The following is a 210,683-nucleotide window of genomic DNA, read 5'->3' as shown; positions in this document are numbered from 1 at the left end:
AGACAATACAGAAACCATGAATCAAATAGACTCTTAAATTATTTGACTTGATGATAAATGTGGTGATTCAAGTGGTGAACTTAGAGTTAAAAGATTTATTTATTATTTATTTTCTATCCCACCTTTATTATTTTTATAAATAACTCAAGACGGTGAACATACCTAATACTCCTTCCTGCCCGGTGAGATTAAACTCCTCTGTAGGAATAAATTTGTTAATGCTACTTTCAGCTGTTAAAAGTTCTTAGTCTGTAGCAAAGGTGAAATAAGTACGATTCCAAGGGGTCACCATCTGGGATTGAGCATTTTGTTCCAAGGTAGAAAATTGAATTAGAGAAAGGAACACTTTTCAACAGTGCTGTTATCGGTCTCCAAGTCTTTGAGCTGAACTTTGGTGGAAAGGATGGGAATTCCATGCACTTATGAATCAAGATGTTGCTCTGTTATATTTCCATCATAAATATAATTCATTAGCTTATTAAAATTCATAACTGTTGTCCCTTGACCAAGGCTCACTTTGAGGCATTTCAGACTAGTAATACAGATAGTAAAAAAACTGCCACATAAGTGTCCATGTTCTATTATAGGTTTTGTTAGTCTTTCCCCCTATATTTGTGAAACCTAGAGGGATGTACATATATAAATTGGGTACAGTGCAACAGAACAGCTGTAGTATACTGGCAGAGCAATATCCTTTGCAAGTATAGGGTTTCTGAGTCCCACAGAAAGGTTTCCCTGTACAGTGGTGGGAAAGGCACGTACTCAGCAGACTGGGAAAGCTAAGTCTGTGCCAAACTAGATAATACAATCCACTGGTCTGATGTAGTAAGGGAAGGTTTTTATACCAGGTCACAGTAACAGTGGCTTTGTCATAGACGGAGGTTCTGCTTAAAGAGCAAACACTTGCCTGCCCCTCTGAAATCACGTATGGTCAGGGATTCCATGAGAAAGCTATTAAAAGAGCTGTTCCACTGAACTAGAGAAACGTGGACCATAAGTACTGCATAGGACAGGAAAACAGCAGTTGAACATCGATTACTGAATAGAAGTACTCATAGGCTTCCCAAGTGTGTGAAAATCAAATACAGTCATTGAATGGAAGCTAATAAATAATCTCAGGAAGCACCCCGACGTTATTAGCCCTTCAATTATTTTTGCAACAGTGATCATTAGGCAATAGACCACCAAGCTCTTTTTTTTTTTTAATTACAAAATTACATGTGCCCGTTAGCTCCAGCAAAATCTGGAATTAGCTAAAGAAACCATTAACAATTGAAAAATCCCTTACAGGCACCTTGTTGTAAAGCATACTCCTCTGGTATCATCTGTAATCTTTAGAAGAGAGGGACCTTCTGGGGTGCTTGGACATTTTAAAAACATGGACCATGACACCAGAAGTAGTAGGTGTATCTTTGCACAAATTATTTTGTAAAGAAATGGTAAAAGCTTCATAGGTGTTAGAAGTCATTTGAAGTTTCCATGTTTATCGCTTACTGAACCAATTTGCTTCTGGTCTTTCTTTAATATGAAAAAGCCTGACTGACAGCATTTTTGACAATAGTCCTTGACAGCCAGAAATGGTTGTGAGAGATGAGCAGGTTCTAGCAGGACTTTTGAGAAGCTTTGCCACTGGAATAATTCCAAGAAAAAAAGGTAGCAAATCTTAACAGTTTTTCACATATACAGGCAGAACTGAAGCAAAACAGCAAGTAGTATGGGTATCGTTGCTGCAACAGTAAGGATTAGGTGTATAGGCAGGATTTGAGGCTAAAGGCCTAAGGGATGGAAAGTTAGCTGCCAACCTTTCTTCCATCATTCCTTGTCCCCCACCTTTCATCCTGTGATAAGTTGCATGCACTTTCTGTTGGTGGTTCATTGACCACACTTGCTGGACAACCATTCCCAGAGGCTATAGGCAGCTAACAATGAACAGTTGAAAAAGAACCCTACACCCAGAAACAAGCAGAAACAGAATCCCTAAAAAGAACTCTGCCCCACCTGCGCATGATAAAACTACCCTCTCCTGTGCCAATTGGAAGAGGAAGGTTTTTACAGGCTTCTTAAAGCCCTGGAGGTATGAAGCACATTGAAGTGCAACCAGGAGGACATTCTAAAGAATGGGGGCAGTGATGGAAGCCACTCCCTCAAGCTCCATCAGATGACAAACAGTTAATGAAGGTTACAGTCACTTGCACACATTTTCCCTACAAGCTTTTGCTGTTACTGTTTGCTGTTACAATTTTAGTTCTGTTTCAAAAATACCTGAACGTTGTTTGGATATGATCTCAGTCAGGGGAAAACACAATACAACGTCACGTGCCCCAGTACCTTTGGACTTGCAGGATATCAGGAAGAGGAACAAAAGGCCCTGTCTCTTTTTGGAATCAGGACTGTATCAAGGTTGTGAAAGCAACTAGACTTGACTACTTGGAAGGATGATACTGGCAGCTAGAAAGGTATCCCTCACACACAACAACACACGTAGCCTGGTTACTAGATTAACCGGTTTTTTGGGGGGTGGGCGGGGGGTTGTCTCATAATATATTGATTTTTTTCACCCACCAAATAGGCTGGCTTCATACAACATGCTAAGCTGTAGAAAAAAATGGCATCAAAGTTAGCATGTCAAGTGATTGCATCTGCTGGGTCTGTATCTGATATAGCAGTGTTTCTCAAACTTGGCAACTTTAAGATGTGTGAACTTCAACTCCATGCTGGCTGGAGAATTCTGGGAGTTGAAGTCCATACATCTTAGAGTTTCCAAGGTTGAGAAACACTGTAATATAGTTAAATATATTCTTTGAGCCTAGCTGTTATTTGTCCAGTCAGATTAACAAAAGCATCCCCATCTAAGTACAATTTAGCAAGTAATTCTCAACGAAGATAAGGATTATCTTAAATATCTTAATAAGAAAGAAGGGTTCCTTCCAATTACAGCTTATTCATCTTAATTGCATTGAACTTCTTTGGTAAATATGGGGAAGAGAAAAAAAATTGGGGTGTTCTTTGCAAAAAACACTACCTTTGCTCATCTTCTCGATCTGCTTAGTATCTCAGGCTATTTCAGATGCCTTACATTGTAACTATTCATTGTGAATTGGTGATACTTAAACCAGACCTTAAACATGGTCTAAATTTCAACTATTAAAGCAATTTGATTTAGACACTATCAAGATTTCCAGGCTTAGCTCCATTCGGGGTATGCTGTGATTCATGTCTCTTACAGTTGGGCTTCACAGCTTCATCCTCAGCTCAGAGGTGTAATGATTGCCTAGTCTAAACACCATCAGACTCATAAGCAGGATCATAAAGATATCTGATTTATTAAAGAATGGTATGCAGGTTCACAAAGAAAGCTGAGAATGATAAAAGTGCGCCAAATGCAAACTAAAAACCCTCGGTACAAACGAGATCCCTCCCCCCGTAGAATCTTCCCAAGCTCACAATCCCAGGTGCTCCTAACGGCTTCTGATGGTCTGTGGGAAAAGTCCTTGAGCCGAGCACGTAACCCAAACACATTCCATTGAAATGAACATAGATACAGAGCTTGGCACAAGGTTTCCCAGCAGCTCCCTCCCAACAGAAATGCACGTCAGCACCATGGCATGTGAAACGTTACGATGTACAGTGCACACTGAAACAGTGAACGTGACAAGAGGATGCCATAGTAATGAATGTGAGTGTCTTATCACAAGGATGTTTTGTGCCTGGATTTGTGTCTATTCAAATCAACAGGGGATTTAAGTGCTTTTTCAGTAGTAAATCAATCAGCCACATACTTGAATCTCAAAAAAATATATAAGCCACCACCTCAGATCTCAGTTGGGTCTCCCAGAACTCTTCCACAAGTTGGCACTTGCAGTATTTATAAAACAGAAAGGGAAAATTACTATTTACACACAGGAGTAATTGCATTTCACCTATTCAGTTTCAAATGTACCATTACATTTAATATTGTGTCCTCGTCATGGCCCTTCCTACTTTTAGCAGTGTTATCCTTGATCTACCATTCAAAGGCCAAATGCAGTCATGGATTTGAAAGAAGACATTGTGTACTAGAATCGTAAACTGGAGTTCTCAGAGCCCCAGTGGGGCCGCAGACACCTTTCCCTGTGCATCCCAATTTCATGTTTGTCTGTTTAACAATATTTGCCTGCTCTTCTACAGGCTTCATTGATTTTTTTTTAAAAAAAATGCTCAAATTACTTGTCTTTGACCCTCATTAGTTTCATTTTGTGAAATAATTATTGGAAAATTGTCAGTTGAAAACAGTGATTTGTGTTTTACAAATTAAACATGACTTCTGTCTTCTATTTTGGTGTGTAGGCAAGTTACTTTTCTTTGAAGTACCACTAATTTGTCTTCTGGGAAAATGGGTGTTTTTTATAGGTAGTCCTCACTTAATGACCATTTGTTTAGTGATGGTTCAGAATTACAATAGTGCTGAAAAAAACAACTTACAACCAGTGCTCACACTTATAACTGTCACAGCATCCCTGTGGTCATGTTATCACAATTTGGGTGCCTGGCAACCAGTTTGCATTTATGACTGTCAAAGCATCCTGTGGTCACATGATCTCCATTTTTCACCTTCCTGTCCAGCTTCAGGCAAGCAAAATCAATAGGGAACCATGTGATTCGCTTAACGACCATGTGGTTTGCTTAACGGCCATGGTGATTTGCTTAATGACCATCAAATAAAGTTCGTAAAATTGGGTCAGATTCGCTTACTCGCCGCTTTGCTTAGCAACTGAAATTTCAGTCTCAATTGTGGTCGTTAAGGGAGGACTACCTGTACTTGCCACACTCATGATGTCAGCTATTTTATGTGTGGGAAAACTATAAGAACCATTTGATGAGATGGTTTAGGTATTCTTCCAGGATACCAGATGTCACCGTTAACCCCCAAAAGTTGCAATTGCAGCATGGCAGCAATATTAGTAGCATGAGAGGGCCAGGAAAGAAATGAAGAAGCTATAGGGAAATTAGGAAGACTGTTGGAAGACAAAGCACAAGAGTATGAAAAAGCAAGACTGATCTACAAACAAAATGATTGGAAAGAAAATGTAAGGAAAGAGAATATGAAAACTGCTTGGAACACTGAAAATAATTCCGTTACTCAGAAGTTAAGGTAAAGGTAAAGGTTTCCCTTGACGTAAAGTCCAGTCGTGTCCGACTCTAGGGGGCGGTGCTCATCTCCGTTTCTAAGCCTTGGAGCCGGCGTTGTCCATAGGACACTTCCGGGTCATGTGGCCAGCATGACGACTCGGAACGCCGTTACCTTCCCGCCGAAGCGGTACCTATTGATCTACTCACATTTGCATGTTTTCGAACTGCTTGGTGTGCAGGAGCTGGGACGAGCAACGGGAGCTCACCCCGCCGCGCGGTTTCGAACCGCCGACCTTCCGATCGGCAGCTCAGCGGTTTAACCCGCAGCGCCACCGCGTCCCCTACTCAGAAGTTAAACTAATGGGAAATATGAAAAGAGAATGAATGTTGCCAAAAAATAAGGGTGAGAAAAAGACACTGCATAACATATATACAGAGAAAATATAGTTGCAAAGAATGTAGCAAAGAGCAAGGAACAGTTGTGATTAAAGGCAGAGAAAATGCAGAGCCATTTTGATGGAAATAAAACATTGTTTTGGAAGTGGATGAAGAGAGCTAATCAAGGAACCTTCAGCAGATTGAATAGAATTAAAAAGAAAAGTGATGGACCTGGGATTTGGAATGAAATGGGAGTGAGGGAATACTGGAAGGAGGATTTCAGAGGTTTGCATGGCAATATGTCATGATGTGGCAAAGAGTGAAATTGAAGTAAATGCTATATAAATGAATTTCTTATTACAGCCTTGGGCCAATCAGCAACACACAGTAAACCCCACAACTGGAGTATCATGCTTAAAATAAATACAATTAGCTTAATACAGACAGTGCAGATATATCCGCAATGTAGTACTACAAACATGAGTGTCCAAGAAAATATCAATGAAAAAAAAGTCCTAAATGTGAGAATGTTGAAAAAATAATAAGGTGGGGAATATCTCCCTCTCTATGCGCTAAACGTGGATGCAGTTTTCTTGTGGAGCAGCTGTGCAAGGCTATGCCCTCTGCCCTGTGAAGAGTCTGCATCTGTTCCCGGCAATTGCAAGAATGCTGTTATTTTTCTCCTATACAAAGGGAAAGATAACAAAGGGGAATGCAAAAAAAAAACTTCCAGAGGCATTAGTTTATTAAGTATGCCAAGGAAAGTGTTTGGCAGAATTCTGATTGAAAGAACAGCTGACATTAAATAAAATTTGGGAAGCGCAATGCAACTTCATACCAAGTAGGGAATAAATAGACCTGAGTTTTGCTATTCACTGAAAAAAGTATCAGTGTGAGAAAATGACTTTATTGCATGCTTGTTGATTTAGAAAAAGCATATGTTACAGGGAAAAGACTTGAATTATGGAATTCAATTCAATTTTATGTGAGTACAGAGTTGAAGGTTGATTCCTGAAAGTGATAGGAGCACTATATGATGCAAGTAAAGCATGTGTAAGAATAAATAGGATGCCAGTGAATGGTACAGCATTAATCAGATGGTAAGTTCTAGATCTGTGCTGTCCCTTGCTTTAATGTTCTGTGTATAAATGTACAAGGAATGCATGAGGTTATATCAGATGTCTGTTAGATTAAGAGATAAATGTGCATATACTTGTGTACACAGATGGCCAAGAACCCAAATAGTCTGCAAACAAATTTAGCTAGATTGCATGCTGCAATGAAACATAGGGCTCTGAAAAGTAATATATCAAAGAGCAAGGTATTTATGTTTGACAAGTAAAATGGTGTGAATTATTGCAAGGTATACAGAAATGGTGAAAGACTAGAGCAAATTGATGAATGTTGGTAGAATGTTCACTAAAAAAGGGAGAAAGTAGCAAATACTAATAGAAAGGCAGTTGGTGGTAGATAGCCTGTTGTGAGGAATGTTTTTCAAAAGCAGCAAAAGTGGAATATAGAATAGTGTGCTTCTGCCTGCTTTGTTCTATAGAAGAAAGAATTTGGTATATCAGGAGAAACATAAATGTTGAATGAAGTAGAAATGATGTACTTAAATGTGTGTGATAAAAGCAAGAATGAATGGGTGCTGAATGAACTTGGACTGAATATAAAAGTGAGTGATCACCCATGCCTTAGTCACCTTCCATTTGGATTACTGCAATGCACTCTACATGAGGCTGCCCTTGAAGACCATCCAGAAGCTGCAACTGGTCCAGAATGCAGCGGCATGTGCAGTTTTGGGTGTCCCACAGTTCACCCAAGTAACACCACTGCTGTGTGAGCTGCACTGGCTTTCATTTGCTTTACAGGTGCAATTCAAAGTGCTGGTTATCACCTTTAAAGCCCAACATGGCACAGGGCCTATGAGACCGCCTCTCCCTAAGGGTATCTGCTGGCCCTACTAGGTTAGATAGGGTGGGTACACTCCAGGTCCCCTCCCTTAAATGTTGCCATCTAATGGGACCTCAGAGGCATGACTTCTCGGTGACCACTGTAGTCCTTTGGAACAGCCTCCCACCAGAGATCAGAGGGACCCCTACCCTTTTAGCCTTCTGGAGGGCTGTGAAGACCAAGCATTGGGCTAGGATGGGGGGTTGAACTGTGAGGATGTTTGGTCTGGCATCTGGGGGGAAGGGTATGTTTTTAACTATGTTTTATGGATTGTTGTGAGCTGCCTAGAGTCATTGTATGAGATAGGTGGCTATATACCTCCTGTACATAAATAAATAAATGAAATGAAAGAAGTATATTGAGGTGGTTTGGTCAGAGATAATGAGAATCAAATCACAAAACCAGTATATGAAGGAAAAGCAAATGGCTAGAGAGGAAGGGGAAGACCAAGAAAGACACTGTTGGATGAAGTTGATGAGCTCCTGAAAAAGAGAGAGGTGGGAAGTTTAAGGAGCAAGAGGCAAAGTATGAATTGGTATATAAATGTAATAAACTAAGGTTGGTTTGCAAGGGAAGAAAATGTATGGAGAGGTATAATGAATAGTGCTGATGTACTTTACATCATTTTCATGATGTAAATCTGGCTATATTGCTTTTCTTGTTCCTATTGTCTTTAATTCCTTTGGCTTACTATTTCTTACCCCTTTTCTGTACTTTACATATGGTTAGTTGCCCTGAAACAAAATATTGTGCTGGGTATGGATATATGAGAGGGCAATCAGTTCACATGTTTTAATATGCTTGCTAGCTTATATGTTTAAGAAAACCGTTGTATTTTGAGGCTATTTTTTTACAAAATGGGTTTCGGCAAATAACCTTTCTTAGTTGATGCATTCCTATGTAATCTCAAGCGATAAAGATTTAATATGCTAACTTTAAGAAGAATAAAAATACGCAAAGCTCAATTCTGGCTGGAGAACATGTAGCCTTTGAGCTCCATCCTGTGCCAACATTATTCAAATGACCTTGACAGCCTGACAACAATTGTGTAGTCAAGAATGTCTTCAATGTATTGTGTACTTACTGGCTTCCTGCAGGCTTTAATGGTGAACGTACAAATGCTTTCAAGCAGCCAACAACACTTTGTGTGACATCTGAAGATGAAGCATACCTCAAAAACGTGGTGAGCACACAGGATTTTATCATTCTGAACAGGGCGTTGTCTAATGGTTTCCTCTTTTCAACTCGAAATAACAGGTTCAAATGCTTGGACTTTACCTCACTACTGCAGTATAAACATGATATTTGTTTTCTGAGAAAAAAGGCTATCACACTTCAATTTCAAAAAGAAAAACACACAATCCATGAATTGTGGAAAGTAAAGCTTTGTTGTCACAGTGTCTTTATTTTTGTCTTTTTATTTTTTTTAAGAAACGCACAAAGAAACTGTGCAAATGCTTCAGAACAGCATCCTATTTTTGTGTTACAAAAAATCCCTTTCAATATAAAAAGCATCACAATAAGGAATACAAGTTAAAGTAGCTCTAGCCTTCTAATAAAAGGAACATTTAAAATAGATCTCAACATTCACTTTAGAAGTGGCCTGCTCCCCAGGCACTTGCAACAGTGACAACAGACAGTGAGAACTACTGGGTGGATCTGGAGTCACAAAGACAAACAGAAGAAGGACACATGCCTGACCCAAGGTCTTCTGGACAAGCTCCATTTAAAAGCTTACAATCTGTGCAGGGATTAGCCACATGCATCCGTTTCACTTAAGCCTGTGCGGAAGAATGTGCTACAGGTTATCCCTTCTTCCTAAAAAGACTGGAGACAAAAGGGGGATCAGCTCAGGCTCGAGTATTGCAGCACTTGAACCCAATACCCTGGCTGACAGCATCCATGATTTAATCTATTTCCACACCAGGAAGGAAGCTGATGCAGTTGGAATTTGCTGGAAGAGTTGGCTCATGTATCATGCCAAGTTATGGATTGTTTAAGCATGAATCCGTATTTCACTGGGTTCTTGCAACACACCAAGGTTTAGGAACCACGATGACTGAGTTTAAATGATCCACTAAGCCAAAACCAAACGAACGATGTTTAGGCTTAACGGCTGCAGTCCAACTCCAACTAAACGCAGTGCACACAAAATCACGCTTGTAATCTTTAAGTATTCTACAATGAATTTTGCAAATCATCTGACAGCACAAAAATGCTAATTTTTTTTCAGTTGCACGCTTGATCAAACATGGTTGTTTGGTAGCTTTACCTTCAAGAGTTCTCTCATATAACACATTTCTTTCTTCTCTCAGACAGTTTGTTCCCCCCATTAGCGTGGCTTTGTAGTAAGGCAAATGTCTCTGTCTGGCCTTTGACAGGTATCTCTGAAGCCAGCAAGTAACCAGTGCCCATTACTTTGTAAAACAACTTACCCCCTTTTCTCTGCCAAGGAGTGGTGGCCTCCATTTCATTAGGTTTGCTCGAGCAGAAGCTAGACAGCCCTCTGTCAGGAGGCTCTAAGTGGGTTCTTACAATAGACAGGAGGTTGTACTTGATCATCTAAACAGCCCCGTCTCATTCTTACTGTGTGGAAGTAGCCAGAGGAAAGGGCAGATTTATACCAGAAGAAAGTACAGATTGGAGAGCAAATGGAGAAAACAGAATGAGTCAGAAATGAGAAATCCACCAGGCAAGCTAGACTAAGGACACACCAGCACTGAGATTCTGAAACAGCAAGAGAATATTAGAAAACTATACTAGACTTCTCTTGGTTCTGCCTTCATCTGCCCCATCCGTCAGTTAATTTATTAGTTTCATTTTTCAAGGAATGTGTTACCTTGTGGGGGAGGTGGGGGGAGATGGAGAACAGATCTCAGGGCTAATTCCTTGAAATAGGTTAGCCAATGTATTGCCCTTCAGATGCTTCTGAATAATAATTCATAGCACCCTTAGTATCCTCTCTGCTGGCTAAGGCTGACAGTAGTTAAAATTAAACAATCATCAGACAATCACATGCTGCTCATCTTATTTATTTATTTATTTATCAATCAAATTGGTCACCGCCCATCTCCTCCTACCAGAGGGACTCTTGGATGGATCCTGCCCATTGGAGCAGCCAATAGTAGATTACTGAGTCACAGGTCAGCACCTGGCATCCTGTTATGTCCCTCTGCCGACATCCCAAGATTTTGTTCAAATAGCAATCTGCTCCTGAACCCCACCCCCAACAAAATGCCTTTCATATATTGTGGGAGCTGTAGGTCATTATTTCTAGATGCGTCCAACTAACAGAGCTCTTTTGCAAATCCTGCAAAAAATGGATTTGTCATGTTTGGGAGCCATAGTGAATTCCAATTGTGCAGAACTGAACAAAATACCATTGAAACCATGTTTGGGAGATTGTCAAGGATTGCATTAAGATTTAGTTTATCATCTGATGCCATTCATTAACCAAATAGTCATGATAATTATGATTGTTCGAGCATGTTCTCACTTTTCACCTCATATCAGATAATGATTGCTGTTTTTCCCCCCCCAAACTATACTTCTGGGGGTTATTACTTATAGAGGAATGTTATTGCTTTCCCCAAGGATTCTTAACATCTCATCTTTGGCATGCAAAGTCACCAAATTCTATTCCTATTTTTAGTATTAAGTTGCCATCTCTCTTGAAAAGTGTCAGATTACATTATTTTGCCGGTTTAAATCTCTGTCTGCCATTTTGTAGTAATGTGATTTCACTATAATTTACGTATTCATTACACAACAAATATACCTTGGAATTAAGTCTGAACAAAATATTCCCAGTCTGAAGGAAGTGTTTTGAGATTCATACAGGGCTGTTTCACTCTTCTGGAATGGTCAGGGCAACCCATTTCAAACTTGGAGGACCTATTTAAAATTTGAAATGGAAAGTTTCAAGCTCAAAATTCCTTGTACTTGAAATGTTTTACACACCCCTGCTTGTACTGTATGTCTTAGAACTTCAGTACTGCTTCTTAGGCTTGTTGATTGTGTTCACTGAGTGGATAACAGACCACTGAAGCTAGAACTTGGCAACAGTTAAAAATGAAAAGAAAAAAAGTTTTAAGTCAGGGTACATTGTTTTTTAAGCTAAGAATGCCTGAAACAGCAGCAACGTCACAAGACTTACAAATTAAATCCCGCAAAAGACAACTGCAAAAGTGCCTCACTTTTTCCTTGCCTGTTGGTTTGTTTGTTTTTTAACACGATTGAAAGGCACATGAGGACAAGACACCAAGCTAATCAATTGCTATGAAGGCCAAACTTGGCAATGTATTTTTCACAGAGCATGATGGTAACAAAATATTCAAAAGCCTAAAAAACCCAAAACAGATACAACTCCTTAAGGGAGACAGCACCAACAATTCTAGAGGAGAACATTTTTTTTCTTTAAGGTGAGGGAACCAGCAGCTGAGCTGCTTTAGTCTTTGTTCGCACATAACACTGATCAGAAAATTCAATGTGATAAATGGTATGCACTAAAATGGTATGCACTGATTTCAGCATATCCTATTTTCCACCATTAGATCTGACACACCCAACCCCATCCTCAGGATTCTTGGTGAAGGCGTTCTCCATTCTCAGCATTCCAGAATGCTTGTATCTTCTGGATAGCACAAGAGACAGGAAACTATCCATCTTGGCAGAAAACCAGCAGGTCAGGTGCCAATGCCTTTTCCCCTGTTAGCTTAAAAATTGAACTAATCTGTATACATCACAACGCTTTGGGTGACAGTTTTAGTATTCTAAATGAAGATCTCGTTTAAAATAGGCGTTGGTCTTCTTGTTCTTCTTCAGTCAATGGATCACTACTATACAAGAGATGTGTGCTCCACACAGCATCCTGGATATTATTAGAGTTCATGTCCCATCCTGTCTTGCAGGTCTTTAGTGCAACCCATTTGAGTGGCTTCAGGTGAATGACTCCCCTTGGTGATGGCAAGGAACTAGGCAGCACCTCAAAGTTCCAGCCCCTGAAGTACAATCCTTTCAATCATTTATATATTACAATCCTTTCTCTCCTTTTTTATTTTGTTAACCCCAAAAATAAAGTTTATCTTCTTTCTTTTCCTTCTTCAAAGCACGTCCTTGAAAAATCATTTGTGGCTCATGAAGCCCTTCCTACTGGATCCCTCGAAAGAGGCACATGGCAAAGATCATAGCAAACAGCTGTGAAGGAGTGAGACATAAGACAAAAAGGGGGGGGGGGGTCCTGGTTACAACAGATCAAACCAAATCCATTTTTATTACAGTCACAGACCAGCAAAAGGGGATGGGCTACAGTCTTTGGGAAGGAACTTTAAAATACGATGGGTAAGAAGTAGCATGTAAGAGACAAATAAAGTATATGAGAGACATAGAAAGTATACAAGTTGTAAAAAGGATGAATCTAAACCGAGTTGTATATTAGAGCCATATAAACAGTAAAGTATGTATGAATGTGTGTTCGTGTGTGTTTGCGTGTGTATGTTTGTGTGTGTGTAAACCTAAAGCATTAGAAGGGTATAGTGGAGCAACTGTGTATAAGGTATGCAAGAGATTTATATCTAATATGGCAAAATAGGTGCTCACTGAGTCTAGCTGTAACAGAAAGGTTTAGCTAATCTTAGCTATGGTGCAGAAAAAAGGGATCACCCTTGGAAGAACAGGACTAGGAGTTGATCAAAGACCTACCAAATTTTATCCAAAGGAAAAATTCTGTATGGAGATCATTAATACTTTTCTTCTGATTCAAGTTTGTATGTGTGTTTTTTTTAAAAGATCCTGCTCTTCCTTAGGCCTCCAAGAATATTGGGGTCGGCTGGATAAATCTGCCCCCAAACTTGTCCACTAAAGAGTCACCAAACAGTAACTTAATCCTGCTGAAGAAATATCACTCCTTTCCTTAATTATTTCTGTGGCCTCCCTGTGAGGCAAACATCAGTTTAAAGCTTCTGCTCTTTAAGCAGGCTAAAGTACTTTCTCTAGTTGACTAAAATAGTTTCTTCCACCTCCTTCTCTTTGGTTCAAATAATCTAATGAGGGCTGAAATGACTCAGTGAAATAAGTCTGACTATATAATCACCAAATCCCTCCATGCTCCTTCCCTTGTTAATGTTAGGAAGTTATACTTTGCAGCCCATTTCATGAGTTTTCCCTACATAAAGGCAATACATGGAAAGGTGCGTGGTGCAATTACATTGCTAATTCTATTCTCCACATCTTACATGCTATGGCAACATCCATATGTTAGCATAGACACCTGCATAGTGAAACCCCACCTACCTGCCAAGAAGCAGCCTGAGCCATGCAGCAGGTCAAGATCCAGACCAGCCACGCAGTATCAGACTATTATCCATAGGTTCTAGGCATGGAAAATGCACAACACCTATACAGTTTGGAGGGATGGGTAGGTGGGAGGTGGCCATTTTTTTCAGACTGGCACATTTGGAAGCCATTCTGGGGGGTAGTATGTGGGGCTTACATTAACAATTATATGGAGTTGGAAGAGAAGTAGTTACCTCCCCTCATCCCTTCCAATAGTGGTTTAAGGTGCCAGGCTGGAAACTGGAAGACCGTGAGTTCTAGTCCTGCCTTAGGCACAAAGCCAGCTGGGTGACTTTAGGCTAGTCACTTTCTCTCAGCTCAAAAATACTGCCAAGAAAACTGCAGGGACTGGTTTTGTCAGTTGCCAGAAGTCAATACTGACTCAAAGGCACCAAAAAAAGAGAAAAGTGTTAGGCTAAGAACCAAACAGAGTTCTAAAGTCTTGGAGATCAGCTCAGTTCCATGTAACTATATATTCATGTAGATCTCCTAGTTTCAGCTAAAGCCCTGGGATCCCACTTATTAACCAAGCCTGATCCTGCTTCTAAGACTAGATGAGGTAACATGGCAGTTTGCTGTAAAGCTTTGATAACAAACAAGGAAGGGGCTGCAGGGGCTGCACAAAACCCCAGGAGGATGCAGGGGACCTCCTAGGCCATGGTAGTTCATCCCTGCAATGTGTGGAGAGTTAAGTGACCCTGTTGAACCATCTGATCAATCTTGCAGGTCTGCACAAAAACCTAAAAAAAATGACTAAACTGATCCATCAGTGAATGTAGGAATAGTTTCCCAATGAATGCTAAATTAAAAAGGGAAATAACTGCTTTGTTTCCATATGTTTTATTAGTGAAACTGGCTTCATCTCAAACCTATGCATTTGGAATGAGTGAGTATGCTACTCCTAACACAAGAGGGCAGTATAGGATAGTTGTTTCCCAGAGCATATAAATGCTTCAAGTTTGCAACTAAGGTTGTACACTTTTCAGTACCCATTCAAGCTTCAGACTTCCAAACCAGCTTAAAAAGAAGAGGGGTGTGGCTCTTTTGAATGTCATAAATAACTTTAATCAATCGACTTCTTAACCACCAGCTGCTTTAAGGGATGGCACAGAGGTGCTGTGCTCACATAAGGCCAAAAGAACTTCCTCTAAATCAGTGTTTCTCAAACTTGGCAACTTGAAGATGTGTAGACTTCAACTCCCAGAATTCCCCAGCCAGCATGTTGCCAAGTTTGAGAAACAGTGCTCTGAATCCTTTTTTTATACATTCCCATGAGTAACTGTCATGTTCATCATTCCAATGGTCTGGATACATCCTAACATTTCGCATGTCAATTTCCTGATCCGTGTCTGTCATTTGCGGGGAGGGGAATTTCAGCCGTGCCGGGCTGTAATCTCCTTACTGTTATTGAGGAATGTATGTTCGGGTTATTGCATGTGTTCAAGGTTACTTTCCCAGGCTGATGTGTAACGGTTACCAACACCTGGGAGGGGGTGGTTGCTATGGTGGGGTGAGGGGCGGGATCGGGTTTGATGCAGGGTTTTTTAGTTTGTATTTGGCGTGCTTTTGGTCATTCTCAGCTTTCTTTGTATTTGCACACTATTCTTTCAATAAACCAGTTTTCCCTAAGCACCTGCTTGTGAGACTGAGTCTGTCAGAATAGGCAACCGTTACATAAAGCTGAGAATCTCAAAACCTTATTCCACTAGCCCCTATCCAGATTCGTCTGTGAAGGGGAGCGCTAGCGATGAACAAACCGAGATTGCAAGAGATGGAGAGCGAGGCATCGAGCGAAGGGGAACCGGACTCCACGGTGGTGAGAGCGGAGAAGGTACCCTGCAGCGATGCTCCGGAGGGTCAGGCAGAACCCAACCCCAACCCGAAGGAGAAGGAGGGACGTCAAAAAGCACCAGAAACGACCAGTACTTCGGCTGATGACTACCTCACTTGGGACGAGGACTCGGTCACTGGGGTGACTCAAGCCTCCTGGAAGCGGCAGTACCTGCTGTCACCTAACGTGGTCAGAAAAGAGGCGCCTGAGGGGTCACCCACCCCTGACCGTATAAAGGCGTTGGAGGCAAAATTAGACTCGGTCGAATTCATGCTGAAAAAATTGTCAATGGGCTGGGGTTTGCCTGAAAGAGGAAGGGAAAGGTCCCACCGCAGGCATTCCACCCCACCGTCACCCCTACCATCCCCCAGAGGGAGAAGCAGGGCCTGGCATCGAGGAGAGGAGAGGGGCCCGATGGTGACAATTTCGAGGTCCCCTCCGGCGGAGAGGCGCTCGCTAGGGGCCGTGCAAAGGGCTGAGCGACCAGAAGCGGCGAGATCCCCACCCTTCACGGTAAAGTTCGATGGGGACCCTACCAAATTGTCCTTCTTCATAACGAATGCTAACAGTTATATGGAGGATTGGGAACAGGGGTTCCGGTCAGAGCTGGGCAAAATAAACGCCATTGCCACCAAGCTCAAGGGGAGGGCGGCTGATTGGTATGTACAGCTGTGCCAATCGGATGCTCCGGAGTTAGAAGACTTCGAGGAGTTCCTGTGGGCGTTACGGCAACATTTTGAAGACCCGTTAGCTCAGGAAAGAGCGAAGCGGGCATTAAAGGGACTGTACCAAGGTCACGATCTGTGGCGGATTTTGCGCTGGAATTTAAAGCACTGGCTGGGAAAGTGGAGGATTGGTCCCAATCCACGTTGGTGGAGATGTTCAAGGATGGACTGGAAACTGAGGTCCTGAAGTGGTCCCTGGGGCGAGAGGACCCAAAAACCCTGTATGGCTGGATTCAGCTGGCGGGCAGCGCTGAGCATGCCCTAGAGATGTTTGCCCACTGAAGTTCGGTGAGGTATGGGAGATTCAGTAAAGGGTCCCGCACCCCGGCTCCTCCAGGGAGATCCAGCCAATGGACCTGGGAGGAAGAGAAGGAGCAACGCTATGCGAGAGGCCAGTGTCTGCGGTGCGGAAAGGAGGGGCACCGAGCAGCGGCATGCCCGAAGGGAAAGACCGAGGACCGGCCAGGAAAATCGTCTGGAAAATCTCCTTCTCTACCAAGAAAGATGAAGGCGGCGCTGGCAGAGGCCGAACCTGAAGAAGTCCCTTTCTTTGGGGATGAGGAGGAGGCTGTTCTTAATCAACCGGCGGGAAATGCCAGCCACCTGCTTTAAAGGGCGTTGCTGGGCAGGTGGAAGAGGAAGGGCGTGATCACGCTTCGGTGAGTGGAAACTTCCCTACACTGACAGTGAAGGTGAAATTGGGGTCCCGCACTCGAACGGTGGAATTGTGGGCAATGATTGATTCGGGGTGTTCTAGGTGTTTAATGCACCCTGAAGTGGTGGCTGCATTAGAGTTACCCACGTTCCCCTTGAAACATCCTATGATCTTCACGCAATTAGATGGATCTACAGCGGGAGGGTCGCCTGCAACTCTTTCCACAGGGTTGGTGGCGTTGCAGATGGGCAGCCACTGGGAGAAACTGCCTTTTGTGGTGGCACCTGTGGGGGGTCCGTTTGTCATTTTGGGAATGCCTTGGTTTGTCCAACAAACCCCCCATATAAATTGGGTGCACAGAACTGTCACATTTGCAGATGGGTTCTACAAAGCCCCTAAGGGGGATGATACGGACGACGGCACAGTGGGGAGGCCGGCAGCGGCAACCCCTCATTTCCTCAACGGTCCGCTAGACGGGTTACCGGCGCAATACCAGGCCTTTGCAGATGTGTTTGGTGAAAAGGAGGCTGATCGGCTGCCGCCGCACCGAAAAACTGACTGTGCCATAGAGTTTATTCCTGATGTGAAACTGCTGAAGCCAAAAATCTATGCTATGACCCAAAAGGAGCTGGCAACGCTACGGGAGTTTGTTGACAAAAATCTAGCTAGATGTTTCATTGAACCAGCCAGCTCCCCAGTAGGGGCTCCTGTGCTCTTTAGACCAAAGAAAGATGGAACTTTGCGACTTTGTACAGATTTCCGGGGATTAAATGCAGTCTCAATATTAAATAAATATCCCGTACCATTAATCAAAGACATGTTAACACATCTGGTGAAGGGGAAAATATTCTCCAAGTTAGATCTGCGGGAGGCATATTTCCGCATTCGCATACGGGAGGGGGATGAATGGAAAACTGCTTTCAATTGCCCTCCGGGCTCTTTCCAGTATAAAGTGTTACCTTTTGGGTTGGCGGGAGCGCCTGGGGTCTTTATGCAATTGATCAATGAGGACTTGCATGACCATTTATTCAAAGGGCTCTTGGTGTATTTGGATGATGTGTTCATGTTCATTGTTCCAATGGTCTGGATACATCGTAACGTTTCGCATGTCAATTTCCTGATCCGTGTCTGTCATTTGCGGGGAGGGGAATTTCAGCCGTGCCGGGCTGTAATCTCCTTACTGTTATTGAGGAATGTATGTTCGGGTTATTGCATGTGTTCAAGGTTACTTTCCCAGGCCGATGTGTAACGGTTACCAACACCTGGGAGGGGGTGGTTGCTATGGTGGGGCGAGGGGCGGGATCGGGTTTGAAGCGAGGGTTTTTAGTTTGTATTTGGCGCGCTTTTGGTCATTCTCAGCTTTCTTTGTATTTGCACACTATTCTTTCAATAAACCAGTTTTCCCTAAGCACCTGCTTGTGAGACTGAGTCTGTCAGAATAGGCAACCGTTACAGTAACTTTCTGACTAGTATGGAAAAATTCAGATGAGGGGGCTGTGGTGGGAACATAAAAAAAGGAGGCATCTCCTGGCATTAGTGTGGCCAGCAGGATCCCAATTTGTACTATACCTCGATGGCTAGAACACCAATGGCAAGAGCTCCTGCAAGATACACAGAGGTTTCAAGGGAATTCAGGATCACAGTGTAGCAGCCCTAGGGAGGAAGAAAGAAATCCATCTTGAAATAAATGTTTGGGCAAAGTGAGTGCATTCACTTAACCTCACAAACAGCTAGCAAAAGAACTTTTCAAATGGTGAGCATGTTTTTAAAAAATAATTATTAAATTATATACCACTCCAGTCCAAGGAGGCTCTTCTTTCAGTAAGAAGATTAAATAGGAAAGCAATAGAACAAAAGAATAATTATTAATAACAAAATAATTATTAATAACAAGTAACATTACAAAGAAAATGACAGGCACTGAGGAACAATAAGTACTCATATACAACCCAAGATGGGGGCTCTCAGCAAATCCTAACTCCCTTCCTAGGCTCTCTTAAAAAGCCGTGTCTTTAAAGCGTTCCTAAAATTCAGTAGGGTTGAGGCTGGTTTGATCTCAGGAGGTAAACTATTCCAGAGAAGAGGGGTTGCAACTGAGAAGGCTCAACCCCTTGGGCCCTGTAGAGTCCCTAACGGACCTGGAGCAGGCCTGTCCTCCTCCCTTGTTGAATGGGCAGAAGCTACAAGAGGCAGCATTTGACAGTTTAGTTCTTGTTTAGTGTGGTCATCTCGTCCTAGTCTAGCTTGATAGAGTTGAACAGGTAAAGAGTAATCCAAGGACAAGTATGACAGAGCTAGTACTAGCTTACAGTCGATAAATCGATTGACAAAAATATTGAATAATAAAGGAAGAGAGTTCTGAAAATGTTTTTTTCCCCCACACTCAGGTCAGGAAATGTAAGATTAGAGATCTACAGTAAATCTAGGTTTAATCAACTTGTTTTACAATTTGAAACAAATGTACATCAGAAGACAGGCTGTAAAATCTCTATGATGCTTACATTTGTCCATGTGTGCTTTGCGAGTAGAAGCACTATTGCAAGGTTCTTTGCTTCATTCTCCCCAGTTCTGCAGACGTGCTGTGTGCCGGAAGGTGCATCATCCTTTTTGAATATTAGTTATCCATTTGCAAAATGTGATCATGCTAGATGATCCTTCTTGCAAATGTAAACGTCATAGGAGATACCTAAACTAATACCTTGTTCTACACTTGATCTTAGCCAAAAGAGAAAATTCTGGTTTCTCTTCAGATCATACAATTTTTTTGCTTTTTTTACTATCTTGCTCTATATGGTGAAAAAAAAAAGTTCACCCAAAGAAAGGGTACAGTCTTCAATCATTTAGGTAAAGCATCACATCAAGGCAGGAGCACCATAGTTTTATCACTCAGTCTAAATTATTTTATAAGTATTTCAGGCATCTCCTTACCTGTTGGTTCTGATAGATATCCTTTCCTTTCAGACACTCTTCTTTATTGATGAATGCTCCATCACGAGACTGGCGCTCCCGTCGGCAACAAGCTTCAGGAACAGCATGGTGGGAATCCAGAAGAAAGGAATGAGAGGCTGCCTCAAAATCTTCTGGACCATTGACACCACAGCAGCCAAACTAGCATATATGAAAGGTGATCAAAGGGTTAATATCTGTGGTAGAATTGGGGTGGTTTCTTGGAAACCTGAGAAGCAATGTCCTAACAGCCAGGAACCATGCTGAGACAAGGAACAGGTCTCTAGTGTTTTACTGTTGCTACATAACAGGGAAATCCTAACGAACTGAAGAAGCGTGGGAAAAACCCAGACATATAAACCCCAAAAGTTAAGCCGGGCCCGATCTGTGTCTCTTGGAATGGCTGCTTAACTCCTCAGTGCTCCGCATGCGCTTTACAGCCTGGATGGGAGCCCCCTGCTCGCCATCCTTACTCATGACAAGCACAAGCAATAAGCAGCCGCCCAAATGGGGCTTCTGAAAGTATAAACTGAGGATGTAATTTGATACTTGACATTAAATTCTATTCCTTCCTAAACACTGCAACTTTTATTTTTTAGAAAAAAAAAAAAAGTATGTTTCTAGTCCTTATGGCTGTGAACCCAGGCTTCAACCTGTGAGTACAACATACATTGAAATCCTCAGTTACAAATAAGCAAATCAACAAAGTGTGCAAAGCCTGGGACCTTTGATGAGCTTTCTATAGAACTGCTTGCTATTTTCTATGTTTATGAAACATAAAACAATTGTGTAAAATAAGCAAATACGTTCAACACTATTCAAGTTGCCTAATGTTCCACTGGTTGCTATAATCTCAAAAATATTTTTTAATATCATAATACTAGTACAAAAAAATATTTTGTACTAGTCATAACATGAATTGTTTATTTATGTCATTATGTGAACCCATCCATGATGGCTTTGTGTTAAGAATGATGAACCAGGATACTGTGGCTTGTTCACAAAAATGTAATACAAAAATCCTGGCATAGCATTACATACGGACTTGCATATGTTAAGACCCAGCAATTTCCCAGAAGTGTGACACAATTAAAACAACAACAATAACAACCTTCATTAGAACTTAATGAGAGCATTTTCAGATTGTTGCCTTTGATCCTCTGGTAGTGCCAAATGAGATCAAGTCCATAAAATAAAGCATGAGTTCCTTAATGGTGATATCTGACTGAAAATGAACTAAATCAGTTAACAGCAGCAGCTAGAACAACTTAAATTTAAACAGCCTGGGACAATTAAAAACATCTTTGTTTTGCTGTGAACAGAGAACAAAACGGGCACCAGGAAATCTGTCTTGGAAAAGCTGCTGTTCGCTGCCTTTGACACACATATCCCACAGAGTTTTACTTTGTTTCTGCAATATCAGGCAGACTTGCTTCCACCTTTTAAGTTAATTCCTGTGGAAAAAGGCATCCATCCTTAAGAAGCAGGAGGCGCATCAAAGTCATACCTTGCAGAACCCCCACCTAGAGGAATGCAGCCCAGCCAATGGATGAATACGAACAGCTGGTGCTCCCTTTGTTTGCAACGCAAGTCCTCTAGATGGGGGTCAGGAAAAGGGTAGAAATTTGCAATTGTCACCTGCTCACCTTTTTTCCTCTGCCACTCTTCTATGATTAGAGCATTTGGCAACATGGGAAAGGCTGCTCTTTGGGCTATTCACACTTACCTGGAAAAAAGTCTCACCACTTAATGGAAATTATTTCTGAATACACAGATGCAAAATTGTGTTATGATGCTGTAATCAAAAATTAAATTTCCAGAGAGATAATCCTATTGAACTTAAGTAGAAGCTTTTATACTGAGGCTGGTGAGCCTTCTATCTCTTTTCTCTTTTGCATTTCTTACCTATTCTGTCAAAAGTAATTGTTTTCATTCTTTTGTGAAACTGCCAGCCACTGTTTTATCTAAAATGAGTAGGAATTTTGTTTATCTTTGAGTCAAGTTCAGCTCCTAACAACCTCATGTCCATGTCACTGATTTTCTTGGCAAAATATCCTAAGTTGTTTGCCGCTGATTTTTCAAGGTTTTTTGTTTTTGTTTGGTGGGGAGGATTTCCCAATCTAGTTTACGATCCTGAGAATTCCTGGTGTTTTCCTACCATGCAAGCATGAGCCAGTCCTGACTCTGTTTAGAAATTAATGAACATTAAAAAAAAATCAATATCAGGATGCACTAATCAATCAAGTACTTACTGTGATCATGACTGAGTTCCAGGTGGAAGAAAAGACATCTGACTCATTGTTCCCCTGATAATGGTTTTTCAGCTCCCTGGTAAAATACTCTCTCGTCAGCTGCAACAAAAACCATGCACAGAAGAGAGAATGAATGAATTCATGCCAGAACTTCAAAGCAGTTGCATTTCTACTTGTGGAAATAGGGCTCAAAAGCAAGATTTATAACACAGCTGTGAGTACATGATGGATGAAGCCTACACAGTTAGGTGCTCCATCGAATGGAGATGCATCCTTGGATTCAAAGCTAGGCAAAGGAAGAACGTGACATGATGGCCCTTAGAATTTCCTTGACATTTACTGGGCTCACTCCTTTCACAAAACACACCACTTTCCATACAATTTAACCTTTCACAATTGCAGGTTCTGGCATTTCCAGGTAGATTCCTATCAGAAGCCTTGGAGATTCAGCAGTAGTCAATACTGAATGCAATGGCCCAATCTTAGGGCCGCTTCTCATAGTCCAGGAAATTTTCCACTCCTTGTTGGATGAGACTGCCCTTCTATTTAGAGACGTTAATTCCTTTTTAAAAAATGTATTTAAAAGCTTGATGCATTTTCAAAACAACAAATTTTCACATCTAAAACAGAACTTCTTTTAAAAAAATATGTGAGGCATTATCTTCCCTTTTTTGCCTTAATCTCTATTTTTGCTATGATTTTAAACATAAGCCAATATAAAAATTAAGAGTATATTCAATAAAACATGCTGGCCTTTTTATTCTGCACAGGAGGGGCCAATTTTGGAAGATGCTGACATTATAATACAATTTTTCAAAATCATGCTTTTTGTAGACACAGAATAGACACAGGAATTTTTTCAGTAGAGTGAACCCTGTTTTCCCTCTGCGGCTCCTCTATGTGCCCCTCAAACATCTTCCTAAGAATTGGGAGCACAGCCAAGTAAATATGAGGAGAAGATTGCAAGTGGGAGCAAAGGAAAAGCAAATTCCATTACTGGAGTGGCCTTTCTTGGATACTGCTCATAGAAACAAAGCTACAGAGCTGGAAGTAAAGTATTTATGGTTGATCTGCCCAAATGGCTATTGAACTTTTTTACTGACTGTCATATAATTCCCTCTGCAGTTATGAGGTCCATAAATACACAGTTACAATGCAAAAGTGCAGTGCTAGCATTTGAAAAATATTAATTCCATCTTCAGGATCTATAAAAAATGCCATCCATGAGTTGATGATTGACTTCTGGTAATCACACGGACGTGTCCATGTAGCTAGTTTGGAAACAGTAGAGATGGTTTGCCACTGCCTTCTTCCAGAATATGCTTTCTGCTTCCTAGTCTATAGTCCTGTGATTTCTAGGTGATCTTCCATGCAAGTATTAATCACTCCCTTCTTTGCTTAGCTTTTTCCAGACCAGCCAAGACTAGCTAAGTGCTGAGACCCCTCTTAATCACAACGAAAGTACAACACATGTAACAAGCTTAGCAAGATATTCTACATCCACAGCCATAAAGGGAACGTCCACTAACAGTTCAGAATTAACAAGTTCTCTCTAGTGCAATGTTTTGTTTTGCTTTTTTCCTGGAAACACACTGGGGGTCATTTTGCTTTTTATATTGTTTGCCTTGAACTTTATTACTAAAATTAATGGCCCCTTCTGCAGAGCTCAAGGGGTTTGCCCAGGACGTATGAAAGCTACATCTTAAACAACTTCAACAAGAGCAGCTCTATCACCTCTAAACGGAAATGCTTATTAGTCAGACTGGACAAGAATGTTCCCTAGGGAAATAAGTGGGATCCATCAGGGGGGCATACCTACACTCAAGCATTGTGTTTTCCTTTCCTTCTTTTGCATAATTTACGGAGCCTGGACTTCCCTCCCGTGGAGGCAGTCACCCAGATATTTTATTGATGCTTGTCTGTTTCGTAAGTGCAGACTTTGAAACTAATATTACAGTTGGTAAGAGTCCCAGTTGGGTTCCTTTGTCCAGTTCTAAACAAAAGAGCTATTTGAATATAAAGTGAAACCTTTATTTTGACAGGCATGATCCCAAAGGAAAAGTTGGAGGACTGTATGTGTGATTTTTATGAGATGTGATCTAAAACAAAGCCCAGTGCTGGGACTGTACTTATTTGCCAGAAAAACAATCCATTCCTTTTCACTAGTAGACCATTTACATTTGCTCCAAATATTTTACAAAGAATAATAATAGAGTTAATAACCAGTCCAAAAGACTCAGTAAAAACAAAGCACTAAAAATCTGTAGTACTGATTAACAATTGTTTTTCTTTTTTTTAGAAGCTGGAGTTAAGCGAAGAAGGTTCTTGTTCGCTGTACTGTCAATTCACAAAGCACTTGGATTCAGTACAGCTGGTGATTTTACTTAAGCTTCAGCTAATAATGACACTGATTGGAAAATTAGCTGAATAGCTGACAGAATAGTTTCGCAGCTCCCTCTTTTCCTAGTGAGGTAGAAAGGCAGAATACATCCTCCTCCTCCTCCTCCTCCAAGATGGTCAGGAGAATGAAATAACAGGGAGAGTTAGAGTGGCAATGGAAAAAAAAATAGCATCAATCCAACCAAGCAGAGGTGAAACAAAATAAAACAACAACAACAACAACAACAATTTTCATGCTGTGATGATGCTGGTGGCAAAATTCTCTACCCACACAATTGTCCAGCAGAGCTTTACTGAGCTGCTAAATTTATTTTACTGAGGCCATGAGATCAATGAGTTACTGGTAGTCTGTTGGGACATTTGTGCTGTATCTTTATCCAGGTGCAACACGGACAAGATTGTTAGCATAACTGAGTGTATGAGAGGAACCGTGATTGCCCGATCTGGTCCATCCTGCCTGATGCAAATGTTTGCATCAGGTCCAAAATTTAGGAACATTGGCTACCTTAGGCAGGCTGCTAAAAGACCTCTTGTAAACAAATGGATCTCACCATGTTTTTAACATAAGGCAGTGTGTTTGTCTTGTTGTGTTTACTTTTCAGTTTAAACTTCTTTATCAAAAACATGCAATACGCTTAAAAAACATGCTCCTAGTTATCTGTACAGAGTGCTCATTTGTTCAATGCTTCTCTCATCTCTAAAGAATCTGTAGCTTCCTCTGTTTGAGGCATAATTGTATTTGCCTTCTACTGCAATGCTTGCCTCTATGAATACTAGCTTTCTATTGCAGACTTGTTGCTCTTACAACAAGTCTGCAATAGATTCTTCTATTTGATTCTTCTATTTAGCCAGTCAGAAGTGTTCCTACTTATATGGTGGCAGCATGGAGCCCAAATTTAGGAGTCAGGAGCCAGCATGTTGAATAGCCATCAACCAAGCTGGAATCTGTCATTAGCTGGCCAATTTTCAAACAAGTAGTCACAAATGAAGTATCTGGGCTAATAGCTGACAACATATTATTTGGGGCACAAATATAAAGAGAGTGGAACTATTACTCAAAGGGGCAGAGCCCTGCTACTCATCGACAGGATGAGGACACTCTTGGGTTTTTTATAGGTTTCTCTGTTGCTGCCTCTTTTTTTATTAATCATATTAAGCCTATTTGGGGACCTACACTACAGTTGTGTGGGTCTCAAACTAGTGAATGCCAGAATTTTTTGGAAATTATACGATGCATGGGATCTTGAGGAATTAGTTGCCTCTGATGTACTTCAATCTGACTTCAAACTTAGATTTGGGATTGACACATCTTTGGTCTTTTTGCTAGAAAGTGGGCAATCTTGTTTCTGCTGGAGCTCTAAAGATCATAGTATCCTTCTGGACCAGCTGCAGATAAAAGATTAGGAAATAAGGGAAAATAAATAGGAAAGAAGTTTCATAATGAAATGCACTGTAAATAAAATGAATGAATGAATGAATGAATGAATGAATATATAACTCCTATCTTTTAATTGTTCTAGTTACTGGTTTCCAATTGGTGGTACTGGGAGACCCTTGTTGACAGCTTAGGCTATACCTCCCACATCTATTTATAATCATGGAAGAAGTCATCAGACAATATCAGCAGTGTTGCTATTATGCAGATGACATAAAACTATTTCATTTTTCATATGAGAGTTGCCTCAATGATTGCACTAACAAATTGGGCGCAGTGAACACCTTATCCTGTAAAATAAAGTTGGCTCTCCCTCTTGCTGTTTCTCATCAAATACTGATAATCATTTTATTCCAGCAGGAATTTTTTATTCCAGTGTTTCTGTGCTTTGGCCCTTACTGCTGGCCCTGTCTCCTTGAGTTGATTGCTTTATGTTATTCTTTTTAAAAAGGAATGGCAATTTTAATATATTACAAGCTTTAGTGAATTGTGTCCTTGCATCAGAAGCATGGGATACCTTAAATAAATAAATATACACTGAATCAATGGAATATTGCTTTTTGACACAGCAATATTCCTGATTCTCATTTTGGAAGGGTACTGTGGATATCCAGAAGCCAAGGGCCAGCTGAACCAGAGAGAATCCATGTTTGAATGGAATATAATCTTGTAGGCTTGCCCAGCAAATGACCTTTTCTAGTGATTATGATGAATAATGAGCTTAATGAACTATATCATACTGTAATTACACAAGTCTACCTACAGACCATCTGCACACAGTTGCATGAAACTGCAACAGCATGCTAGGGTGCATTAAAGCACTGATGTGCCAAAAATCAGGTGAAGACTTAAGTGCAATTGATGGATAAAAGTACCAAGAATCAGGACATTAACTTTTGTGATCAAAAACTGTCCAAGAACAGCTATATTCTTCCCAAAATTGTCTTCTAAAATTGTAACAGTATTCCATGAAAGGATTGATGAAAAACCAGCTGGACAGAGTCCAACACTTTTAGGCTATAAAATAGAAGACAAAGAGGAGCTCTGTGTGTATGCTGGGAGAAGTGTGTAAGAGCTTCTCCATTTTATAGTTTGCTAGTTTGTTTTCTACTCTTCCCTTGCTACTTCTCTCACTATCTTTTCCACATTGGGAAATGTATACGGAATCAAGGAGCTACAAGACAATTTTTGGTAACTATCTGATTACTAATTTAAGTAACTTCTCTGCTTACATTAATAGGGAAATCTGTGTCATTTAGCAACATATACCTCTAATTAGTTGTGCTAGAGCTCAGAAATGTATTCAAGGGACAATTAATTAATAAATCTATGCAATTGTTGTACTGTGTACTGTTGCCATCTATGGTGATTGCACCACCAGAACAAAGATCCTAAGAGGGAAGGAAATAAGTTCTCTATAAATGTTTATTTACGTGTGTCCATTTGCCACCCAAATCTGATGACACACTTAGAGTTAGAGACCACTGACTAGAGAACACCACCCCCACCTGATCACCTGACTTTAATAAGTGCTGCAGCAGTAGAGAAAGACACCCTCCCCCCTTCTTTCCAAGTCTTCTCATTTCATTCCTTCACCTCTGCCATAGCCGGGGCGGGGGGAGCTGGGGGAGAAGAGGTAAGTTGAGAAAGATTCCTCTGCCCAAATCTACTCCTGCCAAAGCTCAGCTCTGTCTCTACATGATCTGGGCCATGGCAAGTCAGGTGGGGGCTGCAGCAGGAAGAAGCTATTGCCAGACCTGAAAGGAGACCAAGCTGATTTGGTTCATGCTAATATTTTGCATTTTATTTCCTCACATTTTATTATGACAGAGATAGGATTGTTTTAACAGAGAATTGAAATATCTGCCTTGGCCTTTAGGCAAAGTAAAGAAGACCAAACTGAAGAGAATTCAGAAAAAGCTCAGAACAGAGATTATAGCTTTAAATTACTTGGATGATCATAGCCAGGAAAAAAGGAATCTATATTTAGGTGTAGTCCTGCAGATATTGTTTCCCCACAAAGGCAGCACTAAGTTGGAAGAATCAACTATTTCTCTGCTAAGCAATTATTACAAGCTTTTGTATAATATGAGATGGATCTTGTCACCATCTAAGACTACCCCTTAGGAAAGAGGTTTTTCCCCAAGTAGGATCCAATGTGATTTAGACTTGGTAGAAATGGATCTTTCAACATTTTTGTATCAGAAATTCCATTTATTTTAATATGTTATTCTTCTTAATGACATATCAGGGTGATATATGCCATACCTCAGACGCCCCTTATTGGAATTCCCATAACTTCTTTTCTAGCTAGCTAGATAATTTGTTATTTAAATCACATTAAATGTCTAAATTGTTTGCCATTTTCTTCTAAACACTTCCTTACTTCTTTAATGCATGACCTCTGAACATTTTTAAGTACAGTAACATTCTCTCTCTCTCCCTCTCTCCCTCCCTCCCTCCCTCTTGAAAAACATACTGTGATTGGCCTGCGGGGCCTGATTTTGGTATAGCCTGTATGCAACCTACCAGAAAGAAATATAACTGGTTTTGAGCCTGGACATCTATTTCAGTATATATTTCACATCCAAGTTTTCAATGTAGCCACAACATTGTCCTCTTTCAAACAAAACAAAAAACAAAACAAAACAAAACAAAACACAGTCTTTGCTCAGTGAGATCAGCTTTCCCCAGTGTGGTATCCTCCAGAGACAACTTACAGAATATTCAGCCACCATGATATTGGGAAGAGTGGCTGAACAGTTTGTGAGTTGTAGCCCATTTGGAAATCAGAGGCTGGGGAAAGCTGAGGTAAATCGTGAATCCACGATGGGATATACATTACATCCTGTTAGCATGTTGGGTGTTTCACTCATGGAATTCCAACCTGTCCTCTTTCTGCTACTTTCCTTCTATGAATTTGATTTGTCTGAGATAGTTTTGCTGATCATGTTTCCTAACTGTGTTTCTATTGCATAATACTGCGAGGGGCCCAACTAAATGGCAGCACCTGAATACCTTGCCTGAACTTGAAAAGCAAATCAGGGTTGAACTTGATTAGTATTTGGATGGGATACCACTAGAACATTCCAGGAATGTAGGATAGATTGGGAAGTCAAAATAACATCCTGGAAGGATAAAAACCACCTCCATGCTATTGCCAAGAGCACAACAGGAACATATCCATGGAGAAGTTGAGCTTGAGTCATTGGAGACTTTACAGTATCTCTATACAGCTAGGGAGGAGGTGCATACTACTTATATACAGTAATCAGGGAAAATCAGGCCAGACAGTTTTTCTATTAAGTTGACTAGAAGGAAATTGTTGTTCGCTGATGAGATGTCTGACAAAAAGGACCACAGAGCAGACAAAGCACCTACACCGATTCATTGATTTTTTTTTACTGCAAGAAAGATGTGATGCTTCAACCTGACCATGTTTGCAAATGCAAAATTAGTTTCCTTTTGCTTTGCTTTGAAAAAAGAACTGAATATACACAGCAGTTACTGGAGTGTGAAACTGCAGTAGTCACAGCCAGAAAGTCACAAGAAGTGCCATAGCTCTCAAGCATCCAAGTTGCCTTGGTCTCACATTCTAAGCCTAGTAGACATTGTCATCATTGTCCTGTGCCTATAGAGCAGCAATTGCATTTTGAAAAATGATCACCACGGCAGGGTTTTGCACATTGAAGAAACTCCAGTGTAGCTCTTGCCTTTCCTGTTGCTGAATCCCATTCCTCTTAACCTTGTTCCACTTGGAGTTTTCCATTTTGTTTTGCTTTCCTGCTGTGTTCCTGTACTCCACTGCTTCAATTATTGGAAACAGAGTCTCTGCTTGCCTGCTCCACTGACTGCCTCATTTGAAACCTCAGCAGAGCACACCTCTCTCCTTCCTTGTTTGGGTTCTTAATCTCTTCTTTCCCCTCTGGTATTAATTATTCAATTCTAACTATATTATTTAACCTCACGTAGTGTTGCAAGCACTTTGGCTGCAGTATGTTGTACAAGACAAAATTGTGCTGCACCGTAAGACAAGGAGAATTGTGTTTATCAATTATTTCTGTCTCAGAGGGAGATGGGCTATGTAGAGAGGAGCATTAACCATAATAACATCTCACAAGCCAAGCTTAGAAGCCATTAAGAACAGGCTAGGAAAATGCATCAACAGAAAACAGTGCAGTATTCAGAGAAATAATTTCTCTACTTGTCTGAGTATTTTAATGTTCTTTAAAGCAGATCTATTATTTCAAAGCACAATTAATTATCTTCCCTTTTCTAGTGCTACCACCATATTTTGGTCTGGCTCCTTCAGTCATGGTGGACAAGGTTGTCTCCCCACACCCTGCCCTTGATAATCACTCCAAATCACCCCAAACTTTGGCAGACTTCAGCAGCAACCATTGCACAATTTCATACTGTACATTTTCACAGGAAAATCCAACTATCCCCCAAATTATTGATTTTAAAAAATCAAACAGAAAAAGCCCCAAACCACATGCAATCTCATGCGAGAACCCAGAGATCCCACTTTGTGAGATTTTAGCCATTAAAATAATAATTAAAGCTGAATATTTGGAGGTACCCAAGAGCTCTCTAGCTGTGGTGTAGACACCATACCAATCATCCTTTTCAATACCATAAGAGCCTGGTTTTGACCATAATCCAAGGAAATGGTTTATATGATGCAGGGATACTGAAGTGCTAATTAGGAGCTGACCACTTCAATCATCTCATCTCCATTCAGTTTAATCAAGCACTGGGCTGCAGAATATTATCATTATAGTTACCATTCTTCCCTGTTCCAGATTCTATGAGTAAGTGCTTTGACACAATTTGACACCCATGCACAGAGTTTGTTGTTCATTATTCTGAGCTGAACTGACTATGTAAAGGGGAAATGAAGATTATAAAAAGCCAGTGAAGACTCAAAAACCTCCTTCACCCCTTTCTTTGTATGAATATAAGCTTCAGCCTTAATTTACCCCTCTATTGTGTCAGAAACTAAAAAGTTGCTAATTATGGTAACCGAGTTTGTAAACAGGCATTAGGCTTCTATGTATTTTTGGTCATTGTTATTTCAAAATAACTTTTTATTTAAAAGAAATCAAGCATCATAGTTGGTAAGAACTGAAGCAAGCCATTCTAAATGAATCCAAAAGGTCATCTCGACTATCATTTGAACTAGGAAAACCATGTAGCTGCTAAATTCCAGATATCGATTTTAAAATCCTAGGTCCACTGTCATACATTCAATTAAGCTATACCGAATGCAGTTCTGGATTAACCATTAAGCAAAATAAGCATGTGATTAGAGCACCAAGGGAAGGGGGGCACCACAGAGTTCTTTTCCCTCGCTATCATGCCCTTAACTCTTTCACTGACACACTTGAATTTTGTAACTGTCAATTTTTTTTTTGTAATTATCCTTATCTGCTGTGTTCAATTTTAATCTGCAGATAAAAAAACCCTTTTTCTTTGGCATGGTGAGTAACTAAATTTTTAAAAAATGGTTGGAAGGTATCATCAGATACTGCATTTGTTTTTGTCTTGTGGAGTGATAGTTTTAATTCCACTGAGGGGTACCATTGTGGGGTATGCTTAGGACATCGGTTGGCCTTAATCCGGATGCAACAGGTTAAAATCCCAGTAGAAGGCAAGGACAAACCACTTTCATACTATTGCCTGGAAAAGTCACCAGGAGTCAGTCTCAAAGTGATTGCTTTTAAGTGGGTTGCTTTTAAAGATGCATTAATGAGCAGTGTTACGGTCATTTATTTTGTTCAGTTGTATTATATATAATTACAATAAATAAGTAAACCTACAACAAAATGCCACAGCAGCTTTTTCAACCTGGTATCTTGCGGATGCTATATGTTGGAGTATCTTAAAATTCCCAAGTGGAAACAGTAATTGAATACAACTAGTATCAGATTGGGAAAGCTGGATCACACCATTATAATAAGCTGCTAACTTAAAATTCCTATTCAGCTCTGTACAAACTGGGATTTATTTATTTATTTATTTCTCAAATTTATTCAAGTTTTTTCCAGATCTATTTAATCTGTTTAAGTTTTTTCCAGATCTGCTTCCACACAACCCTACCAAGTGTAACTATTTTCAGTCCCCCTTCACCAAATTCTCCCATCAATGGAAAGCAAATAATCTTGGCTGCAAGTATTTCTGCTGCTGTGATAGTTCATTATACAAGTGATTCCTTAGAGGATTCACTCCGCAACCATTTTAATGTCCTCTTACATTCTTTTTATTTTCTTAAGACTTAATATCCCTCTGCTTAGTCACAACTATCAAGACTACACAAGATTTGGAAATGGTGTCTTGGCTACCCCACTTGTAATTTGTGTTGTTAAAGTATTCAAACCAACTAGACCTTTTTTTGCAATGCAACTACAGCTGCTAGGATCCTTGAACCAGATTCTGTGCCCAATTCCACACATATAACAGCATATATTTATCCTGAAATGAAGGGAAGAGCTATTTTGCTACTATCAAGGGTGACATTGACTTTATTATTTATTTGGTTGATTGGTTCTCCTGTCCGTATATCGCAACAAACTCAGCGCTGCTTTCTCTGAAGTTGCCTGCTACCACAGGAATGCATCTGTCAACCCTGCCCCCCTCCACTGATTTGTGTGCATGTGTGACTGTGTGTGTGTGTATCTGGGTTGGCCATACTCAAAGATATAATTTGACAGATTGCACGTGTGGTTTTCTCTTGCTCTGTGTGAGGTCTTCCACTTGCCTCTCCTGAAGGAACGTCACTGCTTCAGAAAATAGAGACATATTGACCAGACCATAACAGATTTGCTCAGGAAGTGATCACTATTTATAGCGCAGTCACTGTCCCTGCAGTCTCGTTTTTCTCCTTGCCTCTATTGTTTGGAAAGGGAAAGCCTTTAAACTGTTTACAAAGCATTGTTCTTTTCCTTCTTTTCAACTGTGGGACCATCATCTGACAAAGGAGGCCTTCTCCACTTTTAATCTTTGGAAAGATAGGGCTGTTTTGACATTGGTTCTGTATTTCTCACTTCTTTCTTTAAGATCTCTATTAAAATTTGGAAATGGAGCCTCTTTGGGACAAATAAAACTCATGTACAATTCTTATACAAGAATATGGGTAATTTCCAGTTTTATTTTCGCATCCAGCACATTCCCAGTCAATTCCTGCATCCAGATCTGAGCAAGCACACACACCACTCAATTCAGTTAGCAAAAATACCTTGATGTCTATTATTAAACATCAACAAAACATCAACAATAGCAAACAGGATATAGGGCAGGAGAGAGGGGGGGATGAGGGCAACTACAAGGGGAGACGAAGAGGCAAAGAGTTTAATATTCTCAGAACTTCTTGTGGTTAATTAGCATGGCCAGTCTCAAAAACCAAAATAACCTTTGGTTATTCCAGCTTTAACCTTTTCTTGCAGCAGAATAGGGATGGAAATTAGGACACCAGGTGTTGTGTTCTGTTCTATTCTCTATAAAGGAAACAGTTTGGTATATAAGGGTTATATATATAATAGTTATATAATAGTATATAACTATTCTGCTCAGTTTCTACACATGGGCTCTGCTTTACCCATTCCCTTGTAAAATACTTTCTCTTAGTTTGCTGTGGCCTACTTTAGTTTTTTCTGCTACTCACAAATGTTTAGTAATTTAAATGTGTCTTTTTTGAAACATGGTCAACTACCTAATGGTAAAACTCTAGATTTAACCCAAATCAATGCAACACTTAACAGAAAATTGGATAAATATATTGCTGCAAATCCAACTGCCGTAGTAGATGAAGGAGAAAAGTAATAAAAGCACCAGGTCTCCTAAAGTGGTTTTGCAACACAGAAAAAACTAAACAGATATTCAGCTGGGACTTTTTCTCCCATTTGGTCCTACAGGACAAGCAGCTAAAAGCCATCATTTGAGAATATAGTGTAAGTGAATATACACCATTGCCTTACTCCTGAGAAATGAGCATGCCTCAGATTTTTCGGCCATAACTTTTAGTTCTTTTCTTTCCCACTGATCCTCATACTCACAGTCTTAATTTTTAAAAATCCCATAAAATATTCTATTGTGCAAATACCTTCTTTGTATTTATTTAGCACCACAAAGTAATCTGTGCAACTGTGAGAATTTGAAAGAGGGGAAACCACAGACATAACAGACTGTATTCGTTGCTTCTTTGTATTTCATAAGTACAGATACTATGAACAGTGATGACAAAGGAAAAACCCAACAATTTCAACATTTCTCTGTCTGTGTTTTTTGAACAGGACAAAGAAAACCTAATAACAAAAACTTGAAATATTTTTGTCCAACAACATTTGCCATCAGATGCCATTATAATTATGTAATGTTTTCAGTATGGATGCTACTGGACAGATGAACATTACAGGGCAAAATAAGAAGATTAAATCAATTTGATTTGTCACACTTATACTATGGAAAGAAACATGTGGGGGATGGGATAAAGTTTTAATTTTTTTTTTGCAATAAATTATTTCTCAGAGCAAATAAACAGTGATAAAATGAGCCCAAATAGAGGAATCATCAGCAGGGCCGCAACTGGGGGGGGTGGGGGGGTCAAGCGGGGCATGTGCCCCAGGCACCATGCTTGGGGGGTGCCAAAATTAGCACAGGGGGGGCATCAAAATGGGCACGGAATCCATGTTTGCCCTGGGTGACACAGACCCTAGTTGCGGCCCTGATCAGATATAAAGCTCTGCTAGATTTACAATGACAGGCAGAATGGAGGGAAGGACAGCATTTTATTCATTCATTTGTATTTTTCAAATATCTATCATTTTCATTATTACCAACATCTCATGCAGACATACTACTTTCCCTTTTCTTTCTTTGGTAAGATCTCTCTCAATGAAACACTATCTTCAGGGTTGACATGTGGTACGTTTCTTCTTATGTCAGGAATGTATCTGGAGCTCCTGACATCAGAGCACTGACAGAGAAGCAATGATCTCAGCAGGTCTCCCAGAGGTCATCTAAGGATCCTAATGACCACTTCCAAGGTTGGATCTATCTGCCTTCAGTTGGGAAACTCCAACTTATTATATGGCCCTTGGAATGTTCTCCTAGAGATCATAGAATTGCACCCTTAAACTTTCAAACCACTAGTTTAGTCCCTAAACTCTGAAAATAAAACTAATTCAATTTTAAAGATGAACTTTGCCATAAAGCATCCATGCATGACACAAACTGTGTTTGTTTAATTTCAGTAGGTGGCTTTGAATTGCTTAGACTAAGTGGGAATGATTTAGTATCTTAAACAAAAGACTGCTCAGAAGATTTATAAACTAGAAGTCCAACTGAATAAAATTCTGCAGATTCCTACAGAACATCCCATCATCATCATACTCACATTTTCTCTAAAGATAAATGCCAAGATTGCAGCTGAGAGTTCTGCCAGGAAGATTAGCAAAATAAACATGAAGAACTGAAAGAGGAAAAACAAAGAAAAAAAAAGACACATTATTGTTTATCTAGAGTGAACATCTGCCTTCACATTTCATAAAATAATAGTAAGAATAGGTCAAACTGACTAAGGCATATTTAGAAATTGACAGCTACAGTAGAACAAATTTGCCAAATCCTTAGCTGAAGAAAACTAGAAAAGTGCCAAATCCCCAGAATTAGGGGATTATTTGATGAACTATTAAATTTGTTGATTATCTGGGATATATGCTACTTCTCACCCAGCATGTTCATAACTGATTATTCCACTGCCACTATGACTGATCACCAGGGCCGCAACTAAGGGGGGGCAAGTGGGGTATGTGCCCCAGGCGCCGCGCTGGGGGGGACGCCAAAATGAGCACTGGGGGGGTGCCAAAATGGGCACAGAATCCATGTTTGCCCCGGGTGACACAGACCCTAGTTGCAGCCCTGCTGATTACTTGGATTTATGAAGATCACAGCCAACTATACTTCTGGGCCACTTGACGGACTCCTCACCTACTCTGTATCATGTACAATTATTCAATAAGTAAATGTCAGCCTTTTGTAAGTATCTATGCCTTTCAGATATGTTGGGACTGTAACACCCAGAATTCTGCAGCCAACCCAGCTTTCACAGGGCAAGCATCTCCACTGCTTTAAGAATCACATTAATGATGTGCTGCTTTAATGGTTTGATTCATTTTTTCAGGCTCAAAGAGAAACCTGGAAAAAAAATTGACATAAAAAAGGAGAGCAGGTACAGAAGTGAAAAAAAAAGGAGAGGGAGGAATGCCAAGTGCAAGTAATGAGGTTTGCTTTGGCCCAAAGTCTGTCAGAAAGTACACTGTGAAAAAAAATCAGTACAAAAAAGAATATTAAAATTCAAGTTACTGTGTGCCACTCATAAGCTCTCCTGCCACTACTAGAACTAAAGTTAAAATCAAATACCAGGCCAGCCTATTTTGTACATGGGAAGGAAGGGGAACATCTCCTGCTTTACAAAAGGGTGCAAAATAGCTTAGCTAAGAACCTACAAGCAACACTTTAGATGGTACTCTGTGTAATGTCTGCATGACAAATCAAAGGCGTCAATGGGAGGGGGTCATACGAAAAATGCAGCACCATGAAGTAAGTTCAGTGTCTTTTGTAGTGTTTGATGATGTTGCAAGGTTCAAGGTGCTGGTAATGGCCTATAAAGCTCTACATGACATGGGGCCAAGTTATTTGAGGGACTGCCTCTCCCTGGTTACATCTACCTGTCCCATCAGAGTTGGCAGAAGAGCATGTTACAGGTCCTGTGTACCAAGGACTGTCATCTGATGGGACCCGGGAGGAGAGCCTTTTCTGCCACAGCCCCCACCCTTTGGAACATCTCTCTCTCCAAGGTTAGACTGGCCCTGACCCTGCTGGCCTTTTGGAAGAGTCTCAAGACATGGCTTCGTCATCGTGGTTGGGGATCCAGTGGTGGCATGGAGTCTGTCAGCTGGCTGCATTGTTAGTCATTTTATGGATTGTACTCTCCCACAAGTTTTAACTGTTTTAACAGATTTTTAATGGTTTTTCATTTTGGTTGTTTATCTGTAAGTATTTATGGTTTTCTGTTTTTTAGTCTGTGAGCTACCCAGAGTCACATATTTGAAATGGGCAGCTATATAAATCAAATGAATAAACAAACAAACATCCCAAAAGGGTGAAACTTGAGGTGCAATGGCACAAGGGCCCTTTTATCAATTTGATGAAAGCTTCAGATCCTATGGACGTGTATTTGTCTGAAATACATGGCAGGCTTCATCCCCATGGCAGGTTGGACAAAAAGATTACAGACACTATTCTTTCAAACAAAAATCAGTAACACATTTTTAAAGGTCCTTGTATTATAATGTGCCTTGAACTTTGTTCAAAAATTAAAACCACTACAACAAATTGGGAATTTGCTACGATCATCAATCAGAATATGAATGTTTGAACTCAGCGCTCAGATGAATTAAGCAGCCTTTGAAATCCTCTGATTGAGCTTGTATGTATGTATGTAACCAACCAAATGGCTGATCTGGAATCTAAGCCGAGTCTTGTGGTCAGTGCACCTATCAACTTTGGATCTACTGAGTGTTCACCAAATTGTTCCCACATTTTTGTGGTTAACTGGGGATTCCCCATCATCCCACTTTTGATATACATATTTTCTGGCCCAGATTTTTTTGTCTAGTCATTTAAGTAGGTTATTTTTTTAGATGCATGTTTGTCCTTGTGCAGGCAAACAGAACTGCCTTAAATATGAGGTGAAGCAAACAGCATTGGTTCCCTTTAAAAAACAAATCTCACTGTTGCAGATGGAATAAATTGGATTTTTTTTAAAGAGCACACTAAGATTGGCATCTTCTTACTGATGAAATTGTTTCGTAGATTTGCAAAACCCATGGACACAGTGGAATGCACTGCATTGTCAAGGAGTTTAAAGTACCCTTAGGTTATTCCACAGGCTACCTATTTTTGTCCAGGAAGCCCTGCAGTTTATTTTTTAAAGCACGCCAAGTCCAACTGCTAGACAACCTTTAGGTGCTATGAAGCACAAGATATATTTCATTCAGCTGCAACATTTTTTCATAAAAACATAGCATGGGAAGTAATCTCTACACAGAAAGAAATTTAAGAACTTCCCTTGGGATGCATGTTTCTCTCATCTCTCAGCTTTGCCGTACGCTTTCCTTGAATTTATGCTTGACTTGAAAGCTTCAGGCATTTATTATGTATCACTGAGAAATCTCTCTGGGGAAGCCTCTGATTCATCTATATTTGAAAACTTTGTAGGAGGACTTGGATTTTAATTAGTCCATGAAAATAACACCTTTCCCCTAATTAAGATATAGATAACAACCATTCCATCTAGACTCTTGCCAAGTCAATGTTTTTCATGGCCCACACACTTTATCATTTCCCAGCATCAGTTCTTTGTTACAATACCATTTTTTTTTTCCTGGAAGAAAATGCTATTTTGCATGCCCTTGTTTCTAGACAAACACTGTTATATAGCACTTTCCCCATCCTGCCTATTTAAGATGAAATTAGCACAAATAGCCAAATGAATGAACAGTTCGGTTTTTACAGAAATACCCAGCCTTTTTTTTTTTGGTGGTGGGGGGGCATGCAGCTCATGTAGAACTTTAATAAAATATCATGGTATTTTTCCTTTGCCAAATTGCCAGTGTGGATATACTGTATACGTGTTTGTTATGTCAACAAAATGCAAACCGAGCAAACTGAGATGCTGAAAGACAAGTTAACTAAATAAACTAAGCAACAATCCTGACTGCATAGCCTAGCCTATGCAGTCAGCTTCAACAGGCCTGCCATGATGTGTCATGGCTCTACCTTGCCTACCAGCAAAATTAAAATTTGACACCCAATGAACTGGGCAGGAAATGCAGAATACATTCCCGCAAGTGAAGATAAAGTGAGGAGATCTGAAGCCATCTCACCATCTCCCTTGGCACCCTTTCTGCTTTCTTCATGTAGCATTGTCAGCAAGACCAGTCATAAGACTCCTTTCATCCACCTCCCAAATGGAGAGAGATGCTTGCAAAGCTCCAGAGACTAATCGGATCTGTCTTTGTCACCTGTATACGTTGCAGAAAGTCAGGGACTTGTTTGTCCTTCTCCTTGTTCTCCTGTCATTAGGAAGCAACAGAAGACCCTGTGTCCCCCTCCCATACATATAAGCACTTTCTCTTTCTTGGGGTGTGTATGCACATGTCTGTCTACTCAGCCCACCCAGAAACAAAGGAATAGGAAGTGGTCACAGGGCTTTTTTATGAGACATATCTGGATGTTCATTCTGCTTTGTCTTCCTTTGTCTTTCCGTGCATAATAAGAGCTGAGGTGGTGGGGGAGATAATTGTCTTTTTCTCATTAAGGAACCAGTAATGGGAGGCACAACCTCAGAGAACGAGAAAATCTGGACCACTTCCAGCCCAAGCCATAAGAAAATAAAATACAGAAACTGATGAATGGCAGAATCTTTGCAGATGACATTGAGCCTGTAGGCAATGCTGCCTAATGCACAGCTCCAAATGATTTATCTCTGCAGGAATTGAGTAAATCAAAATAACAATAATAATAATAAAAAATAGAATGACACATCTGCATGTTGGAGTAGATGTATCTCGACATGACACTTTTTCTTCTGCCACAGGATTCCTTGGAACATATCAAGGCCCTGCTTATTAAACATGATAGTAAAACCCAGTTCTTCTTGATCAAGTTGGTTGACATATGAATGCATCCAACCCCTCAGAAAGGTTGAATCCACAGAGATCCTGTGTGAGTTAAGCAACATTGGCAGTTTGGGGCATAATTATGGCCTCTTGAGAGTTTTTCTACCCCAGAACTCTAAGTCGACAAAGCATCTCTTTATTCTTTGACTAGGGCTGATGATAAAACATGTTTTACCACAAGAAATGTAATACCAATGTCAGATTACAAATTAGGGTGTGTGGATCAATGCTGAAAATGAGCATGTAACAAGGGTATCAACAAGACCTTGTGTGCTGGGCTTTTGTGAAAGTACTTGTTCAGGTGTTACGGGAAACGATTGACTCATGAATGATCTTCAACAACCCAATCACTTGAAAGCTTCCACTCCTTCCCCTTCCATTTATGCAGCTGAGAGGAGGAGATTGAAAAGATATACTTCATATTTATAAATGAATTTAATTGTTCTCCACAGTTTAATTGTTCTTTGTCCTAACCCTATTTTAAACATTTTCAAGTAACTACAAATTATCCAGAGAACTTCAATTATTGGGTGAATTTAAAATATAATGTATAATATTAAAGTAATTTTAAATAAGCCATAGTTTTCACTGTATCTGGGCTCAAGGCCTTTGTTTAAATTGTGATTCGACAATCCTGATTTAATTGAACCAAGTTGCAGAAACATTCCATATAGCAATGCACACTTTCCTCTTATATTCAGAAGGGTTGAAAAAGCCTTGAAGTTAAATGCTGCAATAGGAGTAGCAAAATAATATAGTGATTTATATTACAATTACCTGGACTTCTGTTCTAATAATGCAGGTAGGTAACACTAGGAAAAGAAATTCACTAAGTTGTACTTACAAAAAGAAGGAGGCATTTGTTCTCACGGATCGCTCCGCAGCAACCAAGGAATCCCAGCAAGAAGAGCATAGCTCCCATGGCCACCATGATATATGCTCCAGTAAAGAGCAAAGGATTAGTAGCCACTACCTCTCGAAATCCTGTGGGATCAACTATGACCCATATTCCAACTCCCAGGAGACAGGTACCACCCAGCTGTCATAAAAATGGAAGATTTAGATTAAAAATGTTTTCTTGGCTAGATTCCTGTAGATAGCACAATTCAAGTTAAAAGGTTGAACTTTTTGCAAATGTGGCAATGCAGACCAGCTCCTTATGGTGCGACTTTATTACGTTCAGAGAACAGAGATATCAGATCTGGGCTGCTAAAATCTGGATGACTACAAGATAGCAGATTTCTTCTGAATTACTTAGCTAACGTATAACGGCCATCAATTGTTGGCAGCCCTGATTTGATAGCCATATATCAGGAAAGGCATTTTCCAAAATTTTCCCGAATACATTTCATTCTCAATATTGACTAATATTGTGATTATTTACAATAGAAAACAGCCCCTTTTTCAAGAATTCCAGTTATTCATTATGCTTATTTACTACGAAATCTTATTTCATAGTTTCTTGTAACATGAGACCACCATTTCATAGGAAAGGAATACATGCAAACGTTAAGAAAAGCATTAATCCAAAGGAACAGATGACTATCATAATCTTAAAATGCTTATTCCCCATCTTTGCAAAACTTTTCATTTGAGAGTAAAAAAAAAAAAAAAAACCTTGGTAGGGCTGCTAGAGGTCTCTTAATTGTACAGGTGTTCCTTATTCTGTGGCCAGGTTCAAGCATTGCAATAAGCTATCATTTTGTTTAATTGTGATTTGCTGAAACCACAAAATGGAGGTTAAGTCACGTTTACAAGTGATCATTGCTGGATTCACTAAGCAGCTAACAGATTCAAACAAGCCACATTATGGCTTAGCATAATGTATGAACCCAGCCCATGTTAAACTTCAACAGATTACAGTGGGAACACTTTTCCTGAATACTTCAGCTACAATGACTTATCTGCATATACAGCCAATATATATTACCGTCAGATGGTTTTTTCATGAACAAAGGTAATGTCAGAGGAAGCTGGACTACAGAGCTAATATATTTCATGCCATGGGTTCTGGTGACAAGTGATGGTAGTTTGTTGTTCCTGAACAACATGTTAATGAACATGCTAATATCACTATTTAGCCTAGTAATGCCTACTTGAGCATGGTTTACATAGCTTACTGATTTCATATATCCATATTTTATAAAAGCATTATCTTCCTCCCTCTGTCCTGTGTTGTTTGTGTGTGAGTGTCTGTGTACCTTCGACTCCTGGTGACTGCCTGGACAAGTCCCTGTTTTCCTGGCAAAGTTTTTTGGAAGTGGTTTCCATTGCCTTCTTCCTAGGGCTGAGACAGAGTGACTGGCCCAAGGTCACCCAGCTGGCTTTGTGCCTAAGACAGGACTAGAATTCATGATCTCCACATTTCTAGCCTGGTACTTAAACCACTGCACCAAACTGGCTCCCTCCTTCCCTCCCTATCTGCCTATACCTACCTACCTACCTACCTACCTGGGCTTATATGCCACCCAAGTCCAATCAGAGTGGCTTAAATTTCCCTCTTTCAGTAAGAAGGTTACAAAGCAAAAGATAACATGGTACAGCAAGATAAGCAATAATTATGAAAATGTTTCGGCATCCAAGGAACACTCAAACGTGAGAACACAATCCATAAAAGCAGGCTTCCTACTCATATCAGTCTCACTCCCAGAGCTCTCTTAAAATGCCAGGTTTTAATGGTTTTTCTGAAGCTCAGTTATGGAAGTTGGGAGAAAAGACACTAAGAAATTATACAACCATATCCCATACTTTAATAAAATTATAAGTTGCCAAGGTACCCAAGTGATTGGATACATCTTACACCAGTTCTAGAACTATAGTAACTCAGAGATATAACCATGGGCCTTATGAGCCACCCTATCAAGGGCAACCTCTGCTTAATCAGTAATGTCAGACTCCCAAAAGTTGTAAAATGTTTTGGCTGCTTCTGATAAAAAGCAAATTGCTTGTTTCAGATGTTGCTACCTATGAAATTTAAGGGGTCTTCTGCACTGTAGTACCTCTACCAAAGTATATCCAACTCATAAGGAGACATATGAAAAAGATAGCATGTGACAAATCAAAGAAAACTTACAAATATGAAGAAATTGAAGACAAACATCAGATATTTCATGCAGCTCAAACAATCCCCTTCCATGTTTGCACAGGCTACACGGTCCAATTGATTCTGAAAAACAGTGACAGCTCTTCAGAATTCTTTAATTTCATATATGCAATTCCCATCCACTTCTTCTTAAGGACCTATGGAATTCATTATACAGAAAGAGTGAATTTCACATTTGAATGGGGTAGAATAAACCAGGTTAATAGATAATAAGGAACATCTATAGTTCCCAACCTGTACTCTCCCTGGTGTATCAGGATTGGAATGAAAAGTCAGTGAGAAAAAGCTAAAACAATTTACCATCTTGTTCAAAACATAACCAAAGTTTCATCCTTTTGTGAAGTAGCACTGTGACCTTACTCTAAAGCTCTCGAGCACCCTAGTGTATATATAATGAATGAGCACCCTAGTGTATATATAATAAAAGAATCTGGAACTGTTCAAATAAGATAGGCTTTGTCCAAGCAGGTGAATCTAATGCATTGCCAGTACCCTTGATAAATTCTCCTCACTAAAGTGTTGTAGCTACAATTAATAATCCAAAATTAGGCACAGATTTTTTTTAAAAAAAGATGCAATGACCAACTCTCAAAGGCAGATTTCCAGAATTCTTTCATTTCTTCTAAACCCCTTAAGAGCAAAGAGGTAGTTTGGACATGAGGCAAAAGAGGAATGGATGCCTGCACTCTTGATACAAGAGGGACTTTATGTATGTTTTGCCAACTATATCTCCCTCCCCCTTTATGGGACAGGGGTGCCTTCTTTGTTGACTCCTGGCAACTAGCTGGACAAGTCCCTGCAGTTTACTTGGCAAGATTTCAGAAGTGGTTTGCCATTGCCTTCTTCCTAGGGCTGAGAGAGAGTGACTGGACCAAAGTCACCCAGCTGGCTTCATACCTAAGGCAGGACTAGAGTTCACAGTCTCCCGGTTTCTAGCCTGGTGCCTTAACCACTACAACAAACTGGCTCACTATATACCAATCATAGTTATCCGGTCTGATCACCATACAAAACTACAGGGGCCATGCTTAAAGATTCTGCATCCTTTTTCCTCACAAAGAAAGAAAGAAGAAAGGTCCCCTAGTCATTTTCTGACTCTTTGGGGGATGCTGCTTTTGCGACGTTTTCTTAGCAGACTATAGAGCGGGGTGGTTTGCCATTGCCTTCCCCAGTTGTAATTACATTTCCCCCAGCAAGCTGGGTACTCATTTTACGACCTCGGAAGGATGGAAGGCTGAGTCAACCTGAGCTGGTTAGCTGGGAAACTAACTTCCGCTGGGATCGAATTCAGGTTGTGGGGAGAGTTTCGGTTGGAATACTGCTGCTTACCACTCTGCGCCACACGAGGCTCAGTTTCCTCACAAAAATAAAACCTCAAACCAGGATGCGTTCTTTAGTGAAGAATAAACTTCCTCTTTGGAATCAGATTCAACTCCTGGTGACTTTATGGACATATCTATATGATTTCCTTGGCAACAACAGTGGTTTACCCTTTCTGATTTCTGGAGAGTTTTTTCACCTTTCCAGTCTTGCCTAGAGAGAGTTCTGGTGTGCATTGAAGGGCTAATGTTCTTGACCTTGCTTAAGCTTCCTAACTCCAAAAAGGCTGGCCTGGTATGACACCCACCAAAGTGAACAAAGCAGATCATACCTATGCATGAATTTATGGCTGGTGAAGCTCTTCTTTATATGGCTACAGCCCAGGTGAAGCAAGGTCAATTTGCAGTTATTCTGAGAAAACCAACCAACCTAATTAATCTTGAAGCTGTAGAATTCATGCCTAACCAACAATATTTTAAGCATAGTTATTAAACCAAATCAAAACTTTATTATGGTTACTGGCCAGAAATTAAGCTTACTTATGAATGGATTAAACTTAGGTATGTATGAAAGTCATATACAGCTTCAGTATTCCTGCTTTAGTATTAGTGGTTTAGTTATGAGATTGTGTAAAGAAGTACAGACATGCACACAAACTTCTCCATCGTGCTATTTCCTTTCAGAGAAAGCAACAAAGAGCAAAAAACATGACTATGACAGGAAGCATTGGAAAGCTGGGATGTCAACCAACACATGTTAAATACAACAACCCATAACCTAAAATATTGTGCGTTTGGTAAAAAATGCTCACTGCGCTGAACAGTGGCTTGCCACCTTCCTCCTAATGGCAAAATTCTGTTTAAAAAAGACATTTGGCCCTACTAAAGAATAAACACAGAAGGTACCTATGTGTTTGTAGAATGCTAGGTAATCAATCCTTCTCCTCCATGATCACTGTTTTTCATACTCCAGATAATTTGGAATTGCTATATGCTACCACAGCTCTTCCCTGTGTGACCATGGAAACCAATCTGCTTTAGTTAAGCTTTTCATGAGTCCCTAAGCAAGCAGAAATGCTCCCTCTGAAAGAAAAAGCATGAGGGTGATAGCCAGAGGCAGATACATGACCCAGTTCCAGCAGTCATACTGCCTGCATGTATGAAAAAGACAGTGAGCAGGTCATCCTGAGTGTCCAGAAGCTGAGAAGAAAGCAGCAGAGAGCCCAAATGCAAGCTGATTTTACAACATTTGGGTATTTTCTGCATGAGGCAAAGAAACAGAGCTGATATCATTCCACTGCTTCAGAGGATTTTCATACTGTATTCTGAAGTACCTTCTGGAAATCTTCCCCAAGTGGGAATGAAGAAAAAAGCCACAGTAAATATTCAAAAGATTGTTTTTATGGAAGTCAAAGTGTGCCAGAGAGATTTCTTCTTTATATGTGTGATCTTCTTTAAAGGAAGAAAAGAGTGGGATACAGACAGATGTTGCTGAATTCTTCCACACTCACAAGTCTTAAAAGGGTGGTTTGTGATTCTCAGTGGAATGGATAGAGCCTTGGGGTAGATCTCAAGGAGCAGTAAGCATTTTTAAGAATAATTAGTGGAAAACGTGTTTAAGGTTACAACCTCAATGTGTTCTTCATTAACTGGGTAATATTTTCTTTTATAAATGTGGTTAAATGTCAGCTTCAAAATTGGGCTCGCTGCATTTTTTTTTCTTCATTAAAAATATTTTTGATTTGGAGGCTTTTATCCTTTAGTCATTCATTCAGTTTAGAGGCCACTCCACTCCACAAGCCTCTGGTCACTTTACAACATGCAAACAAGCAAGCAAACAATAAAATAAAGATCATTTGTGCCTGGAAGAATGCAGGTATTTAACCAGATATAATTCTAGAAGGGCTTGGCACCATCCTCCCCACGGCCTGGGGGAACAGCCATGTTTTCAAAGCCTTTTTGAACATCAGGATGAGAGCCATATTGATTCTGGGGGGAGGTGCTGTAACAGAGAAGGCACGCTTTCTAGGTCTCAACTGAAGCCACCTCGAGCGCATACTCTCTGCTTATCCTCACATATTTATTAATATACAAGTGTTTATCAATTTACTGCATTTGTCTAAAACAGCCAGAACTAAAGCCTGGATAGATATATTAATGCCCTGCCAAAATCTGTATATTTTCTTCTGCTTCATATCTTATTCTCACATTCCAAACATTCTCCTGGCAGCATTTTATTGCTGGGGGTAGCCAAGAGTGCTATGCCATTTTGTTTTCCGTTATACCTCTTTCCATCACTTGAAAGCCTGCCTGGGTGCCCACACTTCCCAATCTGAAAAGGCGCCGCAGGGAGTTACCCCTCTTGGGACACAGCTGAAATTTGGAAGATTGTAAAATGAGGGGTGGGACTACAACATGCCCCCTTCACTACCCCATAACTAAATAATTACAAGAACATCAGCCTTTATTCATGATACCTTCTCTGACAGTCTTTTTTTTCCCCCAAAAAAATTCTAAAGCAAATTCTCAAGCTGAATGAGAATTGGTAAGAAATGTAGGTTTTCTCTGTCTGGCATTAAGAAATGCTGTGGTTAAAAGGGGAGCCATATTAGCTGGTTGCAGCAAAAAAGAGACAGGAAATAGTCTCTGCCTGGCACTTTAGAGACTAATATAATATTACAGACCAAGATATACCAGGTAACCCTGGTCTGTGAAATTGTGTGCCATGATAAGGCAATGAGAATTCTGGTTGTTCACAGTAGAAAAGCCTATGAAAAGCATTAGCTTTTGAAAGTGTTTGCCACATGTCTGTGGAAACAAATGCTAATTTCACAGCTGCTGGACCAAGTTTCTCATAGTATATCTGAACAACAGAAAGTTTCATTTTAAGATCATCCTGAGAATTTTAATCATGGGAGTGTATTACCTGTCCTAAAATATTTGGGTGAAAAAAGATGAACCTGCTCTTTTAAAGGACCTTAATTTGCTGAACAATATGTCCTCTTTAATATGTTATGTTATAAACTCTTCCTCAAGAGTTTATAACAATATCTCACTGTTTATGTTTGTGGGTATATATACTTTTTGCCATATTGATGGATTGATCATGTGCCTTCAAGTTGGTGTCAATTCTTAGCTATCATATAGATAGACCTCTTCAGGATAACCTATCCTCAATATCTTTCCTTTCAGCTCATCTAATGGCACATTCACCATCACTGTCATCGAGTTTATCCACCTTGCTGCTTTAAAAGAGACAAATGAAGTGTTCTTTACTTAGAGAAGAATCAAATGCAAAGTATAGATTGTGGAACACCTGACTTAGATAACAGTATGTGAGAAAGGTTCTTGGACTTGTAGTTCATTAAAAACTAAATATGAGCTGACAGTGGGCTGTTAGCAGCTGCTAAAAAAGTTGCAAAAAGCTGCAATTTTAAGCTGCATCTATAGAAGAATAGAATCCAAATTATGAGAAATAATGGTTGGTTAGGTAGCATCACAAATACTCTAGGAACCATATTTTAAAACACAGATTTTGAGAAACTGGAATAGGTAAAAATGTCAGTGAGGATGATCAGGACACTGGAAAATTACAGGGAACCACTGAGGGTATGTTTAGGGTTATACTATAAAACAGAGGAAGATATGATAGCACTTTTCAAATACCTGGAGAAGATCATGCAGAAGATCAAAGCTGCTTTCTGTTGTCCCAAACTGTAGGACATGGAATAATGGTCTTAAGTTACAGGAAGTTAAATTCCAGTTGAATGTTAGAAAGAAGTTTGTATTTGTAAAAAAAAAAAGGAAAAAAAAGATAGTGGAAGGAAACATCGAGGGAGGTGATAAGCTCCATTACAACAGATGTCTTTAAGAGACTGAACAGCCATCTGTTAACTTGAATTCCTGCACTGAGCAGTGGGCTTGACTTGATGCCATAAATAGCACCTTTCAACTTTTATAGATTCTATGCTTCTTAAACCTAGTGTGTGTGTGTGTGTGTGTGTGTGTATGTATGTATGTATGTATGTATGTGTATGTATGTATATATATATATATATATATATATATATATATATATATAGCCTTTAACATAATGCTTCCACAAGATCATGGATTTTGTCAATATTTGCTTATTTAAAAATTTCTGAAAATAATGAAGAAATGTTTTCCTTTAAAATGCAGAGAGAAATAATTTTAAAATCTCACCTATGCAGCTCTTGGAATGTCTTTGATAACCTCTAATAGTATATATGTCCCATGTATCTTTATTGGCCAAGCTTATCCTATAAGAAGAAGATGTTCAATTAATGTGCAAGTCAATAAAACACAATCTCATTAGATAAGCCCTTTATTAAAATACACTACCCCGATGAATATACTCAGTCTAATTGCATGCTTAATTCGGTGTACATTAACACTAATGAAAAGCTCTTAGCACCCATCAAAGCATCCAATTCCTTATAATGTGGCTCATCAACCTTTGAATTGGTTCATAAGCCTACAAACTATATATCTCAAACTAAAGCTTTATCATAAATTAATATCAAATGTTAAATGTTAAGTCAATTCATCAACTCAAATTAGAATCCTTTTCTGAGCAGTAAATAAAGTGTCAGCTTTTGACATCAGTTCTAATCAACTATAGAACCTTTGAGCAGCTTTGGGTGAGTTACTATTTTTCAACTCAGTTCCTTCTCTATAGATATGTAATAAGTTACTTCCTTTAGAATAGCTGTGAGAGAAACTAATAACCATACACACTTTCAGAAAATCTGTTATGCAAACTACTAAAGTCCTTGAAAATGTATTCATTTAAATTGATGATACTAATATATTGTAGCATGTGAAGCATCGGATATTTAACATACTCAACTTAAATAGCAAATAATATAAAATGTCACAATCATCCAGAAATGATTGTACCACATAGTACATAACCATGTGTGCTTCATTACATTTTTACCTTTATCTTATCTAAGTTACCTTGCTTCCGGGGTTACTAGGATCCAGTAATGATATATTTATAAAACTGGTAATAAGCAATGTATTAAGGCAATTTGTAATCCTACCTCATTATGCCTTAAACATCCAAGTATTTATGTTCAAGATTTTTGAAAATATAAGCTTTCCCATAAGTGACTGAAAATGTTACTGAGTTTATGGCTCTAAACTTACTTGAGGTACTTGGGCAATTTTCTCAATGGCAGAATGTAAGTAATGAAATCCCCCAAGAATCAGGGTTTGGAATGCTGTTTTTAACTTGTTCATAAATCATTGTGACTTGGGGGCAAGCACTGAGCTCCCAAGTTTGTGGATGACTTCAAACTATTCAAGGTGGTAAAAAACCAGAACTGACTGTGAAGAACTCTAGAAGGATCTTTTTAAACTGAGTGAATGGTCAGCCAAACAGCACATATGGTTCAATTTAAGTAAGTACAAAGTGATCTACATTGTGGCAAACATCATTATCTTCACATACAGTACATGCTGTTGGGATCTGAAATGTCTCTAATTAACCAGAAAAAAAGATGTCAGGGTCTTAGGGGATAGCACAGTGAAGATGGTGATTATACAGCTATGAAAAAGGCAAATTCTGTTGTTGGGCACATGAGGAAACATTGTAATTCTCTTATACAAATGTAGGGTATGTCCACATCTGGAATATTGTATATAGTTCTGATGGCCACATTTGAAGAAGGATATAACAGAAATTGAAAAAGTGCAGAAGAGAGCAACTACCATGACCAGGGTCTTCAAGCACATTCAGATGGGAAAAGGCTAGGATGTTTGGGACCTTTAAGCTTGGTAAAAAAGTAACTGAGGTAGAACATGATTGAAGTATATAAAATCATGAAAGTCAAGGAGCAGTTGTTCTCTCTGGTTCGATGTCTGCTGCTAAACACCAGCTGCAGGAGAACAACAGTTGGAGAGGGGTATGTCTGCATCTCCTGTTTGTGAACATCACAAAGGCCTTTGGCTGGCCACTGTGAGAAACAAAATGCTGGACTAAGATGGTCCTTGCCTTATCCAGCTGGGCTATTATTTAATTATTTTGCTTTTAAGTAAGCTCTATTTTAAAACTATTTTTTAAACAGCAAAAGTTTAAAGGATGCAGCTTATTGAGGTAGAAAATCTGTGCGCTTATAAAGCTGGAAACAAACTCTACCGATGGAAAGATTTAAATAGCTGGGCTATTACAGTGCTGCACGATCAGATTTTAAAAAAAACATAGTAGTATCAAAGATGAAAACCTCTTCTAGCATAGGAACAGTGGCAAACACAACAGCCAGGATGAGACACACCAAAAGATTATGATGTAGCCAGAGCAAATATTATTACTTCTTAAAATACACATACAAGCACCAACAGAGATAATGGTCCTTAGCTTGTCATATTGAAGATATTGCCCTACAGTGGAGTTTAGATTATTTATTTAATGAAGCACTCATTTTAACATACAAACCAACTTTCTGGAGATGCTCTTAATTAGGATATGATGTGAGATTTAGAAGTCCATACTAATAAGCTATGTGTGTGACAACACAGAAGCCACTCCTGTGAATAAAATAATAAAATGGTATGTGGGGAGGAGGAAGAAATAGTGACAAGTGCTTTGGCTCTAGTCTTTTGCAACCTCCATTGAATGCAAAAGGGCTTCTTCAAGAAATATGTGCGTATGTGATTTGTGTACTCATTTTTGGCTCCTATATCTTCTCCCATTTTTTTAGGCTGCCTGATGCACTTCCCTTGTCTTCCTTTTACAGAATTCAAGCCACTATGTTACATTTAATTGATTTAGGCTGCAATCCAATGTATTCCAACCAGAAAACCCAACATGGTTTATTTCTAAAATTGTACTATTAATCTGCTTTCACTTACTGCAAATGTCTTGCACCACAAGCAAAAGAAGTAGCTGCCACTTTAAAGTTTACATTTTTCTGCAAAGATGTAATGTCTTTACGTAAACCTATCATTAGGGAAATAAAAAGTCTGAGAGCATTCCTACCCCTGCTGTGCAATTGCATGCAAGTGCATATAATTATACTGCTACTAGCCCTCCGAGGATCGTGTGAGAGAAAAAGGGTTTGTTTTCTCTCAATTCACCATATTTTGAAATATTTACTGCGCTTCTGAGAGAGCAGAAACTTTGAGAAGTCACCCAGAAGCAGGAGGTGGTACATCAACAGAAAAGATTATAGAGATCATACTGGGTTAGATCAGTACAGTACGTTGCTGTGATGGAAAGCGAGATGGCACTCCTCCCATTCTGCAGCACTCACGGTACTGCTAACTGAGTCTTGCTGCAGGGCTGATGATAGGATGGCATCTCCCACCACATTTGAAGGCAGCGGGCCAAGCCCATATCTTTGTCATTCAGTAAAAAAGAACCCTCAGTCAAGCGGCTGCGTTTACTGCCTGAAGTGGCTGCTTCAAACTGCCTGTTGAAATGGCTGGAACACTGTGGCATTGCCTTCCTTGATGGCTGAAGTTGAGGATAAGCTTTCCCACAACTGACTTTAAAAACAATAAAGAACTGGGATTTAGCAATGAAAAAGAATTTTAAAACGACTAGTAACAAACAACTGTGCTTAATTACAATTGGTTAGTTTACTTTTCCAAGTAGAAATGCAAGATATGAGCGACGTCACTATGCTCAGGGCCAGCTTTCTGGAACAATTAATCTCACAGCATCCTCTCTCTTCTTAAACATCATCTGACCTGCTCTTATTTATTCAGATTCTCCTTGAATCCTACATTAAACCAAAGTCCCACCAAATTCGGTGATGATGTGAACAATTGGATTGAGAACAGATGTACTTTTCTTACTGAAATCTATTTATTGAATGTCTTTTGAAGAGTCTCAAAAATCTGTTTAGCCTTCCCTCGTTTACCCTATTAAAATGCTGATATTTTTGTCAAAATTATTATTAGTTCTTTGGATTATAACCAAGTGAGGTGAGGCAATTTTTAAGGATTAAATAAACAAACAAACAAAGAGTTCCCAAATTATGCTTAGTCTTGGCAGTCATGAAACTGCCAAGTTAATTTGAATTAACATAGACTGTGAAGTATGATCTCACTAAAGATTTTGTTCCTCAGCAATTTATAGCCTTACCTAACATTGCTAGGGCAATCAAAAGCCTGTCTTCATTTGTTATTTATTTCCACAGCAATGACTAGATAACATAATCAATTTTTAATACCAAAGTTTGAATGACATCCCCTTTTGGCTCCATGTTTCTAATCCAGCTTTATACCATGATTTATCTCACTCATCAGCAAATCTAGAAATCTCCTTTCTAGCTGATCAAGACCACCATAACTGATTATTGGGAGAGATGTGTTAGGGGATGCAGCTCAAGTTTTGATGAAAAGAAATCAAGAACTGGATGATGAGACTTTTCATAACCAAAATACTTACTTCCAGTCCTTGCTTTTTTTTTTTCCTCATGAACACTGAGAATATTTGGTCAGTTTATCATTCTTCCATGTTGCCTTGTGTGAAGCAGAACAAGGGTTCATTCAGTAATTAAGAATGATATATGAACAGATCTTTAGTTTTGAGGAAGAGAAGCATTACTGGGTTAAATTAGGAGGCAATATTTCATTGATATCAATAATTTCCACTTGTAGCATGACTTACTATTACATTACTGAACATTGGTTGCAGGAGAATGTGGAACATTGAGCACCAAAAGGGTTGTTCTACATGTTGCTTTGAACAGAGTCAGAGTAGTGAGAGAAAGAGTGAATTTGATGTCCTTTAAATAGGTGGGAAACCGGGGAGGGGGACTGGCCGCTGCATTGGTCCCCATAGAACGCTTTACCCAAGTGGGCAAAGCTGGCAAACAGAGCAATGGCACAGAAACATGAACAAAAACAGGTTTTCTGCTGGAAGAGGCTTTAACCTTATATACTCTAACCCTGATGCAGAAACATTCACTGGAAGGTAGAGGAGAAGGCAGGGTTCAAGTATCTCCCCTGATTCAGATTGCTGTTTCTTTGCTAGATAGAGCAGCAAGGAAAGCTCAATCCAGACATAGGGAATATCACTGTTTGCCTGCTATTAGCAGAGAGAAAGGAACAAGCTTACAGAACCATTGGTGGAGGAAAAGGAGAGCCTTCAATCGCTTTGATTCCCACAACCTTAATGAACAGGGTGTTGGTAAATTATTCTCCTTATTCAACCTCTTCATCACAGTTGTGCTACTGACAGCCCACCAGCTAACTGATTACCAGGCTGTTAGGATCGTGAGCCAGCAATGGGAAAGGATGTGTTAAGAACCGCAGGCAAGGAGGAAGGGGAATTAAAGGGGCAAAATTGGAAATAATAGGCACCCCTCGCATACTACATTGCAAACATCTGATGCAATCCATTAAACCACTAAATACCTACATTGTGAATGAGCAAGCTCCCCCCCTCCTCGGTAGCCCTAGTGCCCACAATTCATTCTCAAATTTCCAAATGTATCCACTAAATTAGAGAAATCTGCTTGTTTTATATTATTTTATACCGATTGGCATTGTTGCTTTTGGGGACTTTGGTTCATTCTATCACCATAAACTCTTTCTGTCTTTAATTTTTGTGTGTGTGTTCATGTCAGTTTCTGACTCCTGGAGACTGCCTGGACTAGTCCCTGCAGTTTACCTGGCAAGATTTTGAAAGTGGTTTCCTACTGCCTGCTTCCTAGGGGTGAGAGTGAGTGACTGGCCCAAGGTCACGCAGCCAAGGCAGGACTAGAATTCACAGTCTCCTGGTTTTTAGGCTAGTGCCTTAACCACTACACCAAGCTGGCTCTCTTTAAATGCTAACATCTAAATCTAGCATATGTAAATGTTAGATTTAAAAGTGTATTTTTCATTTTTAAGTCATTTACCCTCCAAAGTAGCTCACAAATACTTTAAATTTTTAGATTGTAATTTAAGTCTACATGTTTTTACTATTACTTTTATTGTAAACCGCCCAGAGTCCCCCATTGGGGGGAGATGGGCGGTGATATAAATGTAAATAATATAAATAAACAAACAAATAAATAAATAAGTAACTCTTGTTAACTGAAGCTGGGGTATAAAATAGCCCATTGAGCATGAATTTTATACTACTTACATTAAGAAGTCACTACCGTGGCAAGACTACTTTACTGCACGTAAATTCAATTAGTTTCCAAAGTGAATTGTATAAGTACGATCAGCCCCCACACAGCACAGAACATGTCTTACTTAGCTTAAAACCTCAGCTATTGAGATCTGATTGCATTTATTAGTATAGAATCCCAAATTTTATAAAATTTAGGTTAAACAGTTGTGAAGTGAAGAATGAGAATTTCTAATCTCCTTGTGATTAAATCAGTATGTAAATAGAACTCCAAAGAGCAATCAAATCTGCTTTCAAGAGAAATTGTTTTAGATATTCTCTCATGTAAGCCATCTGTTTTAACATGATTGCTGTGCACATTTTAATACAGTAAAGGCATACTCATTTTCCCCATAATTTTCTATTTATTTATTTGGCACAGGTAAGGAGTAACATTCTGAGGGTTTCCCTTTAGTTACTGAGGCATTGCTATGCCACGGTTTTGCTCTGTGGGCATTCCTGAACAAAAACAGCCTATTTTCTTCTGGGTCAATAATACCATCAGATGCATGCAGACTGTAATTGTTGCAGACAGTTTGAAAAGGTTACAATAATTTTACCATGTGTATTTAGAGCAAAAGGACATGCCACAGCCACAATGTACCATCGTAATTGCAGGAGCAGGAGCCTGGGCTATCATTGCAAGCCTTTTCCCCCATTATCTTATTAAAACACACACACACACACACACAACTCCATTAGTTGTATGTGCAGTTTGGAGTTGACAGATATTTCATTAAAAATCTGAACCTTAAAATAATAACATTGCATTTGTAAGGAATAATGACCACATTGTTCTATATATGAAAACTACACAATTCTGTTTCAAACTGCTATGGCAATTCAGCACACTTTTGTGACTTTCCTGGAGGCTGTCATTGATTTATCAGGTAAAAGATCCTTCTAAATTCCCATGGCTGTTAGTTCAAAGAAGCATAATAAAGTCCTTCCAACAGATTGAATGAAAAAAGCAGTGGGGGAGAACATGAACTTCCCTTCCCCTAGCAAAGGGGGTGGAGCCATCCTTGCAATGGGATACCATTAAATATCCCTCGATTAATGATGAAGGCACCATAATATGTCTACAGTGAAGGTTCTCTATGTACTGAGCAATGGATGTAGGAAGCTGGTGAAAAAGATCTTCCAAATAAACCTGAACGATCTGATTTGAAGCTAGACCTTAGATTTTTTTCTAAGTCTATATGGAAAATACACAGTGCTCATCACTGATGGTGTTACCCAGTTGGGTAATGAAATGTCTGCAAGCAAACAACCAAGCTCAGAGAGCACCGAAGAATCCACACTTCAACCCTGAGCTACAGATATTCTATTGAAAATCCACAGTACCAGCTCTTGAGGCCAACTGAACTTAGATACTGTACAGGAAAGCCACAATAGTTTATATGTAAGTTCACCCGGTTATCTGTGAGGATGTAATTATCCCAAAGGGTGATGGAAGTTAAATCTCGGAATAAAGTAAGCTAGTATTTTAGGGAGCAAAGCTGCACTCAAGCCTCCACTGAGATCATGCCAGATTCCATTCTTCATAAGGGGCTGGATACACAAGTATCCATGTAGCAGTGCAAATACCCATGTAGCAGAACCCTTGACTGAACAGCTTCAAAAGGGGCCACATTGCAATATTTACAAACGTGTGTGCCATAGATCAAATACCTCATGACCTTTACTTCATAAAGTATAATTAGCGTCAGAACAGGCTTTTCACCATTATGGAGCAAAGCACAAAATAGTGTTTGCGAGACTTGGAGCCTGCCAAGATTTGGCCTTTGCCTGTTCCTTCCAGATTTTTCAGGTACTGAAAGAGATTCTGAGATATTTAAATGATTCAGTTTGATTAATGCTTGTGCTGTCAGTTTTCCAAGAATGGCAGCTTACTATAAGACTTCTGGAGAATACAGATACTTTGGTTTTATTATGACTGATGACAAGACAATTCTCTCTGCAGTAAAGATCAAGCACCCTGAGACATCACCTCAGGCACGTTTGAGATGTAGATGTAGTTGCATCATCTCCATACAACAGAACCAAAACAGGTCTGCCCATCCACACAGAGGGATGAAACTCAGATCTTGGTGGAGCTTGCCTTAAAGAGTGTATATAAAAATTAAAAAGGACACAGCCTTGTTTTACCCCTTTCTGGATACAGTATATATAGAGGGAAAGTACTTATTTATATTTTTTCTTTTCTACAGCAGTTCAAGATGGGTCTTCGCACTCTGCCTATTTTTCTCCAAAACAACAAATCTGTGAAGGAGGTTGGTTTGAGAGAAAGTCAAGCAGTAAGCTGGAGTAGATCCAAGATCTCTGCAGTGCCAGTTCAACACCTTATCCATTACACCACAATGGCTCTCACAAAGCAGAGATACCCTTGAAGTATATGCAGTGATACATAAGATTGTGTGATCATTCATAGCCACACTTCAGATTTCCTGCCTCTACATCCTTGTTTGATGCTAAATGAGAAACTGGTTCTGTAGTTTTAAAACTAGTTTTTATTATTAAACATAATGCTGCTAGACTGGAGCACACATAACTTGATAGCACATGGAAATAATGGTCTTCATGTTCAGTAATAGCAATAAAAAGCGCCATAAAAGCAATCTGAGGAAGAATAGAATATGAGAAAGAAACAACCCCAGGAGGATGTCTAGTGACCCAGAGGTCTCAAAACCAGGATAAATCTTAGTATAGACTGGGCCATGAGAAATGGAACCCTCTTCCAATTAAATTCAATTCTTCTGATCTCCCTCCCATCATTGCTGCCACTTGCCTTGCAAACTACCTTGGATTCTAGGCCATAAGCAAAAACATTCCTTTTTTGCTACGCATTTGTTTGTTGTCATTATGCTTATTATTATTACTATTTTTATTATTTATTAACCATATTGTGCTATAGCTTTGAAGTAATAAATGATGTCCATTTCTTTCTCTTTTACAATGTCACACTCCTTCAGGATTAGCTGAATCCTATTCCAACCCACTCTGAGTACTTAAATTCATGCACATATGCATTCCTGATTTGCTAAATTATGATTTTAAAAGCATGCAACACTCTCACCAAATTCACAACTGAGCAATTGCTATAGCAGTGTTTCAATTCTCTAAAAACTCATTACATTTTTCATAATATAGGTAAAGATTCCTTCAAGTCAATATTGATTCATGGTAACTACATGGATATCTCCATATAGTTTTATTGGCAACAATATGGAAGTGGCTTGCCACTACCTTTTTCCATGATTTTTTAAAAAATTCCTGGTCTAGTGTACATCCTTGTGTTTTTGCATTCAATTCCTGACCAGAACTGACTCTGTTTATTGAGGCCTTTACATTCAGCTTCTGCTTATTGGCATCCTAAAGCACCACTGGAATCCAGAACTTGGACTATCTAGGAGGGCTCTTCATATGTTTATATAAATTGATACAGAGTAGAAAGCAAACTTCTTTGCATTCCAGAGAAAAAAAAATCTATATGCAAAAGAAATACTATAGAAAAATGTGGGACTTCATGTTCTCTCAAAATGAGAGAAGACAGTGAAACATTGCTATGACTCTACAGTTAAAGCAAGAGAGCATAAATGTCAATATTACCAGAACAATCAATACACAGTTATCCTCATATGTTTTGCTGCCTTGACAACATCAGTCCACAAGGAATTTGCACACGTCACTAGCCCATAACTGATGAGTTCTGCCCTTAATATGCTAAACATTCCTTGGAGTCATTCATGAGGTTGTAAATTGGCATCACGAAAAGCAGATTTCATATCTATAAGAATTGCCAAGCAAAATGTGGGAAAGTCAACAATTATGAGTAGTTTTCTTTTTGCCTTTGAAATGTGCTGCTAGCATTCCCTTCTAAAAGCAAGATGCTAATTTTTGCATGCATATAATTATTAATAGCAGTTCATGTCTTGACATTCAAATTAATTCCAAAGATGAAAAGTATGCTCTTGCCAGGCTAACCAGCTTTGGTGGTTTGGCTTTTGTCACTCAGGGACCAAAGATCTGCTATATATCTATAGTAAGTGGAAGATGACACATGCTGACTAGAAATATTAGTTTGCTATACAGCTTCAAACAGTTATTGAAGTATTTCTGGATATGAGATATTTTTTTTTCCATTAATGAGAATCAGGTCCCAAACTCTAATTCTAAAGTTTGGAAGGCTTGAAGCTACAGTAAAACTGACAATTCAAGATGATAGTTAATTCTTTATTGTTCTGGAAACACTTTCGTGACACCTTCACTGTTAGAGTGCTGTTAAATTACCTTTTCCTGTCAGGTTGGACGTGTTTAACGTTAACATCACTACTGTTCTCCATCATTCATTGGAATTAAAAACTGTGATCTGGACCTATGGTGACAAGCAACATGGTGAAGATTCCTCTTCTAATTTAGAAGCCTTCCAAATCATTACTGACAATGTTAAATTTACACACAACCCATAGATATATTCTGTCATGGGAAGGTGGGCTTGGTAAGATTAAACTGCTGAATGAGACAGATAGGTGTACAAACACAACCATTGGTGAAAACTGTCCATATTTTCATTTTCTATTAACATAATCCTTTCTTTCCTGTGATGCCAGATATTACATTATGAGAATTACAATTTGTCAGTTTGGAGGTCATGATAAGCTATAGTTAAGCGTCATAAGTGGTGTTTTGGCATAACATCTAAGAAAGCTTTAATTACCTTTGGAGGATGAGCTGATGCAGGAATAAAAAACTTCAATTATTATTATAAGAAAGCAAGGCAAAGTATTTTTTAACTAGGAGTATCGTCCCTCTGGGATGTTCCTAGACACAACTTTCTATATCATTGAACTGCAGTTTTACAACTTTCAGTGCACCAAGCCACTGTATGCATAATGAAATAAGGGATGCTAAATCTCAACTCCATCAGGCTTTGGGGAGTGTGTGCTGCTTACTCAACCACTGAAAATATTAAATATCATTGTTTTTCATAGTGTTTGTCCCTCAAGTTTGCAGGTTTTGCACTGTGCTCACCTAGTTCTTACAGCAAAGCTATCAGTGCATGATGTGATAAAGGGCTGTATTTATTAGCTGGCTTGTCAGCAAGCCTGATGCTGTTTTGGGGCTGAGAGAGGTTGGCTGATCCAAGGTCACCTATCTGGCTTCCAAGCCTAAGGGAGGATGAGAATCTGGGTCTTCTGTCTCCTAGTCCAGCACCTTAACTGCTACTTACCCAGGCTGTTGCCTGAAATATTAAATGTATTTCATATAAAATCAATAGAAGTTTCCTGAAATGAGTATTGCTATAGTAAATGCCAAATTTGTAATTTCTATCTGAAAAGGAACAAAGACTGACAAGAAAAATGAGCACAGTGCTTTAGTGCCTGGTTTGTTAACTGATGATCAGCTAATGGTTTTTGCACCCTACCATTTGCTACCTTGAGAATGGAGGATTTTATGCATTAGGGTGAAGAGATGGCAAAGATGAGGATTCTTGTCAGGTGGTGCAAGATGGTTTCAGAAAGTTTGGAAATCAAACCAGGGACTGTGTGGAAGTACCCTTTGTTTTTTCCTTCTGGCTTGCTGTTTTCTTGGACTAGAATAGATAAATTTGCACATAAAAGAATTATGTCTATTAGGGAGGGGCCATTGGATATGACGGAAATTGTGAAAAGAATTGGGTTGATTTGGGAGTTGTCCAAATCCAAGTCCAGCTTCTTCAAGAATGGACAAGTTCCTAAACTAAACCCTCCCCCAGCTTTGTTAGTAATTCAGAGTATGTCTTCAAAACCTGACGGTTTTCTCTGTAAACTCCCTATATAAAGAAAATCCTGGAGTAAGAAGAGGAGGGGTGATTTAGTGAGTGACAGTTCTAGTATGAGATTGACTTTACTTAGACCCACTCATCACAGTGCTGAGGGGAACAGATGCTGCAGAAGTACATTACAAGACTGCATCATTATTCAGTGCTCTTTACTGTTCTCTGCTAGAACCAGAAAAGGTCAGCTTTTCTGGTGGACTTCGTGTGACTTGCAGGGTTTCTGCAGGGAGGGTAGGGGTTAGGTAGTCAAAAAAGTCAAGGTGGTGGCCACAACCATGCCATCAAAGCCATGCCTTTTTACATGTGTCACAACACATATACAAAAGGGTTGGGCTTTAAAGAAGGCTTCACAGACTTATTTGGGGTAAAAGAAAAAGTAGCTAAGGCACTTGGAGGAATCAAGGAATAAAAACTGCCTGTAATTACAATGTTCGGATAAGTTCCTAGGCTGCATTTACAAAGTGGAAAGCTTTCTAAAATTAGATGAGAGGCTAGAGGGATAAGGAGAAAATGAAGAGAAGTTTATGCTGCAAGATTACTAGCCTGCGTTTAACTGCCTTGAATCCCAGAAACTACAGAATGCATGCACAGAGGAATATTTATTTATTTATTTATTTGATTTATCCCCGCCCATCTCCTCCCATCAGAGGCCTCTGGGCGGTTTACAACAAGTGATTAAAACCATCAGAATAATACAAAAAATAAAATACAGTAAAAATACTATAAATAGAAATAAAGAATAAAGAATAAAAGAATCCAAGCGATGAAACGTCTAAAACAGTCCAAGTGTGGGAGGAGTGGTCTATAACAACCATCCCCATGTAGCTCTATTCCCCTCTCCACCCTAAGTGAGGCGGCAGAACCAGGTCTTCAGACTCCGCCAAAAGGCCAGGAGCGATGGGGCCAATCTCACCTCCGGAGGCAGCATGTTCCACAGGGTGGGAGCTACTGCGGAGAAGGCCCGCTTCCTGGACCCCGCCAAATGGAGTTCTCTTGCAGATGGGGTCTGCAGCATGCCCTCTCTTCATGAGCGGGTGGGACGGGTTGATGTAATGGGGAAGAGGCGGTCCCTCAGGTAACCCGGTCCCATGCCATGTAGGGCTTTAAAGGTGATAACCAACACCTTGAATTGGACCCAGAAGCAAACTGGCACCCAATGCAGCTTGCGCAGCAGTGGTGTTACATGTGTTCTGGGGGCACCAGAAACAGCTCGCGCAGCTGCATTCTGGACCAGCTGAAGCTTCCAGATACTTTTCAAGGGTAGCCCCATGTAGAGCTCATTGCAATAGTCTGAGAGATAACAAGGGCATGAGTGACTGTTCGAAGGGCCTCCTTTGTGCGTAACTGGTGCACAGCACGTAGCTGCACAAAGGCTCTCCTGGCCACGGCTGCCACCTGCTCTTTGAGCAGGAGCCGTGAGTCCAGGAGGACCCCCAAGTTATGCACCAGGTCTGTCTGGGGCAGTGCAACCCCATCCAGAACCAGAGATGTTAATGTCCCAGATACAGAAGAACCATTAACCCACAGCCACTCGGTCTTACCAGGGTTCAGTTGAAGCCTGTTGTTCCCCATCCAGGCCCCCACAGCCCCCAGACACTTGGAGAGGGTGGTCACGGCATCATTTACTTCACCCGGGATGGAGATATACAATTGAGTATCATCAGCATACTGATGATACCTCATCCCATGGTGATCCCACGGATGATCTCACCCAGCGGTTTCATGTAGATGTTAAAAAGGAGAGGGGAGAGTACTGATCCCTGTGGCACCCCACAAAGAAGGGGCCGCGGGGCCGATCTCTCCTCCCCTATCAACACCGACTGGGATCGGCCCTGGAGGAAGGAGGTGAACCAGCGTAAAACTACGCCGCCCACCCCCAACCCAAATATGGCATTTAAGACTGAAAGTGACTAAAAGCACACACAGAAATGAATTCATTACCAAATGCTGGAGAAGAGCTTCCTATCAGGATTAACTTTATAACTGATATGGAAGCATGGCAGATTTATACAGAAATTTTGTAAGCATAATCAGTTGTAAACTAAAAATATGGAACATGATCGATCACAGCCTAATTAAATGCAAGGCACAATTGTGTCTTTTTCATCCAAGCAATCAGAGGTTAATGTAAGCTCCTTAACCTTCTCCCCAATGAGTAGAAGGCATGTAGCGCTAAAGTCAGTGGGAAATTGATTTTAGTCTCTTGGTATGAATTTGGAAAGGGCACAATGTGTATTAGCATGGGATTTATAGCAGATATTCCTAATTCTAGTCAATGGGGAGAAGTTTTCTGACAATGACAGAAGTTCAAAGCTACTTCCAGACTTCCTCAATAAGTATAAATTGGGAATTAATCACTGACCTCATTTATCTGAGACATATCTTATACAGAAGAATTGGACACCAAGATGAATCTCAACATTAATTCTACATACAAGCTTTTTGACTGCAACTGTAAGAAAATGCATAACGTAGCAGTCAGTGGTTCTAGCATTCTTTAGATGCCCACTGTTGATAGCAGTTGTATTGATTCAGAGTCGGTTTCAATTATATTATGTTTTTTCAGACCATGCCATTTTCTGTACCTCCTGCCTTGCCTAATTCTGAAATACTTTCTTCACACTTTGCATTTGATTCTTTTCTAGGTTTATCCAGTGTGGTATAGTAATGTAAGTACCACTTTTTAAAAAAAATAAAAAATAAAGCTCCTGAAAGCACAAATACTTTTTAAAAAATGGAGTATTTTGGAATGTGTCCTAATTTCCTATTCTCTTCCATATCCATTTAATGATTTCTCTAATAGTTTCTCTTGCTGAAGTCGTAATAAGCTTACAAATTAACTTGCTCAGTGTGTATTAAAAATCAAGGGATGCTCCTGTTGATTATTGTCCTTGTGGAAAAATATACAATCGTAATTTTGATGCTGCACAATTGCAATTAGGACATGTTGCCGGGAGCCCATTCAGCTGGTAGGGGCTATGGAGTTTGAAGGCACCTTGGAACGGTGTGATAACAAATGTGCCTCTACTTTAGTAGCAAAAAATCATTGGGATTTCTTGTTAGCATCAAACCCAGCCAAATATACTTCTGTATTTCAGGAATTAAAAAACAAAAGGGAGACTAATTACTGTGGTCTATTCCTACAAGACTTCTGACCACATTTGTAAGTGGAATGACACACTGTATACTAGAACTCAATAAATCTATGGCAAATATCACAGTGAACATAGAACTTCCTTTGTTTTGCCCCATAGAGTCAAAGCCTCAGGACTCAGAGTACCATCTGTTTTATTTGATCATCCTAACACACTGTTAGTTTCTGCAACAGAATGGCAATACTCAGTGAATTGTGCATTTTTTATTTTGGCTTCTGTCTCATACTGAAGATGTCTGTTACAGCTGAAAATAAAAAGAAATATTTGTAATGACCTGTTGTTTAAAGTTTCTTTTTTCACATTGGGTGAGATGGTGGTTTTGGCATGAGAGGGAAAGATTCTCAGTTTTGTTCACTGCAACAATCCCTTTGGTTTTGGAAGGCCCTGGCTTCATTCTCATTTTATTATCCCAGAGCTTCTTGCAAATAGCTAAAAGCCTTAAAACACTTAGCATTAAAGTCATTAAAAACAACAAGAGAGTTCTTCACATTTTGATTTAGAAATCCCCATCTGACTTTAACAGGCTATATAGTTTAGTGTTCATATGAAGTTGTACTGTACTAGTCCAGCCATTTCACATGCTTGGAGATAAATTGCCAAAATCTTGAGAGAATTTGCAGTCTGACTCATTTTTTATCATTTAATTTTTGGAAATTATTTTTCAGCATCACTTACACAAGATGATGCAGTAATCTGTATTTGAAAAAAAGCTGCTTATCCCCATTTTAAACTATGGATATGGCAATTGTAAAAGGACAAGGCAGTACTTCACTCTGTGCTATATGAACTGCATCAGATGTACAAGACAAAACAAAACTAATAATCAATTTTCATAATCAAGAAACCTCCAAGAGAATCATGAGGAGAATCATGAAGAATCATGAAGCCATTCAAATAAGGACCATATTTGGGGGTGGGGATTAAAGGGCAGGTGGATGCAGATTGGAATCGCAATAGAGAGAAACAATATCCCACCAAAGGGAAGAACATAAATCCTAACAGCAGAAGTAATTAACTAACATGACAGCACACTGTTCTTGTTTCTGTTCTTAGGAGTTGCTGACTGGATCTATCCAAACAAGGAACAATTAAGCAATATTCAAATAATGATCCATGTGGACCAAATGTTAGAAGTTTATTTTAACGTGAATGAAGAAATACCCAACCAGGCAAGCTTGTCTCCAGAGACAAAAGGCAAATGCCACAAGTCAATTAATCTTTATGTTTCTCAAGTAAAGGATGTTTTCTTTTTGCAGACGCCAAAGATTAATTACCTTCTTGCTTCCTTAGAGAGTAAAAGACTATGCAAGATTCAAGTGCTTCTGAAGGAAAACTTAGGTCTAAATGAAAGATTGCATGTTGCAGATGCTTTTAATGAGCCACAGCTACTGAGCTCTAATTTTTTTCAAAGATGCTAATGAACGCAGCTGAGAAGTAATCAAATTTTGGGGTATATTGAAAAATTTGGGACTGCAATCCTGGGGTATAGTATGTATGCTATATGTCACCTGCAGGCTGTGCTTTATCCATTTCAGATTCAAAGAGCTTCTACTCATTGCAGTTGAGCATGTGTAGGTGACAAAGTCAATTTCCCTCTGTCAGGTTGATGAGTTCTGTGTGCACTGAAGAATGAAGGGCACATTGTTTCTAAAGGAAGCAAGACAACTGGCAAAGGATGAACACTCTTCATTGAAGCTTCTCTTGATTACAGAAGCTGGGTCAAAGAGGATTTTTTTTTTTATGTCTCTTTCAACTCCGGAGCTTTGGTTCTCAAAAACGTTTAAATTCTTGCTGATTCAGTCTTCCTTCTTTCATTCTTATTTTTAGCAGGGGTCTCATTAGCTCTGCAACGTAGCACTTTATTCTGTATACTCCAGTCACCAATATACACTGTATATTTCAGTAATCTTTTCCAGAATACAAAAAGGAACATGAACCTTTGGTGTTTTGTTTTTCTAAGGGAGAAACATCACTTCTGCTTTTAGTCCACAGGACAATGGATAGCACACAAATGGATACTAAAAGGCTGAACTATTTCAGTATGACTATTCAGTATGCTATGGAGCTTGTAGAAATACCCATGTTACATGCAGTATTCCCTACTATCAGGTCAGTACCAGTCAGTTTCTACACACTTTGGCCAATATGTTACAATTGCAACCAAAGCCCACTCAAAACATTCTCACACTATTCTGGGAAAGCTATGATATCTAATCTAGAAACTATCTTGCAAGCCAATATATATCCTTCCAACTAGGAGGTACGTGCAGTGTACTGACAATACTCAGCCCTTGTATAAATGAAAACACATACAGGCATTGTATAAATTTGTATATATTTCATTTGTATAAATGAAAACACATACAGGCATAAAGGACATCCATTTCCTCTCAGGTTGAAAGCAAAGCCAGAAGTGGGGTTCTTTTTTCATTTTGGTCCCTTTGAGTCAGTTTTGACTCCAGGTGACTACTTGGACAAGTCCCTGCAGTTTTCTTGGCAAGATTTCGGAAGTGGTTTACCACTGCCTTCTTTCTAGGGCTGAGCGAGAGTCACTGGCCCAAGATCACCCAACTGGCTTCAGGCCTAAGGTGGGACTAGAACTCATGGTCTCCTGGTTCCTAACCTGATGCCTAACCACAAAAAATACACCTAATACCTCAGTTCTCAGCAAAAAAATACAGAGGTTTAGATCAACATGGCTTTTCATTTTTTATTACTCAGGTAGTTGTTAAATATGAAAAGGTTTCCAAAGAGCAAATCAGTCATATTAAAAACACATTACTTTTTCAGCCAATGAACTGGAAGAGCAATACGTGCCATGTAAGAAAATGTCTAATAAAAGGAAAACATATAGAAGTAAGCTGACAAGTAAAATAAACCTCACATTGTATGCAAAGGTCAGATAAAAGAACGAAGCTAGATGTTGCTAGATATTTAACTATAGGTACTATCAGCCTAACCAACTGTTGTTGAAGTCTACAGGGAAAGCTGCTATGTCTGATACACATTGCCCAACTCATAACACAGCAAGACTGAATTATAGAGGAATAATGAGAAGAAATAATGTATTTGCAGTGCTGTTGTACAATTATTTATGTTTTTCAGCGAATTTTATGCCATCAAGTCAATCCTGGTAACCATGCACAAATGCTCACTTTCTCAACCTGTCTCTTGGAATAAACTGTGGCTGGGCTTCTGGTGGGAACATGGCAGTCTGAACAGCTGTGCTCGTGGGTTCCGCAAGCAGAACTGACAATGTGGCAATTTTTTGAGCACAGGCAGGTTTTTCCTGAAGCTCAGGAGGATTTTTCTGGAGAAAGGAAAACACTCAGAATCACCCCATCTGTCCTCAGGAAGGCTGCTTGCAGCCAGAAAATCACAAGCAGCTGGCGAGAGTTTGAGAGTCACCATAGCTCAACAGTTAATCCATCTTGCTTAGATTCAACTTCAGCTTCTTTTGTCCCATCCAGACCCATAGCCTCCAGATACTTAGAAAAGATATCCACAGCATCACAAGTTTGGCCTGGGGTGATGATGTACAGATGCAAATTATACCACATCTCAAACTGATGGATGACTTTAAGAAGAAGATGTATCACAATCTCTTTCAAGGTGGCAGACCTCAACACTTCCCACATGGTGGCACTGACAGACCCTCAGATTCATCTCTTCACACCTCTCCCTGCCCTCTGAAAGAGACAAGATGGGCAGGGATCCAAGTCACAGGTGTCAGAAATTATACCACATAGCATCCAATCCACTTCACTGGAATCCACAGGACAAAAGGAATCCCAGATAACAAGGCAAGTTACTACAGTAGACTCCAGCTCCAAGGATTCAGGACTCCAGTAAATGTATTTATTTATTTACTTGGATTTGGCATCACCTGACTCCAGAGCAACTCTTAAGCAAATCTGGAAAATCTTTTGAGACACTGGTTCCCTTGCCAATTTTATGTGTTCTTGCATTTAATATAAGTAGCATTTTGGTGACCTCATCTGACACCATTTATAGTATGCTTGTTGATCGCCAATGATTAGTGGACCACAGGTTGCAAAATAATGCTTTACTGCACACTAATCAAGTCTTCTGCTCCCACCCTGAACTTAACATGCAATTTCTATATGACATCTGTTGCCATTTTAGAAGATATGCATAAAACATTATATTAGGGCATGGTTATATGGTATGGCTCTAAAGACAGGAGCCACAATCAGAGTTAATGTGCTGATGGTCCCCACTTAACAAGTATTTGCACCATACTTAACAAGTATTTGAAACTCAGAAGATTTTTAAAACAGTTTACAATATGGGCTTTGATCTTCATAGGCAGTCTATTACTCTGAAAATGTACTGTATGTACATAAATAGGTCTTCTGAATATTTTGCAAAAAATTATTGGATAGTAATTGCTGTATAGTAATTATTTAATTTATTATAACGTATTCCACCTTTACAACAAAGTGGATGATTTGGGGGAGCTTGTGAGTTCTTAGTGTTCATGAAGATCAATAAATACTGAGTTGCTACTTCTGCTGCCCTGGCCTTTTTTAGCCTCACACCTTCCAGGTGGGCAGAATCTGCCTTTGGTTGAGAATTCTGGGACTTGCAGTTCCAACAATGTGGAAGGGTGGCAAGGTGAAGAAGGTATACTTCTGAAATAAAACAACAGAGAAACCTTTCAGCAGAAACAGCAGAGTTAATGATTCCTTAATGGATTCTGATTCAAGAGTACCTGTGTAAGCAACCTAGGGGACATAATGACACGAAGAAGGGCAGTTGAGATTACTAGTGAACACTTTAGTTCTTCCTTGATTTTTCTCCCCAAAGAACACCACATCATACATGTAAATCAAAAAAGACTGAAGTCAAGATGCATGTGCAGTGGGTGATTATGTGATTATAGGGTGTCAGGGCTAAAGAAATCAAGCAAGAGTTTGAACTTGAAAGTGAAAACTTGACTGTCTTTTGTTCTATTAACATCAACTGCATCTTTCCCATTTACTCTAATTAGGGTTAAGAGCTACAAACAGAACTATCTGTAATTAATGTCAGCAGCCATTATGTCTGGATATCAAAGGAAGAACAGATGATATGTTTGCAACCTCAAGGTTAAATAGCCAGAGTTTTAAAAACCTCTGTTCAGTTTTACAGCACTTGTAATTATCTCATTAAAATGAATGGCACTTTTAAAAAATGCTTTTCTCCTTAGCCTATGTTAGTTCCACCTGAAACATACTTCTACAGGGATAAACTTTATTATTAAAAATGGCTATGATCACCCCTAAATAAATAATTTAGGACCTGCAAAGACAACATCACACAGATGCATCTATCATATTGACCCAGATCCCCACAGACAAATTGACTCAGCCAAGAATGTGTGTGTGTGTGTTTGTGTGTGTGTACTCATGTAGTATACACATTGGCATAATATATAAAAAGGAAGGTGTTGTCTATTAATATACTTGAAAAAGAACATCAAGGCAGCAATTTCTATTTCTCTTATTAATGCCATTATACAATCCCTTTGGTTGATATACTCTTAAATTCCCAATTCAGTTTATATTAACAAATGATTAAATCTTTAAATTAGAGCCACAAACTAATCTCTTTTTTTCTGAACAACACTAATTATGTTACCTTTTATTAGGCGTCTGGCTTCAGCCTTGAGTTCTACAGTTATTGTTCATTTAAGAGCATTAAGTGACCGCTTCTAGCCAGAGGTCACTTAATAGCACAAAGTCTGCCTCACTGTTTCTCCTCACCCCCTTCTCTATTGCTAGGCTTTTTTATTCCAATACAAATTGAGATCTTCCATGTTTAATTCTTAAGCTAATGAACTACTTAAATTGAGAAACTACTTGCAATGCCTTGTACTGCACATGAAATACAGGTATTATTTGGTGGAAATCTTATAATGCTGAAAACTCTGTCAAACATGACCCAAAGCAGGCTATTAGAATTCTGTTGTATGTGTGATTGCTGAAGGTTATAAGAAGCAAAGGAAACAGGGCCTGAAACCAGCCCAGGCTATCAAAGCAATTCCTATCCCTTGCATCATTTAACTGTATCCCTCAATTACACAAAATGTCCATAGGGCCAGTTCAGCATAGCATTCCCCTTCATAACTCCTGCAGAATCTTAATTGTTAATCTCCTCTGTTTAATGGACCCCAACAATATAAGTGAACTTGGCCCCCTTGATTTTGAGGTATCCAGCACAATAGAAAGTAAATCCACAAGGTCCAAGCACAACGTAACATCTGTCCTCCACTAAAAATGTGTGTGGAAAATAATGGAAGATGTCACACTGTCTAATGGGCTTACCCAAGTTCTGGAGTATTTATTTATCTATCTATTTAATTTTGTCACCACCCATCTCCCTCAAAACAGGGACTCCGGGCTATTTACAATAAAGCTACAAAAGATTAAAATATATTAAAACAATATATCTTACATATAAATAGAAATAGAAAATAGCATCCAAGATGGCAATATTAAAAGTTCAGATCTAGATTCATAAATACACGGGAACCACTTTAAGGTACTAGCCACCCCCGGTATTGACTACCTCCCTTCCCACCCCAAGCGAGATGGCAGAGCCAGGTCTTTAACTGTTTCTGGAAGGCCAGGAGAGAGGGGGCCTGCCTCACCTCTGGGGGAAGAGTGTTCCACAGGGTGGGGGCCACAGCAGAGAAGACCCTCTTCCTGGACCCTGCCAATTGACAATCTCTCATGGACAGGGTCCGTAATGCCCTCCCTGCCTGATCAGGTGGGACAGGTCGATGTAATGGAGCTGAAATGGTCCCTCAGGTAACCTGGATCCATGCCATGTAGGGCTTTAAAGGTGATAACCAACACCTTAAATTGGGACCCAGGGCAGCTCCCGCAGCAAAGGTGTTATGTGCGCCATCCTTGGGTCACCCAAGTCTGCTCGTGCAGCCACATTCTGAATCAGCTGTAGCTTCCGGATACTCTTCAAAGATAGCCCCACGGAGAGTGTATTGCAATAGTCTATACGGGAGATAACTAGTTCATGAGTGACTGACCTGAAGGCCTCTTGATCTAGGAAAGGGCGTAACTGGCGCACAACACAAAGTTGAGCAAAGGCCCTCCTGGCCACGGCTGCCACCTGCTCTTCAAGCAGGAGTCTCGAGACTAGGAGGACCCCAAGATTCTGCACCAGGTCTGTTTGGGACAGTGCAACCCCATCCAGAACCAAAAATGGTAAGTTCCTGGATGCTGAGAAGCCCCCAACCCACAGCCACTCCGCCTTACCAGGGTTCAGCTAAAGCCTGTTGTTCCCAATCCATATCCCTACAGCCTCCAGGCACCAAGAGAGGGTGGTCACTACTGCTGGGGTAAGTAAAGTCCAAGGTACTCATTTCCTAAAAGCTAAAAGAATGTGCTTGGAAGTGATTAGATCATCACTGTTTCCCCACTCCAAATCTCACCCAAATTATGGATTTATGGGTATTTCAAAGGGCAGACTGCCTTAAAATATTGTTGGTATGTATTATGCACCTACAGAAGACTTAAGTCAGACTTAACTCAGATTTTTAAAAGCCTATTCTTATGTATTGATAGCGTAAGATTCAAATGTGTTTTGCTGAAATATGGGGTGCATGTTAAAAAATACTGTACATATATACATACAGACCTAAAATGGACCCTGCTCAGGTTTCCTCACATGGGGTTTGCTAACAAAATTATTACAGTGTGCCTCTTTCTATGCTGCCTCTAGAAAACATTTCTTTCCCAGTTCTAGTCTCTTCTCAGCATCAACATTTGGGAAGTCAGTAAGAAAGAAACACCTGAAAAATGTAAAAGCACCCACAATCAAATATTTACATGGAATAGTCAGTAAATTTTCGCATCCATTTTTCCTGGGCAAATCCCATCATCTCAGTAAAAACAATTCACTTAATTCTAAAATAATAGATTCACCTCAAACTGAAAGGATTTGCTTTTGAAGTTGCTAAATGCCAAATCAGAAATGTTTCACTATATGCTAAATACAAATGTCTTTTTATGTGAAATTAACAGAGTTCACTTAGCATGAGCCTATACACAAAAAAGGTATGTTTCAATCCAGATTCACGATGATCTTTTCCCCCAGCTAAGAATACCCAGTTTAAAAACTGCTACTGGTTGTAAGATACCATAAAATCATTTTGTTACAGGCAACCAAGCAGAACATAAAATTGATTTTAACCCATCAGAAGCTATTCTTTAAAATGTGTTTTAAATGGAAGAACTAATTATTTTCATGGGTCATGCATACTACCTTTTCAGTTTGTTAGTTTAAACCGCTGAGCTGCTGAGCTTGCCAATCGGAAGGTCAGCGGTTCGAATCCGCGTGACGGGGCGAGCTCCCGTTGCTAGTCCCAGCTCCTGCCAACGTAGCAGTTTGAAAACATGCCAATGTGAGTAGATGAATAGGTACCGCTTTGGTGGGCAGGTAACAGCGTTCCATTTAGTCATGCCGGCCACATGACCACGGAAGTGTCTTCGGACAAACGCCGGCTCTTCGGCTTTGAAACGGAGAGGAGCACCGCCCCCTAGAGTCGGACACAACTGGACTTAATGTCAAGGGAAACCTTTACCTTTACCTTTAGGCTGGGAACAATGGAATTTTCTCCATTTTCCTCATCTTTGTATACGTTATTGCAATTTATAGATAACAGTCCAGAAGCACTTACTTGATCAAGTGGTTAATTCACAAATCTCTCCTGATGCTTATGTTCCTGCTTTTTTTTTTCGTAATTAATTCCTATGATTAAAAATTGCCTTAGATTTTTTTTCTTAAAAGTGCACACAGCATGTTCACAAACACTGATCCACCATACTTTTGCACTGATGCACTTACATTAACGTTTATTCTAGCTCTGCAACTACTCTCATAAGAACATATTCAAACACAATGGTTAATATTACATTCTTAGTTAATTAGACTGTTCTCATGTAGAAAGAGGCAAAAGATTTTGGAGTTAATTTGTAGGTATATTAAGATAATTCATATCTTTGCAAGCCATATGAAGAAATACACTTTGCCCTTAAAAAAACTAATTATAAAAATATCACACAACAGTAACAAAATCTTGTATTAGTGTTGAATGATAGCAGTTTCATTAAATTATGGACTCAATCCCTGTGCAAATTACGTTTTCAGAACCAGTGATAATTTGTTAAAGCAGTAGGAGACAATTTCTTCTCTTCCGAGCAGTCATTAACATTTTCTCAGGAGGATCCCCAGGCCCCTGGATCAGATTTTGAAGGTCTGTGGGGAGGGCCTAGGGTTAGAAAGCGGGTAAGAAGTCCCACTGGAGGAGCAAAAGTGTGCTCATAAAGCACTGAACTCCACTTTTCATATGGGTTCGCTATTTGAAAAAGTGGTTGATTTTTTTGCTCGTATGCTTAGATCATAAAGCTTACTCCACAGAACTTTGTCACCAACAGGGTGCCAAGATTATAGCACAAAAGAATTGGATTGACCCATCAAGTGGAGGAAAAAGCCAATCCAAAGAAGACAATTAACTTTATCATAGCCATTACCCTTCACAGCATGAATGCTATTCAATTAAGCAACTCATCACCCTGCCCAATTCATTGCTACCAAGTTGCTAGAGGAAAAAATAAATCCAAACATAAATCCAGCCCAGTGACATAGGTGGTATTTGCAGATAACTCCCAGACAGAGCACATATGACAGCAGAAAAGATTCAGCCCAGACAAGAACAGAAGAACACTCAGTCAATCAGTGGGCCTGTCTGGCAACAGGCATTCATCATATTATGTAGAGAACAGCATTCCCTCTGAATGTTCAGAGTTCTTGTGCTGCACACACACACAGTCACAAAAGCAATTCATTCAACTCAAGTGCCTAGTATTCACAGCCAGGCGCAGTATTCTGATACATGAGGCAGAAATCCCAACATGTGTTTCTTTCCATTTCTGACAGAACAAAGTATCAGAACATTTAAGAATAAAATGCTCTTTCGCAACGAAAGTATGCGGTCTGAAGCAGCTACCTCCCTTTGTCTAATGACAGGGCCAATCCTGGCACATTTTTACTTATGGTAAGCTCCTCCAGTTGGTTGATTGCCAAATCTTCCAGCAATAAGGAGACCACAAAGAGGGACTTCCCATCGTCTCTCAAATGGAGACCAGTTCATTGCTGCTGCTTGTAGAATACAGAAGAGCAATAAACATTTAAAGAAATCTGGCACAAGTGTCTCAATTTAGCACAGATTAAGGCCAAAGTCCTAGCTAGTTCACCTAAATCACAGTTTCCCAACCTTGGCAGCTTTAAGAAGAGTGAACTTCAATGCCCCGAATTCTGCAGCCAGAAAGGCTGGCTGGGGAATTCTGGGCATTGAAGTCCACCCATCTTAAAGCCGCCAATGTTTGGAAAGACTGACCTAAATATTTCATCTACAGTGAAATTGGGAATAGTTCCACTTGTATACCGGGGCATTTACGTCCTTTGGCTGTTCTTCCTGTAAAATTGCTAAATTCATATGAAAAGACTTTGAGTCACAAGAAAAGTTGGTGGTGGAATGCAATAATCTGAAACATTTCCTGGAAAGGCCAAAGTAGAAGATGCTAAAGGCTATATGTGGGATTGCAGACCAAATGTTCCCACACTTGATCTGGGTCCCATGCAATAAAGAAGTAGCAACTTGCTTTTACTGGATATTTATTTCCTTCATTATTTAAGAAAAGTTAAATAAAACTTCTTTCCTTCAAGTTGAATATGAAAGCTTTTTGCTACTGCCTTCTTCTGGGATTTTTTTTTCAACTTCCCAATGTAGCCTATAGCCTCTGACATTTCCTGATGGAAATTCCTGATGGTCTCCCATCTGAATTTCCCCTCTAAATGTCCTGATAGTCTCCCATCCAAGTATCAGAGATTTATCCCTTTATTGCAAGTACACTGCCTTTCCCTGTTACTCCAACTTGCCATACAATATAATTCTTCTCCCAATTGTTATTTCCAGGATTTTCATTACCTCAGCGATAACTGTGGCTGTATCAGATTCTTCCTTGTTTGTGACTGTGTTAGAAGAGGTCATGGGAGACACCAGTCCTCTGAGTGACTACTTGTAGGATACAAAAGATCTGGTGGCTTAAGAGCCTGTACCAAGACCTATATTTCAGAGGAAAGATGTGGCATAAGCCTTTTCTGTCCTAGGAGAAAATGCCTCCAACATGATTCAGTGTGCTAAAAAAATAGTTGACTGATTCTTCCCAAGTAGCATCTCTGTAGTGATAGCTGCCTCCCTTGTGCCAGAGGTAGCAAAGGGACAAATATAGACCAGCTAAAAAGAATTATTCCCATTCCCATGGACTTCAATTAAAGCAATAGTTTTACTTATTTATTATTAAATAGCACCTTCCATTTATCCATCTCTGTTCATTGAGGTTCTTTGCAACAATTATTGTTTTAATTCCTAGTAGTTTACCTCCACAGGTATTAAATTCTCCTTGTACTACAGTATAGCTTTATTAATAGCCATTGGCTGGGAAGCCACAGTCATCTTTAATTTAAATCTGAGTTTAGATTAATGAGCCTATTGTCAGTAATCAAGGAACTCTTTTTTAATGTTGGGACCAAATAAATATCATTCAAAAATTTGAGGCAAGCATGCTCCAGTCATTGTAGGCCTAGGAATGGAAAGCTGTTTCCCTCCACCCTCTTTTTTTCACACTCTTACTCTGTCCCTAGGTGGAAAGTATCACATGTTACCTATTCAGCATCTTCTTCCTTGCAATTTTTCTGACAATGCATTAGACCGAATGTGATTCTCAGACTGTAGCTTGGTGCTAGATTGACCACATCTACGAGCAAACTTGATTTTCAGCCATTAGGCTGCCTGCTGTCTATAACAGGGGCCTCAGATAAATACACACACACACACACACACACACACAGACACTATATACTGTATTTTAAAAAAACCCTTAATGTAAAGATAAGACTGAGGTCTGGGCAGAGGGATGTGTTTCATCCACAGGAATCTTTCAAGTATGGTGCAGTGTGTCAAGAAGACCTGCTTGAGTGTGACCCAGGGGAGGAGTTCATAACATTTGAGTAAAAGGAAACCATAAGCTTACAAGCGACATCAGGTATAATTTATGCAGAGAGCGGCCTTTCGCTACAATCAGCCACAAACAGTTCTTGAATACATTATGTCAGGAATGGGGGGGGGGGGGGGTATTAGCCTCAAGGTACCCAGGTAAGAGCTATGCTGAATGAATGGTAGGATTCCCCTCAGTATCCAACTACAGAACATAGAAGCAGTAACAGCCTTCCAATTCTTTTCCAGTAGGTTGGAGCTCTTCAATCCTCAGATTACAAAACATACAATTAAATGGTGGTTATTGTAAAATGAAATGAAAATGAATCTTTTTAAAAAATTGATCAATGCTCCAAATGATCTGAAAATCAGAAACCTAAAGGAGGTATAAACCAATTGTTGGAAAAAACCTATAATTTCCCTTTCTTCCTTCATCAGTTGGTTATAGCCTTCCTATCTCTCCTTATACTTCAGATGTCAGGCACACAGCATTTATTTTCTGAAACTATGCATACTGATAGTTCCTGGAAAATGCTATGTAGCATGAACACTATTTTTTTAGCTGTAAGCCACCCAGAGTTATTTGGGAATTGGGAAGCCTATAAATGAAAAAAATAAGTAAATAAAAATGTTACCTCATTAATAATATACCTAAGATGTATATTTGATTTTGCAGAGCATCTTGTTGTTGTCGTTAGTTGCCATCGAGCTGTTTATGACTCATGGCGACCCTATGTATAACAGAACAAAAGGCTGTTCGGTCTTGCTCCATATGCCTGACTGTTCCAATGTTTGCATCTATTGTTGCGGTAACTGTATCAATCCATCGCATTGAAGGTCTTCCTCTTTTCCGCTGGGCCTCGACTTTACCAAACTTGATGTCTTTCCTGATGATGTGCCCAAAGTATGAGAGTCTAAACTTAGTTATCTTCACCTCTAGGGAACATTCTAGTTGCATTTCTTCTAAAACTGATTTGTTTGTTCTTCTGGCAGTCCATGGTATTTTCAAGAATCTTCACCAACACCACAATTCGAATGCATCAGTTCTTCTATCTTCCTTTTTTAATGCCCAACTTTCACAGGCATATGTGGCAATTGAGAAGACCATGGTGTGAGTCAGATGCACTTTGTTTTCAAACTGACATCTTTACTTCTGAAAACTTTAGATAGGTCTTTGATGGCAGATTTTCCCAGCACAATACATCGTTTGGTTTCTTGGTTACTACTTCCCTTGGCATTGATCATTGATCCGAGTAGAATAAAATCATTGATAACTTCAATTTCTTCTCCATTTATTGTGACATTGTTTATTGGTCCATTTGTGAGTATCTTTGTCTTCTTCACGTTCAGGTGTAGTCCGTATTGCTGACTACAATCTTTTATCTTCATCAGCAAGTACTTCAAGTCTTCTTCACTTCCAGCAAGCAAAGTTATATCATCTGCATATCGCAGGTCGTTAATGAGTCTTCCACCAATTCTGATACCCCATTCTCCTTTGTACATTCCTGCTTCTCGAATTATTTGTTCAGTGTACATGTTGAATAAGTAGGGTGAAAGTATACAACCTTGCCGCACACCTTTTACAATTTTGAACCACTCGGTACCATCATTTTCTGTTCTGATGACTGCTTCTTGATCCATGTACAGGTTCCGCATGAGTACAATTAAGTGCTCTGGAATTCCCATTCTTCATAATATTAACCATAACTTGTTTTGGTCCACACAGTCAAACACCTTTGTGTAATCAATAAAGCAGAGGTAAATGTCTTTCTGGTGTTCTTTCCATTCAGCCATGATCCATCTGATATCAGGGATGATATCTCTCGTACCATGTCCTCTTCTAAATCCAGCTTGGACTTTTGGTAGTTCTCTGTTGATGTAAGGCTGCAATTGTTAAGAGCATCTTAGGAATGACAAAAAGCAAAAGCTTGCTCATGGCTTGTTCTCACAGTATTCTTTACCCAAATCAGCAGCTTTCTGCATAACTGCTTTAGATTTTCCGTCTATATACAGAAGCCCATTTCCATGAGTAGATTATTATGAGACTAGGTATTCTTCTACAAAATAACAGTAGTAGTAGTAGCAGTTAATAGTAGTAGGTTAAAAAAACCTGTCTCTCCCCCCCGCAAAAAGGTTAGTCTGAAAAAGAACTTCCAAATCCAAAACTATCCAACACAGATCCCCAAAAACGTTGAGTTCAAGCCCACATTTGAAAACAACTTACCTTTCAGGGCACAGAATAATTTTCATTTCCCTAACTAAAACACACATTACCTCTGTGTTGGCACAGTAACAGATAAAAGAACTCAACTATTTCACATGATTCTGTTTCCTTTAATGTTGCGAAGTTCTTTCAGATCTAAGCCAGAATGTGATTCACTTTCATTATCATAAATGTTTCTAGGAACGAATATTTTATTTTTCTAATAATTCCTAATGGATAAAACAAATAGATTAATCAAATTATTATATCAACAATACTTGCTTACATTAAAGGATGTGTGTACTGTAAGCTGTCCCACTTTTAACTGGATTTTTCTTATAATTCACCTCTCTTGAGATTTCATGTGTTTGATCATGTCCTAAATATAAATATCATTGCATTTTTACTGCTGGTTTGCAGTGGATCCAGCACTGAAGAAGATCTTTATGAATATTAAAAGAACGTTGGGCTGTTCTTTGTGTCTGAAGCTGAAAAGCTACTTCAGAGAGTGTGTGGGAATGCATGCTGGTGCCTCCCCAAAGAAGCGGTATCTTCTCCTGAGCTCTCATTCTGAAGCACTTTGGTGCATCCTGTTGGAATCTCTTTATTTCAAACATGTATTTTTCTGGGATTGTGTGATTACTGTGACAGCCCAGAAAAAGATGCAGCGTTCTTTAAGGGGCCCCCAAAGGGTAAGCCATATGTACTCACACCTACTTGTCAGCTTTGGATTTGAAGCACCATTTAAAGAAGTTTGAGTGATACAGTGGAAAAACAAAGATCTGGACCAGAAAGACTCTTCAAGGGATGGATAAATCAGTATATTTTTAATGTATGCCAGTCTGAGTTAATTCATTCATCAGTATGTTCGTATTTCTACATCAATCTACCCACATCATACACACACACCTTAGTGCTTTAATTTTTAGTTTCATATTTTAAAAATATTTGGTATGCATTTTACTGTACAGTCTCTCTGAAATACAAAAATAATGTTTTAAAAAGATTGCATCCTAAAAAACACACATTTTTGTATACGTTTTGGAATATGGTAAAATTTAGGGAACTGCAAAAATGAAAGGAAAGATTATTTCTAATTCCTAAATTAGATTTGAAAAAGCAGACTGGCTTAATTGGTTCAAAAGTGAAGACAGAATGAAATCCCTAACAAAAACAATTCCACTTCTTATAAGAAGGTTGGTTGGTTACTCTTTCCTCAACACAAAGGAATATTGAATTCTATGACCATACAAAGCTTGCAAGGAGTGCTATGATTTGATAAAGCTTTAAACAAACCCTCCAAACTACTTCTTGAAGCAAAGGAGGCCCTCTCACTTCATCTTCTTTTAAACTGTGATAATTCCATTTGCCTCAACGAATATATCTACCACTGCATAAATATAATGGTATCTATCCAACATTGCTCATGTAGTATCATCACCAATGTTTCATTAGGGATTATGTCTATGAGAAAATGCGCTAGATTAAGCATAAAGGCAACAGAAAGAGTTATATCATTAAGCAAGACCTTAAAAACAGAAGCTTCTAAAACCTTCCAGGCCCTTATTTTATCTGATCTGGAAAGACCATCTTGCAGTCCCTTCCCCAGGAAAATAGGGCCATTAAAGTGAAGAAGAGAGGAAAATAACAAAACAAAGGGAACATTTAAAGCACTTAAGGTTTAATATTGAAAGTGGGAATTGAGTTTCTGATTACTAAGAGCAACAGGAAGAAGATAGCTAACAGCAAGGAAACAGATTTCTTACCTACATATAGACCTATAACTCTATTACTCTTTGGGGTAAGCAATGTTATACAAAGGACAGTGAAAGAGTAAGTAGTGCAGCAGGGATATAAATTCTGTATCAGCATTAAATTGTTACTGACTGACAGGTGTCCTATCATTCGTGCATTGCAATAAAGGTTTAGTTCCTACCTGTGTGATTCAAGGCTCTGCCTAGCACCTGCCTGACAAATTGCCTTCTAAACAAAGAACGTAACATTTATAACTCTGCTATACATTCCTCCCTGTATATCAAGTCTGCCAAGGAATAAATTACGAATTTCTAAAAGGGTTCTAAGTTGAAGTATTTTTCTGATCTTTTCCTTACTAGAGTGGAACCAGTGGAACAATAAATACTGTTCTCTGGTAGGGAAAGCTGACTTGAGAAGAAATATGAGGGCCAGGAGAAGTTGGTGTTGTACTGATAGCTTCACTCAATAAATATACAGTATACTGTATATATAAAACCTCAAAGCAAAACTGTGCTGTTTCCTGAAAATGGATTCACCACTCCAAACTCATCAATCCAGCAAATGTGAAATCATATTTTACATGAATACAAGAAAAACTATCTGCATGAGCTGAGACTTTGTTTTGGCAGAATCACAGGGAGAGCTATTCTAGGCTTCAAGTAAATGGGGGCACAGATATCCTTAGGCTTCTGACAGACGTACCAGGAGAGAAGGGGCCAACATTTCTACCCCTTTTCTCTACCCAGTTTGAAGTCCCCTATGGATTCAAGAGGGCTAAATAGTAATCTAAGTGTCTCCAGTCTGAAAAGAACACAATAAGCGCACACACACACACACACACACACACACAGTGAGCAAAACAAGTCCATTACAACTATGATTCATGAAGTCCTATCAGTTAATAATCTCTCGTTTCTGGATCAGATAAACAGTACTGAAGTGCACATTAACCCGATTGGCAATACAACTTGCCTAGCTTACAACACTCACTACCATTATGCTCTAATTCCCATTTCCATATTTTTTTTCCTAGCTTGGAATGTAAACTGAGATTCAGAGCATCCAGAAGTCAACTAGGAATCTTCAGAGATAACATTATAATGCAGTGTAATGACCACTGCCAGCAAACTACATTTCCCAGAATTTCTTGTGCCTAGCACTCTACCATTAGCATACCTAGTACAGTCTTGGAAGGAATAGTTCAAAGCCATGTTCTTACCTGCAGTTTTTGTTTCAGTTATATAGTGAACACTGCCCTTAGTCTAAAACAACATCATCCAGAAATAGCATTATCTTATTTCAAGCCGTTTGTCACAAGTAGATCTAGGTGATAAAATACTTGGCACATAACAGGGATCACACACCATGTCCCCAGGCCAATTTTACAAGAGTGGTACCTTAAAAATATGTAGTATTGCTCATGAGAGCCACTGCAGGAAAGCAGCAGCAGCAACATCTGTGGATGGACCAGGTCACAAACTTTACTGTATACTACTGTGCTGAATGATTTACTAACATTTGTTCCAGCTTGTTGACTCTCTTTTGAACAACATTAATCAAATATTCATGTAGAAGCCTGAAATATATTTCACATGTTTCCACTGTGCTTTAGTTCCCATGACATTTTAAAGACAACAAGCTAATGTAATTGCAGATACATATATCAACTTATGTGCAGACACATACACGCACAATATTAACTATGTCCAATGAGGTCTAATTACAGAATTATTTCAGATTTCCTAACTTTGTGTACTTACATTTTCCATGAAGAACGAGCAGAATAAAATATCATGCTTTAAAAATAAGCAACACAATTATTCTACTTTGGCAAGGGATTTTTTGAAGATAGGTCATGATCCTACATCATTCTATGGAAACTAAGGCACTTAACAGCATCCAGTAATTGAGTTTTAAAACTCAGGTAGAACATGAAAAATTGTGCAGAAGCAAAGGTAGTTATGACAAAGGAGGTTATTTCCTAGTAACATAATCTAATCTCAGGGCCATTACTACCAGTATGCCAATAATTCATGACAACTCCCAATTCAGTTTTGAAAATTGTAAAGTTCTTCAGAGATGGAATAGCTGCTGATCTTCCATTATTCCTTTCAGATCTTATTTTCACTGATCATGTATCACTAATCTCTTCAGTATGAATTAAATGGCTTTATTTCATTTTAAACATTAGTCAACTTTGAAAATCTCTTTGACCCATAAAACCTATTTGACAGAATATACTGTCAAAAAAGATTGCATTCACTATATAAAAATTATTTACATATGGATAAAACTGCAGTCAGCTCACTGTGTCTAAGATTATCAAATCTTCTTCTGATGGACACTGATGTATTTAAGACTTTAGGGATGCAACTGGAATTCTTTAAACTACCACTTCACTACCCACATGAGAACTTGTTGAAGATACTAAATCTATGGGGCCATGCCAGGACTATGGATAGATTTAATTGTTGTCATTCATAGCTAAAACATTGATTCTCCATCTGCAGAGACAATATTAATATTGCCTCTACAGATGGAGATTTGATTCTGCTTTTAAAAATAACTACAAAATAACAAAATGAACACATATAACCCTGTAAAATCATCAGCCCATGTTTAATCTCTGGCTTCCGGTATATCAACAGAAGATGCACCTGCCTTGGGATTCTGAGACATGGGGCCAGGCTCCCTCTTCCTTCCTCTTCCTTTATGACTCACAGGACCCCAAGAGAACTGACAAGGGAGGAGAGTTATAAAAGGAAAGATGGAGTGAAGAGCTATTACTGCTGCTACATCACTTCACCTACCATTCTCAAGTCAGCTGTCACCTCTGCAAGAGTAGCAGCAGCACTACCATTTCCAGTCTCCTCAGCCTTCTAGGCTGGATCACCTGGAAGCAATATAGGGAGGGGTCAAATCATATGGTGGAAGTAGAGCCCTTGGTGGCCACTTCCTGGTATCCGCTCAGATTTGTTGTTGTACTGAGGATAAAACAGCCACGTGACCTTCATCTTCCTCCTGTTTTCAGTTTCCGGAGCTGGATGGGAGACTCAGCACCGACAATCTCTCAACACCTTGCTCCAAATCTGTAATGGTATGTGGGAATGACCTTGAGAGATGGGGCAACGAGATCTAGCTAGGGATTGGTCAGATAAAAGAGAGCATAGCCCACAGCTGCACAGTGGGCAGAGCAAGAGGCTCAGAAGGGACCGTCCCTAAGTTCTCCAGCTGTAAATCTGACGGCAGGAGAATTGTACTTTCAGACTTGCAAGATTCTGTTAATGTAGCTTTACAGTAAAATAAAATTAGTTTATCTAGATGTGTTTCCTGTCTAGTCTACTGGTAAGGCTGACAAAATCACTGCTAAAGGTATTGGGGGGGGGGATCTGAAAGATCTGCCTGGAAGCTGAGAAAACTGTGCTTACATCCTTGCTCCTGTCTACATAATAACAGTGATGAAGTCTGGTGAATTGAGGAGGATATACCAAGATGAGATATCACGATCAAGAAAGCTTGTACTTGTCGCCACCTTATTTCAGAATGACACGACACTTGATCAGAGCCTGTGAAGGCTTTAATTTAATAATTTATTTATTTTATTTTATTCAATTATTAATTAATTTAATTTAATAATCAACAGTCTATGCTATAATATAAACAAGGAATCCAATGCCATTATTATTATTATTATTATTATGAGGGACACCCACCATCGTTTGCCTCAGAGATCCACACCTTGTTGAGTAGCAGCTCAATTCCTCAATCTGTCCCTTTCTATGAGCTTATTTTCACTTGTTAAAATAATTTGAAGGTGTAATCATACATAAAAGGAGCTTATTAACATCCACACATTAGAAACATTTATTTTTTACTGATACCTCTCTTTATATTCCTCTGATAATGATAATGATGATGATGATAATAGATGAACTCCCAGCTATATCAAAGGGGAAAATGTCCACTGTTTTATGAAAAGCAAAGGTGGTTTAATAAGGAAGAAAATCCTCAGAAATTTGTAATTGATTAAAAAATGTTGTAGTTTTCTTCTCCAGTATCACAAATCTGTCAGTAATGCAGCTGCTTTTGAATGGAGTATATAGTCAACATAATAATGTGCTTGTATCGGAACTGAAATGAAAATTATTTTTATCAACATTTGATTCATTGCTGAAAACATCTTGGAAATGTTGAACTGCATTGGCACAGTTTTCATGTTACATTGTTATGAAAATGGACAAATGCCCATTCTAAAAAAATAAAAACATATGAAGAGACCAATCCCAGATAACTATTTGATTGCTATGTTCATCTGCTTTCTTGCTCTGAGTGTCTATATTTCTCATTTAGCTCCCTGCTGCCTTCACCCATCAAACCTTTCTTCCCAATTTGATTTCAGGGCAGAGCTTTAAACAATATTCCAAGTCATTACAAAGCAATGGTTGTGCATACCTCTTCACTATTTCCATGTAGTGAGACCATCAAATCTGGGAAATTATGGAAACGGTAAAAGTATAATAATTTTGAACAATATAATTTGCTGTTGGGAAGATAAGTAAAAAGCCCCATCAGTAAGGCTAAAGAAGAAAAAATAGCACTTAGAGACAATCTATTGGGCACAGGATAGCTGACTAAACTGTAAACAAGGGACTGATTTTAAATTTCATGAATCAGATGCAAATATTATATTGAAGGTCTTATGTATCAGTATCATGCAAGTTTCAGATATCCTGCTTTTTGAACAGCAGATATGACTAATACTGGTTCTGGAAAGGACTGTACTGAATTTCTACATCCATGGAACAATTTGCTTTAGCTTAGAAATCCTTGGTTGCAAAAAAGAGGAAATTCAAGAAAATTGAGATGTGTAACAACTAATAAATGTACAAAATGGTGACTTTCAAGTGTGCCAAAATTTTCATCTTGATGCATAAGAAAAGAGAAAAAAAAGACCGTGTTCCTAAATTCTAGTTTGGCATTATGTATGAACAGCCTATGTTACATGTTCTAGTTTCATATAAATAACTAAATACATTTTAAGCACATAAATAAATTCTTCAGGCTAAACTGAATGCCTGAATATGAAATGGATCTCCCTTACCAGCTACGGTCTCAGCAGCCCACTTTTTTCTCCCCCCACCATTACTGTGGTTTTGAATGTACAAGTCCTTGGCCTCAATTGATTTATCAATCTCTTTTTCTGACCCCCTAAGTCTTCTCATCCTTTCAAATCACTTACTTCAGTCTAGACAAGTAACTACAGTAAAATGTCAGTGAATGTAATGATTTCACCTAGCTGTTCAAACACTACAGCAGCCTTGCTTTGAAGGGAAGAAAAGTGGCAGATTCAAATGAGAGGGGCTGATTCCACACTTGCAGAGCAAAATCCTTCAGAGTCAAGAGCTTTCAGACAACTAGGAAACCACCAAATCACATCACTTTAGAGCTCTACTTCCAAATGGCAGAGTCTGAAAAAGAAGGTGGGGATCTAAGGAATAGTATTCAAATTATCATTTTTTAAATGAGCTATATGAGTTCTATTGCAGAGTACCCATTATTTGAAAGTATGATAATCCAGAATAACATACAGCAGGGGCTGGCAGCCTCCAGATGTTCTTGGTCTATATTGCTCACACTGGCTGGAGAGAGCTGTATTTCAGCAAAACTATGAGGGTAGAACCATAATCCTGCAACTAACAGAACCTCACAGCACCCAGGAAAAAATACATGCTTTCATAAGAACCCCATACATCTTTGGCCCATAACCTACACCTCCTCCATTAGGTACAGGTAAACTAACTATATACTAACCTTTATTTTGCTCCTGTACCTCACCCTGTCACTATATGTCTTCTGCAGCAGACAAAGGAGTCAGCTGTTCTGCACAGCTCAGATGTTAACATTTTCTATAGCTGGAAGCAGGCACCCGACACATCTGGTTATTACGAAGCAATCATTCTATCTTAAATTGCAAGGGATTTCTGAAAAGCCTTCTAGAAACAGCTAAGTTTCCTAATGATTTCAAGCAGTTTCAGTCCTCTTCATTCTGCTCAGCACAATAGTGACTTCATTGTAAGCGGCAACACCTACTGTTGCAGAAAATGTTGATCAATTCTGTGTATATAGGAGGGTTATTTTTAAAATACACTAGTTTATTTATTCATCTGCAAGATTTGTATGGCTGCCCATCTTAAACATAACTCTGGGTGGCTTACAACAACAACATAACCCAGTAACCATAAAACCATACAACCATGAAACAAAAACCTGGCCTCAATCATCCCCTTGGGATGCCCCACAAAACTCAGCTCCAGATATCCTCATTCTATCCCAGTGCCTGGTCTTGATGGCCTGCTAAAAGGGCGGGGGCCTGTCCAATCACCAGGGGGACAGTGTTCCACAAGGTAGGGGTAGCCACGGAAAAGGCACGCTTCTGAGGACCCACTAGATGGCAAGATTTCAGGGACAGGACTTGGAGCATGCCCACCCTATCTGATCCAGTGGGACAGGCAGATATTCTTTGCACGTCCATACTTAAATTTTTGATGATAACCCAAACATAAATTTTGGGATTGATCTTTTAAAGATAAAAGCACTATTCTATACAATTTCTTAACAAAGCACTCAAACTGCAATGTAAAGCTTATCCAAGCAAACGTAGTCACTCACAGGCTTAATTAAACTTGGGTAAGTCCTCAGAAGGTTACTGTTATTACTGTTATTAAAAGGTGCTAATTTAACTCAGCAAATACGCTAATCTATTCTGTAATCCACCTCACTTTGTACATGTATGTGTTTAGATTGCATAAAATACACCAAAAAAAAAAAAAATCACGACATGTAGCTTTCCTACAAGCATTCCCAACTTGTAGGTCAATTTTACACACATCCATTTGCAATTTTCCATTTCATTCAGTGGGACTTGCCATACTTTAAGCAAATTAGATTAAACTTGAGTGAAATCTGTTAAATGAGGCAGACAGAGCAGTGTGAAACTTCAAATGGAACAGGTGCTTGAAGTTGCTTCCAGAAGCAATGCAGTCTCCTCACTTCTAAAAGCTAAGCAAAGTTGTGCTGCTGTAGCTCAGTTATCTTTTTAGCCACTTACAGCCTTCCCTTGCAGAACTGTGCACTTGAAAAAAGACTGAGAGGAGCCTTCTCCCATAGCAACGGCTGAAAGCACTCTAGGGTGGGTGGCTTTGGCACACACTGCAGGTTCAATACATAACCAAAATTGTGCCACCTGACCTTCATGTGAGCAGCTCAGCAAGATCATGCAGCAATTACTGGAGCCACACAGCCTGGACGTCTTTGTTGCAGGCCAAACGTTATCCAGGTTGGACAGCGTAATGGGCTGTAAGAATAAACCTGGGGGTCAGGAGGAAGAGACACAGGCAGGGCAATGGTCAGACAAGAGCTATCTCAGCCCACAGAAGGAACAGAGGTAGAGAAAGCATCTCAGAAGGGACGTTCTCTGGAAAGTAAAGGCAAGGGAGGGGAGAAGTGCTTTCAGACTTGCAAGGTTCTGTTACTGTAATCTTACAATAAAGGTAGTGTTAGTACTCATGGTTTTGGTTTCCTGTCTGGATTACCTCGAAAGGCTGACATTCAGCTTCCATACACACTGCAAGCTGTCCCAAAGCTACCCAACCTAGAACCACTTTTGCCAGCGCTGAAGAAGAGGGCTAAAAGGGGCCTTCTCTCACAGCCCTTGCTCAAAAGATTTGAAGCCAGCCCAGTTTTTTCACTGAAGTGAATCAGGCGGCCTCTTCACTTTGCTGAAGCAAATCATAATCCCTCCATGATCCAAATGTTCTCACCGCAAATCTCAGCTGCTTTATACGGGTGTAATAGTAGAGGAACTGCCAACTATATGTGCTAGATATGTGTAAACCTACCATTCTAGGAATGGAACATTCTGGGGAAGTCTAGAACATTTGGCTATTTCTTCTCTGGACCATGCCAGTCCAGTCCTCTTTGGAACAATTTGACAATTCTCTGGAAGTCGTTCCCCTAAACCAGAAGCAGTATGTGGTCTTCCAGATAAGGTGTTCTGGATGAAATGAGATGGTTTCAGGGCCAGGCCATGTCCACAACACCACGAACTATTTCCAATTCAAAGAGTTAATTTTGTAAAAACTACTGGCCACCCCCATAACAGCTGGATAAGCATGATCTAGAGAAGAAAATTGAAAATTCCAGAATACAACATTTTGCATATCACAGAGCCTACATAATCATGAGGCTGCTATACATGCTTTATTAGAAATAATCTCTCTTTTTAAATTGAACACGAGGGCACCAAAATGAGATAAACATCAAACTACTGATCCCTCTGCAAGGCATTTGACCTTGATGTTGAACACTAATAATACACTGTAAAACAAAAGGAGGTAAATCATTATTGATCAAGATTGAACAGAAATATTGGATTGTGGCATTTAATGAAGATCTCTTAAAATAATTTAATCTATAGGTCTCTCTGCTTAAGTACAGACTTCAGAAACTTTCACTGACTTTATCAAGAAGTATGGTGCTATCGGCTTTGACTGGCCTTCCCCAACCTGGTAGCTTCTAGGTGCATTAACCTTGCAATTCCCGGAAACCGGAGAACAGGCTTTGGTTAGCTCAGAATTCTACAAATTGTAGTTCCAACTATATGGAGAATGTCAGGTTGGGGAGGACTATTTTAGAATACATTCCTAACCAGTTTGGATAATCCAAGTACTGAAACTATCTCCATTTCAACTTCCATACACAAAGCCTGCTTGTATTTCACAGTTTTAACATTAGTTGGCTTGAAATTGCATCAAACTTTGAGTCCACCCAAAGTTAGTATTTTAAAATCCCATCTACTTTAGAGCATGAGGTTTATGTGGGTACCCTTCTCTCCCACTGAAAGGTAAAATGTTTGATTTGGGATTGATTTCAGTTTACAAAGTGTATTTTTGACAATATCAATTGATTTACTGAGATATTTCTATACCACCCAATCACATATGCATTTTCAAAGTACGAAATTATTACAATTATTATCATTACAAGCTCATTCTAAGGCAGTAGAAATGTTTTTCTAGATTATAAATTTCAGTTCTTAAAATGTTTGTGGCTGCTTTATTGGATAATTCAAAAGGAACACATGGATCCTTCTTAAACTTCTGTGAAGTTGGCTGATTATTTTGGGAGTCCTAACACAAAAAGAAAAAATCCTTCATCTAGCATAGAAGATGGCCACAGCACTCCCATGGAGCCTGCTGTGAGATTGGAGGTAGCACTTCACAAACAGCCACAAGATCAATCTGATCTGTAGCTCTTAGAAATGAAGTTTTTTTCTCAGTACCCATTTGTACCAAGCCTCATTCACACAATATGTCCTAACTTTTTTTCCTGATTGGGAGGCTGACTCCCCACTCTGCCCACAGTTTGCACATGGACAAGATGAGATCAAAGAGAAAGAAAAATGTGCTGGATGCTTTCTCTGTTGGGAATGGCCTACAACCCCAATAAGTTTGGTTAAGTTGAGCTCTTAGTCAACTACCCCTTTTCCCAAGTACCTTTTGAGACCATAATATTCATTTAAGACAACCTGATTTCAGATACATATTAACAGCATACATTTTCAGCAATATGTGAAGACACCACCTTCAAATACATAGTTAAAACTTTCCTCCTCTGCTGCTAGAAGTAACCTCTCCTGGAATCACTATTGAGAAAGGACTAAAAAAATGCCACTTTGTTTAATGTCTAACCTTTAGGCATCTTAAGCGGTACTTCAATTTTACCATTAAATGTACTAAAAATTCTATACATGTTAATATTAGATTGCAAAGTCCTGCTGTTTTCCTTAGTTGAAAACAGCAGCATTAATGTTTCCACACTGACAGCAAATATGATGTATATCTACAGAGAGAATTCCCAGAGGAGAATCCGGGGAAAAATCAAGAGAAAATAATATAGACAACATTTTTTGCTGTGGTTAATGAATAGGTTTCATAAAAGATTATTAAAAACATGGAATGAAGGACCCAAAGAATAAGAAATCCAGCACAGATGAATGGAACTTCATTGGTTCTCCTTGAGTTTTCCAAACAGTTGAAATGAGTGTGTAGAATGGTAATAGTTCCTTTTTTAAGATACTCTCAAAAAATGGTCCAGAGGAGGACCATTTGCATCCGCTAGGCCACATGTGACCCTAGATCTAATTTCATGTGGTCTTTAGCCTAATTTAAAATCTATTAGATCAGCTCAGACATCTGCTAAGATCCTGTCTCTTCCCTGCAGCTTGGAGAAAGAAAGTATTGGGTGGCAGAAAGAGAGACTGTCATTACCCATGGCTTCCTCTATTTCCAAACACCACACAATCCCCATGTACAAAGCCCACCAAATCAATCGGATGTTGGGTAAAGCAAAATGTAGCATTTTTTGTTGTATTGAGAATAAACAATGTCTATATAAATGAGATGTAACGTATAATTTTCATAAACATGTATCTGTACTGTCCCTCTATTTCTGGCTTTGGGTATAGATCTAAAAGGTTTCCAAGCAGGTGCATTTTATGTGATGAAGATACAAACTGCACCATCATCATACCCATGACAATCTTTAATAGCTTTAAAAGCTTAAGAGCAGAAGTTGAGCTACCATCTCTTACCTTAATCTTGGGGGCTAGGTAACTTTGACTTTCAGGTTAAATAGTTCTTCTTTTCCACGAGTCCAGCTGATGTAAGCATGCATTGAACAGGAAGGCACTACATCAGCAAGCTACAGGCAATGGTGCATTGCCCTGTTGGGAATAAATGGGAAGAAAAAAGAAAAACACACAAGAATGTCAAAGCACTGCCACAGAATTGGACTCTGCTGTTTCATGGTCTTTGTTCTCATGGGCTCTTATATTATAAACTTTCCAAAGCAAATCTTGATATCAGTATAAAGATGGAAAGATTTTACTGCCACCTTTCTTTTACTCTCCCAACAGACCTTTCTGCTTAAAAGGCATTAATTCAAAGGACAGTGAGTTTTTTAAAAATACAGGGGGAGGAAGATGTCATTACTGCTGAGCTTAAAGAGAAAGGATAAAAAAGAAGAATTCTGGAAAGCTGTTGTAAATAATTATCATGGGAACCAAGTTATACAGTCATTGATTCTACTGCACTGAGCTTTGTTTCATTCTGAAGCAAGCAGCATACATAACAGAGAGAGCAGCTATGCGTAAGTGAGGGACTGTGAATCCCTTTCTTGGAGATGCCCTTCATATACTAGAAGTTGGTAATGTTGCTTTCTCAACGTGATTTCCTGAAGCACAGAAAGAAACCGCAGAAGATGAATCACATTATGGTAAGGAAATCATGTGCAGAAGGCAACATTACCAACTTCTAGTTCATTGTGATACCACAAAATTGGCTTCATCCATGTGATTTCAAGAGGTCAAACAGTATTAAAACACTAGGAAACCACGAGATGGTGATTCCTGCCTTAATGAAAAAATTCATGGATATGCTCATTTGAGAACGTAAATTGATTCCACTGGGTATGGGAAGATGCAACTCATTACCTCAGATGATTTTTAGTGTTTCTGCAAACCCTCAGCTTCCCTAGAGTATGTTGATACCATATCTTATTTAGGGGTTTAGCGGGGAGTAATAAAACTGGTTGGAGACTATTCTAACCCCCACTACTGTTCCAATAATTCATTTATGCCATTAAGTAACAAAAGCAGCAACAGCTGTGCTGTTACTCAGTGCTGTGTAGCATTTATTACACTGACCAGCCAAATGAAAATATCATTAGCACTGGAGAAAGATGGCCAATGTTTAATGTGATGACAGAGTATATTAGATTAGATCCATGGTATATAAACTGGTTATAATAATAGCTTTCCTCCATAAAAAAAAGTGCCCTCCTCTATTCCCAGTGTGTGACACTTCAAAATGTGCAAGCAGGAAAATACAGAATAAGCCTTAGGTTGCAGCTAGACAAATAGATTTGTGACTCCATTAACATTTATATTATTCAGCCTGACAGTCAAAAGAAGGGAATTATTAGCTAGTATATGAAATGATTTTATCCATATTCCTGGAACTGATCTTAGACAAGCCCCGAAAAGTTTTCAGCATTATTTATACCAAGGATGAGCAATTCCTGTGGGGCTCAACTTGGATGCTCCCACATTAGCTGATTGATGGCTGCTGAGAGCATTGTTCTCTATATTTATTGTACTGCATTTCCCTGCAACTTGCCAAAAAGCTGTTAGTGGACTACGGAGTAAGTACAATATTTATTTTTTCAATGTATATGGCTGCCCAACTGGGCAGCTAACAAAAATTTAAAGTATCACAATACATAAAATAAGCAAAGACACAAGTGCTGGAGACAATAAATCACGCATCACAGACGAATGGCTCACTCAACATCGTGGCCCTATGCCAGAGAGAAGAACCAGGTCTTCAGGGCCCTTCTAAAAGGAGGGTGCTATTCCACAAGGCAGGCACAATAGAAAAAAAAACATTCTTCCTGGGTCTCATTATATTGTTTAATAGATGGGATATGGAGCATGTTGGAAATAGTTGATCCTGCAAATATTCTGACCAAAGACCATATAGTGTTCTATAGCAGCATCTACAACTGCATCTGGAAGCCCACTGGTAATCAGTGCAGCTTAAACAGTAGTGATGTTAAATGGACATACCAATGTGCAACCATAGCTTCTTGCACTGTCACATTCTAGACCAGCTATAGCTTCCAAGTGGTCTTCAAGGGCAGCACCATACAGACAACATTGCAGTAATCCAGATGACAGTGCCAACATAGATCCCCATTACTTTGGCAGACCAGGAAGTGTGAAAGTACTACTAAGTTATGAAATGGTATCTCCATTTTTTAAGGAAGTGGTGTTACACCCATTCCTGAAAAATCTCTCCAAGGATCCAGAGGGTTTTATCAACTACTTCCGAGTCACAAATAACACTTTTTTAAGGCAAGACACCAATTATCTCAATCCATTTCAGCCTGAGTTCAGGCATGGTATTTTCCTGTGGGAAACAAAAAGAAGTACAACTCTGCTGATCCTTCTTGACAACAGTACCATTGACCTCAGTACTCTCCTAGAATGCCTCTTTTCTCTCAGGCATCAAGTTAAAAAAATAATTTAATTCTCCTTTCTTACTACTGCTATTTCCATTACTGAAAATCACTTAAATAGTAACTTATAATAAAATGCAGTAAAATTATCTAGTTATTGTGTTAACACACACACACACATCATCATCATCATCATCCATCAAATGAGACTCCAGGATGGTATATAACTGCAATAATGGATGCAACCTCTCCTTTCAAAACATCTGCCCTGGAGGGTTCCTCAGCGCGTCCAGAGTAGATTGTAAGGTCATACAAGGGACTAAAAACAAGGAAGAAATTGTCCTATCACCAATCTTCTTTTTTTATACTATATATATATATATATATATATATATATACACACACACACACACACAGTATATATATGAACTTTATTAATTTTCAAAATATAGTTAAAATACAAAATATAGAGTATAGGAAAGCTAGAGCATAGGACTAAAGAAAAAAAAAACTATAAAAGTGAAAGAAGACAGAAAACAGAAACAGAAAGTGACTTCCGACTTTCCCCAATAGAGATATGAATAAATTTACAAATATAATCTCTTACCATTAACTAATCTCTAGTAACATTATTTCTATCAAAACAAACCAATTAATCACTAAAACCCAATATCAAAACTTCATTTTTCCCTAACACAAGCAAGTAATCTAAAAGTGGCTGCCAAGTAGAAATAAATCCAGAAACAGTACTTTCTCTTATTAACGCTCTTAATTTAGCCATTTGAGCCAAATCCATCAATTTAATAATCCAGTCCTCCACTGCAGGTATTTGTGGATCTTTCCATCATTGTGCATATAAAAGTCTTGCGGCTGTAATCATATATAAAAGCAAAGTCCCATATTTTTTGTCTCAAGCTGCTTCTCCATCAAACCCAAGAGGAACAGTTCTGGGCTTTTTTGTAAGTCCACTTGGAGTATCTTTCGAATTATTTATTTATTTATGTTTCAAATTTCTGTCACCGCCCATCTCCCCCAAAGGGGGACTCTGGGCGGTTTACAACAAAATAAACGAATTAAAACCATAAAACATAAATTACGATACAGACTATCATTATAAATAGATAAATGTAAGATCCTTGTGGTGAAAAGCTCTCGTTCAATGGGGAGGGCACTACGGCGCCAGCCACCCCCAGGAAGAGCTGTTGCCCTTGCCATCCGAAGCAAGGCGGCAGAACTAAATAATAGCACATATTTGATCCCCAAAATTTTTGGCCTTCTCACAAGTCCACCAAAGATGATAGAAAGTTTCTTCACCCTGTAAACATTTCCAACTGACATTTGTTACACCATTATACATTTTTGACAACTTACCTATCACCAATCTTCTAATGGAAGTGCAGAGCCGCTTCAGTGGATTTCACTCAAATATTTAAAAATCTGATGCAGCATATTAGAGCAAGTGTCCATTATAAAAGATAGTAAAGAATGTGTGATTTTATAAGCTCTCTTGAAGGATGAAAAGTGCTAGAAAGTCAAAGATGCAATTAGTATACTTTCAACAAACAGACAAAAGCAATCCATTCAAACAAATCAACTGAACCACTTAAGTTGCCTCTCTTCTACAGAATCCCAGAGGAGCCTTCCCAAACCTAACACCCAAAACTCTGATTTGCAATACAGGGACCTGCAATCCCAATGTATATGGACAGAGCTAGCTTGGCGAAGGCTGGCCAATAGCAGCCATAATCTGAGCATTGCAAGGTATTCCTCCCCAGGTGGACCATACTTTATTTTCATTGAGTAGTTCTTGAAAAGGAAATTCCCCTCCATGTCAAGATCAGGAATCATCTTTGGAAAAATATGAGGCAAGCATCTGACTAACCCAGGTTTAAAGGAGAATCACCCTTCCCCCCTCCACACCCACACCCACACCCACACACACATACAGTACTAGGACACAAAGATAAAATCTCAGCATTTGCAAACTGCACAGAATAGTTCTTCTGTAATAGTTTTGGGGAAATGCCCTAGAAAGGCTCTTTCTGAACAATGTATGTTCCCATCGCAGCTCAAGATACAACCTACTCTATCCATCTGGAAGCAAGTAAAACAGGAAAAACGGAGAGAAATTTTTAGACTTAGTCTGTGTCTGCATATGGAATTGTTAACCATGGACATTTTCCTCTCCATGAGGAAAGGACAATTTTTTTTTACATAAAACTACACACACACACCTTGGACTTTTAACTCACACTGCTTTGTAGTAAGGGTCACTAATGGAGCTTTCTGAGCAGCAAAGGTAGGGATGGGGCAAAAAACCCCTATGGCATGTACTTTTTATTAATAGCAAGCATAATGGTTGTATGTTTCAAAATTGAGCTTTTGCAGTATTAAAGCTGACTAATAAGTCATTTCTAACATCTTTACCTTGTGCCTTTATTTTAAATAATTTCTAAGTCTAAGGTTTGGGCTTAGACTTAGAATTATTCTCCCCCCTAGAAGCCCCTTGGGATTCCAGCCAGACTGGAACTTGGGCCTGTGTATGTTTATGGAACTAAAGGCATAATCAGCCTAACACACCTCACAGGGTTGTTGTTGTGGGGAAAATAGGAGGAGGAAGGAGTATTAGGTATGTTCGCCACCTTGAGCTATTTATAAAAATAATAAAGGCGGGATAGAAAATAAATAAATAAATAAATATCACTTACTCACAGTAATGATACCTAAGCATTCCTTGGTATGGATTTCCCATTGCATCTACTCTTGCTCAGAAGTAAGCAAGCTTCAATTTTTATTCTTTTGCTTATGAACAATTTTCTACATCTTTCTACATAAAGATGCAAAGCTTTACCAGTTTACTGGTGGGGGGTGGGGGGAATCCCCAAATGCAGTTGCCCAGGTAGTGTGAGCAACTGCAGTTACTCTATGCTGGCTAGGGTTAATGGGAGTTATAATCCAACATATATGGAAGTCACTGGGTACTTCTAAGGCAGAAGAAGAGATCCTATGACCCTTCAAGCTTGCTTGCTTGCTTGCTTCTTTCCTTCCTTCCAGTGTTGATTCCTGGCAACTGCCTGGCCAAGTCCCTGCAGTTTTCTTGGAAAATTTTTGGAAGTGGTTTGCCATTGCTTGCTTCCTAGGGCTGAGAGAGAGACTGGCCCAAGGTCACCCAGCTGGCTTCATGCCTAAGGTGGGACTAGAATTCATGGTCTCCTGGTTTCTAGCCTTGTGCCTTAAACCACTACTTCAAACTGGCTCTACCTTCAAATATTGGTGAATTGCAGATTTTGTCATGACAGCTGATGTTGCTAGGATCTGTAGCTTATCAGCATATCCTGGATCTAAAGGAAGGAAATTGTCCTTTAGGTTTTTGTTAAATGGGAATTTTCTATACAAACATGAGTCCCAGAGTGGGTAGGAGGGAAGGAAAAGGAGCCGTTGTCCACTTACAATGTAAATTTTACATGCTGTGCTCCCTTTGTATGAAAGGAAAATAGCTTATCCTAATCAAAGCTAGAAGTCACGTTCAAAAGAAAAAAAAAATACAAATATACAGTGAATTTAACACAAACCAGAGAGCAACACTATAAATAAAACAGTGGGCTGTAGATGTCCCCCCAGTTCATCAAAACAACCTGGCTGGTAAGGTGATAATTTTGTTGAAAGATAGTGACTAAAAGAATGGTCCAATACACTTCTAGATACTATTGCAATTACGAATGGCTAAGTTTCTTCTACCATATAGCAAATGAATGATAACCATAATAAAGAACAGTTGTGCCCATAGACAGTTTCATGGGAAAAGGAAACACCATCTCCTCCAATCTTGAAGGCAATTGGCTAAGTCATACTAGATTAAAGGATTTTTCCTTACACTGCTCATGTTTTAAATTCTTCAACCCAGCATGTAGGATTCAAAAGGATAATTTCTCATTCTTGAATGCTTATTAAGCAGTGTACCCACTTATCATGTAGCTCACATATTTCTTACAGTATGAGAATCGTATGAACCAAATTAGCCTGGGACAGAAGAATAAAAGAGTGAAAGGGAATTGATTCTGAATCCAAATGTATTAGGTGAACAGGATGGGGCACAGCAAGGGCAACTTTTAAACAACAAATTACTAATAGAAGAGAATATATGAAACTCAGGGTTGAAATGTGGAGTCCTTGGTGTTCTCTGAGCTTGGCTGTTCACTTGCAGACATTTCATTACTCAACTAGGTAACATCATCAGTGCAAATGAGTGTGGGGTTTGCTCCCTGTTTATATACCGTAGCTTGCCCTGCCAGTGTTCATCCAAGTGTGGTTTTCTCCTTGGTAGTTCCTTGATTAGGGTATTGTTTTCTGATAGATTGTTTGTCTGGTGTTAATCCCTGCTTATCTGGATGTTGCCTGCTGAAGAGGACATGTTCTGGTCTTTTTATTTCCTTCTTAACTTTCTTATTGGTCTCATTTGAATGGTGTGTAAATGTGTCTATTGGTGGCTGATTTGTCTGAATGCCAAGCTACCAGGAATTCCCTAGCATTTTTGAACTTAGCTTGGTCTAGGATGCTCCCAGTTTCCCACTTGAAAGCATGGCTGAGTCTGTCCATGTGTTGTGAGATTAAGGAGTTCTCATCGTGTCTTCTGACTGCTAGCTGGTGTTTGTGGATGTGCTCTGCTAGTCTTCTGTCTGTTTGTCCTACTTAGTGGCTGTTACAGTCCTTACACTGTATGTTGTAGATGACTCCTGTTTTTTCTTCTTGGGCTACTGGGTCTTTTGGTTTGCTTAAGATGTTTTGGAGGGCTTTGGTTGGTTTGTGTGCTATGGTGATGCTGTGTGGTTGTAACAGTCTGTTTGTTGTTTCTGAGATGTTTCTGATGTATGGCAGTGTTATCCTTTTCATAGCTTGTGCTGGTTGTGCTGTAGTGGGTTGAGTGGTCAGGCACTTTTTGATAAAGTCATGCGGTATCCATCTTGTTGGAAGATGTTGTATGGGCAATCTGTTTCCATTTTCTGGTGTTCTGGGTTGCTGCAGTGCAACATCTGAATAATGTTCTTACACAGCTCCTCTCATGGGAAGTTGAGTTGTTCTTTGGCTAGAACAACTTTTGTTGAAGGTTAGTGACTTCATTCAGAGGAGCCTACTTTTTTTTTTCTCAAGTGTGAATGACCACCCACAGTCTCAAGTATTCTCACCTTGCACTTTGAACAAAAAAGGTACTTCCAAGCATGCCCCCACCACCCTGTCCCAAGTAAAGAATACTCAAGTCTCTTGAACAGAAGTTAACACATCCTTTTGTCCATAAAACAGACCTTTAAAAGAGAGACAATTAAGAAGCTGAAATCCCACAGACTTCAAGAAGAACAAGATATTATCTATCCATCAGAAGACACTAAAGAAAAAGAAAATCCCAACACAGGCATTTAACCCCTTCTAGCAACCTCACTGTCATTCCAGATTTTGCATAACTTAGGATTTCCATCCTGAGGTAACAGCAGCACTGAGTCAAGTAATCTAGACTTAACCCAAAATGTCTCCAGATACCACTCAATCATAATTGACACAATTGCAAAGAATAATTTACTTCATAGGGAAATTAGCAAAGTTCATTAAAAAAAAAATCCTTCAGTAGGCAATCTACATTTCTTGACTCACAGATTTGTTTTTCTGAAAACTTAATTTTTATAGAAGTTGCAAGGTTCTCAGGATACAGCACAGTGTCTGGAGTTCTTTTCCAAGTGGCAGTTTTGTGGTTGAGTTTTCCCATCTTCTTATGGTATTAAGAGTATTTGTGAAAATAATGTACAACAGATGGAAAATGCTTCCATGCCATAGAGATTAAATAGATCCATAAGTTGCATGGAACATAGGCCCCCTTTTTTATTATATGGTGTTGAATTCTGCAATAAAATATTCTTCTATGAGTATGCAGCACTGCTGTAGTACAATCAAACAAGCTGACTGAGAGAACACAGGGCTATGGGGATTCCAAAATGGCTGAGCAAATGGGGTTTAATGTGCTATGTGAAATGTTATCCTAACCAAGATTGCAGGATTGTTGTGAGAATGAAATATGGAGGTATGGAATCTTCAGCTCCTTGCTGAAGATACAGGATATAAATGTTGTAACAATGGCAGAAGAAATTTTTTAATTATTTTTTATTAAATACGTTTTTTACACCGTAAAAACAATACAAATTTAAAGAAGAAAAGTAAAGTAAAGAAGTGACAAGTAAATAGGAAAGAAATGAAAGAAAAAAGACAGAGAAAGGAAAAAAAAAGATACAAAGAAGTGGCTTCCGATCTTCTTTACAGCTGTTATAAATGCATTTATATTTTATCCTCTCTCTCTACGGTTACATTTTCCATGGTATAAGGAAAACAAAGGAATGGGATAGTAGTCACATCTAGTATTACTCTGGGATCTAAGAACATCTTAACATGTCTAAGATTCTAAGCAGTTCAGTTGATGCTTGTCTTCCACTGTACCAAAAAGAGTAATTCATCCTTTAAAGATAAGACTGAGCAGGGAGTTGAGAAATTCCTCAATAAAGCACTGTTCAATGAATGATCTTCCCTTACTCCCCTCCCCCTTCCTTCACCCTCTGTTTCCTTCAGAATTTGAATTAAATATGCACTATAGTCTATATAATTAATTAGAAAAGCTCAAAAGTCCAATCTCAAACTTTGAAAAGGGCAGATTAAAAAAAAAAGCCATCTTTCAGGAAGAAATCTCCCCAGAGAATCCATTTTTCCTCATCTCACATCAACAAGACAAGGGTATGACAAGCAGTTACCATATTCAATACAGTGTTTGATGCGCTTAATTGCAGGTCATTAACGCTGACCTGGCCAATTAAAACTGTGTTGTGGCACATGTCTTTCTGAAGCAGATGTTTCATCTATTACCTGCATGGTATCTATCAACACAGCTAATACTTCCACCATAAGAGCTAATTATTTTGCAATTACATTGAAACAAATGGTATTTCTTGCAAAAGGTTCCACTAATTATCCAGGCTTGGCGAAGGGTAGGGATAATGGGATATTTTTCCTCAATTGCTTACTCTCATTAAATGTAACACCTCCCTGGCCCCCAAAAATGGCAAGGGGAAAGAAATTGACAACATTTTCAGAAGAATGGCACAATTCTATCAAAGGAAGACCTTGGTCTTTCTGTTATTAATGGCAACTTCCTAATCATTCTGTATCAACTTCCCTCCAAGTAACATTACCACAACTTCCAATCTGCCAAGGGAATAGTTGGTCCAAACATTCGCCTTGGTTTCCTTTTACACCTGATGCTCTTTTGCATTTGGCCTCATTGCACAATTAGTGGGGAATTTCTAGGCCCATAAACTACCTCCTGAACATTTGACCTGGTGCAAGTCTTTTAAAGCTCTTTCATGGTGATCCACAGAATGAGAAAGAAAATTTCAGAAATATTAATTTCCCCAGAAAGCAGCTCTTCAATGGCCTTACTTTTCTCTGAATACCATTCCCCTCAAAAAATAATCCTAAATCAAGATGGTGCTAATTTGTTAATAATTCAACAGCCAATTCTACAATTAGTAAACAACTGTTTCTGTATCTGCCCCCATTCTGTTTCCTTTTTAGCCTATCTTCTTGAGCAACAGGCATGATGTTTGGAGTTCATAAGGCTCATACATTTAAGGGAGGTCGTAAACAAAAAGGAAAAGCTCATCCCCTCAGAATTGGTGTGGTTATTTGGGCTGTGCGAAGTTTTAGATTTGAAAGGAGAAGGGTACTTCACAGTGGGCATGGACACACACACTGCCCCTCTCAGCCCCTCTATAAATGGGTCTTTTCACAAGATCACATGGCAGCTCCAATCCAAGGAGAGGTCACAGTTGCTATAAGGAGTTGCCAACAGGTACTAGGTGAGTTCCCCCACGTGCTCCAAAGTAGTTTTCTCCTCCTAACACAAATTGCTGCATAGCCCTAGTGATTATATTCAGTTTCTAACAGCTCAAGGAGCTGATCCCAATCACCTCTAAAGGGGCTCATTCCAAACATATGGTATCTCTTGGCCTTCTCCAAAGTTCCCACACCACATGATGCTGTACTTGGAAGGGAGCATCTAAAATTGCTCACACTCACACAGTCTGCCATGTGGCTATCTGGATATCTTCCAAATGGCATGAAAGAGAGTTTATTTTGGTGAAGCTTTAAATCCCCACCTTCTGCTGAACTAAAGGGCAATTTCAGTGAATTAACAGAAACCTTGGAAAAGCTTGAACTTTGCTGTTTCAGTAGCTGAAAAAGCACACATGTAGAAAAATGAACTGATATGCGAGGCAGGCTTTTTAACCATGCATTTTCCCTGACCACTGCTGGAATACAAAGCCCCCAAAATTGGTATGCCTGGTTTTATCTCCCAGATAGTCTCTTTCTCCAAACAGTTTCTGGCCTCTACTGCACAATGGGTTTCCCTAACATGCATTTTCCTCTAAAATGAAAAAAAGAATAACACGTTTGAAGGATTTAGCAATGATATTTGAAGAAAAGCTAACCACAAGTGAGCCATGAAGACAGCCTCAAGGATTTATAAAAAGGGGATAAAGACAAGCTCTCTTTTTATCCTTCAGGAATGAAGAGTCAGAGTTTGTGCAATTCCCCTTCAGCCCTTGGATGCAATCTGCACTCTCAAGACCACACTAAACACAGCTATTGCATACTGTGCATCTTGGCATTTTCATCCAGCCCCAAACATCTAAGGCTTGGCTCCCTGCCACCACAAAAGGGTTCACAGCTCCAGACTAATGAATTTTGTGGTCAATACATGAAATAAGTATACCAAGTGGAAAGGGAGATCAGTTCCTAAAGTACTACATTAAATAAATATCCCTGTTTTTCCACTAGCAAACCTCAATTGCAATCATTCTACTTCATTTTTTTATACCTTAACCCTCATCCTATGGCTTCCCAATCACTTCCAAACCAGACAATCTTTTCTTGAACTGAAAAATGCCTTCTTTTCTCCCTCATTTCTGTGCGTTTACTTTTCTTGCAGTGCTCACAAAACAGATTTCATTAAAAACCCTGCTTTTGTTCAATGGCTTGGTATACAATGTAAACTCTTCTTAAGGCTATTTTAATTCAAATTGAATAAATCTGTTTTCCTAATTTGATTCTAAAGGCCAACTTTCCCAAAGCAGCTAGATATTATTTTAAAATAATATACGTACTCAGTCTAAGACTCTGTTAAGCCAATGCTATTTGTAAGAAGCAATATTTACTGCTGTCAGTTCTATTTTATTTGCCATCATTTGTCTGGATTTTTGTTTGCTTTATTTTAGTAGTATTAATTTCTTAAATTACACTGAATACACCAGTGCTTCAGTCACCCACGCACCCCCACCTACCAAAGAATGAGGATTGATAGTGTGAACCAGCCTTTCTCAACCTTTTGACCCTGGAGAAATCCTTGAAATAGTTTTCAGACCTCGGGGAACCCCTGCACATTCAGGCTCAAATAAAGGCCAGAAGTTACAAAATGATTTATATTTGTTTCATGTATACGCTGTATACAGTATATAAATTAAGAGTGTTCTTTACACTAAAAAGAAAGAACGAAACTTACCTCTTTAATGTGAAGTTGTCCGAATTTGAAATAATGTTTTAAATAAATCGTGATCTCCCAAGGAACCCCTAGTGACCTCTCGCAAAACCCTAGAGTTCCACGGAACCCTGGTTGAGAAACCCTAGACAAAAATAAACTGTGGCTCAAGGACAATAAGATTTCTTCTGAGACAATCAGAACTGAATCTGGAAACTTTGTGATGCTAAGAGATTTGAGCAAAAGGCATGTTTTGGCAAAATGAAAATTATAAAGGCAACTTTGCTTTCACATTTTCATATACTGAAAATGTTTGGAACATTGAAAAGTTTTTAGCTAAAGACAGATTTTGGGTGGTTCAAATAAACCTTGATTTATGCTGCAAGTTAGCTCTGTCTCATCTGAGCAGGAATGTTGAAGAATTTTTGCAGAGTGAGGCAAGAGTGTTGACTTGTGTACTTTCCTATCTTTTCCTATCCTTCCAAACAATCCTCATTCTTCCAGCCTCTTATTTCATATTCTAAATACTTCTGTTTCCATTCATATTCTGCTCCTTCTGCACAGCTTCATTTTCTACACACATATATTCTGTATAACTTAATACATGCTAAAATGTTGATTGCTAAAAAATATTACCAAGTTTACATGCCACATTCCCATCAGATGCTCAAATTAATCCTGCTAATTATTTAAACAGTCTCATTTTTTCCCACCCATTTACCCACAAACATTTTGCTGCTAATTATTTACTTACACATTATTTTGAGTTATTATACTTAATGAATCTATGAATCATGGTCACCATCAATGTATAGTTCAGGGTATACAACATGTTCAGTTTATAATGCATAGTTCTTTTTTAAGTATACATTTGTTATATACATGAATGTCAGTTTGTACGTATGCATATAGTATAGTCACAATATAGTATTGTGAATAGCTGAGTGGTTGCATACACTCTTTGTGTTAATCAGACAGTCCCTAGATATCAGACCTTCTTCTGAAGAGTCCTCATCCAAGGATGAAGCAGAACCCACAGTCTCTCGGCAATAGGTTATGGTGACAGGCTATAATAGGACTGTCCTCTATAACACTGGGGTTATTGGCAGGTAAATCTGATACTGACACTCAAATCCACCCACCACTCATAGGAAAAGATTATTTAGAATCATAGGCCAAAATGCTGACTCTCCATAAAGGTAGGAGCCCAGGTAGTCCCTGCTCAGTTGCCTGTGGTCTGCATAGAAGACCACAGGCAACTGTGGTCTGAAGATGCCAGCCATAGTTGCCAGCAAAACATCACAGTCACTAAAGCCTAACAGATAATGACCATGAAAACCTACACCAATATATTGATTTATTGATAGCTTTCCTACCTGGATTCTGTCTCTCTGCCTGTTGACATTTCTTTTACACTTCAACTAGGACACTAAATAATTGAAGTCAATTTTCTTAATTAGGTGCTAAGTTTGTTTGTTTGTTTTATTTTATTTATCATATTTCTTCGCTGCCCATCTCATGTTGTGACAACTCTGGGCGAGTTGAATCCTATCATCCATTCACACATAGATACTATATTTATTATAAAATTAAAAAAAATAGATATATGCTTCTTTCTTGATATTACTGTATTTTCCATCATTTATAGATTTTGAGCTTTAATGCCTTATGTGATTGTGTATATTACGGTCTACATTATTATACTTATTTCCCTCAATAAATAATTCCCTCCCCCAAAGTGTTAATAAAACTACCAATCTATGCAACTGTCTTTTGTTTGTTTGTTTTTCCCTTATCTCACAGCTGTATTTTATCCCAATTTCTATGGTAGGAAAGTGTTCTGGATTTTTGAAAGCATCTTAATGAAGACTAATTGACATCTTAGTAACCACCATTTTGAAAGCTGCTCTGAATTTTCCTATGTAGTTGATGTTGTTTGGAAATCTGCTCAAGTGCAGTGCATGAAAATGGGATAGGTTACTATATGCTAGAACAAAATCTTTATAGAGATTTGCAATGAGAATGGAGATCTGCCCAATATAATGACAACTCACTGAACAAAAATAGATTGAACCAAGTTAACAGCAAGTACATAAAGAGAATTACAATAGCCTTGATAGAAAAGTCTTGAGGTTCAAAGCTGTGTTCAATCATTAGAGTAAGTGGGAAACTCTGATCAAGAATTTGGCAGCATGATGATCCCACCAAAGATAGAAATTCTAAAGAGTCATACAATCACCATCAAACATGCATGGAACAGATGATTCAGTATTAAAATGTTCTTGTATAATGAGCATGGGCATGGCAATCCAGTTAACAGTTATGATGCTTATCTACTCTTATGTAGACTATGAAAATCAAAATGTTGTGGTATATCAGTTTTGGAATGCTATTTGCTTCAAAATCAAAGCACAGAAGAAACTATCATTAATAAAGGGAATATTTTAGCAATTATTCCCTTGAAGATACACTGTATCTCTGACATACTAAGAGATGGTGGGATTATAATATATTAATGAAGGAATACCTTATGTGCACTTAAGGGGACAGAATTTACTTATTTATTTCATATAAGAAGGCAAATTCTATAAGCAACAGCTTAGTTTTCCCAAATCATGGAACAAATGGAGACTGACTATCCTTGTACCAAAATGGGCTATTTCTGGGGTATCTGTCTCACAATTAAAACAGGCTGGATCATTCCTGCATGGGTTCATTTTCTACACATGTATATTCTGTATAACTTCACTATCTTTTATACATGCTAAAATGTTGATTGCCGAAAAATATTGCCATATTTACATGCCGCATTCCCATCATACACTCAAATGGTCCACATGGCAAAATCCAAACACCATTCAAAACCTGTAGTAACAGGTCTGTACTGGTGGATCAGGAATTGCAATGGAGTTATTCTGTCCATTACTCTCATGAAAAAGGACATATGTATGAAATGGAAAGAGGGCCAGGTCACCAAAGAACAGATAACTCAAAACTAGTGGCAGAAAAACAAACGTTTATAATATAATGAGTTGAAGTTAGTGAAAGATGTTAAGATTAACAAAAAGGGCTTCTTTAAATATGTTCCAAAGGAAAGGAAAATAATCCGCACACCAGCTGCTTAATGAAGAAGGTAAAGTGCTAATAGGTAACAAAGAAAAGGCAGAAATTGTAACTTTGAATAACAGTTCTAAGTTACAAGGAGACATATTTCATACAAATGCCAGAAGAAAAATTTTCTAACGATAAAAGCAGATTGATAGTGGAATCAGTTATCCAAGAGGTGGTGGGATTCTCTTCACTGGATGGCTTCAAGCAGAGGAAATCTGCCAGGGATAATTTAATTTGGATTCCTGAACTGAGCAGGGTAGTTGGATTTAAAGGTTAAATGGATCTATGAGTCCATGACTTACTAAAGCAAAGTATATAACAGAAGAATCAAATAAAATAGCATAGTGAAATAATCTCAAACACATTAAAGGAGTTATAGCTAAAACATCCTGACCAGCTGATGCCTTTTCACAATATTTTCCAACACCTTTTCATAATCTACTACAAGAATTATACATTGCTAGTTAATGTGAGAGATGAACAAGCTAATTCTAAAACAGAACTTGAAAACAGAAAATTTAATTATATCATTGCAAATATATTCAACTTACAATAAAAGTAACATCCATGCTGACATCAATGTTGTTCAACTTATTCTTCAACAAAAATTGGAAATGTTATCTACTAATGCTGTAGGAGATAGTATAAGGAAATAGTTCTATTATAATTGGTAGATACAAATAAAATTACTGCCTTGATACATTAACCATCCACTGTGACAAATTCCAAGTTGTATTGTCTATCACTGATAGTAAAAAATAAAATTCTTTAGGATAGTTTTCCTTTTGTCTGCATTCTGTGGTCAAGGATATTAAAATATATGTGTTCTTTTCACAGGCAAAAGGATTGTGCCATTGGCAGGCAGTGTGATGCCTCAAGGACCTTTATTTATATATTTGTGTCTCTGTGTGTTTCTGAGTGTAATTGATTTGAAGCACATTGATGCTTATAAGCTTCAAAACAAAGAGACAATCCCCAGCACCACTCACTGCATCAACCATTTGTGGAAGCCATTTTGTAAGGACTCCTGAGATATGCTCTCAGCTCTTCAGATGTGCTCACTAGTCCAAACACCCTTTAGTGTTATAGAATGCTATGCTATCATAGAAAGATTTAATAGAAAAATATCCAGTGTGACTCTTTCAAGGAATCCTTGAAAGTTGTGTTGGATGAGAAAAAATAAAAAATAAAAAACCAATACAAGTCTTTTGTTTTGCTTTAACTAGCTGCAGCATATGCTGAGAAGCACTTGAAAAAACATTTTGAAAGTCACTGCTTTCAGGAGCATTGCCTGTTCTGCAGAAGAATTCATTGCATGACCTCCTGATATAACCATATTTAAAGCTTTTTTATTTTTTTATGGCAATGACTTATGCAGTGTTTTTCAACCATGGGAACTTTAAGATGGGTGGACTTCAACTCCCAGTCCACCCATCTTAAAGTTCCCAAGGTTGAGAAACATTGGACTGATGCAACAAGGGATAATTTAATTCATTTAAGTCACAGAAAATGGGGTAAGTCAGAAGATGACTGAAATAATGTTTCTCTATATAGAAATCTAAAGTTTGCTACTTTTCCTACTGTATGAACCACGAGAAACAAACAAACAAAAAATGTGTTTCATTACAACAACTAAGTGAAACTGCTGCCAAAAGCTTTTATCCAATTCTCTCGCAAAAATAATGGCTACCTGTTGTATTGCACAAAACACACAATTGAAATAACCTCCCAGAGTCTCTGGGAGTCCGTAGCATATAAAATAATAATAATAATTATTATTATTATTATTATTATTATTATTATTTACCTGAAGTTTGGCACAGGAGTAGATATGCCATCCATGCCAATCCTGATGATGTATGCAAACTAATAGCAATTAATTTAGGGACTGGATCCTAAATATGAGAATTATATCAAGCACATCATTAGAAAATGCCTTAAAAAAAGTATTGCTTCCCCTTGTATTAGAAGTATCCTGGTTCTAGACATCCTTTGCCTCCCCCCTTCGCCAAATATAAATCTCCTAGCTTTTTTTGAGACAGACTGTTTTTGATTTCTCAAAACAGAAATGGAAGAAACTTCAAGAAAGATTGTAACCTCACTGGCCTGCCTTTGTTGGTTCATGAACTCTATTGTTTTCTTAAACCTGAAGCTCTGCAAGTGATTCCTGAGCTTTATTTTTATTCAGAAAGCTTTATATTCCCTGACTTGACTGAAATTACAGCTTTGTTGGTGAATAGGGGGTGGGGTGGGGTGGGGGGTGAGAAACACTCAGATCTGCTAAGTAAACAACACTGACTTAATTTATGAGAGCAAATTCTACAGGAAAATACGCTGGGCTGCTTCCATTTAAGATGTAACTACTACACCTTCATTAGAAAAGTCCACTCTTACCCATTTTGTGTTTCAATTCAGTCTGTACACAATGTCATCTTTCATACTAGAAAAGCTGAACAACAGGAAAATACTAAGACACAAGAACCTCAAACATAATTCATGAATGTAAAATTTCACGAATTAATGAAAGCAAAATTAAGTAGCATTACTGTTACATCCAGTTTTTCAGACTTTGGTATGTACAAAGCCTAACATTCCAGGAATGGAATATGCTGGAAAACAATGGGACATTCAACTTCTCCCCCTGATCGTGCTAATTGTACCAGGGGTGGACCATGAATTTCAGAAGCATATGAATTTCAGAAGGTAATCTTCTAAATGGGAAGATTTGCTTTTATACTTTCACTACCACACTTTGCTACCACACAAATTGGTGAGTTCTGCTTTCCTAGAGGTCTTTAAACAGAGGCTAGATCTGTTAGAGATGCTGTAGTGAATCTTGCACTGAGCAAGAGGTTGAACTAAATGACCTCTAAGGTATCTTTGATAATCCTTATAGATGACTGTGGTGGAGCTGTGATGGAGGTGGTGTATCCATCTTGTGTGTTTTGATTTCTCAGCTGCCTTCAGTACTATCAACCATGGTATCCTTCTGAGCTGTGAGGAATAGAGGGCACTGTTCTACAGTGATTCTCCTTCTTCCTCTGTGGCCAGTTTTAATTGGTGTTGGTTGGTTGGTACCCCTTCATTGTGGGGTACCAGACAACTCGACTTTATCTCTCATTTTATTCAACATCTACGTGAAACCACTGGGTAAGGTCATTCCATAGTCTAGGGTTTACTGTCAGTATACAAACGATACCCAATTATATATTTTGACTCCAGTCTGGCCAATAAAGCTGTTGAGATTCTGTCCTAGTGCCAGGTGGCTGTGTAGGTTTGGATGGGGAGGAACCAGAGAGCCAGTTTGGTCTAGTGGTTAAGGCTAGAAACCAGGAGAGTGAGAGTTCTAGTCCTGCCTTAGGCATGAAAGCTGGCTGGGTGACCTTGGGCCAGTCACTCTCCCTCAGCCCAATAGCCAATCAGGCATGATATGAGAGTTCTAGTCCCGCCTTAGGCAGGAAAGCCGGCTGGGTGACCTTGGGCCAGTCACTCTCCCTCAGCCCAATAGCCAATCATGATATGAGAGTTCTAGTCCCGCCTTAGGCATGAAAGCTGGCTGGGTGAGCTTGGGCCAGTCGCTCTCTCTCAGCCCAACCCAATTCACAGGGTTGTTGTTGTGGGGAAAACAGGAGGAAGAAGGAGTATTTGGTATGTTCACTGCCTTGAGTGATTTGTAAAAGCAATAAAGGCAGGATAGAAAATAAACCAACCAACCAACCATCTCCAATTCAATTCTACCAAGACCAAGTGGCTGTGGTGGCCAACTAGATTGGGGAATATTCCATCTTTAACCTTGGATGGGGTTGCACTTAGCCATTCAAGAGTGGTGTACAATCTAGGAGTATCCCTGAACTCACAACTCCCGCTTGATGAGACCTTTGCGCAGCTTCATCTCATGTGCCACTTCCTCCTTTCCTAGACTTGGAGGCCCTTCAGACAATCACTCATGCCCTACTTACCTCAGAGTGCAACAACTGCAATGTGTTCTATGTGGGGCTGCCCTTGAAGACCACTCAGAAGCTTCAACTGGTCCAGAATGCAGCGGTGAAGGCAGTGATGTGCATGCCTTAGTATGCCCATGTGTCACCTCTGCTCCATAAACTGCACTTGTTATTGATATGCTTCTAGGTGTGATTCAAGGTACTGGTTATGATCTATAAAGCCGTACATGACATACATAGTTAATTGAGGGACCTCCTAACTCCCCTATCAGACTGGCTGATTCAATCTGACAGAGTTGGCACACTCCCTGTCCCTTTAATTAAACAATGTCATCTATTGGGATCCCAAAAGTATGCCTTCCCTGTTATGGTGCCTGCCCTCTGGAATGAGATTCCCCCTGATATCCACGTGGCTCCCACCCTGCTGGCATTCCAGAAAGCCTTTTGGACCTGGCTATTCTCCAAGGCCTTGTGTTAGAGTGGTTGGGTCCCCTGCTGAATGGGGTGTAGGTGAGAGGTGTGGTTAGCCAGATCCACCATTAGTTCTTGTTACTTTTTTTTTTTAATAGTGTATTCTATTTTTACTCCATTGGTTTTATTGTACACCGATAAAAAATAAAGTGGTACATCTGGTTTGGAGCTGGGTGCTACCTAAATTGAATATATTAAATTAAACATGGCCCAGAGGAGTAATGGGTTAAATCTCAGAGTTTTTCAGAACATAGCATTCCTGGAGCTATAGTTTTTGCACACACCTACTCAGGCCTTTGTTTATAAACTTTCTCTGGGAAGTAACTTGACAGGAAAACTTACTGTCAGTTACTAATTGCTTGCTAATCCCCCCTTCTCATGCCTCTTTGTACTGATCTCAAGAACTAAAAAAATGTTGGGGAATGCTAGATTTTGCAACACTGGAATAATGAAATGTGCAAACAGGTTACTAATAAAGAGAAAGCAAAAAATAATTGGAAATGCCCAAGAAGGTCTTGCATACATAAATATACATACTATATTCTGAATGCAAAGCCCAACCAACTGAAGAGTGCTTTGACATGGCCATGCTACTTAAGTGTAATCATATTACACAGCATGCATAGTGGCACATTTAGGATATTTTTTTTCTCTCTTCCTGTTAGGGTCACCAATCAAAGGTGACCCAGTCACAGGCTGTCTCCTTTGAAGTTGTACTTAAATAGAAATTTTGGTCAAAACAAGGGACGTCATCTTATATTGATGTCTAGATGACTACCCGCACTTTTGGGGATATGATTAAAAGACTCAAGCAGACACAAATCTGCTTTTGCTAAGACTAAAACCTGACATTAAGTTGTTTTCCCATTACAGCCAGATAGATGTGTTTCTTTCTTTTGCCTTCCTTATTCATTTCCTTCACTCTGATTTGCATTCAGTTCCAAATGCTCAAGAGAATTCCCATTCAAAGCTTTCCAACAGGATTGTCTGGTCAGCCCAAGAGAACTGCTAGAAGAACATTTCAACCTTGTCTGAAACCAAAAAGTATTGTTTCCCATTTACCCTGTTCTTAGACATATTCAGGGCCAATCTATCCCCCCCCTCTCTATTTATACTTCTCAAGAGGCATTTTTACAGCACCATTACACAGAAGCAAAGAGAATTGACATAATTTAACTAAGGTCACAATTCACTGGACATTATTGGAGAAAGATTTAAGTTCCAAAGTAAAAAGATCATGCCAAATAGGCATTTTAGATGGTCTTGCCAGAAAATGATGTTATCACACACACACAGATTGCCACATTTATACAACATGTATTGGCTTACATCATCCAATATATAAACCAAAGATCTGTGTGTTCTTCCCACTCCCTTTCCAATCTACAATTTATTTTTCCTCAGAAAGCTATTCCTTCCTGGCATCATTCAAATGTCCAGAAATTGCATGCTATTTTTCTCTTCTTGGGGCCTTTCATACTCAAACTTTTGTTCACTCTGTTTAATCACACTTCCTTCCCTTGCTTAGAACTCATTCAGCCAACTGACCAGTTTCTGAAGGGCTTGTATAATGTTTACAGTAGAGAGATCAAGAAGATAAAGCAAAAGCAAATTGACAGCCAGGTCTTCTCTTGTTTTGCTTTTCTGGAAGAAGATTCATAAGCTCCAGCTCCTCCTCTCCATGCTCAGATACAGTGGGTGAAAAGGAACTGCAGAAGCCCATCCTGATGATCCCATTATTCTGCCTATACCAAACACTTATTTGGGCATCTATCCTTGCCATTTAGTGGACTGGAAACTCTGAATGGGCCATCATCTCGTTTCCATAGCCCTTTTCACATCTCCACCAGCTTAAACATCACCTCTTCCTTTTTTTTTTTAGTGGCAATATTAGTTAATCTTCAGCATTGTAATTTATTGCTGATAAATGTCCATACAGATATTAAGGTGTTATGGCACAGACTAGACAATTAAATTGCCAACCTTTTAGGTAAGTATCCCCAAGTCCAACTGATTTTAAATTTAGGTAAAATAATATGTCCCTGTACCTAAAATTTCATCAGCACCCTCCAGACTGTCGTTTGTTTTCATTTATTGAACCCTGGCAGTCAAAAGATACAAAATGTAACTATGCAAATCTATGTTTTGCACAGTATATCAGTAGAATTTGGGCTGGATTCAGCTAAGTCATCTCACTTCTTTTGCAATCTCATGGGGTCTTCTAAACAATGTGATAAACTTTGAAACTGTGCGTTCCCCTGACAGTGACCACTTTCCTTTTGGCTTTATGCCTATATCCCCTTCCTGAAAATGGGTTTGTAGAAAAGCCCTCTCCAATATTGGCCAATACGGGCATTAAGCCATTGCCTATGAGATGGATAACAAAAGTAACCTTGTCTCTGGCCAAGTTTCCTCTGAACAGTTCATTCAGGTTCATTCTAAAATTATTAGAACTCCCCTTGATGAAAAAACTATTCAGCCAGTATGAGGATCTGATTCGAGCCTGTGGCAGACACTACTATTTGCATAGAATAAAAACCCACAAGATAAGCACCATATATCAAAACATTGTTTGACCAGGACTGTTAAGAGAGCAAAGACAGAGCTGGTTACTAGTTATAAAGCCTATAAAAAAGACTCAATCCACACCCCTTACTGAATGGTAGCAAAAAAACCCTGTATAAATCTCCATTAAATCTTAATTTGCATATACAGCCTGGCAACAGCCAATCATAGCAACCAGACAGAGAGATCTGGCTAAATTTTGGAATCTAGTTCTGGTAAGATTAAGTGTACACCCCACTCAGTTGGATCACTAGGCTCCTTACTGACAGTTTTATGTGGAGGAAATTCCCTGTTCCTCTGATTTAGATCTAGGAGAGTCTCCACTGCCTGAATGTCCCCCAGTCCAGTTTCAGAAGTACATATTTTAATTAAACAACCAAACCCCCCAAAACCTCTAAGAGATGTAATCCCTCCTGAACTTATACAATTTTTTAGCGATTGCCTCAGACAGTGACCATTCACAGTTATGACAGTGATGGAAAAGTAACTTGATTTACAACCTTTGCAGGTCTGTAAGGCAAAGGAAAACTGAACTAAGATCATAAGCACAGCTGCAGTTTCACTTAGCGACCACTTCACTTAACAACCAAGTTGCCTCTCCAAATTGTGAATGCTAAACGAGGACTACCTGTATTCTGACTGGTGGGCACTGACCCTAAACTCTCTTTCTTACTTTTGTTGATAGACCAGCTCATATTCTCAGTGGATTGGCTATAATTATTCCTATTTTTAGAAAGAAGATCCAGCCAATTACTGCCTAGTAAGCCTCCTTAATACAATCAGCAAAATCTACACCAGACAGTGATATTGGAAACTTGAATGGCTGTAAGAGGAGAATTGTTTAGCTCCTGAGTAGGCAGACTGCAGAATAGGCTGTTCTACTTTAGACCAAGGTTCGGTGCTATAGCATCAATTTGAAAATTATACACATGTTCCCTAAACAGCCTTATATGATATATCAGTTGATTTCAGGCAGGCTTTGACTCAATATCTAGAAGGACATTATGGCACAAATACCACTGACTGCAGGTTGCTTCCCTCCATACAAGCATTACATGTTAATATAAACTTGCAGGCAAAATACAGCGTTACAGGCCTCAGCTTGGATATCATGCCCCAAAAAAGGAGTAAACCTTGTGTGGTCTTTGTTCTATTTTGATTTAACTCCTATAATAATGCAATAGTGGGTCATCTTAATAAGGAGAAACATCATTCCCCCAAACTGGTCAAAAGACCAATAACATCCCTGCTTTATGCAAATGAAACAGTAATTTTGTTTTATTTCAGTAGGCCAAAGGAGAGCTATGAAGCGTTTAACTCTTTTCTATAAAAACCTATTAACTACAAATCAATTTTGGTTAAACAACAACTCAAGTTGTGCATTTCTTGAAAGGTCTCCAAAAATTGACCTAGATGGCAAGTGAACTGCTTTAAGTACCTGTATTTCCTACTACAATCCTCAGGAATATGAAGTGCCCATGTTGCTTTATCCATTTTGAATGCACAGAGGCCTTCAGCAACAGATATCTCCTTGTATGTCAGAGGATCAGGATGTATTCCAGCAGCATTAAAAATATTTGAGGCCAAGGTACCGGCACAGCTTCTTCAGGAAGCTCAATTAATTAGATAGTGTCAATCCACCTAAATTAAGACAGTGTCCTATCTACTTTTCAAAGGAAACTATTTCAGGTGCCCCACTGTGTGTCAAATGTAGCATTTTGGAAAGAAGTAGGACTATTAGAGTAGAGACAAGGATATAGATAAACATCTTTAGATATCAACTAAAGCTAATATTCCTACCACACGATTTAGCTCTGCTTATATTGGTGGGCAATTTTCATTCCCCTGGAGATAGATAATTGAAGAAAAACTACACCATTCCAGATTCTCCCCTGGGGCATTACTGGCCCTGGGACAGGACCAGTGTATGTAAATTCTTATGCTTGTCCCATATCTTGCTATTCTGCCATATTTACAGAGATCTTAGAAACTCCCTAAGAGCTTGGGCATTCTGATGAATTTTATGTTTAATATCTCTTATTGTATAAAGACCCTAAAATAGTATACACTGTGACTAAATTTGCATTATCATGATAAACTCGCAAACAATTAGTTATTGTCTAGTTAGGGATAGCTAAGTTAGTGCTGGCAAAACTGTTCTTGTAGCATTGCCTTTGGAGCACGAATCAAGCTGTTTAACTTGCTGAGTTAATCAGTTCAGCTTTTTAGGATGACCAGAAGCCCCACAGTCCAGAAGCACCACAAGGACACCAAGGATGGCACCAATCTGAGACTGGAGCATTCCTTGCATGTTGAAGACTGGGGGGATAATCCCCAGGCTACTGAGAAATAGAACAGCATAAATTTAAAAAATGCATTGGAGAAACCAGCATGTTTAAAAAGGATTTCTCAAAATTATTCTGTATAATGGAAATTTGAAGATATTAACACAAACCTGCTAGTCAAATGCCCATCAGCTCTTTAAGAAAACAAAATAAATACTGCAAATAAATAAGCTCCTTTCATTAGTGACTGCACTGTTGCTTCCTGCCTGGTATATTAACATAAAAAATGAACCCCCTCACCCTTCCCTGGTACAGAATGATACATCCTCTGCACAACTTCCCAGATATGAAGAGGCACCTAATGTTTTTATTAGCTCATGGTCTATATTCCTTTCAAAGTGTGATAATTCCTTTTACACTGTACTGAATTTCCCCGTGGGTTCTTTTGCTGGTAGGTTAATAACCTCATGTAATTGGAGAAAGAGAGATGAATGGGGATTATTATTAATCCAGGTACTGTATTCTTTTTCCTTTGGGCTTTGCTCTAGTGGGTTCATTCAATCTCCTTTCGCTACTGGATGATTAAACCAAATTAGCACAACTTCCCAAAAGGATGAAGATATTTAACCCTCCCCTGCAAGCAATCCTTCTCTCTAAACCTCACTGTTAAAGTCACTGAAAAAGTGAGTATCCATGGATATCATGTATTGTCGTGGTTGGGTGCGGGGGAGAGGTGTTCATGCACATGCCAACAGTTCATTGACATCACCCTTATGGGTTTAATCCTACATAAGGCAGTTGAAAAGGGCTTCTGGGTCATGGCTTTGTCCTACAATTGATGTATGAGCAAAGGATAACTTGCTTTCCCCTCTTTTGTCAATAAACACATCACTGGTTGCTCTCCACCACATCCTCAAAGCAATTTAATCTTGGAAGATAGGTTGCAAACTGGTTCAGGCAACAAGTCTCTCTTTGCACTCTTTGCATATATCGCATCCTCAGAAATCAGGGATTTTTTAAAAAAAATTGAAAATACTTTTCTTTTAAAAATATATATGAGAAAAGAGTAGTTAAAATCAAAATGACAGGCACAGTTTGGTAGATATCCTATTATTAATTCTAACAGATAAATTTAGATTTGTGTATCCATGCATTGAAAGGGTTGAAACTTGCACCCTTTAGAAGAAACACAGAAATGTAATCATGATCTGGAGTACTGTTCATTAAAACGAAGTCCCTACAGATAATTTCTGGGACAAAGGCTCGTATCTACACTAAAAGCTATTTTCTGGTATAAAAATTTGGCTGCCAATGTCACAAATGGTTAGATACAATATATGAAATCTCTTTTAGACAAAGTACCACTAACCTTTGGTGAAACTTGCGCTTACTGGGAAGGTGTAGAAATTGAAATCTGGCAAAGGGCTGTAGCTTAGTGGTACACACATTCTTTGAGCATTTGCTTTTTATCTGCAGCACCTCCATTAAGGTTGAGAAACCATGGAGAACCTCTGGCAGGCAGTGTAGAGATTCTGAGCTAGATGGACCAACCATCTAACCAGATATAAAACAGATCCCCACATACCCAGTCTTAATAGCAAAGTTACAATGTGTATCATCAAGATAATAAATGAATAAGATAAAAGCAATGATAATAAAGCACTGGACTGTTCTGCATTTTTCACTGCTCATTATTGGTGAACATGTTCTACAAAGGCACATTTATGTTTGGCTGATACCCTTCTAACTACATGTGTTGGCTGCAACGGCAGCCCTAATTCATCAGAGACCAAAATGAATTTATAATTGAAGGGGGAAAATAGACTAAAGGATCTAAGCCTGGAATCCTTGACTCCTTTGGCATAACAAGAATACAAGTCTACCAAATAACATCTGCAAGTCTGTTTTTAATCATGAACATATGTGAGCATGGTAGGCCCAGCATAAGTACAAAACACCTGCCACCACATTAATTGTAACAAGCTGCTCTGTGCACAGAAACACCACTTCTTAAATACCTCTATGGTGCACCTTCTGACATGAGACACAATTGAGCTAAATCAAATTTCTGTGGTTTCCTGGTCTAAGGATAAAAAGGCTCAAGCTTTTTAAATTAGGAAAACACCAACAGGAAGGAGAATCCAACAGGAAGCTGTAATGCGCTTGAAAAGCAGGAATGGCTGATGTAGCCTTCTCTACAAATAGATCTACGGGAATGATCAAGCTATAACTGCATGCTACATTTTCATTCCCAGTCCATTCTCAGTGCTCTTTACCATGCTCCCAATGTATCCAACTGTTGAGGTAGCATGGTCATGTGCTGCTGCTTCTGTCAGTTATTCCTAGGCTCAGTCTCCAAGATACATTGGTTTGCTGCTTTCCATTTCATAGAGTGTATGCCTCCCTTACTGAAAGCTACAGCACGCTGAAGTTTGCCACTGATTCAGCTACAATCACAGTAGTGTTTGCCCTTCATTCAGCATCTAGCCGCAACAGCCGAAATAAGTCCTGATCCTTTGGAACTATGCTATCTGTCTCTGATGCAGCAATGAAAAGGCCCCTTGTTCTTAAAAAAGGGCATTCACATATTGTATTATTCTATTATCAAATCAGAGAGGTATGTCAGCATTTTTTACTCTTCTGTTTTTGTTTGCAAAGCAGGATATGCTGTGAAAAGCAGGGCCTAAACTTGTCTCATGTCTCACATTTTTATGCTATCAACAAGAAAACAGCAGGGAAATGTACACTTTGGATATAAAAATCCCCACATTTGTTCCAAGAACAAATCTTGGGTACTCCAACTTGTTAATACTCCCCATTTGTTCTCAGTTTCAGTAGGAACTGCTACTTTTCCCACATAACAAAAAAACAAGCATCTACATATTCTGCTGATAAATGCTGGCAGATGACCAGCACTTTTAACCATTCAAAAGTCCAGGTCATGGGTTATCTCTTAAACACAGCACAGAGGAAAGGAGGATTTGTCAGCCACCAACGCCGGACATTCAAGCTTCAGATATTTTTTTTATCACTTCCTCCAGATGAGTTTTCATATAAAGACAACCCCATCTCAACTTCTGCTCCATTTTTTAAACTGGCAGTTTTAAAGTGACTGGCTACAGCTTTTAAAATGGAATACAAAGGCACTTGGCCTGTGCAGTGATTTATAGATGAGCTGCAAAGCAGACAAGTATTTTAATGCATGGCGACTTCTTGAGCATTTCATTTTTTTTGTTTTTGAATGATTCACATATAGTCTGTGTTTACACTCATGTTCTACTGGAATTTAGAAAAAACAAGGGAGAAATGAAACTCCTACAGAATCCAGAGTCACTTGTTTGTGAGATAGGCGGCCATATAAATATGATGAATGAATGAACGAACAAATGAATAAAAAACCCTTAGTATTGGCCATTTACATCAGGAGACATTCCTTCCTCTTCCTCTTTCTCCTCCACTCTGCAATACTCACTATAAAGGAACATTCTCAGATCTAGTCCAAGTGTTTTTCACTGATAAGGAATTCCCAAACCTTATCAAACAAGAAAAAAGAAGAGATCCTTCCACTGAGGAGTCCTTGGCCGAACCAACAGGCTTGTATGGTCTCTAGAGCAAGGCAGAGCCAGAACTGGGGAAACAGGAAACAAGGTCACATCTAATTTTAGCCCTGCATCTGGAGCAGGTGGGAGGGAGATAAATGCTCTATGATGATCTGACTTCATAGTTTTCTTTTTTATACTTGCATTTTCAGGCAGCAAAATATAAAGATCAAAGTAGATGTTACATGAAATAAGTAACAGATTCTGATGAAATGCAAGCAGCAGTTCATCAGAATCTTTCAATCTTTCCTCCATGTGCACATAGATATATTAAATCTTCATAGCAAATTAAGACCTTCAATGTATAAAATCCTTTAAAAAATAAAATAAAGGAACACTAGAGTTGTCAGGTAGGAACCTTGTCATCACAAAGATACCAGTGATAACCTTGCTGTCATTCAAATGCAATGCTTTGCATTTTATCCCTAGTTTTCACTAGAATGGTGCAGGCACAACATTTGAAAGGCTTTATAGTGAGCTTGATAGGCTTGATATAAGTTCAGTCTACTTCTATAAATGGTCTATCAAATAAGCAAAAATGCCACAAGCTGTTTTACTGGCTAACAGATAAGAATCTCAAGTAAATCACTAGATGGCTTGGAGCCTAGCATAGAAAACTTAATAAAAACTATGTTCTGGACTTATTTAACCTTCCTCAGATTACTAACCTTTTAACTTGTCATCAACCTTAGTAGCAGTTTTGCTTCCTATGGATGTGGAAGTTTAGTTTTATCTCTCACTAAGCAGATAAAACTATTATGAATTGATTGAACTGTCACTTTCTCCTGTTTTTTTTAACCTGGATTCATACGAAGTCTTGACAGGAAATCTTATCTTCTACGCAAATATTTTTTGACATTTTTAATAATAATTGAAAAAAAAAAGAGTCAGTGTAGTGTGGATGTTTGACAACAAGGTATCTTGTCTAGAACAATTAGGTCAGCCAAAAGGAAGATAATGTACAATTAACAATTAACTGCCTAAGGAAAGAATATGTGAAGATTTAATGATTTAATAAACTTTGTAAGCCATGCAATAAAGAAAGAACTTACTGAGTCTCCTACAATCCTAAAGGAGGTAGGTTCAATACAATCTGACATTAATGCAACTGAGTTGCAACAATTTCATACTGGAAAGAGGCAAACATCACATTGAGTAATTAACATGTCTCTCAGAAGGAATAGTCATCATCTGATTAAAAACCATCAGAAATTTAGTTTAGTGTTTTCTACTAGTTGAAGGGTTACTTTTTGTTGCTTCTCTCCCTCTCCCTCTCCCTCTCCCCCCAACTTTAAATATGAGTGCCTTACCCATAAATAGTCTATTTAGGAAAAGCTTTGTTGAGATGTATGTTTTTTTTTTAAATCCTTCTTCCATACTTATTTCTGCCCATGCTGAGAAATAGTTGTGCTAAAGTTAGAATAAGCTATAATTTTGCTGGAAGTCTCCACTTATACTCTTCTGTCATTCTCATATACAGTCACTTAACAATATTTTTTGGTATCTGTATAGAAGTGTGCCTTTAGTAAGGTTTCCAAGGACCCTGTCCACCACTTGCCTTGATCCTAGTATCAGAGGCTCTGATATCAGAAAAGTCTCTATTTTTATCAGCTTTCCCAAAGTTTTAAACATGGCAAAAAATATCCTAGTCTCTGACCTGTTTGAGACCGTATGTAATAGTCAAGGCATCAAATGTAAATCATAACAGACTATTCCTCATTTGGCAGGACTTACATGTATGTGGTTTCAATAATAAAACCTATTATTCCTTATCTCCTTATCCTATGGACCATCCCACTCACTTTCATGAGGCAACAGCACCTCTTTTCCAACAGTTATACTTACCAGAAAAATCCTCAAATTATTTCTGAAAACACCACATGACCTAACACCTTCCAATGCAACACACCCACATTCTTTTGGAATATATTTCTGAAAATATAAATCTCTGGAGGGAAAAATATAAATCTCTTGCCAGCAAAGGATTGGCAAGAAAGAGCCATCAGAAGTTAATGGATAATGTGTGTACAGGGAGTCATGCTGTTCTAGAAAGGTTGGGTTGTGAGTTTTAAAAGAACTCACATTCTCCACATTTAGTGGAGTTACAACATTCAGTTTTAACACCACTGAGTGATAATTGCTGGCTGAGCAAGAGCACCAAGGCAGAAGGGAGTCAAGTGGGCTTCCTTCCTTGACTCACAAAGAAGCTTGACCATAACACTGTGTGCAAGAAAACAAGATAGTCGAAATAAGGTCAGGGTGGAAATGGGGAAGATTCTTGATAAATCCCATTTTCTTTTGGAAGCAAAAAAAAAACCCCTAACAATTCTGGAACACCACTTTTTTGTATACTCCCAGATGACTGTTTATTTATATGGATGGATCACAAAATTACTTCAAACAATAGGTATTAAAGAAAAAAACATAAATATATAAATATTAAAAAATATATAAACATATTAAATCCACTATTCCAATGCAGTCCAACCAGTCCATCCTCCAGGAAATAAAGCCAGACTGCTCACTTGAGGGAATGATATTAAAGGCAAAACTGAAATACTTTGGCCACATAATGAGAAGACAGGACACCCTGGAGAAGATGCTGATGCTAGGGAGAGTGGAAGGCAAAAGGAAGAGGGGCCGAGCAAGGGCAAGGTGGATGGATGATATTCTAGAGGTGACGGACTCGTCCCTGGGGGAGCTGGGGGTGGTGACGACCGACAGGAAGCTCTGGTGTGGGCTGGTCCATGAAGTCATGAAGAGTCGGAAGCGACTAAACGAATAAACAACAACAAATTCCAATGCAGAGTAAGCACTTGACATCAAAAAGATCACAACACTAGAAATGCCTCACAAATGGAAGAAATGGAATGTTTTTCTGTGACAGGAAAAAATAATAAGCACCAGGTATGCTCCCTACTAACAAGGGTACTTCATAAATGCCCCCTCCCCGCTTACAGCCTCACTGTTGAAAAACCCAAAGGGTTCTTTGAAGGTACTGGAAGAGCCTGGGCAGGAACATGGATGTTCCTTGAAATATTCTAAAGCTGTTCAGGACTGGAAAAATCAGCATATACATGCTACTGTCATCTGAGTGTCCCTGCTGATCCAAGCTTTAAGCCAAACCAAATGTTCTTAGTGGCCAGGAGATAAAGAAAGAAAGACACAACTTATGAATGGATAGTTCCCTTTGCATCCCTGATCTAGTCTTTCTGGCACTGCTTTCCCTACCCTTTCCAAACGGTAACTACAAAAATATTTATGCATGTCATCAAGCAAATCAAAATAGACCACATGAAAACATTTTCAAAAGATAACAAGACTGATCCCAAGCTGCAAGCAAATTATGAGACAAGCTATGATAAGCATGAATTCTTGTTCAAGGATTTGCCAGTTTCATGACTGCTGTTTATTGGTGAAATGTCTTCTAATACTGTGTGAAACAAGGAATAGCAAAATATTAACACACACTCAGAGTCTTATACAGAATTATCTGGAAATCATTTCATTTATTACAAAAAATAGTAATACTTACAAAATAATATTTAATACTTGACTTTTTCCTTTTTATTTTTACACCACCTGCAATGCTTAGATTGAAAATAAGACATGCTTTCACTTGTTTCTGTTGGATTTAATGTTTTCACATTATCTATACAATGGATAAGTACCTACACTTAATTTTTAAATCTGATGTTTAAATCCTGAGAGACAGAGACTGCCATTAAAGATTCTGTCTAAACAGTTTCAGGTTTGGGCTGGCTACACTGAAAACTAGTATACTGAAAGCTGAACTAATTTAAAATCTAGATGTACAGAATACAAGAGAATAAATAGGTTAGGGCTGTGCAGAATGTTGAGGAAGTCAACAGCTTCAGTTCAACAGAGATTTAATTGAAGTAAAGCCCTAAACTGGTATTCCACTTCAAAGGTCTGGATGGAACAGCCTTGTTGCTTTGATTTGAGGTGTCAAGGCAGAGTGACTCAAATTTTTGAGCCAAGGACCTGCCTAAAATTGGATCAGTGCAATAGCCTAAATTGAGTCAATGCCTCAAGGTGGAACATGGCCATTTTCATATGCCTCACAACAAATAGTCAAATCTCTAACCTCACTGTACTGGTATTTAATCAAATCATCTCTTAAATTTAAAAGCATTAATCTTTTGAGTAACATTCACAGTGTGCTTTCTAGCTCTAGTGAAAGCCAAGGACAGTAAAACAGGGTGCTACAGGAGTTAATTATAACTACCAGTTGTGCACTCAGGGTTTGGGGAAAATGGAAATAGAATTGCTTATGTAATTAATTGCCTCTGCATCGATCATGGAAAGAGAATCATTTCTGTGCACCAGTTATGCCCCTTCCTGGATCAGGAAGCCCTCCGGTCAGTCACTCATGCCCTAGTCATCTCCCATATAGACTACTCCAATGTACTCTACATGGGGCTACCCTTGAAGAATATCCGGAGGCTACAGCTGGTTCAGAATGTGGCCATGCAAGCAGTCTTAGGTGCCCCAAGGATGGCACATGTAATACCTTTGCTGCAGGAGCCAGTTTGCTTCCGGGTCCAATTCAAGGTGTGGGTTATTACCTTTACAGCCCTACATGGCATGGTTCCAGGTTACCTGAGGAACTGCCTCACCCCCATTGCATCGACCTGTCCCACCCGGTGAGGCAGAGAGGGCATGTTACAGGCCCCATCCATGAGAGATTGTTGATTGGCGAGGCCCAGGAAGAGAGCCTTCTGTGCTGTGGCCCCCGCCCTGTGGAACATTCTTCCCTCAGAGGTGAGGAAGGCCCCCTCTCTCCTGGCCTTCCAGAAAGAGTTAAAGACGTGGCTCTGCCATCTTGCTTGGGGCGGGAGGGAGGTAATCAACCCTGGGGTGGTTAGTGCCCTAAAGAGGCCCCCGTGTATTTATGAATTTAAATTAAGAACTGGATTTTATATTTACATTTACATTTAAGAGGTACTGTTTTTATTGTATTTTAATCTGCATTTAGTTTTAGTTTTATTGTAAACCACCCAGAGTCCCTCTTTTGAGGGAGGTGAGCGGTGATGAAATTTTAAATATCAATCAATCAATCAATCAATTAATTAATATGACTGACCAGGAAGTACACAGGTCATGGCATTTTGCACTGAAGCTAAAGTTTCCAGCTGGTCTTCAAGAGCAGCCCCATGCACATGAATTGCAATAATCTAATCAAGAAATGACAAAAGCATGGATGGCTATTGTCAAACCATCCTGCTCTGAGTAACACTGCAGCTGATGTACCAAGCAAGATTGGGTAAAGGCCCTCCTGGCAACAGCTTCCATCTCTTTTTCCAGCAGAGGCTGTGAGTCCAGGACAACCTCCAAATGGCAGGCTTCCTCACTTTGGAGAAGCACAGCCCCATCAAGAGTGAAGTTTAATTATCTCCCACATCAGTAGGTTTCTGAATTAACAGCTACTCCATCTACCATGTGTTGCTTGTCTCCAATACACCACTGCATAAGGCAATACTTTTGCTATGCCAAAAACCAAACAAAAAAAATCCCATTGAAAAGCACTTGGTAAATAGAGAAGAGCTATTCCTTCAAAAGATATTAGTCTAAACCCATCATTATTGCATTATGACAGGCACAGTTTATTGAGGTTATGTTGCAGAGCATACTCCAGCCAGTGGCAAACATATGCAGATAGATAAAAACAGAATTAGTAGAGAAAACTAAAGGGAGACAAACTGCAGTACATGTCCTCTGTTTATCTGTTTTATCCAGACTATTCTGGAAGGGTTTTGTCTAAATCAATTTAGGAGGTAGCTATAAAATCAACAGCCTATTTTTTTTTCTAGTCTCTTTAAATGTGGGTTAGAATTTGCCATCTTTATTTACAATAAATGAGGTCATATTGAAAACAAGGAACAGGGTGAGGGACATGTGGAGTATATTAGCAATAACAACTAAATAAAGGTAATACGACTTACCTAGGGAGAAGCAGTTTGAGTGCACAAATAATTCATTACCTCCCTACAGCATAAAGAGACGAAGAGAGGAAAGCAGAAAACAAAGACCCCAGTTGATTATGGTGATGATTTCTCAGCAAGGATCAATAAAAAAAAAAACAGGGATGGGACCTTGAAACAGCATGAGTGATAATAAGAGCAGACTGTAATGCTTTCCAGCCCTATGTTCCCATTACATGTTATGGACAGAAGCTCTAAACACCCCAGATACTAACTGGCAAAGGCAAGCTCTGGGTCATATTTTTCTAGCTAATGTTTGCACATAGTATCCAAAAGGACTAGTCTAAGGTCTAGAAGTAACATATTTACCTGAAGGGAAGATGACCCTGAATTTAAGAGAATCCACCCAAAAAGAAGAGTAGACAGAAAAAAATAAATAAACAACAGATTTAAAAAAATCTGCTCAATGCTAAGCTTCCCCATCTTGTCAAGCTGAGGTGAAGCCAACCCTGGAGATTCCTGCGTCAATAAATGTGTATTCATTAATGTGACAGATACGTGTGTGTGTGTGTGTGTGTGTTTGTATGCACAGAGAGAAAGGGGGAGGGATAGAGAGAGAGAATGCCAGAAGCCAGAACCAGGCCGTAATGTAGCCTCTATCTAAAATTAATTGAGTCCCAATCAGTATATACCAACCATTCCATGTATGCTACACCTATATGAATTCCCTCCCTTCTAACACAACCATCCAAAAAGTAAAAGAAAAAAATAGGATGGAGGTGGAAAGGGGAAAAAAAGTGGGGGGACTGAATGTAAATAGACAGAGGAAAGAGGTAACCAGACTGGGAAGTAAATTAAAGAGACAGAAGTCTATGTGGGTGTCATAAAAGGATTAAATTCAACAGCCAAGCAGCCCTACTAAAGCTACGGCCAATCTTCAATGGCATCTTTGTAGAACAATACCTGTAGCCAGTTGCATCCCTACCCACTTGCATCTTTTTTTTCCAGCATCTTTTCTAATCAACCTTTAATTCCCAACAAAAGTAAGAATCCCACACCCCCCCCCACCCCCCCGCCAGCTCCCCACTCATTCACAGATAATGATTTGGGGAAAAAAATGGATCTTCCTTTGGTAAACAGTTTTAATATAATCAGTAATAAGGACCTGTCCATAATCAATCTTTCTTTCTTTAGCTTATATTCCATTTCATTCATCAACTGATTAAACAACCAGTCCAAAATGTAACAGGAAGAAAAGAAGCAGAAAAAGCAGGAAAGTATGAGAAGCTTAAGTGACAGTTTAATAACTGACTCATTTTACTGTCCCATGTTTTCCATATAGAAGGAGAGGCTGATGGTTCCCTTCCTTGGCTATTTATGTAACAGAAAATTTTACATTTTCCCAGTTTAACATGCCATTGACTAGAAATAGGCAAGACATTTATTTCCTTTTTGTCATGAGCATACTTAATGCTGAACTTTTGATTGAAAACAAAATACAGAAACAAAACAAAACAAAACACTAACCAAAGCAAAATACAATACAATACAATACAGTAATTCTTTGAAACATGAGCTTCTCTGGACTCTGTAAAGCAATTCTCTAAATAAAACATGTTTAAAAATGCACAACAAAGTGCAAATATTTGGGGAAAGTACACATAAAAGAGTGTACATTGGTAGAAGTGGCATACAATACATGTAGTGTTAAAAGCATATACATTTTTTGTTCAAGAGAAACAAATTTAAGAATACAAAAATGGTCAGTTGATATTGACAGATTTCTCCATCTGTACATTATAAACAAACCACAAATGTATGAAGCTAGCTACCCTGTTAGGGATGCAATCAGTGTAATTTAGCCCCTAGATATATCCAGATTATATTATATGCTTCCTCTAAGGAACATTTTGAACAATAGGATACTAGAATTATTGCTGTTATATGTTTGTCAGCTAATCAGTGAGTACATACAAAATGAAGCCACAACTATGTTAAGTTCATCTAATAGAATTCATTTCGGCTTTAAGATGAGAACATCTGCAATGGCTACAACTTTTCAGTGAATGATTTGTAATATACAAATTGCCAGTCCTACAAGCTATGGTTGATATTCTAGAGGTGACGGACTCATCCCTGGGGGAGCTGGGGGTGTTGATGACCGACAGGAAGCTCTGGCATGGGCTGGTCCATGAAGTCTCAAAGAGTCGGAAGCGACTGAACGAATAAACAACAAAACGAGCTATGGTAGTTTTGAGCGGGCACCAAATGTGAACTTATAATAACTTGCTGCATACCCAATTATAAATTCATGGATTTTCCATATCTGAAGTGAAAAAGTACTGCTTATGTGTTCCCCACAAATAAGACCTGCAAATCCATGTGAAGCTGACCAGGAAGAGAAGAGATACTGTAAGTTAAACTAATGGTACACACTTAAATGCCAGCATTTGTTAGGCCTCGGGGTTTAATTTTTCTTACGGTATTGTACTTCCGCCAGGAGTTCAGAACATCTTACAGTCTTCTAAGCAGAAGTAAAATGTGTTTATTTTACCCTGAACAGAAAGCACTTAAATGAGCGAATGCAAAAACCACCTGCTTTTTCTGCTTCTGATGAAAATACAAAAGTCTGCATCTGTGTTGAATGTGGGACTTCCCAGAGCCAATTTAGATGGGAAACAATTCCTTCATTTTTTTATAATTCAGAGGCAAAGTATTTTTTTAGATTTACATAATAATTTTTTAAATGTCTCAAAAGCTTCTGTTAAATTATCTTAAACCAGATATAGTTAGAGAACACAATCCTATATGTGCTGTTATTGAGATGCAATTTACTATTACAGAAGCACAGACAAGTGTCTGCTAGAATCATATCTCCAACAACTGATGCTTTGTACAAATCAAATCCCAACAGAGACCCTTTCATCGACCAGAGACATAAATTTTCATCTGGAAAGATCCTGTCAGAACCAGATTATCATCTTTTCATGATGCCTTGAAAGAATGTGAAGCTCTAACAAAAGAAAACGAAGGCAAGATGGGGAAAAAGTTGAGAAAATAGTGACAGTGCATCTCTATTGCCAATCAAAGATTAATTTGAAAGGTATCTGTTGACTGCCTAAATTAAACTTTATTTAACATCATCGTTATTATAATCACTGAGACTTCTAGTCCCAGTAAAATTTGAATCGCTAAGTTTTCCAGCAGTGCTTCATACCGGCCGTTCCAGAAGTACACTGGGACAACACACCATGAAGATTGTGCCACAACCTGAGGCTTAGAAACAACCATACTAGAATCCAGGTATGATTGGACACCTAAGAAATGCGCAAACTGGCCCTCAGCTGGGTTTGCTTGGATCTTCTAAACATCACAGAGGGAAGACCCTGTGTTTGTACTTTCTCCACCTTGCCCCCAGCATTTTAATTTTTAAAAATAATAATATTTGTGTTCATAGCATATATTCAATATGTGGAAACATTTAGTGTAACATATTATTTGACAAAACAACCGTTTCTGAAAAAAAATCAATCAATAAATTGCATTCAAATTCCTTTAGCTATGAACCCCATATATTATACATTTTACACTGCCAATCATTGTGAGCTCCTCAAGGCTATTATAACCTACATGAAATAAATAAAAAGCTTGTTGGCAACAATATACTGTTTCCTTCATAGGGCTTGCAATATGTTTGACAGAAGCAGATCTTGTCAAAACATTATGTGTAATCGAACCCCCACACAGTGGGAGTATTTATAAGATACTAGCAACAGTTTTATTTCCAAAACTGGCATGTTATCTGCTACTGGTAGATGTTTCTGCATGTTTAATACATTTTTATCTTGAGAAGGAGTCTTTCTAATTTCATAACTCACCACAGGGTCCTCTGCCATGTATCTACCACACTTCTTTACATCCAACTGTCTGCCACCTTTGCAAAAGGATTCTTGGACTTCGAGATGGAAGGTGGCAGGGCAGAGATGTTGACTAAACATGAGACCAATGTACTCTTCCAATTGGAGAGGGTTTCTTTACCACCAGCAGGTGATAACCTCCAACTGTCAAATCTCATCAGCCCCCAACCAGTGTTGCAATGAATATCCATAGGGCTCAGGTCAAGGAAGCTATAGTGGATTATTTCTATGATGACCTAATAAATTATTTGTATATTTCATTGATATAAACAAAGTTTATCAGTTGCCAGGATGGCATGGATTTCTAAACTGACAGCAAGCGATCTATTTAAGATGCAACTAAGGAATGTTACAGAAGTCTCTAAAGCTTTTCAGCCTTCTCCAGCCTCAAACAGGTTGGCTGTGGGATACGTTGGATTATTAATCCCATCTCCCTACCTAGTAATAATCATATTTGCTGGGGATGATGGGAACTCTAGACCAACACAATGGGAAGATGGGGGTTCGGGAAGACCTTAGAGTAATACTTACATTAATGCCTAAGTACAATTGTACAATGAGGGATGCAGTGGCACTGCGGGTTAAACCGCTGAGCTGCTGAGCTTGCCGATCGGAAGGTCGGCAGTTCGAATCCGCGTGACGGGGTGAGCTCCCGTTGCTAGTCCCAGCTCCTGCCAACCTAGCAGTTCGAAAACATGCAAATGTGAGTAGATTAATAGGCACCGCTTCGGTGGGCAGGTAACGGCGTTCCATGTAGTCATGCCAGCCACATGACCACAGAAGTGTCTATGGACAAACGCCGGTTCTTTGGCTTTGAAACGGAGATGAGCACCGCCCCCTAGAGTCGGACACGACTGGACTTCACGTCAAGGGAAACCTACAATTGTACAATATTTATTATGTTACAGCCTTTTCTTTCTCTACCTGAGCCATTTCCCTGTTCCAAAGCTGAGATACATACAGTATGTTTGGGACCAAGAATCAGTATTTATCTTCCCATCAGTCATATTCAGTACTTAAATAAAGAGATTTTTGCCAGGTCTTTAAAAAAAAGTGAAAAAGTAAACCATTCACTCCTGCAAGCTTTAATAGTGTCCTCTAATTAAAAGACAAAGGAGCTGCACCCATTGCCTTCGTTGGCATGGCTTTCCCTTTTCAAGTCTCAGCTACTGACAGATCGCCTCATTCTTTCTCTGCCCCTGAATCTTTCAATAAATAAATAAATAAATATACAAGAAGCTTGCTTATCGTACAGTGTAGGGTTGCCATGGAAACCACATCCCCCAGTAAGATGCTCTGTCATAACATTTCAGCCCAGTGTGGTTTAAAGACACAGGCTCCTCTTTTCAGTGGTCTGGCAATCTGCCTCAGCCTAAGGTTCAGCCTCTGAAGACATGCAGGGTCAGTGGGAGCTGCTGAGGGAACAGAAAGGAAAGGGTGGGGTGAGAAAAATCCAGGCAGCGTATTCTCTGAGGTAAGCAGCTGCTACTTTTCTTAGTCAATCTTTCCCACTCAAGACAGTGAAATTGCAGTTGCACTCACAGAAGGAAGAAAATGGACAAACATACTCCATGCCATAGAGAGTTCAAGTTTCTTTTCTTGTGGAAGAAAAAAAGAAAAAGAAGAAAGGGAGAGAAAACAATATGTAGCCATAATTGATCATAAAGGAAATAGGTTTCCAAAAGTCTGCTCCTTAATTAGATGTAGGACTTCCAGGTTTTAATCACTACGGATCCAGATGGAAGTTCTCTAGATTCTTGGAATGACAGAATGTGTTAGTTATTAATTAAATGCACAAGGCAATTAGCTTCAAATCTTTATGGCAAAACATCACTACAGCTAGGCAACATTTTGAAGAGGGGTGCATTTGAAGGCATAGCTCTGCTCACATGTTAACAGATGATTACCAGTAAGTGCCATATAATAAAGTCCTTATTACTTGGAAAGCATATCCTTTGCCAAGAGATATATCTTGAGAAAGCATACCCATCTGATAGAATACAATGTAGTTTCAAGCTTGTTCTTCAGATCAAACCTACAGCAGAACACGTGGAGTTCCGTTCTTCCATAGAAGTTCAAGGGAATGAATATTGGTGTCTACAATGGAGTAACACTGGACTTTTTTCTGTATCCGTCTCTAGTGTACCACAGAAATATATGAACATGCATGGAACTGACCTTTTGAATTATATTTCAATTCATCTCCCTGAGACATAATGGCTGTGAGTCAAGCCCATTACAGAAGCCATAACTGAAACATCTGCTACATGTACTTTGCCATACGTATAACAGATCTGGGCCCACAAAGCACGACATAATATTCATTTCACTGAAAACAAATTGGAGATGCTCTGAGAAATGTACACTATACCACATACAAACCACTGGGGCAGACCATATATATTATACATACAAAACCTCAGGAGTGCATAACTTCAAAACAAACAAATTAGCCAACACCGATGAGCTAGCACACATGAAGGAAATGTCCAACACATTGTACACATAGTACAGAACCCCTTACAGAGGGACAGAGGGACATCATACAGAGTCCCTTTGACTTCAATATTCGAAAGGCAAAGACTGTAAACTGAAATTTAGAGATCATGAATCAAAAAATGTAACTGAGCCATATTTTTTAAACCACAGTATGTTGAACAAGTGACAGTTCACAAATAACACCTGTGACACACACACAAGTTCCCCAAGATTGTGCCACCAAAATTTTGTGGAAAACTGCAACGTTACAGCTATTATGAGTTCTGTTTTGTAAAAGAAAGACAATTAATAATAGTAAATAAATGCTTCAGGCTTCTGATAAGGATCAAAACTATTTTTAGTAGCTTCTGTCACTCAACCTTCACAGAATACACAGTAGAAGGAAAATTCTATAAGATGAAGGTCTGCAGAGGATCTTCTGGAAACATTTAAATAAATGGCAAACCAACTGATTATTAAGATTGCTTGTGACAATTAGATATCATCAAGCTCCATTGAAACTACAAGCCCACAGTTATATTCATCATATACTCTTAATATCTTGTCAGAACCACAGAAAATAGATGCAGACATCAAGAGAAAACATTGGAATTGCTACAGCAGCAGCAGAATGGTATTTGTATTGTCAAGAACTGTTTTTCAAAAAGCCTGTATATAAAGAAGAGACAGACCTTGATATATTAGTTCACAGAAAGAGTGAATACAACACATTTAATTGGATAATGGTGTTTTTTTAACATACACAAATTTATAATGGAACATTATAAAGAAGAACATTTAATAGCTGCTTCTGCCAAACTTTCTTTTTATAAAGGCAGACGAAGTCATAAAACTACTAATATAAATGAAAGCTACACTTTACAACACAAAAGGTATTAATATTGCAGCAGATCATTGCAATTGTGTGAAAAATATCGTAACATTGAGATAGCACTGATCTTCAGCCAGTTACAGTATATAATTTGTAAGTCTTTTCCCTACTAGACAATTCAATTCCACCACTCTCCAAATCTGTAAATAAACAACTCTTTGGAAACATTTCCAAAGAAGTGAGACTAAAGAAGCTAACATGGTTAGAGCAGGTCTGAATGACTGCTCACTTAACTCACTTAACTGAGATTATGCCTCTTCTTCTGGCCCTTCACATGCTAAGGAGAACTTTATTTCTGTTGGAATGACCACCTTCAGAAAAACCTGGACTGGGTCAGGCTACTTTCAGAACTCTGGATGGGACAACTGTGCACATATCTAACCAAGCAGATTTCAGTGAGGTGGATGGTAATTCTTCCACAAAGTAATATGGAAAAAAGTAGAATTGGATCCTTTTCTGCCTTTCCTCTCCTCCATCATATTCCTCACAGATGCTTTTCTTCTGTATAAAAGGAAAGTTGTCAGGGGGCTATTGGGGCATAACAGTGCCCCACAGAAAAGGCTCAGTAGCTCTCTTCTGTCACTTGTCTCTCCTTTCTTTTGACAATATTACATCTAGCTGGGCCAAGATTTGGCAAACTGCATCAAATATACTTGACTGTCTTCCATAATGAAACCAGCAGCATCTGTTTCTAATTCAACACGTACAGGAGTGATACTCATATGATGCATCCTTGTAACCATGAAGTTCAGAGGCAATTCAAAAACATGTCGACAGACACTGAGACACAGTTAATAAAAGCAAAAGCTATAATCAGAGGTATCAATGTTCCACACATGTTAGCCCAAACCTTTACCTGTCATGCTCCCTGATCAAATGTTCCCAGAACATCTGATTGGATTCACATGCATGAATGGACTTAACACATGATGGGACTTGCAGGTCAGTAGAGTTGGGAGGGGGAACGTGCCAGGAGTGTGAAAACATCTTGTTTGGACTATCTCTGGTATCCAAGGTCAAGCTACCAAGCCATTGGAGACATCTGCGGGGAGTTGAGCTGACTGGCACGAAGAGGGGGGCTGCATGCATGAGAGAGGGAGGGGGCTTGTACTCATTGGGTCATTTAACTTGGGGAAAACACAGGAACTTTCATTCGCAACTATTTCACTGTTCTGTGTGCTACTTGCATTAAAGAGATTTCTACTAAAATCACGTATGAATTGAGCTTAATGATAGATTGAGTAACACAGTCATTACATTACCATTCAGGAATTAATTCCTAAACTTAGAGCTCAGAACAACAGGAATTTATAACGAAGCACAGAAACATTACAAACAAATGTAACATATAAAATTCACCCATCAGGGGACCTTAAAGATAGAGAACTACATTCATTCTTATAATAATCTGAGTATAGCAAATTAATATTTATCATGTGCTTTATCTTTGTATCTTGTTCAAGAAGGATATTTCTATTAAAAATACATTTAAAGAGCTGGCACAACTAAAACAAAAACAAAGCTACTACCACCAAAGCCAGCCACCACAGGCTCCAGTTTCATTTGACTGAATAAAGAGCAGCTATTTATTTAATTAGACATTTTTTTAATATATGGAGTTTTGTTTATTTAGATAAGAGATTTTCTGGAATCCTTCTGGATTAGTAACTCAGTAGCATCCCATGCATTTTCAATTCAAAATCATTAACTTCAAACCTTATATGGACTACTTGATGCCTAGAGTAAACATTGACGCAAATGAAAGCTAAAGAGCTTAGCAGACCAGGAGTCAGTATGCTGGACTTATTTATATACTAGTAATAGCCTAGACAGCAAATGTTTTCAGACTCTGAAACACACTCAGTTCAAATTTTGGTAGATCCAGGTGACATAAATTGCTTGTGTAAGTCTAACCTAAAATGCCAAATAAGGCTTTTTTCCACTGAAAAATACACATATGAAGACTGAAGCTTCTCTTACCATTAGTGCACATCAGAGAGATAAAAGGCCTTATGTTCCATCCCCCCAACTGTTATCTGAACTACAAAATACCAACTTTAGGCCGGCTTGAACTAGCAAGTTTCTTTATTAAAAATACCTGGGCCTTTTTGGGCACTCCCAGCACCGGGACTGTGTGACATCTGGAAAGGATACTTTGCTTTAATTGCATCTTCAATGTATCAACTTCTAGACACTACGCTGCATTAAAGCAGTCACTTTGCTGGCTTTCTATGGTCTTCTAGGTCTGAGTGCACATCTGCAGAATACATTTTTGTTGAAGCAAAGCATCTCAGGGAAACAAAATAGCCTGCCAAGATGCTTAACTCTGAGGCATCCTTGTTAAGGTACCACATTATTTCAAGAGTCTGAGTTGAAATAGTTCCAGAATTAATAGCTCCTTCTTCTACATTTCCACTCTCCAATTCCTCAAAACCAGTATGAAGCTGGCCCATGAATGTCTTCATTCCTGCTTACCTCAATGTATTGAGAATTGGCAGACAATATCATGGATCAATTAGAGCTCCCGCTAGCTAGCCAATATAAAAAATTATATTCATGCTTTACTCTTCCTACTGAGCTACAGAAACTCCTGAAGAAGGAGAAATCATCATTAGCATAATCCTGTACCTTCATTCACCCAAACGTGAATGAAATTAATTGCTAGTACGCCCTTTCCACATTTTTAGTGCATTAAACCTGTCTAGCCATTTGAATAATAATAATAATAATAATAATATCTGAGCAGCTATTTTGCGGGGAACCTAGCTACCTGCAAAGAAGTCATTCCTTTGGTTTCTGTTAAAAAGTTACCACAAGCCATGAAGCTAAAAGGATAGCATATCAGCACGTTTGCAACCAAGTGCTTTTCAAAGTAGCGCTAATCGTAGTTATTTGTTGCTGCAAGAACATGAGCGGAGGAAAGCAGGCAGGATTGATTCAGGCACTTCTGACTGTCTGGAATGACACACAATTCTTCCTAGGTTCATAGTAGCTCATGGGCAGGAGTGAAACTGGCAATACTTCTGTCGCCTTCTCCCTTTTTTCACCATAGCCCTGCTTTGCAGCAGGGAGGGAGGGGGGTCAAATGAAAGTTCCCAAGTTACGTCATACACCCAAGTAGGACAAAAGACAGAGATACAGAATACTTGCCTTGCATTCAGGAGGTGAAGCAAGATAAAAGCTCCTGCCAATGGAGAAACAAGTTCAGCACCTCAGGTATTGCAGAAAGAAATACTAGATTCTCTGTCATTTTACATGCATTGTAGCTGAGGTGAAAATAAATTGGCTCAGCTCGGACTCTGCTGACACTGTAAGATCACAGAAATCCAGGGCTACTTTTAAACTGGTGTACAATCCTCATGTGGATGTACCTGGAGTTTGATAAGCATACTGTTATATATTTCTCAGAGAGCCACAGTACATTCCATAAATGATAATATTAGGGTTCCTTGAAAGCGGTAATGATAAATAAAAATATGATGGCTGGGAGGTGTGAGGTCGAGGCACTTCTGTTGGCACAACTCTTTAACTAACAAGAGCATTTGAAAGATCTGGTAAAAGAATGACCTGCCAACAGAAGAACTAGAAAAAAGATAGAAAAAGGGCGGGGAATGGAGATATCTATGACAACCAAACTGCTTTCAAAGGCAGACTTACAACACTGTAACAAAGTTAGAATAATTCCAGCTAATTTGTGAACCGCTGATTTCAATCAAAACTCCATACATACATTCCTAATCCTCACTTTCTCGCACACGCACACTTGAGCCATGAAATGACCAAAGTTAGGATGAAGCATTGCATTAAGCTCCTGACAATTTCAATAACCTAAACTTTGGCTATCCAACTCTAGATCCAATGTAAGAGCATTCAGAGCTGAAACAGCTTGCAAAAATAGAAGAGCAGAAATGTTATTTTATTTTCATATATTACCAGAGAAACAAAACAAGAAGGAAGATGTAGAAGGAAATCAGCCAGAACACAACACTTTAAAAAATGTAACTCATACTACACATACTAGATAGTTAAAAACAGTTTAAGTGATTAAATGAAGTTCCAGTGTATCCTTCCAAAACTTGAAATGAGCAGCTAAGTGTACTTAGGATCTTCCTAGGACTACTTTAACCATTTGGCTTTGCGTGCCACTCACTATGCTCCGCTTCACCATCCCAATATGCACCAGTCATCATTAGTTCAGTTTCATCTAAACCCAGAACAAATCCCGCTGTGTGGGCCTGCTCAGTCTTCATGTAGCATTACAGGGAAAAAAGCCAACAACAATAACTAGACATCCTTACCAGTAAACAGTAAGACTTCTAGTTGTTTGTTTGTTTGTTTTGCTTGACAACTCTTCAACTTGCTTATGTACGAGATTTTTGTCTTGTACTAAATTCTGCTGTTAGACATTTGCAGAATATTATGTTCATAAAAGTCCAAGTGGCAACAGAAGAAGAAATGGTAAGAGGATTGGATCTACTGTCCTGATTTAGAATGAAGAGGTTTCCTTCCTTATCCCTACCCTTAGATCATTATGACAGTGCCATAATAGCAATCTGTTCTTGCTAGAAGAAGACTTTTAACGTTCTCAGGGGCAGCAAAAAAAAAAACCCTTCTGCACTGTCAAAATAGAGGGAAGTGTCAGATCCCCCCAATCAAAGGTTTTACAAAACCCCTTATCAGAGCATCTACCAACATTTCCTTCTCCAAGGAATGGACTCCGTGTCGCCAGATGGGAGGGGGTGTGAAGTTGGAGTGTGAAGTGGTTTATTATGGCTATGGCGGACATCAAGGACATGGGGTTGAGATATGCCAGGAATACCATCTGGATGGGAGAGGGGGGTGACATGGTTTCATGAGAAAGGGGACTAACTAAGGGAATGTAGTTTTTAAAGTTAGGTTTGAGCGGGGAACTCTTTATTCGCAGCTTTTGCCTTCTGTACTGTTCATTAGGCTTCATTAAAACAGTTAAAGGAATCCCAGCCTCCTGACTGTGATTGTGTGAATACTCGAATGATCAGGTGCTGACAGGAAGAATTTTGGTGAGTGAAACTCCTTCCCCCAAGTTTGAAGAAAATCATTCTTGTCCTACTTCTCTCAATGCTATCCCACCTCTCTTAAGGCTATCAAATGCTTGTGTTAGATAGCTCAAGTGACCTAATCTTTCTTCCAGTAATCTCTCAACAGCATCCTTCTCCAATCCAGTGTCATCCTTATGTGTCGACTACACTTCCCTTAATTCCTAGCCAGAATAGCCATGACTAGGAATTTCGGGACTAGTATAGGGAAAAAAGCATGACCACTCCTGTCTTATTAACTGAAAGCAAGGGCATTACAAAGCACTACTCCATGGCTGAGAGGCTGAGAATTAAAAAACAGGAAAAAAAAGTATCTAATACTGTACTGCTGCTTAAAAATATGTAATTATCCCACACAAGCTAACATTTTGAATCAGAAATCTGCAAAAATATGTTTGCTGTCAAGTTTGTTCAGCTTGCTCCAACATTTGATTTACTCTTATTAGAAATTCTTTCCCCATTTACACTGCTCCACTAAAAATTCCTTGTACAAAGACAGTTAAACATTTAAAATTTCCTTTCACTTTCTTGCCTCTGGTTCTTTTCTCTGTGTAGGTGAACAATGAAGTTTCCCTATAGAGGCTAGAAGCAATGCTTCCTGAGGGCAGATAGTGGCCCGCCACAAACAGGATTAGGATTACAATCAAAATGTGTATTTATACTGAAGTAGAGAGTTCTATTAGGAAAGAAGTATTTCTGAAACTGAACACAGAAGAGCCTTTTTTCCCCTTGTGTAGTAAATCTTTCTCTCTCAGATCACATACACGTTTGTCAAAAATATTAGCAAAAAATCAAATCTAAGTATACACAATGGGGGAACTATATTTTTAACTCCAAGGCCTAACATTTCTGGATTGTGCTTCTAAAATGTAGTGTATTCAGAGATGTTGCATTAACCATGCTTTAAAAATAAGCCATGCTTAATGCTACAATTCTAAGAGGTGATCAACAGCATTGGCCCCAATTTGGTTCTATATTTCTAAGCTATAGCAATTCTGCATGCTGGCTCTCCCCACAACCCTAATTTTTTCAGCTGAAATTTGCTCACATTGCTCTCATTGTTCAAAGGTCTGTTTGGAACAAATATCAACTTAGGGAAGAATTGTTGAATAGGATCCAGAAAAGCTAAATAATTTATTTTTTTGTATTCTCTCATTGGCCAGCCAGCAAAAGCCATGGAATAGAACGATATTTCATGGGAAAATAGAGTACAGGAATGGTGACAGCAGTGTGGTGTCATGCAACTGCTGTCAAAAATATAAAATGCAAGCCCAGATCCTATGTGGAAATGCCCAAATGTATCTGTCAACTAGGATCAGAAGCTGAGGGGAGACCCTACATCCAGCTGAACTATGAAACACTTCTTTTGTTGATCAATGCCTCTAGACATTGCTATGGAGATTTTTCTGCTTCCACTAAGATTACTTTATGGACCACTTACTCTCATGTAAAGTCGCTAGACAATTAAGGAAAGTTTCAGAGGCATTAATGTGACTCTGAAAAATTGCCCAGCCAAGAACTGTCAATCATATTTAAATATCTCTCTTCAAAACTAAAAATAATTCATTTCAAATCTATCATTTCAGTTAGCATTATTGTTTAATGTTGGCTATATTATATATTTTTATCTCCCTAGAAAGTAGATTGTTTTGCTTTCATATTTCAGGGCTGTATAGTATTTATACGCACACACACACACAAACACACACATGTATCTATATATGTGGTGAAAGTCCATTTGAGAAAAATAGACAGAAAAAAGAGAAAAATATTACTAAAATATATCTAGCTTTCTTAAGTGTAATTAAAAATACCATGATAAAATAGCATGTGCCTGTGAGGAAGATATTATTGCTAATGTATTATAGCAATGCCTCCATGAAAATCAGTTCTTGGATTGCAAACATAGTATTATGAACTATGTTTAAACATTCTCAAGTTGGTTCCCTCCCACAGATAACTTTTCTAAAAATATGAATTATTATTATTTAAATTTATTGGCTGCCCAACTCCAATGGACATAAACTATACATAAAGAGAATTCCAATTCTGTTGGATTAGTAATAAGTAGTCTGTGTATGTGGCTTAATCCCAGCATTCTAAAGTATAATCTAAAATCTGAAAAGCACCTAGTCTAATCAGTTACATCCCTTCCTATCCTCCATCTCAAGGACTTAATTCAGGACAGATTTTATGGCTGTAATAATAAAACCAGCACCCACACTTTTTTTTTAGGTTAAACATCCAGCCTAAAGAAAGAGTTCTGGAGAGCTTGTTTGATATTTTGTGATATTTATGGTTAGTATTAACTTATGGGGATCTTGGATTTTTTTTTCTCATGGCCAAGCAACTCAATTTGCTTTTTGATTGATTGATTGATTGATTGATCATGTGCCATCAAGTCATTGTTGACTTTTAGCAACCACATAGATTTTCTCCATGACAATTTGCTTTTTATGTCAGTGAAAAAAGTGTGCACTGGTTTCTTTGCACTGGCCCAACTACATTGGGCCTAGTGTATTAATATTTCAATAGAACTGACTTGTTTGGGAATATAAATCCTGGTTTCCCTAATTTTTGCACTCTTCCACTATATTCTAATCCAACTTGTTGCTTATGAACAATGAGCAGCTCTTAAAACTATTGATTAAGTTTCTAAACCAATAGAGGAAATGCTCTGCAATTCCCCATGAACACATAAATGCTCCATCAATCCCCGAATGGCTGCTATCATGCAGCCTAAGTTACAGCTCTCAAAATATTCACCAATGAAAAATGATTCTAGTCAGCTGAGACTGCAGTGTAAAAGGTGTCCTGTAGCTACAAGGTGGTCTGATAGCAAAAATTAAACTACACCATTTCTGCTGTGGACTCAGAAGGGCTTAGACAAAGAAGAATGCCTCTTTCAGTTAGCCAAACAAACCTTCTGCCTCTTGGTGATAACTTGAGTCTTTCCTTTTTCCTCCCTGGGACCAGGAATTTTCAAATCTCTTCTCTATCTTGTTCTTACGTTCTTGTTCTGTTTGTGCACTGGAGGGAGAAGAAAAGAAAGATAAGTGAGTAAATAAATTCCAATGCTTTAGTCAACAGCTCCAAATGGACTTTTCTTTCTTTGTCACTATGATCTTCAAATCATTATGTCCTTTGGAAAGCTTTGCAGACAAAACTTTGCAGACAGTTATTCTGCTGAATTCCCCTTCTACACAAAAGTTTGCCCTCATGCTTCTGGACCACCACCACCACCCTGTAAGTTTTTTCAGGGTTGTTAAAGTATAACTGACAGAGCATTTGGGGGACATTAAGATCTGTTCTGACCCAGGTGGGTGGCTCTGTTAACCTTTCTTTCTTTCTTTCTTTCTTTCTTTCTTTCTTTCTTTCTTTCTTTCTTTCTTTCTTTCTGTTAGAGTGTTTTAAACCTTTTTTAATGACAAACACTGCTCAAAGGTTGTAGAAATAAAGTGGCATAGCAATATTAGTAAATGAATATAACTGGATACAATCCACACACTTCATTGTATAGTTATCATACCAGAATATTGCCTTTCAAATCTTAAATATTTTATTTATTTACTAGAAAGATATTAGACAACAGTTCTTCCTACCCACTCATCTTTTAGATTCCTTCTATCATTTTACCAATGTCCCAAGTTTGGCCAAACTACAACCTTCTTGTACATTGTTTTGATCTCCACCTTCTCTTTTCCAAAAAAAAACAGGATGTATTGAAATTTTAAATTTTTTTCAGCATAAATTTAGGATTTTTAAAAAATGAATCGACTGAATACTTGAACTCCTGATACTGAACAAAATGTCTGTTTCATAAGTTAAGTATCTCTCTACCTTCCCTGTATCTTTTCCAGCTTCCTCTGAAATTGCTGTACCTTCATCAAGATAAAAGTAAAAATCCATGCTCCTTTCTTTACTGGATACTTTAAGCTACACAGAAACTTAATGCATATGATTCTTAGTGTACAAGCTACTGGAATAGCCACATAATTTTTTCGTGCCTACCCATGACTATTCCTCTTTTGTTTCCATTCCTCTTTTGTCTATTTTAATTGCAACTCTTTTTAGACTAGGTTCACATATCCAGCTTAGCCAAGGTTTATGTAACCATATTTGCTGAATAAAGCACAGTTGGCTGGTTTTCATTATATCCCATTAGGTTATAAGCCTTGTTTGACACATTAAAATGGCTCGATTTACACGAAAGGCAAATAAATGACATTGCACTGTGTGAACTCATTGTGAGTTCCTGCCATACCTCAATTTTTGTAAAAATCTACCGAAGGACATAAGAAGCCTCCTTATATACAGTGTGACCATCCAGTGGTCCAGGTAGTCCAGTACTGTCCAAACTAATGACAATACTCCAGGCTTTCAGGAAGGAGTTCTTCAGCCCCACCTGCAGATGCTGGAGATTGACTTCTTGCATTTCAAGTGCATGCTCTATAATAAAACATGGCAGTATCCTGAGTGCTATAACAATAAGCCGCACCTACTTTTTTCCATTAGGTTTTGGGGTAAGGCTTGGTCACAACCGTTCTTTGAAAGCACCATGATTATCGATGGCACTCAGGAGGAGGAGGAGGAAATAGCAACAGCATTTCTCTCATTTAAGCACAAACTAACCAAAATGTTAACATCCTTAAAGAATAGGCAAGGGACTATTCTAAGACACCTGCTGGGAGGATCATACCAAATTCAACTGAGGATATTCTTCTTTTCTGACCTGCAGAGTTACTGCCATTCCCAAGCCAGTGCCAGCTGAATTAGCATCGAACTGATGCGCCACCTGAAAGAGTTGTACTCAATTTCCATTTATTTTTTTCACCTCCAAATTACTGAGAATACAGAAAAGTCTTCATTAACATAAGCATCCAAACATTCAGTGTCCTGATACAAACATTTATCTGCATTCAAAGGTTTTGTTTTATCAGTTTGCAGTATGTAATGTGTGTGTCTTTCTAAAAAAAAAAATCACAGGCATTATACCAAATCAAACTAAAGAGAAACCCAAGCTGTTAAGCATGTCTCATACATTAAACAAATTTAAAAGGTTTCTTGACAGTGAAATATTATGCTTTCAATGTCACTGAGTTGAAGGGCCTGAGTATCAAAATTTAATTCCTCATAGGCTTTGAAAGTTCTAACTGCATTTAAGGGAATGTTGTCTGCCTACCACTCTTAAGAAGATTAGGTTATTACTAGCAAGTGTAAGAAACAAATCCAGCATTTTAATAGTAATACCTACTGAACCAAACCTGCATTATTCAGGAAAAAGTGTATATGAATTTCTTCCTTATTCATATTGCACTGTTTGCAGTGATCCAAATAATAAATACCCAGTGTGAAACTTTTGGTATGCATGAGAGATATTCTGACAATGGCTGCTCCAATTATGCAAAGAGAAGAGAGGAGATGGTATTGGCAGCAAACTCTAAGAATCTCAGTTTTCAAGCAGACATACTGTACTACAAAAAGGGATTAATATGGTGGTGGTCTGTGGGCAGTATCAGGAATGCTAACCAGTATTCCCTAATACTGTAAGACTAAGAGCTGATCATTCAAAGAACTACTGAATGCCTCAAACACTAGACACAGTTCACCACCGGTAGTTCTTGCTTAATGACAGTAATTGGGACCAGAATTTCCGTTGCTAAGAGATGCACTTATAAAGTGCGATGACATGCGACTGCATCACTTTGCAACAGCAATCCTGGCAGTCCTCGTTGTTAAGTGAGGATCATGGGTCGTTATGCAAGGACCTCCTTTCAACTTCCTGCCGGCTTCCCACAAGCAAAGTCAGTGGAGAAGCCGGCAGGAAGCTGCAGGTTTCAGGTGGCTTGCAAGTAGGCTGGTGGGCAGGTTAGTGGCTGCTGCCAGGTGGGGGAGGGGTGTGGGTGGGCGGTGAGGTGCCACGTGAGTGTGGCAGGGCTGGGGGTGGCTGCTGCCAGGTCAGAAAAACTTATCGGAGCAACTTGCAACCTTCTCTGCCAGCTTCCCCATTGACTTTGCTTGCAGGAAGCTGGCAGGGAAGGTCGCAATGGTGATCATGTGACTGCAGGATGCTGCAACCATTGTAAATGTGAGCCAGGTGCCCAGATTATGATCATGTGACCATGGGGTGCTGGGATGGTGACACTTCGAGGGCTGGTCATAAGACAGAGGCAGTGATGGAGGTTTGTAACCTGCACTGCAGATGGTACTACAAGAGACAGAGTGGCAATCATATGGCAGGTAGGTGAATGAATTCGCTCCCTAAAAATCAAGGCTAGGTATCCACCCTGTGCACTGCTTTGGTACCACATGCAAACTGTGACTGCAGCCTGCCAAATGCCACCAACTGCATGACTTCTACAAGTCCCTCAATATCTTCAAGATGCTACACCATTAAATGAAATGTTTACAAAACACTGAACATGTTGAAGGTTAAGGCAGCAGAACCATTAGCATTTTGATAGGTTTCCACAAACCATAAAAGAAGCAAGTCTTTAAAATTCATTGCCTTAAGATTAATCTTTCTCTTACACTATTTCCTTCCCAGCTTGAAGCAGCTATCAAGCAAGCTTTCTGTTCTGTCATACTTTTGAAACTGTTCTGGAGGCTGCTAAGACAGGAAGGCTCAACTCACTCAGCAGTCAAATCCCACAGGTTAGACAGAAGTACCTTCTGTTGGAGTGCAACACTCATCACTAGCATGGTGACATTAAAAAAAATAAAAGGCTGATACTGCAAATGCTTTGAAGAGAAACTGGATGATTTTTAGAAATTCAGAATCCAACTCCTTCCTTCCACCCCATCCCTAACCCTGATTTGAAAATAAAATGGAAGTATTACTCTGCCTAGCTGATTCAGTGAGGAAAACAAACAGGTCGCTGAAGCAGCTTGTGAAAAGATGAAAGGTAAAGTTTTAGCTGCTATGCCCCCTGCACTATTGGACTGAAGTCATTGTAGGCTACAGGTGCTTTCTCTTGTTTTGATAGTATAGCTTGCAGAACTCAATTGCTAAGGTCTCTCTAGGCAGAATCTCTTAATAAAAATAAATATTTTATTAAGAAAAGACCACTAGAAAAAGAAAAAAAAGTATTATCTTGGAATTATTAACACACTATACACACACACACACACACACTCCGTTCTAATTCTGAAGGACTTCTGCCATAACAGCCCAGGGCACTAGTAACTCATACCTCTTGAGAGCACCATTTGGATCAAATAAGCTTGACATCAGCTTCTCTTTATTATCCCAGCATGACGATAGATGCCATTTCTCAAATAACCGAATGCCTTACATGATGCCACAGAGGTGAAAGGTTTAAATATTCCCTGCCCATGGATTTACTCTTTGCTTAGTTGAATGCTGGCAAACAGCTAAGAAACTGGGAAAAAAAAGATTCGGTAGAGTCCTGTCACTCCACTGAGCAAAGGCACTTCATGGCCACCTTTAAACTCTATACCTTTTAGGTTGTAGACTCCTGTCAGCATCCTAAGCAGAGGCACATCACAGCAACCTTTTAAAACAGTTTTCCAGGGATCCCCCAAGCAATATGTGGGAGAAATTGGAGAGCACAACAAAGCTAATGAGAGCTGCTCTTCATTACCACAGCTGGAGGTGACACTTGGCCAGGTTATGGAAGCAAGGCCCTCTATGGCAAATAGTTGCCTACCTAAGAAAAACAAAGGGAATGTATAGATTGACAGGTCCACTGATGCCAAGAGGTTTCTCTTGTTGATGGACAACAACATTGATTTTTGGATTCCATCTGGAAATGTATTCACTTCATTCTTCACTTACACTTTTTTTCCTAGGGGAGGGCAACAGTGAAAAATATAGAAAAGACCATCAAAATCCATTTCTGAGGTTGGGTGTGGTAATTACTATCTGGATCAACTGCTGGCTCCCTCAAAATATATTGTGTTTAGTTAGTTACCTTTTCCAAACCCGAACTGTACTTCTGAGGTTTAAGCTGTCCCTTTTCTTCACGGACATATAAAAACTGCTTTATGGTTAGTGAAAGGGATTACCAGTTAGGGCCAAAATCAAATCTACTAGGTCACTAACTTATGAATCAGGGGTCCAAGTGAAGGAGAGTTGAAACTTACTAAACTGGCAGTGAATTAAGCACAGTCAAGGAATTCAGAACTAGACTGGTAGCCAACAGTGATTTCAGACACTGTTTAAGAACTAACAAAGCTCAGCTGGAAAGTTTTATAGCCTGGGCTCTTAGAACCCCATCTGAAGTAAATTGCCAGTGTTTTAGAGAGTTCTACTCAAGAACCTGTTCTACTCAAGCTGCCATTTTAGCCCTAAATAGTTCTTTGCTTTTGACTACTTATTGTATGCTAAGTAGATGCTCAGGCTAGAACCCTCTGATGGCAGTAATCATTAAGACTTAGGAATAATAGAGAGAGAGCGAATCATCATACTCTCAGAATTACTGCACAGCAACTTTCAGTGACTGAAATCTTTTCTAAACTCTGGATCTCCTGGATTAGAAGGTACTAATGCTTTCTCAAAAGAAGAATTAGCCAGGGAAGGCACAACAGAAGCCTTCATAGGTGTTTGATCTGAAGCTATTTGGACATCCTAAGATGACTGTCAGCTTTGTAATCATGAAAAGAGCATAGTCTGATTGATGCTTTGTCTTCTGTCTTGAAATCTATGATGTCTAAGAAAATACAACAAGGTAATCTTAAAAGTCTGGGACTGCATCCCAACATATATGCAGCAACAATTCTTGCAGGGCAGGGTCCTAGGAAGGCTGCAAAGAGCAATGTTTGAAACCAATGAATAAATACTTTCCCCAAACTCTAAGATTACATTTCTAAAATGTAATCCCTTTCAAAAAGAAAGGACAGAATTAAGATGTCTCCCTCCACCCATTCAATTTTCATCTTCCCTTATTTATGATCATTGACTACAGAGGATGGCAGTGTAACCGAATCCACCAAAAAAGTAGCAAGCTGGGAAGGAGGTTCTAAGACTCTTGGCCTGGCTGACTTAACAAACAAAATGAAGCATCAGAATTAATCCTTTTCTCTTTCAGTGGGATGAAAACAGCTGCAAGTTCTTTGGGGCTGACATTCACCTTGGGCAGAGAGATTTGGACCCACAGAGTCAGTCTGTGCTGCATCCAAGAAAGAGGCTTTCATAAGGCACTTAATTTTCCTGTGTTTTGGGAACAATGCCTAGGCACATCCATAATATTCAAGTATAGGACTATACAGTAAGTTCACTAGCCTGACTTTTTAAATCTTTTAATAAATATATTTAATAAAGTTATTGGAGGTATCCCAAAAATCTGATAAGAGGACTGGGCAATGCAATCCCTTTTTGGACTCATCTTCCAGCCATGTTTACTCTTTGTCTTGGCACCAGCTAAAGGTGAAGGTGATGAAGTCATCAGAATGCTCCATCACAGGCCAAGCTTCCCTTTTAGTGAGTGACTACAATCAATATTTCTGAAGCACCTTCAGCAATGCATGAAATTGGACATCATGCTGGATTATTTCCAAATCAAGAGATACCCTTGGTGTTTAAGGCATGGCAGTGACTCTGTCAAAGGAGATCAGTCTTCTGACACATTGCCTCCAATGATGGGATTCTCTACTAACAACAGGATAAGATCATGCCCAATCCTGACTCAGTTTGTTTCCTTAATAGTACTGTGTCATTTCATTATTATCAGCCATGTTTTGTTTTATATCCAGGGATTAATTTGTTGTTTATTCATTTAGTTGCTTCTGACTCTTCATGACTTCATGGACCAGCCCACGCCAGAACTTCCTGTCGGTCGTCAACACCCCCAGCTCCCCCAGGGATGAGTCCGTCACCTCTAGAATATCATCTATCCATCTTGCCCTTGGTCGGCCCCTCTTCCTTTTGCCTTCCGCTTTCCCTAGCATCAGCATCTTCTCCAGGGTGTCCTGTCTTCTCATTATGTGGCCAAAGTATTTCAGTTTTGCCTTTAATACCATTCCCTCAAGTGAGCAGTCTGGCTTTATTTCCTGGAGGATGGACTGGCTTGATCTTCTTGCAGTCCAAGGCACTCTCAGAATTTTCCTCCAACACCACAGTTCAAAAGCATCGATCTTCCTTCGCTCAGCCTTCCTTATGGTCCAGCTCTTGCAGCCATATGTTACTACGGGGAACACCATTGCTTTAACTACACGGACCTTTGTTGTCAGTGTGATGTCTCTGCTCTTCACTATTTTATCGAGATTTGTCATTGCTCTTCTCCCAAGGATTAAGCGTCTTCTGATTTCCTGACTGCAGTCAGCATCTGCAGTAATCTTTGCACCTAGAAATACAAAGTCTTTCACTGCTTCTACATTTTCTCCCTCTATTTGCCAGTTATCAATCAAGCTGGTTGCCATAATCTTGGTTTTCTTGAGGTTTAGCTGCAAGCCAGCTTTTGCACTTTCGTCTTTCACCTTCATCATAAGGCTCCTCAGTTCCTCTTCACTTTCAGCCATCAAAGTGGTATTGTCTGCATATCTGAGATTGTTAATGTGTAACGGTTGCCTAATCCCAAATACTCAGTCTCACAAGCTCGGGCTTAAAGATAACTGATTTATTAAAGGAATAGTATGCAAATACAGAGAAAGCTGAGAATGAGCAAAAGCGCGCCAAATACAAACTTAAAAGCCTTGCCTGTGAGCAAGTTCCGCCCCATCCCTCGTCAGGGCGCTCCCCCTCCCAGGTGCTAGAAGCCGTTAGACGTGCCTGGGAAAGTAACCTTGAGCAGGAGCGCAAACCCAAACATACATTCCAAGCCCTCAAAACAACGGAGGGCGAAGGAATGGAAAAACCCCGGGTGAAGGAACACGGAACAGAAGAGGACATGTGAAACGTTACAATGTTAACAGCACATTGAAATGAGAACATGACATATTGCCCCTCCAAAACCAAACTATGGAGCAGGTTTGTCAGGATAGGCAGAGTGGAATTGGGCTACCAGACGAGGGGAGAACACGTCTGGAGCAGCAACCCATTCAGGATGAGGGAAATGTTTCCAGCGGACGAGGTACTGTAAAGCGGAGCGCTGGCGTCGGGAGTCGAGGATGGATGTCGCCTCGAAGTGTTGCTGGTTGTCGATCATGAGTGGAGGTGGTGGAATGGGTTGTGGATGCCAGCGGTCCGACGATAGACAGGGCTTGAATAAACTACAATGGAAAACAGGATGTAAACGTTTAAGGTTGTGAGGCAAATCAAGTTTAAACGTAACAGGGTTGAGTTGAGCGATAATTGAAAAAGGTCCGACAAATTTAGGGCCAAGTTTCTTAGAGGGTTGTGGGGATTTGATAAACTTAGTTGATAAGTAGACTTTATCCCCGACAGCAAAGGATGGTTCTGGGGAACGCTTTGCATCGGCATGGCGTTTATAAGTAGCCTGGGCATGGAGGAGAGCTAGTTGAATATTAGACCATGAGTCCTTGAGAGAGTCCGCCCAGTCAGTAAGGGAGGCTGGCAGCGGTTGTGGATGGGGAAGTTCAGGAATAGGAACAAAGTCACGTCCAAAAACTGTTTTAAAAGGAACTTGACCAGTGGTTTGATGAACGGCATTGTTGTAAGCGACCTCAGCAAATGGGAGTAGGTCGACCCAATTGTCCTGCTGGTAGTTAACAAAAGCCCTGAGGTATTGTTCCAGTGTAGAATTAACCGCCTCTGTAGATCCGTCCGTTTCCGGATGCCACGCGGTGGAAAGTGACTGTTTGGTACCCAAAAGTTTTAAAAATGCCCGCCAGAATTGTGACGTAAATTGTGTGCCTCTGTCACTCACCAAACGGGCGGGGATACCGTGGAGGCGGTACACGTGGGTGAGGAAGAGGCGTGCCAGCTGTTGTGCCGTGGGGATAGAAGCGCATGGGATAAAGTGGGCTTGTTTGGAGAAAAAGTCTTTGACCACCCAAATGACAGTTTTGCGTTGACTAGGGGGTAGATCAACGATAAAGTCCATGGAAATGTCCTGCCAGGGGACAGATGGGGTGGCAACGGGTTGAAGGAGACCTTGGGGTTTGCCTGGTTTGCGCTTTATCGCGGCACATACAGGGCACGCAGTAACATATGCCTTCAGGTCTTTGAGTAAAGTTGGCCACCAGAATTGCCGGCGAACAAGGTGCAGAGTTTTTACGTAGCCAAAATGTCCAGCTAGCTTGTCATCGTGGCAGCGCTGGAGTATGGTTTTTCGCATCGCATCGGGTACATAGAGGCGATCGTTGTGCCAGGCAAGATCGTCAGTGAAGGTTAAACTGTTTCTATTGGTTTGTAACCAAGTATCTGTTTTAAGGTGGAAAAGCAACTGTTGTTGCAAATCGGAGGGAATTGACAAGCGCGGTGAGCGGCTGGAAGGCAGAGCGGCTGGAGGTTGCGTTGATTGCGCTCGGGTCTGGCTGCGAGTCACCGCTGCCAAACTTAATTGTTTGTCGGTCCAGACGGTGCCTTGGACCGTTGGCCCTGGGCCAGCATCTTGGGGTCTGCGGGAGAGTGCATCAGCTAAAAAGTTTTTCTTGCCTGGTATAAATTTAAGGGTGAAGTCGAAGCGGCTGAAAAACTCAGCCCAGCGCAGCTGTTTGGGACTGAGTTTGCGACTGGTGCTTAGAGCTTCCAGGTTTTTATGGTCAGTCCAGACTTCAAAAGGGTTTGAAGTGCCTTCCAATAGGTGTCGCCATGTTTCTAAAGCTGTTTTTACAGCAAAAGCCTCTTTTTCCCAAACGTGCCATCTCCTCTCAGTTTCAGTGAATTTGCGAGAGAGGTAGGCACAGGGTTTTAATGCGCCAGAGTGGTCAGATTGTAACAAAATTGCTCCTATGGAAAAATCAGAAGCATCGACTTGTACAACGAAGGGTTTAGAGGGGTTTGGATGCTGTAAAATTGGTTCTGTGGTAAAGATTTGTTTGAGCGCTTCGAACGCTTGCTGACAGGCAGGAGTCCATTTAAGGAGCGCGCCTGGGTTCTTTGAATGTCGCGTATCCCCCTGTCCTTTAGTTTTTAACAGTTCAGTAAGGGGGAGGGCAATTTCAGCAAAATTTTGGGCGAATGCCCGATAAAAATTAGCGAATCCAAGGAAACTTTGTAATTGTCTCCTGGTACGGGGAGGCTCCCATGCCACAATAGCTTCTACTTTTGCAGGGTCCATTTCAATGCCCTGAGCTGAAATTCGATAGCCTAGGTAATCAATTTGTGACTGATGAAATGCACATTTTGACAGTTTTGCGTACAACTCTGCTTTTTTCAATTTAGCCAGTACCTGACGCACCAAGTGGATATGTTCTGATATGGTTTCAGTATAAATCAATACATCATCCAAGTATACCAGTACCCCCTTAAATAAGTGGTCATGCAAGACCTCATTGATTAGTTGCATAAAGACCCCAGGTGCTCCGGATAACCCAAAGGGTAAGACTTTGTATTGGAAAGCCCCAAGAGGACAGTTAAATGCTGTTTTCCATTCATCCCCTTCCCTTATGCGAATCCGAAAATAGGCTTCTCTCAAATCCAGTTTTGAGAAAATTTTACCCCTGGCCAGATGTGATAACATATCTTTGATCAGGGGCAAAGGATATTTATTTAATATTGAGACCGCATTGAGCCCGCGGAAATCGGTACAAAGCCTTAATGACCCATCCTTTTTTGGCCTGAATAGGACAGGGGCTCCTACCGGGGAATTAGCAGGCTCAATGAAACCCCTAGCCAGGTTTTTGTCAATGAACTCCCTTAGCGTAGTGAGCTCTTTGGGAGACATGGGGTATATTTTTGGGTGAGGCAATTTTACGTTTGGTAAAAATTCAATGGCACAGTCCGTTTTTCGGTGGGGTGGCAAGCGATCTGCTTCTTTTTCCCCAAATACCTCAGCAAAATCCTGATACTGATTGGGTAGTCCCTCAAGAGGTTGAAGCGTTTGTACAGTAGTATACGCTACCCCTCCCCCCTCCATGTCTTCCAGTAGGTCTTTTTCGGGTACTTTGTAAAATCCATCTGCAAAAGTCACAGTTCTATGCAGCCAGTTGATAAAAGGGTTTTGTTGCACAAACCAAGGCATCCCCAAGATTACTAGAGGACCCCCCACTGGAGCTACCACAAATGGCAGCTTTTCCTGATGGGAGCCCATCTGCAAGGCGACCAGTCCCGTGGAATGATTGACTGCTTTCCCTCCCGCCATAGTTCCATCCAATTGGGTGAAGATCATAGGTCTTGGCAAAGGGAACGTGGGCAGTTCCAGAGCCGCTACGACATCAGGGTGCATAAGGGAACGGGAGCAACCCGAATCTAGCATGGCCCAAACTTCCACAGTTTTGGTTTTTGAGCTCAGTTTAACTTTAACAGTCAGTGTGGGGAAATTTCCACTCACCGAATCGTGGTTACGCCCGGTTTCTTCCACCTGCCCTAGGGCGCCCTTCAGGGCAGGTGGTAGGCTTTTCCCGCCGGCTGCTCGAATTGCAACTCTTCTTCCTCTTCTCCGAAGGGTAGTTCTGGGGGGTCCAGTTCAGCGATGGCTGCTTTCAGTTTTCGCGGTGGAGCAGGAGCAGGCGTCTTTACCGTAGGTTTCGTCTATCGTTCCTCTGGACGGCGCCTCGGGCACGACGTGGCTCGATGCCCTTCTTTCCCACATCTCAGGCACTGACCTTTGGAGAACCGTCGTTCCCTTTCCTCTTCCCAGGTTTTCGGTTTGGGGCGGCTGGCAAGTCCAGATGTGCGCGCTCCTCTAGCAAGACGCGTTTGTCTAAGCTCTTTGGTATGGGCATAGGTTTGTAGGGCATTTTCTGCGCTGCCCGCCAACTGAATCCACCCATATAGCGTTTTGGGATCATCTCTTCCTAGTGCCCAGCGAAGGATTTCGGGTTCTAGCCCCTGTTTGAACATTTCAATTATTGTTGGCTCAGACCAGTCTTCTACTTTTCCTGCTAAAGCTTTAAATTCCAACGCATAATTGGCAACTGAGAGGGACCCTTGGTAGAGTTTCCGCAGGTCATTTTTAGCTGTTTCTTGGGCTAGAGGGTCTTCGAAATGCTGTTTAAGTGCCCACAAAAAGTCATCGAAGTCCTCTAACTCAGTTGCCTCTGCCTGGCATAGTTGCACATACCAATCAGCTGCCCTTCCTCTCAGCTTGTTGGCAATGAAATTGATCTTGCCATGTTCTGACCGAAAGTTCCGGCCCCAATCTTCTATATAATGCTTGGCATTAGTGATAAAGAAGGAGAGCGTTGTGGGATCCCCATCGAATTTCACTCCAAATGGTGGGAAGTTTCTTGCCGGCTCAGCTGGCTGTGGCGGTTCCGCGAATGTCAGCGTACGCCGAGCCCCCATGGGTGGTCGATCCCTAGGAGGTCTTGCCTCTCGCCCACCCCCTTGACGGGCTGATCGAGTCTTGCTTCTCCCCCTGGTTGATAGGGTACTATGCCTGGGGTACTGTGACGGCTCTTCCTCCCAATCCTCCGGGGTGGGCTCTGCCTCTCTGGGTAGATCCTTAAGGATTGTCACTATTAAATCCATTTTATCCTCTAATGCCCTCATACGAGCTGGAGTGACCGGCTCTTCCGGGGGTTGGTTGGTTACCACCACCCTCGGTGACAAGGGGACTTCGGGCTCCCAGGACAATTGTGGAGACCCCCTCCCCGGTGCTCTTTCCATAACGGTTCTATGTTCACTCCTGAGGCTCTCCTGCATGGATATCAGCAGCTCATCTAATTGGATATCCCGCAACTCCCGACGTGCTGCTCTTTGCGCTCTCGAGGTTAGCGCTGGCCGGATTCTGGCCGCCTCCCGCTCCTCCTCGCTTCCATCACTTGCGCGAAGCTGAGGTTCTGTCATCGCTAGCGTTCCCTCTTATCCAACGATTGGATGGGGCTAGCGGAAAATGGATGAAATGATTCTCAGCTTTATGTAACGGTTGCCTAATCCCAAATACTCAGTCTCACAAGCTCGGGCTTAAAGATAACTGATTTATTAAAGGAATAGTATGCAAATACAGAGAAAGCTGAGAATGAGCAAAAGCGCACCAAATACAAACTTAAAAGCCTTGCCTGTGAGCAAGTTCCGCCCCATCCCTCGTCAGGGCGCTCCCCCTCCCAGGTGCTAGAAGCCGTTAGACGCGCCTGGGAAAGTAACCTTGAGCAGGAGCGCAAACCCAAACATACATTCCAAGCCCTCAAAACAACGGAGGGCGAAGGAATGGAAAAACCCCGGGTGAAGGAACACGGAACAGAAGAGGACATGTGAAACGTTACAATGTTAACAGCACATTGAAATGAGAACATGACATAATGTTTCTTCCAGCGATTTTAACTCCAGCCTTGGATTCCTCAAGCCCAGCATGTTGCAGGATGTGTTCTGCATACAAGTTGAATAGGTAGGGTGAGAGGATACAGCCCTGCCATACTCCTTTCCCAATCTTAAACCAGTCCGTTGTTCTGTGGTCTGTTCTTACTGTTGCTACTTGGTCGTTATACAGATTCTTCAGGAGGCATACAAGATGACTTGGTATCCCCATACCACTAAGAACTTGCCACAATTTGTTATGGTCCACACAGTCAAAGGCTTTAGAATAGTCAATAAAACAGAAATAGATGTTTTTCTGAAACTCCCTGGCTTTTTCCATTATCCATTGGATATTGGCAATTTGGTCCCTAGTACCTCTGCCTTTTCTAAACCCAGCTTGTACATCTGGCAATTTTCACTCCATGAATTGCTGAAGTCTACCTTGCAGGATCTTGAGCATTACCTTATTGGCATGTGAAATGAGTGCCACTTCATTTCCTTAACCATACTGTGTCATTTCATTATTATCAGCCATGTTTTGTTTTATATCCAGGGATTAATACCTAGTGACAAATGCTGCTAATAAATTGAATTCTGTTTGAAATGCATTTAGAGAGTTATTGGAAGAACCAGCAAATTACTGATCATTCATTTACAATTGATGCATCTGTTTCACCTCCTCCTTACTAGGCAGTGCAGAGTCTAGACAGATTCTACTTTCACTATTTTAACTCAATTGTTTAAAAAAGGCATGGAGCCAGGAACAAAGATATCAATATAAAAGAAGCATGTCCTCCTAAAAGGCCAAGAAAGAGATATATTCATTGGGTACATTTGTACCTCATTCTTTCATTTGAGAAGCTCGGAGCTGTTCACAGGGACTCTTCAACAGCCTCTTATTCAGCCTGACATCAATAATGCAACATAATTCTCTTCTAGGTCTTGCAAGAAGAATTTGGCAACAAGATGTTGCATTAGCTCAAGTGGAATAAAGTCAAGCACTGGAAGGGAGGAAAGAAAACATGCCTATGACATGGCTAACGATTGTAGTACTATGATTAGTTTGATCTTTTTCCCCCTAATTCCCAAGTTTTCTTCCTCTGCAAATTAAAAACAAAGTATCTTTTTCTTTTTTTTCTCAGAGTGCCTTCATTTCTTATGGGGATTTTTGAGCTTCTTTTTTGGGTTATAAGGTAGCCAAGAATGCTATTTCTTATAAGTTAGCATTGCCATTTTCTGTTACTCATATATATCTCCAGTCTTCCTTGCTACCTCTGCTTCTAGATTTGAAAATGCTGCATAGGAAGAGTTCCTTCATGGCATCCTTCTCTGAGATTCAGCTGAAGAGTGAGAGCCAGTTTGGTCTAGTGGTTAAGGCAATGGGCTAGGAACCAGGAGGCTGTGAGTTCCAGTACTGCCTGAGGCACGAAAGCCGGCTGGGTGACCTTGGGCCAGTCACTCTCTCTCAGCCCAACCCACCTCACAGGGTTGTTGTTGTGGGGAAAACAGGAAGAAGAAGGAGTATTTGGTATATTCGCTGCCTTGAGTTATTTATAAAATAATAAAGGCGGGATAAAAAAAACAATTGGGGAAACGAGTGGACGATGAAAGATGGGACACACACAAACCTGTAGCAACCATCCATGAGAGTTTACCAAGCTGGATGTGTGGTAGAGGACATTGCAACAGGAAGGAGTCACAGGTAGTAGAAGGGGAAAAAAAATTGATGGGAATTGAGAAAGTGAGTGAGAGAAATAACACTGGTTATTTATTTATTACCATTTCATAATGCATCTAATTAAGTGGAATCCTAAAACAGAATGATTGTGAATGTGTCCTTTGGCTGATACATCCAGGAGAGGCTATATTTGTCCCCCAAAATGTAGTACAGTTTCTCTAGTACTTGTTAAAAATCACCAGTCTTAAATATTGCCCAGGATTTTGCTGAAATTTCTCAAGGCACAGTCACGGTAAATATTTTAAAGGTGTTTTTTTTTTCAGTGCAACACTCCCCTCCCATCTGAAACTGATTCTACATTTAGCAAAATATTTTAGATACTAAATGTGGATATCCCAGGCTTGCACACCTAAATCGGAGGTGTTGCCACTTTGCAGGCTATACAGTAGTGTTTTGGTCTCATAGTCACTGTTCAGAAGACCTGTTTTCCTACATCTGTATTTGATCCATCATTAACCATTTAAAAACAATTTAACTTTTACATTAAAAAACAGCCAAGAAGAAGAACTTGAGCTGGAGGGGAGAGGCATGCAGTACTATCTAGAGTTTTAATATACTTGGCTGTAGAGAAAGAATAATTGCTCTGCCTTAACCCAATTATATCACAACAGCTAACTTACTTTGTCTTCAAAAGGACCATTTTGTTTTATCCCTTATAATCTGCAGTTTAGAACCACCAGGCACATTTTTGTTCTTCATCCTAAAAAGGGGTGTGTGGAATTTTGATCCAAGCACAGCTCAAGGAAAGACTCAGAATGTAATAGTGCAAACTATATGCGAGAGGATCCATCTGAGCCAACAAAAACATTTCGTGTTAGCCTCAGTACTGTAATGCCTGCCATGCAAACCAGGGATCAGATTCGATGATCCTTTCCCTCCCAGGCATCATAAAATGGATCTATGATGCTGAGGTTAGCAAGGGCTGCACAGTAAAATGAGAGAGTCTTATTGTTCACACTGCTTTCTTCTCTTTCCAAACTCAGACTCAAAGAAAAGATACAAGTTACCTTTTTCTGATTTTGCAAAAATGGGGAAAATCAGGACAAAGTCTGTACCACTTACCCATCATAATTTCTAACCATTACAATAAATATATAGATCTCAACAGTAAGGTCTGTGATGAACAATACAATGAACAAAGAGCTTCCTCAAAACAATGCAAATTATACATAGTATCCCAGACTCAAGAGTTGTCTACTTCCCTTAAGCTATTTCACATTTATTTTACTAAAAGGAAATGTGTGCAGAAAATAATCTACTGTAGCTCCTGGAAGACCATTATGGAAATTCACATCGTAACCTATGAGCTTCTGAAAGCACATTCATCATTCCCATCCCTCCTCCTTGATTGGAATAGCTTTATTTTTATGTTTATTTATTTATTTCTCATATTTAGCCACCGCCCATCTCCCCCAGAAGAGGGACTCTGGGCGGTTTACAATAAAATTCCCCATAAAACATAAACATTAAAATCACATAAAACAATTATAATAAAACCCAATAAATAAATAAAATCCAAGAGAAATGTAAAATCCAGGCTGGTGGGAGGGACTCTAGGGTGCGAGCCATCCCCAAGAATGGTTATTCCCTTTCCCACCCCAGGCGAGATGGCAAAACCAGGTCTTCAGGGCCTTCCGGAAGGTCAGGAGAGAAGGGGCCTGCCTCACCTCCAGGGGCAAGATATTCCAGAGAGTGGGGGCCACCACAGAGAAGGCCCACTTCCTGGACCCCGCCAGATGAAATTCTCTTATGGACGGGGTCCGTAACATGCCCTCTCTGGATGATCGGGTGGGGTGGGCCGATGTAATGGGGATGAGACAGTCCCTCAGGTAACCTGGCCCCGTGCCATGTAGAGCTTTAAAGGTAATAACCAACACTTTGAATTGGACCTGGAAGCAAACTGGCACCCAGTGCAGCTCACGCAGCAACGGTGTTATATGTGCCCACCTAGGTGCACCAAAAATAGCCTGCGCGGCTGCATTTTGGACCAGCTGAAGCTTCCGGATACTCTTCAGGGGTAGGCCCATGTAGAGCGAGGAGTGTTCTTTTTAAAGAGGAGTGCTCTTTTGCTGTCAGTGTAGTTGTTAACTGTTTCAGTTGTTCATCCCTTTGCAAACTACTTTTCTGCTGTTATTTCAAGGTCAATCCCTTTTAGACCTTTGGGGTTAGAATGGCATAAATTTTTATTTGACAAAGTTATGTGTTGACTTGCATATGTCTCAGAAGGCAGTTGTTTATAGAGTGACAAAGTAGTGAACTCACTGCACTCTTGCTGTTTTGTTTTTCATGTGTCATACCAAGTGCACAATGAGTTCATTTTCTGGGTTGCCAGTTACTACAGCCAGCCAGGGATCTGTATGAATTCAGCTGCTATGCAGAGAAACTGAAAGTGGCAGTTGTGACTTCTTCACTCTTCAGATCTAGAACCTGGCCTCAGATCTAGAACCTGGCCTCTGGAAATTACAGAGCTACTCTACACAGTTTTCAAACTCACATCAATCTCTGATTATACTTCACATAGATAAGCAAATCAAAGTTTCAATTAAGGATTCGATTATTCTACTTACAATGGTGAATATGCTAATATCCACTGGGGAATGTGATGAGCAAAACATCTTTCCATTTGGAAGCTGCAGACATGGGTGATAGTTATCCTACTTTGGCTGCAGTTCCCATCCATTATCCTGGGATAGAACACTAAAAGCACACTCCCCACTTCTTCATACAGGAGACAATGCTGGGGAGAGGGGATGTCCACAGCCAGAACCTTCCTGCCAAGAATGAAGATGGCCACACATGGCCTACCTCTCATCCCCACAGGATTTCTGCAGCTATCACAACAGGTATGACCTAAAGCCAAAATGCTCCCCTTCAGTCTTTCTCTATTAGACAGAGCTGTGCACCTTTGAAGACGGCATGTAGGAAGAACTGCTAAACCTAACTTTTGATCCACGTAACAAGGCCGGTAATATACTAGAGATGTCTGTTGAGGGATATTGTTAGAAAATCAATAGGCTCCTCTCTCATTTAGCAAAACTGAGGGCTCTCAACTTGTCTGTTCACAAGAATAGTAGGGCAGTGATGTCTGAAGGGTAGGCTATATAAAAAAGAACAGTGAGACTCAGAGGAAATAGGCAAAATATTTCTGCAGTGCTTTATTCACTTTATGGATTCTGAACAGAGGCTGCTTATACAGTATTTAATTGTAGCAATACGGCACATTTCTGGAAGCAACTGACAGGCGCCAGTAATGCAGAAGACCCATATAATTCAACCTCCATTATACAAGATCACTGGTATATTTTTCATATGAAGACTATAATATGGAGATCAGTCCTTTGACAGGAGGTATTGGCTCAAGTCAACATTTTGGAAAGATACTAATGTAACATGAGGGCTAATTTTTTTCCATCTCTCTTTATAATTCACCTAAGTCAATGTGATCTATATGTGCAAACATGCTTTTATAGAAAGAGATTTATTATGAGTTTTGACGTTTTTCATTTAGTAGAGAAACATTGTTTGCCAGTAGGTAATAGATAACAGCTTTCCTTTTCATACTAATTCAAATGGGTAGATGAGATATACAGGTAGTCCTCGCCCAACAACCACTTGTTTAGTGATGGTTCGGACTTACGACGGTGCTGGAAAAAACGGCTTATGACCGATCATCACACTTATGATCATCACAGTGTCCCTGCGGTCATGTGATCATGATTTGGGCACTTGGCAACCAGTTCACATTTATGACTGTCATAGAGTCCCATGATCATATGAGCACCATTTTCTACCTTCTCAGCCGGCTTCTGGCAAGCAAAATCAATGGGGAACTGCATGATTTGCTTAACAACTATGTGGTTCGATTAATGCCTGTGGTGATTCACTTAATGACTGCCACAAAAAGATCGTAAAATTGGGTTGGATTTGCTTAATGACGGCTTTGATTAGCAACCAAAATTCCAGTACCAGTTGTCATCATTAAGTGAGGACCTGTATTAATAATTACAATGAATTTAAAAAAGGCTTCCACATCCCAAATGCAGAATGTGTGAACAGAGAACAATACCTATATATTGGTTTGAGAATATGCTCAAGCACACTTGTTTCCTACTTTTAAATTTATGCTAGACTCTAACATATACATTATTTATTAGTCAAACTTGACCCTTAGTAAAATAAAACAAAACAGATCCTCCAGACCTGAACTATGCACAAATCTTACCTAAAAAATGTAGAACGTGCAGTTCTGTGTGGGGAAATTAAAGAGGAACACACAGAAAACTTCCACGAGGCGCATGAGTGAACAATTTATCATCCTAATTTGAGACAGGCACTCTGGACAAGTTTCTCTCAACTCAGCACAGTATTTTAAGAATGAGCCATTTTAAAATATACTTTTATGGGGAACCAATACTGCAAAGCTAAGGATATTAGCTATGGAGAATGGGAAAAAATAATGGGGCTCAGGACTCTGAAAACAGAATAGAATGGGACTAAATTTGGGGGTGTGGGATTGGGAAACAAACCGGGAAAAGAAAGTTTGAAAATGGGCTGAACTAGCCAGGAGCTGTAGAGAAAAACATCGGCTCAGAACATTCCAGGCTGTTCCATTCTATGCCTTCTCCCTCCTGGTCACACAACTCAGAATGAAGCACATGCTGCTTGCATATTGCAAGGAACATGCCATTACTCCTCATAATTTTGGTTGCTTCAACTTTTGGTAATATCAATTTTCTCATATGCATTTAGCAGAGCATATACTGTAAAGAGAACAGAACCATCCATTAAGAGTATCAAGAGATAGATGCTTAAAATCCAAACAACAACTAAAAATTATTAAGTTACATGCTTTGATAGAACTCTAGTATCTCTGAGCTTTCTATCGTCATGTTTGGAGAAAGAGAAGGATGAAAGTCTTTCTGTAGGAAGCAGGCTGGAGACCCTATCAGTCTTCCATTCATGGCAAAGCAGAGAGCGGCAAGGAGAAGACCAAGTCCACTGCATACTATCACTACTCTTAGCGTCTCTAGAGGTCCATAGGATAAGAGATGCAAAGGATTGGAGCTTCTGGAACTCTCTGACACTAGCTCAGTATTGCCTACACACTGAGCAGCAGCAGCAGCAGCAGCTCCTCAGGGTTTCAGAAAAGAGCCTTCTCAGCCTTAGAGATGCCAAGGCCTGAGTCAGAGTCCCTATGGGATACGCACGTGCTTAGAAAAGGACACTTCTCTGAATCCACTTTCAGTTCTCATAAAAACTACTGTCCTCCTGCAGCTTAAAACATAACAGATGCCTATTTTGTCTGGCAATGGGAACCATCTGAAAAAATTTAAGGTAAAGAATCTACTTAACTAGTACAGAGCAATTTGATTTGAATATAAAAATGACATTTTCAATAAGAACAGTCCTCCTAACTGCCTTAGTTTAGAAATTGATTTAATAAGTTAATGCATGTTTCTTATGCTGACAAGCTCTAAGGGGAAAAAGTGTATCCTATTTCTTAAAAGAACAATGCCAAAGTCAAAGATATGTATGGTAATCATTTAGCTCAAGGGAACTCTCCCTATTGTTCAAAGCCCTGCTTGAAATCACTGCCTTGCATCACAATTGTTGCGCAATTATATTCTGCAGTACAACTGTGTGAAATTTTAGTTACAATATGTATATACCACTGTTCTTCATGTTTCTGATAAAATGCTGCTTGACCATACAGCCATAAAAGGTAATAAGTTTCAAAGAAGCCAACCATTTAGGCAACTTAAGAGCCTAAATTCCCCAGCTCCTAAGGAACGAAAATGTTTTATCTGTTCCTAAGAGGTGACACAAAATGTTTAAAAGCAAACCTTCTTAGGTAGCATGTTCCATGTTCCACAATTTTAATGATTACTGATAAACTTTTTCCTAGCAGATTCCTGCATTTGTGCAGTATACTGGAAGAATTATCAGTTGAGCTGTTCCCTCAGACTATGATCCTATTTCTAAATGGTAAAATAAATTGGATTCATTTGGGTCTGCAACCACGGATGTGGGCACCAAAAGCAGTCTTATTTATTTAAACAATTTATATGGTTGCCTATCTCACAAATACTGGTTAGTATTTTGAAATCTGAGAGCGATAGCCTAAACTGGGAAGTAATAAAAATAAAAATCCCAGAAGGCAGCAGCGCCAAACTGTCTCCATATTGTCGCCATGAAAATAACATAGATATGCCCATGTAATCACCAAGAGTGAAACTTAACTTTAGGGAAACTTTGTTTTATAGGTCAAAGACTAATTCAGCAACTGGAAACAAATTGTGGTATGCAATTAGTATTTTTTTTCTCTGGTTGAATAGCCTTTTTCTGGAAAGACTTTATGCTGCTACACACCCTTTCAGGAGAAAGTCAGAAATGTGTTCTGAGTACATGATAGATGGCCAATTTTAATCTTTCCACCATTATATTCTCTAGAAAGTATTGTGAGTTTAGTGTGTTCTTTAAACAAATAATGAGTAATTTAGAATAAATTTTCAGATGATTTTAAACAAGGTTTGTCAATAATAAGGGAAGGGGCAAAGCAGACAGATACACACTAGCCATCTGTTAACCAACTCTGTTTAAGTTTTGCACTATAGTCTCTGAGATAGAATGGAGAGATAATGCAATGTACATTATCTAAAAATGACAGGACATAGAATAGTGATTTGCTGACTATAGGAAATCCTGCATAGAATAGAATCAGAACTGTATGAAATCAGGGCTTTAACTATTTCAATAGTGAATTATTTATTGCCAGTAGGGTGTATACCTGAAATCTTTCGAGGTGTCCCATTTGTTCAGAGTTCAGTCCACACATCCACCCAAACCTGTCACACTCCATACATCCAGTAACTTTGGGGTCTTCCATAAAGCCTTGAAAATAGATTTTTCCCCTGGTGTTGGATAAGGGTGTTGGAGGAGCCTGTCTAGTATTGGTTTGGGGGTTTTGTAATGGCTTTGGTCCCGGTTGCATTCTATTGTGGTTTTTATGTTTATTGGTTATTTTTATTCTGTACCTTTAATCCTACATTTAGCCATCAGTCACAAAGTCACAATTCGCAAGTTGGGTGACCATACTGGAAATATTGCAAATGAATAAATGTTATGCCAAATTTCTTCACACCAGTTATGTTGTCACCCCAAAAGTCAGTATAGCCACTAAGCCATACTTGGTCCTCATTGTGCTCTTCCTTGGCATTTTTAGAGTTCTCCCCACCCCCATGAAATTTTAAATTAGTTCTGCATCCTTTTGTGCATGGTGGTGATGTTTTGATTACAAAGGCAGAATAATACTCAATTAGGTTAGCAGTTTTGACCCTTTTGCTTGACAGAACATTTTTATACATATGGATAGCTGCTGTATATAAGATTGCTGTTCCCTGGTCCTGTGATGACCCTTTAAAATTATAGAAATAGTTACTGTATTTGCCTTTTTTTATGCAAACATTTTGATGGTGACAGTTTAGTACCCAAAAAAGTTCAAGTATGGTAGTACAGCTCTTGCTCTGCTGATTAATGTGTCTGTATTATGTTATTTGTTGAAAATACCTTGAATGCACAGAATGGCAGCATGCCAATTATTGACACATAGCTCTCTCAGGGCATCTCAGCTTAAACTTTAACACATGTGCTCTGTAGCAAAGAACAGAAATGAAGTGTGCTACTGCTTCCTTGGCCAATATATACATTTGTTGTTTTACCTAGATGCATATAATCGGATTCACCATTTAACATTTTAGGTAGTTGAGGTCTTCAGAAAAGATTTACACAGAATAGTGAGTGCCAATGATCAGCACTCCTGAAGTCAGTAGGACCTTTGCACCTTCCAGGTTGGAGGCAGCATATCTCCAAATGTCAATTGCAGGGGAACAAGAGTGGGAAAGGACTATGTTTCTATCTCCTGCTTTCAGAGCATCTGTCTGACCACTGTGAGAAGCAAGATGCTGGATTTAGATGGGCCTTAATCCAGATGAGCTATTCTTAAAGTCTGTATTAATGTCCAGACTGAACTCAATTGGATCAAGCTGGATGACTTCAAGAACCATTTTGGCACCACAGCTGTGTCTACAAGGATCACATATTATCAAGAGAAACATCCTTTTTATCTAATCAAAATTGCCTAGAAATTTTCCTTTTTTCTATATATTTATTGCTTTAGGAAAGATACAACATTTGATGGGGATATCAAATAAGTTTGTGCACACATTACTTTTGGAGAAGAATTGAGTAATATTGTAAGGAGTCCAATATTATCCATCAATGTCAACTCAAACGTTTTAAATGAAGCAACATGTATTTGAAAACTATATATGAAAAAGTACAAATTTGGGAAGTTCTACACAAAAAAAGCACATATTACACAAATTTAGCAAAGTATGTATTAGGGGTTGTTGCAGTAAAAATAGTATATATTGAAGAAACATGTGGATCAAACTATTTTATTAGAGAAAAATGCATATGAAAAATGCATACAGACTTTGTTACATTTTTAAAATAATTTACAGAAATTCTGATAGCATACATGAATTCTTATGGCACTGACCAAATTTAAATTAATCTATATATCCCTGCCATTCAGTATTAACTATACCATCCTTGGTCCAGGTTGTGCTCTAAAGCATTGAAGATTTATCTTGTCTAGTCAAAGTCATGGTTCGACTGAGCCAGTTGCATAGCTTGATCAAGGATATCTATTTATTTATTATGTAAAAATATTTCCAAGATTCCTTTCAGTTGAGAAATTATAACATAACATGATTTATGATTTAAAACATTAAAAATGATTAACTAAGCAAGGTGCTCCTATTTTAGAGAAAGAATTAACAGTGGACTCAGTTCTCTTAATTTAACTTGAAGGATGAACACACACAAAAAATAGTAACTGAACTAAATATAAAACAGCATATAAACTGCATGGGCTTCTCCAATCTAAAAAAAAACACTACTAACTTCCTCTTTTTGTAAAGAAACTGGTTTTCTTCTCCAGAAACTGCTTGATTTAACTTACTCAACCACTGCTAAAATTTGATGAGATGGGCATTAACTGGTTAAAAGGAAAAAAAAGTGAACAATTATATTATCACAATTTTTCTTGAGGGCAAAAATAGTACAGTTTGTGTACATAACCTGCTTCCTTCAGCTTCAGCACAATTAATGCTCCCAGACTGGCTAACACAGTAATTAAGAAAAAACAGCATAAAAATAATAGAACAATGGAGCAAACATCAGTGTAATCCTAATCCCCAATGTTGCCTGCTGGTTAAGGTTAAGAAATAACAAAGGGGTCTCTGTACACATCTCTCTGCTGAAGATCTCTAAACAGGAGAATTCAGCTTTGCAGAGCCCCATGCCATATTGCTAAGAGCTCAGGCATGCATTACTACTAGTCTAAAATCTCAAAATAAGACCTTCCACAGCAGGGTGAGGAGGTCCTGGCTGAAGATGAACTGGATCCAAAGCTGCTCATTTCCTCCAAAAGGATCCAAATCTGGGGCAGTCATCTACATTAGTCTGGATCTAACACAGCTTATTTCCTCTGTGTTCCTTTCAACAGCAGCAGATGGTGTGGTTAAAAACAAAGATCAGTTCACACGCTTACTGTCTCAATTAGCACAAATTGTGCTAACTGACATGGCAGAAATCCATTTTTCCATTCTTCCCTATTTAAATCTGCTTTTTAAAACACTTCACATCTATGAACTGCTCAGATCAGGACAATTAGCTAGTTAGTTTGGTGCAGTTCAAATGAACTGGTTGTCACTTTTTCCTACTTGGTAGAAGTTGAGAAGAGCCAAGAGCTGCCAACCAGAAGCTATATGAGCTGCCTACTACATCACTCTACCCCAGTGTTTCTCAACCTTGGCTACTTTAAGATGTGTTGGACTTCAACTCCCAGAATTTCCAGCCAGCTTGCTTGAATTCTGGGAGTTGTAGTTCACACATCTTAAAGCAGCCAAGGTTGAGAAACACTGCTCTACCCACACAACTCAGACTCACCTTCTCTAAGAGAGGCAATGCAGGCCACTACCCTGATCCCATTTCTGCCCACTCCAATCCCAGGCTTTGCTATATAGGTTTGCAAGCCATTCACAGCATGGGCTACTCACTGTGTGGACTTATCTGAGGGAAATGAAATGGTCAATAGGGAAAAAATATCTCTAACTTGGATTCAGTTGCTGAGAGGATCTGATGACTTTTTGGACACGACAAAATCAAGCAACTTAGCACAAACCAATGTCAGATTTGTGCTAAGTTACATATTTAAGGCTACATATTTTTTTTCAAGGATTTCTTGTCTGCTTGCTGGGAGGGCAGACTTACTTTAATATATGAATCAAATCATTGGCTGCATTTACACAGCCCATTGAACTTGGTCAGTTTAAATTTGGGTTTAAAGTGAACAAATTTCTCAGTTCACCCAACACAATTAACAATAATACCCTGGCTGGGATCTCATAAGACACTGAACTCCAAAACACCTAATCAAGGTGAAAACTAATTGAGAACTAATTGAGAAATTAATGACTACTAATTGGCAGGATACACCCAGTGGTATCAGTGGCTGGAGTAAGCCAAACTACTTCAGTCTATAATACTAGCACTAAATAAAAAACCATGAAAAAGATGACAATGCTAATATCAGCAGTGCAATAATAATAATTAAAGATAATGCCATTGACCTCTATCCTATTGATTCCCTCCAGAGACTGGGGCACATATCAAATATCCCAATCTCCACTTCAAAAAATAATAATAATAAAAGGATATGTGACTTCCTTCCTCCTGAGATGTTCCCTCAACTGAAACTACCATGAGAATAGTATCAAAATGAAGTTTTGATTTTGGGTTTTGATGATTAAATGGTTTGATTTTATAGAAATAATGTTACAAAAGGTTTAACTAATGGTAAGAGATTACATTTGTATAATATGTATTTATATCTGTGTTGGAGAAGGTCAGAAGTCATTTTCCTTCTTTGTTTTCTATCTATTTCTGCATTTTTATAGTTTCTCTTTTTCTTTAGTTTTGTATTCTATCTTTTCTGAATTCCATCTTTTGTATTTTAATTATACTTTGAAAATTAATAAAATTCTATATAAAAAACAGAGGATTGGTTATTACCTAATTCAGATAACTACCTTTCCCACTTTGGGATATTTTAGGTCATCTGGAGAATGGATCTCCTCAGGTGTCAACAATGCAGCTTGCCACCCATTTTTTCAGTAATTGGGGTGGGGTGGGGGGTTAATACTGAAACTTTAGGAGTCAAGACAGCAACCAGAGAGGATACCTGTATAATAATATAATTCAGTCACACTTCGATAGAAAGGAAAGTAACTCAGGGGAATTATTCCAAATACACAAAGCATCCTTAGGAGAAAGCATTAAAGCAACTGCTATTATCCATAACCATCCTTGCAACTGCAGTCTCATCGTGCCTCAAATAACATGGGTGGAAGCTGAAAAGTATAATTTAGAAAGCAAATAATAAGAAGGTATGCAAATACATGGTACAACCTCATGAAATGAGTAATCAAAAGGAGATTAATTTTAATAGGGAGAAGCATAAGATCATGAAAAAGGAAACCAAACAAACACAGCTGCAGAAGTTGGTGGGTAATGGGACAGGATCACTCACTCAGGAACTGTTAATAATATGTGGTCACAAGGTGGAAAATACATTTTTCAATGTAATTAGGAAGCTTTTCAAATTGAGGTTGATAACAATCAGATAATCATCATAATAGGGTAGTTCTAGTGCAATGTGTGAAAACATCCATTTTGGATAGCATTATGTGCAAATTAGGCCACTATAATTTGCTCAAGAAATCATGGATGAAAAATTCCCAGTTTAAGATCACATATAAACTCATACTGAGCCAAACAAAAACAAGTCACATTATAGTTTAGTGTGATACATGAATCAAGTCGGTGTATTTGTACATAATGTTAAACCTTACTTGGTACAGCATTCCCTTTCTCTTTTCCTTTTGTGCATAGCTAGACAAACTAGCAAGGTTTCTTATATACTTCACCATATCCTGGCTTGTGTATGTAATCTAGGAACCATTTCATAAACAAGCTAGCTTTATAACTTTTAGTCTGAAATTGTCCTTGACCATGCCTGAATAAATAATAAGCCAATACATTGGCAAACCAAAAAGAAAGGATAGAATCATAAGGTTGGAAGGAATCTTGGAGGTCATCTAGTCCAACCCTCTGCCCAGTGCAGAAATGCATTGAAAGAAGGGAAACTGTGGTCATTGAAATATACACTAAAAAAATAGCACATCTAGCCATAAATAGAACAGGCAGTCTGTTCTGAATACAGGTAATCCTTGCTTAACAACCATTCATTTAGTGATGGTTTGGACTTACAATGGTGCTGGAAAAACAGACTTATGACCAGTCCTCACACTTACGATCATCGCAGCATCCCCACAGTCACGTGATCACAATTTGGCACATGGCAACCAGTTCACATTTATGACTGTCACAGTGTCCCATGGTCACATGGTCACCATTTTCAACCTTCCTGGCTAATTTCTGGCAAGCAAAATCAGTGGGGGACTGTGCAATTTGCTTAATGACCATGTGGTTTGCTTAATGACCACTATGGTTCGCTTAATGACCACTGCAAAAAAGGTCATAAAATTGGGTCAGATTTGCTTAATGACCACTTCACTTACCAAAATTCCGGTCTCAATTGTGGTCATTAAGTGAGAAGTACCTGCAATTCTTTTAAAAGTACACTCCTGAAACTCAAAAGTTTTGTAATGAAGATTGTATAGTCTTTCTCCCTCAGAAAAACAATTCCTCTAAAAAAGACTGAGCAATTCTACTCAGCTTAGTGCTCATGCAAGGCAGGAAAACATCCAATGGGAGCTTTGTTTTGGTTTTGTTTGTTTTTTTGTTTTCTAGCTGCAAAATGTACAACAGAAATAGGTATACAGTAGGGTAGCTTCAGGCCAGAAGGTGTATTTACATATTTATTAAAATTTGAATACCACTTTACTCAAGAGTTCTAGTTTAAAAAATATGCCCATCTTTTAAAAGGGAAGATACACAAATAGCATTCCGCTCTCAAATAATTACTCTTCTTCGGATGGCAGCCAGCTCCAGCCTACTTGCTGGCCCAGAGTCTCAAGTCAAATCTGTTTCCTCTGCCTTCCCCCTCTGTGTTTTGAGAAACTGCACCCATCGACCATATGGAGGCGCCTGCACTATTAACTAGAGGGGAGACCCAGTAGCCCTGTTTCAGGTATGTTCAGTCCAAATGTGGCTCTGCCCATTTTCCTCCACGTTGGCAAAAGGCTGGACTAGGCATAATTAAATAAAACATACAAGCCTGATTATTTATTATTATTATTTATTATTATTTATTTTATTTTCTATCCCACCTTTATTATTTTTATAAATAACTCAAGGCAGCGAACATACCTAATGCTCCTTCCTCCTCCTCCTTTCTCCACAACAACCACCCTGTGAGGTGGGTTGGGCTGAGAGAGAATGACTGGCCCAAGGTCACCCAGCTGGCTTTCATGCCTAAGTTGGGACTAGAACTCATGGACTCCTGGATTCTACCCCATTGCCTTAATCGCTAGACCAAACCTGTATCCTAATGTATGCCTGCTATTCTGTTCCATTCATCCAAAGTGCCTCCTGTCTCATGTTCCTGCTTCTACTTCAACATATTGGGGAAGAGGATGTGTTATTTATTTGGAAGTAAACTGATTTTCTTCTTACAAAGAATTCTATTTGGATCAAATCTATTAGCTATTTATCAGCTTAAATTCATTATCTGCATTATTTATTTATTTATCAAATTTGTGACCGCCCATTTCCTCCTGCCGGAGGGACTCTGGATAGTTTACAACAAAATACTCACTAAAACAATAAATATATAAAAATACCTTATAAAATTACATATCATTAATAAATATAAATAAGAGTAAAGTCCAGATGGCTGTGATCTTGTTCAGTCTTTGTGTGGAAGGGGTATTTGAAGGCACTAGCCAACCCCAGCCATGACTGTTCTCCTTCCCGCCCCAGGCCAGGTGGCAGAGCCAGGTCTTCAAGTTCCTCCGAAAGGCCAGGTGTCATGTTCACTGTTTCAATGTATTTGGAAATTACCCACAGCCACTCGGTCTTACCAGGGTTCAGTTGAAGCCTGTTGTTTCCCATCCAGGCCCCCACAGCCCCCAGACACTCGGAGATGGTGGTCACAGCATCACTTACTTCACCCGGGATGGAGATATACAATTGAGTATCATCAGCATACTGATGATACCTCATCCCATAGTGACAGATGATCTCACCCAGTGGTTTCATGTAGAAGTTAAAAAGGAGAGGGGAATGTACTGATTCCTGTGGCACCCCACAAAGAAGGGGCCGCGAGGCCGATCTCTCCTCCCCTATCAACACCGACTGGGATCAGCCCTGGAGGAAGGAGGTGAACCAGCGTAAGACTACGCTGCCCATCCCCAACTCCCTGAGCCGCTCCAAAAATATACCATGGTCGATGGTATCGAAAGCCACTGAGAGATCAAGGAGAGTGAGGATGGATGCACTGCCTCCATCCTGCTCCCGCCAGAGATCATCCATAAGTGCAACCAATGCTGTTGGTTTCCATCCCATAACCGGGCCTGAAACCTGACTGAAAGGGGTCTAGATAATCCGTTTCCTCCAGGACCGTCTGGAGCTGCAAAGCCACCACTTTCTCAACCACCTTCCCCAGAAAGGGAAGGTGGGAGACTGGACAAAAATTGTCCAGAACAGTAGGGTCCAGTGATGGCTTCTTGAGGAGTGGGTGTACCAATGCCTCTTTAAAGGCCGCTGGAAACACCCCCTCTCCCAAGGATGTATTAACCATCGCATGGACCCAACCACATGTGACCTCCCGGCCTGCTTTTACTAGCCAGGAGGGACACGGGTCTAGATGGCATGTGGTGGCATTTACTGTCCATAGGATCCTGTCCACTTCCTCAGGTCCAACAGGATCAAACTGCTCCCAGATAACTGGGTAAGCCTGTTCCCCTGGTATCTCTCCAGACCACGCCTCACGCCTAGAGTCCAACTTGGAGCGGATCCGAGCGATTTTGTCCTGCAGATGCTCAGCAAATTCCTCTGCACGGCCCTGTAGGTGGGTTGCTGAACCCACCTTCCCCAAAAGGGATTGAGTGATCTTAAACAGGGCTGTCGGGCAGCATTCTGCAGATGCAATAAGAGCGAAGAAATATTGATGTTTCGCCGCTTTTATCGCCACAAGGTAGGCCTTAACAGCGGCTTTTACCTATGTTCGGTCGAATTCAGTCTTTGTCTTCCTCCAGCGGCACTCTAGGTGTCTCTTAACCCTCTTCAGCACCCTCAGCTCCTCCGTAAACCACAGGGAGTGCCAGGCTTGATGAGACAAGAGAGGCCACACAGGCACAATCCTGTCCAAGGCCCCTGCCACCTCCCTATTCCAGGCTGCAGCTAGGGCCTCCGCTGGACTGTGCAGCAGATCACCAAGTATAACCCCCAGCTCTCTCTGAAACCCTACCGGGTCCATCAGTTGCCGGGGGCAGACCAATCCAATGGGTCCTACCTCCCTGCGGAGGGGGCTGGCATAAGAGAAACTCAGGGCCACCAGGGTATGGTCTGACTATGACAATAGGGACAGATCTATCTCTCCCCTCAGATCACATTGCCACTGCTCTGACAAGAAAGCCAAGTCTGGGGTGTGACCACTGTCTCGAGTCGGGTCCCGAATTATCTGGGACAGGCCCATGGCTGCTATGGTAGCCATGAACTCCCGAGCTGCCTCTGAGGCATGCCCCAGGGATGCCAGGTTGAAGTCCCCCAGAACCATAGCCTTGGGAACTCCACCGCCAGCCCCAAGATGGCCTCAAGCAGCTCAGGCAGGGAGGTTGCCACGCAGCAGGGAGGTTGGTACAGCAGCAACACTCCCAACTGTTCTCGGGAACCCAACTTGAAGAACAGGGTCTCACAACCAGCCACTTGTGGAGCAGGGCCCCTGAAGGCCACAAGAGACTCTCGGATGACAACAGCCAACCCTCCTCCCCTGCCCTGGGATCTCGGCTGGTGCCATACCATAAACCCAGCTGGGCACATTTCCGAAAGGGGCACCCCCCCTTCCACGCCCATCCAGGTCTTGGTAATACATGCCAGATTTTCCCCCTCCTCAGTGATCAAGTCACATATGAGGGTGGCCTTGTTATTAACTGACCTGGCATTAAGAAGCATTAGGTAGAGATGACCCCGAGTCATTGTATGACTGGATCTGTCTGGCAGGGAAGGCTGAGAATGCCAAGCATACCTTCCTGCAAACCAGAAAATACGAAAAACCACACACCACCACGAGAGGACCCTGAAGTGCTACAACTGCTGTCCAGCCAAGCCACAGAGCCTGGGATGAGGAGAGAGATCAGCGCTACACAAGAGGTCAGCAATGTGGAAAGGAGGGCCATTGAGCAGCTGATTGCCCAAAAGCCAAAGCCGGAGACTGAGTGGGGAAACTGCCGACCAAATCGTCCCCTGCTTTGCGACGAATGACAGCAGCCAAAGGGACAGCCAACTCTGAAGAGCTAATCTACTTTTCAGGAGAGGCTGAAGATGAAATTAAGGAGCCGGCGGGAAATGCCAGCCACCTGCCATGATGGGCACCAGCTGGCAGGTGGGAGATGATGGGAGTGAAGATGCTATGGTGAGTGCTGAGTGTCCCACTTTAGCAGTAAAAGTGAAGTTGAGTTCCCACACAAGATCTACCGAGGTGTGGGCTTTAGTTGACTCTGGGTGTTCCAGGTGTTTAATTCACCCTGATTTGGTTGCTGCTTTGGAACTGCCGAGTTTTCCCCTCCAGCATCCTTTGATCTTTACACAGCTGGATGGTTCAGCAGCGGGGGGGGGGGGGGGGACGGCGACAACCCATTTCACTGGAACTATTGCAATGCAAATAGGCAGCCACCATGAGACTTTGAAATTCGTTATAGCCCCTGTTGGCAATCCCTTGGTCATCTTGGGGACCCCATGGCTGACCTATCGAAGTCCCTATATAAATTGGGAGCACAGGACTGTGACATTTAAAGATGGATTTTACCATGCTCCTGCCATGGAGATTGCTGCCTGGGCTGGGGTTGGAAGGGTGGTGATAGACACGCCGCACCCTGACTTGCCGCATTTAGAAGGCTTGCCCACTCAATACCAAGAATTTGCGGACGTATTTGGGGAGATGGAAGCAGATCAGTTACCCCCTCACCGGAAAACTGACTGTGAAATAGAGTTGGTCCCCAATGCTCAATTGCCCAAGATGAAAATTTATCCGATGACTCAGAAGTAGCTCAAGGCACTACGGGACTTCATTGACAAAAATCTGTCAAGGGGATTTATTGAACCTGCCAATTCCCCAGTTGGGGCTCCTGCGTGATTCCGGGAAAAGAAGGATGGCATGCTTCGGCTCTGTACAGACTATCGAGGGTTAAATTTGGTCTCAATTGTCAACAAGTACCCTCTTCCCCTCATGAAGGACATGTTAGCTCATTTGTCAAAGGGCAAGATTTTCTCCAAGCTTGATCTTTGCGAAGCCTACTTTCGCATTTGCATAAAAGCTGGGGATGAGTGGAAAACTGCTTTTAATTGCCCACTAGGATCATTTCAATACAAAGTTCTCCCTTTCAGGTTGGCAGGGGTGCCCGAAGTATTCATGCAATTGATTAATGAAGTATTACATGATCATTTATTTAAAGGGGTCCTAGTTTATTTGGATGATGTTCTTATTTACACTGAAACTGAGGAGGAACACGAATGTCTCCTCAGACAGGTTTTACGCAAACTTAGGGGTGCCAAACTCTATGCCAAACTTTCCAAATGTGAGTTTCAGAAAAAGCAACTTGACTATCTGGGCTATTGAGTGCCTGACCGGGGTATAGAAATGGACCCTGCCAAGATTCAGGTGATTCTGAGTTGGGAGCGTCCCTGCACCCAGAGGCAATTACAAAGTTTTCTAGGATTCAATAATTTCTATAGGCAATTCATCCCGGTGTTCGCTGAGATTGCTCTGCCCCTCACTGATTTACTCTGTACCAAGGGCTTGGGTGAAACACGCAAAGTAAAAAACCCTGGGGTGGTGTTGAATTGGACACCTGAATGCCAGGCTCCTTTTGATAAGTTGAAAACTCTTTTCACTGCTGAGCCTATTCTGCAGCACCCTGATCCTGAACGCCCCTTTGCGGTTCAAGTCGATGCTTCTGACTCCTCGATTGGGGCTATTTTGTTGCAAAGGGATTCAGAAAATCATCTGAAACCCTGTGCTTATCTATCTAGGAAATTTTCTGAACCAGAACGCGGCTGGCATGTTTGGGAAAAGGAGGCTTTTGCAGTAAAGGCAGCTTTAGAAATTTGGCGCCATCTCCTTGAAAGTGCTAAACGCCCTTTTGGGGTTTGGACTGATCACAGAAATTTGGAAGCCCTCCGCACACTGTGATGTCCCAGCCCTAAACAAATTTGCTCGGCTCAATTTTTCAGTCACTTTAACTTCCAGTTAAAATACATTCCTGGAAAGAAAAACTTTCTGGCTGATGCGTTGTCACATTTACCTCAAGATCATGACCAGGTGGCTGATGTGGTTGGAACTGTTCTCACTAAACCACAATTGGGCTTGGCTGCCGTCACTTGGAGCCAAAGCCGTGCACAAGCACCACCTCCCCCAGCACAGCCTGGGAAGCAGAAAGTGCAAGTGCCTTGTCAGTTACAAAAAGACTTTCTCCAGGCACTGAAATCTGATACTTGGTTGCTAGCTAATAGAGACAATGTTTCTTTTGAGGATGGTCTTGCTTGGGTGCAACACCGCCTTTATGTGCCTGAAACTTAAAGAGCTGATGTTTTGCGGCGTTCCCATGATGATAAACTTGCTGGACACTTTGGTTTTGTTAAAACGTTGCATTTGGTTCGCTGCCAATTTTGGTGGCTGACCTTAAGACGTGATGTTAAAGACTATGTTGCTTCCTGTCCTGTTTGTGCCATGTCTAAACGCAAAGGGGGTAAACCGCAGGGGCTTTTACAGCCAGTGGCCAGCCCATCCTGTCCCTGGGACCAGATTTCCATGGATTTCATTGTGGACCTGCCACCCAGTCAGAAGAAAACTGTCATTTGGGTTGTAAAGGATTTTTTCTCTAAGCAAGCTCATTTCATTCCATGTGCATCCATTCCTTCAGCCCCGCAATTGGCGTGCCTGTTTTTTCACCACATCTACCGGCTCCACGGTAGCCCCTCCTGCATAATTTCGGACCACGGCACACAGTTTACTTCCCAATTTTGGAAATCATTTTTAAATTGATTGGCACTAAACAGGCACTTTCCACATCGTCCCATCTGCAGACTGACGGTTCTACTGAGATTTTAAATGCCACTCTTGAACAGTTCCTTAGAACATACATTAACTATCATCAGGACAATTGGGTTGAATTGTTACCTTTTGCTGAAGTTGCTTACAATAATGCTGTACATCAAAGTACTGGACAAACTCCTTTCCACGTGGTTTCTGGTCACGACTTTGTGCCCATCCTTGACCCTTCCCCAGCGTGCTCCGCATCTGATTAGGCTGTTAAACTGTCTGATTCCTGGCCAGTGATTCAGCAAGCTTTGGCTGATGCCTAGACTACTTACAAGTCTCAAGCTGACAAACATCGTTCTCCACAACACGACTTTAAAGTTGGGGATCGGGTTTATTTATCCACTAAATTTATTAAATCACCTCAACCCTCTAAAAAACTTGCTCCCAAATTCATTGGTCCTTTTCCTATTATTGATATTGTCAATCCAGTTACTGCTAAGTTGCAACTGCCTCACAACTTGAAGCGCTTGCACCCTGTTTTCCATTGCAGCTTGCTTAAGCCTGTACACCACTCGCCACGTTGGCACCCTCTACCTCCTCCTCCTGCTCCTATTATGATTGACAGGCAGCAGCACTTCAAAATCAAGGACATTGTTGATTCTTGCAAACTTCGGGGCACCCTGCAGTACCTGGTCCGATGGAAACACTTTCCTCATCCTGAATGGGTGTCTGCTCACCATGTTAATGCTCCTGATTTAGTTAACTGTTTCCACCTTGCTTATCCATTGAAACCTTCTGCTTAATGTATTGTGCAGTTTTTTTTTCTGGGGGGCAGTATGTCATGTTCACTGTTTCAATGTAGTTCATACATCATAATGTTTCACATGCCATGGTGCTGACGCACGTTTCTGTTTGGGAGGGAGCTGCTGTGAAACCTTGTACCAAGCTCTGTATGTGAAATCAGGACAATGGAATGTGTTTGGGTTATTTTCTCTGTTCAAGGACTTTTCCCGCAGACCATCAGAAACCGTTAGGAGCACCTGGGATTGTGGATTTGAGAAGATTCTAAGGGGGGAGGGATTTCATTTGCACTGAGGGTTTTTAGTTTGAATTTGCTGTGCTTTCATCATTCTCAGCTTTCTTTGTGATCCTGCATACTATTCTTCAATAAATCAGATATCTTTGAAACCTTGCTTATGAGTCTGATGTACAATAGAATAGGCAATCATTGCACCAGGAGTGATGGGGATAGCCTCATTTCTGGGGGCAAGATGTTCCAAAGGGCAGGCGCTACTGCAGAGAAGGCCTGCCTCCTGGACCCCGCCAGATGGAATTCTCTTACCAACGGGGTAATTATCTTATTGTCTGTATGTGTGTGTTTTTAATTTGGCCAAGTATTTTCTAGCAAAATGTCATCCCTCCAACAGCCAGAAATTAGGGGTACAGGGCAGAACATGTTTCATTTTTAATAGCTTCAAATTAAGTGCAATAATAACATAACCAATACTATTTTATTTGTGAAAGAATTCTACATCAGACCACAATGAGAGGTAGATGGTTAAACACTGTAGTAATGGTGAAAGAGAAGATAATTGTCCACAAATCAAAACACCAAACAAGTCTTTCCTTTTCACAATTTTTCATTCTCTTGCTCCATGAAACAGAGGACACATAGGTATATGAGAATTTTCTTTTTTTCTTTTAATCTGTTTCATTAATAAATTTCATTAATGAAATAAAATGCAAATTTGCCAACACAAAGATTGCATATGCTGTCACATTTGTATCCAATGAAGTATGAATTCCTGAGTTCCATAACTTTATTATAGAGTAAAATGTCTGTGTTGCAAATCCATAGACATTAGTGGCAGAACAGAAATGCAAGAGATTTGATCATTGACAATACCAATGAAGTCAGCAAGGGAATGAGTAATTTGCAACTGTTGTCAACTGAAGTGCATCGAAGTACAGTATGGTTTTACTTAGTATAACTCCAGTACAAATTCTGAGAAACACTGCCCTTGAGAGCCTACTTGAATCATAGCAACTGGCAGGATAAAAGGTCCAGAAGCCTGCAGAAGGATAGCCATGATTAAACCAGAATGCCAGCTTTTTTTTTCTTTTCTTTTTGAAGCATGAAGAACACTGAACTGGCAGGCTTCAGTGACAGAAGTAAGCTAGCAAAATGTAAAGGCAACTATCATCATCTATTTACTCAAGCCCATTCCATAACAGAGGGCAGTACTAAATCCTTCTCATTGATGTACTGACCTTATACGAGTTGAAGAAGAAGATAAATGCAGGAATTGAATGAAGCTGTAATTCAGCAGGGAAGGCAAAGCAGATATAGCGTCAAAAATAAGAACCAAACTGTTTAACTGAAGCATCCCAAAATAAAACAAACTAAAATTATGGTGATGATGTTGTTCTCATTTTTAACTTGCACCACTCCTTTCTCTACTTAAGTTTAAAGATAAAGTGCAGTGCAGTAACTAAACAGACAGAGATACAGAACTTGGCAGAAAGTTAGAACTGATCAGCAGTTTCACAAGCATATACTTCATTTCTTTTCCTTCCCTTACTTCATACCAAAAACTGTAACACTAAACCACAAGCCAAACATGACATCATCTTGGGATAAAGATGTTGTTCTAGAGGTAGAGAAAATGGGGCCTTCTTTCACAACCAAGTTTTCTATGAATTGACAAAGTTACATTTGACTGTTAAAACACATCATGATTCAACATGTGAGGGATGGGAGTCTTGTGCTATCAAACTGAATTATGCCTAAACTGAAAGGTTTTTATTGTCTGAAGTTATTTTTCCTGCCTTCGCTAGCTCTTCTGAAATATTTAATTTTCATTAAATGCCATTCTTCAAAAGGTTCTCATAAATATTTCTGTAGTTTCATTCTGTAGAATGAAAATAGTTTCATTCCAAGCCTGGATCTGAATTCCTCATCTGATGTTCATTCCTCATCTGATGTTCAGGAACATAGAGCATTCACTATTTGAAGCATGGACTCTATGCTCATTGTATAAACCACATGGAGGTGACCAGAGGTCGCTCACAGTCCTTGAAGGTCTCCTCTGTATCCTAATGTATACCTGCTATTCTGCTCCATCCATCCAAAGTGCCTCCTATCTCATGATCCTGCTTCTACTTCAACATACTGGGAAAGAGGATGTGTGGAAATTCCTCTCTGTGTACACTTTTCCCCAGCAAAGTGGTTGGCAGAGGGGTAGAGAAGATGCACACCAGGTGACTCAACTCTACATGCCAGGCTTCCCTTCCACTGCCAAGCCATTCATTTGTTCATTCATTCATAGATGCTGTAGATCCAAACACTAGACAGTTAACTAATTGCGTTTATGTATTAATTTATTTAGACTAAATAAATATATAAATTTATATAGCCATATTGTAACAAGAGTCCTGGGCAGCACACAAAACAGTAAAAACAACAGAAACTCAAAAGCCATCAGAATAAAAAACTACTTAAAATCTATAATCCTCTATAAAAACTCATGGCACCTGGGGCAGCACTATCCCATACATCCACATACCATCTTACTTCACTCCAGTCTCATCCCACTCAACACTTGTGAGAACAGCAAGCTCTTCAAGGCCTTCTAGAGCAGTATAGGCCTGGCAGATCTCTGGGGGAACATGGTGCATGTGTTCTACAGAAAGTAATCCCAGAGGGAGCTACCAGAAAATGTAGTTCACCAGAGCTACCTCACCAGATAGCTATGGAGCTACCAGAAAATGAACATTTAAAAATTACCAAATAAATAAATAAATTTGCATCATCACAATAAGGGCTGTGACACACTCAGAACAGAAGATGTTCAATCAAAAAAGCCTGGATGAATGAGTAGATTTATAATTAATGCCAAAAGCTAACTAGAGTTGCTGCCAACTCTAACTAGACAAAAAGAAAAATCCATTATTGGGGCATCTGTCTCAAGCATGCTCTCTCTTGGGGTTGCTGCATAGTGAACATCTGATAAATCCATCTCCATTCAATCTTGACTGCTGGCCAGGCAGATAAAAGAAAGAAGCTCCTTCAGATACCCAAATCCCAGGATGCCCAAAGCTTTATATTAACTGCATGCTTCTCTGTATTCCTAAGTTATAGTAGGGGGAAACAGGCACAAAGTGGCATCATGGTGGAAGGAGTGGTATTTTAATTGTCTATTTATGTATAGGTAGTCCTTGTTTATTAACCGCAATTGGGACCAACAACTCAGTCATTAAACAAAGCAGTCACTAAGTGAAAAATCATGTGATCTTAACTGTGCTTACTATTTTCCTTCAGCTTTCCTTTGCTTTACAGCATCAGAAGGATATGACCCCAAACAGCCAGTTAAGCCCAATTGGCTAGAAAGGCTTCCAGAACTCAACTCACAAGGAAGCTGGGTAAAAGGGCAAATCTTATAGCCCTTTTCCCCACTCCCCCACCCTTTGGAATGTTTACCTCGATGCTGGAATAATTAGCAAGAAGAAAATTAATGTTCGTATTTATATTCATTGGAGAGGAAGGGATTACAAGAGAGTAAGCAGGCACACAATGGGGAACACATATCAAAAGGAATGTGCTAGCCCTTTGCCTAGCACCTCACTGCCAGCTGATTAGGAGGCAAAAGAAAGTCTTTAGTGTGAAACTGATTCGGGTCTTGTCAGTTTCACTCAGCAGCTGTAAGCAGGGGAGGGTTTTAATCAACTAATTGAAGTCACAGAGAGCTTGTTAATTTGTGGTAGGTGCATTTTAGGGACTCACTGGGACTGGGGAAAAGCAGCTCAAGAAGAGAAAGCCTGTCTAAGCAATCTCTCCATTCTTTGTGGGAGTGGGGGAGAAGGGTCAGGCACAGAAAATATGCATACTGACTGACTGTAATGGCAAACACATGATGAGAGAGATGCTGATAAGGTCGTAAATGTGGGCATTGGTAACTAGTTACTTTTTCATCACCACTGTAACTGTGAACAATCACTGTCTGAGGCAGTCACTAAACAAGGACTACCTGTATGTTAAGTTAGAGGGGACAGGTATGTGTGCACATGAGAGTATTCATCAATATACAGATTTCTGAGATACAAATTCACCATCCATTGCCATGTCTGACTCTCAGGAACCAAAAGGTCATCTGCTGCTTTTGTATTTGTATCTGGGAAAGAGTTAGGCTTTGTTACTCTCCCACCTGAGCCACAACCTGTGCTTTCAAATGTGTCTTCATGTTTAAGTAAAGTTAAACATTGCATGCATCTTGGATTAAAGAAACAATAATTTTCCTTCAATGGGGCCTATTTGAACATGACCATTTAGCTCAGCCTTATATCCTTCAAAGGGACGCGGTGGCGCTGCGGGTTAAACCGCTGAGCTGTCGATCGGAAGGTCGGCGGTTCGAAACCGCGCGGCGGGGTGAGCTCCCGTTGTTAATCCCAGCTCCTGCTCACCTAGCAGTTCGAAAACATGCAAATGTGAGTAGATCAATAGGTACCGCTTCGGCGGGAAGGTAACGGCGTTCTGAGTCGTCATGCTGGCCACATGACCCGGAAGTGTCTATGACAACGCCGGCTCCAAGGCTTAGAAACGGAGATGAGCACCGCCCCCTAGAGTCGGATTCGACTGGACCTTACGTCAAGGGAAACCTTTAACTTTACCTTTACCTTATATCCTTCAAAAAACTGTAAAAAAATAAGGGTGATTTGGAATAATCTGAGTTTCTGAAAGAGAAGGAGGTTGGTCAATGGCTGGGCTTCAGTATCACACTACATGGGGCTGCTCATTTGGAAGCTACAGCTGGTCCAAAATGCCATCATGTCATTGCTCTTACGTGAGCTGCACTGGTTGGCAGTCAGCTTCCAGGTACAATTCAAGGTGCTGGTCATCACCTATAAAGCCCTTCATGGCATGGGGCTTGGTTATTTACAAGACCACCTATCTCCAATCATTTCTGCCCGACCAATATGTAATGGGAAGGGTCGGGCACAGAACAATGCATATTAACTGACTCTTTTCCAACTTCCTAATCTAATCTACAAGTCCTACATCTCCTGATGTCTCCCATTCAAGAAGTAACAAGACCTAAACCTACTCAGTTCTTTCTGTATCAGTAAAGGTCATCTAGATGCTGCCATCTGCTGGGGTCCATGAACAGGAAGACCATCTCTAATGTGAAACACGGCAGTGTTGCCCTATCAGGTCTAAATTATTTCAGACCACAAGCAGATATTTTACCCACACGCACTTACCTACATTTCTTTGTACATAAGAAGCCAGCACATTGTCAAGACTATATCTCCACCCCTCATGTCAACTTTGTATATATTGGGAATCTTCTTTTTCATATAGCAGGGAAGATGACCAGAGACCTGAAGCTTGAATTGGTGCAGCCCAGTCTATACTTCATGCCCGAATCAGCTCTTAGGTAAGGAATATCATACAGTCTCAAGGAAGAAGAGGTGATAATTTCGCGAGCAACTGTTCCATTGCCCAGCTAATCTCATAAAGAATTTTCCAGATGTGTAACCTTTGCCTTTTCTCCTAAACTCAAGTAGTAAAAACAACAATCACAATATTGTTCAGAACTACAATTCTTCCAACTCTGAAAATGCAAAGATAAGCATATTCATTTAACAACCTTTCCCCTTCTGGTGCCTCCATCAGCAGTTGGCCTGGAGTGCTGGGAATTTTAGTCCAGTAATGTCTGGAGGACAGCAAACTGAGAAAGGCTACTTCAAAACCTAAAGTTTTAGGAGGTACAAACTAAACAAACATGTTAAAAGCCCAGAGAAACAGATTATTGAGAACTACAGATAAAACAAATGTCAACTTCTCACAAATGTATTATATAGGCAAATATTCTCCACCACATTTTCAACTCAGCTTGGTTGCTAGCTCTTTGCAGAACAGGAGGGAGATACTGAGATATTACTGAATGATTACTAGCATTATTTCTTGCACTTTAACAAATGATAAATTATGCATTGGGTGTGTGATGCTTATCAGAAATGTAAAGATCATCTGGATCTTCAGAAACTTTCCAGGCTACAGAATAGAGAAAAGTAAGAACAGGAATACTTGCAAAAAAAAAAAAAAAAAGTAATTCTTTGAAGAAGAAAAACTTCTACAATACTGTTAGCAGAGATAATGAAAAGTTAAAAAGTTAAGAGCAACAGTCCACTAAAGTAGCTTTTGAAGCTAAAACCCAGGTTTTGTTGAATAAGGGTAGGAATTTGGGTATGAAAATGAACTGTAGCAAGATAGGAGGACATCCCCTGAGATTGTAGTATTTAGGAAGTATTTAGTTTGATTTGCACAATCCAGAATCTCTGAGCACATCTTTTCTATTATCAACTCTGAGGACAACAAAAAGGAAGGCATGTGCACCAAGTTGGGGGGGGGGGGAGATAGAGTGGGAGAAGCCCTGCATGTCACGCTAATTCGAGGAACTTTCAAGAAAACCATCAGCAAAATCACACAACACGCACACAAACGACAGAACCGGTAACGCATTTCTCTTTGCCTCTTTTTCCTCGCTTAGCATGTAGACTGCAAATACCCCATTCTGACGGGTGGAGGATGGATCACACCATACCAATTTAGCCCGGCCTCAGTTGGCTCCTTAAGAAAACAACTGACGGGACTTAGACAGAAAGGCGGAAGGCTGTTATTACCTTTTCTTTTTACAAAAGGAAGACCAGAAGGAATTCGAGATAGATCAGCATCTTCAGGATGAGCAAGCGGGGAGAAAGCTGAAGGGAGCGCCGCTATAAAGTGCGCCGGTGAAGTGAAGCAGGCGTTTGGGGGAGTCCAACATCAAACTTCCCATCTGGGCAGTCTGCTGAGACGCGAGCTCCAACCAAAAAACCGCGAGTTTAAAAACAGAGAGGGTGAAAGACCGTGGAATGACTTTACCCGAGGAGAATTAAAAAGAGCCCGCCCTCTTTCGGGCACTTGGTGGGGAGTGGAAGAGACCACGAGGAACTAAGTAAAGGGCGGCAGAATGGAGGGGAGGAGGGAGGAAGCCGGTGGTATCCCTGTGGCGACAGGGTGAGGACTGAGTGGCGCGCTCGGGGAGCTGCGGAGTAGGGAAGAAGCGAGTCTTTCAGAAAGCACCTGGGAGGTTTTCCGGCTTGATAGGGCTCGACCGTCTGCCGGTACGATCTTTTTCAGAACAGCTGGAGGAGAAACCTCAGCTCCTCGAGGGTGGCGCTAAATGTATTCGGATTCCGGAGAGGGGGGCAAAAAATATCCCCGAGATGTGAGATCCAGCGACCTCTGGAGCACGTGAGAACCCCGGGGCGCGTCTGCTGGAAGAAGCAGCTGGGCAGCAGCGGGACCGCTGCACGGAGGCAGCGTTCGCCAGGGCGGGTCTCGGGAAGCGGTCTCGGCGGGGGCAGAATAACTGAGGGGAGAGAAGGAGCCCCCAGCCAGCTGTCTTACCCTCAGAGTAGCGGAAGGCAATCCAGCCGCCCCACGACCTCCTCCTCGCAGGCGGGCGGGCAATGGTAGCACAGCTTTCCCCAAAGGCGCTGGGCTAACTTTCAGGAGAGCCGCTAAGGCGTAGCAGAGAGCGGCTGCGGCTGCGGCTGCGGCTGCGGCTGCGGCTGCTAACGGGCGAGCTCTGCAGCAGCCTGTCAGCGTTCCCCGGCTGCGGGCGCGAATCCGTTTGCCCAGCAGCCTGGGAGAGCCGGAGTCGCCCGCTGAAGCCAGCTCCACCGCCCCGCCCCGCCCCGCCCCCGAGCCCTTGCGCCATCCCCTCGTTGCATTGTTCGCGGCTTTCAGTCCCGTGCAGAGCCGAGCGGAGCGGACGCGTCCTGCTTGGCATCTCAACGCCTGCCGGGTTTTTCTTGCATTCCTTGGGCCCCTCTCTGTTTTCTGCCTTTCCCTCCGCAACGGCCAGTTGCTCTCTTCCCCCACCCCCCGCACTCCGTCCTCTGGCGAGTTTCTGCCTTTTCCGGTTGTTGACTCCGAGGATCTCCCTCAGGGAACTTTTAGCTCTTGTTCTAGGTAAATGAAGTCGCAATTAGGGAAAGGAGAACCTACGGGACCGAACTTTCGTATCCTGTTGGGGTAAAATTAAACTTCTCTTTCATTGCCTTATTCTTAACAGCCCTTATCCAGGGATGCTGAATGATGGAAAATTCAGGCTGGACAGAGGGGGAGAAACAGGTACAAGTTGGCCTAACATACAGGCTGCTATCTGCACCAACTTTTACGGCTTTGAAGACAATGCACAAATTCTTGAGACTGCTATGCGGACTGTCAGGAGCATCATCCTGCAGATGAGATTGTGGAAGCAGACAATCATCACAGTGCAGGTGTAATGATTGCCTATCCTAAAACACCATCAGACTCATGAACAGGTTCATAAAGATATCTGATTTATTAAAGAATAGTATGCAGGATCACAAAGAAAGCTGAGAATGGGAAAAGCGTGCCAAATGCAAACTAAAAACCCCTCAGTACAAACAAGATCCCTCCCCCCGTAGAATCTTCCCAGGCTCACAATCCCAGGTGCTCCTAACGGCTTCTGATGGTCCGCGGGAAGAGTCCTTGAGCAGAGCACATAACCCAAACACATTCCATTGAAATGAACATAGATACAGAGCTCGGCACAAGGTTTCCCAGCAGCTCCCTCCCAACAGAAACGTGCGTCAGCACCATGGCATGTGAAACGTTACAATGTACAGTGCACATTGAAACAGTGAACATGACATACCGCCCCCCCAAAAGAAAGAAAAGTCTAAGCAGAAGGCTTCAAAGGGTAAGCTAAGTGGAAACGGTTGACTAAAGCAGGAGCATTAACGTGGCAAGCAGGCACCCATTCAGGATGAGGAAAGTGTTTCCAGCAGATCAGGTACTGGAGGGTGCCTCGAAGCTTGCAGGAATCAACGACCTCCTTGACTTCAAAGTGTTGTTGCCCATCAATCATGATCGGAGCAGGAGGAGGAGGTTGGGGATGCCAGTGGGAAGATTGGTGGACAGGCTTGAGCAGGCTGCAATGGAAAACAGGGTGCAAGTGTTTCAAATTGTGAGGCAAGTCCAACTTAACAGTAACCGGATTGATAAGACCAACAATAGGGAAAGGACCAATGAACTTGGGAGCAAGCTTTTTCGAGGGCTGTGGGGACTTGATGAATTTGGTAGAAAGATAAACCTGATCCCCAATTTTGAAATCATGTTGCACAGAACGGCGTTTATCGGCTTGGAACTTGTAAGCAGCCAGGGCATCAGCCAAAGCTTGCTGAATCACTGGCCAGGAGTCAGCCAGCTGAACAGCCCAGTCAGAGGCAGAACAAGATTGGGGAGGGGTTTGTGGTAGCTCATGGATGGGAACAAAGTCGTGCCTAGAAACCACACAAAAAGGGGTCTGCCCAGTGCTCCGATGGACAGCGTTGTTGTAAGCCACCTCAGCAAAGGGCAACAAGTCAACCCAATTGTCCTGATGGTAATTTATGTATGCCCTTAGGAATTGTTCAAGGGTAGAGTTCAAAACCTCCGTAGATCCGTCAGTCTCAGGATGCGACGATGTGGACAACGTCTGTTTGGTGCCAACCAATTTTAAATATGATTTCCAAAACTGGGAAGTAAACTGTGTCCCGTGGTCGCTGACCAAATGGGAGGGGCTACCGTGGAGACAGTAGATGTGGATTAGAAAGAGGCGGGCCAATTGTGAGGCCGACGGGATGGGTGCACATGGAATGAAATGGACTTGTTTGGAAAAAAAATCCTTTACAACCCAAATGACAGTTTTTTTCTGACTGGGAGGCAGGTCCACAATAAAATCCATAAAAATCTCCTCCCAGGGATGGGATGGGCTGGCCACTGGCTGCAGAAGCCCCTGTGGTTTACCCCCTTTCCATTTTGACATGGCACAAACAGGACAGGAAGCAACATAGTCTTTCACGTCACGCCTTAAGGTCGGCCACCAAAATTGACGGTGAACCAGATGCAAGGTTTTGACAAAACCAAAGTGTCCAGCAAGTTTGTCATCATGGGAACACTGCAAAACATCAGCCCTTAAAGTTTCAGGCACATAAAGGCGGTGTTCCACCCATGCCAGACCGTTTTCAAAAGAAACATTGTCTCTATTAGCTAGCAATCAAGTGTCAGATTTTAGTGCCTGGAGAAAGTCTTTTTGTAACTGACAAGGAACTTGCATTTTCCGCTTCCCAGACGGAGATGGGGGTGGGGTTGCCTGCACACGGGTCTGGCTCCGGGTGACTGCAACCAAGCCCAGTTGTGGTTCAGTGAGAACAGTCCCAACTATATCTGTCACGTGGTCAGAGTCCTGAGGCAAATGTGACAAAGCATCGGCTAGAAAGTTTTTCTTTCCCGGAATAAATTTTAACTGGAAATCAAAGTGACTGAAAAATTGAGCCCAGCGAATTTGTTTAGGACTGAGACGCCGGGGGGTGCGGAGGGCTTCCAAATTCCTGTGATCAGTCCAAACCTCGAAAGGGCATTTTGCTCCTTCCAGGAGGTGACACCAGGCTTCTAAAGCAGCTTTTACAGCAAAAGCCTCTTTTTCCCAAACATGACACCGGCGTTCCGTTTCAGAAAACTTTCTGGACAGATAAGCGCAGGGCTTTAAGTGATTTTCAGAATCTTTCTGTAACAATATAGCCCCAATTGAGAAGTCAGAAGCATCCACCTGGACAACAATGGGCAGTCAGGATCAGGGTGCTGTAGAATAGGCTCAGCAGTGAAGAGGGTTTTCAACTTCTCAAATGCTGCCTGGCATTCAGGCGTCCAATTCAGCACTGCCCCAGGATTTTTCACCTTGCGTGTCTCTCCCAAACCCTTGGTACATAGTAAGTCAGTAAGGGGCAAAGCAATCTCAGCAAATCCCTGGATAAACTGTTGATAGTAATTACTGAACCCTAAAAAACTTTGTAATTGCCTCCGGGTGCGGGGGCATTCCCAACTTAAAATCGCCTGAATTTTTTCAGGGTCCATCTCAATGCCTTTGTCAGATACCCTATAACCTAGATAGTCAAGTTGGGTTTTGTGAAATTCACATTTGGAAAGCTTGGCATAGAGTTTAGCATCTCTAAGCTTACTTAACACCTGTTTTAGGAGGCGTTCATGTTCCTCCTTGGTTTCAGTGTAAATGAGAACATCATCTAAATAAACCAGGACCCCTTTAAACAAATGATCATATAACACTTCATTAATCAATTGCATGAAGACCCCGGGCGCCCCTGCTAACCCAAAAGGGAGGACTTTGTACTGAAATGAACCCAATGGGCAATTGAGAGCAGTTTTCCAGCTTGTACGTGGATGCGAAAATAGGCTTCACGCAGGTCGAACTTGGAAAAAATCTTGCCCTTGGACAAATGGGCTAACATGTCTTTCATTAGAGGCAGAGGATATTTGTTGCAGACCGAGATGGAATTTAACCCCCGATACTCCATACAAAGTCTAAGCGTGCCATCCTTCTTTTCCCAGAAAAGCACGGGGGCCCCAATTGGGGAATTTGCAGGTTCAATAAACCCCCTTGACAGTTTTTTGTCAATAAAGTCCCGCAATGCCTCAAGCTCTTTCTGAGTCATTGGATAAATTTTCGGCTTGGGCAATTGAGCGTTGGGAACCAACTCTATTGCACAGTCAGTCTTTCGATGGGGTGGGGGGTAGCTGATCCGCTTCCATTTCCCCAAATATGTCTGCAAAGTCTTGGTATCGATCAGGCAAGCCTTCTAAATGTGCCAAACTAAGGTGCGGCATGGCAATTGCAGCCCTTCCAACCCCCGCACGTGAAGCTCTCTCTGCTGTAGGGACTTGGTAAAACCCATCCTTAAAAGTCAGAGTTCTGTGTTCCCAGTTTATATATGGGCTTTCATAGGTCAACCAGGGAATCCCCAGAATTACCAAGGGATTCCCAACAGGTGCCACTACAAATTTTAGAGATTCACGGTGGCTGCCCATTTGCATCGCAACAGTTCCAGTGAAATGGGTTGCCGCTGCCCCCCCCCCCGCCATTGAACCATCTAACTGTGTGAAGATCAGAGGCTGCTGGAGGGGATAGCTAGGCAGGTCCAAAGCAGCCACCAGATCAGGGTGAATCAGACACCTGGAGCACCCAGAGTTAACCAAAGCCCAGACTTCTGTAGTCTTTGTGCGGGAACCCAATTTCACTTTTACTGCTAAAGTGGGACAGTCAGCACTCACCATAGCATCCTCGCACCCATCCCCCTCCACCTGCTCGCAGGTGCCCTTCATGGCAGGTGGCTGGCGTTTCCCGCCAGCTCCTTAGAGTCATCTTCAGCCTCTCCCGAAAAGTAGGCTACTTCCTCAGCATCGGCTGCTCCCTTTGCTGCTGTCATCCTCCGTGAGTGGGGTGGCGATTTGGCTGGCAGCTTGCCCGCTTGAGCTGTAGTCTTGGCTTTTGGGCAATCAGTTGCTCGATGCCCTTCCTTTCCTCATCAGAGGCACTGACCCCTCACATAGCGCCAATCTCTCTCCTCTTCCAAGGCTCTATAGCCTGGCCAGGCAGCAGTCGCAGCACTTCGGGGTCCCCTCATGGTGGCTGGTTGTTTTTCAGGTTGTCTGGCTTGCATGAAGATCTGCTGGGCGTGCTCAGCCTTGCCAGCCAGCCAGTTCCATTCGTGCAATGTTTCTGGGTTGTCTCTACCCAACGCCTACTGCAGGATGTCCCGGTTGTGCCCCTCTTTAAACTGTTCTATTAAGGTTGACTGTGACCAGTCAGGGACTTTCCCAGCTAAAGCCCTAAATTCCAGGGCGTAATCAGCTACAGACAGTTGCCCCTGGGTAAGATCCTTCAACGCCTTTTTAGCTCTTGCCTTGGCTAGAGGATCCTCAAAATGCAGCTTTAATGCCCCCATGAAGTCTTCAAAGTGCTGAAGCTCAGGGGAGTTGGCCTCACTTAATTGAACATACCAGTCAGCCGCTCGGCCCTTCAACTTGGTGGCAATGGTGGTTATTTTAGCCTCTTCAGAAGGGAAGCATGGTCCAAACTGCTTCATGTAACTTTTAGCGTTAGTGAGGAAGAAAGATAATCTGGTTGGATCCCCATCAAACTTAACGGAAAAGTCTTTCACCCCCACTCCTGTTGGAGCTGAATCAGCTTCTGCTTGAGTGGTTGTGGCCCCGGTTACCGTATTTCTCCCTCCACGGGGTGGGGGCACTGGTGGTTGAACTCTGTGGGGTGGGGATTCATCCCGGGGCCGTCTTCATCCCCGGTCCACCGGCGGTCCGGGCGGCGGGATGGGGGATGATTGCACGGAGCTGGAATCTCCTTCGCACCTTGGCTGCCCCCCCCCCATGCTAGATACAAGGTTCTTAGCATGTACTCCATTGATTCTAATTTTGCCTCTACCACTCTTAGCCTTTCAGGGGTTTGAGATTCCTCCCCCCCCCCCCCTGCGTGTTAGGCTGTCTCCCCGTTGACACTGTGGTAAACTCTATGTCTGGGGTCAGCGGGAACTGATGCAAGTCTCTCACTGCCTCCCAGGCGATCGACTCTCTCGGGTGATTTGTTGGGTGACGGCGGCTCTGGTTCTCTCCCATCATTGGACTCCTCCACCGTAGGGCTGGAACTCATATCCTGCCTGAAACCCAAGGGTTCCAGGGTGAGGTTCAGTTCTCCGTTCTTACCCGTTGGCTCGGCCATTGTTAACTATTTTCCCTCACAAGAACTTTTCTTGGTAGGAGCTAACGGTATAACTTTTTTTTGATTCTCAGCTTTATGTAATGATTGCCTATCCTAAAACACCATCACACTCATGAACAGGTTCATAAAGGTATCTGATTTATTAAAGAATAGTATGCAGGATCACAAAGAAAGCTGAGAATGGGAAAAGCACGCCAAATGCAAATTAAAAACCCCTCGGTACAAACAAGATCTTCAGCAAAGGATCGTTACCTTGTCGTGGTGCTGGAGCTTGAGCACCTCAATGATGCCATGAGCTAAACCGTGAAGGGCCACCCAAGACGGGAAGGTCATGACAGAGAGGTCAGACTAAATGCGATCCCTGGGGAAGGTAATGGCAACCCACCCCAGTATTCTTGCCGTGAAAACTAAATGGATCAGTACAACCAGAGATATGTCGGTATACCATCAGAAGATGAGACCCCCAGGTCGGAAGATGGTCAAAATACTACTGGGGAGGAACAGAGGATGAGTTCAACTAGCCCCAGACATGATGACGCAGCTAGCTCAAAGCCGAAAGGACGTCTAGCAGCCGACGGTGCTGGTGGTGAACGGCGAATCCGATGTTCTAAGGATCAACACACCATTGGAACCTGGAATGTAAGATCTATGAGCCAGGGCAAATTGGATGTGGTTATTGTTGAGATGTCAAGATTAAAGATAGACATTTTGGGCGTCAGTGAACTGAAATGGACTGGAATGGGCCACTTCACATCAAATGACCACCAGATCTACTACTGTGGACAAGAGGACCACAGAAGAAATGGAGTAGCCTTCATAATTAATAGTCAAGTGGCTAAAGCAGTGCTTGGATACAATCCAAAAAATGACAGAATGATCTCAATTCGAATTCAGGGCAAGCCATCTAACATCACAGTGATCCAAATATACGCCCCAACCACAAATGCTGAAGAAGCTGAAGTAGAGCAGTTCTATGAGGATCTGCAGCACCTACTGGACAACATGCCTAAAAGAGATGTTATTTTCATCACAGGAGACTGGAATGCTAAGGTGGGCAGTCAAATGACACCTCGAATTACAGGTAAGCATGGCCTGGGAGAACAAAATGAAGCAGGACATAGGCTGGTAGAATTTTGCCAAGACAACTCACTCTGCATAACAAACACTCTCTTCCAACAACCTAAGAGATGGCTTTATACATGGACTTCACCAGATGGCCAACACCGAACTCAGATTGACTACATCCTTTGCAGCCAAAGTGGCGGACATCTGTACAGTCAGTAAAAACAAGACCTGGAGCTGACTGTAGTTCAGATCACGAACTTCTTCTTGCACAATTTAGGATCAGACTAAAGAGATTAGGGAAGACCCACAGATCACCTAGATATGAGCTCACTAATATTCCTAAGGAATATGCAGTGGAGGTGAAGAATCGATTTAAGGGACTGGACTTAGCAGATAGGGTCCCGGAAGAACTCTGGACAGAAGTTCACAGCATTGTTCAGGAGGCGGCAACAAAATACATCCCAAAGAAAGAGAAAACCAAGAAGGCAAAATGGCTGTCTGCTGAGACACTAGAAGTAGCCCAAGAAAGAAGGAAAGCAAAAGGCAACAGTGATAGGGGGAGATATGCCCAATTAAATGCAAAATTCCAGAGGTTAGCCAGAAGAGATAAGGAATTATTTTTAAACAAGCAATGCGTGGAAGTGGAAGAAGACAATAGAATAGGAAGGACAAGAGACCTCTTCCAGAAAATTAGAAACATCGGAGGTAAATTCCAGGCCAAAATGGGTATGATCAAAAACAAAGATGGCAAGGACCTAACAGAAGAAGAAGAGATCAAGAAAAGGTGGCAAGAATATACAGAAGACCTGTATAGGAAGGATAACAATATCGGGGATAGCTTTGACGGTGTGGTCAGTGAGCTAGAGCCAGACATCCTGAAGAGTGAGGTTGAGCGGGCCTTAAGAAGCATTGCTAATAAGAAGGCAGCAGGAGATGATGGCATCCCAGCTGAACTGTTCAAAATCTTACAAGATGATGCTGTCAAGGTAATGCATGCTATATGCCAGCAAATTTGGAAAACACAAGAATGGCCATCCGATTGGAAAAAATCAACTTATATCCCCATACCAAAAAGGGGAAACACTAAAGAATGTTCAAACTATCGAACAGTGGCACTCATTTCACATGCCAGTAAGGTAATGCTCAAGATCCTTCAAGGTAGACTTCAGCAGTTCATGGAGCGAGAATTGCCAGATGTACAAGCTGGCTTTAGAAAAGGCAGAGGAACTAGAGACCAAATTGCCAATATCCGCTGGATAATGGAAAAAGCCAGGGAGTTTCAGAAAAACATCTATTTCTGTTTTATTGACTATTCTAAAGCCTTTGACTGTGTGGACCACAACAAACTGTGGCAAGGTCTTAGTGGTATGGGGACACAAAGTCATCTTGTATGCCTCCTGAAGAATCTGTATAATGACCAAGTAGCAACAGTAAGAACAGACCATGGAACAACGGACTGGTTTAAGATTGGGAAAGGAGTACGGCAGGGCTGTATACTCTCACCCTACCTATTCAACTTGTATGCAGAACACATCATGCGACAAGCTGGGCTTGAGGAATCCAAGGCTGGAGTTAAAATCTCCGGAAGAAACATTAACAATCTCAGATATGCAGATGATAGCACTTTGATGGCTGAAAGCGAAGAGGAACTGAGGAGCCTTATGATGAAGGTGAAAGACGAAAGTGCAAAAGCTGGCTTGCAGCTAAACTTCAAAAAAACCAAGATTATGGCAACCAGCTTGATTGATAACTGGCAAATAGAGGGAGAAAATGTAGAAGCAGTGAAAGACTTTGTATTTCTAGGTGCAAAGATTACTGCAGATGCTGACTGCAGTCAGGAAATCAGAAGACGCTTAATCCTTGGGAGAAGAGCAATGACAAATCTCGGTAAAATAGTTAAGAGCAGAGACATCACACTGACAACAAAGGCCCGCATAGTTAAAGCAATGGTGTTCCCCGTAGTAACATATGGCTGCGAGAGCTGGACCATAAGGAAGGCTGAGAGAAGGAAGATTGATGCTTTGGAACTGTGGTGTTGGAGGAAAATTCTGAGAGTGCCTTGGACTGCAAGAAGATCAAACCAGTCCATCCTCCAGGAAATAAAGCCAGACTGCTCACTTGAGGGAATGATATTAAAGGCAAAACTGAAATACTTTGGCCACATAATGAGAAGACAGGACACCCTGGAGAAGATGCTGATGCTAGGGAGAGTGGAAGGCAAAAGGAAGAGGGGCCGACCAAGGGCAAGATGGATGGATGATATTCTAGAGGTGACGGACTTGTCCCTGGGGGAGCTGGGGGTGTCAATGACCGACAGGAAGCTCTGGCGTGGGCTGGTCCATGAAGTCACGAAGAGTCGGAAGCGACTAAACGAATAAACAACAACAACAACAAACAAGATCCCTCCCCCCGTAGAATCTTCCCAGGCTCACAATCCCAGGTGCTCCTAATGGCTTCTGATGGTCCGCGGGAAAAGTTCTTGAGCAGAGCACATAACCCAAACACATTCCATTGAAATGAACATAGATACAGAGCTTGGCACAAGGTTTCCCAGCAGCTTCCTCCCAACAGAAACGTGCGTCAGCACCATGGCATGTGAAACGTTACAATGTACAGTGCACATTGAAACAGTGAACATGACAGCAGGTGCTCTTAGCCTTTTATGTGTATGTTGTGTGAAAACTCCGCCACAAACTAACCAAGCATTTTAAAACTAACATGTCAGGTGAACTCCAGCCTGTGTGGAGTTTACAGTTTGGAATGCTCTGCAAACCTAGAAAATTGCTGAGGTGTGTTGTGAGAACACAGTAGAGTATAGAACTGTCAGACCCTACTCAGTTGGGTAAGATCTGGGAAGCAAAAGCTATACAAATTTTAGTGAGGTATCTTTAAAGCTAGTGTTGCGGTAAATGCAGAATCTTGGAAATGGTAAGACTCTTCATTAAGGTGAAGTCCTTTTGAATGAATCTGAGAATTCTTGGATTTGCGATGCGTTCTGGGATGGCAGGTAGAGATAGTATCCAGAAGTGCCTTTGGCCAGCTTCAGCAGGTCTATCAGTTGTGCCCTTTCTTGACCTGCAAACATCGAAGATGGTGACTCAAGTCCTTGTGATCTCTCAGCTAGATTACTGTAAATTGCTTTATCTGGGGTTCTCCTTGAAGACAACTTAGAAGCTGCAACTGTCACTGAATGCAGCTGCTGACCAGCACTAGTGGTTTAGCAGAATAGGGCTTAGCAAAGTGAATATTTGTAGCTCAGCGTTGAACTGTGGAGTCTTTGGTGCTCTCTGAGCCCTGTTGTTTTCTTGCAGACGTTTCATTGCCAGACTAGGCAACATCTTCAGTGCAAGGAGGGAGTGGGCCTTGCTCTCTGTTTACATACCGTGGCTTGCCCTGCTTGTGTTGGTAGGGGTGTTGTTCTCTCCTTGGAAGTTCTTTGATTGGGCTGTTGTTTGCTGCTTGGCTGCTTGACTGAGTTAATAGTTCCTTGATTAGGGTGTATTGTGCTGTTTGATTGTTCATCTGGTGTTAATCCTAGTGTTGATTTTTGCATATCTGGGTGTTGATTGGTGGCCAGGGAGTGTACTGGTCTTTTGGCTTTTCTATTGTCTGTCCTGGAAGATGCTGTACAGATTCCAACAAAATGGATACCCGCTCAACTTTATCAAAAAGTGCCTCACCACTCAACCCACTACAACCCAACCAACAGAAACTATGAAAAGGATAACACTGCCATACATCAGAAACATCTCAGAAACCACCAACAGACTGTTACAACCACATGGCGTCACCATAGCACATAAACCAACTAAAACTCTTCAAAACATATTAAGTAACCCAAAAGACCCAATAGCCCAAGAAAAAAAAACAGGAGTTATTTACAACATATAGTGCAAAGACTGTAACAGCCACTGTGTAGGACAGACAGGCAGAAGACTAGCAGAGCGCATCCACGAACACCAACTAGCAGTCAGAAGACACAATGAGAACTCCTTAATCTCACAACACATGAACAAACTCAACTGGGAATAGTTTCAACTGGGAAACTCTGAGCATCCTAAACCAAGCCAAATCCAAAAACGCCAGAGAATTCCTGGAAGCCTGGCACTCAGACAAAGCAGCCATCAACAGACACATAGAGGTAAACAACATTTACATACCATTCAAAAGAGATAATAGAAAAGCCAAAAAACCAGTACACTCCCTGGCTACCAATCAACACCCAGATATGCAAAAATCAACACTAGGATTAACACCAGATGAACCATCAAACAGCACAATACATCCTAATCAAGGAACTATTAACTCAGTCAATCAACCAAGCAGCAAACAACAGCCCAATCAAAGAACTCCCAAGGAGAGAACAACACCCCTACCAACACAAGCAGGGCAAGCCACGGTATGTAAACAGAGAGCAAGGCCCACTCCCTCCTCGCACTGAAGATGTTGCCTAGTCTGGCAATGAAATGTCTGCAAGAAAACAACAGGGCTCAGAGAGCACCAAGGACTCCACAGTTCAACCCTGAGCTACAAATATTCACTTCGATTGTATATTATAAGCCACCTAAGTGGCAGGCAAATACTGCTGTTTTCTATCTGTCATCTATTGATCAATCTATCTACAGGTAGTCCTTGTTTAACCATTCGTTCAGCGACCATTTGAAGTTATGACAGTGCTGAACAAATGGTAGTTATGACCAGTCCTCAAAATTACATCCATTGCAGCACCCGCGCAGTCACATGATCAAAATCTAGGCACTTGGCAACCCACCCACATTTACAATTGCAGCATGTGCGTCAACACCCCCCACTCCCCCATCTCCCTGCTTTTGGCCATCCTGCACTCTGCCACCTATCCCTGCCACCCACCACTGGGGTGTTGTCTTCTTGCTCCTGCTGCTGATGAGGCATGCCTGGCTGAGACAGCTGCTGGCCTTATGTAGGGCCCTCATGCAGCCTCCCTGAAGCCTTGCAAGGCTGCACAGAGACCTCACAAGGCTTCAGGGAGGCCCTGGAGGCCTTGCACAGGGCCAGCAGCTGCCTCAGCTGGCTGTGCCTCATTAGCAGCGGGAGGAATAAGTCAGCAAAGGTCAGCTGGGGGCAGTGGGGTGGTGAAGGGTGGCAGGGTTGGTGGAGGGCAGGCTGACCAAAAGGGCAGAGGTTGGGGGAGATAGGCGAGTGGGAAGTTGAAGCGGAGGCGAGTGCAGGAGGGCAGGAGAAGTGTGAGGCCCTCACCTAACAACGACGTGGCCCTGGCCTAACAACTGCAACTGGGACTACCAAAACTGTCATCGCTAAATGGTGTGGTCACATGATGTTTCACCTAATGACCACTTCACTTAGCGACAGAAAGTCTGGGCCCAATTATGGTAGTTAAGCGAGGACTACCTCTGTCTGTCTGTCTGTCTATCTTTAGTTAATGCCGGCCTAGCAGTATGAAGAAAACTACCCATTTTTGAATTGTACTGGTTACCAATATTCTTCTAAGTGAAATAAAAATCTAGTTGTCTTAAGATCACCTCACGTCATCTCCTGATTGCATCTTCTATAGATAGGAGAATTTGAGCCATTAAAACGATGCTCTATAATATCAAGGACTTTCCCAAGTGGTATTTGAGTACAGAAGCTGCCTCTGAATAAATGTGCTTAAGATTGTGCTGTAAATTGTTTTTTTAATGAATTCATTTCGCAGATCCCCTTTGAACTTTTTGTGGCAGTCACTGCACTTCTAGCATTACTCAAGCACCACAAGTTCTCCAATCTGATGAGCCCAAGGCAACCATTATAATACTGATGAAAAGATGGGGGGGGGGGAAATCAAGTTGCAAACCTTCTCATAAATAATTCAGTTGAGAGATACTAAATGGAGAACTCATATAGGTACAATACTTAGACAATCTTGATTGATCTCAAATAGTTATTTGGGGTTAGACCCAGTTAGTACTTGAATGAATGACCATCAAAGAAACCCAGGGCTATAGGCTAGACTTGGAAATTGTAAATATATTCCAGAAGAAGACAATGGCAGGTCTGTCCATGAAGTCACCAAGAATCAAACAAAATTCAACTTTGCTTAATAAATTATTATTATTATTATTTACATTTATATGCCACCTGACTCCCAGCAACTCTTAAGTGCTTAAGTTTAAGAGGAGGCACACAGGTTTTTGCTGAAAAGTAGGACTTGTTGTCCGAAGAATTGAACATTTTGCAATGATCCAAAAAGGGATAGTTTTCACTATTTTTTGCAGGCTGAAGCAACCATATTAGGCACAGTTGCAGAAAAATTAAAAACCCAAACATATGGTGTGAATCAGAGAGTGCAAGACTAACAGGGGCCAGAGGGCAACTCAAAATTTAATTTCAAATTAGAGATACCTGACAGCCATGGTTAGTACAAAACACCACCTTTCATAATTCAAATTTGATCTGACATTCAGGTAAAATTAAAATGGAGAGGATACAGGGCAAAAGATAACATTAACCTATGCTTCATCATTATAGAGCACTCAACCAGCCATCACACAAAGCTTTTATACATTGAGTAATAAGAAAAACATTGAGTTTCCAGATTCCCTGCATTATTTTGTACTCTGCTTACAGGAATGGACAATAATGTTTGGCTTCCCATAAAAATCCGTGTGTATACGTATTATCAATCACTATGCTAAACAGTGTAGAAAGAAGGGGGAAACAAAGGTGATGAAAGCAGAGCTATAAATTGCAGATTAGTCAGTGCCCGCAAATTGCTGCAGCTGGCAGAGAATGCAAGGTCAGAAGGGATCACTATGATCATATAATGCTAATGGGACATTTTAAGAAACTTTTCAGAATTTTTTTAGAACTGTGTTTAAATCTGCCCTCAGTTTCCCAGAAGTTATCCTTCCTGGTGAAAGGTTTCTGGTTTTCTATTGCATTCTCTAGTAACATATGGCTGCAAAAGGTGGACCATAAGGAAGGCTGAGAGAAGGAAGATAGATACTTTTGAACTGTGGTGTTGGAGGAAAATTTGGAGAGTGCCTTGGACTGCAAGAAGATCAAACCAGTCCATCCTCCAGGAAATAAAGCCAGACTGCTCACTTGCGGGAGTGATACTAAAGGCAAAACTGAAATACTTTGGCCACATAATGAGAAGACAGGACACCCTGGAGAAGATGCTGATGCTAGGGAGAGTGGAAGGCAAAAGGAAGAGGGGCCGACCAAGGGCAAGATGGATGGATGATATTCTAGAGGTGACAGACTCATCCCTGGGGGAGCTGGGGGTGTCGACGACCGACAGGAAGCTCTGGTGTGGGCTAGTCCATGAAGTCACGAAGAGTCGGAAGTGACTGAACAAATAAACAAACAAAAAAATTGCATTCTCATGGTGTTTTAGATTTTTTTTAAGGTGGTATTTTTGTACTTAGTGTATGTTGGCCTCTGCAAATGTGCTTCATCTGGCTCAGGTGTTTTGCATCATGGAATGGTACAATTCTCATCAAAGCCAGAAGGTGCATCAACCAAGTAATTTAAAGCAGTGAATGGCATCCCATTTTGTGATGCAGTTATTCTTCTTGTCCATGTCAAATTGTAAACCAAATCTTTTCCTGGAAATTTAGAGGCGACCTGTCTCCAGTGCCTGTCATCCCTGTTTCCTTGATACCTGTCCTCTTAAGTGTTGTGCATGAGAACCTGCAGGGAGCTTTGATTCATGTTTGCCTGATTACATGCTTGATTAAATTTATCAGGATTCTTAATCATGCAAAGGCTTCAACTCCCATTTAAACAAAGGCAGATAGAAGAAGCCACCTGCAATCTTCCCTGCTCAACATAAAAGATAAAGGAAATCACCGCATTTGACTTTACCCTCCTATGCATGCTTGCATACCTCTTCCTGTCTCCATTAATAGGCTGTAAGCGCAGTACATCCACGCAATATTAGCTAGCATAGCAGCATTACAGATAAGGGATGTAAAATGCTGTGTATTTCTACATAGTTGACTAGATTTTATTTTTCCTTGATTATTCATACATATAACAGATACATAATGATCTATATGTGGGAAAGAGTTCAATTTTTTATACCATCCCGAAATCAGACTTCCCATTTTATATAGCTATTTCTCCTTTGGTTCTATAGCACAAGATGTTAATGTTTGGTTTACCAGGAAAATAAGCAGAGATTTCTGGGCTATTCCTTGCTAGACAGATTGTTTTTTAATACCAGTCCAAAATCCCATTCTGCTCAGTGTCTCTCTAAACTAACATCAGCATCCAAAAGCCACACACAATGTGCTAATGGTATCCTTGGTATTTTCTAGGAACCATTTTTCTTTATTCCCATTCCCTTCTGTCACTCTTCTGAAATAACTTGAAAAATATAAATAACCACTAATTTTCCACCAACTCACTGGCAGATTTAGAGCCTATTTCCTGTTTCTAATGTATTGGATTCAGAGCACAAATGCAGTTAATATGCAGTTAACAATTAAAAAACAAAGTCCCAGTGCGGCAGTGTTGAGTGAAGACTTAGCAGTCTAAAAGTTTAACTAGGGATAGGACACAAAATGGCAGTACAGAAGGATCTTCCAAGGGACTGACTTAACCAGCAGTTCTACCATTCTAACAAAAGCCATTTTTAACTTCATCAATAGACCTAAATTAATTTTCATCAATATATCCTTGCCAAACAATTTGTTGCCAGTAAACTAAAGCATACCATATAATAATTATGTTAAATGAAAAATGTTTTGTAGAATCAGGTATACTTGTTTAGACATCCTTACATTTGACCAACTGCTGTCATTATCTGTCACATGAACCCTAATTCTGAGACAGGGATGTGATCTTTTTAATTTTTCTTTAACTGGACACTTTAAAGAAAATATATAGACAAGCACAAAATAGAAATGAAAAAAGAATGAAAGAATATAATACAGATAAATAACCCAGGGATTTTAAAATGTCATGGAGGTTATAGCTTTCTAATATATCATTAATTATTTATAAATAGTTAAATATAGTGTATATATTCTGTCATGTTAAAAGACCAAGAATCATTATTAAACTTGAGCTAAAAGTGAGTATCAGGAACCATGGGCAATGTAATATAAATCACTGAACTGAATTATATATGTTGTAATAAATTCAATCTGTATTACTAAGAGTCTATGCTGATCTAGGTATTTCATAACATTGAAATATATATTCTATGCATAGATAAACCCAAATTTTGGACGAGGTGCCAATCCATGTGTTAAATCTAAGAATGGCTTCCAGTTTGAGTTTAAAATCTGTGTCATATTTGTTTTTAAGATAAAAAATACTCTAGACATCAAACATACTTCTACAACAATTCTTCTGTTGAAGGGATCTACTACCTTTCCAGTAAGAAGCATATAATATCCCTGCAGCAATTATCTTATATGAAGCTAATTCAATATATTTTGAGGGAATATATGGTTCAGTAAAGTTTAATAAGAATGTATTAGGTTCAAATGGAAATTCAGTTTCTGAGATCTGTTTCATTCTAGTATGAATCATTTTCAAGAACTATTGAGCTTTATGACATTACCACCAAATATGAAAAAAAAATGTTCCAACCTGCTCAACATCCACTAATTTTTCTGAAAATAAATTGTCTATTTAACTATCAAAATTGGAGTGATATACCAAAGATAAAACACTTTATACCAATTTTATCTGAATATAATATTCAGAGTAAATTTAATGTTCTTCCATTAAAATTCTCATTGTTGCATCTCTATTATTTCATTTGAGTTCTGCATCCGTTTAATCATACAATATTTGACCTGTTTGCATTCTGAATCATACTTCACCAGCCATCTGTAACTGAGGCCCAATAAATGTTGTCAGTTAATGCTATAAGATTTTCAAATTCAGTCAAATCTCTCAGTATTCCCTCTTGTTTCTTGAATTCTTTAATACTATGCTACATATTTGAAGATACAGAAAATAATCAGGTAAACTAGACCATTGTGAAATAAGAGTTTCAAAGGATTTGATCTTGAATGAATTATTACCTATCCACAGATTTCTTGGTACTTTCCTCTTTATAAAAATAATCATTTAATAATGTATGATGAGAGATTTGGACTGATACTTTTCCTACATTTATGCCAGATATGCAATACATTATTTATTACTACATACTCTCTTATAGATTGTTTGCTTCTGTCTCTGTCAACCCAGAAATATTTAAACAGATCATCTGGTAGTCCTGCCCCTTCCATAAATGTAACCAAGCCATAAAGAGATACAATCTACTCCGAAATCCATGTTCCTTCTTGGAACTTCAGAGGTCAAAAATAGTTCCAAACCTGCTTTTCCAACCTGTCATCTTATTGATATTTTGGGACTCCAGCTCTCACAATTCAGCTGGGAATTAGGGAGATGCAGTCACAAGATATCACAAATGTGCTACATTGGAGAAGACTGTTTTAAGTTCACTATTTTATGGATAGGGAGCCAGTTTGGTATAGTGGTTAAGGCAGCAGGCTAGAAACCGGGAGACCGTGACTTCTAGTCGTACCTCAGGCACGAAGCCATCTGTGTGACTTTGGGCCAGTCACTCTTTCTCAGTCCTAGGAAGAAGGAAATGGCAAACCACTTCCAAAATTTTGGCAAGAAAACTGCAGGGACTAGTGCAGGCAGTCACCAGGAGATAAAGTAACCTTAAATAGAAAATGAACAAGATGTACCAGAATTAGCTCCAGAGTGCCAATGGCTCTGGCTCATCAGTATTGCTATGAAATGCTGCATCTATTTATTTCTCTCTCTTTGCACAATCCTTTTATTCCTAGTACCGCTGCTATATATCATCTTCTGGCTGACTTTTTTACTGATTCTTAAGCCTTTGAGGAAAGTTCCTCAGACGAGATGCTTAGCAATGATCAGTATTCTCGCTAACTATCCCAGGTGCACCAAAATGACTGTATTTTGTAGTTGCTGGGAAATGGATACATACCTCCAGTAAGACTGCTTAGAAATAAACCTCTTTAAAAGGTGGTGGGAAGACAAAAATAGTTCCTATAGAGCCATTTGGTTGCATAAGAACTGCAGAGATCTGGAAGCAGAGATGTACAGTACAGTTGTCACTTCACTCCAAGAACCAGCTTGATCTTTCATTTTACCATCTATTTCTTTCCATTACCATTCTTTATTTATTATTTAAAAATAGCAAGAGAGAGTTTTTTCTTGCTACACCCACTCAAATGTTCCTCTCTTCATTACTGTGATTTGGAAGAATTCAAATTCATTTGAGTACCCATTTTTATATTATTTTGCTTACTTATTATGTGATTGCAATATAACCATTTCCATTCTAATTGATTAGCCCCCTTTCTTAGGGAACAATGAATAAATTAGTTAATAAATGTAATTTCTAATTTCTGATAATCACCTTAGGGATAAATTTTGCTACATCTACTGCATGTTCATAATTTTCATTTTTCCCTTTCTTATCTCCTACATTTGATCTATTTTCTCTCCCAATTTCTCCAGTAATATTAATTTTTTCTCTCTTTTTTTAAAATTGCCTTTTTCATCTTCATTTTTGCCTTCCCTAAGCACAAAATAATCCAAAACAGAAACTAAGAGCAAATCAACTTGGGGATTATATCCAGTCAGTAGGACACTTTCAGAATACATGACACATTCCAACACATCCTCCTGATGCTATTTCCCCTTTAAAATCTGTATTCTCCCTGTCTGCATTTACTGTATTTTGTTTTCTATGGGCAATCAGAGTTTACATATGCTGCCTAGTAAAAATTGTTTCGAAGATATGATACTATCCATTTCATTTGCTGGAAGCTGCAAGGGGAAGGTGCACGCTACATATAAACATGGAAAATCAAGCCCAGAATGTATCTATGAACAGAGTGAAACCATCTAGGAGGATCTGAAATTAATTACCAGGGATTCAGATGAATTCACTGGTAAAATTGGCTTGGGAGATCAGTTTTATAAATTGACCTGAAAGCCAATAAAGGATACAAGAGAACTTCCTTAAATCTACTTCCCCCAAGAAATGGATAATTAGAAAAGGATTTATTTCTTTTTAAAAAAGCAAATTTGAATGCACAGGACTAAAGGACCAATAATGATTCAAACCTCTGCAATCTGGTAAACAGAAAATTAGATATTAAAAGGCCTTGGTCACAGTCATCCATGCCTTAGTCACCTCCCTTTTGGATTACTGCAAAGCACTCTACATGGGGCTGCCCTTGAAGACCATCCAGAAGCTGCAACTGGTCCAGAATGCAGCAGCATGTGCAGTTTTGGGTGTCCCACAGCTCATCCGAGTAACATCACTGCTGCGTGAGCCTTACTGGCTTCCAGTTGCTTTCCAGGTGCAATTCAAGATGCTGGATATCACCTTTAAAGCCCTACATGGCACAGGGCCAGGTTACTTGTGGGACCTGAGGGTATCTGCCTGTCCTACTAGGTTAGATAGGGTGGGTGCACTCCAGGTGCCCTCCCTTAAATGTTGCCATCTGATGGGACCTCAGAGGCATGCCTTCTTGGTGGCCACCCCAGTTCTTTGGAACAGCCTCCCACCGGAGATCAGAGGGACCCCTACCCTTTTAGCCTTCTGGAGGGCTGTGAAGACCTGGCTCTTCCCCCTAGCATTGGGCTAGGATGGGGGTTGAACTGTGAGGATGCTTGGTCTGGCACCTGGGGGGAAGGGTATGTTTTTAACTATGTTTTATGGATTGTTGTGAGCTGTCTAGAGTCATTGTACAAGATAGGCGGCCATATAAGTCCTGTACCTAAGTAACTAAGTAAATAAGTTAGTGAATGAATGAATGAATACAACAACTGAAATCTGCAACAGCAGTCCAATTGGTTCTGACCTTCCTTACTTCTTCGATACTTATGAGCCATTGGCTTCATGTTTGTATTATAAATACAGCAGATATTTTTTTCCTGTCTGGCTTGGCTCTGCTTCTCTATTAAATGTAGCTTTAACAGTGCTGAGGATGGGCAGGAAGAAAAAGCAACAGCACCATGGGTGCTTTTTGCTGGCACTTAAAAGCTTTTCCTTTCCCCCAGAAAGATGTTTTGAGATGCAGAGACCATCTGTGTTGTTTGAAAATCGTAATGTTATTATGAGGTTCATGAATGCCACGGGACTTCTGTGGGGCTTCAGGAAGCCCAAATATAAGTCTCCTTAAATTGGAGCCCACCATTCCAGATGCAAATGCTTTAAACTGATATTCTAAACTGATAGTAAAGCAATCCTTAAGTGACCTATTTTTTAAAGTGCTCTTGGCTCTGTCTACAGTTACACTGATTAGTAATCTACAGACAGTTTATCCAGATTCTGACAGGATGATCAGAGACTTGGGGAAATCAGAATGAATTGTACATAATGTACAAGTTGCAGGGAGGCTGTTAAAACTGATTCTATTACATTTATAATTAAGCCTTGATGTTCTCTTCCTCTTACTCTGTTTATGGGTAACTAATGAAGACACTCAGAGACTTAAAAAGCTCATACCATTGTGTGCACATGTTACATTGTGCGATGTTCACATTCACTTCTTCCTGACACCATTTAGTCCATGCTCATGTTAATCATAGCCTGTAGACATATCTGCCATTTTTTTGGTACCATTTTTGCATTTGCTGTACTATACTTCACCTCTTTCTCTGGCTGAGCATGAATTGGATTTGATGGTGCCTGCATGGTTCTGCTGCATTCCAGTAGAATACTCCAGTCACGGAGTAATGTGAATACAGGATTGTTCTTTTAAATTAGCAAACTTTTCTCTGTGCAGGAGTAATGTGGTAGTCAGATATTCAATACCTGCTTTTCACAATTCAAGTTTATTTGTGTTTCTTTAGCAGAAATTAATTTCAGAATCCAAAGTGCTTACAGGTACTATAAGCAACCTGGTATTCTCCAGGTGTTTTCTTGCACAAAGTCTTTCCTTTGGGCATTATTTATGTAATTATTTTAATTTATTGGCCACCCACTCCAGTGGACTCTTGGTGGCATACAGTACTAGAAAAAACATAAAAAAAGCTAAAAACATTAAATCAAACAGATAGCCCAGACTAAAATAATCTAATAAACAACAAAATCCACAAAACAAAATAGGAAACAAATGAATCCCAGGCCTGGGACCAGAGCCAGGTTTCCAAAGCTTTCTGGAACCCTAGGATAGAGGGCACCATCCTTATCTCTGGGGGATGCTGTTCTAGAAGGTGGGGACCACAACAGAGAAGGCACACTTCCCTGGTCCCTCAAGGTGACATCATTTAATAGAGGGGACCTGGAGTACACCCACTCTGCTGGAACATACTGGGTGGGCAGAAATGATTGGAGATAAGTGGTCCCTCAAATATCCAAGCCCTACTCCATACAGGGCTTTATAAGTAATAACCAGTACCTTGAATTGCACTTGGAAGCTGACTGGCAGTCAATGCAGCTTGCATAGCAAAGGTGACACAGGGCACACCAAGAGGTGCCCATTACTGCTCACGACAGTGCATTTTGAACCAGCTGTAGATTCCGGGTGGTCTTCAAGGGCAGCCCCATGTAGGGTGCATTGCAATGTTGTCTGGGGCTGATTTCTATTAAGACACAGTCAGTTTTTGGAATCCATGTACCTGATGCTCTTTAGTAGAGTCAATATGTTCTTCCATCACAGTCTTGAGTGTGGGTAGAGAGGGTGGCCTGGTTGGAGTTTGGGTTACCAGATCAAGGGAACCAGACTTACAGAGGGTTCTGCTGCTGTTTATATTTCTCAGGATCTGGAGTAAGTGTCCAGCCCTAAAGCAGTTAGGGTAGGATCTAGGTACAGATTTCTAGAAACTCATGACATGTTCATCAACCAATATTTCATACAAAAGAGTGTTCAACACAGCAAATGATGCCTTAACCTCTTCTCATACTTCCTTGGAACTTGAATTAATGAATTAACTGGTATTCCTTAAAATTAATTTCCTGCTCCTGGAATAACCCCACTGGGAGATGCAGACAGTATGAGGGACCCCATTCATTCTGCTGTACTCTGTTGCTATTGGTTATTGTACCTAAATCAAGTTTAACTTTTAAGTTGGACTCTGCAATGCTTTAGCTAAATCTTGGAACTTCAACTGTTGCATTGGTTTGGGGTAAATTTTAAACATTCTCAACTTTTTAAATTTGGCAACAAGGCTTAACTTTATATTCTTGTGCCAATGTTACACTTCTGGTGCAGCTCCTGCCTGTACAGTTCTGGCACTTCAGCTGTGTTGGAAGTGTTAACAAATCAGCATGCCTCAATTAGCATATAGATGAGTTGATCCTATGATGCAATTCTCTATGTGAGAGGAAGCTGTTTGTTGCCACTCCTACTTCCTCTCTCTCTCTTCCTCCTTCTTCTACTGACTGAACAGGCAGCATGGATGCTGCTCTCTTCATCAGGGCTGTGTGCTCGGGCCTTGATGAAGAATTCTGCCCCTATCTTCCATGCAGCTCTTAGTAGCTGTAGGGCTAAGGGTGAATTATATTTAGGGACAAAAGAAGAACAAAGATTTCATCTTTTCTACCGAACATGGATATAACTGAACCAAGAATAAAGTCAGTAAGATATTCTTTTTACTTCTTAACATACTCTGTCTAAGTGTGTTATTCTTTATGCTTGGGAGGGCTGAGTATGTAAGATCAATAACCTGTGTTTCTCTGACACACTCATTAAAGCTATCTAAGATAATATGCTTTTTCTGTGTGCAGCTTCTCAGCTGTGTTAAGCTCTGCTCCATTTCAGTGGTTCTAGCAGGCCACTAGTGGCTTCAAGCTCAAATGCCCTAACACTTTGAATATAAGCTTCTTCTATTTGTTTGGGACTGAATGACTAGGTACAGGATTAACAATAAACCTTTCCCCAAATGTTCTGCTTTTTAAGAATAGGGTGTGAATAGGCTTTTCCCCCAAATACCTTTTGGTTCTGGGAATAAGAGACAGACTATGAATAAACCTTTCTCCCAAAACACTTACAGCTTTTATGAACAGGGATGCAAAGGTAAGAATGGGCTTTTGTTCAAGAGTTTACTGCATTTAAAGATAAGGCAAGGCTATAAATGACATTTGATAATTCTTGTCATGAATACTGATGGTGAGCAGGAGGGGGGCCCTTTCCAGAGGGAAAAACGCATGCGTAGTTTAGAGGCTTTGAACTTTCCTTCGAAGAAACTCAGAGCAGACCCACCTTGAGTTTCAGGTTTATCTGTGTGGATTTCCCACGGCCTTTCAGTTTGGCAGGATTTTCTGTCTACTACAGGAGGGCAATAAACACTAGAGACCTAGATGCCGTCTCAGCATGGTTCTTCGCTCTAAGATAGGACAATTCTGGGCATAAGACAAAGATCAAGAATGGACCTTATTCCCACTTTCTGCTTCTGGGAATAGGGGATCAAAGATAAGTTTATTAATTGAAGAACAGTGGGCAGGGTCTGCCAGCTTCACCACCTTCATCTGGCTGGCCTCAGCAGAGTGATTCAAATCTGAAAGCCTGCCTTCATAGGGTACAGTTGCTCAACTCTGAGAACGTCTATAGCAACACAACCCTACCTGCCAACCTTTCCCTCTATGAATGCTAGTCATTCCATGAAAACCCAGAAGGGTTGTTGGCCACAGTAGTCCAGTGAATAGATTCACATGTCACTTGCTTATCCTGTGTCAAAGTCTGCTTCTTCTGTCTGATGTAGTCACTCAATATCTAGAGCTGCTGCAGCAACACCACTATAGGAGTCAGCCTGCCTTCTCCAACCCCGCTTCCAAAGTCTGCCTCTGCCATTGCTGCAACTACTCAGCTCTGAGAGTTTCTTTAGCAACAGCCAGCCAGCCAGACCCTCAACAATTCTGGCACCTCCGCAATAAAATCAGGAGAAGTCTTCTCAAGAGACAAACTTTTGTAATCTCAGACACAGAGTACTGCCAGCAAGGCACTTTATTTTGTATTAGGACTTGTCACTGGGTGTCCTTCCACAACATTTCTATAAGAAAGTACACTTGCCAAGTCTAAAGTAACCAGACCCGGTAGCAAATGATTAAAGGAGTGGAAGAACAGACTTCCGTAGTTTTAGTGTCTTCTTTTTGGAAATCTTGGAAAATAATCACACAAAGACTTGCCAATTGGCATTCTTTCACATCTTTCTCAGGTTTACCCTTTGCCACTGAGCATGCCAACCTGCTTCCCAGGCCTTTGTGTAAAAAAAGTTTTTATTTTTAAGTTGGGCTAGGAAGATCTCTCTGTTGTTTCAACATAATCTCTTTGTAGATCATTTGGAGGCAATCTGCTGGTTTCCTCATTCTTGCTGCCTCTATCTTAAAACAGGCACAGAAGAAATGTTTTTTTTAAAAAAAATATGGTGATGGCATTCTTGAAGCTATTGGCTGAAAGTCTGTCATTTTCTCTGCTACCTTCCCTGGTATTTTAATCCTATTGTGCTAAAATTTGAAGCAACTATAGGCATAGTGCGGCATCCCATTAAAGTCAAGCTTCTGTTTTGTTTTTGAAAAAAACCCAAATCTTTGAACCAAATTATATTTTTTATGAATCTCAAGGCACAGCCTTGAATCAAATCATGCCACCTCTAAAAAACCCTCAGATCTCCCATTTGAATTAGGTTGGGGCGAATCTGTGCACCCCTCATAACAATAAATTGCTATGTATTTATATATTTATTAATATGATCGGTCTTATGTTCTTTAGTAGCTTAAAGAACAAAATTTAAAACTGTGTATTAACAAGAATCATGAGTAAAAGGGAAGCTAATTAAAAGACAGAGTAGATGAAGAAATATTGGTGCATGTGATAAAATGAGAACCGCAGGAGGCTACAGAAAAGTATTCTGGGCCTTTTCATACAAATCAGACTTCTCCAACCTGATGATCTCCAGATACATTGGACTACAAAAAGCTTGTAGCTTATCCTGTCTTCCTCCCATCCCCAAAGGGAAGAGTGCAGGAGCTGATGCTGTCAAGAACCAGGTTTGTTGGGGGCCTTTCACCTTTGGTCCTGAGCAGGGTGGCCCTGCTCCACTCAGGACTGGTGCACAGTTTGGGGGTCTTCCTGGACTCTCAACTCTTGCCTGAAAAGCAGGCAGCAGTTCTGGACAGGAAGGCTGGCAGGGCTTGAACTACTTAGGCAAACTCACAAGAAATCCAAGACCTGATAACAAGTAATATTTACGTGGTAAATTAGGAAATCATAAGCAAAGAATGTCAACAACCCTGTGATTCAAGAACAAGCCCTAAAGAGCGGGGGGCAGACAATGTTCAAACCCTCTTTCATTTGTTTTTAACTGCTGCACAACATAATGCACTGCTTGCTGCCCCCAGACCCCTTTTTGCACAGGCTGGATTTTTTTCCCTTGTTTTTCCAGTGGTCAGATTTTCTCTTACCTTGTCTCTTACCTACTGTGTGAAAATCAACTCTGTCACCTCATTTCCTTTAACTGGTTTTGTAAATTTCATTATGTTTCCAATCAAGCATTAAATGTTAAGGACTTATACATCATGTGAAGGAATAAGGTGACTTGTTTGGTTTCAACTTACTGTGAGGTGTGAACCAAACCATGGTGGTTTATACACTGTCATTTATGTTAGCATTTTCTGTAAATTATACCACTATGACTTGTTCAGCATACTTTATTTAAAATAAACTATAGTTTAGGATGATTTCTGAATTTACCTTGAAGAAGAATGAGAAAATAAACACCATGTAGCCATATTACATATTATAGCAAATTTGACAGACTGAAAACAGAAGCACAGAGAAGTTAAGCTGCATATTTGCACTGCCCATGATATTAATCTTCCATGTCCTCTATGCTTTTTCATGTGCATTACTGCAGGACTAATCCAAAATATTCTTCACAAGCAGTCCATGGCTGGAAAGAGTCAGAACTAAAGAGCAATCAGAAAAATCACAAAGACCAGAAACGCAAGACACATTCTCACTCAGCCTTTTCTTCGTGCAAGGCTTGTATAGCCAATGGCCAACAGAAGTAGACAGAACCAGGACAAATCTGCAACTCTTACAGACTCACCACATGGGCCAATTATCAGTAGTTTATTTATTTATTTATTTATTTATTTATTTAATAAATTTATTCACCGCCCATCTCTCCCCAACAGGGGGACTCTGGGCGACTTACAAGAAGTTGCTGGCATATTCTTGCTTTAATATTCTGTGTATTCTGTGCTGTGTTGGTATTGTACCTCTAGTCTTTTAAAATGTTAAAATTACTAACTCAGTAAAAAAGGTGCATTGACTTTTTTTTTATGGTTGTAGATCTTTCTTTCACTTCAGGTCTTCAAGTTTAAATTGCCTAAATTATTTTTCACAGGTGTTTCTGACAGCAAACTACATTAAATAAAAGCTCAAAGCACTCTCTGTTTCCCAAAGGGAACAATAAAATAAGATCTTGAAGAAAAAAAAACCCTTATTTCCCTCATAAATGCAGCAAGATTGTTCTGTGTGTCTCTGTGGCTGTTTGAGCTGATGTCAGACCGGAGGAACTTACCAAGAAACAGGGAGACTTCCAAAGGAAAGGGTTATATTTCTGTGAATATAATGAGAATCACAATATGACAACTTCAAGTGATAAGTTTCCAGAACAAGTAGTAAAGATGCTAATCCTGTAGACTTCCCTTTTTCTTGCCTCATCATGAGCAAAAGAACTTCTCATGGAGTGCTCAGGCTGTTCCCATTTAAATTAAGATTTGAGAGCCCGTCCAGTGATGGAAGAAGAGAAGCCTAAGAACCAACTCCATATACCATTCCAGATCTAACATCATGGTGCTTTTCTCCCTAATCTTCAGTTCATAGAACATAGATCTGTTTGTCTTCTGAAAACAGTGTAGGAAAAGTCATAAATAGAAAGCATTTCAATACTCCATTTCATTCAATCATATGATGCTTGTTGCTTATTCCCACAGTGTGTCATGTCCAAAACTCTTTTTGTAGCAACTAGAAGCCTCAGTAAAAGATAATGAGAGAGAAATGTTACATATTAGATCAACTACCACAAGGGTGAATCAGTACAGTATCCAGTATCTGGTCATAAACAGGAAATAGGCCGGAGTGTAGGGACCAGTCTTGATCAGAGGAACACTACTGGCAAACAGCTGTTCACACTACCGGCAAACACTACTGGCAAAAAGCTGTTCACACTACTGGCAAACGCTGCCAGCAAACAGCTGTTCACACCACTGGCAAACGCTGCCGGCAAACAGCTGTTCACACCACTGGCAAACACTACCGGCAAACAGCTGTTCACACTACCGGCAAACACCACTGGCAAACAGCTGTTCACACTACTGGCAAACGCTGCCGGCAAACAGCTGTTAACACTACTGACAAACAGCTGTTCACACTACTGGCAAACACTGCCGGCAAACAGCTGTTCACACTACTGGCAAACGCTGCCGGCAAACAGCTGTTCACACTACTGGCAAACGCTGCCGGCGAACAGCTGTTCACACTACTGGCAAACGCTACTGGCAAACAGCTGTTCACACTACTGGCAAACACTACTGGCAAACAGCTGTTCACACTACTGGCAAACACTGCCGGCAAACAGCTGTTAACACTACCGGCAAACACCACTGGCAAACAGCTGTTCACACTACCGGCAAACACTACTGGCAAAAAGCTGTTCACACCACTGGCAAACGCTGCCGGCAAACAGCTGTTCACACCACTGGCAAACGCTACCGGCAAACAGCTGTTCACACTACCGGCAAACACCACTGGCAAACAGCTGTTCACACTACCGGCAAACACTACTGGCAAAAAGCTGTTCACACCACTGGCAAACGCTGCCGGCAAACAGCTGTTCACACTACCGGCAAACACCACTGGCAAACAGCTGTTCACACCACTGGCAAACGCTGCCGGCAAACAGCTGTTCACACCACTGGCAAACGCTGCCGGCAAACAGCTGTTCACACTACCGGCAAACACCACTGGCAAACAGCTGTTCACACTACCGGCAAACACTACTGGCAAAAAGCTGTTCACACCACTGGCAAACGCTGCCGGCAAACAGCTGTTCACACCACTGGCAAACGCTACCGGCAAACAGCTGTTCACACTACCGGCAAACACCACTGGCAAACAGCTGTTCACACTACCGGCAAACACTACTGACAAACAGCTGTTCACACTACTGGCAAACACTACTGGCAAACAGCTGTTCACACCACTGGCAAACGCTGCCAGCAAACAGCTGTTCACACTACTGACAAACAGCTGTTCACACTACTGGCAAACACTACTGGCAAACAGCTGTTCACACTACTGGCAAACACTACTGACAAACAGCTGTTCACACCACTGGCAAACACTGCCGGCAAACAGCTGTTCAC

At 40.2% G+C, this 210,683-nt stretch overlaps 1 protein-coding gene across 2 annotated transcripts; it reads right to left on the bottom strand.

Annotated features, from left to right (window-relative positions):
* Positions 1-9,670: 9,670 nt before the first annotated feature.
* On the bottom strand, positions 9,671-182,257 carry TSPAN18 (tetraspanin 18). 2 transcript variants are annotated; one of them, XM_063289644.1, is made up of 11 exons: positions 182,056-182,257; positions 139,180-139,286; positions 89,984-90,115; positions 48,388-48,464; positions 42,833-42,999; positions 40,604-40,798; positions 35,412-35,486; positions 22,183-22,281; positions 19,913-20,092; positions 18,554-18,637; positions 9,671-12,636 (listed from the first exon to the last, which is right to left on the bottom strand). In XM_063289644.1, the coding sequence occupies exons 5-11, from the start codon at positions 42,893-42,895 to the stop codon at positions 12,589-12,591; spliced, it is 744 nt and encodes a 247-aa protein (XP_063145714.1). In that variant the 5' UTR covers positions 42,896-42,999; positions 48,388-48,464; positions 89,984-90,115; positions 139,180-139,286; positions 182,056-182,257; the 3' UTR covers positions 9,671-12,588. The 2 variants fall into 2 exon arrangements, with proteins under 2 accessions (XP_063145714.1, XP_063145715.1); XM_063289645.1 differs by having other exon boundaries at positions 42,833-42,925.
* Between the last annotated feature and the right edge of the window lie 28,426 nt (positions 182,258-210,683).

Source organism: Candoia aspera, chromosome 1, assembly GCF_035149785.1.
Source record: "Candoia aspera isolate rCanAsp1 chromosome 1, rCanAsp1.hap2, whole genome shotgun sequence".
Classification (NCBI taxonomy): Eukaryota; Metazoa; Chordata; class Lepidosauria; order Squamata; family Boidae; genus Candoia; species Candoia aspera.
Note: the sequence above shows the minus strand (reverse complement) of the source record. Positions and strands in the feature narration are given on the sequence as shown.

Coding starts and splice junctions, on each gene's coding strand:
- TSPAN18 (XM_063289644.1), bottom strand. CDS start 42,895: ATGGAAGGGGATTGTTTGAGCTGCATGAAATATCTGATGTTTGTCTTC. Junction 40,799..42,832: donor TCTTCAATTTCTTCATATTT/GTAAGTTTTCTT, acceptor TTTTTATGACAG/CTGGGTGGTACCTGTCTCCT. Junction 18,638..19,912: donor ATATCTATCAGAACCAACAG/GTAAGGAGATGC, acceptor CTTCCTCCCTAG/GGCTGCTACACTGTGATCCT.